Source organism: Pteropus medius, unplaced genomic scaffold, assembly GCF_902729225.1.
Source record: "Pteropus medius unplaced genomic scaffold, Ma_sr-lr_union100, whole genome shotgun sequence".
In the NCBI taxonomy this organism is placed as follows: Eukaryota; Metazoa; Chordata; class Mammalia; order Chiroptera; family Pteropodidae; genus Pteropus; species Pteropus medius.
The window spans coordinates 6,998,237-7,232,359 of record NW_024351543.1 but is presented as its reverse complement, the minus strand read 5'-3'; the positions used below and the strand labels follow the sequence as shown (position 1 = coordinate 7,232,359).

Below are 234,123 nucleotides of genomic sequence, written 5' to 3'. Positions count from 1 at the left end.
AATTTTTAAATATATATGAAATAAGTTGAATTAGTAATTGAAAATTTACCAACCAAGGAAACAAATAAATTCAACAGGTTAAATTATTTTACTACTGAGTTCTACAAAATCTTCAAAAAACAGAAAATTCCAATCTTATATTAAATTTTCTAGAGAACAGATATAGAGGGAGCACTCTTATCAAATTTTTCAGGGCTAGTTTAACCTTGACACCAAAAATAGACGACAGCGTAGTTATGAAAAATACAGACTGGTTCATTTATGCGAACAGATGCACAAATCCTAATCAAATATTAAATATAATTTAGCTCTATATAAATAAATAAATCATAGTCAATTTGGGTTTATCTCAGAAATGCTAGGATAATTTAACTTTAATATAACTCACCACGTAAATACAGCTGATCCTTGCACAACACGAGGTTAAGGGCATCAGTCCCCACACGGAAATCTGCTTATAACTTTGACTCTCCAAAAACTTAAGTTGTCCCTTAGTATCCACAGGAGATTGATTCCAGGACCCCCATGGATGCCCAAATCTATGGATGCTAAAGTCTTCTATGTAAAATGGCATACATAGATCAATGCATACAGTTGGCCCTCTGCATCTGCAGGCTCTCAACTGCTAATAGAAAACAGTACGAGTATTTATCAAAAAAACAAACAAACAAACCTATACATAGTGGACCTGCGCAATTCAAACTGTATGTTTAAGTGTATTCTCATTTCAATATATAGAGGAAAACTGTTTGATAAACAATTCATAAAAGGATATGTACCAAAAACCCAGAGCAAGCATCATATTTTATGGTAAAACAGAACAATTCCCTGCAAAATCAGGCATGAGACAAGTATGCCTTCCTCTAACACTTATATTTAGCAAATAAATTAGAGCTCCTGTCAAACATAGTAAAGAAGAATAAATAAAAATGGCGATCACAGGAAATATGACTGTCTATAAAAATTCCAAGAAAATCTGGAGACAAATTATTAGAATTACTAAAAGCATTTCCAAAGTTCTACATAGAAGTTATACATAAATCAATTTCATTCCTATGCAGGAGAAACGGTAAATGTAATGACTTTTTTATCATTACAATAGCAACAGCAAAAAAATAAGGTAACTACAAATAAATTTAACAAAAGATGTATAAAAAACCCATGAAAAAAATTGCAAAATGCCACTGAAAGGCATTAAAGAAGAACTAAATAAATGGAGAGCTATACTATATATTCATCTAGAGGAAAACTTGATGTAATAGAGATGTCTATTCTCCAAAAATGAATCTTATCAATTCAATGAAATTTCCATCATAATCATGCCAGATTTTCTCCATAGAAATTGATGGGATAAATATAAAATTTATGTTAAATAAAAAGGCCCAAGAAGAGCTAAGGCAATTTTAAAGAAGAAAAACAAAGTGGAGGTGACTTGATCTACAATAAATCATGACTTATACAACTACAGTAATCGAGATGTGTTATTGATGCAGGGATAGACAAAAAAGAAAAGAAAAGAAAAGAAAAGAAAAGAAAAAAAAGGAAAACCAAATGAATAGAAATCTCTAAAGCAAATATGTGCTAATATGGAAACTTGAGAACATATGTATCTTAAATATATATCTCTCTATATGTGTATCTTTACATATGTATTAAATGTATGTAAAATATATAAAAATTTATAAATATGTGTATTCATGATACATACATCTCTCAAGTTTATGTATTATATATACTATATAAATTATATATGTATAAAAATTCTGCAATAATTATGAGGCACCTTTTCACATTGTTTTATGATGTCAATATTTTTATGGTATATTTAAAAATTTCCAAGAAATATTTTCAGTTAAAAGCTAAGTACCATTTAAAAGTCAGTACTTACATGATAAAGAATACAATTGATTTCTTGTTAAAGTTTCCATGTTCAAATCAAAACTATTTGATGCTTGCATTTTTGCTCAGTGGTTCTTTTTTATTTTCTGAGTATCCTGTGATTATCAATACACATACTTTTTCAATATAGAGCTGCGTGTGTGTGTGTGTTGTGATGAAATTATGTGTGTGTGTGTGTGAGACTGACAAGTGAAACTGCAAATCACTGGGAACACAATAGATCAATCTCAGTAGGTGGTCTTGGACTACTGGTCAAGGAAATGGAAAACAACTTCGGATCATGTCCTAGGTCAAGTTCCCTAGAAGAAAAGCCTGAGATAGGGATTCTTGTTCAAGTGACTTATTGAGGGAAGTGCTCTAGGGAATATGGGAATAAAGGAGACAGCATAGGGCAAGGGGGAAAGCTAGCAAGAATATGGTCTCAGCTGATGGCTAGCTTAAGTTGATTCCAAGGAAGCCCTACAGCGCAAATTGTACCCTTAGAGCAAGTCCCACACTGTAGCAAGGGTTGGCCTTTTGAACTCTGATGTCAGTTATTGGCCTAGGTCTGTCCTTGGGCTTGGGAATGGGAGCCTTCTAGCAAGGTGGCTCCTGTTGGGCCTGCAATTCTTCTAGAAGCGGGCAGCTGAGAGTTATGAGCCAGCACTCACAGCAGATAGGGAAATGGGTGTACTGCTTAGACGAAGGGGATACATCTGGCCAGTATAGGTGGGAAGAGTGACCAACTGTCTTGATTCGTCTGACCTTCCAGGTTTTAACACTGAAATACCCACATCCTAGGCAACCCTCCCACGACATACCAAAAAAAAATCCTGGTCTTCTGTGATGGGTGTGGGAGGTTGGGTAAAAAGTACAAAATCCATATGACTGCCTCCCAAAATAGGGGCTGAAAGTAACACTGCTTTTAGTGTCAAATGGATACATTATTGTTTTTGTCCCCAAACATTGATATTGATTACCATGATTTGCATTTCACAGTAATGATCACTCATTGGTGTGTCATTCTGAGGGATTTGACCTAAGTGTGCAATTTAAGTGTGTTGTAATCATAAGCATTAGCAGTCCATCTTTGATTTTGCCTGTGAATTAACCATTGTGCCTCATGTAACTTAAATTTTTTAACACTGTGAATATGGTGACTATGCTTTATAAGAGTTAAGATAATGAAAATGAGAATAATTATAATACCAACAACAACATGGCCCAGACATCATGAAAAAGAAAGGTAGATAATTGTATAATGTTAATAACAGATGGAAGGACAATATAGCTGGATTAGGAAGGTAAATAACGAAAACAGCACACTGTACTTTATACGAAGAATTTGGGATTGGGTATGGTGGAGAAGATGTGAAAGAACATATGGAGACTGAAATTTATAAGTCTAGAATGAGACAGACAAGCACTTCAAAGTCAATCGAAAGTTTTTTAGTTTTCCCAAAAGACACCCACACTCAGTTGAAAGTAGTGGCTGCTGAATTATTTTGGGCAATCATATGAACCAACATGCATTATTGTATTGTGCCTTTGATTACTCTATGGAACTAAGTAAGGTTACATTTCCTGTTTCAAAGAAAAAAAAAAATTTTTCCCTCTAGTTTTTAAAGCAATTTGACTTGAAAAGTGAAGTTTCAAATTGTCTTCCTAATATCCATGAAGATTTTAATGACACCATAACACTTAAAACAAAAGGTGTTATATCTTGTCCAAAGACAAAGTGGGCGTGGCTCATTTGTCTGCTTTCACTAAAAATGTTAATTTTGACAAATTTCTACTCAGTCTCTAAACTTCTTACCTAAGAAAATGAAATGATCTCATCTTCTAAACACCTTATACAGAACACTGTTAAAAGAGAGGTGTGGTTTGCTTACCTGTGATATGGAGTTTTTGATAATGAAAGTTTTTCGTTGTTTCAGTTTTTTCAAAATGTTCAGAAGTATTTATTGAAATTTTTGACTATACAAAAAGAAGGAGATAGTCTTCTCAAATATGTGACAAGATGGCTATCATTGTTGCCAGCCATAGAAAAGATGTTAAAATGTAGGCCTGCCGTAAAAATCATATTTCAAAATGTGGAACAAGAATGACCTGCTCCAATTTAGAAATATGTTGAAGATGAGAATGAAGAGAAAGATTACAATGAAACAGAAATAAACTTGCTGGTTCTCCAAAACTGTCTGATAATTTTTGAAGACACCATAAGGAGTCTAGTAAAGATGAACCAACTGCATCTGAGTTATTCAGTGTTGTATACAGGTTGTGACAAAGACTTTGACGGAAAAAAAAAAGACTTTTTTTTGTAAATAAGACTTTCAGAATTAAAAAAAAAAAGTTGCTAGAAGAAGGCAACCAAGTTAAACAGAAATTCCTGAATTTCTTTACTAAAACTGTGAATTTATTGGGACTCTACCTTCAATTTCACAAGTTCAAATTACCTCTTTAAAACCATTTTCCCTGAGGAAGAGAGGTTTAACTTACTATGACACACAACGTGTTTCGGAGTATTTTAAAAATGGTGGGCACATTAAATTAGAAAAGCATCCATGGTTAATTTATAGATGAAAAGGATCTGATTGACAAACAGTTGGTTTACCAAAGTAAATCGGATTCAAAATGGGTGGACATTTTGGAGAGCTAGAAAAGAATTCCAACAAGTTTAAAAACTGCTATGCTAGTACATAAAATCCTAAGTATTCTATGATGAAACAATTCTGTTGAGAGAATATTTAGCTTGACATCATTTGCATCAACAAGAGGAATCAGTGCAATGCAAGCAGCAGCAAGTCGAAATTAATTTTATATTTGACTGTATTCAGTTTTACCATTACATTAAAGAAAAGAAAGCTGTCCTAAAGGCTCTGGGTAGTTCAAAAAAGTATTAATGGAAAATGAAACAGAACAAATAAAAATATCCCACTGAATCATGGGACAGAAACCTATCATTGTATTTTAGAATTTAATATAAGTAATATCTGTTTAATTAGTTCTTATTTATTTATGTTCTCCTTTAAAAATTATTACAGAAACATAAACATATTGTTATTTTTTCTCACACATATTATTTGCTTAATTAGTCCTTTTAATTATTACTAGTTACCATTCTTAACTAGTCCTATTGTTAAGAAGGAATATAACAGAAAAAGAATCTAACGGAATATATAATTTCAAGTAAATACCAATTTTTCATGTTTTTAATTAAAGTAATAACATATGTATAATTATTATATAGTATTATTTTCACACTCATCAGATTGGCAAAAATGAAAAAAGTCAGATATTTCCAAATGTTAGCAAGGATGCTTAGAAAAGAGAATCTTATATATTACTTGTGGAGTATAAATTGGTACAACTTTGTGAAATAACACAGCAATATCTAATACATTAGTTTTCTATTGCTGTGTAACAAATTATTAGAAACCTAGTGTCTTAAAACACATTTATTATCTCAATTTCTGTGGCCAGGAGTCCAGGCATGGCTTAGCTGGTTCCTCTGTTCAGGGTTTCACAAGGCTGCAATCAAAGTATAAATAAGTCAAGCCATCTCTTCATCTGGAGGCTTGACTGGGGAAGAGTCCACTTCCAAACACTCACAGGTCATTTGCAGAATTCATTTCCTTGTGGTTGTAGGACTGAGGGCCCTGGCTTCTTATTGGCTATCACCTGGAGGCTGTACTCAGATCCTAGAGGCCATCCACAGTTTCCTGCCACATGACCCTCTTTGTAGGCAGTTTAAACATGACAGCTCACTTCTTTTAAGGCCAGCAGAAGTGTCTAGCTCTAGTTTGCTAAGATAGAAATTTATATATGAAATACGATCATAGGAGTGATATCACATCATCTTTATCATACTCTATTGGCTAGATGTCAAAGGTCCCACCCATACTAGAGGGGTGGGCATTATATATGGCAACACCAGTGGGCAAAGATCATGGAGGCCATTTTAGAATTCTGCCTACCACATTGAGTAAAGTTAAAGATGTAATGTCCTGGGGTCTAGCAGTTTCCTTGTACAAACAAATATGTGTACAAAAATGTTCATAGCAACACTGTTTGTAATAGCAAAACTATTGTTATATAGTTTTTAATTTTCTCAAAATGCAAAAAAGATATAGTCAGAGAGACATTAGCTAATAAAACACCGTGTATGGTGTGAAAACATTTTTGTAAAAGCAACATATATATAGGAATTCTCTTTTAGCAATGGCCTCCTGTTGTTGTCTTGAACAAAACCTCTCACAATTGAGAACAACTGGACAAAGTATTTTCAAAATTTAAGGCATCAAAGTACTACTGCAGCAGTGAGAATTTGTAGGTCCAAGATCTGGAAGAAAAGGGAGACATGAGAGGTGAGCCTGACATTTGTCATCACTTTTCCACCTGAAGTGATTGTGAATTCTGAAAGCAGTGGCTGAATAGAGCTTTTTGCTGTCTCATGGGGCTGAAGAGGCCGAGGATGAGTGGCCCTGGTAATACATCAGACTTTGGGCTGTGTTAACCTAAAAATAAAAGGCCATTCAAAGTGAGAGGCAACAAGCATTTATTTGAGATCAAAAATAGCTATTTGGGAATCACTGATTTAGGCAGAAACCCGAACAGTGTTCCAATTAGGAGATAAAAGCAAAGGGTATTTATGAGAAAGGGAAGGGGGACAATTACATCATCAGAAGGAAGGTATTTCTATTGGTACAGATACATAACATAATGATGCTAATTCCAAACATTTAAAAACTCTTTCGGTCTGGTAGTTATCAGTCTGGTAGTCACATCATCTTTCATGTTATATTTGCAAACAGTTCTTTGGGACACAATGTTGCGTTAGGCCCAGTCCAAGGGTTACTTTGCCCTGTTTTAACATTCCAAAGGTTGGAGGCATAAGATGTGCAGGACAGTTCCTCTGAAATGACAATTCTGATTCCATTTTAAAGTGGCTCTGTTTATATTATTTTTTTACAGTTGGGATCCTCAAGGGATACCCTAGCTAGGAGTAAGGGTGAACTGCAAATAAACTCGTTTTCATGAAGACTAAAGTCCAGTTCTGAATAATTTTAGTTCCTGATTGGATCAGTCCTGAACTTGGCTATGGTCAGGCATACTTGCCCTTAAGTCTCTCCCCTAGAATACCTTCCCTTTTCCCAGCTCCCTTGATCAAATTCAGCTCTGATCCTAGAACACACACCATCAGTGGGAAATATTGATGTGGCAGGGAGACACATCAAAGACAAATGAATGTTGCATAGCTTAGGATTCAGGTAGTGTGAGCCTCTCTCCCACACTTATAAATGTATTAAGCTACCCCATTTCTTTCATCTTGCTTCTGAGGGCTGGGTGTGTTTTAAATCAATTTGATAAACCACAGCACACATGAGACCTACTATTTCTCCGCCTGGGCTTGTCTGGCTTCAGTCTTTCTTCTTTTGAAGCCACTGCTCAAAAAGAATTCACCAAAACGAATTTCACCAAATTTCATGGTAACAATTATTTGCTCCAAATTTTTGTTTGAGAGCACCAATTGAGTGTAAACAAGTGTTATGTTTTATTTGATTTCTTAATGATTTTTGATACTTCTCATACATTAGGCAAAGGTGACAAGAGAGAACAAAAAAGGAATACTCGGAAGTTTTCTCAAATGTGCTACATGTGAATGCCTTAGCCGTGACTTTTAACACTTTCGTTATACTCCCTTAGCCTTCATTCATTCCATCATTCATTCAGTAAATAAATGTTAGGTACCAATGGTATTAGAGGCTAGATACAGATAGAAATGAGCAAGGATCGATCCGCCCTGGAAGAGCTTCCAAGATAGGCTTATAGCCTTAACTTGGCAATTCAACTTAAGAAGTATCGTTTCATTGTCAGTGCACCCACTACGACTCTACAACCGTTGCCATCAACGGCGAATCTTCTCAGCGAGACCTTCTCCCATTCCTCCAACTCTTCAACTAGTTGGGGGCTAACCGCTAGATGTTCCACAGAAAGGAGGTTGAAAGACTACATCTCCCGGCAGCCTCTGCAGCAGGGCAGCGAGGCGTGCGCAGCCGCATGGGTCTAACCCCGCGCGCAGACGCAGTGCGAACGCCGGCTGAGCTGGGTCTCGCTGTGTGCGCGACGGCGGAGAGCGAGGCCTGGTGAGCACCGCTGAGGGGCAAGCCGGCTCTTCGAGGTGGTGCGCGCGAGAAGTACCGGGCGGGCGAGCAAGCAAGCGGCTCACCACAGCAGTGGCACTGGGATCGGTTGCCGTTAGCCTGGTGAGTGCGGGGGCCCCGCAGTCCGGGCCCCTCCCCCTCCCCCTGGCGGATCTGGCAGTCCTCGGCGGGACCCAGGAGAGGTCCCGGGGTGAGGGCGGGCGCCGACTGAGCTCGAGCTCGGGTTCCAGGGCCCGGGCGCTCGCGGCGCGTCCGTGCGTCATGGGCCCGGCTGTGTCCTAACCGCCGCGCGGCCGGCGGAGGGAGAATGAGGGGTGAGGGTGCTGGTGTAATCGCCATCGCGAACGCTGCTCGAGGCTGGGCGGGGCGGCAGTGGCGGCAGTGGCGGGGCTGGAAGCCGCGGCGGTGACTGCGGGGCGCCGAGGCAGCGGGGTGGAGAGGGGGCGAGTGCGGAGCCTGCGCCGCGGCCCGTTGCGAGCGATGCAGGGGCGGGAGGTGGGCGGCGCAGAGTGCTGTGACTGAAGCAAAAGAGCGGGGGTGGGCGGCGTGTAAAATCCTGGCTTAGAGGACCGTCGAATTCCTGAGGTGCTGTCCGAGCTTGAGCCGGTGGTGTGGAGGAGGTGGGGCAAGAGGGTGGAGTCTCGTACGACTGCAGTTTACAGATGTCATAACAACATGGGCCTGAAGCGGCCGACAGGGGTGTGGTAATTATAGGAATGACAACTTAGTTTACACATAACATGTGTGAGTGGTGATTCGAGGGAAACACCGAAGTATTAGATTAAGCTCAAAATGGGAGGAGAAGACTGAAGGATGACTGGGATCAGGGAAGTCGTCATAGAAGAATGTTTTAGGTTTGAGTGGAAGTGATTAATGTTCCACTTTTAAGTGAAAGATTTCACAGTAATTTATTTTTAAGGTCTAAAAAGTAAACAATTTTAGTATTTTTTTTCTGAAACATACTATTTAATATTACTTTTTCTTTAATAAACAGCTCTTTCAAAACCCTTATTTCTTAGAAGTAGGTGAGTAAGTGATTTTTCTTCCCTCTTGTTGTTTCAAGGCTCATTCTTGACATTGTTTTTTGCTCAACTTGTTCTCGCATTTGTAACATTTTGAAAGTAATCCACAAGTTATTCCCTCTCCATTTTAAAGATTGAATGATGACATTTTAACTTTTCAAAGTGAGGACGAATTCTGTGGTATTTTTACTGAAATAATTTATTTTTGGAAGGGACAGTTTTATATGTAATACCTGATTTTAAGATGGAGAACATGAGGGAAAGCAAAGGAATTAACATTTATTGAGATCTTTGGTGCTAAATACTTTAAGTATATTAAAACATTTAATGCTTACAGTAACTCTAAAGTAGATATTTTTTTGTTCTACAGATGAAAGCTTTAGAGGTCAGAGAAGTAACTTACCTATGGTCATCCAGCTCATGTTGGAACTAGCTTTAGAACCTAAAGTTACTGCCATTTTAAGAATTATTTCTCCTCTTCTTTCATACTTCTTGGTTGTTTCTTTATTTAATCCATTCATTCAGCAAATACTAATGGAGTGATCATGTGCCCCAAGACTGGAGATATAGACATGATCAAGACACTGTTCCTGTTCTCATGGAATTTATAGTGTAGCAGGGAAGACTAACATAATGAAAATAAATACTGACTGCATAACATTTTAATTGAGCAGAAAATCTAAAGTACTAAATAGTAAAGTATTAAATAGCAAAGGAAGTTCAAAATAGAATCAGACTACATGTGCCTTGAATTTACAGTCTGGTAAGGAAACAAAACACATATTTTAAAAATCTAGAATAAACTAAATGGCAGAAATAAATGCCTGAAGATAGTATATTTGCATTATGTTACTTTAGGTTTTTATAGAAGTTTCTTCACAAAACTATGATTTACTATTACGCATCTTGACTTTTTTCTAGGGATGGTACATAAGAAGAGGCAACATGAAAAAAAAATATCTTCACTGCTCTCCAAGACGTTTCTAGTTTATTGATTCTTATAGAGTAGAGACCTTAGAAGACAGTTCTTTAAAGACCTCAGTGATGGACCTTTTTCTTTCTTTTTTTTTTTTAAACAAATGACTGCTTTTATTAGATCATTTGTGTTTTGTAAGCCATCCTGTTTCTCTTTACACTTTGACTGTGAGGAGGGTCAGAGCTGTGTCCAATTTTTGTAATTAACCTTAGCCTCAACTATGTTTTAATTAAACCAGATGGTCTGGAATTGCTCTGTTGTTTCCTGGACTATTTTCTTGGTTCTCTCTTGCTCTCGATTTCGTTTTTATCCTTTCTTTTTCATTTGAAAGTAGGAATTATATTTTATTCTTTTAATTTCCAGTGTTTTAGCATAGTGTTTGTTGAATTGATAGTCTTGATTTATGATGTTTGTATTTTTACATCTGTCAAATTGTTTTTAGAAGTATGTGTGAATACTTTGTATAAATTCAATTAAGACTTGACCGTGCAAGTAAAGATGACTGGTCTAGTAATAAAGATAATTCCTTGTTACTCTTTTTTAAGGTTTCTGTACTTCGCAGGGTGTTATGAATTCAGCCATAATAATAAAAAAAAAACATTGGAAATGGTAAACAATTCAATTAGCTGATTGGGGCTGATTTCACTCTATTCTTTCTGCAGTAAGCAGGAGATGGACTGAGGCCAAGAGGGGCCAAATAGGGCCTACATTAGAAAAATTCGAGGCTCTGTAGTGAAAGAGCAGAAATGAAGACTGATGGAACAGTACAGGGTTTTTTTTTGTTTTGTTTTGTTTTTTTTAAGCTATTCCAACTCTACTAGAACAGAACCAAGTGATAAAATGATTCTGACCTAATGTAGTAGACTAATTGGGACAGTTTTTGAAAGCAGGCAATAATCCAGAATGTGGATAATGGGGATAATCTCCTTCACATAACGATAATGCTGCCCTTCATATACAAAGATAAGTCTGCTTACTCATCATTGATTTTCCAGTGTGAGTCAGGAGATGTGCTGAGTTGCCTGTGGATCTCTATACTCTGACCAAAAGGCAGGGATCAGAATGGGGGTTTGTAGCTAGGGAACAGAAAGACAGGGAGAAGTTACTAATGTCTATTAATGGGTCAAGCATTACATCAGGTGGTTTCACTTAATTATTCTTGCAAAACCACTATGAGAAGGTGGTTACTTATACAGGGTGGTTAGGTAACTTGCTCTACTTCACAGAGTAAGTGGTGGAGCTTGGATTCAAACATAGACCTATTTGTATTATGATCACATCAATCATTGAAGCTTGATGTTTTGGTTTGCAGTTCATTCTCAAGCAGAACAAACTAGATGTAGTTTACTTTTAGTAAATTAAATCTTCATTTCATGTGTAGCGTCATGAAATGAAGATTTAATTTACTAAAAGCTGGAAGGCTGTTCATGTTCCTTGCTTTATGGCCATTAAAAAACTACAGTTTTTTAGAGTAATATCTGAAAAATAAGTAACTGTACTCCGTCCCATCCTCTGCACATTAGAGGCTACCATTTTCTTTCTTTTAGCTGTTTCCTCTTTCATATTTATAAATAACTTTTCTTCTATTGCTGTTTCTTCATATAGTTATTTTAGACATTATTGACTTTTCTCCACATCTCTACACTGCCTCTCTCATCCTCCCCATATAGGTATCATAGGTGCTTATTAAGTCAGTATTCAGTGTGTTTACAATATAACTAAATATTCCCAGCTGAATAATCTAGAGTATTATATCATTTCTTCACTTAACCAATTTTTGTTTTTCCAGTACTTAATACCTTTTCCTCCCGTTCATTTCCAGAGACCACTGTCCTGCACTCCTCTGTCCTTTTAGTGCAGTTTGGACTGGTTACTTTCTAGGCCTACTTTATAGCTGTTATCCTGGAACTTCTGTGTCACTCTTAAAATTCTCTTTGCCCCTCTCCAATAGCGGATCTCTTATTTCTCATATTTTTTTTAGCTTCCTGAGAAAGGGTACCAGGGAAATAAAAACTTTCCGAGAGCTTGCATGATTGAAAAAAATCCTTATTCTACCTTAAGATTTCATCAATAATTTGGCTGGGTATAAAATTGTAGGCTTAAAAAATTTAGAAGTCATAGCTTTGTTGTTTTCTGCATTCTAGTGTTGTAATTGAAGTCCAATGGCATTCTGATTCTTTTTTATATGGCCTTCCATGTCTTTCCTCCAATATTATTTTTTTTGACTTCCAGTAAAAAAAGTTTTGAAGTTAGTTATGCTTCTCAGTTATTGACATGCTATCAGCAGACCATGCGAGGTCCTTTAAATTTTTCTCTTTCATTTCTGAGCCCTACTTCCATTACCCTTTCCAGCAGGCATCCACTCCATTGGGGTTGATACATTGCTTCATTCTATATGAATTATTGTGGAATATGTAGAGGGTATGTGTGTGTATTTAGTTTATGTAAAGTTATGTACCACATAATGATGTTTTGGTCAGTGACAGATTGTATATACAGTGGTCATCCCATCAAAATTCCTGTTGACTAGTAACGTCATGATGTCTTAGCCCAATGCATTATTCACGTTTGTGGTAATTCTGGTATAAACAAACTTACTGCACTGTCTGTCGTATAAAAGTATACCACATGCAATTACAGTAGTAGGGTATACCATGTAGGTTTGTGTAAGTGCACTCTATGATGTTTGCCCGAGATGAAATCACTTAACTTACATTTCTTGGAACATATCTCAAGTGATAGGTGGTGTATGACTGTATAATTGACCCTTGAACAATTTGGGGGTAGGGACACCGACTCCTGTGTAGTACAAAAATCCAAGTATAACTTTTGATTCCCCCAAAACTTAATATCCTTTGATGTCCTTAGGGATTGTTTCTAGAACCCTTTGTCCCACCCCCCAGCCTTTCTCTTTGGATACCAAATTCTACGGATGCTCCATTCCCCTATATAAAGTGGCATAGGTCAGTGCTTACAGTTGGCCCTCCACATCTGTTTACTCCTAACCACAGATTGAAAACAGTACAGTCTATTTGGTATAAAGTGGCACCTCGGTTCAATTTACATTCTCCGATTACAAATGACTTTGAGCAGTTTTTGGATCCTTTGGGTTTTATGTCTTTGCTTTTGGTTGGTAGAAGTTCCTTGTGGAGGTTAGATAGGAATGGACTGTTGGTTTTAGGCTTGGAAAATATTTTCTCTAACCCTGTCATCTTTCTGTTAATTTTGTCCAGTTTTCTTTCATTGAATGGATATTCTAAATTTGACGCATTGTTTCTTCGATACTCTCTTACTCGTCAATTTTTTTTGTTCTCTCTTTTGGTATTTGTATATTCGAGTATTGGAACTCTAAGATAATTCTTTTAATTTTTTCTTTTCACTTCTATTTTCCATCACTTAGTCTTTTCTGTTTCCTGAGAGATTTCTTCAGTGTTATCATCCAACCCTTCTATTGAATTTTAAATTTCTTATCCATATTTTAAATTTCTTAGAGCTCATTCTTACGTTTTTAGTGTAGATTTTTATTTTGTAGAGCAGTTTTAGGTTCACAGCAAAATTGAATGCAAGTTGAGAGTTTCTATCTTTCTCCTACCCCCACTCGCACAGTTTCCCCCACCATCATCAACATTTGTATCAGAGTGATATGTTTGTTATATTTAAATCAACACTTATACATCATTATCACACAGAGTACATAATTTACATTAGGGTTTATTCTTGGTGTTGCACATTCTATGGGTTTTGACAAATGTATAATGATATGTATCAGATTAGTTTCATTGCCATAAAAATCCTCTGTGCTCTGCTATTTCTCCCTCCCTCCCCTCAAACCTCTGGTGAAGCACTGATCTTTTAACTGCCTTCAAAATTTTGCCTCTTCCAGAATTTTACATAATTGGAATCAAACCCATGTTTTTTTTGTTTTTTTTGTTTTTCAAAAAGCTCTCAATATGACTATAATACCCCTGTCCTCCCCCTCAAAAGAGGAGGGGGCAGGGTATTATATAAATAATCTCGTTTATGGATACTGGTATAGAAAATTTTAAGAAAACATTAACAGAATTAAAAAGCAGACACTGTGACTAGGTACGTTTATTCTAAGAATGAAGAATCATTCAATATTAAGAAATCTGTTAATATCTTACTATATTCAATAGGTCAAAGGAGATTAACAGTGACCATTTTAATAACTAACAAAAGGCATTTGATATAATTCAAAGCACATTTCAGGTTTTAAAAACTTTATAGTAAAGTTGGTATGGATAGGTGTGATCTTTTTAAAAAGCCATCCCAAAACAATACTGTGACACAACTGGAGCTCTCATGCATTGCTGGTTAAAATGCATGATGGTACAGCCACTTTGGAAAAAAGTTCGACAATTTCTTACACAGTTAAACATAAATTTAACCATATGCCCGAGCAATCTCACTCTGAGATTTTTACCCAGAAAAATAAAAATGTTTGTTCACACAAAAACTATATGTGAATGTTTATAGTGGCTTATTCATAATCACCAAAAACTGCAAACAGCCCAAATGTCTGGCAACTGATGAATAAACAGATTGTGGAATACAGTAGAATACAATTCCACAATAAAATAAATGAATTACTGATAGATACAGACAACATGGATGAATCTTAAATTAGTTAATACTGAGTGTAAGAAGCCACACTCAAAAGGCTGCATACTGTACAATTCCATTTTTGTGACATTGTGGGAAATGCAAAACTGTAGGGTCAAAAGAAATCAGTGATTGCCTGATATTGAGGAGAGTAGTTTTACTAGCAAGAGACCTGGCAGAACTTTTTGTAGTGGAGATGTTCTTTACCTTAATTGTGGTGGTATTTACTTAAATGGTAAATTTCACTGTATGTAAATTATACCTCGATAAACCTGACCTTTAAAAAAAAACCCCAGTGTTATGTTTAGTGGCAAAACACTAGACATAGGTCAAAATTAGAAAAGTGATAAAAATGCCAACTCTAACCTTTGTTTCTTAACGTTGTCCCAGAAATACTAGTTAATATTTTAAGAAGATAAGTGAAATGGGATACAAACATTAAAACGGCGCAGGCAAAAATTATAATTTTTTACAGATATTAAATATTAAGTAACAGCTGAAAGTATTAGAAACAGAATTCAGTAGCTGATTTAATTCATTGACTGCCTTAAGAAAATTAATATATAGTAATGAGTAATTTTCCTATATATAGACAGTAGCAGTTGGAATGTAATTGAAGGAAACTTCACATTTATCATTGTAACAAAAAAGTTAAATAGAAATACATTTAGTTCTTGAATTACATGTTGTAAAGATGTTGCATTTCCTTTTGAATGCTATCTGAATATTAAAGGACTATTTTTTTTTCTTAACAAGATAGAAAAGATTATCTGGACCAAGGGTTCTCAAATTTTTTGGTCTCAGAATTTCTTTATCCTTTTAACTTATTTAGGACCCCAAAGAACTTTTGTTTGTTATTGTTTTGTACTTGTTAACATTTACTGTATTCGAAATTAAAACAAAATTTTAGAACACATTCCATTAGGCATCAGAGTACTGATGCCATCACATCATGAAGGCTCTGAAAAACTTATGACTGAAAGTGAAAAAAGCATGTAACATCTTAGTAGTAGTATGAAAATAGTTTTTATGAGATACATTTTTTTTCCCACATATATTGTCAAATATAGAAAAGTTTGAATCAGTCCTGGTGGTTATGGGGAACTGGGATACTCATATTCACTGGTAAATTGGTGCAATATTTTGTGGGTACTTTGACAGTATGAAATTTTAAATGTACATATTTTTGACCTTGAGGTTCCATTGTTTAGAATTCATTTATAGATATAATTGCAAAATGTGTGCAAATACATGAAAGATTACTGGTTACAGCATTGTTTGCGATAGAAAATTGGAGACAAGCTTAATTGTCTGATGTCTAGGGACTGGTAATTATGGTATAAAAATTAACTATTATATTAGTTAAAAAATATTAGCTTTATAGGCATTGGTAAGGAAAGTTGTCCAAAATTGACACAAAGTCTAGAACTGTGTGTGTTTATCCCATCAGTGTACAATAAAAACCAAAGGGATATGTGTATATTTGTATGACCAATTTTTGAAAGACTATACTGAGAACTCGATGGCGGCTTCCTTTATAAACCAGGGAAGGTACATTTTAATTTTTTTCTTCATACCCTTCCATATTTGGATTTTTTTTTTTTTTTTTGGAAACTGAGCCTTTTTATAATTTAAAAAGGAAGACTATTTCAAAGGCACAAGTGCACTGTATGGATGGTCGACATTGTTAAATGTTAGAGCTATTTGTGAATTTTTTGATACCACAATTTAACAAACCTGTTTGGAACACCATCTCTGCGAAGCCATCCTTGATCACTTTAGTCAAAGATCTTTTTTTTGAACCTTTGGAGCTATTTATAGCCATTTCTTCATTACACAAACGTCAGGTTTGAGCTATATATGGGCCAGACAATGGACGTATTTCATATGTTACTTCTTTTCACCTCATAAGGTATTATCTCCACTGCAAATATGAGGAAACCAAAACTCACAAAAGCTGAGTGTTTTCCCTTCATCATTGTGCCAAGAAGTAAATTTGAAAACAGGACTTTAAGGCCACACTGCTTCTCTGGACTTGCTTCTTACGTCACTTTAATAAAAAGAAACAAGTGAATAGTTCATTTTTGTTTGAATATTTCTTGTAGATTTTTTGGTATTTAAATACATTTTTATTTGAAATAATTTCAGGCTTACAGAAGTTTTAAGAAATGTATAAAACCTCCTATTTACCCTTAATTTACATTCCCCAATTGTTCTTCTTACCTTTTATTCCATTTGCTTTATCATTTATTCTCTTTTTGTACATGTGTACTGTGTTCCCAACATTGCCTTTTCATAATTGCTTGCCCTTCCAGTTCCATATTGAATACAGGATTCCAGTTGTCTTATTGGCTTTTGGTCTTGTTAAATTTTAAATCTTGCTCTGTTACTGTAAGCTTTCTCCTTCCTTTGACCTAAAACTTTTGATTCTTGACCTGAATCATCATTGCAACACTGCTATTATTCTGTTTTGTGATATTTCAGAACCAAAATACAGCCTGCTTCAGGAACCTAGCTTTCTCTATCATTTCGTAACACTGTTAAATATGATTCCTTCAGAATTATTTGTAAATTTTCACTGCATTGCACCCACCTTTTCAGTCTATTATAAAGTCTAAATGGGGGAAGAAGCATGTCATAAATTACATAGCTTCTTATGTCTTCCTTAAGGAACTGAGTTTGCGATAGACCTGGAAAAGTTCAAACCTAAGGGTTCTCTCAAAAACCATGGAGGTTGTGGTGAAAAGCATTTAGGAGGAGATTTGTAGATTCAAGAAGATAGAGGCTAAACCACAAGCCAGCCGGCTTGCTGGAGAGAACTGGGATAAGAGATAGCTAGAGCAAGCCTTCCTGGGATCAGAGTGTATGTCAGACACTGACCTCTGAAACTGCTCCTTCAGAGGAACATGAATTTGATTGATTCCTTCTGTGGAGCAATTTATGCTGGAAGCCATTGTCGAAAACAGTAGAACAATCAGCTGGCCATGATTATTGCAGGTTAACAGCAGGGAGTGGTCAGGGAAAGAGACAGAGCCCTGCCATACTAGCAAGGTGACTGGGGGCATATTCAGACTATGTCTCCCTAAGGATCAACTTCAGAGAGGCTTAACACTACAGGAATGGGGGTGGGAAAATTGACTTTTTAAAAATAATCCTGCAAATTACTAAACAAATAATGAGGGGCCGGGGGGAGAGGGGGGAGGAAACCTCAAAGTTGCCCAGAGTTGCCACAAAGCATTGTATAAAATACTGAGTTTCTAATAAAAAGTTACAAGACATGTAAAACAAACAAGCAAACAAACAGAAGAACCTCACGAAAGTATGGCTGATAATACTAGAAAAAACACTGTGAAAGCGACCAGATGTTCGATTTAACTGAAATAGACTTTTGAAGTATCTACTATAAATATTCAAAGAATCATAGCAAACCTTAAGTGAAGGAAGATATGATGACAACTCAAATCAAATGCAGCCTGTCAATAAAAAAATCCCAAAAAGGAACCATATGGAAATTTCTGCAGTTGAAGAGAAACTTAACATGACTAGAGGGACTGAGTGGTAGATTTGAATTGGTAGAAGAAAGAATTAGCAAACTTGCCAGTGTATTGATAGAAATTCAGGGAAGGGAGAAAAAGAAAATCGAAAACAGCATCAGAGAGATGTGGGGCACCATTAAGTGTACCACTATACACATAATGACAGTATCAGAAGAAGAGAGGAGAGAGAAAGCAGATAAAGTATACAAGGACATAATGGCTGAAAATTTCTCAAATTTATTGATAAGCATGACCTGTATATCCAAGGAGTCCAACTAACTTCAAGTAGGATTAATGCAAGAAAATCCATGAATGGACACATCAGTTTAAAAATGTTGAAAATCAAAGACAATGGGAAAATTTTCAGAATAGCAATAGAAAAACAACAGTTACTTAACAAGGGAACCCTGATAAGAATAACAGTAGACTCCTCAGGAGAAATGATAGAGGCCAGAAGGTGGTGGAATAATACATAGACATGTGCCACTTAACGATAGGGATAAGTTCTGAGAAATGAGTCATTAGGTGATTATGTTGTGCTAGCATCACAGAGTACTTACACAAACCTAGAGGATATAGCCTACGATATACTTGCTATACGTTATAGCCTGTTGCTCTTAGGCTGCAAGCCTGTACAGCATGTTACTACTGTACAAACATAAGATTAAATCACAAGACAAAATGATGCAGTCAAGAGATGTGGTAAACACGAGATATATGAAATGCTGCTGGTGTAAACATGGATACTATTTTACAGCAAAAAAATTTTTTTTAGTTTAAAGTGGAAATTTATTAAAAGAATACAAGAGTTCTTTCAGGGATTCCAAGAGCTGTAATGGGTTTAATAGCTAGGTTCACACCTTTCTGAAGGACAGATCATGCTGTAGTTGTAGACTTCTGGGTTTCATAAGATCATAAAGACAATAAATGTAATATGTCAGTAAAATAAAACAAGTCACATTGTCATTGCAATAGATACAGAGAAAACATGACAAAACAAAAGCATTTAATGACAGAAACACAAAAAACTAGGAATAGAAGGGAACTTTCTCAATATAAAAAGGATATCTATGAAAAATCTAAAAGTAACATCTTTCCCCAAAGGTAAGGATTAAGACAAGATTATCTGCTTTTTCCACTTCTCTTTGACATTGTATTGGAGGTTCAAGCCATAGTAATTATGCAAGAAAAGGAAGTAAAAGACAGCAAGATTGGAAAGAAAGAAGCAAAACTTTTTCTGGCAGGTGACATGAGCTTGTATGTGGGAAAGCCTAAGGAGTCCACTAAAAAAAATATTAACTAAAAAGCAAGTTGAGCAAGTTTGCATATACAGAAGTCAATCGTATTTCTATAGACTTGTTATCAACAATTTGAAAGTGAAATTATGAAAACAGTTTTATTCCCAGTAGCATCAAAAAGATTAAAGTATCTATGTATAAATTTAACAAAAGTGTGAAACACTCTGAAAACTATGAAATGTTAATTGAAAGAAGATCTTCGTTAATAGAAAACATCCCATCTTTGAGAATCGGTAGACTTAACATTGTTAAGGTGATAAGACTCTGCAAATTGACCTACAGATTTAATACAGTTAATGTCAGAATCTCAGCAAACTTCTTTGTAGAAACTGACATACTGATTCTAAAATTCATATGGAATTGCAGGGTATTCAGAAGAGCCAACACAGTGTTGAAAAGAATAAAATAGGAATCACACATCTTGATTTCAGAACTTATTACAAAGGTAGTAATCATGATTGTGTGAAATTGGCACAAGGATACATATGCAGATCAATGGAATAGAATTGAGAATTGAGACATAAAACCATATATCTATGGTCAGCTGATTTTCAACAGAGGTATCAAGACCATTCAATGGAGAAAGAATAGTCTTCAACAAATGATGCTAGAACAACTGGGTAGCCTTATGCAAAAGAATGAAGTTGGGTCCTTAACCTCATACTATGTGCAAAAATTAACTCAAAGTGGATGACAGACCTAAATATAAGAGCTAAAACTTTAAAGCTCTTGGGAACTTAGGGGTAATAATCCCTGAGTATAACACTAAAAGCATGAGCAACAAAAGAAAAAATAGATGAATTTAGACCATCAAAATTAAAAACTCTTCTACTTCAAAGGACACCATTAAAGAAGTGAAAAGACAACCTATAGAATGGAAGAAAACATTTAAAAAATATATCCGATAAATGTCTTCTATCTAAAATATGTAAAGAACGCTTACAACTCGAATTTGAAAATGGGCAAAGAATTTGAGTAGACTTTTTATGGATGATATACAGTTGGGAAATAAATATGTGAAAACACATCTAGTCCACTAGGATGGCTAGAATCAAAAAGTCATGAAAGCAAATGTTTGCAAGGCTGTGGAGAAATTGGCAACACTTCTGTACTGCTGGTGGGACTGTAAAATAGTGCAGCCACTTTGGAAAAATATTTTGGCAGTTCCTCAAACGATTAATCAGAGTTACTGTATGATCTAGCAGTTCTATTCCTAGGTATATACCTAAGAGAAATGAAAACATGTGTCTATGCAAAACTTATTTATAAATAATTATAGAAGTATTACTCATACTAGTCAAAAAGTAGAAAGAACCCAAATGTCCATCAGCTGATGACCAGATAAATATATTGGGGTATGTCCGTACAGTAGGATATTATTTAGCTATAAAAAGGAATAAAGTACTGATATATGCTGCAACATGGATGAACTTTGAAAATATTATGCTAAGTGAAAAAAGCCAGGCACAAAAGATCACACATTTTATTCATATAAATTGTCCAGAATAGGAGTGATGGCTAAATGGTACAGTTTTTTTGTTTTTGTTTTTTTTTTTTGAGGTGATGCAAATATATTTTAAAATTGACTGTAGTGATGGTTGCGCATAGCTCTGAATATACTAAAAACCATTGAATCATACACTTTAATAAAGCTGTTTTAAAAAGTTACCATTTCTGGTGTCTCTGTTATGGGCATGGGCATTTATACCTGTAAAAGGCTGAGCTGTTAGAATAGCAGAGCTCTTTACGGTAAACTAAGCTCATTTGTTCCCTTCCTCTCATATTTTGGTAGAAATCATGACCACCCCAGGAAAAGAGAACTTTCGCCTGAAAAGTTACAAAAATAAGTCCCTGAATCCAGATGAGATGCGCAGGAGAAGGGAGGAAGAAGGATTGCAGTTACGCAAGCAGAAAAGAGAAGAGCAGGTAAGTCCTTTGCCCTTATTAAGTCCTTTTAAAGAACTTAATATTCCATTTTAAGCCTGAAACTACCTTTCTTAATTTTAATTTTAACGATGTTTACTATATAAAATCAACATGTTTTGGGAGTGGAGGAGAGGAGGTAATGAAAAGTAAGGATGAAGAATCTCTTAGCTTCCTATGTTTCCAATATAACCACTGTTTCGTACTTTGGCCTCTTCGTTTCTGGTGTATTTTATTTTTCTGAAGTTGCAACTTCCTTAAGATTTTATGTGCATGTTAATGAATTCTCAGACTTTCCATTATAAATTTTAATTTGAAAACATCTTTGAGATTTTGCTTTAAAACACTACATAATAAAAAAAAAATGTCTTTTCACTCCTAAATTGATTATTATTCAGAGGACATTTAGGACCTTTTTTTTTTTTTTTTTTTAAATTCATTTTAACTTGAAAACATCTACAGGAGAACCTGGTACTCACCCTTACTTTACCTTCCTCTAAAAATGCTTAGGACAAATGGTCCATCAGTTTTGGCGAAGTAATTTAAAGATATAACCCTTAGGTGACTTTTTTTTTTTGCTAAAGAGAGATTTTTGAACTTGGAAGGACCATTTTGACTCTCACACTACAAAAGTTCCATAAAAGGCAAATGAATGAGTTAGAACTCTTCATACTTGAGAAATAAAGTGATCTGTTATAAAGATTTTGCAGTTATAGTGAGCTGGTCTCAACATAAACTGTGCTTTGGACTAACACTTCACTAGATAATCCAGTTAGTTGAAGTCTAAGAGTACATTACAACCTCAGTGTTTTATTAAGACTGTAGATGTTTGACTCAGACACTTTATCATTGTTGTTAATTATCACTGTTAATGTTTGAGGGGCAGGGAGAGTTTGTAATATTATAATAGAGTTTATATTAACTGTAACAAATTAAGTTATTAGTTTTTGACATTCTGCTTTATCATTTTTGAAAGTAACCACTTATTTGTGAAAGAATGAGTTTTTCTTGATTTCTCATTGCCTCTATCTCTGTGTCTTATTTGAAGTGGAACCTTTTCTTTGGATTAGCTTTATATTAGCTTTTATATTTCGGATAAATTTCAGAAATCACAACAGCATTGCCATATTTATATTCACAAATGTAAATGTGAATACATGTATGCACATGAGCACAAGTATAGGTCTGTCTATAACCACAGCCTATGCATCCTATTTGGCATAAAGACATCTGGAGCTGTAGTAATGGCACTCTACCATTAATAGTGTTCATTTAAAATATTTCATACTCATTTACCTGCCTGAAGTATGTCCCCACATGTCTGACTGAAAACATTTATAATTGAGATTTTGTTGTCTTCATTGTATGAGATCTGAAATTGTGCTCAGGCTTTAATAAAAATTTCTGAGATAAGTTTCTGGAATATTGCTCTATTCAGAATCTTAGTTTTGTTATTTTATATACGCCATCTTATGTAGGGAGAACTGGTAAAACTAATCAGGTTTAATATCTCCACAGTACTTGTTTCATGCCTAATTTGTAAAGTAGTAAACATCGATAAAATACAGATTTATTTAGGTACTGTTTATCTTTCCACAGTTGCTTTGTCATCTATCAAGAAAAGTCACAGGTTGAGGCCAGTAGAACAGCTAAATTTGAGGGTAGTATAGGAGTTGATGCTGCCGAGTATATAAAAGATAACTATGTTTTAGGGCTATCCTTTTAGCAGACAAGTGCTTAATACCTGTTATGTAGGGATCACTGTATAAATGACCTCTATTTGGCACTGACAGACCAAACTAATACTTATATTTTTGGCAAAAAAAAATTTACTAGTTGATATTACTCTGATTGAGCCAGTATTTGTAATTTTTCATGTACAAAAGATGAACACTTTACATTTACTGTTAAAATACTTTGACTTTAACAGACCCTTGCTAACTCAATCTGAGTAGGTAACAGTGCTGCTGAAAAGTTGTAAAAACCATAATGATGGATGGAGGCTTGCTCAATGTTTTCAGTTACAAAAAATGTCTTGTTAAGTGAGCAAGTTGACAGACTTACAGACAGCCAACTTTTCCCATTGGTTAAATTGGTTGCCAAGTTCAGGCAACATGTAGTCTATAAATAAAGTATACAAATCATAATTGTTTTGGCAGTGTTTTTCTTTTTAAAAACCTATTTTTCTCTGCGTAATACATGTACATAGTTGAAAAAGTTAAATAGTGTGAAATATTTGGAACCAAACCAGCAGTAGTCTCAATCTCAAGTAAACCACTTTCGACTCTCTTAACTGTTCAGTCTGGTTTATATTACTAAATTTCTAAGTAATATGTGTATGTTACTATATAACTTCACCGAGTTAAAATATTATTCAGATATTGTGAGAGGTGAAGATTTAAGCTCTGACACCACTCTTCCCCTTAACATCCTTCTTCCTAGTATAGTTGTATTATAATATCTAAGTATTATTTGTTGCTGAGCTGAACAGTATATTGTGACATTTCCTTTCTTATACTTTTCCTAGAGTTAATTGTCTAATTTTTTTACCTGCTTGGCTTTCTTTGACTTCCTGGCTGCCATCTCATTTTCTCCTGCAGCTCTTTTAAATCATTTTCATATGATTTCCTACTTGGTTAAAATTTTCAGATAATTTATCAGTTCTAATATTTTTCCTCTGGAGACCACCACTATACATTTTCTGTCCTTTTGCTCCAGTCAGTTTTGTTTCTCCTGTGGGTTTGCTGTATAGCTGTAATCTTAGGACTTCCCTTCGCTGGGAATTTTTCATCTCTTCTTGTCTTGATACATGTGATAAATGGTATTGTGTTTTTAATTTCAAATTCCACTTGTTATCAGCAGTTGTATGGCTCATGGCCTATAGTAATTAAAGATCACTAACAGCATCTTGTCATGCCATATTAAAGATGCTGCCTGTGGATATAAATTTTGCAGTACCAGTAGATGTGATTAGGTTTGATTTGGGAGTCATGTAAATGTTTTAAGTAATTGTAAAACAAAATTAAATCAAAATGAGGGAAGAAATCCTTAAAAGTAAAAAAATTTTTTTAAAAAGGAATTAAATGGCCCTGTGTGTCATGCTTGTGGCTAAACCAGAGAGAGGAATTATTTTAATGCATTTAAAATATGGCAATATGATTAATTCTCTCTCCTGGCATATATCTTAAGGTCAGAAAGAAGTATAAACAAATCTTCAACTGTATTTAGTAATCGTAGGATTGATAGTTATTCTGAAACTATTTGTATATGGATACAGCAAATAAGTATTTATGTTAATTTAGGAACCTGGAGTTTTTAAATTAAGAAAGTATAGAAATATAAAATCAAAGAAGTTATATAACTTTGACTTGGTACTTTCAGTAGGGATTCATGATGTATTTTCTTTTTAAAACACATACACACAACACACACATATACACATTCAGTTCTGTCCTGAAAAGGCCTAGAAATAGTGAATTTTCTTGTAGCAGTGAGCATACTTAGCAGGCTGAGATTGTGGTCATTTAAATTTTTCTCTCACAGGAACAAGGCTACTTGGAAAAATAGTTGATTCTTGATTAAAGAAAGGGAATGTTCAAGATGAATCTGTATGTAGTATTTTTTCATAACGTAAAGCAAAGAAGTAATTTAATATCACTGAAATTGTGTTGAAAAGACTCAGGAGGTGGCTTGAACAGGCTCCCATTAGCTAAAAGTGGATATTTTGAGTATCAGAAAGGGTATTTTGAGGACTTCTGTTTCTAGATGAAGCGCAGTATCAAGGCCCAGATTTATCTTCCTTCCTACCTTAAACAACCAAGAATAAGTAGATAAAAATACCTTAAACAAGAGTTCAAGACACCAGACATCAAACAATGAATGACAGTGATCTCTAGAGATGGAAGCAAATGAAGTGAGCCCTGTGATTGCCTCACTTCACTGCCTCTGAGAGTTTTCAGGTTGCAACTCAGGGAGAGGGACCCAGGATATAAGATAGAGCCCGTAGCCTCCCTGTGTTGAGAAGACAGAGCTTGAGAGAATCCAGGGAGACCAAGGTAAATAGAGTTCATAGGATGGAATACCAAAAAGGTGGGACCTATATATAGAGAGAGAAGCCTGGAGCTCTTCAGAGAGTTTTCTGGAATATTCAGCAGAATTCCTGTCAGTACATGTGTTTGGGGAAACTCCAAGGCTATAGAAAATATCCAAATGATTAGAGGAAATAGTGTCTGGCACTTACACAGGGCTAAGAATAGTGCCTGTTCTCCTAGCCAGACTAGAAAAACTCAGAATTCATGGGGTTTTTTGTAGGGTATTGAGGAGAGTCTTGCCTCAGTAGTGGAGATTAATTTGCCATAGACTTCATTCTGCTCCAAACCTACCTAACACATCATAAAAGCAAGATCTAGGCGGATCAGACTGTTTCTATTATAACTTAGCTGCATACCAGAATAACGGCCAAGAAGATTTATAGGTATACAAAAATATCCCGTATTCAACAAAGTCAAATTGACTTTGGCATACGAAGATTACCAGGTGTACAAAGAGCAGGAGAACACGACCATTAATGAGGACAAAAATCAATTGAAACTGACCCAGAACTGACACAGATGTTAGAATTAGCAGAAAATGACATTAAAGCATTATTGTAACTGTATTCCATATATTCAAAAGTTAAGTAGAGACATGGGAGATATACAAGAGACTCAAATTGAACTTCTAGAGATAAAAACTCTAATGTCTGAGAAGAATACACACATAGGATCAATGTCAAATTAGAAATTGCAGAAGAAAATATTAGTGAACTTCAAGGGATAGAAATAGAAACTATCCAAAATGAAATGAGAGGTGAAAGAATACACATACATGCATGTACACTCATGGAAGAGAAGACATCAGTGAGCTATAGAACTACTTTATAAGGAACCTAATATGTGGACAACTGGAGTCCCTCAAGGAGAGGGGAGAGGGTAGAAGAGAAAAAAATATTGAAAAAAATAATGGCTAAAATTTTTCATTATTGTTGAAAACCAAACCACTGATCCAGGAAACTAAGTGAATCCTAGTCACAAAAACATGAAGAAAACTACACCGTGGTACATTATAACCAAACTACTCAAAACCAGTCATAAAGAAAAAGGTCTTAGAAACACCCAGAGAAAACATGTTATATCCAGAGGAACAAAGGTAAAGGTGACATTAAATTTCTCATTGGCAACATACAAGCCAGAAGACATTGGAAAATCTCAAGGAAAGAAACAGTTAACTTTGAATTCTATACCTGGCAAAAATATTTTCATAAGCAGTGGTAAAATAAAGATGTGTTCAGATGTACAAAAACTGAAAGAATTCATTACCATCAGACCTGAACTTCAAGCATTGTTAAAGGGTATCCTTTAGATGGAAGTAAAATAATGTACTGGATTACTTTGAAGCAAATCCCAGACATCAGCTATTTCATTTATAAATACTTCACTAAATATCTCAAAAAAATACTTTTAAACTTAAACCAGAGTAGAGTTATGTACTTTAAAAACTCATACAACTCAACAACAAAAACAGTCCAGTTAAAAAATGAGCAGAAGACCTGAACAGATTTCTCCAGAGGAAATACAGATGGCCAATACATATGAAAAGATGCTCAAGGCCACTAATCGTCAGAGAAATGCAAATTAAAACCACAATGAGATAGCACCTCATACGTGTCAGAATGGCTTTCATCAGTAAGTCAAAGAACAAGGGTTGGTGAGGATATGGAGAAAAGTGAACCCTCATTTACTGTTGATGGAATTGCAAATTGGTACAGCCGCTATGGAAAACAGTCTAGAGGTTTATCAAACAATTAAAAATGGATCTACCTTTTGACCCAGCAATTGCATTTCTGGATATTTATCCAGAGAAAACCAAAACAATAATTTGTAAAAATCTATACACCCCTGTGTTCATTGCAGCACAGTTTACAATAGCCAAGATATAGAAGCAGCCTAAATATCCATCAACAGACGATTGTATAAAGAAGTTATAGTTCATATACACAATGGAATATTACTCAGCTTTTAAAAAAATGAAATCCTACCATATGCAATGACATGGTTGGACCTGGAAGTTATTATGCTGAGCGAAATAAGTCAGAGAAAGGTAAATATCATATGATTTCATTTATATACAGAATCTAAGGAACAAAAAGAACAAACTAATCAAAAACAGATTCACAAATATAGAGGACAATCTGATGATGGGCAGGGAAGGGGGGTTGGAGGACTGGGAGGATGGGGTGAAGGGTTAAAGAAATACAAATGAGTAGTTGATAGATAGTCACGGAGATGGGGAGCATGGCATAGGGAATGCATTTAGCATTAATGTAATGGCTAGGTGGAGAGCCAGAGGGGAGGGAACAATTGGGATCATTGTATAAACTATTTAATGTCTAACCAATGTACTGTATACTTGAACCTAATAAATAAAAAGTGTAAAAAAAGTTAACAGTTCCTTAATATCAGGTATCTAATCAATACCCACCAGTTTTTAACCCCAGCCTTTAGCAATCTTCAATGGTCATTGCCTAGATCCATTACTAAGAGTTACAGTGATCATTCCATCATTCATTCTGCTTTTACTACCTAGCTGGTAGGTCATCCTAAAGAAAAACTTTTCCTCAAGTTTTTGGTTTTCCTGAATTATTAATCAAATAAGAAAGAGAAATATTTGGTTCTCTCCCTTTGTTTTCAAAATAGTTGGTTCCTTAGCATCTTCCAGTGGGACCCAGTAGAGTGTGAGTGTTTTAATATTATTAAGAACTTAAAATAAACTGCAGCTGTTACTTTCTTTTGTCTTTTTTAAAAAAACTTTTTGGCTGTATAGTTGACCTACTACAAAATGTACAATTCAATATTTTGACATATTTATAGTCTGTGAAACTATCACTGTAAGATAGTGAACATATTTATCTCTCCCAAAACTTGCCTGGTACACCCCTGTAGTGTCAACTATTTGCCAAAAAGGGGTGTACTACTTACCATCCCATCAGCAATATATGGAGTTTCTGTTCCTCCACATCCTTGTCAACATTTGATATGGTCAGTCATTTTCATTTAACCTATTCTAAAGTGTGCATAATAGTATGCTTTATTATTTTAATTTGCATTTTTCTAATGGCTAAAGTTAAGTGTATCTTTTCACATGCTTATATGCCATCTGTATACCTGCTTTTAATGAAATCTGTTTAAATATATTCCTTGTTCCAGAGCTGATTTATGTTTTGTACATATTTTCTCAGCCCTTTTCTCTTTTATAATTCAGAGTATTTCTATTGCAATGTCTTTAAATCCACTAATGTTTTTTCCTCTCATATCTAATCTGTGAATTCCACCCAGCATTACTTTTCATCTGAAAAATTGTATTTTTCATCCTTAGGTGTTTTGATTTGCTTCCCCCCCCCATGTTTTCCTATCACTCCTTATGATTATACTTCTCCTTTTCGAATATGTGGCTATATTTATAACAACTGTTTAATATCCTTGTCCAGTTTTCCACTTTTGTCATTTCTAGGTGTTAATTTTTCTCTTCCTCGTAGGTTGTCTTTTCCATGTTTGGTAGTTATTGATTGAATGTCAAGCATTGTGAATTTGACATTGTTTTGTGTTGGAGTTTTTAATATATATATTTAAGTATAATTTTGTATTCTTTTAATATGTGTAATTCAGACATTGTCATTGGATGTAGTTAAGTTACTTGGAACCAGTTTGCTTTTACGTGGGCTGGACCAGAATAGCCTTTAACTAGGGCTAATTGAGCATCACTACTGAGTCAATACCCTTCTGAGTAGTCTACTCAATGCCCCATATATTAGAAGGTTTTTTTTATAGCATCCAGTCAAAACAAACTATTCCTTGACCTGTGTGACCTCTGAAAATGTTCTGCATGTTCCTTTTCCAGCTTTAGATCTTTTCCTTACATACTTGCATAAACTAAAGACTGAAGAATAACCTTTTACAGATTTTTGGAGTTCTCTCTGTGTTGATCTCTCTTTTTCAGTACTCTGCATTGTGGATTCTAGATCTCGGCCTTCTTGGTTCTCAACTCTGTCTCCTCAACTGAGGGAGCCTCCAGGTCCTGTTTGGGGTCACCCTCCCTGTGCTGCAACCTGGAAACTCTCCAGGCAATAAACTGAGGCAATCATAGGACTAATGTTGTTTCTTTCTTTTCTGAAGGATTATTGCCTGTGCTATCCATTGTCCAGTGGCCGAAACATTATTTTATGGATTTTTGTCTGCTTTTTTAAAGTCATGTAGGATCAGAGGATAAATTATTTTTACTCTCATGGCTTGGTGAATAAATGTACTGCTTAGGATTGTTAGGATGTGATGGAAACCACCTTAGTGGGCTGCCTTTGGAGAGAACTATTCTCCTTTGCCTATACAAATTAATGGATGCTTTGAAGTAATTGTTCACGTAGTAGTCATTTGTTGTCTAGACAGATTGGGAAGGCCAGGAAGCCTCAGTCCACTATCTTTGAGGGCTAGGAGGAAAGTATTAAGTCATCCTGACATCACTTTTATACTAATTTCTCCTGATGTATTGTGACTATTATGTCACCTACTTTACATAGAAGAAAGAGGCCAAGCCTGCCCCAGCCCCTTTTTCCAACCTTTTTTCTATGTCATGCAGTGTCAGACATCTCAGTAAGTTTTACCATATCAAGTGATAGTTAATTGCAGTAGATTATAAGACTGTAGAGAAGTCTGAAGTCTTATAATCTACTGCAACATTTCTTCATCAGGAAATGTTGAAAGCAGCACTAACTTAAGAATTTTTTAAATGAGTTTCAAAACTTTTCATCCTTCTTGCCTTTTAAATGGGGTGACTAGTGTTTGGCTGTTGAACTCCCTTGTGCTAGAATTGGTTTAGTAACAGTCTTTTATTTTTCAGTTATTCAAGCGAAGGAATGTTGCTACAGCAGAAGAAGAAACAGAAGAGGAAGTTATGTCAGATGGAGGCTTCCATGAGGCTCAGATTAATAACATGGAGATGGCACCAGTAAGATAATGAAAGAAACTCTTTTTAGTGTTTTTCTGATAAACATGAGGTTTTGATCTCTGTGTTTTTTAAAAAAGGTTACAGGCTAAGAAAAAAAGTACTTGGCATTTCATTTTAAAAAAGAAGTTGTGTACTTAATCTCAGGATTCATTAAATGTTTATTACATTTTAAATAACACCACTAAACAGGATTAACTAAATTATGAGGATTAATTCAGCTGTTAACTCTTACAAAGATAATTATGAAATAAAATTATTCCATAAAAGTTGACTAACAGATGCTTTAAAGGAAACCTCATTTCATTTCTCATTTCAGTTACGGAATTGGACATGTTTATATGATTTACAAAATTGGTTCTATATCACGACTATTGGAATTTTCTATTATAACCCATTTTTGAACTGTATTGAGGTTATAGAGATAAAAATTGTGCTTTATATTGATTACACCTGTCTAGATTTCCAGTTTCTTATAATAAATTTGATGTTTTTATAGATCATATATATATGTGTATATATATTTATACATAGTTTTCAGAAAAAGAAAACTCTTTTTACCTCAGTCACCCATTTTCTTTGCCCAGTGGCAACCACTGTTACTAGATTCTTATTCTTTTTGAGAAAATAAATTTTTTCCCCTTTCATTTTTTCCCCATGATGATATATTATGCACAGTATTTTGTAGATTTTCCCCAAGAGAGGATGCAGAGTTCTTGGGTGTTGGAACTTAAATACTGTAATGTAAAGTTAATGACACTTAAATACTATGAATGTAAAGTCAGTACATCATATGTTATAAGGGGATAAGAAAAGGAAGCAAATATATATATATATATAACAATTGTATAGGTACCTTTGTTCAGGAATCAGTCTTGTAAGTTTCAAAGTAGTTACTTTTCTGACTTTTAATAGCAGAATGCATCATTCTCTCCCATGGGGATTCTTAAGTATTAGGTACTGCTTACTGTCTAGCATTTACAACTCTGTGCAGCTTTCTTCACAGTTTATCTTGTTGACTATAACCCTTCATGAAATGGTAAGAACTTTACTCCATTGACAAATGATCCTGAGAAGAGAGTTAAATACTAATATGGGGGATGGGTGGTAGTGAGAAATAGAAAAGTTCTAAAGCAAGAAAATAGTAGGAAACTGAAAAGTTTTAATCAAACAAAAATAGAAATTTTAAATAAATTTAGGAGTCAGCTATTGAATTTAGCAGTGGCTAGAATCTGTGATTTATACAAGACTATACTCATTCAATAAATATTTGTTGAGCATCTATTATATGCCAGCTATCAGTGGTAGAGTAGTAATATAGGGTCTTTGACTTTTAAGGAGCTTACAGAATACGGAAGAGACCTGGGCAATAAACAGATAACCAAGAAAAATATATATCTGATAGTGAAAAGGGCTGGACATAGGATTAAAATAGAGTGATAGGATAGAGATGGAGTGGCTGCTATAGATTTAGAGGTCATGAAAAACCTTTTAGAATTTAACATTTAATCTGAATGACAATGAATAGCTAGCCCTTTAATGAACAAGGAGAGGAAGAATAATAAAACACCTTGTCTTAGTATTTATTAAGATTACTACTTTCTCACTGTTGTGAGCTTTTTAATGATGAAGAATAAGGCTTCATCACATTATTAATAATTTTATGTTTTCCTACATGAAAAGATTATCCTCCCTTTGTGTAATTCTTCTAGATAAATGTGATTAACTTAATAACTTGGCCACAATTCATCTTTGTTTTTCTTTGAATTAAAGTTAAAATTTCATTATATTTGCTTTTCGTTTGTGATCCCAGGGTGGTGTTATTACTTCCGACATGATTGAAATGATATTCTCCAATAGCCCAGAGCAACAGCTTTCAGCGACGCAAAAATTCAGAAAACTACTTTCAAAAGGTGCGTTCTGAATATGTTAAGTATACTTTTTCATTTATTTACAAAACACTACTTTCCCATAACCTGTTTTCACATCACAGATAACTTGCTTTGGAGTGTGCCTATAAACAGAATAAAAGGACACATATAAACATGAATAATTATGAGCCATGGCTAACTTTTGGATTTCCTTACTGATTTGTGTGATCTTACCAGGACCAGAAAGCAGCATTATTTTCATTTATGAGCTATTTTATAAAAAACATTAAAGTGAACAAACAGTAATCAATATTTCATGTTAATTCATATTGAGGAATTGCACTCTTTTTTAAGAAAAAGTTTAAAAATATCACTTGAAAGAGCAATGATTGTTGATTTTAATGTTAGTAGTTTATCACTAAAATTAAGTATGGATTTATCGGTGGTCAGGGAAACTATCTTTTGTATAATTAGAGTAGAATGGAATATGATACTTCTTGTCATCCTGGCAAGTTAAAAGAACTCTGGAACTGGTGAACCATGTTAAAATGTCAATAGTAAATACTCAAAACAGCTGACCCCCCAGTAGTAAGTTACTGTTGTTTGGAATTATTAGTGATAAATTAGTATATTCCTCGAGGTTAACTAGAGTAAAAACCTACCACCATAACAAAAAAAAATTGTTTTTTACATGACAACTTATTAAATATTTGAAGGCCATTATAATGTACACCTTCCCCATACATCTAAAAGTGTTGCTTTTCAGCATGCTGAGCCTAATGGGTTTCTCCCATAATGTGGCTTTTTAAGGCCTTTCACCACTACTGCATGTATTTCCTGCATGTATTCTAGTTTGCCAGTCACCCCTCTTAAAAATGTGATAACTAGAATTACAGTATTGCAGATGTGTTACTACTCAGGGATGAGAGATTGCCTTCCCTGGCCTGAGACTACATTCCAATATTGTATTCTAAGATCGCATCAGTAATTTTAATAATCATGGCTTAGTAATTTTTCATTGTATTTGCAGCAGTCTAAACTCTCTAGCACTCTTCTTCATGAACTGTTTTTAAGTTTTGTCTGTGAAGTTATGTGGATTTTCTCTTAAATTGCTTTTTAAAAGATTTAGTTGCTGAGTTTTGCTTTACCCCTGTTGCTGTATTGCCAATTTTGGCTTATTTTTCTTTCTATATGTTGTTTCTGTAATCTAATGTATTAACAGCTTTATGAGAGTATCAGATTTATTCTGTTTATTTTTGAGTGATTGATAAAAGTGTCGAACCAGGCAAAGAACATGTCATTTGAGCTCTCTCCAAATTAACACTGAACCATTATGCACCTCCTTCAGTAAGACCATTGACTTGACTAAGAATTCCTAGTAGTGCTGTAATCCAGCTGCCATTTTTCTTACATTGCTACATGAATGTCATCACACATTTTGTCAAATCTCTTGGTGAAATTACTATGCTGATTGTTTAGTACATTTCCTATTAAGATACTCTGTTGTTGAAAATGAGATTAATTTGGCAAGTCATCCTTGGTCAATTGTTGCTGGCTTCTACTTAACACTACAGCTGCAAAATTAAATCCTGCAAGCACACTCAGAATCTCCTAATTTCTTAGGACAGTTCATGTTAAAATAGATGAACAATGAAACAAACAAAGCAAAAGGGCTAGAAGGAAGTATGCCAAAATAATAACAGTCGTTGTCTTCAGATGGTTTTTCCTCTACTTTCTAAGTTTTCTAAATAGTAGAGGTGATAATTTTAATTTTGAATTTTGCTGATCATTTCCATGTGAAGGCTTACGTTATTGTGAAACCTCTCAAGCTACCCCAGTTTCAAAGTGACCAAACTCAGTTTTACATTTTTTTTTGGTTTGTTTTTAGATTTCCATGAAAGAGATGCTAAAATGGAGGGAGGGATATTATGAAGTAATTTTGAGCTATAAAGTCTTTGCACTGAAATCAAAGAATTGTTTTTCTTCTTTTTATTTTATGGGGAGACAGAACCTAATCCTCCCATCGATGAAGTCATCAGCACACCAGGAGTAGTGGCCAGGTTTGTGGAGTTCCTCAAACGAAAAGAGAATTGTACACTGCAGGTGCGAACCATTTTTATTTCTTGTCTCATATCTTAAAACTCCCTTTCCGAATTTACATTTTGTATACAGATATATTACTTTTTAAAATGTATGCAAAGAGTTAATTTTTTGATGATGATGTTTCTGTCGATCCCATTGCAAGTTTCTTTAGTAGTTTTAACATCCAGGACCTTGGTAAAACTCTTTAGAATTCTTGTCATTTTTAGTTATGTAAAAGATTATTTTATGGTAATTATGGATAATACTTATCTAGTAGGGAATTATTTGCAGTAGAGGAGCCATTATAGACAGGACCTAAGTGTGGGCTATGTAAAATTTGGTTTCGAAAGCTTTTTAGATTATACTTGTTGGCTTTCTCAGGGCTGTGTAACACAGGCTAGATTAGAGGTTCACTTATTGCCAAATCTGGTCCTAACTAATCCTCTCCCCGATCCCAAAAGAGTTGACAAGGAGATAGCCTTATCAAGAGTCTGTATGCTTTCTGTTACGTTAATTTAGTCTGTTAATACTGTATTACATAGGGTTCTAAGTAGACATTCTGCAATGTCTGGATTGCATAGTTCTTGAAGTAAAAAGAACCATTGTCAACTGACTCTCATCCTGGGAGTAATTTAGAAATTTTTAAATACTACTTTGTTCCTAAATAAAGTTGGATCTTTTAGTATATTGGTAATCTTTCAATAGCTAGACTTTGTTGGAGTAACCAGATGAATTAATTTCTATACTATACTTTAACAAATACCTGTGATACTTAAATTTTCACTTGAAAGATCTAATCTGAAGGGCTCAGACCCTTTAGAGAGACTCTGCAACTGTAAAAATTTTTGAGGTGCAAAGTATATCACAAAATGGGATTATTTTTCCAAATAAATATCTGCCAATAACAAGTTAATAAAAGTTAATAAAGATAACTTTCACCCTTTTGTTTGCTTTGCCTTCCTCTGAGGCTGTAGGGATTGGGGCATTTTCGTAAATGACAACTCTTTCCCCAGGTTCCTTACTGTCCAGAGCATTGTAGATAATTCATAAGACTCGATACTTTGTCTTGATATTTTCTCTCCTTTCCTTCCACCCCATCTTTCTCCCTTTTTTACTCTCTTTGTTGCGGTGATGAGTTCCTTCCAGAGGAAAAACAGGAAATCCAGAAAAGGTAGAGTACTTCAGTGTCCCATCAATTTTTCTTCTCCAGTTTGACATTTACTAATCCCCAAATATATTTGAATTAAGATTCTGTTTTGCTAGCTGCCTTCCGGATTGTAATTCTGGTCTCCATCTAAGGCCAGGATCACCGGACATCTGAAAAATAATCAGATTCACCTAGAATGCAAGGAAAGAAAGACTTATTTTCAGAAAAAAAGGAAATCCAGACAACCAACACTGCAGAGAACAGAGCCTGAGCCCCTAAGCAACCTGCCAAGAGAACCAGAGGAACCAAATGAAGAGCCTTACTGCAGTTTATCATTTGAAAAGCTTTGTAGGAGGAGGGAGGTAGGGAAACTTACCGTTTTGTTCATGTGAAAATGTTTTCTGTCCTATCTCTTGACAGAGTAGTTCTGAGTTACCGAATTTATTCCTGGGTCTAGCAGTTTTTAATAGGTGGTTGCAGAGGTCCAGTTTCTTAACATGATAAAGATGGTATAACCTCCTGGGCCTAAAATGAAAAGTCACAGGAATGAGTGTTATCCCATCTCTACATTCTCTAGTACTCCCTAAAGAGTATAGTATGTTCTCTCAGACAGTGCCCTCTCTTGGCTAACATGTAAATTCTACATCATTTTTGATTCTGTAATCCTAGAACTTGTATCTTTAACACATCTGAAGGTGAATGAATGCCTTCAGAAATCTCTAATTTATTTCTATCTAAATTAACAGATTCCACCCTTGTGCAAACTAGTAATTAGGCTGAAAGATTGAGAAATGATTCCTCTGGAAGTGACCACCTTATGATTTTTACCTTAGCTGTCCAAAGACTGGGAAATAACCAATTTGCTTATCTAAATGTCACCCCCAGCTTTTCTTCTGTGTACATTTAAGCACAACATGGTGTTCTTTATCCAATGTGACTAATGGGTAACCTTGAGTACCCCAGAAGCAGAAGGAGCAAGTATATTAGTGGAGACCTTAGGGCCAGAAGGCTTCATGCTCAAATTATTAGATGTGCTCTGGGAAACTTGGAGGGTACTCCTTCCTGTTTTCTTGGAGAGCACTAGGATGTAAGTTGTCTGAGATACTCCTGCCTGCTTACTAGAAAATTGAATAGTGTGTATTTGGAATGGGGCTTTTGTTATTTCTCTTCAGAAAAGAGATTAATAATATATGGTCATAATAGCTAAACTCACTAATAATCCTTTGGACAAACAATCTGTTCATTTCACAGATAAAGAACTGTGAATCCTAGTGGAGGGTCTCTTTACTGGCTTTCCTTATCCCCAAATCAGTTAAGTGCCTCAAACCAGGAAGATAAAAATGCCTGATTTGGGCATTGTTACCCAGATACTCACTTGCCCTCAAATGAGAAGAACATGGGTGGAATCTAGGATTTTGGAAGCAAACAGTGCCATTTGGCTAAGAACATTCTCAAGCTCAATGACATGTAGGCCTCAGACATACTTGAGCCCTTGACATGAGATGGTCTGCCTTATGATGTATTTCCTGTGCCCACTCTATAGGCCCAGCATCTTTGAACTGTCCTTTGCAGTGCCGAGATGTTATATTCTCAAACCTTACAGAAGCTTATAAAAATATTTAGAAATAAGTAAATTGCCTCCTTGTTCCAATCATTAGATAGATACTCCTCTTAAAGTCATAAATTTGAAATGGTATAGTTTCTCCATTCCTGCCTCTCTCATCCCTTCTGTAAGCTTAATGTGATAAACTGCAGTAAGCCTTCATCCTCCTACATCTTTTCCCATCCTTTTGTACCCTCTACCTTTCTTGCTCAGGTGCTCAGGTGACTCAGGCGCTGTTCTCTGCAGAGTTTGATATCTGGGTTTATTTTTCTGATGTGAGCCTTTCTTTTCACTTGCTCTCCAGGTGAGCCTGGCATTTGCTAGGAACCAGAGTGGACCCGGCAAGTGGCCAGCAACAGAGTCCTGATCCAATTGGAGAAAGGGAACCAGGCGTACCTCAACCTGGAGTGGGAAACTTGATAGGAGGTCAGAAGTATTTCAGCTTTGGATTTTCATTTTCCTTATTTAAGGAACTGAGCACCAGAAGGTAGACACTGAGGAAGGAAAGAGAGAAAATATCAAATCTTCAGTATGCCTTTCAGATTTCAGTTGTGACCTTATTTAGCAAGTTATGGATAGTGAAAAATAATGGAATTAAAATTTATAAGCAATCAGAATTGCATGACAGGTCGTTTCCTTGCATGATGGAACATCATGTGTTTCCTTGGAACACTTAAAAGGACATAGAAGTAAAGATGATGGGTATTTTGACTACCATTTATTACTTTAGGTAGTACCATTTCTTAGGTTTTTTTTTTTTTTTTCATTTCATGTTACTGATTTGTTTTTGAGTCACATGGTTACTTATGTTTTTGGCCATTTCTCTCATAACTTTATACAATTGTTTTTGCTATCAACTCTGGGCTTTCCCATTTCACAACTCTTTTTTTTTCTGTTAAATTCTAATCTAGGACCCAAGGCTTAAACTTTAAAAAAAACCAAAAAAGTGACCACAATACTCAGTGAAAAGAGAAGTTACAAAGTTCACAGTACAATAGTTTTTTAAAAACATACTTAATATTAAACACATTTGAAAGTTGCATCTTCCAACACCTTAGCATGGGCCTATACTCATGGGGTTGTAACTTTTTTTCTCTTTCTCTTTTCTTTCATTCAAACATATCTACATATATATCACACACATTTACATCTTGGTATAGAAAATTGCACAAATAAAGCTTGATGAGTTTTTATGAGGAAAAACATTAATGAGCACCATGTGTGTATGTTTTAATGCCTTATTAATGCATGAATATGATTGAGTTTTCTGTGGCCTTCTGGTTATAGTTATTCATCTGTTTGTGTCTCCAGTAATGGCAGAACTAATTTCTGATTTCCTTTCTTACCACGAGAGACCTTGAATCTTCTTTCTGTTCTGAGGTTATCATCATTGTGTACTTATTAGTAATAAACTTCACTCTGGTACATTTCTTCTCTTGCTGAGATGTCTTGATTTCCAGTTTTCTTCCTTCCATATTCAGGCTATTATTCACTTATTCCTAATTTTCCTAATCATTGTCACTCTTATTTTATTTTGCTTCTTCATTTTATTTACTTCAGTAACATCTGGAATTCCCTCTCATTTCCTGTGAGACCATTGGTCATGAGACAAATAGCAGTTTGAACTATGGCAGCAATTACTATTCTCATTGATAAGTCTTTAATATATTTTTTATCTACCCAGGTTATTGTTACTATTTCTCCTGCATTAAAATCACACTGCAATTTGTTTTCTCTTTGATATAGATTGGTATGTATGCTGAGCTTGCTCATTCTTTACAGATTTTTGCTTTTTCTCACAGTTTTTATTTCTTTGACTTAGTCTCTGCAGTATCTGACTACTCTGTTGAACTTTGAGCTGCTTCTGGTAGGAAAGTTTGCTTTCGTACTCACATCATACGTCTCTGTTTTACTAATTATTTTCCTAGTAAGCAAAAGAAATGACATATTAGGTGAACTGCATTTTCTTTTTAGTACCCACTAAATAATCTGGCATATTGTTAATTTGAAATTTGTGGCCCTAGAGACCAAAACTACAATTGGAAAGATTCTTGTCAATATTACAGATATATGTCAGAGAGGAAACTGTGAAAGAGGAAGCCAGAGAGAGAGGCTGGCTACGTAAGTATATTAGAAGAGGAGGCTATAAGCTAGTTCTCTTTGGCTGTGTGACATTACTCCAATCATTAGACAGATTGTTGGATCTTTTTCTTGATAAACTAGAAAAGCCAGGCTTCTCTGGGTGGTTGTGAAGAAACACCTGAGATTATGTGAATAATGCTTTGAAAATAGAAAGTACTGTACAAATGTAAAGTTTCAATTCAGACACTGAAAAGAGTTTGAGCATTGGTTTCAGTAGTGATTTAATTAGAGATGATATGTGATGAATTTTTATTTTTGTGATAGTGTTTAAAAGTGAGATATACTTTATCTCACTTGTATATCTTAGATGTAAAGATTTCTTTGAATGTTCTCTTCTTTAATTGTCTTCTGCTGTGAATTTGCTGCCATTCATATGCCTTTGGACTGTGCTAATCAGATCGTCTTCTCATTTCTTCCGTCTTCCCCCCCCACTTACGATAGAAGTTTTAGTTTTTCATATGACAACTGCATTTCAGTTGAACCAAAAGCTTAGAAGAGTCACAACTCCATTTTTTGATGACTTTTATTGATCTCTCATTCAAGGAGCATACCACTGAAATTTTTTGTGTGTATATGCTTCAGTAAAGGATACAAAGAAAACAAAACAGGAGAAGGAAACAAGACTAAAGTTTAATTAAGAACTCTTAACTAAAATAGAATTCTAAGAGTTCATTCTTTGATTTTAATAGATTTTTCCTAGATTTCTTCATATTAGATTAAAGAGTAGGTTACTGTAGAGATGGGTAGAAATGTTATCTGCATTTTTCATTTGCCATAGTTTTTCTTCATACCTTCTGTTTACCAGTTTATCAATCTTAAAGAATGTTCTTTGAAAAAAGTCCTACCTCTGTGCCTTAGTTTGGAGCCTTCTCATCTGTTGGAAGCTCTTACACTCTGAAGTTGCCATTTCTACTGATTGTATGCCTGTTAACTCCTTTGGGCCTGCTTATTATTATTTAAAATATCTTTTCCCTTTTTCACTCTGCTTATATTTTGTACATTTTACAGTAACCACATCTCCCCATTTCACTTTACCTCTCCTATATAAATTATTTAATTTTATTTTTTATTAGATAATGTACATGATTTAAAGCAAAAGGCACAGAAAGCTTTACAGTGAGAAGTAAAGCCTCTTTCCCTCCCACTCTTGTTCCCAGTTCACCCTGAGTTTTCCACGTAGGTAACAAGTATTTACAGTTTCTTGTGACTTCTTCCAGACATATTTTGTGCAATAAGTAAATTAATGCATACGTTCCTTCTTAACCCTTTTAGAAAATATAGTATAGTATGAAACCATATTAATGTACACTCTTTTGCATTTTTAAAAAAATTTATATCTTGGGAAATTGTTCCATATCAGCATATGAAGCACTCCTTCATTCTTTTTATAGTCTCTTGTCAGCTCTGCCTTGATTTGAAAATTTAGACACCCTGAATATTTCTCTAGGCTGCTGAGGTATTTCTTCTGGGAATTCTTCTTTTAAAATTAAATACAGTATTTGCTGGATAGATTGATTATATGCAAATATTGATCTCAGATTCTTTTCTTCATGTACAGAAAACCTTATTGTTATAAGTAAACAAACTATTAAATTCTAATAAGATAATGAAATTATTTTTATCTTTATAGTTTGAATCAGCTTGGGTATTGACAAATATTGCTTCAGGAAATTCTCTTCAGACACGGATTGTGATTCAGGCAGGAGCTGTGCCTATCTTCATAGAGTTGCTGAGCTCAGAGTTTGAAGATGTCCAAGAGCAGGTAAAAAAACAAATGAAACAAAGAGAAATAGGTGAAAGAATACAAATTTTCCCTTCAGTCTTATATTCAGAGCCTCAGTTTTAGCACTTGCCTATAACAATCCATGGTTCATCACAGGAAGTGTTCTAGAAATCTCAACTTAACCAAAATAGAAAATTTTATGGTAAATATAGGCAGACTTAATAATATCAGGAATTCATAAAACCATTTTCCTTTCCAACCCTGAAATTCTTTAAACCCTGTAGATATACTTTTTACACCAGGTAAGCAGTTAATTAACTTTGTCATATAGTAATCTCTAGTGTCGATTGAAATGATTTTTGCCACTTTAATGCAGAAAAAGACTTAGAAAACTTGAATTTTTTATTACTGCAAACTTTATCAGATTCATAAATATAAGTCACTACCAAATGAGAATGATTTTCTTCTATAGCTTTATTGAAGTATAATTAACCTATAATCTGCATATGTTTAAATTTAATGAGCTTTGACATATGTATATACCAGTGAAATTATCATCACAATCAAGATAATTAGCATCCATCACCCCCAAAATTTCACTAAAATTTTCTGCATTCTAATTCTCTCGAATGCTTTGTTTACTCATTTTTTTGTAAGCAAATTTAAAATACATTTTTAATCAGCTGAGTAAGCCATGTGAATATATGCTCTGTACTAAGGGCTGTATGGAATGTTACATAGGGATAGGTTCTCTGAAGGTAAAGAATATATAGAAGAACTGGTTCCTTCCTTTAATAAACTTAACTACCATGAGTGTTCACATGTACACTTTATAATATTGATCTTTTTTCCCCAGTCCCACAACCACTTCATTTGAACGCCTTGATGAGTGAACTTAGGGGTGTTAATATTCATGTATAATACCAATGTTCATTAGCTACTATATAATTTTTGTAAAGAGTCGCTGTCATTTATTGGTATCTTTTTGAAAGAGTTACAAGAAAATTAAACTATACAACTGTCATTAATGAATAATTCTTTCACAGGCAGTCTGGGCTCTCGGCAACATTGCTGGAGATAGTACCATGTGCAGGGACTATGTCTTAGATTGCAATATTCTTCCCCCTCTTTTGCAGTAAGTTTCTATTTTTTTTTTTTTTTGGAATGATAAAAATATGGGACGTTCTTCAGAAAGCAGCGTATCTTTGGAAAACATTTTCCTTATAGACACTTTCTTACTAACTTGTTCAGATCATTTCTTCAGGCATCCTGTCTAATTCTAGTCCCAATATTCTGAATTAGTGGTGTTAGAATAAATTTTATTTTTCTAGAGGAAATATTTAGTATTATATATTACGTCATCAGAGAATTAATGTTCATTGTATAGTTTACCATTGTATCATCATATTTGTAGGTTATTTTCAAAGCAAAATCGCCTGACCATGACCCGGAATGCAGTATGGGCTTTGTCTAATCTCTGTAGAGGGAAAAGTCCACCTCCAGAATTTGCAAAGGTGAGGATTATGCTTGTGGGAAATTGGCATGAAAAGTACAATTAGAGTGTAGTAACCAATATTAATGTGAACAAAAGAGATAATAAAATTCTAACATTTTAAATTTTATCAAAAATTATGTTTCTAGAGAAATTGAGCTTTTTGTTGTTTTTGTTTTAATTTGCGATAAATTTTTACTACCCATAAACTCAATTGATCTTAAAACCTAGCAGTTTTTGTTCATAACAAAGTATCTAATACACAGAAATTCCTAGCTTTAGCACTTAATGAAAATTCCTTTATATTTTTGGTGTGCGATGAGTATGTTTTGACAAGGAATCTCTGAGAATTTTGTATATGTTCAACTTCGATCTCTGAAATTATTTTCCTTGGGCTCTGAACACCTCATCAAAGTAAGCAGCAAGGCCACTGACAGCATTCTCAAAGGTGAAAATGCCACTTGGTTGCTTGCTACTCTATCTCTAAAAGTACTGATCACCCCAAAAGTCACCAAGTATGTGCCTCATTGCTTTCTGGAGTTTCTTGCCTCACTTCTGGTTTTTATTGAATTTTATGATCATACCATTTTTTTTCTTTTCAGGTTTCCCCCTGTCTGAATGTACTTTCCTGGTTGCTATTTGTTAGTGACACTGATGTACTGGCTGATGCCTGCTGGGCCCTCTCGTATCTATCAGATGGACCCAATGATAAAATTCAAGCAGTCATTGATGCAGGAGTATGTAGAAGACTTGTGGAGCTGCTGATGTAAGTTATCGTTAAGAAAGCGTGTCTGCTTTTTTGACTCTATATTAGTTTTTTAGTTGCTGAACTCAAATATTAATTAGCACATTATACTGATTGATTGTGTTTTGGGCTGCTGTTCTTTGTTACTTGTTTATATTGAAGTCAGATCTGTTTGTTTTGTGGCTTCTAAAGAACCTGTCACTCTTCCGCTATTAACAGTCCTTCAGAAACACTTGAAAAGCTGATCTGTGTAATTCCATCTCATGCTTAATGACTTGAGACCAACCACTGGCTAGCAAAAGGCGTATTGCCACTAAAAATAGTCATTTCTTATCTTTCTGTCTGACTTAGAGATTAATCTAGACTGGTGTCATACTTGGAATTTTATTTTGGTCTATCTCTTTGGTGATGCCTTTGATTAATGGAGTGTAAGATTTACTGATGGCATAGATAATTTGAGACTGTATAATCAAAATTTCAGATAATACTGTGGGGAAAAATTAGAGTGATTAACATAATGGGGAAATGATACAGTTACAAGCCACTTAAAATTTAATTGACATAAGTACAAAGTAGATCAAGGAGACATTGCTCCAAATGTGACACGTGGAATGGATTAGATAAGTATAATATACACAATGCAAAACCCTGGAATTTTAGCTGCCTGCACACTGGATGCAGATCAGTAGCATAATGCTATTGTGAATTAAAAGCAGAATGCTACAAAGGTCAGAAGTACAACATATGAGAAGTAATCTTTTGTACTCTTTAGTCTCTGGATTACTACGTGTCTTAACAATTTCTTTTTAGTCATGTGATTTTAAAATAAATGTGAAGGAACTGGCACAGTTTTGAGAAGAGTAATCGGGCTTATTAAAGGAGAGAGAAAATAGGGTTTTTAAGGAAAGTTAAAGGTAACTTATTTAGCCTGAAATCCAGACTCAATATTTGTCTTTAAGTATAAGGGGTTTTGTGGAGGGTTTTTTTGGACCAATAAGTCAGCCGTGGTTTCGTAGAATGAGTTCACTATTTGAAGTGTGAAGCCTGGCTTTTATTTTCAAGTTATATTAACTGTTGGATATATTTAACTCTGAAAATTATACAAGTTATAAAACTTAAAAGTGCTGTATAAATGTTAACTACTTTCTGCTCTGTTATCTCAGCAACCACAGAGACCAAGTAAAGAGTAAATGAAAACTATATGAAAGAATGAGAGGGAAAATTTGGAATCCAGGTAATGGAATACCTGGAAAAGATTAGGAAAAATTTGTAGTATTTAAATTTTATCCAAAAATACTAAATAAAGGGAGACAGCTCCTCTAGGGGATACCAAACATTCCATCATCATGATAAGGTTCCCTTGGTAACAAGCATAAGTACCTTTCTATTCTAAAATCCTGTACATATTATTTGGTTTGGACTCCAGCCCTAAGGAAAAGAGACTAAGGATAGAATTGTTTGATATAACATTTCTTTTTATGGTTGCAGGCATAATGATTATAAAGTGGTTTCTCCTGCTTTACGGGCTGTGGGAAACATTGTCACAGGGGATGATATTCAGACACAGGTATGACTAAGTAGCAACTATTTTTTTACCTTCAAAAACAGTACATTGAACCTCATGATTATGTTTCTATTATAGTTTCCAATTTTCATATTATTGGGGAGAATTGATACTTTGTCTAAGGTTTGTTTAAAATGTTAGCTTTGGCAAGTACTTTTAATACCTTCACTATATCTGTTATGACCTTTTTAGCAATTTTACGTTCTCTTGTGATTTAACTTATCCTTTTGGTTAGGCGGGTATGTTTCCCACTACTCCTACTTGAAATGGTTTCTGTGAGCATCAGAAGAGTAGATCTGTCTCCTTCATGTGTATTTGTCATACCTACCTCACCTTCGTAAGCTGTTTCATAGCTGAGGGCATATTCTTTTGATATCCAATAAAGCACCTGTTAAGTATGTATTGGGTCATTGACTACCAGATAGAGTTATCAGAGGATTTTAAAATCTGAGACTACTTTTGAATTTCTGGCCGCTTGATATATTACCCATCCAAAACATTTTAATGTTCTACAGGGAAAGAAAAGTAAATTCCTAATGAATACATTTTTGTGCCTTATTAATTACACTTTTAATAGTTGAGAATGAGAATGTGTACAATGAAATTGCTTTGATAATCTTAGAAACGAATTCTTTTTAGCAGTGAAAAGTTATTTATGTATATAAAGTTGTTGCCAAAATTTCAAGGGAAGATTTTTTTGTCTTTTTTTCTAAAATCAATTTTGAATTAAAGATTTACTTATATTTGGATCAATACAATAACTAAAATTTTCAAACTTTTCAGGTAATTTTGAATTGCTCAGCTCTGCAGAGTTTATTGCACTTGCTGAGTAGCCCAAAGGAATCTATCAAAAAGGAAGCATGTTGGACAATATCTAATATCACAGCTGGAAATAGGGCACAGATTCAGGTAATCTTATAACACCTGTCATTTTATGTATTTTATTGATAAGATAGTTTTCATTCCACTTTTAAAATATATTATTGCCTTGGAGACCTAACTTTCACCTAACTTTTATTTAGTACTTTTAACTTTTTTAAATCCTACTTTAAAGAAGTTAAATCTTTTGAAACTTAAACTTAGGCCTTGGTTTTTCTTTTTGCCTTTAACATTTGATGATTTGTCAAGATCTGGGAAATAGTGTCTTGCATTTTTGTAGTGTTTTGTTGGATTTTATGCTGAATAGATTAGCTTTACTCTTGCTAAGTAAAATACTTATTTTCTAGTGGACTCATGTATTAGAATTCTTTAATTTTTCATGAGCCTTTGGCAACCAGGTTTTCTTCAACTGCTTATCTGCCCTTTACTTTTGTTCTTACATCAGTGAGAGAGTAACCCAAGTGGAAGACTAGCAGTGGGCCAAATAGTTCAGTATAGGCCATGAGAAAGACTGGAACAACAGTCTTTGGAAAACACAAATTTATGGGACTTTGAGTTGAGTGGAATCATAGAGGTCATTTAATTCAACATTCTCATTTAACGATGAAACTGAACATGTTATTGTATACTTGAATCCTATATGATTTTATTAACTAATGTCATCTCAATAATTTTAATTTAAAAAATAAATAAAAATGGTATTATATTATTAAAAAAAAAAATGAAACTGAGGCTTAGAAAAATAAAATTATTTGCTCAAGGGTACCTCTAGTAAATGGCAGGACCAAGATGAAGTGTCTTGTCGCTCATCTTTACCAGGAAAGCATGGGTTAGTTATCCCCTAACAGAATGCTGTCAGGAACTGAGATTGTTGGCTGTTGTAATTTATAGCATGTATATGAGATGATTTCAGCCACAATTGATTGCCTGCTACCACCGGATTCTTATATAGAATTTTTCAGTTTCTTGATACAGGAAATAACAACCCATTTTAGGAGGAACATGAACATAATTTGAGGAAGACTAGTATTAGAATATGAGAGGGACTGAGTAAAAGTACTCTTCCAGCTAAGGCTGTTCTGGTAAAGTGGGTGAGAGGTGGCGGCTTGGAATAGGATGGCGGCAGTGCTAAATGAAAGGAAAAGATGGACTGAGGACGTTTTAAATTAAAAGTGTGAAAGAAATGGAGACTTACTGAATTTAGAATACATACATACATACATAAATACATACATACAAACAAACATACAAAAAGAGCCTTTGTGAACTAGAGAGGTTTGAAAGACCTGATATAGAGGGGAGATGGTGTGTTTGAGGCAGTTAGCAAATCTAAAGTAAGTTGTTGCCCACCCTGGGCTGGGGCTCCAATGAGAGATGAGTTTCAGAGAGTTACAATATGCATGTTAGAGTGGATGCTATATGAGAGACATGAGAATAGCAGAGGAACAGAGAATTGAACTTTTATAATTTGTTCTTGTGGATGGGACAAGAGAGGACAATAAAAGAGAAAACTTAGAGAAAACTAGAAGATTACAAGGTCATAGACTATCATGGATACCAAGTATAGCCAAAAGGTTAGGGATAATGAAGACTTCACCTCTTCCAATTTATTTTTAACTGTCATGAATGAAACTGGCTTGAAAAGTAATAATTAGCATCATAAATATTTTATAAATCTTACAATTTCCCTTTCCATTTAATTTTTTCTAGACTGTGATAGATGCCAACATTTTCCCAGCCCTCATTAGTATATTACAAACTGCTGAGTTTCGGACAAGGAAAGAAGCAGCTTGGGCCATCACAAATGCAACTTCCGGAGGATCAGCTGAACAGATCAAGTAAGTACTAGCCAGGTAGCAGCTTATAAATTAAAGGAAAAAAATATTGTGTTTACCAATTACGACTGCTAATTCTAGCCTCTCGGAAGATTTTTCTCAGTTTCATAGTTAGATTCAAATGTATATTTAATTCCTTCTATCTTTCCCATTCCTTCTTGCTGAAAATAATTCTGGGATGTAAATAAGGCACAGTTGAGGTTTGAGGTGCAATAGAAATATAGGGGTGGCTTCATCCTACTCAGTGGCTGCATGGTCAGAAACATCTTGGGTCATCTAGAAGGTTACTTGTAGAATCTTTAGAGTCTAACTCTTGTGATTTCCAGTTTAGATGTCTTAGTACTGGAATTAGACCAGATTTGGAAGAGAAGTATGTCTTAGAATACTAAGTGCCAAGTTCAGTAGAGGCAAGTGTCTCCTAAAGTTTTGTGGTAGTCAGTAAAGGGAGATATTTATTAGATTGAGACTTAAATGGCCCGTTGGGTAACAGCTTACAATCTTGAAGGCATAAATATGGATAGAATCATTTCCTCCAAGGAACATCATATAATGAAATGCTAAATTATGGACATCCAGTATTTCAGATAGGAAAAAAAAGGTAACAATGAAGAAAAAATTGACTCTAGACTCTTAGCTTGCCTTAACTTACTTTATGGAGAATTCACATGAGAAGATGGTTTTTAATGAGTGTTAAAGCAACAGCCCCTTACTCACATGTAATATCAGGGAAACAGCTACCTCTCATATTCTTGCTTTGTGGGTTAAAGGTAAGTACTTAACCAATGCTAATATTTAGTGCTTTATTGGAAATTTTAAAATGAAGGTAAAGTAGTGCTAAGATTTCAGAAATTGGTCAGGGACAGAAAATAAGAGGTATTTACTAGAAATAATAAAATCGTAAGTAGTTTAACACATGGAATAGCTATTTCAGTAAAGTTCATCATGGACAGGTTATTCAAGGAAGACTTCAAGTGTTCTTCAGAAGCACGTTTGTATGAGAGTAGGTCTTTTCCAGCCTCTGGTTCTGGGGTATATACAAGGTTCCAGATTCTGGTTCTGGGGTATATAGCAGGTCCTTGAATAATGTTTCATTATAACACAGAAACTGAACTCTTGTTTATATCAATTAGCCTGTGATAAAATTAGTTTTGTTATATGCCGTTTCACTTAAAATCACAGAACTTATTAGCAATGTCAAGCCCTCAACGTATGTACTATGTATGTTCTATAATTGTAAGTGTGCTACCACTAGATGGCAGTAATGTGTAATATATACAGAAGTTAGTTGAACAGCTGATAAGTCAGGTTTTATGTTCAAATTCAAATTTATAATTATTAATTGTCTATGTTATATACCAAATATGTTTTCTTAATTGAAATGGTTAAACTGTATGCATACATATTTTAAAATACTGTGGTCTCTTTCATCAAAGTATTCGCGAGTATTTTGCTGTTAGAGAAGATTAGAATGGCTTCTATCCCTTTTTAAAATTCAGCAAAGCTATTTATTGTAATTAAGTTAATCAACATCCTAGCAGTTTCCTGAAGATGAAGAGTTTTCTTGAAATATTACAAAATGTTACAATCCAAATTATAAAAACCAGATTTTATCTGTTCATTCTGGTTGAGGAGAGAAGATTTAGATGCAAGAACCAGTTAGAATAACTCAGAAAATATCCACAATTCTAGATTCAATATAGCTAATACCTACTATTCTTAAGAATGATAAAGAATGTTGCGTGGAATTAGAGGAAATATCATGAAAGAGATGAAACTTGCCATTTGGGTGAAGATTTGGCAATTTTAGAGGAGAGAGAATAGCATGAGAAGAAGTGTGAGGGAATAAACATAGTAAATGTTTTGGAAGAGGCAAATCAATCTTCCTCTTGATTATTCTTTTGCGAGGGTAAGGAATTAAGAAATTGAAGGACTTTGAAAACTGGGATAAAGGCCTTCGTCTTAGGTACTGAGAAGACTTGGAGTATCTTTAACCTAGAGAGTGAAATGAAGAAGACAGTGTTCTGAAGAGAGAACAGAGAGAAGTTAGGATGCCATTGCAGTAGTTTAGTGTGCAGTGATAGCCAAGATTAAGAGAATAACTGTAGCATGAAATGTGGGTTTGGATATGGGAAAGCAGGATCTGTAGTTCTTGATAGCAGGCTATAGGTACAAAGGAAAGGGAAGAGTTAGAGATGACTGGAGAAAATATTGGTGCTGTTGATGAAAATAAGGACACAGGAAGTAAAATCCTATTTGAGGGAGATGGTTTTAGACACGGTGAGTTTTTTGGTCATCTAAAGAAATCTGATTTTATCAATTCTGTCTCTCAAAACTCACTTTCACTCTAGAGTATCTCGATTTCTTCCCCATAAATTTCTCCTTCCTAAAGGAACTCTTAAATGTAAAATTACTGATTTAGATTGACTCTCAGGTTTGAAACATTAAAATAATTTGAGAAATATAATTCATTTTTCAAGTAATGTATTCTTATGGAATAGAGATTTCTTTACCCAGAAAAATTTTCTTAATGATAGCCTTTCTGTCACAAAAGACAGCTAGCGTTGATGACCAGTGATCACTTTATCCAGATGTTCAAAATACAACACCCATGGTAGCCACTCCCAGTCTTAAACATAGCTTGTGCTTGTTTTCCATGCTGTTTTCCAGTCATCTTTACAAGTGTTCAAACTTAACCTGAAGATTTTCTCAAAATAGTATAGCTTCTCAATTCCTACACAGCCCAGATGCCCTGGTCACTTGTTTTGCTTTTAGGTGTAAATTGTTGTCTTTGGAGAAGCTTACATCAATAGTGCAATACCACTCTGGTGGTCTTAAGTCTCCAAAGACAAGTGGTTGCATCAGAAAATAACACCTTAAATTTTTCTGATCTTGCAAGTGTTTAAAGAATGGTAGTATCAGCTGACTCGGTGATGCCACTACTGACCTGAAAGCACAATTTTTAATCTTGTGTATCCTTGGAAAGTTGTCATCTGCTCTGTTTGTAGTCTTCTGTTAATCTGTGGTAAAATTTTTAAATGGCTAGAATTCAGAACCTAGAATTCATTAAATGAATTATGCCAGAATACAAAGTACTGATACCATATTTTGCAAATAAAATCTTCAGAACTCTGGATTTACTTATTAGCATATTTTTGGGTAGAGTTTTTTAATAACGTTTAGCCAGTCTTATAGTTCATACTTAAATTACTCATTTAACTAATCATATATAGGTTCTAGAAGCTTTCTGACAACCTTAAAATGTGTTTTTAATCCTCAATTAAGTTTTCAGTACACTGGTTTTCATAATACAAGATTTCTACAACTAGACAGTGTTACAAAAACTAAATGAACTTTTTAAACACAATATAAGGATCAGAGGTCAGCCAAGATTTTTAGTGGGGAGAAAAGATCACATCAAGAGTAGACCAGAATCAAGTTTGAGGACAGTTTGGAGATTCTGAATAAGTCTCTATTGGTGTTCAATAGACTTGCTTGTGTAGACCAATGAAGTTTAAGCACAGATGTTTAAGTCATTATTTAATTTAATTAACTAACCTAAAATTTTGCTGAGGTTTAGCAATCGACTTTTTAATAAATCTGGTTCCCAGATTTCCTGTTGAGGAAACCAAGGCACAGAGAGATAAAATAACTTGTCAAAGGTCATCCAACTTGTATGTAGCACAGCTGGGATGTAATAGTAGTGATTATCTCTGTGCACTTTTTATTTTTCTGAATGCTTTTATGTGTTTTTCAAGTTTATAACAAATAACATTTATAATCATAAATGAGGCTTAACTTTTTTTTAAAGAAAATTAGAATTATATAGCTGTGTTGAAGATTTTGGTGACTAAAATATGGTGTAAAGGAAGAGGAAATAAATGGTCAGAAATGGCTTTACACCTAGATGACTGACCTAGTCTGTTCATAGGACATGTAGTCTTGTCAGGAAATGTTTAAATAAAATTAGGCACAATACTGTTAAATTAACTATTGAGTCAGTAATGCTAAATAAGACATAAAACTACTTTTTAAAAAAATTAAGACTTTTTTAAGAATACTTTCAGAGTTATAGGAAAATTCGAGATGATAATAGAGTTCCTGTGTACTTCTCTCACCTGAGTTTCCTCTGTTAATATCTCACATTAGTGTGGTTGCATTTGTTAAAGCTAATGAACCAATCCTGATACATTATTAACTAAAGTTCATAGTTTATATTAAGGATCACTTCTCGTGTTGTACAAATACATAGGCTTTTGATGAATGCATGATGTCATGTTTCTACCATTGTATTACACATACTATTTCCACTGCCTTAAAAATCCTTTCTGCTTTACCTGTTTATCACTACTCCCTTACTACCACTCCTCAAATCTCTGGCAACCACTTTTCTTTCTGTTGTCTTTATAAAAGTTTTGTCTTTACCAGAATATCATATACTTGGAATCATATAAGTATGGAGTCCTATGAGAATGGCGTCTTTCACTTAGCAACGTGCATTTAAGGTTCTTTCATGTCTTTTCATGGCTTGATTGCTCATTTCTTTTTATTACTGAATAACATTCCATTGTCTAGATGTACTTCTGTTTGTTTATCCATTCACCTGTTTAAGAACATCTTGGTTGCTTCCAGTTTGGGGCAGTTATAAAGTTGCTGTAAATATTCGTGTATAGGTTTTCGTGTGGATGTAAGTTTTCATCTTGGGTAAATGTCTTGGAGTATGATTGCTGGATCATGTGGAAAGCTTCGTAAAAAACTGCTAAGCTCTCTTCCAAAGTGATTTATCCTATTTTACATTCCCACCAGCAAAAAAATGAGAGTTTCTGTTGCTCCAGATCCTTGTTAGTGTTTTGGATTTTAGACATTTTAATAGTTTGTAGTGTCATTGTTTTAATTTGCAATCCCTGAATGAAATATGATGTTGAGCATCTTTTCATATGCTTCTTTGCCATGAGTATATCTTTGGTGAGGTGTATGTTCAGATCATTTGCCCATTTTTACATTTCTTTAATTTTTTTTAAGAGTTCTTTGTACAAAATAGAATTGGCCTATTGGGCCTGTTGTGCTGGCCTTAACGCCAGTGTGTCATGTTTCAGAGGTATAGTTACCTATAGAAACAAAGATGAAATTAATCAAAATATTCTCTTTTGATAAGTTGCTCATATTCAGAGTAAGAGGATTCCAGTTTCTTGGAGTCCAGTAATTGTGCAGGGAAAAAAAATGGAACTGGCTGTCAGAGAACTGGTTTTAATTTAGTTTTAGCTTTTTCTGTGATAAGTTATAGCTTGTATAGTTGAATGGGTGCCTATTTTTATCTCTGCAGTCAGTTGGAGGATGACCCTTTCACCAACTTAATAAAAGTTTTATGAAATTTAAAGCTTTGTTTGACTAAATTATTCTTTTTATTAATTTAGGTACCTCGTAGAACTTGGTTGTATCAAGCCACTCTGTGATCTCCTCACAGTCATGGACTTTAAGATTGTACAGGTTGCCCTAAATGGCTTGGAAAATATCCTGAGGCTTGGAGAACAAGAAGCCAAAAGAAATGGCACTGGCATTAATCCTTACTGTGCTTTGATTGAAGAAGCTTATGGTAAGATAGAGTATTAAATAGATGTACTGAATTATTTATTTTCTTTTCTTGCTTTTCTGGCCTGTCTACATCTGTCATTAGCAAATGGAAAAAATTTGTTTGCTTATGATAATGATAATGTTTAGTGTGCAGAATTGGAAAATAATGTGTTGTAGATGTGAAGAGAAACAAGTGCCCTTCAATTTAGCCTGTTTTACACAGGGCTCTTAGGATCTTCCTGCTTCCCTGACTGCTTGTCCTTGTGGGTACTCTCATATTCTTACTGAGCCTCAAGAACATTCATACATACTGTAAACGATGCCTGACTCCTTTTCTCTTCTAAGATTGAGAGTGCTGATTTTGAATTGCATCCCACAGCTCCTGTGTTTCTAACAGTCTCATCTCGTAGAGTAACTATTTGCCTTTTGGTTTCTTCATTCTTTGAACAGTCTTAACGGTATTCTTAATCATCAGTTTACCAATGTACTTTAACCTGTTAAGTTCCTTAGTGATTTTAATTTATAGCCATGGTTGAAAACCACTGTGCTAGGGTTTGTTTATTCCTGAGACTGGAACTAGAGGTTGTGGAGTATGTTCATCTTCAAATTTATCAGCTAATACAGAATTATTTTCCAAAATGATTTTAACAGTTTATCATTTTTAAAATCCTGATTGTAAAAGATATCTGCTTAGTGTAAGGAATTTTGAAATGTACGAAAAAGAAAAATGTTCCTCTACTACCCAGAGATCTTTCTCCAGAGATAACTTTTTAGTTTTTGGCTTATATACATTTTAATATGTATATGTAAATGAATATGTATTTTTCCTTTGAGCAATGGTAATATTTATTTCTGGTATTGCTGTAGCTGTTAGACTGCTTATGGCTACAAGTAAAAGAAAGCCTAGTTGGGGTTGAACTTTAAAGAAATGTGTTGACTAATTGTTCTAGTCAGACTTCTTGGTTTAAGCAATAGAAATTGGTTCTGACTGATATAAAATTATTACAGATTTTTGAAATGGTATTGGATAGCTCAGACCCTAGATAGATAGGCCATATGTAGAGTCCCGTAGGAACACTTCTGGCCCTAGGCATTGGATGATATGGTGACTGTTGTGTAAATTGGTGCTTCTGGGGACTGGCTTTTGCTTGCATATGTGTTTAAGATGTCAGTTTATGATATTCGCATTCAGATGTAATTTCCAACAGTACTTCCTATGCATATGAGATATAAGTAGTGACGAGTCTTCCTTTACCTCAAAGAAGGAGACATGAAATTCCAGTTTCATTGGAATTTCCAACAGATAACAGATTGTCCTTTATTCTTTATTCTAGGTCTGGATAAAATTGAGTTCTTACAGAGTCATGAAAACCAGGAGATCTACCAGAAGGCCTTTGATCTTATTGAGCATTACTTCGGGACAGAGGATGAGGACAGCAGCATTGCACCCCAGGTTGACCTTAGCCAGCAGCAGTACATTTTCCAGCAGTGTGAGGCTCCTATGGAAGGTTTCCAGCTTTGAAGCAATACTCTGCTCTCATGTTCCTGTGTCAGACCAGGCTACCCAGTCAAGTCCTCTTGTGGAGCCCACAGTCCTCATGGAGCTAACTTCTCAAATGTTTTCCATAATACTGTTTGCGCTCATTTGCTTGCCTTGCGCACCTGCTCTCTTACACACATCTGGAAAACCTCTGGCTCTCTGTGGTGGAATACCCTTCTAAGGAAAGGGTAACCAGAACGGCCCACTCTCTTAAGGAAAATCCCTAAGCTTTGGAGATCTGCTCTTCTATATTATGAGAGTCATGGGAATATATACACATGTTAATGTGGCTCCCTTTTTTTGTGGGGGAAAAAAGAGGACTCCTCCTCATTCCCTTTAAAGTGGGAAAAAATACTGACATTAACAGATGAGACTAAACCTTTATCTTGAATTTCACACAACTACTCGCAACAAGGGAGATGTTTAGACCTGTTGTGTATACTTCAGAGTACTTTTCATGAGTTCTTCCACAGTGAACCCCTGGATTACCTGGTGGCTTTTTCTAGCCAAATTTGCATTGATCCTTACTGAGATTGGATGGTTTTCTTTCCTTTTTTGGCGCCATCCTTCACAGATATTAAAGTTAAACCATCCCTCCCTCACCTCCAGCCTTCAGTGAATGTGCTTTCTAGTTGTCAGGAATGCTGAAGAATTAACACTTTGATTCTTAAATGTGATACTGGTTTGAAGATTCCCTAGAGCAGAGGGGAGCAGGGCACATATTAATTTGTATGGCTGTTGCTTCTCTTTGGACTTATGTGTCTTAGGATTTGGAAGTGGTTCAATTTAATGCTGGTTGAAGATTTAGAATTCTTAGTAATTGAAACCATATTCTGTAATTCAATAAAAAAAGTAACAAACACCTCCAATTTTCCCAAACTTAACCAGTGTGACTAGAGGCTGTGTTTCTGCATTAAAACAAATGTTTCAGGCTTTGTGGTCCTGATCAAGGTCCTCATTAAATCGGATTTCACCCTAGGTGCTTTTCCCCTCTGTGACTGGCAGATAACACATACTTTTCAAGTTTACTTAGGGAATTTTTTTCTTAATCGGGTGCAGCTTGTTTCTAATGTATTCATGCTGCATATATGATTCCTTTAATGTAGCATCCTTATCTTAAATAAATAACCATCTTCTCAACATGACCTATTTAATCCAAATAAGGGCAGTGATCTTTTTCTTATGATTTCACTGCTCCCTGATCATTTCGTCTGCTACTAGTATTGCCCAGTCAAGTGTCCCACCTCCCCCAAATAAAAACCTGGCTTCTTTAATGATGACTGCAATCTGTACCTGCAAATGGCGCTTCCAGTACTGTGTTCAGCGATCCACATTTGTGCTTGGACTGAAAAGAAAAAATAAGTTTAATCACCAAGAGAACTGCAACTGAACATATGACTTCTTGGTGCTAGCTGGCTATCTAGACTCAATGTTGGGACACATTATCAGAGAAGATTTATATTTGTGGATGTGCTATCAGAATGAATTCTGAAGAAAACGTTGCTCACTTCTGTTTCAGAGAATACCCGTTTAAACCTCTTTAATCTTGTCCTCTTCCTAGAATTCAGTATACCCCAAAGTATAACTATTTAGAAGTTCCCTGACAAGCTATTATACATCTCTGGTAAATCCTGCTGAACATTAGGGATATTCAGAGCTTTCATACCTCATCATGTTGTCATTTCAGCAGTCAGCTTATGTGACCTGACTTAAACTTTAAAAAATCCACTTAAAGTAGAAAGATACAAAGACAGAGGACATTTATCAGCCAAGCCTGTGACGCAGTCTTCGCATCTAGCCTGTAGTTGTGTCTGTGCTCTGGATGGATACCGTCTGATGTCTGTCATTGATGGAGCAGCCACTGCAAAACTAGTCAACTTCCATCTATAACTTACTTTTTCTAGTGCTGCTTTGTGCTGAAAGAACATTTTAGTTTACTGCACTTGACCTGTAAAAGACTGATTCTTTGTAATTTTAGAGATAAGTTAGGTGGTTAATTTAAAGAAAACCTTTCAATGTTGCCTTTACATCACATTAAAATATAACTTCTTTCAAAAGGGTAATAGAAGCACTGATTCATAGTAAAAATCTTATTTTTAGCTTTGACCTTTTTTTGTGGCTGAGTTTTTTAAAATTGTAAATTACTGGTAACATCAATTCTCTAGGATGTTTTAAATTACATTCTATTGGATAATTTAAAAAATTTTTAGTTCATTTTGATAAACCAGTTTGAATGTAAAAAATATAAAACACACAAAGTTGTTTCCCCTAGTAAGATTAGCATACAGGAGGAATTTTGCTAGTAGCAATTGCAGGTGTCTCAATGAATGAATTAAAACAAAATCCATTCAACTAATGTGGTCTGTTTTCTGTTTAAAACAGAGGAATTTATCTTGTTCCTGTCTTAGAAGTTCATGAGCCATGAGATACAAGCTAAATTCTTTATGAATAAAATGTTTTTTAATATAAAAATTGGAATTGACCAAAAGTTAAATCCCAGTATAACCATTGGAACTGATAAAGCAGCCTTTTATGGTAATAGAAATGACATTTGAGGAAGTAACTGCAGATTCTATTAATTTACTTTCAAATTATTGAATACCCAATCACTAAGGTGTTAACTCATTACAAAAGCATGTTAATTTCAAAACAGGAAAGCTCTTCTGCAGTTTTGTATACTGATGCAGGGGAAAGTGGTTTGAAACCTCCCACCCTTTTTCTCCTCCAGACTTCCAGAATATATTTGTTGTAATGAGAACTTTGGTGGGGAAAAAAAAACTTTGAAAGGATTTGAGATGTAAAGGCACCTTGTATCTGAAGGACCAGGAGGTAGATAAGGTTAGGTTGGGAAATAATGGGAAAGATAAAGATGATAGATAAGAATGGTGAGATTTAGGAGACAGAGTTTTCCATGGGACATGTTAATTCATATTCTTGTTGCTGAGTAATTAGGATCCTTTTAAACGTACTTACCTTTGTCAACTGTGTTTATGAAAACTATTGCTCTAGGGTTGTTACTTTCATCTGCCAGATAAAACTGAATGGGCTCTGGGTCTTTTTCATCATTGTCACAAATATAAACATTGACAATTATCCCATAATAAATCTGAATTATTCCAGATGGTTGCTGATTTTGCCTAAGGAAAAATATGTAGTATATTTCATAAATGTTGTCAACTAAATCCTCTGTTGCACATGCCACCCACAGGCAACTTTGAATTTACTTCCCTAGTGCTAAATAAACATTTCAGTTATTTAATCCCCCAGTTCGGGGTTGCATCCTCAGGTTGAAGGATTTCTTTTCTTGATTAGTTTTGCGAACATTTTTATATGAATAGATAAATCATAGCTGATTTAGGGCGTGGGGCTTTTCTTAGTATGTATTAGAAAATTAAGTGTAAAGATGATGATCAGTAAAGAAAAGGGCACAGTTTTAGAAAGGGACGTTGATTGCTTTTCATATTTATATGCTCTATGCTACCTCCTACATTCCAAAATTTGCTAATTTGCTGAGAGAGGTGTACCTACACATGGGAGTCTCAAATCTGATTTTTTTGCTGTCTGAACTGAACAGAACCATTTTCTTCTATTATGAGGTGAGCAGGGTAAATATATGTCTACCCAGTTGAGAAATATTTGAGGTTACCTTTTCCTGTCATCAAAAGTTAAAGATTATATATGTATATCTTTAACTATATATGTGTATATATATCAGGTTTAATGGCAGATGTGGCACCAACACAGTTGGCTCTGACATTGAGAATACCCTCATGCTTTACTGTCAGAAGGAGTGGTACTAATGATGGGCATCAGAAGGATGTGTGATAAAGTGAAATGTCCACGTGCTAATTTTAAAACATCAATTTGTTACTGGACATAAGATGTATCCGTAAGTTTGGAATAAGAAGAAAGTATTAAGGGTAGATAAGATTCCATTCTGTATTCAACTAGAGAGACAAAGAAGTCCCAGTGTGTTTTCCTATAGGTCAAATAAAGGTAGCTTGTTTTTATTTGAGTCTCTGTTGTGTGCCAAGTACCTGGCTAAGGGCTTTCACTTTTTCTCATTTAATCCTCCAACTGCTTTGAGGTGGATTGTCATTATGTTACAGATGACAAAATCAAGAATTGTGAGAATTTACTTCCCCCCCAGGTCACAACCCTTAGATACTGTCTGTCCTAAGGTAGGGAAGAGTCCTATAGGTTTTATGTCTTGAAGAAAGCAGCAGTCATGGTGGAGCTGTTCTCTGCCAGAACTAGATAAAGCAGCCATAGCTGGGCCAACTCTTTTATGTTGGACCATCTTTCTGACCCTCATCATCACCTTTAAAGTGACTAAATCAGGTATAAGTTGCTTTTAGGTTACATATTCTGGTGTAGACCCTCAGCCCAGACATCTTCCCCCTTTTGTGGTGCTAAAATTCTATATGACCTGACAAAACAACGTAAGTTAAAAAATATGCAAATGATTGATTTTGAGTTTAGTGCCATAATGGCTAAACTCAAACATATTTCTATTCATACTCAAATTTAGAAGGCACTGGCACAGAAGGGAAAGGCTTTGAAATGAATACTGCCTTAGAAAGCAGTGCCATCCATGGGTGTGAATTTAACACAGCTAAACTTCCTAAAGGAGTATTGTCCCAAGGAGTGTTAGAAGTTAAGATCACCTCTTTATATTGTTATGTTCATACCTCGTCATTTTGACCACTCTGTCCTTTTTCAAAGTGTGCTCACACTTTGATTTGGAATGGCTCTAATGATTCTTTGTACTTGAATGCGGTCGGTCAGGCCACGGGTGAGTTCCTCGCACTTAGTAGACATTCAATAAATGCTAAATGACTGAAGGATTATGCATCTATGTGATATTAGTGAAGGGTATTTGGTTCAAAGGAATTCCTTTATGCTGCTGTTTACAACCAGGATTAACATCTCTTAAAAGCTATTTTAAAAAGTGTGTTTTATGTAGTAACTTTTCAGGAGACACATTTGTCTTGAAGTTTATAAAAGCAAATATTGTCATAGCAGAGGTAATATAAAAACAAAACCTATGCCTTCTGAGAGAAGTTAATGGGTATATTTTACAGGATAGCTAATATATAATCAACCCCATGTGTTGATATGTACCAAAATAGCTCACCAGTCTCTCCTGGCATATTCTAAAGTTAAAAACTTAGCCAGTTACATACAACCATTGTGGAAGCTAGTGGTTGCCTTAGGCTTTTAAATAGGGATTTTTCATTTTTACATATTTATATGTGTTGCTGCATGAGAACATTTTCTTTATGCATTCTTCCAATTTAAGTGACAGATCAGTAGAAACAGAAAGATGGTGTATTTCTTCAGTCCATGATTGCTTCTCTACCATTTTTGAAAGATCCCACTGACCAGGTATTTTTTCTGAAAACAAAACAAAATCTTCAAGCAAAATATAGCCTTAGTTCCTGTAGACTATACTGTCATCTATAGTACAAAATAATTGGATTTATAAGTTTATTGTAGCTAGCTTAGATGACTGTTGCCCTTATTTGCCATTTTGAAAAAGTCTTGTTTTAGAAAAATATCAATAAATGCTCATTTCTGTGATCTTGAATGTTTTTGCAAAGAATAAAATTACTCTTTAAGTTTTCTTTTATACTCACTTAACCTGAGGAAGTTAATGCAGTCCAGTGAGTGTCCACAATGTAGATCACTGCCTTACCTAAACCACTTGGGCTCAGCATTATTTAGAGTGATGGGGAAGAAGAAAATAGAAACCTAGAAAACCAGTGGTGGGGAGAGAACAGTACAAGGTTTGAGAGAGATTTTGGCAGGCTGAGGTGTAAATTACCACATAAAGAGTATAGAACTTCCCAAGATTACATTGTGAACATGAGGAGAGTCCTCTTGAGGTCAGCAGTGACTACTGGTTTGTTGGGGGCAGTCCCGGTTTTTAGATCAATTAACACCTGTTAATTATGTTAGTGCCCCCTTTCACTTTAAAAAGTCTGTTTAGATAAGTTATATGGCCACCTCATATGTAGCCCAACTAGATTTTCATATATTTAAATTGTGGTATTACATCTATTATGCTTGATTTTTGAGGACTGGATTTGGTCATTGGAATCACTACAAAAAGTCAAGACATTCCTTAATGTAGGAATCACTCCCAGGCCATGGTTAGATCTGACACACATACTGAAATGATTTTTTTTTTTTTTATTAAAAAATGAGCCATTTGTGGCAATATTTCTATTTAGAATATTTATAAACTTTCCTGAAGGGCAAGGGGAATAAATAAACCTTTGAACCACAGATGAGACTTTTGGTTCTACAACTTTTATGGAAAATTTAAAGAAAATGAGTCAATTTCTATAGGGAGGAAAACTTCCAAATCATCTATCTGGTTAGGGGCAGCAAAAACAAATTGTTATAAACAGGACGGTGTAAGGAACCTTGCACCAGTACAGTATTCCCTACTTGTAAACACTTCAGGTACAAGATGCCTCCTTGTCCCCAAGGAAGTAAACTCTGAAATTCTTAGTCCTAATTCATAAGGACTACAATATTAGGACTACGTTTTAGTATTAGAACATAACTAATGAATAAAGGTTTATAGTCATTGCTTTAATTTTATTTATATGAATTCTTGATGGTATTTGTAAACAAAAATTTCCAGACATCAAGAAATGGATTTTAATACTGGAAATTTCAAATTCTGGGAACATTGGAAGAAAATTATTTTTCTGGATATTCCAGAAACATAGTCTTATATGTGCCTCCCACCACCCCCACTCATGCTTGTGATATTTCTAGTGGGCTAAATATACTCTAGCACCAACACCCACCCCATCCTAGTCCTTATGTCATGTGTTTACTTTGTCTAGTTTCCTCCTTCCTGGTGCGTAGAACAGTTATTGGAAAAATACAGATTTAATTTCTTTGAAACAAAGCCTACACTTTGTTCTCTGAAGTGCTTTTACATTTATTTTTTAATGCATTAATTAGAAGTAATTTCAATTGATGCAGAATCTAGAGTGTTACTAAGCTTTCCCAGTTAATACACTAGACTAATGGAAGAAAGGAGAGGGAGAAGGCAGAGTTTAATCAGAACTGAACTTTAAGATGTTAAAGGGGAGGTCAATGGTGGCCATGCCTTAATAACTAAGAAAAGCCATGATTTAAGGCAGATAAATGGACACTCCAAACCCTTTTAAAGATGCTCTCCGTTCCCAGCACCTCTTCAATTGGGTTTATCCTGTTAATCTGCGCTAGCTATGAATAAAGCATTTGTCCGATTCCTGTCTAAATTCCAAACTAAAATAGTAGGGTCTTAAAGCAATGACGTTTTTACTATAGTCGATTATTATAGGTGAACTAATTATGCTGTTGTGCCTAAAATGCAAGACTTTAAATCATCCATTATATGACTGGAAACCCTTTGTTGCCAAATGTTTTAATTCTTGACAAAACATCAAAAGGGATATTTGCCTCCTGACATCAACTATCGAGAAAATCTTTTATACAGAACATTTACTCTCTCGGCTCTCTTTATTGAGCAATTAGAGGACTGGAGAAACTAATCAGGTTTCTAATTATTTGGTAAACATATTTCTGTTTAAAGATAACATCTGAAAAGCATGTATCCTTTACATAATACTTTCACAGCCATTAACCATTTAAAACTAGGGTAAGCTCTCTCAAGCCTAATTACGAATAACCTTACACATTTCCTATCCCATTCCACCGACTTCTTTGTCCTTTTCCGTCTCAAACACCTATGCAGATCTGAACTTAGTTTCTTTGGGAGCTTAAATCATAAGTGCTAAACGTTTGTCTTCCTTGGCACTATCATATGTTGAGCACTGGCCTGCAAATGTTCCTAACACTCTTAATCCTCCCCTAAACGTTTAGGGAAAACTGTTAAACCAGAAGTCACTACGCTCCCCTTGCTTAATTGCAGTCTTGTCCTGCACGCAACCAGGCTCCACACCACCAGAGGGAGCAGAATCGAAGCCGCCCACAAAGCAAGACCCTACAAGGAGTCATCCGCGCCTTACATCTACGTTAGCTACATTTCCGAAAAGCTCACTGCCTGGGGAGCTCACATGCCAAGTGTGAGCTTAACCCTGCGGCTAAGGGCATCGGAAAATTCAGTCCTTTCTCGTTACCGGTTTCCAAAACGAAATGAATGTATTTTGAAATATTCACTGCTTTCCGCGATAACGAGTCAGGCCCCAGAAAAGTTCTGCTCACCTTGCCACTCCACTAAAGAAGGTAGTGAAGTATTTACATGTGGAAAGCGCGGGCGAAGAGGGCCGGAAGGAAACCCTGGCGTCTCCATTTGCGCAAGCGCATGAAGGCCCCTCCCATTGGTCACTTCGGCTCGGAAGTAGGCGGGGGCTCCTTCTGCACATGCGCTCGGCAGTCCTACTCGCTGGGTTAGTGTTTGACGCGACTGTGCAGACTTGTTTGTATCTGCAGAATGTGGCGGGCCGGCCCGGGCCTCAGCGGTGCCTACGCAGGTTTTCTTTTAGCTTCTGAAATCTATTTAATTCAGTGATTCATTCATGCTCAAGTACCTACAGTGTGTTTGACTGGTAGGGTTGCTCCGTGTTCTGAGACATTTCGGAGGTGGGGGGAGGGACGGTGAAAAATACATTTTGTACAAATTTCCCCAGTGCTGCCCCGCCCTACGCTGCTTTGGACGGCTTTATGCGTTCGCAAAATACCCAGCATTAATACTTTACTTGCGACAGCGCATGGGAGCCTTTTAATAGTATTTCTGAAGTATTTGTTTACAAAGGAGGAAGCGAAGGAATACTGAAGTGGGCCAAGCCATGCTGCTGAATTAATGTATATCGTAGTTTAAGGACTATGCAGAAATTATTAATAATCATTTAAGACTGTTTTTGAATCTGATGTTTTAATCTTAATTTTGCTGGGCAGAAAGCCAAAATACACGGGTTGCCTGGTCCAAGACCGACGCCTAGCCAACCTCCTAACTTGGAGCTTCAGAGCCATGGCAGCAAAGGAGACAACCAAAGCAGAGTCGGCCCACTCATCAGCCAATGGAAGCAAGCAAGCATCTGAAAACCCAAACTATACTCTCAAATTTACTCTGGTGGGACATACGGAAGCAGTGTCATCAGTTAAGTTTAGTCCTAATGGAGAATGGCTAGCAAGTTCTTCTGCTGATAAAGTAATTATAATTTGGGGAGCCTATGATGGAAAATATGAGAAAACACTTTATGGTCACAATTTGGAAATATCGGATGTTGACTGGTCATCAGATTCCAGTCGTCTTGTTTCTGCCTCAGATGATAAAACTCTAAAGATTTGGGATGTGAGATCTGGAAAATGTCTGAAAACGCTGAAAGGGCACAGTAATTATGTTTTCTGCTGTAATTTCAATCCACTATCTAACCTTATAATTTCAGGCTCTTTTGATGAGAGTGTGAAAATATGGGAGGTGAAAACGGGAAAGTGCCTCAAGACTCTATCTGCTCATTCTGATCCAGTTTCTGCTGTTCATTTTAATTGTAGTGGGTCCTTGATAGTATCAGGTAGCTATGATGGTGTCTGTAGAATCTGGGATGCTGCATCAGGTCAGTGTTTAAAAGCACTTGTTGATGATGATAACCCTCCTGTATCTTTTGTAAAATTTTCTCCAAATGGTAAATATATTCTGATGGCGACTTTGGACAATACTCTTAAATTATGGGATTATAGCAGAGGCAGATGCCTGAAGACATACACTGGCCATAAGAATGAGAAATACTGCATATTTGCCAATTTTTCGGTTACTGGTGGAAAGTGGATTGTGTCTGGTTCAGAGGATAACCTGATTTACATTTGGAACCTTCAGACAAAAGAGATTGTACAGAAATTACAAGGGCATACAGATGTTGTAATCTCAGCAGCTTGTCATCCTACAGAAAACATCATTGCATCAGCGGCATTAGAAAATGACAAAACAATTAAACTGTGGATGAGTAACTACTGAACCCTTTAGAGTCGAGCCAAGTTGGCAAAAAAAGATATTTAAAAAGATGGTTTCTCTTAATTTTGGTATAGTTTTGTATTTTTAAATATTTTCTTGGATTATACGATTTTAAGACCTATAACCTGAATTTACAAAAAGCAAGACAGTTGGAAAAGCAAGTCTAGAACCTAGGGCTTCTGACTTTTCATCCCGAAGTCTGTTATTAATCTCTTGTGTCTGTCCCTGAACAGATTTCCATTCTATTCCTCTCGGCTATTCTAGAGGATGAGTGTATTTGAGAAATAATTAGAAGTAAGATTCACAAGACAGGAGGATGACTGACTAAATGAGGGGAGCAAAGAAGTTTGGAATAACTCCAAGGTTTTTGGTTTGGGAGATTATATGAATAAGAGCATAAGCTTGGGATGATGGTGGATTGGAAATGTTATGTCAGATGCCACTCAAACACTTTATGTGACAGCCTACATGATGAGACATGACATGGTCCATGAAATCAAGTCTGTAAACTGGAAAAAAAAAAGTCATGGTTAGGTTTCTTCTAGAGACTAAACATTATAAATGACATTTTATTGAAGGACCTCTCAGTGACTTGCCAGATTGTGCCTGTATGATTTTCAAGCAAGCTAAATGTCTGAATGGTGAGGCTTTCCTCTTTCATTATGTGTCTGACCTAGAAACTACCCATGCTTCAAATTCAGTTGAGAAATCATTTTGTGGAGTCATCACTGCTTGCCTGACTCTAACCATAGCTGACAGCTGAGTTAGGTTTTCTTGTTTTTTTTCTATAGCTTCTGTTTTATAAAGTTTCAAAATATGTTATTTACCAGTTTGTATTGTAATGGTTTTATGGGCCATGTTTCCAGTAAATTATGAGCTCCATGGAGTCAAAAGTATGTTTTATTCATCTTTGTATTTCCAGTTTTTGTATGTAGAAGGGGCTTAATGTTTGAGGAATGACAATGAATTATACTACCACTTCATTCATTCCTTGTCTGCTTTCAATAAATTTTTAGAACCAGTTCCTTCATAACTATTATTTTTGTGGATTAAAATTAAAAGTATCTGAGTATAGACTCATATATTAACTATTCAAACAGGGCTTATAGAAAATATAAAGTGGAAATAGTTTTTGCCCACTTTATAAAGACATAAAAACCATGAAAAACATCTAGAAGCAAAAAACTAGTACAATGATAATTTAAAGCATCAAGGGCAAAACTCTTATTTTGTGTTCCACAAAATACCTTATAATAGTGCTCATTAAATCTGATTTGCTTGACAAGTTCTGAGGACCATAAGATATTAGAGTTATTAGTAAGAGATGACTGCTAAGAAGTCAGTATGTGAGGGGTCTGGGAAAAGTGGGATTAGGGGCACATCTGAAATTCTGGCCAAGAAATTTATATTTAACCCATAAAGAGGCAGTCACTATAAGTTCTTGAATAGGAGAATGACACAAAATGAGAAATGACTGTGTAAATTCTTGCTGCACTGTAACATTTGTGAATGGTTTAATAAAATATTTTTATTATAATCTCTAAGATATAACCCTTTAAAATGCTTCTTTAGAAGTTAAAAATGGTACTGTTATACAAAGAAAGAATACTTATTTTTAAAAGAAGTACATTAAAACTTACCCAAATTTAAAACATTGGTTTAGGTAAGATGTAACATAAGTGTTCCAAAATAAGAAAAACGAATCTGCTAACTGTATAAGAAACTGCTTTTTGATAATATGTTTGCAAGTGATAAAAATCAAAGAACTTGGTAACGAAAAAGAAGCTACGGCCAAATTACTCTAACATCAAGTTTATAGACAAACATTAACATTATCAGATTATGAAGCTACAGATAGACTGATGAATTACATTTTACTGAGTATAATATTAAACAAGTTCCTAAACAGCTGCATATATTACTTTGTAATCTGTTATAACCATCTGAAGAGAACTAGCAGGTTGGGATGACTATGAGGACTTGTCATCCGTTATTACCCACGAAGCATGTGAGAATAAATGAAATACTTAAAATAGAAACCAGCATCCATACCTAAAAATGAGACAGCTTGGGATCCCAAAAAGTAAGATATGCGCCAGGTGCAAATGCTTGTTTTTCAACACTTAATAAGAAAATGCATTTGACAGATTCATAATTGAGAAGTTTAGTGTAAAGCCAGCAGGAAAAGGACCAGCTGGGAATTCTAAGCCATGGAGCAAAAGAGGTGACTGTGCTGGCCCCAAGCAACTCCATGATGCTGAGATTTCAAAGTCCTCAGAAACTTGTGGCCAGACCACTCTCATCACATTGCCAGGCCGTTTTCAAAGACTGCGCTCCCAAAAGCCTCTGTCTGCCAGCACACCTAAAGATGGCAAAGTGTGGTCTGGCTGCTTCCCATGGCTGTATGAAGGAAGAACCATGGCTCTTGGGGAGTTTAGCTCTCCAAGAGGCACTCGGGCAGTGTACTCAGCTGGTATTCATGATCCTTCTGGAAGTGAAAGAGAGAGATGCAGAACTAGAAGCCATTCTGATAATGGGAATTAAAGTAAGATATGGTACCTGACTCTCTAAAGAAGAGTTAATATTTAAGTCAAACTAAGTTGTCTCATTTTTTATTCTTCCATTTTATCAAAAAAGCTGAGGCTGCATTTAACCTGGATCAAAGTCATGAAATATGAACAAGTCATTTCTTTAAGAAAATTTATTTGTACCTCTAGAGCAGAAATAGGAAATGCTTTAAGTTTGTACAAACCATACTTTTATGAAATGGATCCTCATACCACATTCCTTTTAATACAGACTTGGTGCTGCAATGTTATTCCTGGATTTTCAAAATCCAGCCAACATGGATACCTCTGCTACTCTGTTTTGGCCTTCAGAGCTGCTTCTTCTCTCAGACGAGCTTTCTTTTCTAAGTTCAGGCTTGTTAAAGACTCGTGTCTTTTGACAGCCTAAAATGAAACAAATTTGAACAAGTGATTATTTTCGCCAGTTTGGGGAGGATGTCATCACCTTGTTTGGTAACTTGCAAACCTTGCTCTAAATTTTTATCTTGCCACTTAATTAGCTGTGTGACTTGGGAAAATTATTTGAAATCTTTGAAGTTTCAGTTTCCTCTTTTATAAAACTAGGTTCTTAGAGTTATTATGGTGATTAAATAAGTTTAACAATACCTGATATATGATAAGCACTAGATAAGTGGGGGCAATTTTACTTTCACCTCAATTAGGTCTAGGTTCAAACTGTGGCTCTGCCATTAGGGAGATGCAGGACCTTGGGCAAGTTACTAAAGCTTTCTTTTTTTAAAAAAAATAATAATTGTTGATTTTTCAGTTACATTTGACATATAATGTTTCAAGTATTCAACATAGTGATTAAACATTTATATAACTTATGTTCACTCTAGTAAGTAAGTCTAGTACCCGTCTGACACCATCCATAGTCATTACAATATTATTGACTATATTCCCTATGCTGTACTTTATGTCCCCATGATTCCTCTGTAACTACCAATTTGTATTTCGTAATCCCTTCACCTTTTTCACACATCCCTTCTTATCTGGCTACCATCAAAATGTTCTCTGTATCTACGAGTTTGTTTCTGTTTTGTTTGTTTTTTAAATTTCACATGTGAAATCATATATTTGTCTTTCTCTGTGTCTTATTTCACTTAGCAAAATACCTTCTAGGTCCATCCATATTGTTGCACATGGCAAAATTTCACTCTTTTTATGGTAAGTAATATTCTACTGTATATATGTACCACTTCTTTATCCATTCATTACTGATGGACAGTTAGGTTGCTTCCATATCTTGACTATTGTAAATAATGCTGCAAGGAACATATGGATGCATATGTCTTTTTGAATTAATGTTTTGTGTTTCTTCAGATAAATACTCAGCAGTGGGATTACTGAGTCTTCTTTCTCTCTTGTTATAGCCTTTGTTTTAAAGTCTGTTTTGTATGGTATAAGTATTTCTACCCCAGCTTTCCCCCCACCCTGGCCATTTGTATAAAATATCTTTTACCGTCTCTGTACTTTCAGTCTGTGTGTGTCTTTTGATCTGAAGTGAGTCTCTTGTAGGCAGCATATGTAAGGGTCTTGTTTTCTTATCCATTCAGCCACCCTATGTCTTTTGATTGGAGCATTTAATCCATTCACATTTAAAGTAATTATTTATAGGTATGTAGTTACTGCCATTTTGTTATTCATATTTTTTATCTTTTTTTCTTCTTAATGAAGTCTTTTTAACATTTCTTGTAACACTGGCTTGGTGGTGATGACCTCCTTTAGCTTTTTCCTGTCTGGGAAGCTCTTTGTCTGTTCTTCAATTCTAAATGATAGCTCTGCTGGATAGCATAATCTTGGTTATAAGTCTTTGCTTTTCATCACCGAATATTTTATGCTGATCCCTTCTGGCAGGAGCTCCCATGTAATTGCTTTTTTCTTGCTGCTGTTAAAATTCTCTGTGTTTAACCTCTGGCATTTCAATTATGATATGTTTTGGTGTAGGCCTCTTTGGGTTCATCTTCTTTAGGATTCTCTGCGCTTCTTGGACTTGTATGTCTATTTTCTTCACCAGGATAGGGAAGTTTTCCATCATTTCTTCAAAAGGGTTTTCAATTCCTTGTTCTCTCCCCTCTTCCAGGCATCCCTATGATGCAAATGTTGGTATGCCTGATGTTGTTCCAGAGGCCCCTTAAACTATCCTCATTTTTTTGGATTCTTTTTTATTTTTGCTGTTCTGATTAGGTATTTTCTGCTACCTTATCTTTCAAATTGCTAATTCCATCCTGCTTCACCTAATCTACTGTTGATTTCTTCTAATGCAGGGGTCCCTAAGCCCCAGGTCGCAGACCAGTACTGGTCCAAGGCCTGTTAGGAACCTGGGCCCACAACAAGAAGTGAGCAGCGGGTGAGCAAATGAAGCTTCTTCTGTCTTTGCAGCCGCTCCCCAGCACTAGCATCATTACCTCAGCTCTACCTCAGACCATCAGGCATTAGATTCTCGTAGGAGCACCCGTCCCTGGTGCCAAAAAGGTTGGGGACTGCTGATCTAACGTATTCTTTATTTCAGTTATTGTATTCTTCACTTCTGACTGGTTCTTTTTTGTTTTCTATTTCCATTTTATTGTTTCCTATCTCTTTATTGAAGTTCTTACTGAGATCACTGAGCATCCTTAAAACCAATGTTTTGACTCTGCATTTGGTAGATTACTTGTCTCCATTTTGTTTAGTTCTTTTTCTGGAGCTTTGTTCTGTTCTTCCATTTGGAGTGTCTTTGTTGCCTCATTTTGGCTGCCTTCCTGTTTGTTTCTATGTATCAGGGAGAGCTGCTATGTCTTCCAGTCTTACTAAAGTGGCCTTATATAGTAGGTGTCCTGTGGGTCCCAATGGCGCAGTTACCCTGGTCACCTGAGTTGGGTGCGCCAAGTGTGTCCTTTGTGTGGGCTGTGTGTTGTAGTTGAGCCTATATTTGCTATTTGCAAATCAATAGGAGGGACTATTGCACATGCTATTTGCACATCAATAGGAGGGACTGGCCCTCCGGCTGACTGGCTGTGAGGACTGGCTTGTGACTAAGTGGAGGAGCTGTTGTGCAGGAGCTGACCCTGCACAACAACAGAGCAGGACTAGCTTTAGCAAGGCGCTGCTGCCGCTGAGTCTGCCCTTTGCGTGTGGTTTGTGGAGGTGGTTGGGTGGTGCTCAGGTGTGGTCTGAAATTACCATTGGGTGTGTTGGTTTTGGGCCTCTTGAATGGGGCTCTGGTGCATACAAAGGTCAGCTGCTGCCTGAGCCCTGGCCGGGGCCACTTGGTATGAGCTACAAAGTGATCTGGAGATGGTTGCCACTTGTGTTGGGCTTGGACAAGCCTGGGAGAGGCTAAGCTGCAAACTGAGACATCTGTGATAACTAACACTATTTTTACTTTACATAGAACTAATTTAGTCCTTCTCTTTGCCAAAGATAGAACTGGCTATTTATCTCCAGGCATGATATCCCAGGTTTGTCCCTACTATGTCTCATTTTGTTTCTTATAATTTCTTGAGTAGAAAGTAGCCTCCTCTTCTCAGAGAATAAATACAAGAGTCAACCCCTGATTTCCTCTAGGTCCTTTGTGGAAAACAGAGAGGAAGTCTACTCTCACCTTCTTGCCCTCAATAACCATCAGGATGCATCCTGCCACTGTCAGGGCAATCATTATATAGCTGATCTTCACCCGGAGCTTGTTCTTTGCAGCATCGAGCATCTCAAACCTAATAACACAATGAGATCATGAGAGAAAGTTAACTCTCTCTTTCTGAAGTTGCCAGCGGGATATAAAGCTCTGTGTACTACAAACCAGAATTGGAGTGGTGCCTATAAATATAGAAAAGGAGGTGGGGCCTGGAGATCTTGTAGAACTTGGGAGGAGAATGAGGCCTTTTCACAACTCACTTTATACATAAAATACAATACAATAGCATAAACTTACAGTAGGAAAAAAAAAGAAGAAAGTGTGGCCAGAAAAAAGAGAGCAAGGCATATAAATCTATGCTTGCTATGGTGGGCCCTGATTTTGGTTCTCATGTTTCATATTACCAGCCAATGCTAAAAGTGGAATCAGTAGTCGTTTCTCCTTGGGGTTCTTAAGAAGATATTATGTGGTATAATGATTATCTGACCAACATCCTGACAACAGATACTGCAATGAGCTTTATAAGTTCAACACAAAACACAATTCAGAAGAAAACAAACACAGGACAGAGTTAAACAATGTGCTCTTTATACCTAGCTTTTTGCCCTCTGCCTTGAACCAGGAATATCTGGAACAGCAGAAGGACCCTTTAAGCAATGCTTCTTTAAAGTTTATCTTTTAATGTTTTGCTAAAATTGAGTGGCAGTGAACTTGAGCTCTTTGGCAAGTGACTCCTCTAATGTGTTCACTGAAGCCATGTGCCTTAACAGAAAGCTGAGAGTTGGATTATCGTTCTTGTGTGAAAATTGAGAGGCCAAACAAGAAAGAGTCTAAAGAGAAGGTCCTTCCACCTTGGTGATTCTGCAGATGGGCAGTGGGTCGAAGTTATATCGTCTGAGTGTCTGGTAGAACTTTGGCAGGGCATGTGGAGTCCTAGTGGGCCCAGGATAGAGAACTGGCCTACTCAGTGGGGTATAAATAGGAAGTGATTATCTCCAGATGATGGGATCGGGAATGCCTACTTTTTTTCCCCCTAGATTTTTAACACTCAGTGCATTTGAAATCGGGGGCAGGGGGGAGTAGGGAGAGAAAATAAAAGGAAGCACAGGATCCAGATCATTTTAGGTGGGAGAACCCTGAAAGCATATACACTGAGATGTAAGAGCTGGGACTCAGGGAGCAACAATGCACAGAGTTCTCCAGGCACTGAAGGTGGATGGCCCTGCAGGGTGGGAGGAACCAGGAGCAATTGCTAAGGACAGTGAATTGCTCTATTAAGAGCTTCTAAGATCTCACCAACCACAAACTAACTACTTATGTAGGCAATAGTTTATGTGAACTGGTATTTCCAACTGAAGTGCTATATGATCTTCATGAAAAGTGATCTATTCCACATTTGATGGAACATTTCGAAAGTGAAATGCATTTATATAAGGCCATGATGTTGTCCTCCATTCTACAGGGAGCAATCAGAATGGGCAAGTAGTGCCTATTCAGAACTACCAGCACAAGGATAAACGGTTGCCCAAGACCAGAGAAAGGCCTTCCAGGGTGACTCTCTAGGTAGTACTTTGGGCTTGAGGGGAATCTAGGAACCACCTTCAAGGTTGACAGAGGAAGATATTACATAGCAAAGTCTATACAGCACTTATTAGGGGTGTGTGTGTGTGTGTGTGTAATCAGCTTGTTTTCTGCTGGGATTTTCAGGAAGAAATTGGGACAGGCAAGAACTTGATATCATTGATATTTCCAGCATGCTCTTATTTCTTGGGAGAGTACACTGTCCTTGAGCTAAGAAAGACTAGGGCTTTCCTGTTGAAATAATTTTAGTAAAAATAATGTCCTATTTAATTTGACTGGCAGAAGCATAAGGGCTCTGTTTTAAAGCTGTTGTAAACAGAAAACAAATACTAGTTTGTTTTTTAGTTATCTTCCTAGAAAAAAAATACCCTGCATGAACCCAGATCTTTGCAATCAGAACTTGAAACCAGAAACCAGAAGATACAGGAACAGTCTTTGTTTTGTTTTGTTTTGCTAGAAGGGAGTGTCCAGCAGCTTTGTCCCAAATCCCTGTCTCTGAAGAGGATAAATGCCCCACAGGGGAGATGGCATCTATTTCTCAGAATCACTCTTGGCCAAGATGCAAGCAATCTGTGGAGCAGTGGTTCTCAACTGGTGGTGATTTTGCCCCACAGCGGACATTTGGCAATTTCTGGAAACATTTTTGGTTGTCATTACTGAATGCTATTTGCCTCTAAGAGGTGAAGAGGCCAGGGATACTGCTAAACACCCTACAATGTACAGGACAGCCCGCTGCAACAAACATTATTTGGCCCAAAATGCCAACAGTGCTGAGATAGAGAAACCCCAGGTTAGAGGAGTCTGTACTCATCATCTACAGACTGAAAAAGTCTCAAGATCCCAGAGCTGGTTTTAGAGAGGCACTCTTTCCTGGCTCTCAGAAAGAGAGAATATGTTGCTTTTAAATACTTAAGTGGATTTTATAGAATATAGTTATTTGTCACTGGTACCTAACAGATAGACCCAGATTAAAACAAACTAAAAACAGTGAACTGTTCAGTCACATTTCTGTAACTAGGAGAGGAAATCAAATGAGTTGACTTCAGAGTATCCAACAGCTCTTCACTAGGCACTACATATCAGTGATAAGGCATAGATTTTCCAGCACTATAGTTATTCCAGGTACTTGCCAAAGAGCAAAAATTTAGAGAAGTGAAAAATTTTTTAATTTGGTTGAAAGATTTTAAACAGCCAGACTCAGAGGAACTGCTTTTCCTTTAAAACAGATCAGTGAGAAATAAAAACTTCTTACAACCCTAAATTCAGCACTCACGAGACAGTCTCTGGGATTTCATCTTCCTTTTTGAAGCGACCTGACCACACCAGAATCTTCCTCTCCCAATCTGTAGGTTTGTGTAATGGCACTCTGTGGGTGTAAGTGTCTATGAAAAAAAACAAGACAACATATCTTACTTATGTGAGATTATGACTCTCAAATTTAGCAAGAGGAAAATGCTATTTGTGCCATTTTAGAGCTATTGTGTCTAAATTTATGCCACCTGAGTAGGTTTCATTAATAAGTTGGGAGTAGAGATAACCATTGGTGTAAAAGGAGAGCCAGTGAGGGTGATAAAGAAGAGAAGAAGGCTAAGGGCTGAGTCTTGGACATGACCCAAGAAAAAGGACAGGAGAAACAGGCAACAGAGGAAAACAGAGTGGCCAAAGAGGCAGATGAACAAGAAAGGGTCAAAGAGTATAAACATTTTTAAGCTCTTGATAAATATTCTTTGAGGATGGTTTCTCTCCACTCACCAAGACCTGCTGGCCTCTAGTATACTGCCATGGAGGAGCAACAAGTAAATAGTTCCTAGGAACCTACGATTTATAATTATGCTCCTTCTTCCCATAGTGGTAACAGTGAGAAGGCTTTAAGTTAGGGATAGGACTAAATGTGGCTGAAGTTAATGCCCAAACCAGAGCTTAGCCCTAGATATAATTTACTCAAAATGTCATTTCTTGATTCGGTTCATCTTCGGGGTTCCTTAAAGATAATTTCTAGGCCACTATTTACTTTTGTGTTCTGTTCTCCTGCAAAAAGCTCCAGTCCAATCTTTGAGGCAAGAGATAAAAATGACAAATGAGGAAAATGAAATCATTGCTACATGTGAGCATATCCAATGTCAGTACAATTCGGGGGCCTGAACTACATGACTACATGATCAGGTAGGTATGATGTAGGAAACCCTGTGACCACCTCTCTTTTAGGTTCTTTTTTTTTTTTTTTAAGGCAACCCTTGGTTGACCTCACCGACTGCAAAGACTTTGTCAGCTTATGATCCCTTATTTTTTTTATTTTTTACACCTATAGCACCTGGTCTTCCTAGGTGGTCTCCCATCCAAGTACTAACCAGGCTGACCTTGCTTAGCTTCCGAGAGCAGATGGGATCCGGCTTGTTCAGGGTGGCATGGCTGTAGACTTCTTTTAGGTTCTTTTGAGTCCAAATTATCCTACTCTTTGAGAGCTGCCTAGTCCATAAGTGGAAAAGCTAATCAAAACTTACGGGATGGAGCTTTTGGACTTTCCTGGGGTTTGGTGCAAAATCCATTTTTCTTCAAATCAGAGTGTCTGGTAAGCCTTAGAGATGAGGAAGCATCTCTTTCGCATAACCTAAGCCAATTTCCTAGAAATGAGAGAAAGATGTTTCAGAGAAAACAAATCTGATGTCTCAAAATGAGAAATGCTTGCAAGGTATATATTTCATTTATACAAATTAGTTCATTTAAAAAACAAATATACTACTCTATATGTGAGATACACATGCTATATTTAGGGTGCCATGCTTGGTGTTGTTTTAAAATATACGTATGTTGCTGATTAGGAAATTAGGAATTTACAACATAAACATCAGCTGTAAGTTTTATAAAAGTGCTTCTCACATGTCTTATCTTAACAATAATGGTTCTGGTGAAAATATTATGTATTCCAGCACCCGCTGTTTAGGTAAATAAAGATTAGCAACCTTCCAGAAGTGATAAACCAAGACGCCTAGTTGCCAGTACTGCTCTGGTAAACTCTGGGTAGGGAGCTGCAATGGCGAGGGGCTCTAGAAAGCCTTGTTCCTTCTAGATATCGGCTTTGGATATAGTTATGAATTATATATAATTTTAAAACTACATATATATAAAGTATAAAACTGTATTATTATATATAGTAATATAGGTAGTTAATTCTTAAAATCTAAATTCTAAGCACCTGTAGAGAGTAATAGATCTCATGGACTCACCACAAAGTTTCAACAATTATCAATACACAGTCAATAGTTTCATCTGAACCTCACCTATTCCTTAACCCCTACTGAATTATTCTAAAACCCAAACATATTAGTTCATCCATAAATACTTCAGTATGCATCTAAAAACAGTACCTTTTCAAAATCATATGTAGAATACCATTTATAGTACTAAAAAATAATTCCTGGTTATCAGCACATTATGATCAAGTATGATGATTCAATTTCCTGAATGGGCTCATAACTTTTTTAGTTGGTTTACTCTAAATAGGTGCACACATTGAATATGGTTGATGCTTCCTCTGTAGGTCTCCCTGGCTGCCCCACGCTCTTTTTTCTTGTAATTTGTTGAAGAAACTGGGTCTCAGATTCTAGAGAATTTTTCTCACTTTATATTTTGTTGATGGCATCCCCATAGTGTTTAACATATTTATCTAACTCCCTTATTTCTTGTAAACAGATTTTTGAGGTTTGATCATATTCAAGTAGAAGTTTTAGCAATATATCATAGGTGGTATTGTGTACCTCCTAGTGCATCTCCAGCCAGAAGCATACATGCTTTCTTTTTGTGCTATTAAGATAGATCAGTAGATGACTTTGGTCTGACTTATCCCTTAGAAAGTTCCCCATCGACCTTTCATCTATTGTTTTTGGTGTTACTTACCTAGACCTATTGTTTCAGTAGGGGCTGCAAAATGGAAGTATTCTTTTCCACATTAACTATATGGTTATCCTAAGGTAAAAGTTATACAGAAAATGTGGAATAAATGCTTGATTCTTTCCCTTTGCCAGTTTTCAAATTAATGAATTGGTTTCCTAGCAATTTCCACAGGTGACCTTTTAAGTTTAAAAGCATCTTGAAGAACTCTTGTATTTTAACACATGGTATGTCTGGGTCCATTTCTAATTTTTCTTTTTGATGCTCAGATGTTCCATCTTTCATCTCTGGGAACTCATCTAAGTTGGCTCATGAGTCTTTTCAGTGCGTGCTCAGTGATCACTGGTAACTCCCTTTCTGACAGCATGTTCCAGATTCATTTTGAATGCCTCTGCCCCTGATTCAAAATGAGACATTCCCCTTCAAGATGCTCTGATTCCTTAAAAGAGAAATGCTTTGAGATCCTTATGGAGGGCGGTTCATTGTTAATGGATTTATCGTTGCTACCAAGCCTTTTCTGTGAACAAAGCTAGGACATACATTCCTGAACTTAGTTTCCTTTACCTCATTTTTTTAATCAGTTGATAATTAATCAGAATTCGAAGCAGAGACAGCCAGAACTAGTTTGTTTGTTTTTTTTTTGATGGTATCTCAGTGTTTTTAATTTTATTTTATTAGTTTCAAATATGTAGTATATTGGTTAGATATTTATAAAGTTTATAAAATGATCCCTCTAATTGCTCTTTCTCTCCTCTGGCTCTCCACTTAGCCATTACATTACTGCTGACTGCATTCCCTATGTTGTGCTCCCCATCCCCATGACTGTCGCAGAAATGTTGCAGGAAAAAATCAGACCGGCAAGAAACCAAGCACCACTTGGAGAGTTGGAGAACTCAGGTTTATTACGCTGGCGGTCCCAGACGAGCTAGTGCTCTGAAGATCTGGGCCCTGAGCTCAGATACAACCTAGCTTTTATAGGGCTTATCCGAGCAATTACATTTGGCCAGTTGGCAGGGGCGGATTGCTTAATTTGTCCTCAGGCATTTACAGAGTGTGGGAGTTGCTATGGGTTACAGGCAGTTACAAAGAGAACTTAGGCAATACACCTGTCATCTAGACAGAACAAGCAAAAGGGAGGATGAGTCTTTAGTTAATTTTGAGGTCACCCTGCCCTTCGGCCTATGTGGCAAGCATATCTACAGAAGCAGTACATAGAGCTAATTATAAGGTTAGCGTTTCAAATGAAAATTCCTCTTCATGACCATCTATCCGTCACTAATTTGTACTTCTTTAATCCTTCACTCCATTCTTCCAGCCTCCCAAATCCCCTCCCCTCTGGCCATCACCAGATTGTCCTCTATATTTGTGAGTCTGTTTTTGATTAGTTTGTAGCCAGAACTAGTTTTGATGAAGGTGGGATAAAAGGGGACACATATTCTGAGTATGGGGGTCATAATACAAGACCAGGGCTGGTATAGGATTCAGAGTCAGACCACAAAAGAGCCCTAGAGTCCTAGGACATGGAAGGAAGGGAGCACTATGAAGTAGAATGAAACAGAAAAGATGGAAAGACAGCAGTGATGAATCTAAGGTCCTGGCATGCCATGACAGAAAAAGAGAAATGCCTAAGACTTGGCTTTAATGCAACAAGAGTGTGTCCTCATAGCTTTGTGGTTAAAGGCTGACAGGAGAGTAGTTTTTTAAATCTACTTCTTAGTGGACAAAGTCTATACTTTTGAAGTTCCAGACTCTTTTGGGTGTCTTTGTAGCTTCGGAATTTGGAGGGAATAGGAGTAACATATGCATGGTTACAAAGGTGGGCTCCCAACAGGGAGGAGAAACAAGATTTCCTCAATTTTTTTCTCTTGCAGTTAAAAAAATTTTAAACATAACGATTTTAAGAAATTAAAAATTGTATTTGTATAAGGATTTTTAAAATAACCTTTATTGATACATATTCTGTTATCATCTAGTTCATCCTTTCAAAATATACAGTTCTGTGATTTTTTAGTATATTCACAAAGTTGTGTACTGATCACTACTAATTCCAGATCTTCATCATCCCAGAAAGAAACCCCAAATCCACTAGCAGTCACTGTTTTTTCCTCCCTTCAACCCTAGGAAACCACTAATCTTTCTGTCTCTACAGATTTGTATATTCTGGGAATTTTATATAAATGACACAAAATCATACACTATGTGGCCTTCTATGACTGGCTCTTTCATTTATCCAGTATTAAAGGTTCATCCATGTTGCAGCATTTATCAGTACTTGATTTTTTTTTTTTTTACTGGCAAATTTGATTCCATTGCATACACAGCCCAGATTTTGTTTAAATATTAGTCAGCCAAGAAATATTTAGATGGTTTCCACTTTTTGACTATTATGAAGAATGCTGGTATGGATGTTTGTGTACAAGTTTTTGAGTGAACGTCGATTTTCATTTCTTTGGAGCATATACTAAGAGGTGAAATTGCCGGGTCATATGGTAACCCTATGTTCAATCAGTTGAGGAACTGCCACACTTTTGTCCAAGCGCTGTAACATTTTACATTTCCATCAGCAATGCATGAGGGTTCCAATTTCTCCTCATCCTGTCCACTTTTTTTATTAAAGCCATCCCAATGGGTGTGAAGTGGTATCTCATTGTAGTCTTGATCTGCATTTCTCTACTAATGACATTCTCTACTGAGTAATGACAATGAGGATCTTTGCATATGCTTATTAGCTACCTGTATATCTTCTCCAGAGAAAGTTCATTCAGCTCCTTTGCTCATTTCTTAACTGGGTTGTCTTTTTATTACTGAGTTGTAAGAGTTCTTTATATATTTTGGATACAATTCCTTATCTGATATATAAGTGCATACATTTTCTCCCATTTCATGAGTTGTCTTTTCACTACCTTGATTATGTCCTGTAAGTACAGAAATTTTTAATTTTGATGAAGTCTAACTTAACCATTTTTCCTTTTGTGGCTTGAGCTTTTGGTGTCATATAAAAGGTCACAACGTAATTCCTATGCTATCTTCTAAGAATGTTTTAATTTTAGCTTTACCGTTTAGGTCTGTGATCCATTTTGAGTTAATATTGGCATACTGTATGTGGAAGGGATCCAACTTCATTCTTTTGCATGTTGATATCCAGTTCTCCCACCATCATTTGTTGAAAAGACTATTTTTTCCCATGTTGGGTGGTTTGGGCACGATATAGGAAATCAATTGATGAAAAATGTGAGGGTTTATTTCTGGACTCTCAATTCTATTTCACTTATCCATATTCCCTTATGTTCTTTGTGTTTTGCCATAGAAGCCTATGTTCTATGTTAGCATGGTGGTCAACTAATAACTGGACAGAGATTTCTTTAAATGAATTGCACCAATACGTTTGCCAGCCTTTGCTGAAGGACTGTGTGTGTGCCACTTGGGGTGTATCTCTGGGGGGGGTGGGGGGGGAGGAAGTGAGAGGTGGAGGAGAAGTTAACACTGAATTAGCTCTGAGTCAGGAAAAAATAATAATAAAATAAAATAAAATAAAAATAAAAGGCAAGCAAGCCCTGCGAGTGGGAGTTTCTAGGGGACAGCCAGGCAGGTCAAACAGTAGCAATTGCCTGGGGCTGGGAGTTTTAAGGTACTACAAATTGATTCTGCCTTCTTCAGTGCTTGCTAGGCTGCTGGTTTCCATAGCTATTATGATTGTCAGGCTATTAGTTTTTAAGGCTACTATGAAGCTGAGAGAAGACAGAAATCAGTTAAAATTCCACGAGGCTTCCTGTTCTTACCATGATTAAGTTCTTTTTCTTGGATAAATACTACTCAGATTGTCACAAGCCTCTGGTTACTTTCTAGAATTCTGAAAAAGTTGATTTTAAGACTTTTTGGCAGTTTTCATCACTTTTATATATAGAGTGGATTTTCAGAGGTCCTTACTCTGACATACCAGAAGCTGGAACCTCAATTTCTGTAAGGATCTGTGGTTACCTACAGTCTGATTTCTTCCATAAGAGATCTCATTTATTTCAGTTTTCTAGGTCTGTAATCCCAGAAAGCTTTGCCTGAGTCTGGGTAACCACACCATCAGTGCCACCTACTGGCAGCAAATGTACACTATAAGAAAAGTCGATAAATAATAATTGAGCTTGGCTTGTTTCCCATTTCAAATGTGGATAATGTAGTATTTACTTCACCAGGGCTGGTTTGAGGGTTAAATGAAAAACAAAAAACAAATATAAGAGCATTTGGCAAGATGCTTGAAACACAGCAGGTACTCTTAAGATTAAGTTTGTTTTTTAAAAACTACTTAAAACATTCATCTTCAAAACATTTCCAGAGTACTTTTCAATTTTACCCCTAAAGTGGTCAGAACTTCTGACCAAGGTAATTATGCAGTTACTAGGGCATGAGAAAATCCTATAAAACTCTTCAATAGTTTTTTATAGCTCTCAGGATTAAAATAAAACTATGGAATGCTGATTCTCAAACTTCAGTGTGCTTCAGAACAACCAGAATGGCTTGTTAAAACACAAATCACTGATATGGAATCAATAGTTCTGAGGTGGAGATTCGGAATTTGCACTTCTAACAAGTTCCTAAGTGAAGCTGCTACTTTTGGTTTGGAGCTACACTTTGAGAATCACTATGGCTTTTTAGAAATATTGCGGTAAAAGATACAAAACACAAAATTTACCATTTTAACTACTTTTAAGTGTACAGTCCTGTGGCATTAAGTAGTCACATTGTTGTGCCACCATCACCACCATTCACCACCACCACCATTAATCTCCAGGACTTTTTCATCTTCCCCAGAGAACCACTGGTTTAATGAGACTGATAAGGCCCCATCTCATACCATCCTGTCCCATTCCTCTATGGCAGGCACTGAGACAGAAAGGAACGATATCTGGCAGTGAGGTAAAAGGACTCTGCTCTCTAGACAGGAAACAGAAATAGAATCGGTATTATTTCCTTAGGTAGCTGCCTTTCCCTATCCCTCTTAATTAGAGCAAAGGTGGTTTTAGAAGAATAGAACAGAGACAGCTGAGAGAAAGAAGCTGCCTCTCAGCTCAGTATGGATAATAATGATAAAGCAAAAATGTGAATATGTACATCTCCTTACTATCAGTCACATAAATGCATGTTTGGAGATATTCATTCATTCGACAAATAATAATTGAGTATTACCATGTCAGGCATTTTTCTGGACGATATACAAAAACAGATCAAAATCTATGCCAGTAGAACTTACATTCCACTATAAAGTGTGTGTGTGTGCGTACACAATTAGCTAGCAAGTGCCAAAGAGAAAACATAAACAATGGGGAAATGGAATGTTTGTGTGCTTGGAATGGAGTATTTATGCGTGAAATTTTACATAGCATAGTCAGGGAAATTCTGTTTGAGAATGCCACTTTTGAAAGAAGTGAGGGAGCTAGCTATACATATCTATATGTGGATATCTGGTAGAAGGCTATTCCAAATAGAAACCAAAGTAAATGTAAAGGCTCTAAAGTGATTCTAGGGACCACAAAGAGGTGGCCAGAGTGGCTGGAACAGTAAATAATGAGGACAGAAGTAGGATTTGAGATCATACAGGTACCCGAGGTGGAAGTGGGTGATAAGGACTTGAAGGCATAAGAGGTTTACCTAAATCAGAAAATATTTCCTAGCTTTTTCTTACTACAACTTCATACTGAATGCCAATAATTTTTACCTGATTAAAACATACACAAACATAATCTTACATATACTAGAAATAATAGGCCAATGTAAAAAAAACCATTTTAAAAAAGTGACATCACTAAAAAAAACAAAAGCATAAAAGTTTTAGTACCATTATTAAGACCTTCTTTTTTTTAATCTCAAAGAGATAGAATATTTTGCCCCAGACATCCAAGGCAGAAATTTTCCATCCTCTGGTGGACCATAATTAAACACAAACATATAAACCAAAAGAAAAACAGCCCTTTAGCCCTCTGGCTGCTCTTGCAGCCTGTTCCAGGCTAGCTCTGCATCCCTAGGGCCCTAGCAGGAAGTCCAGATGAAGCCTCACAGCTGCTCCTAAGGCTCTGACTGGCAAATGCCTGGTTAATCTTAAAAGTAGAGGTTCTCGAATTTTAGTGTACATCAGAATTACTCAGAAGACTTGTAACACAGATCACTGAACCCCATTTCCAGAGTTTCTAATTCAGTAAATATGGTTGGAGCCCAAGAATTTGCATTTCTAAGAATTTCCCAGGTGATGCTGATACTGTTGGTCTGGTGGCTCATAATTTGAAAACCAATGCCTTAGAGGTATTGCTGCTAGTTGGAGGATATAATGGGTCAGCTGAGATGAAGCTGGGTCAAGTACCAGCTGGTTCTGCCCTATTGTCCCCTCCATTCCATAAAAAAGCCTTTCTAACCTCATGATGGACAGTGCAGAGAGGTGGGGATGCCTTTTTCTCTCAGAATCTTCCAAGATCCTCCTGGAGATAGCCACTGGTGATATGATCTGGGACATGACCAATTTCTGGGAATCAGGGATGATAAATGAAGGTTTAATGAATGCTGGAGGAGAAAAAACCTTTTAGATTATCTAATTTAGGGTTTTTTAAACTGTGTCAAGATTAGTTGTCAGGTGTGCTGCAAGAATGCTGCCAGTTATGAAGTTTGCCAGTGTTATGCTTAAAGATAAAATCATGGCATTTGTTTAAACTCGTAAAACTGTATATCACAAACAGCTTTGATATGTGCAAATTTTGAAATATCAAGCAGGACACTGGGGGAATCCCAGGATGGAAGAAGTGACAGATACATCTAACTGTATTAGAAATGTAGGACATAACCTAACCTTATAACCTTCATGTGAGAAAAAAGGAACTGACCAAAGTAACATTGTTTTGACTGGAAACTGTAAGACTAAAAACAAAAAGAACTATATATAAACACTAACTGGTAATTTTTTTCTTATAGGAGCATGAGTTAACAATTATAAAACTACAAGTATACTAGGGTTGAATAAGCAAATATATAGTAGATAATGAGAGCCAGGTTTCTCACTGTCAGAGAAAGTGAAGGTGGAAGTTCCAAAAGCAAGAGTGGAAGTCTAAAAGGAACCCTGTGGTGCTAGACAGTCAGAGAACTCAGAATGAACTCTTAGCTGTGTGTGTGTGTGTGTGTGTGCACAGCTAATATAAATGTTATATATATTATTTGCACATATTTGTAAATATACAGGTATTAGATGGACAGATACAGATATAACACAAGCTTATGTATACACATGGCTTAGTATACATATATGTATTTCTCACTGGTGGGCCTGAAATCAGTGACACTTCAGTAGCAACAAGCACATTCAGTGCCCAGATCTTGGTTTCTAAATACCATTATCTAATAAAAGGAACTGGGCTCCTTGGAGAAAGATGGTTGATTCTAGGCTAGGGCAGAGGTAATACAAGATGAATCTGGAACATCCTGCAGCACCAGAAAGGAAAAAAGTTGTTCAAAAAACAAAAGGATGAGGGCATATAAAGGGACACAGGAGCTGATCTGATGGGGTCTAAACTGGAATAATTTGAGCAACAAAATAAAATAGTAATAGATTATAATTTAGGGTATAAAATATACAAGTCCATACTGACCTAAATAACTGAATGAATGAATGAAGGCGGGGAGAAGGGACAAATCTTCCTTAAAAAAAAAAATCACAATATGTATAAATACTCCTCCCTCCTGGATCCCTTTCCCCTTGAGTGTGGGTTGGATTTAGTGACTTGCTTCCAAAGAACAGAGTATGGAAAGGGAAAAATAGTAACTTTACAAGGAAGAAACAAACTGGCCAAGGTTAAAATTACCAATCATAAATCATGTAGAAATCATGTACTGTCTAATATGATGTGATGACGTCTAATATGATGTGATGAGAAGGGCAATTTACCTCTGTGTTCTTTATTCTTCCCCAAACTCATAATCCCAGTCTCATCATGAGAAAGCATCAAACAAACCCAAATATAGAAACATTCTACAAACTATCTGACCAGTATTCTGTCAAGATCATGAAAATCATAGAATATGTAACTGTCATAGATAAGAGAATGAGACATGACAACTAAATGCAATGTGGTATCCTGGCCTGGATCCCCAAACATAAACTGGACAACAGTAGAATAACTGATAAGAACCAAATAAAGTCTTTTAGTTGATAGTAATGCACCAATGTTAATTTCTTAGTATGACAAATGTACTGTGGTTATGTAAGATGTTAACATTAGGGTACGTGCTATTTGCCCTCAGCTAGGAGTGTCATTGCAATACAGATTCTCAGACTCCAGCCTAAACCTTCTGATCTTCTGATGTAGGGCCTAGAAAAATATTTTTATAAGCACTCCAAGTGATGCCTCTGCATACTAAAGTTTGAGAAGTACTACTCTAGAAAAGTGGATTGCAAACTTAGCATATTGGAATCACAAGAGCATGGAAAGGGGGGAAAAAAAAAAAAGAATGCACAGGGCCATCCCAGACCGATCAAATCCCAATATCTGGGAGCAGGACTCTGGCATTAATATTTTTTAAAAAGACTGTCTAAGTGACTCTAACGTGCTACCATGTGTGAGAATTGCTGCTCTTCAACACAGCCAGCCAGAGTCCCTGTTGAACATAAGCTATATGAATGACTGGGGCACACCTGCAGAACTTAATACTATGTCTCTGGTTGGGCTCTAAACCCCTCTTTCTAACAGTCAATTTACTGAAAAGAAGCTCTGCTTTACTTCTCACTTCTGCCTATCAATAACGTAGAACTCACTATACTGACAGTTTGGAATCCCTGTGGAGTATGCCAGCTTTCAGATTTTACAGAGGACATAGTGTCTAATACACCACTCAGTCTTTGATGACATGCAGGGTGAACTGTTCCACCTCCTGAAAAGGCTTTATTTCACACCCCTCCTCCACAGTGGCTGGCCTCCCTTCATGGGTAAACACAGCCACGGTTTCATTATTTCACAATGAATGACCAGAGCTCACAGAACTGGCTGATCCTATTGCCCTGAGGTGAGACTGTGTGCCCAGCCACCTCATTCTCTTTGCCTAGTGTTCCAAAAGGCCAGTAGCTACCATGACCTCCACTGGGAGAAGTTTGTTTCTGGGGCAATGATGTTCCTTTTTCATGTCACACCAAAAGATATTCTAATCTAAATACTTACATGGTTCCCATGCTAGTCCACAAATGCCTATTTAATCCTTTTAGAATTGAAATAAGGTATTGCTAGTCCTAAAATGTTTGCTATGATAGGAAAGAGCAAATCTGAGGAAGGAACTTTGAAAGTTTGTGGATCAGAGTTGATTTTAAATCTCAGGAAGAAAAAGCTAAATGTATGTCTATCCTGAGGATAGCAAGATTCATACACATGCACTATCTCTTCAATACTGTATTTTATAATTATGATAAATTATACATCAAATATTTGTAGCTGCTCAATAGACCTAGTAGTAAGAATGACTAAGTTAGGGTAATTATGTCACTGAGAAGTTTGAGCTCTTATTCCCACCCAGAGCTCATTTAGAATATACAGAACCAATGATTTAGTGTGCATTTTAGAAGCAAAGCTAGACTGCCTTAAAGACTGGCCACTACAAAACAAAAGGACAAACCTGAAATATTAACTTGCTCTGAGCTTTTTCAATGATCAGACCTGAATGTCTTGATATCGCCTGTCTGCAACTATTCTGCCAAGGGATGGATTTTTTCTGGCTTCAAATCTGATTTGCCCTGCTCTTATATGTGGCACAGACTTCTGGATCTGCCTGCCAGACTACCATCACTCACAAGCCTAATAACTCCGCCTTGTCAATGAGGTCCCTGCAGATGTTCTAGGGCTTGGAATGTTAGTGATGACAGTAGCCTAGCTCTCCCTGGCTCTGGGTATTGTGGCTATCCATGCTTCCTCATAGTGAGAGTCCATTTGTCTGCCATGCCCCAAAAGGGATTTGGGAAATAGGCGTAGAAGTTTTGAGCAGGAAAACAATAACAATGGTGTTTCCAGACGATAAATCTGATGCAGAATGCAGACAGGCCTGGGGAGAGGGAGAAGAGGAGAAAAGGAGGAGTGGGAAGACATGAATGTGGAAGCTTCTGTTAGGTGGTATCAACACACTGTATTTGAGTGGGGTGTGTAATGGGTACAGGTTAGCTAAGGGCCCTAGTAGAGATTACTTAACAGATGTGAAAAATACTTGGGAGGAAATACTGGCAAGACAGATGGATATAATGAGTTTTGTGGGCTGGCTAGAATCCTAATCACCATTTGTAACATTGGTTCTATGGGAAAAATCTTTTCGAGTCGAAAAAACAAACTTATAAATAAATCTTTGAAACCTGGCCAGTTTTGAAGTTGGGGGGAAACTATGGAAAAAAAAGTCTTGCAGTTCTGTGTATCTGGTGGCCAAATTTCAGTGAGGTGGGCCAGTATACTTCTTGGTGAGTGTTTTTCCTCCCAGCGACATTGCAGCCCACTCCCAACAGGGGTGTGTGAAACTCTCTTGGCCTTAGATGTTGACCTAAATCAGCTTTGAGACAGAAACAGATTTCCTATCTCTCCATCTGTTTTCTCATCCTTCCCTGCAGGCTCGGAAGAATACTTATCCTTCCTTCACTCAGAACCAATGAACCCTTCCAACTGTGATCCCTCTTACTAAGGGATGTTGTACCAAACTTAGCTAACAACCTCCTAGATCCTTCCTTTCTACAGCCCCTTTTCTGCCAAATGTCTCCTCGCTCTTTAAAACAAAAAAATAAAATAAAATAAAACTTGAAATCATAAAAGTAACAATTGCTCATTATAGGTGATTTGGAAGCTAAAAAAATGTATTAAGAAAAATAAAAAAGCATCCATAATCACTCTCCAGGAATAACAACTTGGTGTATTTCTTCCCGGACTTTGCTCCAGATACAACATATACATTTTTCATAATCACCTAATGCTATATTTTGCTTATATCATAAACACTTTTCCTAGCTATCAATTAAAAAATACTTTGATAGCTGTATAACATCCAACACAGATAAAAACTGAATTCAATCATTCCTGACAGCTGGATTTGTCTCCCATTTTTCACTATTACAAAAAATGTTTCAGTGAACAACTTTTTATGTAAATCTCTGATGGCATTTCTAATTATTTTCTCTTATAGAATCCTGGCAGTGGAGGGCTAAAGGATATGAGGGTTAAAGGATCTTTTAAGATTCTTGATATATATAACGAACTGCTTTTCTGATAGGCTGAATCAGTTTACATGTCTATCAGTAGCTATGAGAATTCCTGTCTTATCACACCTCAGCAGCACTGAAAGTTCACTGTCTTGTACAAAACATTCACTTGTTCTCAATAGCTCCTATAAATAAAATGTTAATCTCTTTCATTTCATACCTCAAATGACTAATTAAGAGGCATGTATCTACTACCTTGACCTCACTACCCACCTCCCCCACTCATTTTACTAAAATTGTTCTAACAACATTAGTGATCTCTTTTTAGTCATATGAATGTATTTTTTTAGATCCTCATCTTTAGCTCATTTGACTCCACTCTTTCCATCTTTGACCCTACTGATCTCATTCTTCTACAAGGACTCAGTCCCTCCTGGCATCCTCTCTCTTCATCTCTGATCTCTATGATCTACCTTCTTTAACATCCTCTTTGCCACTTCCTGCTATTTACATGTCAAGCCTCCATAGGTTCAGTCTTTGCCTCTGTTCCACATTTCTCTCAGGGAAGACTCTTCCATTCTGTTTTAAAAATCAGCTCTACACTGATGGCTCCCATATATTTCCCTAACTTTACTCTACCTTTGTTCTCAGGTCTTTGAGAGGTCCCATCCTCACCTTGTAACTCAATGCCACCTACTACTCAATAACACACCATCCTCTCTACCAAACCAGTATCCTTTCCCAATTTTCTTATTTATAACAATGGAGCAACACACCTTTGAGTCCTACACACTCAAAAACATCAGTCTTTAAGTCCTTTCTTAAATTACTCTATGTCTCAAAATCATATCCCCGGCAGGATAAAGTTAAAAGGTGAGAGATTTCACCATACTACTCAGAACCTGAAATTTATTATTTTTAGAATTTTCCATTTAACATTTTCAGACCACGATTACTCACAGGTAACTGAAACCATGGGAAGCAAAACCTCAGGTAAATGGGGGACTAATGTACACAAAAGATTTTAGGCGAAATAGCTGAACAAATGAATGAAATCAATCTCTTTTAGTGGAGGGGCTATTTGTTTTAAAGGAAGTAAATAATAATCTCCCAGTATGAGACATGTTTTCCAGTCCATTCTCCCTAATAAGCCATGTATGTAAAGGATAACTTTTTTTCTTTTACATTACTTCATGTACAATGTATATTTACACTATTTCTATTGCCAAGTTTGGGGGGATTCTTCCTTCAAAATATGAATTAAACAAATTTTTAGTAATTTGATACCAAGGAATAAAAGATCAATCACTATGCCTTATCAAACTTATAAAGGTGACCAAAAGTGATTTGCTTTGGTGCCTAGAAAAGAGCCAAGAGGCAAACGCTGATTTCTTAGCTCCTACTAAATAAAGGCTCTGCTGGTTCCGCAAGAAGGCAAATTACGCTCTGGCTCCAAATACCCACCCATTATACAAATGTCTACTAGGAAAACAAACTGCAGATCCTTCATTTACATAACACTTTCCTCCAAGAAAGCACTTAACTGTAGAACTGTTTAAAAGAAAAACATATCCCCCTTTTTAAGAAAACAATTACTATTAATCTGTGAAACCTTAAACCCCTTGCTTAATCAGAGACTAAATGGGTAGGAAACCCCGGACTACGTCTTCTCTGAAAGCACGGATAAACTCGCGAGATACAGGGCAGGAGGAGACTCAAGTAGAGTAGCGGAGGGGAGAGGTTAGGTGGAAAGCTGAATCAGGCAGGCAACGGGGGAGTTCTAGGGATAGCAAGAGCATTAAAAACTGAGCTCCAAGGAGGCTGGTGCTGAGGGAAGGAGTTAGGGACGGAAAGAGCAAGGGATCATAAGGTTGATGGGAGCTGGGTGGATAGAGAGCCAGGTGTGAGGGTCAGTCCGGGCCAGCTCCCAGTGTCTGCTTAGCAGTTGCTCGCTCAACCCTTGCTAGCTCCCATTATTACTACCACGCAGGTAGGATTCCAAACAACCTAAGGGGAGTGCGTGATGGCACCAAGCAACTACCAGGCCTGGGGAGGCTGCAGGACTCCAAACCCAGTGGCCAACCTGGCTTCCCGCCCGCCCCTAGACCAGCCCACGTCTCACCCGCCGCCAGGCGCAGGCCGCGGAGGCTCCCCATGGCCGCCTACTCCGACGACCAGCAGTGCCTGGCGGACGGCGGCGGCGGCGGCGTGGATACACTCAATGTCACCGAGGGCAGCAATGGGAAGGACGAGGGCGGTGCTGGGGGGGCGGAGCGAGTGGGCTGTGCGTGACGCACTGGGCGCATGGGCGGGGCCCGCGTGATAGGTGGAGCTTGCGTGATGCTCGGGGAATGGGGAACGTGCGTGACGAGTGGAATGTGCGGGAGGCCAGTCTGGCTGGATCTTCCCGGCCCAGTGTCCTGGTTATGTACTTAAAATGCTCTTTGGGAGTCTGAGTGTAGTGGACCTTTGCAGCATTATTCTTTGCATGGAAGAAAATACCCGTTTAAAATAGAAGTAATATGCTCTATTTTGTGAACTGTTGACTCCTGAAATCACACTGTCTACATAAATCAGTATTTCGGTACACTGTTCTTCCAGTGTTTTCAGTGACATTACCTTTATCAAAAACATGACTGGGCCCAATGGCCTCCATCCTTTGTTGGCTTTGAGACTATCTCTGGGGTTGAGAAATTAGCATGTGTATTTGCTATTTTGTTTTCTACTTAAACCTATTTTTGTAAAACTATATATTATTTCCACATCTAAACTTATTCAATTCTTATCCACCCGCCCCGCCAGAAATGCCTTTTCTTGCAATTTCTTAGTGATTTCAAAATTCGTAACGAACAAAGGCCTCTCTAGATGCGGAAGGTAGATAATGGACTGGGAAGGTTAAGAAAAACCACTTCTACTCTAGGTTTCCTTCTCGAATGACCAGCTTGGGCAACCAGAAAATAGTTTTTCTTTTTATATGAAGATGGGAGTCGAGTGAAACGATCCCTTCAAGCTCTGACATTCTTCGACCTATGTAAATGGGTCAGTTACAGGAGGACAAAGGAGTAGGAGTGAAAAGTACAGCTGAGACAGAGGTTTCGAAGTGCTCCAGGACCAGGGAAAAGACATGCCTGTGTTGAGCTTTCTCGCGATTTCCCTGGAAATATTTTTTATCAGGCGGCGCCGCGGGCGCCTTTGCTCCGCGGTGATTGGCTCGCGGCGGGGGCCTCGCGTTTGTCCAATATGGCGGCGCCCAGTGGCGGTGTGAACTGTGAGGAGTTCGCCGAGTTCCAGGTGATGGGGTTTTCCTCATGTGGCAGACGTGTCTTTCTATTTGTCCCCGGACCCTCTTCCTTCCTCTGGCCTAGGAAGCAGTGCGGACAAGTTGTGGAAGAAGAAGGCAACTCAAGGCTCCTTTTTAGAGCCATTGGAGGTCATGGGGGGCGCGGGGCTTGGCCTTAGGGAGCCAGGCAGCATGCGTGGGGGTAATGGTTCTCTCTGCGCTACCCAGGCCTTAATTAACCGCACGGGAAACTCCTGGTGGTTGTACGTTGGTAAAACTGAGCTCGGACCCGGCGGGTAGGGGTTGTAAAAACCTTTTAGCCATCCTGGGAACTCACTTCCTAGCGTCTACCATTCCCCGCCTATTTTCAGTTGAGCATTTATAGGAGAGAAGAAAGTGAAGGAAAGTTTATTTACTTGATAAAATAAAACAGCTTGGTACAAGTTTTACTGTTTTGATGGGGCAGAACGTTTGCAGCCTTGGAGGGGTAATTCTAGTACCTGCTCTGTTGCTGCTGCCTCCCTAAGCATTAGAGAAAATGTAACATTTAAGGCTGTATCTTTTATATATATTCAAATACCAGAGTCTAGGGTTAAATATTAACCCACGAATTAAAGGACAGGGGTCTGAATTTTGATCAAGTTGATATGGAAGTTATCTCTCCAACGTAGGCATACATGTGCTGCTCTGTAGATAACGAGTTTAAAAATTTATAAATCATGACCTTACAAATTATTTTTAACTAAAGAGATTGAAAACTCATTTCATGTGTCATTTACCTATTTGTAGTAAGCTTTGTACTTTGAGGCCTTTTGTAGGGAGTGGTATTCTTGAAGATAACCTCAACAGACTGAATTCTTTGACAAACATCATTTGATGGAAGAAGTCTATGTGGGGTCTTTTTTTATGTGGGATCATTATTTGCACTTTCTTTACTACTTCAGCAGCTTCTCAGATTAGCTCAGCACTGCAGCTGACTTCAAATGTGACCAAAGTGCCCCCGAAATGCAAATACTTGTAAGAATCTCAAATACAATAAAAAAGACTGTTGAATTCTTAAGTACGTGGACTGTTATAGGTTTACTGGCCCATTTGTGGCCTTAGTCTTGTCACATTAGTACTATGATTTAACTTGAGTTAATAAACTCAAATAATTGAGCAATGATAACTTTAAGGTTTATGGGAAAGGTTAGGGAGTTAGGTATTCTGGGTTCTAGTATTGCTTCTGCCTTTAACAGCTTTGGGGTATTTTGAATCTAAAATAAGATTATGTTAAGCAACATTTAAAATTGCTGTCATCTTTATAATAATTTGAAGCTCTAAAACTAAATTTCAAAGGGTCTTTTTGCTATTAAACATCCAGCTGCGCTTAAAGAACACTGATTTTTTATTTGGAAGGTCATTCACAGAGAATGTAAGTAAAAAGATCATAAAATAAGTCTCATTAGTGAAACATTTGGGAAGTTTTTAGATTCTTTCTCTAGGACTTTTCCAAATGTGTAGTTTATAATGGAAATATCCTGGGTTAAAAGTCAGAAGATCTGGTTTTTCAGAGCTGGCCTTGGCACATCATTTAACCTCATTGTAAATGAGAATAACATTTGCCTCTACTGCCTCAGGCACACAAGAACATAAATGAAGGTGCTGTAAACTTGTAAAATTTTAGTATAACATTTAAGTTTAGATGAACTTAGTAAAATTGTAAAACATGGTTAACTAGCATACTCACAAATTATTGAGCAAAGTTTAAATATTTTAAAGCTATGAAACTATTACATTTTCAGTTTAAGTACCCTAAACATGAAAAGCACTGCACTGAATACTGTGGAAGAGAAACAAGAAGTAATTTTTTTTTTAATTATAAAGATTAGGTGTATCTTTTTTAGAACTTTATGAAAATGTTCCAACACAACAGATAAGTTGAAAGAATTGTACAGCGAACACTCATATACCCACCATGTAGATTCTGTAATCAGTGATTTTACTGTGTCACATTTCCAGCTTTCTTTTCATCAATCTACCTTTTTATTTTTTTGATGCATGTCAAAGTAAGTTGCAAATATCCATATACTTCACTTCTAAACATGCCTTTCACTATGTATATCAGCTAGAATTCAATGTTTGTTTACTTTCTGAAAAAATTTGCATTAGTGAAATACTGTCCAATGAGTTCTGACATTTACATAACCTATAGTGCAAACCTCCATCAACGTAGAGAATAATACCATTATCTCTGAAAGTTTCCTCATGTCCCTTCCCAGTCAATCCCTGCCCCATCCTTCCTCTTTCTCCCCTTTGGCAACTAGTATTCTGATTTTTTTCCATATAGGTTCATGCTTTAAGGGTTATTTTTCTATTATAAAAATTGGACTTAGCACTCCTGGAAAATATCCTATTTCCAAAATGAAGTAAAATCCAGAAAAGGATATTTAAAATTGAATGTCTAGAATTCCATTTTAACATTCAGCAAGGATTATTGGATATGGTATTAGTCTGCTAGGGCCGTCATAAGAAGTACAACAGATTGGGTGGCTTAAACAACAGAAATTTATTTTTTCACAGTTCCGGAAGCTAGATATCCAAAACCAAGGTCTTGTCAGGTTGGTTTCTGGTGAGCCTCTCTCTTGGCTTGCAGATTGCGGCCTTCTCACTGTCCTCACATGGCCTCTTTTTGCATGTAGAGGGAAAGAAATCTCAGTTTCTCTTCTTACAAGGACACCAGTTCTGTGGGATTAGGGCCCTACCTGTATAACCTCATTTAACCTTCATTAACTCATTCAAGACCCTATCTTCAAATACATAGGAATTTGGGAGGGCATAATTTAGTCCATAGCAGATACTGCTAGGTACCAGGCACTTGGGAGTACCCAGTGGACTGGGTATCAAACAAGAAGCAATGTAAGTAAAGGTATAAAACATATAGAAAATATTGAGACTATGAATAAAATAACGGTTCAGAGAGAAATCAAGAGATGATAATTGAGTTGGGCAGAATCACGGATATTTCAGATAGGGAAAAAAATAGTATGTAAGGCAGAAATTTTTATGTTTTGTGGGGAAATAGCCAGTCAGTATTGCTGGAATTCAGGATTTGCTCAGGGGCACATTATACACAAAAGGTTGGAACCAGATTGTGTGAGATTAGGGAGTCGTTTCTTCAAGCAGAGGGTGAGAAGGTCAAATAGGTGCTTTAGAAAGATCATCACTTGTGCCACAGTCTTTGTTCAAGCTTTGTCATTTTTGCAGCCTGCTTTGTCATTGGTCTTCCTGTTTTTAGTCATTCCTTTCTCTAATATATCCCCCCCCTCAATCTCATCTCCATAATACTATGTACAGGCATCTTAATTTTAGTCGTATATGACTAGGTTTAAACGACAGCATGGCATGCAATCCCTCTTGTGGCTAGTGTCTACCCTATGACAGCCAGGCTCTAGATCATTTATTGATAATTCTCTAGCACACAGAGAAGAATCGATATATTTGATAATCCACATTTGTAGGTTCCATTGATAAGACTGTGAAATTGATTGATTTAACACCTGTTAAATGCAGACGAATTCCCATTGCTGTATAAGGAACTTAACAGAATGTTCAAATTGTTTTATTGGAGGGCAGTTTTTCTATATAGCTACTGATCAAACTCAAAATTGGTTGAAGTTCAGAGTAAATACAAACCCTGGAGAATATTGAGCTAGATAATCTTTCACCTGGATTGCTACATTAGTCTCCTAAATGGTATCTCTTTGCATCTATTCTTGTTCCTCTACTGTCCATTTATCACACTTCAACACTTTAACCTAAGCAATAATTTTAGAACATGAATCTGATCATAAAGCCCCAGTGTGCTTAAACCAATGAAACACTTCATTGGCTGTCCATTGCTCGCAGGAGAAAGACTAAAATCCTGTAATGTGACCAATAATGGCTGGGCCTCATTTTACACCTTGTTTTCTCTATAATCTGTACTTAAGCCACATTAACTTTTCAGTCTATTAAACACTGTATTTAAATGACTTTTGTGCGGGTCACCCATGATTTCCATTCTGCTCAGTCTAAAAGTTAATTTCTGTTCATCTTTCTTAACTCCTAGTAACATTCAACATAGTTGACCATTCCCCTCCTTGAAACCTCTCTTCATCCGACTTCTATTACATCAGTCTTTCTCTTGTAGTTTTAGATTCCAGAGTTCCTTCTTTATCATTCAATGGCCCCTAGTCACTCCTATAGTCTCTCTCAGTGATCTCTTCTAATACCATGGCTTTAAATAACATCAGTTTGTTAATATAACTCTAGCCCTGCTCCGTGTCAGACTGATATATTGAACTTTCTACTCAGATATCTAATAGGCATCTCAAACTTAACATGTCCAAACCAGAACTTAAAAAAAAAAACAAAACTTTTTTATCTTAAAAAATTTCAAACATACACAAAAAGGCAGATGGTACCATGAATCTCCATGTACCTATTCCTTAGTTCCAAAAATTCATGGCAACTCTCGTTTCATCTCCATATTCCTACCACTGACCTCATCCTAACCAGATTATTTTGAAGCATATCCCAAATATCTTTTTTTCTAGAAATATTTCAGTCTATATTCCTAAACGATTATAATTTTAAACAATACCAGTATCACACATAATTAACAGTAATCCTAAATATCAACAAACACCCTATAAGAATAGAACTCTTGATCTGCCCCTTCCTTCCAGATCTTTTCTTCCCTCAATCTCTTCCCCACCATCAATTAAGAGCACAGCATCCATTCAGTTGCTAAGGCCTCTAACTTAAAAGTTATCCTATTTTCTTTGTCACCCCGCACTGGCAATTCATCAGCAATTCCTGTCAGTTCTATTTTCAAAATATATCCTGAATCCAGCTTCCTCTCCCTAACTGTACTGCTACCTTTTAATCAAACTGTCTTTATCTCTTGCCTAGATGACCACAGTAGTCTGCTAAATGGTCAGCTGTTTCTATTCTACCCTTTAGAGTCTATTCTCCACATAGCAGCTGAAGTTATCTTTTAAAAAAATTAATCCTGTTTATATCATTCTCTTACCTAAAACTTTGTTGCCTTTAGAATAGAATTCTTAGTTTTCATGGTCTCTATCGTCCTTCATTTTATGGTCTGCTCTGACCTCACCTCATACCACTTTCTCCCTTATTCATTCTTAGCCCACTTACGTTCTTTTAGTTCTTCAGACACCCCAAAGTTTGTTCTTGCCTCATAATTTTTTACTTATTTCCCCAAGTGTTCCTATAGTTGGCTCATTCATATCATTCAGGTCTCGGCTCAGTTTGTCCTCAGAGAGGCCTTTCTTGATCTAAGTTACCCCTTCAGCCCCACCCAGTCATTCTTCATTCCATTACCTTAGTTTTCTTTTTGGTAGTACTTTTTAGTACAGTAGTCTCCCCGTGTTTGCAATTTCAGTTACCTATGGTCAGCTGCAGTCTAAAAATATTAAATGGAAAATTCCCAAAAAGGTATGTATGTATAGGAAAAAATATATAGTTTATACTGGGTTCAGTACTATCCATGGTTTCAGGCATCACCTGTGGGTCTCGGAATGTATGGTCCCATGGATAAGGAGGGACTACTGTACTGAAATCTTGTTTTTTGGGGCACTTGGTTATTGTCTGTGTCCTCCAAAATTTTTGATCTACAAAAGCAAAGAGCTTTTCTGTTTTATGCACCACTGTAGTCCTGGTGTTTAAAATGCTGCCTCATGCATACTAGATATTAGTGAATATTTTTGGAGTGAAGAATGAGTTAAATGAATAAACTCTGTGGGACTCTCTAATTACTGCATATGTTTAAAGAAGAAAGGTTGCTGAGGACCATCAGCTAAGGAAAGCTTTATCTAAAAGGTGTAACTTAAACTCAAGATCAGGTCAATTTTAAAGAAGGCCTTTTTTTAAATAGGCAATTTGTAGGAGGTAAAGTTGGCAAGGTTGGTCTCTGTCTGCTAATTACCTATTTTTTGACTCTAAATAGTGCTGCCATCATTTGTTTGGAATTTGCCACTTACCATTGTTATATGTCCTCCACTGTACATAAAGGATTTAAAGTTGCTTAGTGAATATGTTGAGATTAACCCCTAAGAATTTCAGTGTACAGAGAATGAGGATGCTACGGACAGAAGTAGAAAAGATACAAGAAGAGGGGATAATTTAGTGAAGTTGGTTTTAGACCTGATGTTTGCCTGTGTTTTTTTTAGTTGAAATTATGAGCCTTCTGCAAACTGTTTTACTTCTCGATTGAAATCTATAGAAGGTCATTAAATTACTAATTAAAGATTAATAGACTGATAACAGACTCTGGACTGCAGACTTCAGTCTGAATGGCCAGAATGGTTATTATAATTGAGAACTACTTAACTGTTCATTAATGGGGAAATGGTAGAATAAGTTGTGGTACCTCCACAGAATAGAATATTTACACAACTATTAAAAATGTCTTCGAAGCATTTTTAATAGCAAGAGCAAAATGCTCATGGTATAATGTCATAAAATCTGGACTTTAAAATGTTACAAAGTACCTCAATTTTATAAAAATATTTATAGATATGTGTAGAAAAACTAAAGGGACGTGTTAAAATATTGCTAATGGTTAACTATGGATGATATTTATATTCTTTAAAATTTTTTTCTAATTTTTCTGAAACAAATATGTATTACTTTAATCATAGTAAAAGTTTTTATTTTAACAAATGGATGAAAGAAATGAAGGAGTTGGTTTTCGTCACGGATTTAAGTTTGACAAAGGAAAGGAATTGAACTTTATGCTGAGGGAGTTGGAGGATCAAACTAAATTGTTTTTAATACACGTTAATATCAAATGTGAACTTATTGGATGTTTTCAGTAATAAGACTGTCTACTATTCTATTTTCTTGATTATTTCTTAAAGATCATGTTTGTTTATGAGAGAAGAACAAATTTAAGAAATAATTTAAAAAGAAGAAGGTATACTGCTAAGGTTACACCTTTTCTAGAGTTTGTTTTCTGGAGATAGAATGTAGCTGATGCTGTTTCTCTGGCGACAAATGAGAAGTACCCTAGTTAAAATGTGGGGAGAAGGGACGATGCTGTGTAGGCTCACTCACTAGAGTCTAAGTCCCCTTTCCTTTTGTTATTTTTCTTTTGGTTGGGATTTTGAGAGTTGGAGCCTTTTTCAGGGAGAGGAGATCTTTGGGAAGTGTGGGGTAGGGTTACCAAGAAGGCAGGAAGAGATTCGATTCTTCCTGTAGCAGCAGGTTTTGTTTTACTTATTTTCATTACAAAAATTATATACAACCATAGTAAAAAACTAAAACCATAAAAGGGTATAGATCAATTTAGTGTAAAAGAGTATAATTAATTTCTGCAAGTTAACCACTACTGATAGTTTCTTGTATATCTTTCCAGAAGTTTTCTACCCAGCATCACATTTTAGAACGATAGAGAGGGAATGGAACAAGCAGTTATGCTGGATTGTGGTAATCAAGTTCAGGAGAATTCTTTATTTTCTGTATCTTGGAGATGGAAAAAGCACACACTGTTTGCTAAGCACTGTGCCAGAAAATGGGGTTTAAAAATGAATAAAAACTGTCTTTACCCTTCAGATAGTCACATTTGATCCAAGAGAGAAAACTGTCTGCGTATATACATGAAATACACACACACACACACACACACACACACACACACACACACTAATTTAAAAAAAAAAAAGATCACATTTGAGCCAAGGAAACAGAGCTGGTGCCCACTGTTAGAATTACTATTACATAATTCTTATAATAAAGATTTTCCTTTGGTTGCAGGAAAATCATGGGTTCCCCACTCCTGACTTACAGGGCTGTAAAATATCCAAGAGCTTTATTTTTTGGTTTAAATGTTTCTTTTTTAACCACTTAACCTTCCATTCAGGTTATTATTCTTTTATTTTAAATATATATAGGAATTACTCAAGGTGATGAGGACGATTGATGACAGAATAGTACATGAATTAAACACTACGGTTCCAACAGCTTCCTTTGCAGGGAAAATTGATGCCAGCCAAACCTGTAAACAACTTTATGAGTCTGTAAGTGTATATTTTGAGTCTTTCTTTTGTGCTTTCTTTATTCCTTTCTTTGCAGACAAAATAAGAACTTAGTTGTTATATGTATGATTAAACTGTGAGTAAAAGACATCTTCATGTTTTTTCTTGCCCACACCCGAGGGCAAGTTTTGATCTAGTTTCCACAAACTAAAGAAATGTGTCATCTTATACACAAGTCCGTGAAGAGATGGTTCTAAGGAATGGGAGTGGGTTGTCTTTTGGCCCCTCATGGGCAGCCTTTAACATAAGGAAACCTTGTGCACAAAAGAATAAAAGAGAGCAAAACAGTCAAGTGGAACAGTGAAGCAGGAACAAGAGCTTGAATGCATCAGTCCTAAGAAGCCAGACTGCTGATAGAAGAGGAATTAAAACGCTTCACGCTTAACGCCTTCTGTGTCTTCTTTCTTCCCTCACTCATCAGGAAGGGGAATAGAAGCAGTTGGCAGTTGAGAGAGAAGGAAATTCACAGATATATTGTTCTTTCCCGAGGCTTTGGTTTCTCAAGTATATATTTTTTTCATTGACTCTTAAAGATTCTTTTTATTTCTCTTTAATTTCCAAAAGCAGAAGGTAATAATGATGTAGCTAAGTATTTTTTATAGTTTAAATATATCTTTTCATTAACTTGGAAGCTAAAGTTCAAATGGCATTTGCTTTTTTAGGCTCTACTGCAACATTACTATTAAGATTGTATTATAAAGGTATTACTTAAAACCTAAAGTCTTTTTCTCAATTATGAAAAAAATCATTTTTGGATAAGCTTATTCATATCAATTAAATTCAGTGTATTAACTGCTGATATTTTTGTTCTGCTTTTATATGAAATTATGTCACTTTACTGAGTAGTCAGATAATTTCTGTGGCTTGAGAAAATTGTAGAGTCGTGGACTTTAATGAGTAGAATCCAGTATTAGAAGTGGATCATAGGTCCAAGTCCTAATTTATTATGAGGTTGTTTGACAATTCACTTAGTTTCTTTGGGTAGCTCTGTCTAAAGAACTAAAAATTTATGATCATTTTAGTGATCTTCCCCTCACTTCTCCTATAATCTCAATCATCTATTCCATTATTTCCGATCTTTTTTATTAGAGGTTTATATTGTAGTGATTAACAACATACATTCCAGATCCAGAATAAATCCACCTCTGCTACTTCCTAGGTGGGTGACCTTGAACATGTTATATAACCTCTGTCTCAGCTTCCTTATTTGTAAAATAGTATAATAATATTGATAGGATTGTTAAGAAGATTAAATGTGTTAATATAAAGTGCTTACTGCACTAAACCTTTTACGTATAGTATAAATGCTTGCTGCTTCTATTATTATAGTTGTTGCTGTTACTACTATTTTTTATTCCTTTGTTGAACCAGGATAGCCTTGCATACTTAATTTGGAACTTTTCTGTTTTAGATATTCTTATGTATAAGTTTGGGTTTTCCTCTGTCTGTTGATATTCTAGAGGGATCCAGCAACATGAACATCATGCAAAGGATTGTTTATCAAGTAGTTTTGTGCCAGGGATCGGGACTGCAGCAGAGCTCTTGTGCTAATAAGTACCACTGAGTTCCCTTAAATATTGTCATAGTTAAGAATTGGAACTCTGTGAAATATCTAAGCTGCTCACAGTCCCCTGACTGACTTTAGTTCCTGACCCTTCTTTTCATAGCTAATGAAGGAGTATTTGCACTCTAATCGTAATGCTTCTATATAGGAGATCATCAGCAAAGTTATGAAGCACTCATTTTAGAAATTTGAAATATTAAAAGTCTGCTCTTAGTAAAAATAAAATAATTTTAGTGAGATTCCTTTATTAGAGTGTATTACCTTCAATCTATGAAATTTTTCTAGCTTTACATTATTATTGTCAAGATAAACAAAAGTCAATACTGAGCAATAAAAAGTATTTGAACTTGGAACAGTGTTTTACAAATGCAAGACTATTATTAGTGTCATAGTGATTGATTTAAAGTAATTCTTAAAGGTATCTCTTTAATATGATGAATTTATGGAATGTATACTTAAATGATATGCTTCTCCTTATATCATTTTTGTCAAAAGTTCTAAAAGAAGATTCAAAATAAAAAATGCTATGGCAAAAATTTAATAGTTTTTGTTAGATTTTAATGATAGTTAAACCAAGGATCATTGTCAGGATTCTAAAAAAACAAATGATGTCTGGGAAATTAGAATGTAATTCAGAGTTCATTTAGAATCAACATTTGTTCTAGAAAGAAAAACACCAGGGGAAAAAAAAAACTATAAGAAAACTGCTGGCATTATATTTCCCTTAAAGACAAAACGCATTGTTTTAAAATATTGATTAAAATATATGTGAAAATTTTAGAATAAAAAGTTAAAAGTTCTGGTAAAATAAAACTGGAAAGTCCTCGATATACCCGCTTTCGACTAGTTTTGAACCATTCTCTTGCCTCACCCCAATGTCTTCATTTCAAAATTACTTACACCAAATTAAAGGAAGTGTGGTTAGGGCATGCTTCTTGTTCAGGATTTTTCTCCTCTAATGAAAAGCTTTGCCTTTTACCTTACTGAGTTTCTTAATAAATTTTACCTCAGTTGCTTTAATAAGCACTTCATATATCAGAAAGTTCTCGTAAGATCAAATCCTCAATTATCTGATACTAATGAGCTACACCTGGTTTAGTGCTCTATTTTTCTCTGATATGCTCATGTCACATAATCTATTACTCATTATCAAGCGTCCTCGTTTCTTTGACATACATGTATAGAAGTCTGTGCATATTCCTCGTGCACACGGCTCTTAATTTTGAACTTTATTGAAGGATGTTCGTTAATACCAATATCAAAATAATAGATAATACATAGTCAAAGATGATTTGCCTAGTAATTTCTGTTCACATCGAATGGATTCCCAGTGGGGCTAATCTGAGGAGAAGTAAGCAGGCAGGGGTAGGTGTGTGGTGTGCAGCTAAAAGTGTATCCACAGGAAAGGGGCCAAGTTAAAGAGGAAAGGAGGAAGCCCAAGCAAGGATGGAAACTCTGTGGTGAGAGAGACTGAAAGGAAAATGTACAAAATTTGAATTTCATTTTAAAATGCAGATAGATAAATGAGACTCTTGATAGACTTTTAGTTGGTGATAATGCTATTTCACCAATTGCTGGAGAATTAGACACAATATCAAAGTGATTAAATAGCATCTGATATCTAAGCAGTGTTTTGAGTCATGTTGCTTGTACATTTTAGAGGTTGAAAGGATATTAGCGATTATTTTCTCATAATCCATAATTTTATAAAAGAATGCTAATTATTTAGCCAGTCTTACACAGCAACCAGGAGAGTTTCTTAACTCTGATGATGGTTCTTTTCTTCTTATTGCGTTTTGGGAAAGTAGTTCCCTACCCTCAATGGCTCCTTTAATTTCTTATAATTATACCTTAAGGAGTAAATAAGTAAAGAAGCAGCATATTCGCCAATGAAATATGAGCCGCGAATCTGTCCCCATGAATCCTAAACATTAAAATGAAAAAATTAACATATTAGGGAAATTTACTATAGGTGGGATCAGTGTTTATTAGGCAGTTTAATTTTCTTCTCTTCCCATGGCTATGATTTATAATTAATGTACTTTTAGTACTGAACTCCAGAAATGCAAAGATCTATTCCTTCTTGGCATATATTAGACTAGTAGTTCTCAACCACAGGATCCCAACATGATCATTTAAGAGATGTATTTCAAATAGCTTATGAAGAATGCTTATAGAATAGTTAAGTTAGTCCTATATTTTTTATAAATATATGTAATGATTAAGTTATTCCAGTTATAACATTCACTAACCTAGCATTAGGTTATTCTCTTCAGAGGGAAGAAAGAATGATATAATTACATGAAGCAAGTTAACACTTAAATCTAGTTGGAAGTAAAACACTGTTATTTATGTACCGTTAATTACAGTGGTGATTGCATATTATTTTAGTATTTTGCTTTTCTTGTTCCCTAAATTTTGGGGGGTATCATCAGAATTTGGCTATAATTGTAGGAGTGTGTTCAGAACATGACCATCATACTCCACGAATCAAGGCAGAAAATAGATGTGAGTTGTATTGGATTTGTCACATTAAGATGAGGTTAGTGGGGAATTGCTCTGTCAGATATCCTTACTTTGAATCAACACACACAATTGATGGAACCAATAATCTGTACTTCATACACAATTTTAAACTTAAAAATCTTGAAAAGGGCTCTGTCTTGTAAATGCAACATTCTTTGTTTTCTTTATTGTAATTAAGATTTTCTCTACATCACTTTTTAATTTCCCATGCTTGGTGACCATATAAGGCTGAAGAAAACATGAAAGGACAATAAAAGAGAAAGAATAGCAGTAAAAAGTGGCCCATGTGTGTGAGGGCGGGTGTAGGGTAGAGGAACACATGGATGGAATCATGAGAGGAGAAGATGTAGGGAAAAGGAGACTGAGGTGATGAGCCCAGCGCAGGGTCTGCAGGAAGAAGAGCAGGAAGCCCTGGGAGCATACTGAGGAAGAAAACAACCCCAACCTCATACCTTCCACTGGTTTTCTTTGATCTGTTTTTAGGTGATTTAGCTGATTAGCACAACCTTTTTTTCCATAGATTTAATTTTGAAAAATGGTTTTAGTAAATATTACATTTCTGTAATCTAAAAATAAGAATTTTTTAAAAAATACTAAAATGTAATAAATTGGTGTGATTTTTCTCTTTTCATTCCTTTATTCTTTTAGTTGATGGAGGCTCATGCCAGTAGAGACAGAGTCATAAAAAATTGTATAGCTCAGACTTCATCAGTAGTAAAACACCTCCGAGAAGAAAGAGAAAAGAATTTGGACGATTTAACGTTATTAAAACAACTTAGAAAAGAACAGACAAAGGTAAGTTGCATAAGGTTGACATTTCTGAGTCATAGTGTTTCCAAACTTAGCCTTAAAAATAAAGGCAGTTTTTAATATGGAAAATTTACAGTAAGGATGGTCATTACTTTAAAAAAAATGACCAAGAGATTAAAACTTCATTTTTAGTGGACTTTATTTTGTATTTGGGAATATCCAATGATAAATTAATGAACAGTATAACAGCTTTAGCTGAAAGAAGCATGTAATCACATTTTATTTTCATTCCTTTATATATTCTTCTGTTAAAGATAAAAGGATTCATACAGACCAACACCACATCAGAATACCTGAAGAAATCACATCTATAGCTAATTTTTGAGGCTTGACTTAAGAAGAAACATTTTAAAAATATATTTACATTTTGAAAGTAATTACCTCTGGTTTTATCTGTAGAAATCTGAAATATAATACGGATAATTAACTTCAGGATATTACCCTCTTGAGCCATAAAAAAATAATACAATTTAATATAACCAGATAGACTAGAACCTCATAATTTATTTCCCTTCTGTGGAGAAGTTGCTGTGGGTCTTTGGCTCTTTTGGACACTCCTTTGTTTCTGCTTCATCTCCCATCCTTGCAGCTTTTGCTTTTAACCCATTTCCCACTTAGAAAATATAAGTTCAACTTGCTGCCATTGTTAATTTAATTTTACATAAACAAGCTCTTTGAGGCTGCAGCAAATCCGACTGGTTTTCAATGTGAAAATAAAATATAAAAACTGTTCTTGGAGTTATTTCTAAACAACTTGTCTCTAATCCTAATGTAACAGAAACATATACATAAATCGGGTTCATCAAATGAATCTTCGGCTGACAGCTGTTCCAGAACGATGTTAACATCATGCGTAGGAATGCTACGTTTTCTAGGATTTGACATTTTCAGCTATCAAGAATTACTATATTTTGTAAATGGAAATGTCACTGCTAAAAGCAGAATGCTATAAAAAGAATTATGTCATTTGTTTCCAAAGACCATTGCTATTATTAGAGTGATGCAAAAATAATAATAAAAGTGAGATATTTTGTGGCAGACTTTGGAGGTAAGGTATAACTGTAATCCTCAAGTTATCTCAGGGTAAACGTTGCAGCCGCAAGCGCCACCGATGAGTATTCTCAGGGCAAATGGGAAATGGGTTAAGAAAACAGCAAATAGCCACTGGGTAATATGTTAGAGGAAGCTTTATTTTCCAAAGTCAGCTATAATGTAAATATAGTATTTAATATATAGTTAATAAAGCAGAACTTTTTCTTTATAATCTTTAAATGTGACATGTCAAAAAACAGTCGAAATATATATATACTGTATTTTATCATGTGGAATGCATTGTTGTCTTTTGGTGGGGGCTGCTTAAGCGGAAACTATTTATTTTGATATAATTTTAAACTTTCAGAAAAGTTGCAAGAATAGTACAAAGAATTCCCATGAACTCCTTACCTGTTTTCACCTATTGTTTACATTTTGCTCCACCTGCTTTGCAATTCATTCTTTTCACCCTTCCTTCTCCCTGTTTTACCCTCCCTTTTTCCCTATCTGCATCCCCTACCTTTTCCCCACATACACAGTTTTGTCCCTGAACCGTTCTGAGAGTATATCAGGTACATTGTACCCCTTTAGGCCTACATACACTGATTATTTCCTAACAACAGAGGCTTTTTCTTATGCGAATCAAAAAATCACTATTAGCAAATAAAGTCAAACAAAGAATAAACTGACTCTTGTTAGTGGAGAGCAAAGTTCAAAAATCAGTGAGTGTTTGGGGAGTGGTCATGTTACACAGTTTGGTCTGCCCTCAGTTCTGTCCTATGCCTTTAGGGCCCAGAGAGAATCACCAGGATGACCACTGCAAGTTTTAGAAACCAGTCGGTGAGTTAGGAAAGGTCACTTTCTAGCCTGATATTGTATAGGACTAGAGGGTAGCCGTGAATAGTAACTACTTAAGCAAATAAGGAAACTTGAATCTTGTTTTTATTTTCAAGTTTGCTGGAATCAGAAAGAGGCAGCTCTTAGGAGATATTCCAGTTCTACCTCTTCATTTTCTGTATGAGGAAGCTGAGGCTCAGAGATACTGACACCCCCAGAGTCACAAGCTAGTAAGTGGTAGAAGTGGAAATTTAACCCATATTTTCTAACTCTTGATCTAGTCAGTGTTTTTACATTAAGTTGTGACTGATAGTTTACTTGTGATTACTTTAATGAACATATTTTATTTATGTACAGAAACACTAGTCTAAAAGTCCCCAGTTCTTTACCTGAATCCTTAACTCAGAAAAAGCATATTCCTTGCTGGAACTGTAATAACTACTGTCACCTATTGGTGGCCTTTGAGAGGAAGTTTACCCGTTTAAGACCCAGAGCCTCAAAAACAGTCAACTCAAAGGTAGCATTATATTGGTGGCATTGAAACTATATAAGAAGTTGGCTGTAATATGTGCAGTATTCAAGTACAGAAAAAACATGGATTATAAAGGCAGACTGCTCTAAGGAAATAAATGCCATTTACCACTTTATGGCTTTATAATCTTGCAAATTAATTGATCTGAAACTTCCGATTTTCAGTTTATAAAATGGAGTTGATATTTAATAACTTATGTTTTCTTTTTTGGTGAGGATTAAATGATACAATATATGTAAGAGGTAGCATGTTGGCTAATACAAGGTAGCAGTTTCTTTCCTTTCCTTTTTGAGTCTCTGGGACTCCATATTTATTACATTAATCTTTTTCACAACATCCCCCAACCATTGGTTTCCTCCATTTGTTTAACCACTACTTAAGAGGATGAAGGATTCATGATCTTCTGTGGTAGTGTATTTCCTTTTTGGACAGTTGTAATGGTTGACAGGTTTTCTCATATATTGTGAAAATCTGCCTCCTTAATATTCCCTCTGGAGATATATAGGATAGGTCTAAACGCATTCCTGCAAGACATCCCTTGAAATATTTGAGAGCAATTATGAAGACTGTCTTAGTGACATGTTGTTTGAAGTTACTTCTTTGGCCATCAGTCCAGACTTTGACAGACTAGTGATGCTTTAATGATTTCTGGTCTATAGCTGATTAAGATATGAACCTGAATTTGCTTTAGTGTCAGTAGATGGGCTTCTTCAGGCTTGTTGCTGCTCAACTGTCCAGCACCAGTCCTCAGAAATGCAGACCTTACCCTTGTTCCACAGTTTCAGTCCTATGTACCTGCCTACCCTCTGATACCAGTTCTTGAGTCTAGGAAGGGAGTTTACAAGGAGCCATTGGATTAGTACCAAGTTCCAGTCTTATTAGTGTTAACATGCAAATCTCTCAAACCTCCTGCCTGAGCTATTCATGTTGGTCAGGTTCTTTGGCCTGGGTCCCCAACTCATGGTTGCTCACATCTTGTCTAGCACCCTGGCATTTTGTCCCCAATCTCCTGGCCTGAGTCTTGACCTTGGCCCGAGGAAATCATCCTGTTTTTAACCTCTTGGCTAAACCTGTAGCTCATGTTTTTCCTCTTAATTTTCCCAAACGTTTTTAAGCCCTCTTCCTGGAATTGCTAGCTTTATACCTTTCAAGTCTCTCTGACCAGACGTGACAGAGTACGATGAGCCCTGCCATCTGGGCCTAGCAATGAAATTGGTTACTTTTATGATTAGGTTGGCAATTATAAAGAAAATTAGAAAGACTTCAGCATTTTTAGCCTCAGACCTCTGGCGCTATATGTTCAAGATGTGGAAAATCATGCCTTTCATGATCACTTGGGCCTTATATATTCTTCTTCCCCTCTGTTTTTCTTCCTGATTCTTTTTTCTTAATCCAGATCAGATTGCCACCTCTTCATCCTCCTTTTTATTTATACTATATTTGCAAATCTGTATTTTAGGGTCAATAACTAGACCTGGAATTATTGAGTTCAAGGACATGTGAATTTACATTTTTGATAAATCTTACCAAATTGCTCTTTATACAGGTTACAACAATTTATTCTACTAAAAATGTGTGTGAGTGTATCTTTTCCTTCATCCTCACTATTATTAGGTTTATCAGACTATCAGACTTCTTAGTTTAAAAATTTTTTGTTGTCAAATGGCTCAATTTGCATTTCTTTATTCATGAGTAAGATTATGCATTTAAACATGTTTATTGGCCATTTTTATTTCTTCTGTGAACTACCTACGCATTTTTTTTTAAGCTCTCAAGGTTGTTATACATGCAGCAAAGCTTGAGAACCACCAGCTTTGTAAGACTTAACAATTGATTAGTTATGGTGAGAATGGGCTATGTCAAAGAAAGTTCCGAAATCTAGCTTAGGTAATACCATTGACAAAGAATGCAGAAGCAGGGGCTGGTTTTGATGGGAAAACATTATAAAGTTTGATTTTAGTTATTTTATTTAAATTTTCATAACTTCAATTTGTTTTTTCTTTCTTGCAGTTGAAATGGATGCAGTCAGAACTAAATGTCGAAGAAGTGGTAAATGACAGGAGCTGGAAGGTATAAAATACTATTTATTTGTTCTTAGAAGTAGAAGGGAAAATGAATTAACAAAGGGAAACCAAGGGAGGGGGAGTAATGAGTGCCTGGGGCTGTTAATAGAATCCTCATTTATAAGCAACTGAGAATTTTAACTTTTTGAGAGGGGTAGATATGGTTGCATCCAGATAGAGCCATCTTATAAAAATTAGCTTTTCATTATAGTAGAATTGTATGGTCTATAATGGTATCAGAGTTGGAGACATTTTGTATGGTTCCTATTACTAATTATGGTCATATTTGATATTTAGAGGTTTTTACTCTAGTTAACTGAGAGTCTTCACTGAGGTTATTTGTTAAAAGTAGCCTTTCTGAGCCCAGTTACTTTTCATAAATGTTCATATCATTAGCTACCTTTCACAGTTGCTTGTTTTCTAACATTTGATCATGAAACTTTTTTGTACATAGCTTTGTTATTATCTGATAATAGGGTTTTTTATGGCTTCTAGATTCACATGCTGCTTATTACCACCTGCATGGTTCTAATTAGGAATTAGATTGGGGGACCAGGACTCCGGGACTGACTTTACATGTAGTCAAAAATCACAAAATTCCAACTTTAGTTTTCTGAAAGGGTATATCTATATACCCTATCTAAAACTTTAATGATTTTTAAAGGGCAAAATCTATTAAATCTGAAAGAACAAACTGAAAATTCTATTTTATCATTTGAAAATAACTGACAGAATGGGTTTAAATCCAGAGAGAGGTTAACCGAACTGAAAACTAGAATGTACCATCATACAGAGCCATGAATAAATTGCAAAATACAAATTGATTTTCTTTTCTTTATCACATTTCTTTATCCTATCCTTTTGCCAAGATTTCCTAGTCCTGTCCTTTACACCAACGTTATAAGGTGTTTGCTACTGGAAAGATTTGGGCAATATTCGTCCATTTAAATTCTCCGGAGAGATAATATTTACATTTGGGATGGGATGGGAGAGGGGTACAGTGAATAACTGGTTCGAGAAATCCACTGCAGAGATTGATGTATGTAAAATGTATTGTAGTGGAAAGAATGACATATTTTTGGATTCGATAATAGTTTTAAAGAAAATACACTCTGTCCATTTCACAGAAAATGAGATTCCCTACTTGTTCTAAAAAGAAAATATAGCTATGGTGCAGTAGGCCAGCAAAAGTGGTTAGGAAGTCATTTAGGGAGAGGATTTAGAGCTCAGCCAAGTTGTGTATATCATCCCAACCAGTACATCAAGGCCACTAATCTGAAGCCTCCCCTAGTCTGAGCATTGGGAATGTCAGGAAGCTCAGGCTGGGGACTGACATGAGATGAACTAAAGATGAAAGGGCCAGAAAGAATCTATATAATTTCTACGTTTTCTTTTAATTGTGTGATACATGTCAAGGATTATGTAACATGTAGAATTTAAAGATTGTTAACAAGCATTCATGTATTTACCACCCAGCTTAAGAAACTGATTAATACTAGTACCTTCAAAGCTCAGTATATAGATTTTGCTTTTATTTTATGAGAGTCCACAGTGACTAAAATTTTTTTTAAACCTGAAAGATGATTTATTTCTTATGTTAATGAGGTATGAAGGTATCAAAATTCTTTCGATTATGTCCTCTTGAACCATGCCAAATTCTTTTAGACTTTTATATATTTTTAAAAAATTTGGACACCTAAAATTTTAGACACATGATTAAAAGGGTTTTTCTTTTAAAAAAATATTAAAGGACATACAGTAAAAATTCTACTTCTCATCTCTTTCAGGTACTTTCTTTCCCTTTGATATATGCTTTCAGATATTTGCACTTTTTTAAATTTTATGTGTGTATACACACAGACTTCCCCCTTTGTCACACTAATGGAAGTGTACTATTCACACTGTTCACACTGTTTTTTTCCCCTTAATAGATCTTGGAGATCTTTTTAAATCAGAACATTAAGAACTTCCTTATCCTTTTTTATGCTTGCATTATATTCCATCGAAGGCTGTATCAATTTTTTTTAACACAATCTCATATTAACAGACAGTCATAGAACATTTTTTAAACATTTATGACATGTTTTTTGTTTAGATTTTTAGGGGGCACAATAAATAGAAAAAAAATTATATAAATTTACATAATTTAGCAAAAGATTGGTCTCCTTTCAAGAGTACTTATAAGAAGGATCAGGCACTCATGTAGAAAACCACAACAGATATCTAAATAAGATTTATGTTATTTAAAAAGAGGGAAAAGTTTAATCTTAAAATTATGTAGATATTTTTGTCTGTCTAAATAGGTCCAGAGCATGGAACTGAAATGTTTGTTAGTTACTAAATAAGCTTGCTTGTGATGAGTTTTTTCCTTGAATAATTTAAATTTTATTAAAATATTAAAATTATCTTTTAAATGGATCAAAGCTTTCTGTGCTCTTAGCACCTGGTAACTCAGTTTGAACTGGTGAGGAAACTGTTTCCTAAAATTGTTGACTTTTGACAAAAACGATTATGTCCACTTGAACCATGCCAAATTTAATTTAGTTCCAGGCCTGATTTATACAGGATAATTCATTGACTTATTTCTATTTAAATATCTTAGGTATTTAATGAACGCTGCCGAATTCACTTCAAGCCTCCAAAGAATGAATAAAAAGATGTTTTTTTTAAAAAAGACTGGGTCATCTCATAAGAGCTAAGCATGACAGACATCAACAAGGCGGGCTTCCTAAGATGATTTCTGAGCCAACAGTCCAAGACCTTTTGTTGATTTCAGCCTCACTTAGCCACCTCAAGTATAAGTAATTCTAATAATTATGGAGAAATCAACTGCAATTTTATACCGATTCTGTAAAAAAAAATGTTTTGTAACTATTAAAATAATTTTCTGACTCAGTGTATATATTTATTTGCTTATTTTCTAAGTTGAGACAGTAAGTTCTTGTAAGAGAATCTGAACACAATTTTAGTCTGATTTTATTTGTATTATACCTTTTTTCTATATTTACACATTTATGGGCATGAACATGGACCTTTTTTAGTCCCTGATGATTTTATCCCTTTGTCCGAGATTATTGCTCTTAAGTAAGAGACCAGTGTTATGGGCTGGATACTGTCCAAGGAAACTCTTGTTTTCATACGCAGAAACTAATTTTAGGTGAAATTTTTTTTCCTAGACAGTGTTTCCATGGACAATGAAAAGGAAAGCAGTAAAATGCAGAAAAGAGAAAGGCAGAGGAGGGGTTGCACAATAGGATTCAAATGAGTCAGGAAAAAACTAATATCAAGATTTGGTCATTGCAGAAAAGCACTTTCTAGTTTAGGATAATTATATTAGTTTCCAATTGCTGCCTAACAACTTACCACAATTTAGCAGCTTACTTGTTTATTTTTCAGTTTTGTAGGTCAAAAGTCCAGTTGTCTAGATTGGCGTCTGAAGTCAGCCAGGCTGGCCTTTTGTCTGGAGTCTCTAGGGGAAGACTCTGCTTCCAGCCACCTTCATTTTGTTGACTAAATTCATATGCTTGTGCTATATGAGACTGAAGTCCACATTTCCTTTAAGCTCTTGGAAGCCACCCACAATTCTTGTTCTCTCTTCAAGCTAGCAACAGTAAAGTGAATCCTTTCCATTCTTGGAATCTGACTTCTTTTTCTGCTATCAGCTATACAAATTGGTTTTCAGGGGTTTGTGATTAGCCTAGACCTACCATGATAATCTTCATTAACTCAGAGTCAGCTGATTATAACCTTAATTACATCTGCAGATCCCTTTTGCCAGATAATGTAACATCACAGATATAATGTCTCACATTCATAGTCTGAAGGGTTAGAGTGGAACATCTTGGAGAGCCATTTTAGGATTCTGCCTGCCACGATTTGTACGTAAGCCACCTGTCTCTGGCACAGTTGGATTGGCCAACTGGGTCGCGGATAGGCCCATGTGTTCAGTACGTTGACTGTCAGATTATGCACTTGGAAGTGAACAATTAAAGTAAAACTACTGAGCACTTGCTAAAGGTCAGATACTATATTAGTTGGGGATATCGATAAACAAGACCTATTTCTGTGGAGATTATAATCTAGTCTCAACAAGAAAAATTTTCTATGGCTGGCAGTAAAAATTTTTGATAGGACTTACCTATTAATGAATGGTGCCTGACAGAAAGTTGATGTTTAATAATTAGACGTGTAAAAAGCAAGATAAGACTCAGCAAAGGTCTTCCTGATGCTCAGGAGGGATTCAGAAACAGTCCTTGGAAAGGATTTATAACAGCCTTTCCACAATTTGGGGTCTGCTAAAATACTAGCTACCTTATCCAATTAGGTTACGATGCCTGAATCATTCCAATGTAACAAAAAGTGTGCGGTTATGGCAATGTGGAGTGATTTGGTATAAATGAATAGGTATGTTTCATTTGTGAAGAGAGATGGTGAATTGCTCTTGAAAGTTTATTTGCCTGCTGAAACAAAGTCTTGCATGTAATTGCTGCCTTAACAATTTGATTTCTTTTTTTTCTTGAAGAATAGGTTGGAGTTAGCGAAAAAGGGAAAGAAACAATATAAAAGTTCAAAGATGAGTTTGGCTCTTCCTTGGCAAGACAGAAGATAGCCATAGAAGAAACACTGATAATAATCAATTTGTAAATTTTAACATATTTGAATGCCTTCCATATTCTAGACACTGCTAATATATCACTGAGCAAAACAGATAAAAATACCTGCTCTTAAAGAGCTTATATGTAGTGAGGGGAGATAGACAATAGTAAATAAATAAATTTTGTGGTGGACTAAAAGATGATGTTCCATGCAAAAAAAAAAAAAGTATTGGAGGAATTAGGAATGGAGAGTGGAGAATGGGTTGCAAATGACTGTTTTCAGCTGATTAGAGAATATTATAATGCTCTTTTCTTTGAAAAGCTGATATAAGTACAGACTGAAATATACCAAAATGTTTAGTAATAAAAAGGAAGTTTTCAAATAAGTGATTCTCTTTTTTTAAGTTGTGATCCAAAGATACCACTTTGAAAAATGAAGCAATAATGTAACCAGTGCTACAGCAATAGTCTCTGCTTATGTGCCACACTACCTACTTAAGACTGTCTAGGAATAATGTAAACTGAGAGATTAGTCAAATGTGTGGTCTCCTTTCAAATCAAGAAAAATGAGTATTCTGCCTAGAGTAAGGTTATCTAACTGACCAACAGAATCCTGATTTTGTCGAGAGTGGCAGTGTGCCCAGCTTCCCTTGCAGCCCCAGTTAGCAGTGAGACAGTTTTGGCTAATACAACAGAAGCAGAAGACTGCTGGGGGGCATATCCGAGAAACTTTCCTCATAAAGTCATTGTTCCTTCTTTCTACCAGGAGTATGATTAGGGTGGCTAGAAATGATGAGGTTGAAGACTATTTGCCTGTGTGGTGACAAGAAGATAAAAACCACATATTAAGGATGGCTGGATCCTAGATGGAAGAAAGGAGTGGACTCTAAGTGGCATTGTGGGTTGCCATTGAGTCCCAGGCTGTATCTCCAAACTTGGTATTAAGTGAAGGCAGGGATTTTTATCTGTTCACTCAGGGATGTAACAGGAATGGTTAACCTATTTGGTTGAGTCTCTGTATTTAGGATTCTGTTCCATGCAGCTAAATGCCTCCCGTAGGTGATATGCTGTTCAAATATTTGTTCAATGAATGGAGAATATGCTACTAATAACTCATTTTCTCACTGCTTACTACAAATTAGGCACCATTCTAAGTGTTTGATGTGATTTGGGAGAAGAACTTTGGAAGATTCTAACAGGGAAAGGCTAATAGCTATGTGAAGGAACAGAAGTATGTGAAGGAAGTTGGGGAAAATTCATCTCATTTCCCTAAGAAGGAAGACTTGGCATTGATACCTTGCTCAACCAGGACCTATCCACTACTTGGTTCCTAAGGACTGGGGTCAGATCTCACTCAAATATTTTAACATGAAAATGCAGTTCTCTCTTTGCTCAGTTGTTCAACCCACATTAAATCTTTGTCTCTCCCTAATCAATCATGCCTTACGTCTCTAAGGACAAAATATTCCTTTCTGTCTGTCCATCCATTTGTCAATCCATCTAAATACTTGTCACGTGGATTAGATATCTGCCACACCAGAGCCCTTTCTAGGGAAGACTTTTTGGCCCACAACTCCTGCTGAAAGAGCAGCCCTTGCTTGGTAGCCCACTTCACACTATCCTGATTAGATCAGAGCTGGGCAACTGCCCCTCAAACTGCCAAAGCTTAAGTTGGCCAATGTTCTGTGACATGTCCTGGAACAAAAAGGTGGTCTGGACAATCATTCTTCAAGGCTTTGAACTGAGAAGTACTGAGAGAATGATGTAGTTAGCAGTGCGAGGTGAAGCTTGAAGGAGAGTGGCGATGGGATACAATTGGGGTTGTGATAGTCCAACATTCTGAGAAAGCAGGAGCTGTGAGGATGTGCACCATGAGGCAGAGAAAAGTTATAAAGAATAGAAGAGAGAATGCTGGCTAGAGCTGATGGAAGAGTGGACACAGAGATGCAGATTGGCAAGTGACACTAGCAGGGTGGTAAGCAGAGTGCAGAACACAGAGGTGGACGTTATTTAGGGCATCTTTAAAACAAGTTTCCTCTTCTCTTTCCCCTTTCGCCTTACCTTTCTCTATCCCTTTTGTTCTCTTCCCCTTCTCTTCCATTCTTCTTCCCATCTCCTTCCTAAACAATTCAGTCCAAAATCCATTAGGTAGGGACAAGGAAGGGATACTATGAACAATTGTATGCCAATAAATTAGATAATATAGATGAAATGGACAAATTATTAGAAAGACATTACCAAAACCAACTTAAGAAGAAATAGTCAATTTAAGTAGACCTATAACAAGTGAAGAGATCGAATTAGTAATCAAAAACTTCCCATGAAGAAAAGCCCATGGCTTCACTGCTGAATTCTACTAAACATTTAAAGAAGAATTAATACCAATTCTACACAAAGTCTTCCAAAAAAATAGAAAAGGGAGGAACACTTTCTGTGAGACCTAGATACCAAAACCAAACAAAAACATCACAAGAAAACAGACCAATATCTCTTATGAACATGGATACAAAAATTCCCAACAAAACACTAGCAAAAGAAATCTAGTACATAAAAAAAAATTATACACCAAGACAAGAGATTCATTCTAGGAATGCAAGGTTGGTTTATAATCTCCAAATCAATTAATGTTTAATGTAATAAACTGTATCAACAGACTAAAAAACAAAAATACATGATTATCTCAATAGGTACAGAAAATTTCTTTTGACAAAATCCAATGTCCTTTCATGATAAAAAATACTCAAGCAGCTAGAAGAGAATTTCCTCAACTTGATAAAGAGCATCTACAAAAATTCCATTGCTAACATAATACTAAATGGCAAAAAACAGGATGCTTTCTCCCTAAGATCAGGAACATGACAAGGATATCCACTCTTACAACTTCTATTTAACTTCGTACTGGAAAGGAAGAAATAAAACTCTCTCTCTTTGCAGACGGCATGATCTTGTAATATTTGAAAATCCTAAGGAATCTACCCATATACAAGTTCAGCAAGGTTGAAGAATATAAGACCGATATACAGAAATCAATTGTATTTCTAGACATATGTAGTTAGCAAGCCAAAATTAAATTAGAAAACAATGCCATTTATAATAGCATCTATGAGAATGAAATACTAGGAATATATTTAACAAAAAAAGTACAAAACTTATACTCTGAAGACTATTAAAAATTGTTCAAAGAAACTGTAGAAGATATAAGTAACTAGGAAAACATTCCATGTTCATAGATTGGAAAGTTTAATACTGTTAAGATGGCTCTACACCACAAACTGATCTACAGATTCAAAATAATCCCTATCAGAATCCTGGCTGACTTCTTTGTCAAAACTTATAAGCTAATTCTAAAATTCATAGGAAATTTCAAAGGATCCAGAAGAGAACTAAAACATTCGTGAAACAGAAGGAAAAAATTGGAGGACTCACACTTGTTGATTTTAAAACTTTCTACAAAGCAACAATAATCAAGAAAGTGTGAAACTGGCATTAGGATGGACATGTAGATTAATGGACTAGAATTGAAAGTCTAGAAATGAAATGATGTGCCTATGATCAACTGGTTTCAACAAGAGAGCCAAGACAATACAATGTAGGGAAGAATAGTCTTTTTAACAAATGGTGCTGGAACAACTAAGATAGCCATGTACAAAAGAATGAAATTGGATCCTTACCTCATGTATTTATAAAAATTAACTCAAAAGGGACTGAAGACCAAAATATAAAAGCTAAAACTGCACAACTTTTAGAAGAAAACATAGGAGTAAATCATCCTGGGCTTGGTTTTGGCAAAGGATCCTTAGATCTGACACCACAAGCAACAAAAGAGAAAACAGATATCATCAAAAATAAAAACTTTTGTTTTTTCAATGGACACCATCAAGAAGTGAAAAGACAACCACAAAATAGGAAAAAATATTTGCAAATCTGATAAGGGACTTATATCCAGAATACACAAAGAACTCTTACAGCTCAATAAAAAAAGACAAATAGCCCGATTAAAAAATAGGCAAAGGATCTGAATAGACACTTCTCCAAGGAAGGTATGCAAATAGATAACAAGCTCATGCAAAGATGCTTGACATCGTTAGTCATCAGGAAAATGCAAATCAAAACCACAATAAGATAACACTCCACACCCATTAGGATAACTAGTTTCAAAAAGTCAGGTAATAACAAAAGTTCGTGAGGATGTGTCGAAATCCAAACTCTCATAAGCTGCAGTGGAAATGTAAAATGGTGCAGCTGCCTCGGTAAACAGTCTGTAATTTCTATGAACAATTAATCATTGAATTACCATGTGAACCAGCAACTACACTCTTAGGTATATTACCCAAGAGAAATGGAAACATATGTATACACAAATACCTGTACATAAATGTTTATAGCAGCGTTGTTCATAATAGTCAAAAGGTGTAATCAACTCAAACAAAAATGTAGTATATCCATAAAATGGAATGTTATTTGGCCATAAAGCAGAATATTGGTACATGCTACAATATGGATGAAACTTGAAAACATTTTACTAAGTGAAAGAAGCCAGTTACGAAAGACCATATGATTCCATATATACGAAATGTCTAGAATAGACAAATCTATAGAGACGGAAAGTAAGTAAATTAGTGGTTGTTCAGGGGTGGTGGCATGGAGGATGATGAGGGATAATAGCTAAAGGGTATGGAGTTTGTTTTTAAGGTGATGAAAATGTCTAAAACTGGCTATAGTGATTGTTGCACACATTTTTGAATATACCAAAAATCATTGCAATGTGTATTGTAATTGGGTGAATTGTATAGTATGTAAATTATATCTCGATAAAAGTGTTAACAAAGGAAAACAGCAATTAAATGAAACACATGATTTTGGACTAGATCTTTTTGCAATAAAGGACACTTTTGGGATGACTAGGGAAATTTGAATGTTGTCTGCAGATTAGATACTAGCAAATGTATCAATGTTAATTTCTTGATTTTGATGGCTGTATTTCATTTATTCTGGAGAATATATTTTTTTCTGTAGGAAAATGCAAACTAAAGTATTTATTGGTGATGAGGAATCGCTGTAGGTAATTTACTCTCAAATGTCCGGGAAAAAGGTGTTTTTTTTTGTAACTTCTGGGTAAATTTGAGATTGTTTCAAAATATAAGTATATTTTGTAAAATACAAGATTTAAATTTGAAATGTGAGAGTGGAGATGGAATGTTGGATTCTCAGCAACCACAGGGCATTGATGGCCCACCGTGTAGCCTGCCAAGGGTGGGCGTGGGGCAGTGGTATTGCTATCCTTTAGCCAGTTTCATTAGGGCCTAATTTTCACAAGATTTCCAATTGACATCAATTTGTATGGAATTTCTATTCTAAAGTAGTAACGTTGATTTTGAAAAAAAAAAAGGTAATTAATTTAATACAACAGACAAATAGTTAAAACAATTAATTTATTTAAAAGAGAAAGTTTCTTTATTGATAGTTGCATTTATTAGCAGGAATCATTCATCGGTAGCCAAGGAAAGGATTCAGACCACTTTTAGAACATGCCACTAAAAGCCCGTCAGCTCATCGTCCCTGCTTTTGTCAGTCTGGTAACCAGTAAGTTTCAAAGGCTGATGTTGTTGAGGAAGTGCTTTGAATATTTTCAGGTGAATATAATTATTATGACCTACTCGTACCTGAAAGATAAGAAAAGAAAAAGAAAAAAGAAAAAGATTCATTCGCATGGATCTACAAGTGAAACATCTACAAACTTCTGAAGATTTCACTGAAATAAGCTTTTCTGGAACAGCATTCCTACACCAGCATTTTAGACCCTTGTTTTTCATAAATCTATCATCTTATTTTATGAGAGAAAGGGCAGGCTAAAGCCATGGCAAGAGGCGTAGGGCCTAGGTTTATTTTATTTTATATTTTCCTATAATCTGGACACAAATGAAAGTCCAGAGTTGCACTTCACTTTCAAAGATGCATAGAGCAAGAAGAAAACAAGTGACAGCCCTTCTGACTCCCAAATTGGGACACTTTATTTGCCACATGGTTTAAGAAAGGAGAGGAAACTCAGAATTGTCCTAGGAAATTCGAGATTGTGGTTCGCATATCTACATTAGAACCTACTTTATAAATATTCACTGGTAGGACAGAACAGGGCCCAGAGAACGGGCAGTCTGGTCTCTCTTCTAAAGCAAAAGGACCTTGCTGGGAAGTCATGGATATGAAGATCGAAATGGTAGTTTGGGTATGAATCGCGGACCTAGAAAATCATGGTAAGAATTTCCACTATTGTTCTTGGTTGAGACAATAAAAGTTTTGTCTTCGAATAATATTTATTGTGCTCTGATGTCCCTTCCTGACCTAATTTTAACAAATGCCATTTATCAAATATTTACTATGAGTTTGACACTCTGATGAGCATCTTGTAAACCTATTATATTTACTTCTTATTATGGGCCTGAAGAAAGGTGGGGCAATGACAGTTTAACAGAGGTAGAAGCAGATTAAGAGATTAAATAATTGTCCATAGATCTCTCAGCTAATAAGTGACAGAGCCAAAAGTGAAATCCAGGCTCCAATATCTATGTTTTTTTCATTGTATGATGTAACCTTGTAAAAGCATTTATTCTGTGTTTGGAACAGAGCACCAGCCTCTGCATACATTATCAGAGGTGGCGCAGCCAACAGTGAAGCGTCAGAGTACCTGGGTTCAAATCCTGACTCTGCTTTTATAGTTGTGTGATCTTTGTTAGTTACCTCACCTCCCTGGGACTCAATCGGCTCATCTGTAACAAGGGAAATGGGCATACTTATGGCGCAGATTTGTTGAGAGGATTAAATACATGCCCGGCTCTTAGAACAGTACCTGGCACATTTTTAAGTGCTCAGTAGATTTCTAGTTCATTTATTCCACACAATACCCTGTGGAGTAGGTTATTATCTGCATTGTGGAAATAAGGGAATGAAGGCCCAGAGAAGATGAGGAGCTGCCATCACACAGGTTTTCACAAGTGGAACAAGTCAAACAAGGGTTCCGACCGAAGACTGTCAACACCAAAGCCTGCAATCCTTCCTTTTTACCACCTGCCTCTGGATAGGTACTTGAGAAAGAGCAGAGACGGTCCCATCACTGGCAAGAGCTTAAATCTAGAGAATGGCTCAGAGCAAAGGGAATGACAGCTAGACCAACAGGAAGTACTGAGGGAGCTGGGATCAGTGGCTATGATCCAGTAGCAGAAGGAAGGAGATGGAGGGAGGAAGGGTTGGAGGGGGAGAAAAGGGAAGGGGAAGGAAGAAAAAGGAAGAGAAGGGAAGGGAAGAGACTGTGGTTAAGACTGGGCAGGTGATCTTAATGGAAGAAATTTTCAAGATAGTTTTCTGATGAGCTTTTTAAGAAGTCCATGAGCTAATTAATATGTGAAAGTTATACACATGGGCGAATCATAAATTATTAAAATAATGATCCCAATTTTAATGGAACGTTTCTAACCTTTGAACAAAATCACCTTTTAATTGGAAAACGTTCTTTCCTAGCTACGAAGACAGCAGACTGAGAAAGGAGGAAACAACGCCATTGCTTTCTGAGCACAAGGCAGGCTCTCCTCCATGGACCCCGCCCCAGCACCTGGCATTTTTTAGAAGTGCATATATGGTAGAACTGGGCTAATCCATTTACACAACCCAGTATCGTAATTTTCTCATGCTGAGCTGGTTAGCACCACTTATTTATTTATTTATTTTTGCTAAAAATAATTTATATCTTAAGTAGTTAGTTGTTTGTTAAAGAGAAATTAGCCAGACTGTGCCTTGGTCAAACAATTCAGTAAAGATTAAGTACAACAGACGTTTGAATGTCCGTTGTTATTATTTATTAAATCAGAATTATCGTCTTCTCAGTACAAAAGGATGAAAGCAGCCCCCAAATATCTATGGTTGACTTGTTAAATAGGTTCTCCCTCTACAACTATACAAGTTTTTTCTTAAATTAGAACTGGATCAATGTATCATTTAAATTTTTGACGTAGGTATAAAATTAATTTAAAATATTTTTAATGCTCCACTGCATTAAACTATACTTACAGTGCTACAAGTTGAATGCATTTATTTGATTTGTAAAAATGATTTAAATTGTATTAATCAAAATGTTATATAAAGGGAAAAAGTGATTTAAATTATTTTCCCAACTGATTCAAATTATTCCTTAAATCCACTTAATTTAGACATGTAGAAACATAAAACTTTGAAGTAGAATAACCTTCAAGAAAGCATCTGGTCCAGCCCAGGCCTTCAAGCTCCCCCTTCACATAAGAAACAGCCACAGTCACAACCTAAACATAATCTGAGGTTTTATGAAATCTTTTTCTATAAAATTTCTGGAAATTAAGAATCATTAGAAGAAGGCTTTCTAAATTAACGAGAAAAAGATATAAATATAATATCATCTGCTAAATTTGAGAGTCTACCACTTGGGAAGTACGCTAGATAGACATCTTAATTTAGGACAAGGACAAGGAACAAATTATATGGTAGAGGTGACAGTTCGGAATGTCACATAATGTGACAAATGTAATGTCTTAGTGCCAAAGTGGATGTTGAACTCTAACCTTAAGGTAGTAATTTGTTCCAGCAACCACTTGAGTTTTGTATTCTACAACTTCAAATTCTTCATAAGTCTCATTTGTTTTTTCTTCAAGCTGCGGTTTAACCTTAAGAAAAGAAAAGAAGAAACAAATTATCAAAGCTATAATAGACTCCATTTATGTGATTTACAAATCTTGGGACCTTATATTCTTTAAAGTGCTCAAAGATAATAACGAGATCTATGAGCTGTTTTCAGTTTTTCAAAGAAAACACCTATCTTTAATAAGTTTTCATGAGCTAACTAAAATATTAAATTTTGTTGTTTTAGGCTGATTTATAATCAACTCAGTGTGATAAATGGTAATATGGCTATATGGTAATGTTTTGACTGGTAGAGAGCAATAATTACTACTTCATTAAAAATTTCCTATTTTGAAATAATTTCAGACCCAAAATTGCAGAAATAATATCATATATCTCAACACCCTTAATCACATCTGCAAGTCCCTTTGCAAGTAGGGTAACATATTTATAGACTTCAGGGATTAGGATGTGGATGTCTTCGGAGGGCCACATTCTGTCCACCACAGAGGGATATAAGCATAGATGCCAGCATTCTTGAACCAAGGATAAGAAGGGAGTGGGGAATCTCAAATTCAATATGTAAACTTAGGAATCCACTGGTTTTCAGTAGGTCCTTTGTTCCTGCTCTCAACTGGGCCTAATATGCCAGTGTGTATTATGGTCTCTGACTTAATTTCTGCTAAGAGTAAAGCTCCACTCTCTGCCCTGGTGGAAGACAGGTAATATAGCTTGTCTTTCCAAGTGGAGGATAGTGAGAGAGAAGAATCTGGGGGCAGTCTTGACTGTCCTCATACAACTCTCCCATCAATTCTCCTGGTTTTAGCCCCTTATCTCTCATCTTCCTAAGTTTCTGGCGTTGCTAGTGCTTGAGTCATTTTGGAGTTCTGCAGCCTAAATCTGCTGGCTTCTGGCTCAGACATTCCCCTCTGTGGCTGAGGCTCTGTCCAGATGGCTCAGTCATTTCCCAAAGTTCATCTGTTTCCCAGCTTCCACGTTTTGTTGATATCTCTGATGTGGTGTTTGCCTATCTCCTGTTGTCTTTATATCTGTGGGTTTGCACCCTGCTCCCCCGCAAATCCTTTCCTATCATTTAGAGGGAAAAGAACATATATGTGAGTGTTTGATACACCTTGTTTATTGGGAAGTCGTGGGCCTGCCCCGATCTTCAGCGAAGCCTTTTACGTGCATATACAGCTTCAGGGAGGCCATTCAGTCCTTCCCATCAGTGCGCAGATATTTCGAATCCTTTTTTATTGGTGCCTCAGTTTGGGTACCAGAACTGTTCTCAAAGACATAGACATTTACAAAGTAGGCATTCTCAGACCTCATCGAGGGGCCAGCACTTTATGGACCACCACCCATTTCTCCTGCACAATTGTCCCTTGGAATCCTCAGGAGACTGGTTCCAGGACCCCCTGCAGACACCCAAATTTGCGGATACTCAATTCCCTTATATAAACTGGCATGGTACAAAATTTGCATATAACCTATTTTTGCATGTGTGCTACAGAAGGGTTTGCGTACACATAGTTCATTCATGTGAGTTTGGCATAGGGTTTGACATGTGGCATATTTAAGTCTTGCTTTTTGAAACATTCTGGGATTTGTTTTTCCTGAAAATTTTTCATCTACAGTTGGTTGAATCCACAGATGCGAAATCTGTGGATATGGAGAGATTACTGTACTTATAACCTGTAGCCTCGCTCCCCCACTTCCAGTAAAACAGATTTGTATTATTCTAATGTTGGATTCTATGAACATGGGGTGATGAGATTTAAGCCGAGGAGCAGGAAAAGGGACAGCATAGGAAGAAGCAGCCAGTGAAACTTTAAGTTTCAGAAGGCAGACTGATGCTGAAAGACCCCCCAACATGGGTGCTAGGAGGGTGAAGGCCAGCTGGGAGTGGTGGTCAAGAGCCTGGTGGTAAATAGACAGACCTTGAGCTGAACACGGTTGGTGCTCACCTTCCTCAGCTTGCCATGTGTGGAGGTGGCTGAAGCGCTGGAAGAAACCATGTAGGTTTATTTCTTGGGCCCCAGCCGGGGGAAGGATGCTACCAGGGAGGAGCGCCTGGTAGAATACATTAACCCTAGAGCTGCTCAAGCATTTCTTATGGCTGCCGAGCATGACTCTTGTTGAGCTGTTAGGCTGTTAGTTCTCTTGGATCTGAGGATTCCATCCATGCTGCACCACACACCCAGGTATTTCCCCTCTCTGTAATCATTCTGCAGATTCATTTGGACTATGTGTAATTTAGGAAAGAATGGATAGAAAGATACTGGTGGCTACCTGGATAGGCCATATTTTGAGAAGTTTTACAGAGTTAGAAAGGAGAGTTTGGGTAGCAGTATGGAAGTACAGTAGGGCTAAAGAGGTGACCTGTGGACATTTGTCATCTATGTTTTGAGGCAGAGGGAAGTCATCCTGTGTAAGAACACCCTGATTGACTTATCCCCTGCTAAGTGCCATCACTCCTTGCACACCGTACAAGGAGTGCAAGGAGTGATGGCACTTAGCAGGGGATAAGTCAATCAGGGTGTTCTTACACAGGATGACTGCAGTCTTCTAAGAGAGGAACTGAGACACTGGCTGGAGGGGCCGTGGGGATGAAAAAGACTGAAAAACTGAGGTGAGAGAGGGGTTTCTAGAAAAGGAGCTCTATGGGTTTTCTAGAAAAGGACCAACAGGATAAGATTGAAAGGATATTCTGGCAGCCTCAGGTCCTATTGTGGTTGTTTGCTGGCATGAATTCACAGATTTATAATGGGTGAGTTTTGCATCTTCCTTGAGCAAAATTTTCTGAACCTGGAGCAGAAGCTGAGGAGGAAGTGGTGGCAGTGGGAGCGATCTCTATTTGAGGATTGTTATGCCAGAACTCATGGGGTCATGGAAATCTGGGGTGGAGGAATGTAGGGATCTATGCGTCACAGGTCCAGTTTGGATGAGTGATCCAGTGGGCCTATGCGTGTTCTCATGAAATTGGGAGGGTGAGTGCCTGAAGGATTCTGGTGTGGTTGAATGGCAGGTTCTCTGGGTGTGGAGCAGTGGGAGAGGTGACTGATGAGGAGGCTGCAGGCAGAGAGTAGAACACAAATTTGTGCGTGAATGAGAGCCATGACATGCTAGGGTGTGTCCCTAATAGTATGTGGATGGTGCGTTTGCGTGGTGTCCGGGCAGACAAAAATCATGATCTGTGCATATGCCAGGAATGGTATTCATAAATCAGGGTTTGACTTAGGTGTGTGTGTGTGTGTGTGTGTGTGTGTACGCACACCTGTGCATGTGTAGTGATAGATCTTATTTATAAAAATAATTATTGAAATAACATATCTTTTCTGTATATAAGCATAATCAGAATTCTCATCCAACATGTTTGTTTTTTTTTTTTTAATAAATGATTTAAGATAATAGTCGACAATAATGGTCCAGAAGCTTTTGTTGGTAGGGCTATTCATTTGGTCCTTAATTACATACATTATGGCTTTTCATGAATGGGGCCATATATAGCTCTTTCTTTCCTTTTATGTATCTCTTATCTCCAGTCTACTTTGTAAACTTTCATGAGGGCAGAGACTATCTAAATACCTTCTCTCCTATAGCAATTCACATAGTACTGTGTACATAATCAATGTTTTCTGAATGAAGAGACTAGGGTTGTCTTCTCATGACAACTTGTCCCCAAATAGGAAAGAAGACAGAAGAGGGATATGGCAAAGATGCTCAACTAATACAGAAAATCTCGGGAGAGGAAGTTTCTTCTAGGTGTACTTTGGACCCAAGTACCATTAGCATCCTTTAGTACAGGATCTCACAATTATCATCCAGTCTCTGTTATCTTCAGAATGAGGAACCTTTTCTTCTGCCTGCAAAGCGTTCAAGTCTTCTCAACCCCAAGCCCTTTGTTTAATCTTCTTCTCTTTCTGACCTCATTCAACATCCCTCTTTCATTTTGATATCAAATTCCTTGAACCTGAAGTTATCGTTTTTCTTTAATGCTTTTCCCTCTCTGCGCAATGGCCTCCCCTCTCCAATCCTTCTCTCCCTAACAACATTCTTCCTTCAGTTGGCATCACACTAAGAAGCTCTCTGTAAGGACAGGTAAAACTGATAAACATCAGCTCCTCCAAGAATACTTGCATTTTAACAGGTGACTTTTCAAAATAAAAATCCATAAATAAATAAATAAATAAAAAGAATATAACCATAAGGTAAATGACAGATAGTAGTGGTCTTTCCTGAGACTCCCTCAGATCATACCAGGTATGTGATTACCAACACCTACCCAATTCCTGACCCTGCCTGGGGACCTAACTAATTCTATAATCTTGGAGAAGGTGTTGATTAAATTTCCTTACCTAAAATTGCTTATGGTAATACCTGCCTTCTGGGGTAGTTTGTGGGGACATAAATGATACAGTTGATGTGACCTTGGTTTCTAAACTGTAGAGTGCTTTCTAAATTGACTATTCCTCTACCTTCTAACACTTCATTGGGGATTGTTCCCCAAGGCTCCCTCTTGTGAGAGAGGGAAGATAAATGATAATTGGGAGTTTAACACCAGAACAGCTGCACTACCACATAGTAATTATTCACTTGAAAGGAAGGAAGTTTGACAAACAATCTCTAATGTCCTAAACCTATGATTATGAAAAAGTACTTAATTGGAGATTGTTTTAAGTGTTCCAGATAGCTTGACTTCCCTAGGTGGACTATACACTCCTCGAGGGCAGGGGCCACGTCTTTGTCTTTATGTATCTTCTACATTTAATATACTGTTGGGCATCTAAGGGATATTCAAGAAAGGATTCATTGATATTCATTTCTCGTATTGATTTAAATCTGAAGATGGCTGCTTGCACAGAGAAGGCAAGTTTGCCACCTGGTAATCTCTCTCACCCCACATACTTCTCCATATTCTTGCCACCGTATAGTGGAAAAGGCAGGTGGTCAAAAATCTGGAGATAGGCTAGTTTCTTAACCAGATAGTTATTAACCTCTTCGAATCTCAGTTTTATCATCCGAAAAATGGGCACGATGCCTTTCCTCTCTGCTCCTGGGGTTATAAAGATCAAATGAGAGGTTGAATGGAGGACAAGGTTTTTAAAACTGCAAAGCAACTTTCTGGGGTGAAGTAGCTGCTGTAAATACCTAGCTCTCATTCTACTTCTCAGAAAGGATTGGAGCCTGAGATGAGCAGCAAGAAACACAATTTCAAATTAAGTTTGTAATTTAAGATGTGACTCACAGATGGGTGTTAATAACAACACAAGGTTTTTTGATAACTTCTTATTTTAAAAAAATCCTTGCTCACCAAGATATAGGCTTTTTAAAAAATCATTAAAAATTTTTGCACCCTCAATTTTTCAAACCTCTGTTATTGCCCCTCCACTCCACCCCCTGGAGAGTCCCAGGGGGATTTTCCAGGGTCAGGGATGATTTCTGGTAATAGTTTGCAGTAAGCAACTGTGATGCCTCACCAATGCATATTTCTTTCTTGTTTTCAAGTCATTTTTATGGAAATTATTTCATTTAGTCCTTACCGTTCTGAGATCGGTAGGGCAAGAGGTGTTATATTCATTTTGCAAATGAAATTGAGAAATTTTTTTGCAGCACTCTGAGTTTAGAAAGCCCATCTCCCACAGGCCTCTTAGGATTTCATGTATATCTGGTCCTACAGGCAAATGAGGTCATGGACAGCAGCATGGGCCTCACCTCCCAGGTGGTTAGAATTGCAGAATATCAGGCCCACCCAGACCTACTGGGTCAGAATATATATTTAACAGTTCCAGTTCCCTTCCCTGCCCTCCCCCCACCTCCTCCCCGGCAAGGCACTGACTGATTCACCTCTCATAGTTAGATTTCTGTCACCACATATTTGACTCTCTTTACCTCGTCTACCTCCCCCCTCCCCACTACCATCTGGTAACCAATAGTCTATTGTTCATGACCATGAGTCTCTGTTTGTCTGTCCTGTTCGTTTGGTATTTATTTTTTAAAAGAACTCTTGGAAGGGAAATATTCAGCCCCAAAGACTGAGTAGTAGAATTCCAGGCATCTAATCTCTTAGAGAGCTTCCCAGTGCCCTAACATAGAGAATCCCATCTCTTCCACTTACACAAGAAGCTGATCCTGTTTGCAAACAGTGTCATAGAATGAAGTTACAGAGAGAAAAAGCAAGAAGGAATGATATAAGAAAATAGAAAATGATACAAACCTAAAATAGTAATTGAAATGTATTTTCTTTTCATTAAATATGGAATATAATAAATTTTTATTATTTAGGTGATAGCTAATCAAACAACATTTAGAAAAAAATGTTTTAATTTGCTTAAAACATTAAGGGTTCTATTTTCACCATAATAAATTTTGTAGTCATCATCGACTATGTCACTTCCCTTTTCTACTAGTTTAATCATCTCTTAAACACTAAAAGACAAACATTTTCTATTTAGTCAGATTTGTAGGAAGTTTGTAAGTGAATTGACTTTACAATGTTGTTCTTCATTCAACCCATTAAAAATAATTTCCCTGCAGCGCATTTGAAATCTAGTTTGTCAAATTGTTAACAACTTCAGACTTTAATTTCATGCTGGCTCCACTTGCTGAGATTAGAAAAGTTTCACCAGAAACTGAATTAGGAATCCTAGAATCAATCATACATTGTAAAAGCTTCAGAGATGCTCCAATAAATTCTTTTACGAATGGGGAAACTGAGACTCAGAGAAGGGATGTGACTTGCTCAAGATCACTCTCACAGTTGGGATTATTAGAGGTTACATCTAAAAAGACTTTTAGTTTTAAGAAAGGCTGAACAAAGCTACACATTTCCCAGTATTCTGGTTTTCATGTTCACACACACACAACACAGGGCCAACCTAGGAACTAAGATTTTGGATCAACCTTTTTTGCGGGGTGCATTGACTCACCTCATTAGCAATCTCCTGGATTTCTGGAGTGGCAGGTTTGGCTTCAGTTAAACCTCCAGGCATCATTTTGGCTAATTGCTCCTTTGCTGGGCAGGATACTGGAACTGAAGTGATCAGGTTAGCGTGGAGACTCCAGTTTTTAAAGAGGATGTTACAAGCTCCGCCCATAAAATATTTTATTTTTCACAAGGAGCAAAAAGGCACAGGGAAAAAGACATGAGGCGAGTCTTCCTGCTTCCTCAGTGGAATAGCTAACAGGAGTTTGGAGGAGTGAGGGACCGGGGATGAGCAAAGGGGTCAGCAGGAGTCAAACTTCCCTGAGTTCTCTTTGGCAGTGGTTTCATCCTGTTGCATCTGAAGTGTGAAATCTGAAGCCACAGCCAGTGTTTCTCAATGTTTTGAAACCTCTCACACAAAATTTTATTTTTAAGGAGTATTTATTAGTAATGTCAAGGCTGATTGTTTACAACTTGCTTGACTTTATAAGGTAAAAGGGTCTACCTGGAGAACTGTGTGGATATTTGTATTTTACTTTCATTTACATTTCTAGAACTGTTTAAAGTACAGGAAAACAGCAAAGAATAAAACAACAAACACCTATATTCCTATCACTCAAAATTAAAACCTTCAATATTTTGTCATATTTGCTTTCTATCTTTTCTTTTGTGGTTGTTTTTAAGAAATAAAATATTACAGACCCCATGCCTACTCCCACCCCACCTTGCTGTCCACAGAGGAAACTACATTGTGAGTTTTGTCTCCTTCTAGTCTGTTTTATGCTTAGTGTGTTTTTAAAAATCTACCTAAATTGTATGTTAAACATTTATTCTATATTATGCTTTTTTCTATTTAACACGTTTTTGAGTCATTCTGTGTTGATACACAGATTAATCTAATTCATTTCCTTTAACTGCTATTCTAGGATAGATCTATTTATCATCTTTCTGTCTCTATCTCTCATCTATTCTCTCTAACTTCTATATGCTATTCCATATTTTACATACTTATTCTCTTACTGATGAAGATTTTTGTTGTTTCTAGTTTTTCACCCTTATAAACAATACTGTATCTTCCCCCTTTTGTACACGTGTGAGAGCTTCTTCAGGCAACTTATCTAGAAGCAAGATTGCTGTTTTGTGTGAATATTTATTTGTATTATTTTATTCAATTTTTGGAATATGCAACACATACACGTAATAAAAATGTTCGAAAGTAACAAAAGAGTTTACGATCTAAGGAATTCTTCACCTACTTTATTCCTTAGCTACCTTTCTACTTTCCAGAGACAACTACTGTCACCAGCTTCTTGTTTCCTTCAGAGATATTCCTTTTACAAATATATAAATAATTACACACACATACATATATATGCATATATTATTTTCTTTTATAAATGGTACAAATGGTACCCTATTACATAAATTTTATACATTGCTTTACTCTTAACAATATATTTTGGAGATTGTTCTGTATTATTACATAGAAAGGTGCTTCTTTTTTTTTTTTTTTTTGACTATTTGGCAGGTGCTTAACAAATTCTTGAATATAGGCCAGTGTCTTGCTGGATCATTTAAAGGGTGCTCTGAAGATGACTGTCCATGGAATGCCTTCACCCATGGATTGAAAAGAATGGCAAATGTGGATGACATGGTGCTCACTCAAGAGGTCACAATTTGTCTTAAGATTTTGGCTTAGTTCTGGCCACAGATAATCCTTAACATCTTTCTGTGACTTTCCCAAGTCAGGAATTCTCCTATCCAGCCCATTTCTCTGTTCACCAACTAGTCCAAGTGATCCTTATCTAATCTCCCCAGTGGTCAGATGAAGAGTAAACAGCGTACCTTCTGATCTCTTTCTAGTGTCAATGCCCTGTTACTGTCAGGCATTTCCTCCTGAGGCTCAGTAATTTCTTTTAGAAGCAGAATCTGCCACAAAGCAAATATATTGCTTTTGTCTTTGCATTCTTACTGTAATGTTCTAGTTCTCAAGATAGTATAGATCCCTCTGACTGACAGAGAAAGTCACATACAAGGTAGTGCAGAAAAGAAAAGCACAACAACTGATATCTCTGCGTTAATTATTTAACTAATTAATTAAACACAATTAATTAAATGCACATTTATTTTTAAGTACCTTTAAGATTGCTCTATTAAATACCGTTGATTTTTTTTTAGTATCAGTTATTCAGACTATTTTTATGGAACTCAAGATTCTCATATGTGTTATATTTCTTGTCTGTGAGCTCATCTTCCACAGAAATTACCTTTTATGGTCGATTTCCCTGGTGAGGGACTGGATCGTGGGCTTTCTTATGGGGTAGTTGTCTCTACTGGACCCTATAGGGTGCACAAAATGGCCTGGAGAAAAATGAAACAGATATGACAATTTATAAAAATAGTATTATGAAGATGGGAAGGATAAGGAAAAAGGAGGTGAATGATGGAGGTTTTGTTTAGATGAGTGGGAAGATAATTGTGTGATTAATAGAATTTGGGAATACAGGAGGAAGAGCATATTTAAGCAAGTTGGTCAATACTGAAAATATAAAGATATAACTGGGAAAAGAATACCACTTCTCCTCTTTTCCAGACAAGTCCTGGGGCAAATGGAGACCTTAGCAAAACAATTTAATCAAGACCTTACTAATGTAAATATGGTAATTAGAAACAGTGGGCCTTGATATTCCAGTGGCCTTAGTTATAGAATTTAGTTTTCAATCACATTTCCTAAAAAGTCTTATGAAAAAAAAAATGCTAGACTGAACATTATCATCTCCATAAAGATGAAGAAGGAGAGAAAGCTGGAGAACATTAACATACCAGTGATCTTTGGGGCACAAAACAAAAAAAAAATGCTGAGTAGATTGAAGGTCTTGCTTAATTTAAATTGCTTCCATCTTAGTATGTCATCAATAATAAAAATGTTTGTCTGTTACTTACTAAGAGGCACAAGAATCTCTCCCATGATAGTCAGACGTTACCTACCATAAAATACATTTTTTTTCAAATATAGCCTAAGACAGAACCTTTTTATATGACATAATTCATGATCTCTTTCTAAGAAGAAATCAACTTTCCTGACAAAGTATTTAAGCAATTTTCTGATGAACTTTAATGGGGTTAAGACTTGTCCTGGGAACCTGGTTATTTTCTCATAAAATAACTAATTGCTTTATTTAAATAATCCTGATTAACTAGAACTTCCTAAATTTCTTACAGTGGCTATGGATGTGGTAGATTATTGCCATTCCAATAAAATGTTTAAAATTATAAAAATGTAATATATGTTCAATTCAATTGAATTATAATAACTTCTCTTAAAATGATTTTGTTGTTATAAACTTCCTTATAAATTCTAAGGATTTAGTTATTCCTCTTACACTATGTGGGTAAAAGTTTTAAATGCCTCTTTGACAAACTTTCTATATCAACTTTTGTTTTTCCGTAGTTTGTCATACAAGGAAGAGACTCAATAAGTGGCATAAGGTCCAAGGCAGAATTTTTCCTGAGATTGGCAGGAGGAGGAAAAGTGAATGAAAATAATGAAATGTTAAAAATAAAAATCAATTGCACAACAATGTGAATGTACTTAATACTACTGAACTCTATACCTAAAAATGGTTAAAATGATACATTTTATGCATGTGTGTATGTTTTTATTGTATCATGATAAAAAAAATAAAAAGAAAAATCATGGAGAACCACGGTAGGGAGAAGCAGGAGACTAGGCTAGCGAGCTTTGTAGTTGAAAGGCTGCTGGAATGATTTAGGTCTGAGGTCATCAACATCTGGGGCAGAAGAAGTGGTTTTGGATATGAACAATTTTCTGTGTTTGGTCACAGCTGTAGCGTAGATGTCACCCTGAATTATAGTTGAGTCCTCTTCCTTGAGTTTCCTGCCTTCCAGTAAAAGTCTTTGCCACCCACCCAGCTGCTCAGTGCAGAAGCCAAAAAGTCATGGTTTATCTCCTTATCTCTATATCTGATCCATCAGAAATTCTGCACACACACACAAAATGATTGCCCCCAAAATACTATGTGCTGTTTGTTCTCTACGTGACAGTGATCTTTTGTAAACACCAATTAGATGGTGTCACTCCTCTGGATAAATGTCTTTAATTTCTTCCCACTGAATTAAGAGAAAAAAATTCAAACCTTCACCATGGACTACTAGGCCTTGCATAATTCAGTCTTTGCCTAACTCTCTAACATCATCTCATGACTCTTTCCACCTTCACGCTTTCTGGATGCCCTGGCCCCATTTGGATCTCAGGACATGCCAAGCTTTTCTCCACCTCAGCTTCTGGGCACTTGATGTTCTTGAGCTAAGAATGCTCCTCCCAGAGTCTTCATTGAGTCCTTTCCAGCACTTCTCAGCAGAAATGTCATGGTCTAACAGAGAACTTCTCCTGCCCCGCTGCCATTAGTCTCTCTTATGTCATCTTCTTTGTTAATAGCACTATTCACAATCGGTACTTATTTCGGTTATTTTAGACTCTTTGGTTGCCTAGAATAACTACTGCATTTCCAAAGCTCAGAGCCTAGAACAATGTTTGGCAGACAGTAGGCATCCAATAAATGCTATTAAATAAATAAATAATTACCTATTTACTTGTCTTTCTATTCCATTAGACTATAAGTACTGCCTAGAGGCAGGAGCCCTGGCTTTTTCTTCGTTGTCATCCTGGTGTCTAGCAGAATGCTGAGAACACCGTATATGCTCAATAAATGTTTGTTAAATAAATGCATGTATTCAAACTCTCTCTCTGGATTGGATTGTGCGTCTATCTGATGATCTTTATCTAATATAGAAAATGGAAACTAGATTTTTCAGGGCCCCTGTGGGAGAGGATTTCAATGGGGCAAAGAGGCAGAGAAATGGCTTTCTGTCTCCCCATCTCTGCTTCAGCTGGAGCAACTCTCATGTGTCTTATATGATGGTTCCATATAAAAATTAGTTAGGAGGTCTGAAGCCTCTCAATATTTTTTTATTTTTTATAAACCACTGATTCAAACTAAGCCCTTCTTTTTTATGCATGAGGACACTGAAGCCAAGTGAACAAAATGTCTTGCTCAAGGTCATATACCAGTCAGTGGCAGAGCTATGCTGGGTCCAGGTCAATTGATTCCTGTTCTGTGCCCATTATAATGGATCGCCTCATCTCCATGGTACTCTCTAACCTGTTTTGAGGGTGATTGGCAGGGACCTGTAACCTTGGGATGTGGGCTGAAAGAAAGGTCCAATTTTGTGTGTGCACTGTGAAGGCAGAAGGGTGATTGTTCTCATGGAGTGATTTTGGGGGGGCATAGGTAGATCCCCATTAAACTCAAACAATCCTTTTGTCAATCAACAAGGATTAGAGGGTGGGTACCTCCTGAGACAGAGCTGTGAGCTGCTGCTGTCCCGAGCTCATTCTCATGAGCTTAGCAAAAAGATCCAAGGTACACACATGAGCCAATGTGAGCACATCAGGATGTGACAGGTCAGTAAGAATGGTGATTATCGCCTCCCGTAGATAGGCCCCTACTGGAAACCTCTGCTGGGAAATTCTGAAGTAAGATGATCAGAGCTCTGCTTGCTTTAACTTACCATGGGACTGCTGCATATATTCAAAAACAGGAGACAAAGTTGGCTTATAAGTCAATTCTATAGAGTCTGGGCATTTCCTTCAGAAATGCCACTTGCATGGTGACCTCTAGGCTGGTTTGTCGAACCCATTTTAACCTGCAGGGAAATTTCATCATTATGCAGGGAAATTTCATCATTGAATAAAAACATTGATTGTTTTCCCTACCATATTCCAGATGGATCTCATAATTCCAAGTGGAAGATGAACACTTGAAAAATGCCTACATTTGTAGCACAACACATGCCTTATCTGAGACCAGTCTCTCCTAGAGAGTTGGAGAAAGTCCTTGGAGGATGACCGGAGTTGGTTTCCAGTTGTTCTTTTTCTATGTTGTTTAAAAATTTTTTTTTAAATTTTAATAGCTTTATTGAGGTACAATTGACTTACAATCAATCGCACATATTTAAAATGATCAATTTGATAACTTTCGACATATACAGGTATATATAAATATATATATATACTAGTGAATTTTGAGAGTTCTTTATATATTCTGGATACAAGTGTATTACCAGTTATATGATTTTCAAATATTATACCACAATCATTACCAAAAGTTTCCTCGTGTCCTTTTGTAATCCCTCCTTCCCAAGCATCTCCATGCTACCGCCAAGTAACTTTCTGTCACTATTGATTAGTTTGCATTTACTAGAGTTTTATATAAATGGAATCATACAGTATGTATTCCCTTCTTTACTTGACATAGTTATTTTGAGAGTCATTCACGTTGTTGCATGTGTCATTAGTTCATTCTGTTACATTGTTGAGTAGTATTTTATCAAACGGATATATCCTACAGTTTATCTATCTTTTTTAACTATTGATGGATATTTAGATTGTTTCCAGTTTTTGGCTATTAAAACAAAGCTGTTATGAACATTCACAAACAAATATTTATATGGTTTTATTTCTCTTGGAAAAATACCTAGGAGTGTAATGGCTGGACCTGATGATAGGTGTATGTTTACCTTTAAAGAAATTTCCAAACTTTTTCAGAGTGGTTAAACCTTTCCACCAGTAGTGTATGAGAATTCCAGTTTCTACATCTTTGTCAGTACTTGATATAGTTAGACTTCTTAATTTTAGAAATTCAAATAGGTATGTAGTGGTATCTTTAATTTGCTTTTCCTTAATGACTAGTTTAGTATCTTATTTTTTTAAATGTCTACAGCGCCTGGTCTTTCTAGGTGGTCTCCTATTCAAGTACTAACCAGTATCTTATTATGTGTTTCTTTGCCATCCATATATCTTCTCTGGTGACAGGGCTATTAAAATATTTGGTCCATTTTTTTGCTGGGGAGGTTTAATTTGTTTTCTTACTAGTGAATTTTGAGAGTTCTTTATATATTCTGGATACAAGTGTATTACCAGTTATATGATTTTCAAATATTTTCTCTCAATCTATAACTAGTCTTTTCATTCTCTTAACAATATCATTTGAAGGAAGGTCAGACATTTTTAATTTTGATAAAGTTCAGTTGATCAATTTGCCTCTTTTTCATTGTGCATACTGTCAGTGTCATATCTAAGAAATCTTTGCCTAATTCAAAGTCACAAAGGTTTTTCCTCTTTGTTCTCTCGTTTTATAGTTTTATGTTCTTTTAAATTTGTTAATAATAATAGAAACAGATAAGAAGTTTTCTTTTCCCCCAACAATATCTTTCTTATGTTTTCCTCATCTAATTTTCCACTCAGACTCTAAGTTGGTAAGCCAAAATGACAGGTAGGTGCTTCTTGCACATAAATGATAAAACTTCTCATACCTTTCAGAAGACTGTCAAGCACAGTCTCTTCCTGTCATCATTAAGCTGGAACTACACAGCCAACCTCTGAGGAGGGGTTGGCAGATTCTGAGATGTCAGGAGCCCACATCAATCTTGTCACTAAAATCTAAGCAGGACCAGGCCTGGGGAAAGGGCTGTGACAGTGAGAGGAAGAGCAGGGAGGAAGGTGAAGAGGCCCCTGGGGTAGAGAAGGGGAGTGCACGGGCCAGCAGCCCCTTTCCAGCGGAGGTTTGTATGTTAGCAAAGCATGGGCTGTTGAGGCAGTTGGTAGGTGGCTGCCTGTGACTAAAGCCAATCCCAAAGCATCAAGTGTGATCTCACGTAGCTAGAATTTCTGCTCTAGCCACTCTCCAACTCCTTGTACACATGGTTGATAGCTTCTTTTACAAATTCCATTTTTTTTTTTTTCCACAGTTCTTTCTTCCCCAAATGCAGAGTGCAGAGGTTTTCAAATCGCTCTCAAGGGACTCTAAAGGTTTCTCAGAGCTTTGCCAGGGCCCAGAGGTGAGGGTTAAGAGGAAATGTGGAGGGGGAAGTGGTAGTCAGCAGCCCCTAGAGGCTTTGCCTCTGCTTTTTGCTTCAGAGCGGCTTGGCTACACACAAAGGAGAGGAGATTGTGGGTGGGGGGAAAATTCTGTATTTCCCAGAATTCTTTTTAGAAGAAGTGCTCTGTTCCTACAAAAGAATTTTCTTGTCAAGTCCCCTTAGGAAGGAAGTTGAGACTCTGTGGCCTGGGTGCTAGCTGGCTTCATGGCTTGAGAAAAGCAGTTTTTGCTCTGCATTCGGAGGGAGGAGAGACCGTTTAGCTGGCAAAGTGGCAGGAGAGCCAGCCCGTGTTCCGTGGTGAGCCCCCGCCTTGTGATTTCAGACCTGCCGAAAGCCGACAAAGAGTGCTTGGCATGAGTGGATTTGTTGTTTTTTTTAGGGAGAGCACATTTTCTGAGGTTAACGCTTGGGTTGCTGTGGAGGAAAGCAGAGTGAACAGAAAGGAATCAAGAGGGTGAGCCCTCAGGGCTCAGCCAGACTCTAGGGAAGGCATACGTGTTCTGTCTCCAACCTGGAAGTTAAGGTAATCCTTAGCTGGAGTGTTCACAGTTCCCATGAATTACACATATTTTGGGGTTCCAGGTGGAATTTTATTCCTTTTTGAAAAGTGAAGCATCATATGTGTGGCAAAATGCACTCGTTTTAAGTGCACAGTTTAATAGTACGTGCCTAGATTATTAGAGTTGTATACACCCATATAGTAAGTTATAGATTATTTCTACCATCTCAGAAAGTTCCTCCCTTCCCTTTCCCAATCACTATGCTCAATCACTAGTTTAGCCTGTTTTTAACCTTCATATAAGTGTAATCATACTGTAGATGATGTTCTTTTGTGTTTGGCTTCTTTTGCTGAGCATGATGTTTTTGAGATTCATCTACATTGTTACTTTTATCAATAGATTTTTTTATTGCTGTATAGTGTTCCATTGTATGAATATTACCACATTTATTTATTCAATTGTTTGCTGATAAGTATTTGGTTTGTTTCTAGTTTTCGGCTATTTGGAATAAATCTGCTATGAACAAGTCATTTCTCTTGAGTATATACCTAAGAGTGGAAATCCTGGGAGAAAAGGAAGGTGTACGTTTACTAGAAACTGCTAAATAATTTACAATGTGGTCGTACCATTTTAACTTCCAACAACAATTCACAAGAGGCCTAGTTTCTCCATCCACTGCAACATTTGGTTTTGTCAGTCTTAAATTTTTGCCATTCTTGTGGGTATACAGTGTATCTCACTGTGGTTTTAATTTGCATTTTCCTGATAAGTAATAACTTTTGGTACTTTTTTATGTATTTATTAATCATTTGGATGTTTTCTTTCATAAAGTGTCTATTTAAGTCTTGCCTGTCCCTCTTTCCACCCTCGCTTTTTTCTCTGTATTGGAAAGTTCTTTATATATCCTGGATGTGAGTTTTTTTGTCAGATGTGTCTATCTATCATCTCTCATCTCTCTCTCTCTCTCTCTCTAATCTATCTTCTATCTATCTATCTATCTATCTATCTATCTATCTATCTATCTATCTATCATCTGTCTGTCTCTCTGTATGTCTCTCTGTCTGTCTGTCCGTCCATCTATCCACCCATTCATCCATCCATCCATCCATCCATCCATCCATCCATCCATCCATCCATCTATCCATCCATCCATCTTTCGTATTTTCTCCCAGTCTGTAGCTTGTCTTTTTACTTTTACAATGGGTGTTTTTTGATGAACAGTAGTTTTTAATTTGAATGAAGTCCATTTCTCTTTCGTAGTTGTTGCTTACGATATGTTTTAAAACTTTAAGGTTCAGGAATATATCTTCCTATATTTACTTTGAGATGCTTTTTCATTTTAGCTTACATTTAAATGTATGTTTCATCTTTAATTTATTTCTGTATGGTGTGTATGGTATGAGAGAGGGAGAACAAGTTTCTTTGTTTGTTTTTCTTTACAGACAGCTAGTTGCTCTAATACTACTTACTGGGGGAAAACCCCCCCTTTTTTTTTCACCGTTGAATTTAGTTGATGCTATTGTTGAAAATAAATGATTATAGAAGTGTGAGTCTATACATTTATTATTATTCAGTGTCTTTTTCTGTTTAGGTCCTGATAAGCCAAGAGAAAGGGGAAAAGGCAGCAAATTTCAGGTACCTTGCTAAGCAAGTCTAGATCCAAAGAGTAATGCACGTGGAAGGAAATGGTATGTGGTTGTTAAATCTGTTCTTGCCTTGTCCTAGGAACAATATTTCTATTGTGCATATAGTTCTTTTGTTGGTAAAGGCAATAAATGCCAGGCTTGTAACCAGGTTCTGTGAATTCAGAGAATGCTGTAGCCCAAATTGTGAGGCTCGCAAATTTTTATCCTTTCCTACCCCCTGAGGTGTTACTGTACTCACCTACTTTCCTTATCTCTTCTATTAAAATTTACTCTTAGGAAAGAATCTGCAAATCTGTCACAAAAATGTGTAAATGACTAACAAAAACCTTCCATGGATATTGACACATCAATTAGATGATCGCCTCCTTTTTTTATAGATAAAGCTGGTGTTTCCTTGATCCAAAAACTTGTTCTGACTTTGTTAAACCACAAGTGTCTTTTCCACCTCTACCCTTCTCCAGGGACACACCTCTGTACATTCTAATGGTTTAAAGTTGACAGAAGTTGCTCATGAGGGAGGAAGTAGGTTTATTAACATGGGAATTGGATTCAAAAAGTATCTAATTGTTCCCAGGTGTCTATATTTTCTTAAATTTTCTCTGGATTCTAAACTCTTAGTGATTTAGTGATTGGTAAGTAAATGCATTAAATCTCCTTTAACGATTTTTTCGGCTTTATTGAAGTGTAATTGAAGAGTAAAATTGTAAGATATTTAAAGTGTACATAGCGACGATTTGTGTACACTGTGAAAGGATTCCACCATCAAGTTAATTAACACATTCATCACCTCACATATTTGCCTGTGAAGTTGGGGGTGATGGTGAAAACACTTCAGTTCTACTCTCTTAGAAAATTTCAATTACACAATACAGAATTATCAACTATAGTGACCTGTGTTTCATTAGAACCTCAGATCTATTCCTCGCATAACTGAAAGTTTATACCCTTTTACTAGCCTCTCCCTATTACCCCACCCCCAGCCTCTGGTGACCATCATTTGACTCTCTGTTTCTAAGAGTTTGACATTTTTTTTTTTTTAAGACTCCACCTATAAGTGATTTCATACAGTATTTGTTTTTCTTTGTCTGGCTTATTTTATTTAGCATAAATAAGTTCATCACAAATGGCAGAATTTCCTTTTTTTGTTTTTTTTAAAGGCGAAATAGTCTTTTATTGTATGTGTATATATCTATATTTACATCTATATCCATCACCTTTTATTGATCCATTCATCTGTTGATGGACATTTAGGTTGTTACCATACCTTGGGTGTTGTAAACAATGTTGCAATAAACATGGGAGTACCAATGTCTCTCCAAGATAGTGATTTTGTTTCCTTCGGAGCTCTATTTTTAATTATTTGAGGAACCTCCATAGTGCTTTTCATAGTGGCTGCACCAATTGACATTCCCACCAACAGTGCACAAGGGTGCCCTTTTCTCTACATCCTTGCCAACACCTGTTATTTCTTCTCTTTTTGATAATAGCCATTCTAACAGGTGTGAGGTGATAGCTCATTATGATTTTGATTTGCGTTTTCTTGATAATTAGTGATGTTGAGCACCTTATTTTATTATGGTTTCGGGTCTTACGTTCAAATCTTTAATTCATGGTGAATTGATTTTTATATGAGGTGTAAGATCGGAGTTTAGTTTCATTCTTTTGCATGAGGCTTTCCAATTTTCTCAACACCATTTATTGAAGAGAGTTTCCTTTCCCCACTGTATATTCTTGGCTCCTTTGTCAAAAATTAATTGACCATGCATGCCTGAGTTTATCTGTGGGCTCTCTATTCCATTCCATTGATCTGTGTATGTTTTTATGCCAATATCATACTGTTTTGATAACTATAGCTTTGTAATATAGCTTGAAATCAGGAAACGTGATGCCTCCAACTTTGTTTCTCAAGATTTTTTTGTCTATTCAGGGTCCTTTGTGGTTTCATATAAATTTTAGGATTTTTTTGTCCTTTTTCTGTGAAAAATGCCATTGGAATTTGGATAGGGATTGCATTGAATCTGTAGATTCCTTTGAGTGCTGTAGACTTTTTAACGAAATTTATTCTCCTAATCCAGGAGCATGGAATATCTTTCCATTTATATGTGTCTTCTTTAATTTCTTTCATCGATGTCTTATTGTTTTCCATGTACATAGTTTTTACCTCCTTGGTTAAATTTAATTCTGAAATATTTTATTGTTTTTGATGTGGTTGCTAATGGGATTGTTTTCTTAATTTATTTTTCTGATAATTTATTGTTAGTGTATAGAAATGCAACAAATTTTTGTGTACTGATTTTATATTCTGCAACTTTACTGAATTTGTTTATTAGTTCTAACAGGTTTTTTTTTCATGGTTTTTAGGGTGTTCTGTATATAATATCATCTGCAAACAGAGACAATTTTACTTCTTCCTTTTGGATTTGGATGCCTTTTATTTATTGCCTTATTTTTCTAGCTAGCACTTCTAGTACTATTTTGAATAAAAGTGACAAGAGTGGGCATCCTTGTCTCATTCCTGATCTTAGAGGAAAAGATTTCAGCTTCCTACCATTGAATATTATGTTTAATGATCATCTTTAATTGAACCAATAATTGTTTTGTTTTGTTTTTTTAAGTAGAATGCACATAGGAACTTACACCTCTTCTTGGATTTGCAGCATTCTAGCCACTTGGAGTTTCCTGGACATCCCTGACGTCTCTGGTCCTGCAAAATTCCTGAAAATGCAAGAAAAACTTTGTTATCTTTAAAAAGATAACAAAAATTCTAGCCAAGACAAGGCAAAGAATAAAATAACTGGACATAGAAGGCTCTGGCTTTCCACTGAAGGTGGTTTCCAGTAATGGCAGAAAGTGAGACCCCAAAGAGGCCCCTGAAAGGTGAATTCTGAGCCTTCAGGAGTTAGAGGTTAGTACCTGACAGTGAGTTAGGGATGGAAGTGCAATATGGGCAGGGAAGGCTGAGATTGAGATGTAAAGTGACTTTTTAACCCATTTCTGCTTCTATGATCCTTGACTTGGCTAACTTCAAGGAGGCTTATGCAGATGTGCTGAGACTGAAGGTGGGCCTACAGTAGCCAAAGCCAATAAGTCTGGGTGCCATGCCTGCCTCAGGATATGCTTCTGGGTGCCGCTAAGGGTGACACTAAGGGTGAAGGTAGGAGCATAGTTGGGAGAGTTACAGAAACAATGATCTTGTCAAACATCCTTCAAGAATAAATCTTTCAGCAACCTGTAGCTTTTCTCATTTCAAAAGTAAGTGGAGCAGTGATCATCTTCTCCTTATCCATAGGAAAAAGGAACTGGTGATCTCGACAACCACAGTGGCTTTTGCATACTCTCAGAACAATGCAAACAACACTTTATGACCTCAGGAATTATTCAAAATTTTGCTTAGTAGCCTGGTCCGTGAGTTGAGTTGTGCTTTTGCCCTTTGAGGGGACAGAGAAGGAAATCTTAGGGGTTTACTCTCTCTGAATACTCATCGAGTGATCTGGTGATACTGGAGTTGGCTTGATCAACCTTTATGACTAATAATGCCAAAGTGGAGTGATGTTATGCAATCAATATTAGTGCTCCTCTCCCTAGGGAGGAAATTCTGTTCCTGCTGGAAACACACGCTGGGATCATAGGCGTCTCCCAGCATGACTTTGACATGCTTACTCCTGGGAAAAATGAACTCATGCGTAAACATGAGGCTATGCTCTCAAAAGTTTCTTGATAAATGTTAATTTATGAGTTTGGCTTTGACTTGGGTTAATTGAGTTGCTGGGTTTAACTTAGCAGAGCTTCCCAGCATAGGATATGGGGACCATCAACACTAGAATCCTTTGGGATGCTTGTTCAATGCAGATTCCTGAGCCCCACTCCACATTTATTAAATTACAATCTCTAGGGTGAGCCCTAGAATCTGCATTTTTAAAAAACTCCTTAAGTGATTCTTCTGTGCATTAAATTTAAAGGCCTAGCAACTTACAATGTTCATATCTTAAGCTTACAGATGCAGTAGCGGGGTGAAGAGGTGAATCCAGAAGAGCAGTCCATAGCTACATGAAAGCCATTTTTACAAAGAGAAAACAAATGAAAACAGCCAAAGGAAGGAATTAAAGCCGATGTTGGTAATATGTGCTATTCATACCAAATTAGATGCAAGTTGATTCTGGGTTTATGCTATAAAACATTCAGCTGGGGGCATGTAATGTTCCCATCCTGAAAAGTATTTGTCTTAAGCCAATGGCCATGCCCCCAATCCTAGCTGTGGATTTTGTGCCTGAGCAGGTGAAGCTCTTTAATTAGTAGGGGATAGATGTTGGTCACAACACTACCCCATGGTTAATCAAAAGCCAAACTGATCAACATTTCTCCATAACCCGTGGAGTCTTTGCTTTCTATAACGTTTCAATTTTAAACTTGCTAATGTTCTTTTTCCCCCTGAACTGATCCAGCCACCCTGGGAAAGAAGGAAAAGCAGAGTTAGACATTCAATATTCTCTGACTTTATAACCATTATTATATAGAAATATTGTATTGTTATACAGGTCCTTCTAAAGACTGAAATAGAGCATTAGCAACCCAAACCTTACATTAAACTGAATAAATGAGGTCTTGACATAATACTGAGATGCTGGAAACCTCCAACTTAAAGGCTCATTGCACAGAAACCCCAGGGCAATATTGCTAAGAATTACTCAAATACATTGGCAGTTATGATTTCATAAGGTCTCTCAAGTTCACTTTTCTTTGCTGTTTTTACAGGTACCATCAAAACTTTCATCACTCCCTTGCTGGATTGCTGACATTTTCTGGCTGGGGCTCTCCCTTCTAGTTCTTCCTGAAAACCAAACTCTTTCTGATACATCTTAAAAAAATGTTGCTCTGTAACTTGGGAACTTCCTGTCATTTATCAAATCCATTCTAAATTCTTAAGAATCTCACTCGAGTACTCAAGGTTCCTCTTGAGCTAGTCTTCTGTCTCAGAACTCCCCTCCAGCCAGGTCTCAGTGGCTCTCACAACTCATCCTCATTCTCTTTTTTGCTTCACGCTATTGCTTATGTGATGCCTCTTGAGAGGGATGTCATGCCTCCTCCTCCCCATCAGTGTACATTCAGTACTGCTTTCGAAAACCACATCACCCAGAGCCTTTTGTGGTTCTCCTTAGCTCTTGGTTTGCACTATACATTAATTCCTGTTATCTCAATATTACACTTAAATTCTGTTCATTTTCTCCATGATCTCATTATAACTTCTTCCATGGCAGAGACAGAGATATGATGGCTGCTTCTCATCATATCTTCTGGATTATCAAACACAGCATCTATCCAGCAAATTCATGTCTCACCACTTTCTTACTGGGAGATGAGGCAAATATCCAACCTAGATTTCTGGAATCCTTGAAGATCATGGGCTAAACATGTCTTTGTCAAGTTCTCTATTTTGCAGTTGAGGAAACTGAGGATCAGTTTGGGTTCGCAGTACTGGTTAATCATAGCACTGGGACTAGACTTAACTATCAGTTTAAATGGTCTTAAGTATCCAAAATAAAGAAAAATCCAGTCAATCACTTTGTCAGCAGGTTGTAACACTTTCTGGTGTCTGCCTGCCTATTTGAGTCTTTCTAATCATAAAACATAGTTCCACATATGCAAGAATGGTTAAGAGTAACCTACATTTCTTTCTTTTTTTCTTTTTTTCTTCATACAGATAAGCTGAGCTCTAGAGAGACAAACAGCTTACTGGCAAAAAAAAAAAAAAAGCAGGGCATCTCTGCCAACTGTGAGTAGCTGGAGCCTTGACAATTTCTGTCACAGACAGCAATTGAAGATGAGCCAGGAAACAAGCCAGAGCAGAGAAACCTGTAGAACAACTGAAGCAGGTTTTAAAATTGCAAACAGAACCCTTATTTGGCTCTGGTTATCGTTCTTTACATATCTAGGTTTAAATATGATTCATACCTAATTTGAATTTGAATTTTCTATCTGGAATTGCCTCTTTATTTCTATCCTTCAATATTCTTAAAAAGGATTTGAATCAGCATGCCTAGGCGCTTAAAACACAGCAGCAAGATAAACTTGTATCATACGTTAATTGAGGAAATTGAGAATAGAGGAGAAAAGAAAAATAAAGGGAAGAAGAAAAAAAATTGAGGTTATTACATTAAATGCTGGCTTCTCTAATGTAGGGATAGTTGCCAAAAGCAAGCTACAGATTTGACTTTTATGGTCCTTGGAGCCAAAGCAAAGACAGAAACAATATAAGTTACACAATTCATGGAGACAAGAAAATAAGAACAAACTAGCTTCTTATGATATTTCCTGATAGCAAGCTCTGATGGACATGTCTCCCATGATCCCAGGAAGAGGAGATATGTAAAGTAGTGAGAGCTGTCTTCCACATATCCCTACAGTAAATGTAAGTTCCACAAGACTTAGAAATTCTGTTTTTTATATACAGGCTGAAGGGCAGTTCAGAAAAAGCAATTTCGAGTAGCAAAATGATCAGTGTAAAAATCCTTTGAGCTAGCTTAATTCGAAGATAAAAATCTAAACTATCTGTGAAAAAATTGATTTAGTCGATCTCCTTTAGGCAATCTTCCTAAATATTATTCTCACGGGTCGGCAGCCAGGAGTTCAAGTTTATACCTGGCCTTGTTTTTTGCACTGCTAGTCAAGGCTTTGTCCAGTTTGGCCTGTTTGACAGTTTTTCAGTCACTCATCTAATCTGTTCTTATAAACGAGATGTTTGGTGGCATATACACGTCTGGTCTGAACTTAAGCTTCAGTCCTGGAAGTTTGATCCAAGTCAGCACAAGAATGAGGCTGCTAGGTTGCACAATACCAGGGGTATTATGCACACTGTATTCTAAAATGGAGCTCAAGATTATGGGATGTCTTTGCTAAAAAGTACTTTCTTATTTCAAAGTAAAAATGTATGTAAAGGGCAAGAAATCTTTTATGGGATGGACTTAAGTTCATCTGGGTTCTCAAAGGAAGGCTCACTGGAGGTAGAATAGAATAGCGGTTAGTGTAGTAGATTTTAGAGTCAGAGATGGCTGGGTCTAAGAATCTGTGTAGTTCTGTAACCCTGGGCAATGACTTTGTCTTTCTGGGTATCAGTTTCTTGCCTGTAAGATGTAAATAATAATAAGTATCTCACAAGGCTGTGAGGATTAAATAGAAAATGTATGCAGAGTATTTTGCCCCAGGTCTGGCATATATGTAGTTAGTGTTCCATAAATGGAAGCTAGTCGTATTTTCATTTCTAGATATCTTAGCAACCATCCTTACATTTTGCGTCCTCAGTTACATCTTGGAGGATCTAGAAATGTAAAGAGAGATGAAGAAAGTAAAACAGGATAGAAGAATCCATTTGGATTTTTGGATTAATTTTTAATGTTGAAATAAGTAAACAAATGTAAATAAAAAGTCTCATCATTATAACCACACTAAGCTGGGTGCTTAACTCTTTTTCCTTCTTTCCTTTTTTTTCTATAAAGTGTGGCCTTAGTGGAGTTGTTGGGTAGGCAATGTTAGATGGTCTCTCGGTTTGCAGGGTCTACTTCTGACTGAACCCTTCATTTTCGATTCTCCTCTTTCAGCGATCCGTGGCTTGGTCCTCCCATTTTCCGAGTCAGAAAGATGGGTATCATCCTCAACTGTGCTCTCTCACAGCCCCCTCACCCGGCAATCACCAGCTCTTGCCAGTTACACTGGATTCTATCCACTCCTCTTGATCCGGCCTGAACCACCCTTGTTCAGGCTGTGACTACCTCTACCCTGAATCACAGAAATTTCCCCGTAAACCCTCTGGGGCCCCATTCAACCACACTCCTCTTCAATCCATTCTTCACACAACAAGCCAAACATTTCTTCTAAGAAATAAATCTGGTCATTTTGTATTCTTAATTAAAACCCTTCAATAACATCCAATTGTCCATAGGATACAGTTCTCACTTTTTAATATGGCTCACAAGCCCTTTCTGATCTGGTTTCTGCTAACTTCTCCTAGGGTGCCTTTCTCTCTGCCTCTCTGCTCATGCTGGAAGCCCCTCCCTGTGCTTCCATTTAGCTGGCTGATTCCTCTTTATCCTTCAGGCTTGTTATGGGCTGAAGTGTGTCCCTTCCCAAAATTCACGTGGTGAAGTCCCAACCCCGAGTACCTATGAATGTGACTGTGTTTGAAGACAGGATCTTTAAAGAGGCAATTAAGTTAAAATGTCACTAGGGTAGGCCTTAATCCAAAATGATTGGTATCCTTATAAGAAGAGGAAATTAGAGCACAAACATACAGCGGGAAAATCACATGAAGATAGATGGTGAGAAGGTCATCTACAAGCCAAGGAGAGAGGCCTCAGAAGAAATCAACCCTGTCGATACATTAAGCTCAGACTTTTAGCTTCTGAAATTGTGAGGAAACAAATTTTTGTTGTTTAACTCACCCGGTTTGTTAATACTTTGTCATGACAACTCTAACAAATTAATATATGACCTAAGACTTTGGGACACACACAACCCTGTCCCCCCATGCCCCAACCGCCATCTGTGTGCCTCTGCTACATACTCTTATAGCACTTTATAATTGTAATTTCTCTATCAGAGCTCTTACCACAGTATATTGTAATCTCCTGTTTTGCCCTTGTTTGATTGCATATTTTGCTTTCATGTTTTGGTCTGTATGCCTCTCTAAATCATAAGCATCATAGGCAGAGGCTATATCTGTTCACCATTCCATCCCCAGTGCCTAGCACAGTGACTTACACATTCTAGGCATACAATAAATAGTTAAATGAATGAATGAATGAACACACTGAAGATGGTTTAAATCCTGGAAGTTAAACTAATTTTAATCAGAAGTCACCTAGACTTAGAGACCCAGGATGTAATCTTGAGGCTTTCACCGAAGATTCAGTGTCATAGATTGGTTAGAAGAACTTAACCAAGTTAATGATTCTCAGCACAAATCATAGAAATCACTCCCTTCTACTATTTTGGGTACACAGCAATCCTAAAGCCAAACAGAAGCCAGCAGAGGGCAGTATCGCTGATTGATACAAACCACTTCATAACTCCAAATGGAACTAAAGACGACTGATTCAGATATAAGAAAAAAAATAAAGTGGCTATAGGTGAAGTCAGGCCCAGATTCAGCAATGACAAGAGCATTCTTATCATTCATAATTCTTCACTAGACTTGCCTCAGTCAAGTACCATGCAGCCTTCTGAGTACCATTGCCCTGCCTCATCTGGGCTGCAGGCCTGTTCGAGAAGGTGGGGCTATCAGACAGCCAGAGTGGAGCCTGGAGGTAGAGGGTGGAGTCAGGACTTATGAAGTCCAGGGCAAGTAGTCAGATCAGATTTTTGCCCAACAGGCTCTTGATGAGTCACTGAACTTCTGAACCTGGACATGCATAACTTGTATGACTTCCTGGTTCTGCAGTCAACTGTGGTGAGGCTATACAATTGTAGCATAGTCTCCTCTTTGATTCAGCAATTAGTGTATGCTTGATTTGCAAAATACTTTTATTAAGCACATTCATATCTCAGAATAAAAAGAGAAAAATAAGAAGCACATTTTTCATGGGACAGTCAAGAAATTTAATTAGTACAAAATAGTCTTTGTTGAACAAGAAAGCCCGATCAGGGCTGAGATGATCTCAGGAGATGTTTTGTTTCTTTCTTATTCTCCTTGTTGAAAATCCTACTCTTGCTTATTTTTAAAAATATTTTTCTTGAGGTATAGCATATATGTGATGCACAAATCATAAGCTCAATAAATGCTTTTAGTTTTTCAAATGATATTACTTTATTTCTCTGACTCTGAAAACATCTGAGCATTGTAGAAAAATTTGAAAATATGAAAAGAAAATAATTCTCATTAATAGTCCCAATCATAATTTCACTACACAAAGATCCCTTTTAACGTTCTGGTGAGGAACTTTCCAGCTTTTTGCTATAGGCTGTATTCAAGTATGTATTTTATAAAATTGTGATTGTATAGTTCATACTTTATTATTTTTATTGTGACTATTTCCCTATATTATCACTTATTCTTTTACAACCTGACATTTAACAGTGCATAGAATTTTATCATGTGGTCTTATTCTATTTAAACAACTATTATTAAGCATTTAGTTTTTTCCCATTTTTTGCCAATATAAATAATGCTGCATAAACATTATTCTATATAAACTCCTGCCCACATATGCTTATTGACTAGAGGATGTTACTATTCCAATTTCCTTAATAAAGATGATCAGGTGCCCTGATTTTGTGGGTTAGGTTTAGTTTTTACTTTCAAGTCCCAGGATCCTTGGTATGATGGAAACATAGGATCACAGTAGAAAGAAATATTCAATTGAGGAAAATGGGGTTAGAAGTAGAAATAAATTTGCCAACATATTTCAGTAGATCGGATGACAATGATAAATAACAAATTTGTACAAGCGAGGCATCTAAGAACCCATGTAGATACTGAAAATGTAGGCAAATAGTATTTCAGATATTTAACTATATTTTTACTTTTCTTATATGCTGTTCCTTCTCATTTGAGGTGGTCACCCTATCCTTGTCGTCTTAAGGGAGAGATGTTGCATGTTAGAAAGTAGCTTCAAGATGCATCCAGGCATATGGGATGCTAGGCAGCCTGGCAAAGATTCCTGTGCCTGAGTGGAGGGCGGGAGCAGAGGGACATGCTGGCTGGGATGGTGGGCATCTCTTCGAACTGGCTATACTTGAGACTTGGAACCAGATTGTGACCATTATTCCCCCTTCTTTGGTGTGTGTAGGATTGTGGAAGAATGCATAACCCAAAGACAGTGAGGGGAACTTCTGGAGGGTTAGGGCTGTTTCCCTGTGACATGAGGGCTCAAAATACAAACAGAAATGTAGAAAATCAAGTTATATTTCTTTAATACTGGGACTTATAGTTTGAGATTTGTATCTACTCTAGTTCCTTTTCTATTTTCTGTAGACATTAATAAAATTTTAAAAATCCTAACAAAAGTACTAATGGAAACAGTGTCATTTTCAGTTATATTATTTCAAATCCAGACAGATATCTTTTATGGGGTATAAAGCTTTATGGGGCAGAATTGTAGGAATAATCCACACAAATTGTGATAATATTATGGCATTTAAAAAAAATATGACATTCCTACCCACTATTTCAAAGGAATGAAGCAGTGATTTAGGCATTTTAAGAATTAACTTATAATATTTAGGAACTTTAGAATTTGCTTTAGAACTTTAAAAGCATACTTTAGTTTTTTAAATTAACTCTCAGTGCAGGTTAAGGATGTCACATGTTTTACAATCCAGTGAAGTCAAATAGAGGCTTATTAGGACCTCTAATGCTCTCTGGCTTCATGTAAGAGTCAAACTTGGAGTATTTAGAGCATGAGCTCTACTCTCTCTGGCTATCCTGCAAAAATAATATTTCTCATAACTAGATTTATGATAAGGATTTAGACAGAGAACATTGCAGATTATATTATCTGGTAAATTCCCAGTGGGCAACTTCTATCATAGGACACTTTGGCTGCTTCCATGTCCTGGCCACTGTAAATAATGCTGCAATGAACATTGGTGTGCAAATATCTTTTTTGGATATGGGTTTTCAAGTCTTTGGGGTAAATACCCAGTAGAAGGATTGCTGGATCATATGTTAGATCAATTCTTAGTTTTTTGAGGAACCTCCATACTGTTTTCCATAGTGGCTGTACCAATTTGCAATCCCACCGCAGTGTATAAGAGTTCCTTTTTCTCCGCATCCTCTCCAACATTTGTTATTACTTGTCCTGTTGATTATAGCTGTTCTAACAGGTGTGAGATGGTATCTCATTGTGGTTTTGATTTGCATTTCCCTAATAACTAGCAATATTGAGCATCTTTTCATATATTTGTTGGCCATTTGTATGTCCTCTAGGGAGAAGTGTCCGTTCAGGTCCTCTGCCCATGTTTTGATTGGATTATTTGTTTTTTTGTTGTTGTTGTTGTTATTAAGTTGTATGAGTTCTCTGTATATTTTAGATATTAGACCTTTATCTGATGAGACTTCTTAGCAAAGAAAGATTACTTACGGAATTAGGCCTTTTTATAATCATTGTGTCCTTCTGGGAGAAGTTTTAAGGCGGCTCGTTGCCAGTAATGGGTCTAAAAGCAGATAACTTCTTTCTCTCCTTCTCCACAATTTAAAGACATTTTACACAGACTGCCCCTAACTGTAGATGCCCTCTTATGACCAGTTAAAAGGTCATCGAGCTGATCAGATCTTGTCTCGTGCTCTTAGGCAAACAGGGGAGAAGGACAAATGCAGGGGTCCTTGTACCCTCTTGCACTTTGGATTCTGACTGTGTGGAAGAAAGGGCTGAGAGGAAGTCAAGGCGAGATTGTACCTGGAACTCTCTGTTCCACGAAGTAAGTTTAAGTTAGCCGTCCTCACTTCTAGCAGAGTTCCTGGAAAACTGATGTGCTTTTCCAGCAGAAGGAGAAGTGAAGTTTGGGGGGCTTTCTAACTGAGAATTTTCAAATAAAAGCAACTATATTGCAGTGATTCTTGAATACACAAGGACAAGTCTGAGAGTCTCTTTGTGATGCAGAGAGAGGAAGAACATGTAAAGTTTCGAAAACTAGTATTTGTAAATCTGTTTGGAAGAACAAAGATAACTACTTTAAAAATAATATCAGCTACATTATGATGTGACATCTTTCTAATTCTTGTCTAATGGGAATGTGAATGAATAATGCTTGAGAAACTGCTGTAGGCTATAAAAGAAGGTACCAGAAGGTGTAAAAGAAGTATAAGCCCAGTGTTAGCTAAATAAGGAATCAATAGCAGTTTAATCAACAGAGACACAGAGATGGCAGGAAGCTTAGAGACCAGCCCAGGGGTCGGCCAATATCAAACTTTAATTATAGAAGTTTTGTATCTTAATATCTAGTAAACCACTTTTATAGTTCTTTTTCAAGTCTTTTTTCATTCTTTTTTTTTTTTTTAATATAAATTTTCGTATCAGCTCTCTAGTTCCAGAAAAAAGCTTCTTAGTATATTTATGGAGAATCTTATTTAACTTATAAATTAGCTTGAGAAGAACAGACATCTTTTTGATGTAAGTAATTGTATTTAAGAACATGAAATGTGTTTCCATTTGTTCAAGTCTGTTTTGGGGTGTTTCAGGACTATTTAAAAATTTCCCTCATATAGATCTTGCACATTTCTTGTTAAGTTTAATCATTAGAATTTATTTTATTTTGTTGTTATTGTAAATAGGGCTTTTTCTTCTTTTTTTTTTTTTTAACTCCTAACTGGTTATTGTTAGTTTACCTAAAGCCTTTGGTTTCTGTATTTTTAGCTTGCTATCCTGCTAACTTTAGAGTTCTTTTATTGCTTGGTTAGTTTTACCATAAATTCTCTAAGATTTTGTTGATATACTATTACGTCATTTGTAAGATGCTGGCTTTAGGACTGAGGTGTATTTTATTAATGTATTTTATTGCATTAAGGAAATACTCATTATTTTCTATATTCTTGAGTGCTTTTTTACATCAGGAACAGGTGTTAAATTCTGTTAAATATTTTTTCAGCCTCTATGGAGATCATCATCATATGATTTTTCCAGTTAGACCTATTAATATGATGAATTATATTAATTTATTTTCTAATAGTGAACCACCTTTGTATTTCTGAAGTAAATCCATGGGATGTGGTGTGTAATTTTCTTAACATGGCATTGGATCCCAGTCATTAATATTTTATTTTAGGATTTTTGCATCACTGTACATAAGTAATATTGTTCTGTCATTTTCTCTGTGCCATTTTGTCCAGTTTGGAAACCAATGTTATATTTTAGTTAATGAAAAGAATTTGGACATTTTCTCTTCTCTAGAATAATTTATGTTGCATTGGGATTATCCGGCCTTTGAAGATGTGATATAACTTCCTTTTGAGACTGAGCCTGGTAACTTTTTGTGGGTAGTTCTTTGATAACTTTCTCAATTTTTTATATGGACATTGATCTGTTTAAGCTTTTTATCTCTATTGGAGTCCATTTTTATAGACTGTAATTTAGTAGAAAATTATCCATTTTATCTAACTCTTTAAATATATTCGTATCGTGATGTACAAAATAGTTGCTTATGATTTTAGAAAATCCTTCTGCCTCTCATTTGTTATTAATCTTTTGGCACTTATTATTTTGTTTAATTTAGTTTGATTTTTGTTAGTTTTTCAGAGAACCAGAATTTTGATTTTTAAAATTAGTTCTTACTTGCTCACCTCGAGTTTTTCCTGTAATTCAGTGATGGTCCACTAGGTGGTAGTAGATATCTTAGCTATGCCATCTACGAGCTTAAATTAGTTTTCTGCTTAAATTCCGTTGTAGATTTTGACTGTGTATTTTCAATAAAATTCACAACATTAAGTATTTTAATAAAAACTTTAAATTATTAAGCATTGATTTGAATTTGATACAAATAGAAATCAGTATTGACCCATCATATATATATTTTTAAAAGTCTAAAAGGCAAATTATATAAAAATATTTTCATTCTACCACTAGCTAATCCTATTTTTATCTCTAGACTGACTAGAATGTTATTTATTAATTTCCTCCGATGTTCTCTTGTTGTAATATGTCAATAGGAAACTGGGTAAAACAATTTTCTTGCAATTTCCTTCTGCCGCTGGTTCTAGGATGTTGGGGTTTAGAGAATAATTTTGTGTCTGCTTTTTTTTTACTTGACCATAAGTTTCCATTTTTTTTTATTTTGAAAGTTTCATTTTTATCCTTTCTCTTGGCAAATTCAAGAAATGAAAATGTCTGACCTGTTGAAACCCAAAATCCCCATTCCACCAGGTTACTCTTTTCAATTAGAGGGCTGTAACTTTCCACTGATTCATATAATGACATCACTCTTTTCCCATCAGCTTTCTAACTGGAAACTCATTTAAACTATTTTACATATGATGAGACTTATCTTGTCACATCCTAGCCACAAGTCTGAGATGCTATAAATAATTTTAGACGATTCTATGCACAGAGAGCATTTAAAGCCAAAACTTAAAGTTTCTGAGCAATAGTTCAACATCTATAAATAGTTTTAAAAGATAAATTCCCAGCTTTTATTACATTTCTAAACATTTAGAAAAATAGTGCAATAAACACCCCTATACCACCGCTCAGATTAAACAATCATTATTTTTGTCATATATTTATATATATCTATATATTTTGGTGAAACATTTAAAAGTAAGTTGCAGATATTGTGACCATTTACCCCTAAACAGTTCAGCCAGCATCCCCTAACAATAAGGACATCCTTGTATGCAACTTTATTATCACCGCTAAGAAAATTAACAGTACTTAAGTTCATCTAATAACTAGTCCATATTCACATTTTCCAAATGTCCCTCAAATTCATTTCACACATGGCTTTTGGTTGCTATTTAGAATTTTATAATCTAAAAAAGCTTTTTAAAAAATGATATTGACTTTTTGAAGAGACCAGGACATTTGTCTGACTAGTCCTTGTAGTGTCATTTAATTCTAAGAGTGTATTGTCAAATTAACTTTAGGATAACCAATTCCTATTATCATGTGAAAGTTTTCAGGAGTTGCAGTGGTTTGAAACCACAAATCTTTTGGTCTGACTGATTCTTTCATGGGGAAGACTTGCAGCCATGGAATGTTAGAGCAGGAAAGCTCATCCCCACAATGACACACTAGAAAAGGGTAAGTGTAATAGTTTCCTATTGCAACTGTAACAAGTTACTCCAAATATAGTGGCATAAAACAATGTAAAGGTCAGAAGTCCAAAATGGGTCTCACTGGACCAACATCAAGGTGTTGCATTCCTTTCTGTAGACTCAGGGAAACTCTGTTCCTTGCTTTTCCCATCTTCTAGAGGCCATCTACATTCCTTCATCTTCAAAGGCAGCAGTGCAGATTCTTCAAAAGTCTCTGACTCTGATCTTGACTTTCCTGCATTTCTATTGGGCCTACCTGAATAATTCAGATATTTTTCCTATCAAAATCTGCTGATTAGCAATCTTATTTGTATATACAACAGATTTTTCCATAGGCGTGTAACATAATATAGTCACAGGTCTCAGGCATTAGGATGTAGACATTCTTGGGAACCGTTATTCTGCCTAAGAAGAAAATGACCTGACAAAAATTTGTTAAGTTACTCACGAGAGTCCTTTTAATATACTGTAACCCTACTGTTTGTTCCTTTTGCACTGGAATTTAGTAAAAGGTGATTCTATGTTGAACCTTATTCAAGAGTTTAATAAAAGAGGCATTAGAAAGATTTTATTATAGAATTACGTTCTCATTACCAAGTATATCCTCAATTTGGTGTTGGAGGATAGTGCTGATTTTTGTATCTGATATATCTGACGTCAGATTGTTTCACTTGCTAGTTTTGTTTGATTTTGATAAGGAAGTTAAGTGTTTTCTGTGACTATAATTAGAGAGTCCAAATGGCTTAAATCTTCTAACTCACTTCAACTCAACATTCTAGTTGTCTTTTTCCATCACCTCAAGGTACAGTAAGAATCCAGAAATGTAGGTGGGCTCACCCATCTCCTCCTGGGTTATCTGTTCAAATCGGATCTGAGGTGGATCATGTAGTGTCAAGACAACACTTTACTGAAAGATGAGGTTCTGGAGTGGTCTCAGGCCCACTCGTCGTCCACAGGGCCCTCTGAGTGCTGACTTCTTGTTATGATAATTTCATAACCACTAATGCAACAGCATTTTTCTTTTGGCTAAATATTTTTTCAGATTTAGGAAAAACCAGACTCATTGATGTCCCATTAAATGCAATAAAATCTGTCTCATGAATGTTGGTGGGGTTTTTCTGAAGTGGCAAATGAAAATCGTTAAGTATTATTCATCATATAGAAAAAGCTAGTTTATTGCGAAAGGAAAATTATGAGGTTTTAGTTAGTAGAAATGAAATGTTTTAAGTTAGTGAATTTAGGGGCCTCGTTGAGGGAGTCAGACAAAATAAGAATGAAACTACAGAATCTTGAGTACACAGCAGGGATGGAGCTGAGAAAATAGCTAGAGTCGGACCAGATATATCAGAGGGCTCAGTTGAGGTCTGAAATCTCTACTCTTGGGTTTCCTGATTTTGAGACTTATTCTTTAAATTAATGATATTATAATGGGGAAAACCACAACCTCTGTCTTGGGGAAAGGTCAGGAAAGAGTTTGGGAGGGGCTTGTGCAGGAGACCAAGGATGTGATCCTGAGGGCATGGTCACAGGGACTATACAAGCCTGTCAGGTCAAGGTCATCTTGGCAACTTTATGTTGAATGTCCCACCAAAGTGGTTGTGTCAGGGGAAGTAAACAGAGTTTTAAGGTGTGTGTGTGTCACATCATTTATTTAACCAAGTGGGAAAGAACTGCAAGGCCATGGGAAGTTAGAGCTTATTCTTCCGTGTGTTCTTAGATTCTGACCAAGAAGGCCACTTGTAGGGGCAAACATAGAAACTAGAGATACCGTAGGATGCTTAGGAGTAAGTGAGGAGAGTGCATCACCTCTATTAAGGAACCTGCAGGGGAGAGGGCTCCAAAATGGAGTGGGGTCTCCAAAGAACTCGTGAGGGTCCCATGAACAAAAGAGCCAACTATAAACACCTGCTGGGTACCAGTCAGTGTGGGGGTTTTCTGCCCCGCTTACCTTTCTTTCTCCTTGTGCCCTGACCTTGGAGGGGTTAACCATATGCGAGGGAGAAAAGGTCATAGCACACACAGGGTAAGTAGGGAGATAGCTGACCACACCTCCTTCTCTGATTACTGGCTTCTCTTTCTGCAGGAGGCCTGAACTGAGGGGAAGGGAGGAGGCCTTAATGAAACCACGCTGTTCAGAGTTTGCCATGAAAATGGACATTTTAATCACCGATTGGGACCTGTGTCTCCTCGGCGTTACCATAAACTTTATAACCAAGTCTTTTCCTTTAAAGGCAGGAGAACTAACCTCACGGAGCAGATTTTATATGTATCATGGGAAACAGAAATAAAATAACTTTAGGATTATATCCCATGAGTCCTGCTTGTTCAGTATGATTGTTGCAGTTGTGAAAGTCTTGGACGGAGATGTCTGGTGCCTTAATTAGCATGCTGGGGTGGGGACGAGGGTAAAGACACTGGAAAAGAGGTGAGACTGAGGAATGCTAATAACACTTTGTTTTAAATTTAGTTTAAAATTTATTTACCACATCCGTATCACGAAGAAAGTGATTTTTAAAATTATTCTTTGACCATTTTACCTTCCACCTTATCTAAGTTCACTTAGTATTGGCCAGAGTGTGAGGAAATGGATTCACATAGTCCATAGCCTATCCAATCAGGAATTCTGGTGGATTTAGCTCCAGAGCCCACAAGTGATTTCTTCTAATCTGCTGCCCACTATAACCTTGGCTTTACTGGTCCTTAAGTAGTAGCTAAAATACCATAGGTAAGGCTGTGCTTCTTCCTCTTTCTTTCTCTATTTCCTTTCCTCATTTCAATGAAGTAATGTAACTTTACAAAAAAAAAAGAGAAGCAAACAAACAATCAAACTTTATTTTCCTCTCCTGTATTCCCTCTTCTTCCTTTTCAGTGAAACTTCATTCTTGTTATTCTGTGTGGACATACCATTCTGTGTCCTGCTCTCTGCCTTAACATTACTTCTAAACTTGATTACGTGTTTTGACATAGTGCACACGCTTGTCATATCTGATGTTTGTGGCTTCTCCCACAATCAGATTATAATGTAATTTCCTTAGCTGTCCCCTGGGTATTGGGCATCTGAATTCTTTCCTGCCTGCATCACAGGACCTCAGTAGTGTGTCAGTGCTCCTCTGGGCACGTGGCCCAGAATACATTTAGCCAGAACATATTGGTGCTAATTAATTTTGTTGCCTGTTAGATTATTTCCTTGGGGGTATAGACATGAAAGAGAAATTTATTGGCACAAAGGCTAAGAAGGATCTGTTAAAGACTTTAAAACCTTTTGCCAGATCGCGATCCAGAAAACTTGAACCAGCCCACACTTGGTTCATCTCAGGATAAGATCATAGTAGATCACATCAGAGAATCTAGGGAGACTTGTCTCTCGTCAAGCTCCAAGAAGGCCTTTCTGATACACTTCAAAGAACTACTTTTTGAACCTGTCGTAAAGATCTTAATCTTATTTAAAAATGTTTTGCTTTTCAACTCAAATTTTAGTTGCTTGGCAGACATTTAGTTTCTTTTGTTAGTGTCAGTGTTTGACTGACTTCCTGTGATGAATGGGGCCAGTCAAGTCACTGAAATTCTTTTGTGAGATTTTTTTTTTTCAAATGATGAATTCTTTTTTATCTTTTGGCTGATTTTTAACATTATTCATTATTATAAAAAATTTTAAAAACTTATAAAAATAGAATAGAAAAACAAAGCCCCATGCACCCATCATTCAGCTTTAACACTATTAACTTTCTGTCATTCTTTCTTAGCTTATCCTCCTCTCTCTCTATATATATGTGCTTATTTCCTCCCCATTTTGTGGTATTATAAAGCAAATCCCAAACATTATATGATTTCACTCATAAATACTTCAGTGTACTTCATCTTTTGTTGAATGCCCACAGTGCATATGACAAAGCAAATGAGGTAAAATGTTACCAATAAGTGAATCTGGGTAGAAGGAATACAAATGTTTTTTTGTACTACTTATTTTTTTGCAAATTTTCTGTAAGTTTGAAATTATTTCTAAATAAAAAGTAAAAACAAATAAAAGAATATGAACATAATATCATCACACCTGATAATCTAAGGAACAGATTTTTCTTGATTTACTATAAGTCATGCTCATGGAAAGAAATTAAAGAGAAAAAACCCCAATAAATATTAAAAAGAAAAAAAATCGCTCATTATTATAACACCCAGACATAATAGCTATTAAATAATTATGTATTTTTCTCCAGGCTACTCAATAGACGTAGATACACACAGACAGACAGACACACAAACAAACATATGCATATCATTTAAAAAGTCAAATAGTACTTATAATCAAACATACTAGTTCCCATTTTCCCATCCCTTGAAGTCTCATCCCTGAAGTGCTTGCCCCCGCTTGCTCTCTTTTATCTGCCAACAGGCTCTTTCTCTCATGGAAAAATGCCAGATACAATTCTGTTTTAAATGCAATATCTTTCTGATCTACCACAACTGTTAAAATGAAAGGGAATCATATTGCACTTGGTTTTTTTCTCAGACATGGTTTTGGTTTTGTGTTTGGTCTCGAAAATACTTCATTTGTAGGCAGTGGATACTGAAGATTACCTCATTCATTATCCACTATGACCTCCTTCTAGCATGTCTTCCTATACTGTAGAGGCTAGACAGCAAAGCTATATTTCCAGACTCCCTTGCAAATGGTCAATGGGAGACTTGGAAAGTTGATGTAAATGGGACCAAGCACACTGGCAGAGGGTCTTGGTTACTCTGGCTGCAGTGAAGGTTCTAGTGTTTGATTCCCTGTGTCATGGATGCTGACTGGAAGACAGGGGAGGTAGTGAGGTTTCTACCATGGAGAGATTAGATATTACTCTTGGTTGCATTTGTTTCTGATTATGTAGCATCCAAGCTTGTATCATCAGAAGTTTAGAAGCATCCTAATACCCTGTAATAAATTCCTTTCTGCTTAAACTAACTAGAGTGGATTCTATTTTCTCCAACTAAAAAACTCAATATTGTCTCCAACTAAGAAACTCAATAGAAGAAATTATTGAACTCTATGCTTCTTCTTATCTAAAAACAAACTCTCTAAACTTCAGTCACCTGTTGTTTGAATAATTTTCTATAGTTTTTCTATGCTCCTGAAGGTGACACTTTTACATCAGTTATTTTATTTGGCAAATAATCATAGTAGGTAATTATAGCAGGTAATATTATATCCTCTTTATATAAGAATCTGAGACAATGAAAGATTAAGTACGTTATCCAAGGACATATAGCTTATGTGTTTTACTGCTTAGTATTCAACTTCTGGTTTTCAACTATTTCGTATACCCAGCCTGTTCATGAGTAAATAAAGCAAATAAAAAATTGTTCCGTAAAAGTCCTGGGACCAATTATAGGTCTAGTAAAATTTTATAGGAGTGGCAACTGACTCAACAGGGGATTCTTATTTAGATGATATACTTATCTGTTTAAAACTTCATTATGTGGTTATTATTTTAAATTCTTTATTTTCCTGATATGATTTAGTGCTTAATATGCAAAAATTGGAAGAATAGACAAATCCAAAAAAGCAGAAATGATTAGTCTACTACCATGCAGAAATCTTGGTTTATAATTTTAATGCTTTCAGAGGTCAAATAGAAACAAAACACTTAAAGAAAATTGAGACATTTCAAGCAATAACCACATCTTTGGGTTGATGTCAAGGAAACAACTGCATTCTCCCTGATGCTTTTTGCCAGGGATCAAATTTTGTACTGACTATGAGGTTTTCTCAGGCTTTGTTCTTACCTGTTTTCACTATATTCACAAGCATTTGCCCCATGTGCCGGAAACTTGGTCCTAGAGTTAATTGCTTTTATTGATTCTAGCCTCCTATGCTAGCTGGTTATCCAGGTTTTCAGATTTCAGAGGGAGGCAGCTTGTGATGTATCTCCATTGCTCCCTGCTTCCTCCAATCCAGCTCTTAATATAAACTGGTACCCCTACCTCCACTCCAAACTCCCTCCATTTTTGTGTAGGATTCAGGAAAAGGTAAGGATGTGGTGGTCATTCCAGCAGAAGAGAGGGTCTGTCTACCTTTACTATGCCTTGGTCACAGTTGTCTCTGCAGACCCCAGATGTACCTTTAAGCTGATTCTGCCTGGTTTCTTGCCCCTCTTTGGCTTTCTAGTTCACTTCTCATACCACTAGCTGAGCTTTTCCCCTCAAGGCTAAAACTCTTCTTTCTATCCTTGAAATGTAACTTGGTTACCGTGACTAGTCTTACCCTGTGCTTGTGGTATCCCTGACCCTTATCTCACTCCTTGCATAATAGCAAAGTTCTCATCCAACCCCTAGTAGTATTCTTTCATGACTCAGAACAGGAAATCCAGGGTCTCCTGGAGATCAGTTATCTCACTACAACAAATTTCTTCTACCCGCCCCAATTCCACCCACCTTTGGGAGATGCCCTTGTCTCCAATAGACTCCTAAAATGGCCAGCCAGGCTCAGACCAATGCGGACCACCTCCTCTCCTCCAGTGATTAACCAGCACCCCTTACTGATGTTCTGTTGTTCTTCTAGCACTGATGCGTTCAAATGCAGATGAGCAGAGAGAAACTCTAGCTCTACTCAGAACTAGCCCACAGCTTGTATAACTTTAGCCAGGCCAAAAGGAGAAATAACATTGTCTGGAAACACAGCTTTTGGAGACAGAGGTAGTTCCAATGGAAACTAATGCAATTAGACAACTGTCAATGATCATTGGGACTTTCAGGGTGACAATGTTCTATGTCGATCATTATCTCTAAACTTCAATGTAAATTTTTTAAATCTTCTAGGAAACTTTTTCGTTTGAGTGAAAATCCTTCATTTTTATTTTCAAAAGAAAGAAAAACAGTTTCCCATTGCCAGAGGATCCTAAAGAATCTTGCCAGTGAATTTAAAAAAAGAATTTCTGACTTAATTTATATAAGAGAAAAACAAACCCTAGTTTGTTGAAGCTACTGTTTTTCAGGTTTCTGTGACTAACAGATAATAGATTGAGAGAAAATGGCTTTTTAATGATCTGAAACCAAAACCCAGAAAGACTCAGAAACGAGGTTTATACTTCTCTAAACATCTGGAAGAATAGAATATTGGTCAGAACTTTCTTCTGGGAGTTGAGAGAGGGAGCTTGCTGGTGAGTGCTCAAGTGAGAGGAAGTATGAATCTCTGAGAAAGGCCCTGGCCTGTTCCTTGAGCTGGTCATGCTCAGAGAAGGAGACGACTCTAAAAATGTTATATTAGTTTCCTGTTGCTGCTGTAACAGATTACTACTAACTTAGTGGTTTAAGACAATATAAATGTATTATCTTATAGTTCGGGAGGTCAGAAGTCTGAAAAGGGCCTCATAGGACTAAAATCAAGGTTTCAACAGGGCTAGTTTCTTCTAGAAGCTCTGGGGAGAATTGTTTTTTCTTTTTTGCTTTTTCCAGTTTCTAGAAGCTGCCTGCATTCTTCGGCTCATGGTCCTCTTCTGTATTCAAAGGCAGCAATGGCCGGTGCAGTCTTTCTCACGTCACGTCACTCTGGCACTGGTTCTTTCTGCTTCCCTCTTCCACTTTTGAGGAGCTGGTGATTACATACATTGGGCACCTGGATCATTCAGAATAATCTCCCTATCTCAAGGGTTTAGCAACCTCAATTCCATCCGAAGCCTTAATTCACCATTGCCACGTAATGTAACATCATCATAGGTTCTGGAGATTAGGATGTAAGAATCTTTTGGGGGGGCCATTATTTGGCTTTCCACAGATGCCTACACAGGTTCAGAGATATGGGCCCTGCTTGTTAGCCTTCATGAATTCTCCATACCAGCACAGAGGCAGCCGTCAAGTAGACATGGCAGTCTAGGGTGCCAGGAGGGAGGGGCCTGAAAGCTGCTGGGCAGTTCCCAGGCCCCAGTGCCCTCTCATGAGAGAGCTGGCAGAGAGGTCTGGGAGAGGCCTAATGGTTGAGAGAAAGTGATGCAGCTGAAGACATCACTATGGATCCACGACTGAGGACCATATGGGGATGTAATGCCTCAGAGGATGCTAGTGTGGAAGCATCTTTATTACTAGGGGCCAGATAAAAATGTTCTCAGAGTTGTCAACAGCAGCTGCCAATATTTGGGAAACCCCACCCCCCTTACTATACAAAATCCCTCCTGGAAGGGGGAAGGAAGAAACCTCTGAACTGACCTCCGGAAATTTAACTGACTTAGAAAACTCTGAAGTTACTGAGAAAACCCCAGTTGACTAAGATGACGTTTCTGTCACTAGGCTGAATGAGAATTTGAGATAGAAAATAAGTTGTTATAGAAAAATAATGAAAGTTCATATTTCACACCCCTGATTTTGTGCTGAGAGTTGTCCTGCCACATATAAATGAAGACAAAGATGTCAAGTCTCCCTTTCTGCTTTATTTGCAAGCGCTTGGTAAAGTGAATCTCCATGTAAGTGGTGTGTGTTTTCTGTGATGAGCTCACACCTCCAGATCCATGACATCAATCTCGGGAAGGATGAACGTGTGACATTTTGCATAGCAAATAGCTGTTTCTACATAGATATTCTGACACATAAAACCGCGCTTTCAAACTTTCACCTTTTTTTTTTTTAAGACCAAGTAAAATATTAAATATAAATCTTCATTCAGCTCTGTGTTTTGCTCATAGGTGTGACTAGGGTGAAAGCAGCAGGCTGGGCCTGGTTGGGGGAGCAGATGCCTCACCGGTGTCTTCTGCGTGAGAACTCTGTGTCTCACAGCCATGCTCCCACCTTCCATTGTCTTTTCACCTAAATCAACAGCTGTCATATCAACAGGTTACTTTAAAAATCATGAAAAGACAGCTGTTTGGAAGAAAGTGGTCAGAAGAAGTTTTTAGGAGCTATTAAGCTTGAGGCTTCACATAGATATAATTGCTATATTTGGCCTTGGCTTAAAAGCAGCATTTAGAGTGATCTCAGAAACTACTTCCAGGTGGGTGCTGGCACCATAAGAGCAGAGTGTTGGGTCCTCTGGGGGACTCACAGACCTTCTGGCTTCTTCGTCATAAGCAATGTAACTAGGGCTGACCCCCTTCAACTGGGCCCCAGACTTCTTGGGCTTATTATGGAAAAAGTTATTGTGATCAGTGGACTTGTCACTAAAATCTGGATGGTAAATAAATAAGCTTTGCTTTGTATTTTAAATAAATGAAAAAAATAATTACAGTATCATTAGTAATATTAACTAATATTTATTTAGTGCTTACTATGTGCTAGGCACCATGCTAAAGTACTTTACATACATTATCTCATTTAATCCACATAAGAGCTCTGAGAGAAAAGAATGATTATTACCCCCAGTTTAGAGACAAAGAAGCTGGGGCTTAGCAAAACTAAGGTTCCCTGTCTATAGTCACCCAACTTGTAAATAACCAACCCAAGGCTTGAACCCAGGTCTCTCTGGCTCCAGAGTCTGAATGCTCAGCAGTATGCCATTTGACCCCTTTCACTACCCATGGGAAGACTTCCACCACTGGAGGAAACGTGGTATGGCATTTGGGGAGTGGAATGCCAGGCTAATGTCTTAGAACCACTTTCTTACCCCAGCAACTGGTAGGGCACCAATGACCTAGAGCTTATTTTCCACTGGCTTCAGGAAGCCTTCGGGTAGGGATGCGGAGGGAGCTTCTGGACCCCTGGGGCCCTGAAAGGGCTCACATAAGGCTTAGCTCGTGGGGTGGGGATGGTGGGGTGGGTGAGGAAGATGGAGCTCAATAATACTGCCTTATATAAACCAGATGTGACACTGTTTTCAGTTCATATTGTCCATGGACTATTACAACAAAAGTATTTTTCTTAAGCTACATATAGCAACATTAATTACAGATATAGCTCACTGGAACCATGCAGTCCCTTCCCAACAATATGAAGTGATTCCTGTCATCCTTGAATCTAAACATGGCATCACTATCACATTCTGGACAAAACCAGGTATATTGGTACAGGAGGGACACTAACCTTCTAGATGTCACATGATAGCAGCAGCAAGTAGGAGACCAAATATCTTATGGTTTTTATAAATAGGAGGAGATACATTCACCTTACAGTTCTGAACATTTATAGTTCTTCCCCTTGTCAAGGTGTTGGGCAGCACTGGTGACATTCTGTCTTTTAGACTCTTAACTCTAGTGGTGGCCAAACTGATGTCTTGTCACTCTGTACACTTTGTCTCTGGGCCAGGCTGCCTGCATTGTTCAGGGCAGGCATTTCAATATGAAGAAGAAGGAAAAAAGGATGGGGCAGGTGGATTACTTAAAGCCTGGTTCCATCTCTGGGCTGTTGGTTGGGATAGAACAGAGGAAGAGACATGAACAGCAAATCTGACTACGGCAATCTCAATGCTCCGACAAATCCAACCACAGAAGCACATGGCTCTTTTTTTTTTTTTTTAAATTTTAAAGGGAACATTAGTCAATTCACTGTCATTTAAAACAGTGCAACTAAGTTCCAGGTGTTTGGTATGTCTATTATTCCTCTTTCCTCAGAGGAAAAGAGTCAGGAGCAGCCCTGCACACCTGTGGGAAAACGTGATCCCAAGAAACCTCTCTGGACCCTCCCTGGACTGGCCGTCTCCTTCCCTTTTACGAATGCAGTATGTTTTCTGTGACAGTGCTGCCTCCACCGCTGATGACAAAGCTCCGTGAATTAGACACTACAAGTGCTGGGGACAGCTCTTCAGGGTCTTCTGTCTCTGGCTGGCAGTCCCCACCCACTGGCCCTTGCAGGCCTGTCTCTTGGGTGGTCAATTCCGAGTCTGTCTCCCCATACTGCAGCGGGAGCAATGCCTGGTGCCTGGTCATGGTATCATTGCTTTTCTGGGCCTCCAGAGAGTTCTGGTGTATGGAATTCCTGTGAGCTGTGGCACTTTTCTGAGGCTCGTCAAAGCTCAGCGAGAAAGTGACTGTGCCACTGCCAAATATGACCTTCTGCTTGCATCTGGGCTGCTGCTGTGATGGCTGCTGCTGCTGTATGGTCAAGGGCAGCTGTGGCTGCCGCCGCTGCTCTTGCTGGGTCAGGGCCAGCGGCTGCTGCTGCTTCTGCCCCTCGGGCTGTGGGAAGGGGTCTTCGCTGTTGCTCTTGCTGCTGATGGAGGAGGAGGGGGTGGATCCGGTGGAGCCCCCGAGGCTGCTGGACCGCTTGCGGGAGATGTTGCTGCGGCGCAGTGTGGCCCGGGCTGCCACCTTGAAGGCGTGAGCAGCAGTGCTGCAGCGCACCTCCTCGATGGTATTACGGGATGGCTTGAAGAGGATGATATAGACCTTGTTGAAGAAGATGCAGGCCAGCAAACCAAAGCTGGCTGCCAGGATGGCGATCACCTCCACGGCAGAGACGAACTTGCCGTAAGTGCTGGCGTAGGCCGGAATGAAGGAGATCCAGACGATGAAGAAAATGAGCATGCTGAAGGTGATGAACTTGGCTTCGTTGAAGTTCTCCGGCAGCTTCCGGGACTTGAAAGCGAAGAAGAAGCAGATGGCAGCCAGCAGGCAGGTGTAGCCGATCAGGAAGCCCAGTGCCATGAGCGAGCCCTCGTGGCAAGTGATGAAGATGATCTCATCCTCTAGCTCGTGGTTGCGGTAGCTCGAGGGGGGCGCGGTGTAGAGCCAGATCACACAGATGACGATCTGCATGAAGGTGCAGAGGAAGACCAGCAGGAACTGCAGGTTGAGCCCCCACCACTTGCGGTGGAAGCTGGTGGGGATCTTGGCCTCAAACACCAGGAGGACACGATTCGTTTTTACCAGGATGCAGGAGATGCAGAGCACAAAGCTGATGCCGAAGGCCGGCTGGCGCAGGCGGCACGTCCAGTCCTGGGGCTCGCCGATGAAGAACAGGGAGCTGGAGAAACAGCAGAGCAGGGAGAAGAGGAGGAGGTAAGAGAGCTCTCGGTTGGTGGCCTTGACGATGGGTGTGTTGCGGAACTTGATGAAGACACCCAGCACGAAGGCGGTCAGGAAAATGCCCAGCACAGCGAAGAGCGTGAGTGCGATCCCAAAGGGCTCCGTCCACGACAGAAACTCAATCTCCTTGGCAATACAGGATGTGTGGTTCTCATTGGACCAGAAGTCATCAGGGCACTTGTCACAGGCACTTGCATCTGTAAAATGTCCCAGTGAAGAATTAGTGAGGGTGTGGCATAGACTAAAATGTGTGCGTGTTAGTGTCTTGGTGAGGGTACATGGGTTATTGGATGTGGCCACTCTACATTTTCTTTATTGTCGAAGAAATTGTGGTTTTTACATTATCAGATAATATATTAAACTCTGACTTCTCTATTATTTTTTCCCTTCTACATGGTGGGGGAAGTATACACTACCCACTGATGGTTTGTAGCAAAGAATGATCAATTCTGCTAGACAGGTGGCTGCCCAGAGGTCTGACAGAGTCCATCAACTTTTCACAGAGTGATTCAAGCTCAGCTCGACTCATTTTGGATATGGATGGGCTTTGCAGATCTGCCAGGGTAGACTTCCTCTTAGATCCAGGCAGAGTATCCCACGCATATGACCTGCGCCCTCCTCGCTCCACATCCCCGGCTTTTCGGTGAGAAAGGCTGCAGACTCGTTCAGGAAACAAATGCTTATCAAGTCTCTGCTATGTCCCTGGCAGTGCGCACTTTGGGGAAAGGAAAGCAACGTGGGCTTTCCAGTCAGAGATCTAGATGGGAATCCTGACTTTGCCGTTTGCTAGCTGTATGACTTTAGTCGGGTTCCTCAACCTCTTTGAGCCTGTTTCTTCATATACGAACTGGAAATAATAATAACCCCATTATCGGGAGGAGGATGAAATGGGATTATAACAATTATAGTTAATATGTATAGAGTACTTTCCAATCAAGGTTTTTATTGAACAGACATTTATCTAGAACTTACCATGTGCTTTAACAATATTAACTCATTTAATTCCCACTTTAGGATGGAGAAACTGAGGTACAGGAAAAACATGAGTAAGACAGCAAGTACAGTGCCAGGCACCCAGCGGGCAGTTTACCATGGCCTGTTAACTCCGGAGCCTGGAACAGACAGAACTTTGTCTATTCCGGGCCACTGAGCTATAAGAAAAGGAAAACAATATTGGAAAACTGTATAAAAGTAAAAGAAAGATGCGTCACAGGTGTGTTTGTAAGCTCTTATGGTGTTACAAGACATCTAACATTACTTTTCTATTCCTCTCAGTGCCCAGCCCAGCATCCGTGCTCAGGCATACCTTATTAAATGAGAAACTGTGCTAAGCACCATCTCAGCCCAGCCCTTCCAGGGACTTCGCTGACTCCAGAGCCCCCACAGTGGACCATGCCCTGCATGGTGTCCATGAAACATTGTTTCGTTACCTGTCTCATCGCTGTACTCTCCATCAGGACACTCCACACACTCAAAGCAGCAGGTGGGCTCCCCCTCTATGATTCCTTTCCTGGTCCCTGCCAAGCAGTCTCGGCTGCAGTTGGAGAAAGGCACCTGCAGGACAGAGAGCACGAAAGGGACGGGCTGCAGCTGTGCGATCAGTCTTACAGCTCCTTTGCCATGAGCAAGGCGGAGGAGTTGGGCACAAGGACTATTGCAGCAGACTCCAGGCCCATTCCAGACTGAGGAAGGTCCAGAAGCCCTACCTCTATGAAAGGGAGAGATGCCTGCGGACAAGTGAAAATACACACACACACACATCGGTGATTCTACGAAGATTAATTGTGGAGATTCTACACCATAACCCAAATCCTCCTTAAATAATGCCTCTTCTATTCTCTCCAGGTCTCAGAATGAGACACTGTTTGCTCTGTATGGAAGTAAAAGTTTGAGATAAACTAAAAGATGCAGGGACACGAACCTACACATAGAGCAACAGTCACAAGGGAAGACGGGATGAGGGGAAGTTTGTTTGAAAACGAGACTCTGAACTTTGCAGTGAATTGTAATTCTTACAATTTTATTTTAGGCTTTACAGGGTGATTTTAGGCTTTACAGCAAGGCAGGCAGGACAGGCATAGAGGAGTTGAAAGTAAATGGATCAGAAAGATGTATCAGGCAGAAGAAAGCTGCAGTAACTACATTAATTTCAGGTAACGGATTTTAGTTCATTTATTTTCTTAATGAACTTTGTGTGTACAGAATTTGATTACTTATAATTCTTGCTATGTTTGAATCTCTTAGTCATTTTTAATGACTGCCACCCAAAACAAAAGCTAAGACTGGGGCAATAATCTCCATCTAACTCTATGCTTCCCTCTGCCCCTGACTTCCACCCCCACCACATATTCATATCTGAGATGACTATCATCCTGGATTCATCACAGGCAAGTAATATTAAACTTTCAGGGAGTTTATCAATCTAATTTTACACAAATAAAAAAAGGAAAATAAAAAAGGAAACACCCTCCAATTCATTCTCGTAAGGTCAGTATAACCCTAATTCCAAAACCAGACAAGAACAGCGTGAAAAAGAAAAAAAAATTACAGGCCCATCTCATTTATTAAGTTATCTTCAGAAGCAGACCCAAGTCAGGGATTTGTGTCCAAGTGATTTATAAAGAAAGTCCTCCCAATAAAAACAGGAAGACAATGGAGGAAGTAGGACCTAGAAATGAAGAGGAGAAGCAAGAGTGTGATCTTGAGCAAAGTCCCTCTGAGGGTAGCTTCTGCCAGATCCCCAGGGGAACTCTAGACTGTAAGCTATGCCTCAGAACTGTCCTGAACTGAGGAAAAGGGACCAGGGCTTTCATACCTCCACACCATTTATTGGGTAAAGGTCATCTCAAAGAAAAGTAGATTCCTAGGCTCTTCTGCCTCTCTCAGCCTATGGGCAAAGTGGGTTCCATTAGCCTGCAGGCAGTCTTCTGAGAAAGAGCCTAGAGTTCTGGTTATCGGAAGTAAAAAAAATACAGAAGTCCTGGAAGTGCATAAGAAGTATAAGGAATGTGGAAGGGTCTGGAAAGAGTATGGCTATTTTCCACTACTAGAAAATAGATGAAAAATACTAAAACAATAAACAAGCAAACTCAAAAGGACATAAAAAAGAAAATGCAACATGATCATGTTAGGTTTATGCTGGGAATGCAAACAGGTTTAATATCAGAAAATCTGTGTCATTTACTGCAGTAATAAATTAACACAGAAAAATATGATCATTAATAATTGAAGTATTTGGTAGAATTCAACAAAAACTGGTGATAAAAACTCAATGAAAAAGAGTAGGAAGAAATATCTTTGAGTCGAAAAAGGGTAACATAAAAAAATTCCTTAGAGTAAATATCATTCTATATGAGAAAATACTAAAAGCATTTTCATTAAAACAAGGGTGCCCACCATCACCACTATTATTAAATATTGCACCAGTGGCATTCTAGCCAGTGAGTAGAATAAGATAAGAAAAATAAGGGCATAAATATTAGAGAGGACTCAATAAAACTGTTATTATCTGCAGATGCTATGATTGTCCATGTAGAAAACCCCAAAGAATCAGCAACTAAATTATCAGAAATAATTGGAGAGTAGCCTCATGCTAAAATGCCACAGACTGCCACTGTTCTTACCTGAGTTTCATTAGTGTTTTTTTTTTTTTTTAAAAAAAACACTTGACCTTTTGTTGTACGCTTTGGGTTGATTTCCAGGTCCTTAAATGGTTGTTTTTGACAGTTTTGTCCAATTTATTATTGCCTCACCATTTTAGAAACCCCACTTCCTGTTCTCTGACCATGCCAGGCAACGGAGTACTTACTCTAGAAATTTATTAGGTATCTATTATCTTACAGTCTATGTGCATCAGAGAGAATAAATATACCATAAGAATGAAGTATATCTTGCAAAAGCATATGTTTCTTGAAGTAGGGAGCAAGTCTTACTCAACCTTGGTACCCCAGTTACAAAGACTTGACTAATGCTTGGTACATAGCAGGGTTCATACTACTTGCAAAATGTCTCTTTTATAAGACGCTGCTCTTCCCCTCACCTACCTGCTTGCATTGGAGACATCTTACAAAGTTAAACACTTGGAAAACAATAACATAATTATCATTGTTTCTAGCAGAAAAGAAATAACCAGCTTGACAAGGAGTTTTTAAAAATCTTGAACAGAAGATGAGTGGTATTATCTTCTAATATAAGAGGAGTAGAAATGGCAGTATTGGACCTAATAAGTGCTAAGACTTTCAGGACCCTGGGAAGGACAGGAAAGGAAAGAGTTAAAGTCAGTATACATTAGCATGTTTAACTGTGATAACAAGGCACCCTCAGAAACTTTCTCTTAATCTTTCTTGAATTACCAACCCATTTGATCACCTAATGAAAGACATGGACCCTATTTCCCAAATCCACAATAAGAGTGCTTCTAAAATTTTTCTATTGAAGAATGATGGTTGCTGTATTCTTTATCAAGATAAGGTAAGGTAAAGTTCCCTTTTATTCCTAGGTTTATAGAGCTTTTGTTTTTAATCTTCAAGGGCGTTGGATGTTACTGAATGTTTTCTCTGCATCTACTGACATCGTAGTAGGATTTTTCTTTCTTATTCTGTTAATGTGAATAAACTACATTTATGAACTTTATAATGTTGGGCTATCATCACATTCCTGTAAATTCACTGCAAACTCTATTGGGTCATGATGTATTATATATTTTTTCATTGCTGATCTAGGTTTGCTAAAATTTTATTTAGGATTTGAGCATCTGTATTTATAAAATAGATTGGCTTATAATTGTCTTTCCTTGTCCTGACCTTGTCTGTTTTGGTGTAAAATTATATCAGTCTCATAAAACGAGTTTAGTAGGTTTCTCTGTTGGCTTCTGTTAGGTTGTGAGTGGTAACAAAACAAAATTAAACCAAACCTCATAATAACAATGGCTTAAATAATACTGAAATCAGTTTCTCTCTCATATTCACATCTGAAGAGGTGGTCCAAATTGATATGGCACTCCACAGCATTGAGAACTAGACTCTTTCTACCTTGCTGTTCTGCTATGTTTGGTTTTGGCATCATAGTCCTTGATGGTAGCGTCTAGTTTCCAGAAAGCAAGATGGAAGAAGGGATAAAAAAGAGAGCAAAGGATACTTGCAAACACTTTCTTAAAAGAAGGTTTCCAGACTTCATCACACAATACTGCCTCTTGTATCCCATTCTTCAGGATTTAGTCATGTGGCCACACTTAGCTGAAAGGAAAGCTGGGTAATATATTTATTTCTGGGTGGTCATGTGTTCAGATAGAATTGAGTTTAAATATTGGTGGCCTGTAGCAGTCTCTTTTTCTTAATGGTTAAGGAATAGTTTCAAGATTATAGCTATTGGAGCTGGGATCCACACCCAGGTCAGTCTTCCAAAGTCTGAACATTTTATTGTACCAAATCCTGCTTTAAAGAATTAGAAGAATGCCAACCTCTGAGTCCTCTTACTGCATCCTTCTATCACCCTTCAGTTAAAGAGAAATCTCACCACCAAAGGAGTAGGCTGAGGCAGCCACCAGAAGGATCTGTTTTGCAAAAAGCCAACAAGTGTCTACAAGTCTCTCCACCAAAGGTGTCTATACACTTCTGGTCCAGGAAGCTCATCTGAATTCCAAAACCCCAATGAAGATGTTCCTTTTCCTTCTGATTTGTTGCAATAAAACATGGAAATAATTATGGAGAGTATAGTTAGAGGATGGAGCACTGAAATCAGAGTCAGAGCACTTCTATCCTAATCTCGGCTCTTACACAGACCGTCTGTCTGTGTAAATCACCTTTGTCTCTCTAAACCTCAGCATCAACGACTTCAAATAAGGATACAAAGATGTTTAAAAACCCATTTAGCTCTAAAGTACTTCATTAGAAAGTAAATTTAGATGTTAAGATATTATAATGCTATATTAATAACAGTTTGCATTTATGTAGTTTATAGTACGCTTTCACATCCTTGATCTTATTTGATTTCAGTAACAGCTTTGTGAGCTATGTGGGGAAGTTATTAATACACAATTTATAGTTAAATATAGCTGGCATATTTGTGGTTATTTCTACAAAAAGCACAGAAAAAAGAGTGGACTAGACTCTAATAATTTGTTGAATGCCTAAGTGTGTTAGGTTTGAGGTAATGTGTCTATGGAGAAATTAAATTTAATGTGTAACTCTGTCAACTATCCTAGGGACATAAATGACTGAATTCATGAGGATTCTCTGTGTTATTGATTTATCAATATTTAAGGCCTTTTAAGCGTAGAGAACATTAGGGTTATAGAGAACTATACAGGAAATAGTTTTCATGCAGGAGGGGAGACAAGACATACACCAATTAGAGACAATCAATTACATGCATTAATGGACATAAAATATAATCTGGATGTTTCGACAGCAGGTAATCAGTGATAGTGCAGCTGATCAATTTAGATTCCACTTAGTTTAAACTTGTGATAATTTAGACAAGGCTATAATTAATGCACAGAGGAGGATAACCTCTGGAATCCCCAAATTGCTCTTTGTAAAAGATTATAACAAGATGCTCAAAGATGTTTATAACTGAGAATCTGCCCTCCAAGGTAGAATCTAATAGTTACTCACACACTATGGATAAGATTCACTATCTATTTGAGACCTTTGCAGGGGTAGCTATCCCAGATAGTGGGAAACAATGAAATTATAGGATCTGATCAGAAACCCACCAACCTAAGGATCATTTAGTAAAAAGATGAAGTTGAATCTTTGGTCATGTTATACAAAAGGGAGACAAGATGCTCAAAGGCGATACTAGAAAGGCAAATGCAAAGAGTAATACAGTGGGTCTTATCCAAACTTCTTGAGAGAGTTAAGAGAGGTTGTTCTGTCCAGGGGTTGTTCCCACAGAGACTTGGGTCCTCAGCAGCTACTACATTCTGGGATACAGCTGCCACAGAATGGTCATTGTTTCAGCATATCATGTGCTTTTCCCTAAAGTGCATATTCACTGGGTCATCACCAGGTTATTAATCAAGCTTCTGGATGCAGTGATACTCTGGAGAGGGGGTCCTGATCATGGCCACAAGAATCCTTCTATTTGTTACAGGTCTCCCATAGGAAAAGAATAAATTTTCATTTTGACTTGTAGGTCAGCCCTGAGCTGTTTGGATGACAGGGAACTACCTCTGTGTGTATTATCCAGGCCTTACATTGAAAGATGTTTATCTTTGCTTAAATATTTTGCTCTGGTTGGGGAAAGTTTCCTTTAGACAAGGAAATTATTACTGGCTGGGGAGTAAGATTTGTAAAGAATAAAATTGTTTTAGCATGGGGCTCAGGCATGGAGCTCAGGTTCTGAGGATTTTCCTCTGTACACTAAACACTCATGGATTTCACAGGAAATTTTGGCAATGCAGAGGAGTGAGTTGAGGAAAGTGGACTCATCATTCTGGAAGTCTGTGGCCCTCCCAAAGCCCAGCACAGATTCCTGCTTGTGGTGGAGGCATTCAGTAGTCTGATGGACAGCACGTACCTCCCTGGAGAACCCACTCCACAGGATTTTCTCCTCATTGATGAAGAGCCTTTCTCCTTTCTTGGCATAGACGTTGTAATATCCAACTTCCTTGAACACAATGGAGCCGTCCTCTGGGGAGAGGTGCCAGTTGATGATGGAATAGTTCCCCATCAAGTCACCACATTCATCAAAAGTCACCTGTTCCCCCATATTGTTGGTAAAGTTTAGGTGACGTAAGTGCTTCAGGACCTAAAGAGGAACAAAGATGAATATTCTGAGTGCAAGCCACAGGACTGCCACATATGGTTATGTAAATTGTGTGCTGTGATAGGACAGTAAACTATATTGTCCTAACAAAGTGGAAGGAACACGATTTGGGGAAATGGCGCCTTTTTCTAATTTATACTAGGGTACTTGCATATATTAGTATCAGCTCTGGTAAGCCAGGGGATTTACACGGTATTCAAATTATATCTGGGGTAGGAAACACTTTCTTGAAGCCAGGAAAGGACAAAGGATATATCAGACCACAAGCCAAGTCTAGGCTTCTGCCAGTGTATCATCACCATCACCTGGGTAGGACCCCAGGAAGGGTGGAGTTTGTAAGCCAGAGCCCATTCTTGATGTTTTCTGAGATGCGCTTTGGAGAAGGAGTGGAGACCCTAGCTGCTCTTATGATCTGTACCATTCTCCCCTGTGTTACTGCTTCTGTGGTAGTGACTTGCTGCCAAAAATCACGGAGAGTGAAGTGGAAGGAAGAAAGAAATGAAGCTGTGGATGGAGTCCTAGCCATCACTGTTGTAATAGTTATGGCCAGTTCCTTATTTTCACAGGGTTTTATGGGTCACAGAGCCCTTATACAAAAAAGTAATGACAATAATTACTAAACTTTACTAGTCATTTTACTACCTCTGAGGAAAAATGTTAAATACTTTATATTCATTATCTAATTTAATCTTCACAACAGATAGTACTATTATCTCATTTTATTGCTGGGGAAACGGAGGCACAGAAAACAGAATATCTTTTCCAGGGTCACACAGCAGCAAGTGGTACAAAGCCTGTCCTCTCAACAGCTATGCTCTACAGAAGCATCATTAAGATCTTGGTTTCACTTTCTGCATGGCCCTGACATGGGTCAGGTGGAGGCAGTAGGCACTTGGCAGCTTATCTTTCATGCAGGATCTGCCAGGTACCAGGGGTCACTGAGAGAGCAAGACACAGTCCAGCCTGTGAGTGTAGGAGCACTCACTTCTACTGTACCTCAAATCAAATCCAGCTATCTACAAAAAAGAAAATACACTGTGACTAAGTAGAGCTTACCCCCAGGAATGCAAGGTTAGTTTAACATTTGACTATATTAACATGCTACAAAAGAGAAACTATATGATCATTTCAATAGATACAGAAAAAGCATTTGATAACATTTAACCTCTCTTCCAAATAAAAACTCTCAACAGTCTAGGAATAAAAGGGACTTCCTCAACCCTACAAAAGGCATCTATGAAAAACTATAGTAACTTCGTACGTAGTGGTGAAAGACTGACTGCTTTCCTCCTAAGATCAGGGACAAGACAAGATGTCTGTTCTCACTATGGCTGTACAGCACTGTATAGAGGTTCTAACTGGTGCAACTGGGCTGAAATATGCTGATTCAGACTGAAAATTAAAAAATCTAAATTCTACACTCAGACAAAAACAAATAAGCAAACAAACAAAAGAACTTTCAGATAAAGTGAAAAGACATAAGATTCACTTTTTGAAAAACTTACTGTTAGAATTAAGGCTTTTTTTTTATAATTGGCTGGGATTTTTCTGGGGAAATATTTCTTTGTGGTCTTTTAAGAAAGCTGCAGCTAAATATTATATTCACATGTCATGTTTTCAATTATGGACATAAGCTTAATTCTTAGTAAACATTCAAACCATGGAAAAAACTGATTATAAAACTTCTACCACTTTGTTGAAGAAAAAGGAAGTTGGACCTTTAGTGCAATAATGTAGTAACAGCTGAGAGTTGCCTGAAGAGAATGGTAAGTCCAAAAAACAACTATTTCATACAAGAATGATGACAGGAGTATGCCAGAAAGTGAAAGAAGCAACCAACATCTGAAATGAAGGACTGGAAGTCTCTTGATACAGAGAGAACCCCGAATTATTCAATTAGCTATAATAAATTAATTCGGACTAATTGCACGAAGGATCAGTTTTATTTTTTTTTTTTTATTTAAACAAATAAAAGCCAGAATAGATTTAAAAATAATTTCTTTTCTTCTTTTAGGCATATTCATTGGTAGGATCAGTTTTATTATTTTTTTTATTTAAACAAATAAAAGCCAGAATAGATTTAAAAATAATTTCTTTTCTTCTTTTAGGCATATTCATTGGTAGGATCAGTTTTATTTATTTTTTTATTTAAACAAATAAAAGCCAGAATAGATTAAAAAATAATTTCTTTTCTTCTTTTAGGCATATTCATTGGTATGAATTAGGCTAACACATTGTTCCTGATAAAGATTCTTAGGAAGCCTGTGTCATTAAAAAATAAAAAAGGAATCTAAAATTTAGTGGTTTCTGGAAATTTATTTCTCATTAATCCTGTTTATACTCCTAAAATCCTTACCAAAGTGGTGTTTCCCCCAGTCATTTATCTCACTGATAATGAAGAGGTGTATTTCAGCCCAAACTTATGAAGTTAGAATTACTGCAATATGAAAAATTTCTGCCAACTTCTATGAGATAGCTCACTTTCTCTCTTATCTATGCCTGTATCCATGTACTGTCCTATGTCATCCACTTATCCCCTGTCTTCTCTCAGTATTTACTTTTGTCCCATTCTCTTCCTTTAGCTATTTGTTCATCCAATAAATATTTATTGAGTAACCAATATGGGCCAAGCAAGCCCTTTTCTAGGGATAAGAGAAACAGTAATGTTCAGGATGGACAAATAGATATTCAAATACTCTAATGTATTGTGTCCACTCTCTCTTATTTGTACACTGTGCTTCCTTTCTGTGTCTGTGTATGAACCAGAGTTTTAGGATAATCAGTTTCCTCCTAAGGTTTAAGGCTATGGACCAGTGTCTTCACTATGAAACCATCCGCTGACCTGGCAGCCTCTCAGGAGCTAAAAAGCATGTTCCAGAGAGACAACTGGGCACATGGTTCTTTTAACAGTGACTTTGGCCTCATCAAGGAACAGACCACTTGGAGCAGATATTGCCTTTCTTTTTGGCTAGAAATAAGCCTTTGGGAAAATCATTTTGGCTTCTTTGGGTCTTACTTTCTTCGCTTACAAAAGAATAATACTCGAGACTAATATTTACTGAACACTTAGTATGTATAGGCAGTATCCTAAGCATTTTATACATATTAACTAATGTTCTCATAGTAAATTTATGTTTCATTATTCCCATTTTTTTGAGTTAGGAAAGTGAGGCACAGGGACATTAAGTGACTGTCCAAGGTCATAAGCTGTTAGGTAGCAATTGGGATTTAAATCCAGTTAGTCTGGTTCTAGAATCCAAACTCTCAACTATTACACTGTTTACTACGTACTCAGGCATAGGAGTCAGATTGGACAATTTATCTATTAAGTTGTCTATCTCTAGTTACAACACGTTAACAAGTATAAAATTGAGGTTGAGAAGATGGATATAGTTTAAAAATGGGGTGGTGGAGTTATGTATAAAGCTTGCAACAACACAAGAAGACACAATCGGAAAAGTGGTCGAAACCAAATGACATCCAGATCTCCATGAAAGGTCTGTACTTTCCCACCCCAGGGACTTCCCACTGTTTTCTATTTTTAATCAACTTAATTGAGGTATCGTGTACACGGGATAAAGTACACCCATTTTAAGAGTGTAGTTCTGAATTTTGGCAAATGTATATGTCAAAAGGTTCCCTAATATCCCTTCCAAATCAATCTCACCCCCACTTGCAGCCCTAGGCCGTTGCTGATCTGTTTTCTTTCTGTCATTAGAGATAGAATAGCATATAGATGGAATCATACAGTATGTACCCTTTTTTTTAAGTCTGGGCTTTTTTGCTCGGCATGATGTTTTCGTAATTCACCTATGTTGTTAGCTATGTTTGCCTTTACATTTGACATTTTCTCCAAAGAACAGATCCTTTCCACAAATCTTATCCAACCTGCAAGGCCCATATTGAATGACATCTATTATTTTCTTCCTTATCTCAAATCCTAACCTGCATAGTACTGTTGTATTTTATCCTCATAGCACACGTATAAATAAAATCATGTGTTGAATTTTTTGAGTCAAAAGTTTCACCTTTTCCATTAATAATCAATTATTTATTTACTAAGTCATATCTCTAAGTCATCTCATTAGACATCTTAACATGTTTTGCCATGTTTACTTGCAATTTTTACATTTGAGCACCTAATTTTCTGCATAAAACCTTGCATAAAAGGGAAGGTGGAGATGGAAACCATTTCACCCTTAAAAGCAATGATAGGGAATCTTTAAATTGATAATTATGGATAAACAGAAAGCAACACAAGTTACAAAATAACTGAAATATTTCCTCCAGAAAGAATACTCTTCTTTTAGAATTTTTTAAAAAGGAATTAACAGTTTCATTAAAAAAAGAAAATACAAAATTTTACTTGAGATTCTAATTTAGTATAATACACTTCTAAATTTGGAAAGGAATGTGAGGAAAAAGAAAGAATAAATAGAGGGGAAGAGAAAGAAAAAAAAGCTAATAGAAAAGAAACAGAAGAAAATAATATATGCCAAGAACAAAACGAAGAGGCAACCAACTGAATAGGAGAAGATATGTGCAAACGCTTTTGCTAAGAGGCTAATATCCAAAATATATGAAGAACTCATAACAACTTAACGACAACAAAAAATAAGCAATCCAATTAAAAAATGGGCAGAGGACCTGAATGACACTTCTCCGAAAGAGACATACAAATGGCCAACAAACATATGAAAAGATGCTCAACTTCACTAGCATTAGAGAAATGCAAATCAAAACCACAATGCAATACTACGTCACACTTGTCAGAATGGCTATCACCAATAGGACAAATAATAAGTATTGGAGAGGTTGTAGGGAAAAAGAAACCCTCATACACTGCTGGTGGGAATGTAAATTGGCATAGCCACTATGGAAAACAGTATGGACGTTCCTCAAAAAATTAAGACTAGAATTACCATATGACCCAGTAATCCCTCTTCTGGGTATCTACCCCCCAAATTTGAAAACATTTATCCATAAAGATATATGTACCCTGATGTTAATGCAGCATGGTTCACGGTGGCTAAGACATGGAGACAACTGAAATGCCTTTCAATAGATGATTAGATAAAGATGTGGTACACATATACAATGGAATATTACTTCTGCCATAAGAAAAGATGGAAGTACTGCCATATTGAGATTATCATGCTAAGAAAAATAAGCCAGACAGAAAAAGTCGAGAATTATGTGATTTCACTCATATGTGGGATATAAAACTGAAAGCAATAAACGAACAAGACAAGCAAAAACTTATAGACACAGACCACAGTTTAGTGGTTACCAGATGGAAAAGGGGGAGGCAGGGAGCTAGCTAAGGGTAAAGAGGGCCAAATATATGGTGATGGAAGGAGATTCAACTTTGGTGGTGAATACACAATGCAATATACAGACGATGTATTATTGAATTGTACGCTCGAAACTTACATAATTTTATTTACCAATGTCGTCCCAATAAATTTAATTAAAAAAGAAAAAGAAAAAAGGAAGATAATATTCGACCACCACGAGACTAATAGGCTCGCAAGAAAAACTAAACACCGAGAAAGAAATGAAGTAAAAGAGAGACAAATATATATAACATGCACACTTAGATGGTCACATATTATCTTTTATGTGGTAATATTTCCATCTTGTGGCCTTTTTGAATGCTTCCTTTAAAGGATTTTACAGTCAATCCCTTGCTCAGTATAAGCACAAATACTTGGCACATACTCTAAGGGTCAATTGAATTAAGCCAAAGACTAGAGACTAGAAAACTCCCACTCTGGTCTAGGATTTCCAGCTCTTACTCTTCCAGCATTACTTCTTAGCACGAGGGGAAAGTGGCATGGGATGAACAAAGCACCCCATTGACACAGATAATGAAGGACTGTTCACATAGATAAGGAAGCTATTGCTTCTTGCCCACTTCTTGTGCTAAGAGTGGAGGGAAAATCTTGAACCAATTCCCTTCTCTAATCTCAGCCTTATTTTCTTGTCTCCTTTTCATCTCCTCTGGCTCTTACCCTAATTCATCTCCCCTCTTCCAACCCCCCAAAATACCAGCAATTCCTGGAAAGTCAATTTTATTTGACTTTTGTTATTGCCATAGTTCTGTCATCATGCCCACCTATTTTTTTGTCTTCTGAGTGGTTGGTGTAAGGTGGAGGAATGTAGGGAGCATGTCTTGTGTACAATCATCCTGAGAGAAGGAAGAAGGCAGTTCCATTCTTATTGCCATGGTGTTCTACTCAGACTTCATTCCAATCAGAGCCTAGAATACCCTGGTACCAGTGATTGATTCAAGGATGGGCTGTTAGGTTGAACAGTTCTCATCAAAGGGCTCTAGGTAGTGCTGTCAGATCAAATCAACTAGACTGCCATTGATTCGTTAATTTATTCTACACATATTCAAGTGTCAGGTGTTCTAGATACAGGGTTGAACAATACAGACATGGTTTCAGCCCTCATGAAGCTTAGAATTGTACAGCAGAGAAGTCAGAGTGAAGAGAATGCTGAAGAGCAGTGTGGAGAGGGTTTGGGGTCTCTGTGGAGGTCAGGAAAAAATTGTGTGTTGTATGCTCATAAATCGCCTGTCAGCTGCAATTGTGCCTACCCAGTTCCAGCGGAAATACTCGATAATGTCTGCCATTGCAGTGGCCTGGTGTTCATCATTGGGGTAATTTGACAGTTCTGGCAACTCCTCTCCCAGACAAGGAAGTAAGATCCAGATCGCCAAGACCAAAGCTTGAGCATGTGAGGAAAATAGCCAAGAATCAGATCAGACTATAGTCAAAATTGGGACTTTCAGTTGCATGTAGTAGAAAACCCATACTAACTGATTTAAATAGAAGTATTCCAGGTACAACTAAATACTTTCATCTCCATGTCTTTGTTCCCTATTCCTCAGGGTTAGCAGTTTTCAACCTCTGCGGCAGCTTCGGGTTCATAAAATCTTTACTATGAGGATCTCCTTATTTCCCAGGATCTCCTGTAAAAGTCTCCAGATCCACGTTGACTGACCAGTCCAAGGCCACATATCCATCCCTGAAGCTAGGAATGGAGTCCTCCCAAACTACACAGACTGAGAGTAGGGCAGGGAAGGCTCCCTAAAGTTAAATAAGGATGCTATTACCAAAAGGAGAAAGAAAGAGAAGTGAAGCAGCCAAAATAAAGTGTCCACTGCCCAGACATCTCAGTTGACCCTAGTACAGGTAAAGATGTGACCTCCTTCCTCACACACAGTCTGGCAAGATTTATTCAGGAAAGGAAACTGACTTGGAAAATAAGGTCAGAGCTCTAAGGAAGGATAACATATGAACACAGGCCAAAATGTCCTGTATGCTTGCTATAAGTCTCCTCTGAGCCTCAGGAATCCAGGCAGTTAGTTGGGTGGTGGGGGTGGGGCTACAGTACAAGGAAGGAAACTTTAAGTTCCATGTAATGATTAGAAACTTTAGCAAATGAGGATATCTGAGTGAGAATTATCTCAGAAGAAGGGCTAAGAACTTGCAGGTCCTGGCTTATTCCACTAGCCTAGGCAGTTACTCCTTATCCCATGAGAATCTCTAAAATAACTGACAAGGGTGGTACATTCTTTGTTTCTTGGTATCTTTTTCCAAGGGTCTATGGTGATTGGGTTATTTTAGTTGTTTTTTTTGCCTAACTGATTGATTAAGTAGAGGTATATCTACTATCATAATTACATCTCTTTATAGCTTGAAATTTTATGAATTTCTTTCACATATATCATCTCATTTCATCTTCAAAAGAATCTTGGGTGGAAAGCAGGTGAGATATTTTACAGATGAACAGACTGACTTAGAGCAGTGGTTTGCCTAAAATGATGCAGATAGTAAATGGGAGAGCTGGAGATGAAGCCGAAGCTGGAGTCTGGGTCATTCAAATTCAGGGATTATAACCGCCCCTTCTCTGCTATCACGTACTCTCTCTGGAGGTCTGTCTAGAACTGAGGAAAATACAAACAGAGCATAAAGCACAACCTGATTTAAAAATCAAGATACATTCATCTATCAATGGCACCTAGATTACTTCCATATCTGGGCTATTGTAAAAAAAAAAATTGCTACATTTAATAGAGAGGTGAATATATCTTTTAGATTAGTTGTTTTTTTGTTTTTTGTTTTGATAAGGAAGATATAGTATATATGTACAACAAAATATTACTCAGCAATAAAAAAGAATGAAATCTTGCCATTTGCAATAACATGGATAGACCTAGAGAATATTATGCTAAGTGAAATAAGTTAGAAAAAGACAAATGAAATAAGTTAGAAAAAGACAAATATTGTTTCACTTATATGTGGAATCTAAACCAACCAACCAACCAACCAACAAATAAAACACAACACAACAAAGACTGGCTCATAGAAACAGATCAAACTGGTGGTTGCCAGAGGTGAGGAGGGTGAGGGAATGGGTAAAAAAAGTGAGGGGGAAAATAGTCAATAATATTGTGATACGCTTGCAGCGACAGATGATTACTAGACTTAGTGTGGTAATCACATTGTAAGGTATATAAACGTTGAATCACTATATTATACACCAACTATACTTAAATAAAAAAATAAAAAATAAAAAAATCAAGATACATATGCAAGACATGAATGGCTATGTAGGATGTAAGTCAGGCCAGACTTTTTATCTTCGGAAGTTCTATGAAATGAAAAAGATTATGATGTCTCTCCCGTGTATAATTAAAAAATACCAAACAAGATTATACCACAAAATGAGGGCTGAAATTCCATATAAGTTCTGATTATTTTCTATTGTAACTACTTCAGTGCTTCTTTTTGATATATCCAATACCAAATCTTTTTAAGGGGAGTTTTTCCGTGCCCTTGATTTGCTTGTGTCCTAAGCTTAGTTGGCCTGTCTGGTGGTCTGGCACATTATATTGTGAGTAATATAATGACAAAAGTGATGGTTAAACACAGTCACACTGGTTTTATGCCCCTTAGCATATGAAATGTAATAGGTACTCAGCAAACACTTGTTACTCGCAAGGGAACAATATCTTGAACTTAAGGATTAGAAATATATCCTGCACTCAGTACTAAACGTATTCCAGGATGTTAAAAAAATTTTAGGGGCCATACGCTAGGTATTCTGAACTACTGGACTAAAGAACAGTTGAGGCAAGGCTTTGAACTGATAATCAAATTAAATTACTATCAATTGTGCAGAAGTAGATTGCTCAGATGTTTGAACAGGCTATTTGAATCCAAAGTTATATTTAGTGACCTTATTTAGATGTTGTCTTTTTGAGGTAACCATTTCATCTGTCTTGCCTGGATCAGCCCAGCTCTACTTTATTACACAGAGAACTGCTATCTAAGTGAAGATATACCTGCCAAGCCTCAACCTTCTTGATGTCTGCACAGGAACCATTGGTGAAGAGCCCTCTCCCAGGTAAGCAGGTATATATATCTTGCAGGGCATGAGCAATGGAGTAGACTGCTAAGTAGACATTGTAGGATATTCGTAAGTGTGTATAATCCATGTAAGGAGTCTCGACACTGCTGATATTCTCATCCCCTGTACAGAGCGGTCGGAAGGCAGCGGAGCTGTTGCTTATCCTGCTACCACCTTCTTCTTGACCTCTCAGGAAGGTGTCCATGGGCAAAGGTCCTTTAGCACCTTCTTGGAGGTGGCAGTTAAATGTTTCTTCCCAAAACTCTTTGGCAAAACCGTTGTGGACAGACTTTCTGGGATGGACTTTCTGCAAGAATTCCCGGAAACCTGGGATCTGCCCAGCCTTCAGAGCAAATCCAATGGTGCCTCCGACCACATGGAAATACTCAGGCATAGCGATCAAGGAAGAGCTGGCCCAGGCCTCACTGGCCAGCCAGATTCTGCCTGTGATGTTGCGCCGAACAATCTCTTTGATGAGGGGTTCAAGGTCTGGGCCACTGGAGAAAACGACGATGACTTTGGCTGTGGAATTCTGGATTACCTCTACCACATGCTGGATCTCTTCCTCATCAGAATACTGGGAGATGAGTTCACTGAAATCGATGCAGATGTCCCTCTCCTCAGCTTCCTCTCGGAACTTCTCAATCCCTGGCCGGCCATAGTCATCATCAGCTGCAATTGTGCCTACCCAGTTCCAGCGGAAATACTCGATAATGTCTGCCATTGCAGTGGCCTGGTGTTCATCATTGGGGATGGTACGGAGGAAGGACTTGAACTGATTCTTGTTGCTGAGGAGTCTGCTGGAAGAGGCGTAGCTGACCTGGAAAGAGCACCAAATACAGAACACAGAATGAATAGGTGAGTGAGGTGCTGAGTGAGCCTCAAGGCCCTGTGGAGGTGGCCTGCTGAGGGTCCATTAATTAATCTAATCTGTCAAACACATTGTTTCCTGCAGGCAAGATGAAAGGATGAGGACAACCAGAATCTATTGCTCTCCAGTGCGTGCACTCGAGCACCTGTCAGTCTATCAGAGAGCATTTTAATTCTCAGTGGGTGAGTCTTCACAATGCTACCTTCAAAAATGGGTCTAGCCATAAGGTCAACCCAACAGTAGGATCTATTTATCCTTTCAAGGAGTGTCTTTATGTGCCATTTCATAGTTTTTTCCTAACCTCCCCTGTATTGACTCATTGGTTACAATATACCCATGTACATATCTTCTGCCTGTTAGGTCCAGGTTCTGATGTGAACTTCCCCTTGTTTTAACTTCCCCTTTACTGTGATGAACACTCTGTCCATGACTCACTTCTGGAAGGAATCAGGTTCCCTGTGGGTTATGAACCTAAGGCTCTTCAGAGGAGCCCCTAGGGGTTCCCCTTTCCTAGTCTGCCTAGTTTCTCTATTCCCATTTGTCTCTAGACTCCAGCTATTCACTCTATTCCCTCCTCTACCTACCCCGACAGTACTTTAGATAAAAGTACCCTCAATTGCAGTCATTTATAAGAACCATTTATCTTTTAAACTCAATTAGCCATTAGGTTCATTAGGCTCAATTCCCAATAACAATGATGTACATCATTAAATATAGTCAGAAAAACAACTTTTCCTTTCCCGGCATCTCAGTGGGTTCAATCATCATCCAGAGCCCTTTCCTCTGCTCAATTTCACATAATGGCTGAGGCCTTGACAGGCTTTTGATGTGGCTGAAAAGGAACCCTGGAGAAGCTGCCTACATGTGTTTCCACTTGCTAAGACATAGATAGTTCTACATTTGAGCATGGATGTGAGCCACCAAGGGAAGAAAACCTTGTCTTGATGGTAAAAGATCATTGCTTAAAGAAAAGTATCTGAATATCACATAAAGCATCTATTAGTGCAGAGCTTCCCAAATTTTTCACATTGTGGCAAACATAAAAGATGGGGTGAATGGAAGAGGCTGACCAACCCAGGTGGGGGGTGCTCTCGCCACCCTCGGCTACATCTCTCCATCCCAAACTTTGAGGGGATCAATATCTTGGCAGGTTTTGGCCCCTCTGTAGTACTCCTGTGTGTCCTGGCTCACCAGTTAGGAAGTTTAAGGTTATTGGACCATTTCTTCTGAAGAACAAAACATTTTTATACTTAATGGGATTTCTTCTAGGCAATGAAGGAATGTTTAATATCGCTTGTTTTCCAGTTTCATAGAGAGATTTTAAGCTTCTTAAGAAAACCAAGTTGAAGAAATTTGGGAGAATGCCTTTTTAATATTTCTCACCAATTGAAACAATTTTCTATGTTCAGTGTTTCAATAAATTTTTCCAATATTTTTCTTCTTATCAATGAATAGTTTCTGCATCAAAAACATAAAAGACATCGGTCTATGAAAGAATGGCCAACCTTGCTAAAGGGCAGGAATAATTTTTCTAATAAGAACTTTGATTTTTGAAGCTATGATATGAAATTAAAAACTTTTTTTCTTTGATCAGAACAAGCCCCTTCTTGCTCTGCTATGGAAGTTCATGCGATAGGTGATTAAACTAAATAATTGATTGAGATGTTACTGTTTTTAAGAGACCTCTAGAGTTGCAGACCCATTTTGCAAATGAAAAACCTACTTGGGCATTTTGTAAATCTATCCATTATTGCTTACTTATTGATCTTTTGAAAACTGAGGTAAAAAGGGTTTTAAAGAGATAAAAATTAAAAACAAAAATATTCTCCATGGTTGTTTTTCTTAAAGAATGCGTTTATAATATTTGTCCATTTTAAGGGTAAACACCACTTTATATACCCCCCCCCAAAAAAAAACCCTTAAAAACACACAGAATTTTTTTATTGCAAGAGGGGAGAATTTCATGAATGATTCAGAGAACTGTTCTAACCACAACTTATTCTAGCTGGTCTGCTTGTTCCATCCACTTGGTGGCGTGAGTGGCATAAAAAATACCACTGGGCCTCTGACCCGAGCCTGCAGAGTAGTGGTTCCTAACTCTGCTACACATTGGAACTTCCTGGGAGTTTTCAAAACTCCCATTGCCCAAGCAGTATCTCAATGAAACCAGGATCTCTGGGGGCTAAGATCCAGGCATCAATATTTTTCAAACTCCCCAAGTGATTCCAACATGCAGACGTGGCGGAGAACCTCTGCTACTACATGCTTACACTGGTTTAATCATTAGTTTTCTCAGCACTTTTATAATTTAAATTCAACTTAACTATATGTTCCATCCAAACCACAAAACATTGAAACCTTTTACAAGTTCTTTCTTTACTTGACCGTTACATCTTATGCCTGTTGGCCATGGGGTAACAACAACCTACTTTAACTGTGTGTATTTAAAATAATACTGCACAATATGCCAAATTTAAAAGATGCATATTTGCATCTTGCCCAACACATTCACTGATGTGGACTTTGCTAGATCATTTTAGCACAAAAGTTGCAGAGCCAGGGTTTCCCCATGGGGAACACCTTTAATTCCCTGAAGTAGGGATTCGGGAAATGATGACAAGACTTTCTCAGTTGTCATGTGCATACGAAAGGATAATGGCTATCACCAAGGAAACAGACTTGCAACATCGAAATGTGAATTTGCAAGGGTACTTATAAATTTTAAATATTAGACATCAAAATAAATTTAAAGTATGATTTATAATTTAATTTAAAAATTGACATAAGGGACGTATCAAAATTGAGCTGATTCTCCCATCCACGGACATTTAGGTTGTTTCCAATTTTTCACTATTATAACATGATGTCATAGATCTATAAATATTAACATGAAAAAGGGTTTGCTCTATAGTGTTAAGGAGGAAAATCAGGTCGTCAAATGGCATTTAGAGGTTGCTGTCTTTTTTTTCTTTTTGGTGCAAAAAATATGCAACTTAGAATAAATGTTTATTAAAGCACTTGTTTCAGTAAATTGTTAGTATTTGAAAATGCAGACATCTCCCCACCTAGGCTGAGTTCCTGCCGGGTGGACTGCTTCTTCATATACACTCTATAAATAGTTGTTGAATGAAATAGAATATTTTCCATTTCTAGAATGTGTAGCACAGTGACGAAGTTCCTGTTTTATGAGAAAATATGCTCTGCTTCCCTCTGAGCTAAATTTGCAACCAAATGGTAGAGAGCCGTAGACTTTTAATGAAACAGAATTAGAGGCATATTTGGGGTTTGAAAGGCTGGATTTACATCATATGAGCTCATTCCTTTTAGTAAAGGTAGAAAAATGGTCATTTACTAAAGGAATGGAGTAGAAAATAAAGAACCAAACACTTTGGTAAAAAAGACAAAGTTTTATACAAGGTATAAGTATAAATAAACAAAAGGTATATACAAGTTTTATATAAAGTATGTTTAAATGAATTGTGAAGGTCTAGTTGATATTGACATTGGGGGTTCTCAGAAATCCCAAATGGTCATAATCCAGTGCCCCAATTAATTAAAAGGTCTTTTGTGCCCATGTAAAGCCAGAGATAGAAAAAGAGCAAACTGTTAGGACATAGGGCATGACAGTCCTCCGAGTCTGCTCCTCCCAACCCCTAGCCACGTTGTCCCACCTAAGAAGGCCTGGGTACCTGGGGAATGTAGAAGAGCCCCAGCAGGTTTGCCACTGCCGTGGAGATGCCTGAGCCAGTTGCTCCCACTACAGCGATAGTAGAGGGGATGTGCTGCGAGCAGTTGCAGAACTCATCAAGATTCAAAGAATCAATTTTGTTCTGGGCCACAAAACTCAGGGTGGCCTCCAAGGCTTTAGAAACCGTGTTGCAGGTGTCGAATATCCTGTACCCCAGCGTCATGTTGGGAAGAAGGGCCGGGCTGCTGTTTATTTCCTCTATGGCAAATATCATAGCTTGTAACCAGCGAAACCCCCGGAAATTATACCTGGAAGAAAGAAGAAATGAAAGAAAATGGGACTGCTTTCTGGCCACCTGCTTTAGAGTAAGTATTGGGCAAAGTTGGGTTGAATCGTGGATCTCTTACTTTTTGGTTTCATGCTGTGTTCTTTGAAACTCTAAGTCCTCTCTGTAAATGGTGATAACACTTACCTCATAGGGTGGCTGTGAACATGAAATAATTATGCAAAATTCTATGTATGGTGCCTCACACAGAGTTAGGGAGCAATAATAATGAAGACTGTTATTAATAACCAAACAAATAATTTGTACCTGTCTTATCCAGCAAAGAATTTAAAGTAGCCGATGTGAGGTACTTTAGTAAAAGTAATACAGAGATTTAAAAAGAAAAAAGACCAGGGAAAATATAAATAGATTAGGATTTTAACACGTGGGAGACTAAAAATAACCTCAGATTTGCAAAGTCACAAATTTAGACCATGACATTCCTGGAGGTCAAAGGGGAAAGGAAAATGAGTGATCTCATCTTCGTGAACAAACGAACAAATAAATGCTATGCACAGGAAGGCTATTCATAAACAGTGGTTATTTCTAGGTGATGAAATATGAGTTTTAAAATTGCGTGGTTTGGGTTTATTTATGCTTTGTATTTTTTTAAAAAGTGAGCATGGATTGCTTTTCAAAGAACATTAAATCAAGCAAATTAACAAGGAGAAATAGAGTCAGTGACGGTTTTCATTCTCCTAAGACTTGGCTCAAAGTGAGGATTTGTTAAATGTGCTAAATCAAGGTATCAGTGCCCAAAACTACTTCGCAGGTTCTCTCTTTTTATAGTGGGTTTCACTACTTGAACTCAATAACAAGAGGTGAGAAATATAATCTGTTTTACTCCACTGCATCGTTTAAGTTCCTAAAGGTCTTGATCTAACTTTTAATGAAATGTTTTCTTAGTTATTTTCTTTATGTTTCTGTTATTTAATTATTTGTTTTAAACCTACAAAGTTATTAAGAGATATTGCAGAATTTTTGATCACATGAAACATCTGCACTGCTAATCTGATTTTGCTATCTTTGTTTCATATAATTAAAAATGTATATCATTTCAGGTCAAGCTTCTTGCTTGATTTTAGGTATATATCTGGCACGTGCACGACTCTCTCCAGCAGGGTTACAGCGAAGAGGATATTTGTCCACATGGGTTACGTGAAGGATATAATCAGCATCGGTGAAATTCTGCACTTAGTTTTTCTGCATTCATAAGAATAATGTTATCTAATTTTCAGGCTTTCATTAGAACACAAACAGAAATCCAGTTTTGTTGGAATGATCCTAGTTGTCATTTTCATTTTCCAGCTATCAGAAAGACCAAGGAAAAGTGCTGGATTACTTTTAGTAGTTGTAAATTTCAAAGAGAAAGTGTTAGTCTCTCGTAGAATAAAAGTCAAGAGTTGGGGTGCAGTAATGGTCTCTGATGCCCAGATTAAGGGTGGTGATATACACTGTGCTCTGTAGAAATCAGATCCTATTTGAAGAAATTGTGCTTAGTTTTAGATGCCATATTCTAAAATAGTCATAATAAATTAGGGAGCATCATATGGAAGGCAACCAGAATGGTGAGGGGTCTGGAAACCATATCATGAAGTAATTGTTTAGAAAACTGGGACTATTTGGCCTGGAAAAGAAACAATTCAAGAGAATATGATAGCTATCTTCCAATGGCCAAGACAGTCCAGTTGACTTAGATAGATTCTGTGCTTCTCTATTTGTGTTAGGTGTATTGTATGTTAACTGGAGAATTTCAGCTTTCTATAAGAAAGACTCTCTAGTAGGAGTGGTTCCAAAATGTGATGAGCTGCATTTTGAAGATGACTGGATCGTGCCAACCACTGAGGTTTCTTTCAAATTTAAAATCTTTTTTAAAAAAAGGAGTGAGACAGCCAACACTCAGGTATTACTTACCAGCGGGGCATTTAAGGTCAATGGGAGATATCGCTACTAAGGTTTGAAAGACATATAATAAATTTCTTTCTAGGTACTCAGTTTTCCATTAAACAACACTGTTTCCTGGTGAACGATGATGACTCAGTTTCCAAGTTACCTGGCACATGCTCCAACTGGCTATGGATTTGTCTACTTAGTATCACTGACATTTTACTTTTAAAAAAATTTCTTTAAAAAGTGATGGTGATTGTGGAGGGGGGATACTAAGCTTCAGCATGATTACCAATCACCATTTTGAAAGAGAGAGCCAAGTTTGAAAAAATTATTTTGGGTTTGGTACAGTTTGTCTCCAACCATCCAGAAGAGAAAAGACTCTTTGCCTTGGCTCCTTCCCTTACCTGATACATTCCACAGACTCTGGCCTTGACTTTAGATCTTGATCTTTGGCTGCTACTCCAAAATGAATAGGAAAGAGCCCTCCAAGGATAATGTCCCCTTTCTTCTGGGCTCGCTGGTCAGGCCCATAGGCAGAAGTGAGCCAGGTAAATGCCAAGAGGATCAAACAGCAGCTATGAAGCGCCATTGTTCTGCTCTCTCTCCAGGGGGATCGATAAGAGTGCTGGTGGTTTGGGGGTCCCAAGAACTTTCCCCCTTGGTGCAGTTCACTCCCTGCGGTGGGGGCACATGTCTACAGAGCAATTAATAACAGAACGGAAGCCGTGGTATTTGAATCTCCATTTCTGCCTTCTCTATTGCCGACTAGTAAGGTGGATGCTCCTTGAGTCTTTAGAAGCCACATCATGTACAGACGATCTGTAATGCTTTCTAAAAGAAAAGAGAGACAAAATGAATTCAACTACACCTTAATTCCATCTCGTTATGATGACTGCAACAGAAGTAGCTCAGAATTTCTATTTAGAGAGGCTGAAGTGGTAGCAGGTGGGGAAAGCATGGCTTAGAGTCTCATTTTTTTAGCACCTCGTGCAAGATACAGAAAACTTTACTTGCTCCTATGGGAGGAGGACTGTATTCAGCCGGTAGGCCCACAGTTTAAAGAGGCTATTGACAAACTAAGGCTTCTACTGATGTTGCCGCTGGATTTTAATCCATTCATTCTTCTGTGTAAAAAAATGCATAGAATTGACCTAGTAGTAGCAATTTCTTGTATAATAATAATATTAATGGTACTTTATTCAGCACATCTGTTCTTATAGAAAATATGGAATGAATATATTTAAGTTTAAAGCTGACTTTAAATAAAACCAAGATGTCAGAAAAGGCTGCTTGTTCTTTATTTATTATGGTAGTCCCCTTTTTTTTGTACCTCCTCATCACAAATCTCTGGTTAGAGTTTGTAAAATGACACTCCATAAATCTTTGAAGAATAGTTCTTGAAAAGGACACAGATAAATCAAAGGTCAGGTTATATTCTATGAATCTCAACAGCTGGATTTCAGGAAAAGTCCTTTTGCTTTAGCATGATTATCCTAGCAGGATTGTGCTGCTCTTCTCACTCTACACTGTACCACATCCACTCTGTGTGTCAATTACCGATGATATGGTGATGTCAGCTAATTCTGTAGCCTCTCCTAAGTTTTAGGCCCAAGCATCGAACCGTCAACTGGACATCTCCACTTGGATGTCCCACAAGTGCTTCTAATTTGACAGTCTCTAAACTCACCTTCCTCCTAAACCTGTTCCTCCTTCACCATTTTCTATCTTAGCAAATGATGTGTCATCCACAAAGACACAAAATAAGAAGTCATTCTTGCCTCTTCCCTCTTCTCATCATTGCCCTTTATATTCAAACAACCACCAGGTTCTGCAGTTCTACTTCCAAAATCTCTCTGAAATCTATCCACTCATTCCCATTGCCAAGGCCATCTTAAGTTCACCAATGCTTCTTCTCTGGATTTCTGCAACTATTTCCTAATGGCCTTCCTTTCTCTAGTTTTGTCCCTTTGCAAATCTTTGGACACCATTGAACAAGTGGTTTGGAACACAGGCTCTGAAGTTAAACCTGGCTTTGAATCATATTCCAATATTTCCTAACATCTGACTCTGGGCAAGTCTCTTAAACTCTGTGATCTCAATAAAATAATGCATGGAGCTCCATTAGCACAGTATAATTAGTAAACGCACAGAAAATGCCTACCGTAATGAGTACCTTTCCAGCCTCACTCTTGCTAGTCTTCCCTTTGAACTCTACACTCCAGCTATAGTGAACTTTCTTCAGTTTCTCAAATACACCATACTTCTTTTAAAGCCCCAGACCTCATATGTGCTGCTCTCGCTATTGGTCCCACTGGCCTAAACTTTGTCTGGAAAACATCTGCTTATCTTTCAGCTTTCAGGTGTCCATAACTTCGGAGGCATGGCTTGGGGGATTGTAGGGCCTTTGTGTTAACAGAGAAGAAAGAACTCTTCTGGGGCAGACACAGCCTTGGGCCAATCGTATCTACTGCCTGTGGAGCAGAGCACAGGCTGAATTTTCACCCATGCTAACCCCTCAGTTGTGCAGTGAGACTCTTCAGGGAGGCCTTCAGGGAGGCCTTCCCTGAACACTCAGACCTGTAGGTCCACTGCTTATAGTCTTTTACATCTTGCATCTTGGAGTCTTCTTCTTGGAAGATTCATTACACTTTATTGTAGTTACATGCATAAACGTCTGATTCCAGAGCCCAAGCTCTTAACCATTGTCATTTGCTTCCTCTTACCCCGTGAGATCCCCACCTCCTCTAATAGCCATTCTAGAAGAAGGTATTGGACCCCTATGGAAGGAGCACCTCAGCAGACACTCAACATTCGTGGAGTTGCCCTCAGTAATGTCTGAACATCCACAGCCATGCTAGTTTTCTGATTTCAGTCCTGCTTTTTAGATCTTTTTGGCTTCATGCCTTGGACCTTGGTCACATATTCAGTCACTCATTTAGAAAGTACATGTGCTAAGGCCTGAAAGTATAAGGAACAGACACATGCACATTCCCTGTCCCCAAGCGGCAGGCACACTGCTGTAGATGGTTACAATTTAGCTTAACATTAAAAAGTGAAAAAAATATTTTGTAATTATGTTTTCAATGACTAAATTCAACTTTGCTTAGCAGCACTTGCACAGTATCTGAAATAGTAACTGCTGAATAAATCTTTGAATGCATAAAAAAGAAAGTACTTTAGAAGGAGACAGAAAGTAGCATTTATTGAACTACTCATGATGTCAGGTCTTTTAAATATCCAATATATTTTAAACTTCATAACTGTAAAGAGGGCAATATCAATCCAGTTGGGGGAATTTCTCCAAATAGCTTACTCAAGTGAGAAATTCTGGCACTTGAATTAAGAATGCCTCAAGAACTCAGAATTTTAAGGAGTCCTGTGTAGTGTACTAAATTAGGAGAGGGAACATTATAACTGCTTAGGGAAGTCACTAAGATCTGTTAAATTTTTCCTGTGAAAGATTAACTACTTGGAGAAGTTTATTAACTTCATTAGTCTATTCAAGAGAAAATTCATGGCAAGAAGTAGTAGATGAAGTAGAGATTTCGGGTCAATTTGCAGTAGTTAACTCCAACAACCTAGTTTCCAAACCACTCTTTTTAGTCCAATTACCAGGGTCTAATTTGCTTTCAAAGCTGAGAATCGTTCTAGATTCTCCCTCTCCCTTTCCTCCAATATTCAGTCACTTTGTCCTGTTGATTCTACCCTCTCTCTCCATTCCGCTTTCCCCTTTCCATTCCTGTTGGCACTGCATCACACCCCCACCCCCCGCCCAGTTTCTCGTTGTAAAAGCTTTCTTTTCTTTCTACCTCACTCCTTCCACCTCCTAGATATGGACAAACAGAGCAGTACCAAATGTGATCGTAGCACAGTGGATTAGCAATTGGAATTCAAAATTGTCACTTCAGCCTGCAATAGTCAGAATATAAAAGTTCTTGAATAATCACTTACACTTCAGTTTTAGTAGCTGTGGTCGACTTGGTTCCCTCATATCTGTACTCCTTTTATGCCACAGTAAAATAGTTTTTGGCTAGACAAGTGGCTGTTGAAAAATAAAAAGACTATTTTCCCCAACTTCTTCTATAATGATGTGTGGTAATGTGACTAAATTTTGGCCAATAAGATATAAGTTGAAGTGCCCTGTGGTGGCTTCCAGGAAACTTTGCTAAAGAGAGAGTTGGTGTTTGTCTTTTGTCCCTTCATCTCCGCTTCCTCTATCCTGCTGCATGGAGGTGAACGTGAAGCTGGAGCCCATCTTGAACCACGAGCCATATCCTAGGGAATGATGGTTCCGTGAGCCAAGGATTTCATGGAGCAGAACCTCGATATCAGACTGTTTCTGAACCCTCACATAAGAGACAAAAAAGCTTTTAGCTTGTTTATGCCACTGTTATTATATTTTTTCTTACTACAGCTATATTATACGTATCTATCCAAGAGTCACAAATAAACTCATTTGTTCTCTTACTATAGTTTATTTCATTTAAGTTATATATAATCATGTTTGCCCTCCTGCAAAAATAGTATTGCAAACACTAAAGCTTTATTTGTTCTTTATCTCAATGGCAGGTACACTTGGAAGAAGAAATGACCCATGGACCAGCTGGTTTTATGTTTAGAAGGTCCTTGAAATCATGAGTGTTTCAGTACTGACAGATGACTGATCATTAAGTTTCTCATCCCAGAAACGTGGGATGGGAGGTCAGGATTGACTGGTCTGTGGTTCCATAGGCTCATGATTTTGTAAATTCATACAATTATTCATTCAAAAATCATTTATTGAGCTCCTCTATGTGCTAAACACCAAGGAGTGCAAAGTAGTTGGGAAAGAAAGTCGAGTTTGTTGCTTTCAAGTCGCTTATAGTTTAAAAGGAGACAGATATTATTATTATATCTTATAATTATAGTGGTGCAAATGCTAGAAAGAGGCATATGTATTGAGGAAGCACAGAGGAAAGAGTGACGTTCTTTCTAGTGGCTGCCAGGAGGGATAATTAATTCAAGTGGGAACTGGAAGCTTCTTGTGGGTAGGGCCTGTCTCTTTTCTTTATCATCGTAGCCTGGCACAAAGCACAGAACTTAGTAGATGCTCCACAAATATTTGCTGAATGACTGGATGAATTAATGACCAAAGGCTAGTTGGTCAATTCTAGGACAGAACAGGGAAGGGGTCACCCCTCAAAACCAAAGGCTCCTGAGGGGAGGTGCTTCATCATGATCCCAATTGCACCCCCAGCATCGAATAAGGAACCTGGTATCAAATGGATGCTCAAAGAATATCTGTTGGACTTGCGTTTGTCCAAGAGGTTGGATGGCTCATGTAAGTTCCAGAGTTAAGACAAATTAACAGAGGAGAGCAAGGCAAGGTTAGTGGTCAAAACTGCAACATTTCAATTTTCATCAAAAATCACCCTGGGCTTTAACATTTCTGGGAATTGTGTAATTCTAGAGCAGAATGATTTTACCCACATTTCAACTAGAGAAAATCAAGGCATAGACCTTTGGAACATAAGACCACTCAGTAAATGGCAAGCTTAAAAGCTACAATTTCTCAATTGTAGACTGCAGAAATAAAAATTCTAGGTTGCCTAAAAAAAAGGTGGTTATGAAATGAAAATTGATTTCCAATAGAGATTGTTTATCTTAATAGAGTGAGTATACCAATTTGTCTCTGGTTGATTGTACTATAATCTTTGCCCTCCTTTGTCACACTGATCATAAAGAATACAAACAGTAAGGTGTGAGCCACTTTTGCAGAAAGGTGAAATGTGTACATTTTAATGAGGGTGGACGGGGAAAACCCTGAGAAAGTTCAACCGACCATCACAGAACCCATGTGCCTGGCTCTGGTTACAGCTTTCTTTACCTCTTGCCAAGCGCCCATCCACAGTGTGGATTTTTATTAGCACCTGGTGCACATTTGCCAAAGAATTAGGGGCATTTTATTTGTCAATGTGACCATCCCCAGTTCGGTGTCAGACTTCATTCCTTCTGTATTAAAGCAAGGGACATCTTGTTTTAAAATGAGGGCCCTCTTTCAGCACTAGGGGAACACAAACTACCGGTCACGCTCGGCTGCCTCCCTCCAGCCCTGCTTGCCGTCCGCCCGCCAGCTGCACAGGTTCTTACCCTCCAGCTTCCTGACAACAGGTGTGACTTTTGGAGAGTCCATGCCTCATTTAGCCCTGGTAATGGCTTAATCGAGTTGGAAAAATGCAAGGACAGGAGTGTGATAAAAACCAGCTGAGCTGGGTTCCTGTTAGTCATTGGAAAAAGTGATCAGCGAAGGGAGAACAGATGAAAGAAGGTGGGGAGGAGCAGCCCGGGGCATTGAGCAGTGTGGAGAAAGAGCCAAGATAAAGCAAATAAAGAAGATAAATAGGAGAGGAAACGAACATTCCTGAATGTTGTACTATGAGATGACAGGGCCTGGTCTATCCCATTTGTAGCTTGGGACGCGGAGGGGCTCCCGAAATGTAAAGTGAATGAGTGCATGTGTGAAGTGCGACCACACAATGAACTGTCTTAGGAGTTTATAAAGCTGCCTCAAGAAGAAAGAAAAAGACGGATAAAGAAATAGAATGGGAGTCAAGGTGGAGTGAAAATTCAAGGTTAAAACAACAAGAAATGCACATTCTCTGCTCCAGATTCTTGCGAGCTGGCTTTGGGCTTTGACGTGGCCCATGCCCGTGTTCCATGATAGAACGCAGTGAGTCCCTGGGGACACAAGCCACAGTTAAGACATTTCTTGTCCCGAAACGTTTCCCTTGAACGAGCTCTGCTGATGGATGTGTAGACACTTACAGGCTTAATAAATTGATTCATGTGAAGAGCAGACATGCAATTCATGTTGTCATGAAGAAAATTGCCAGAACTTCAAGTCCTACGGGGAAGAAATATTTCTGTGGAATAAGGTCCTGGTATTGCCTTTTAAAATCACCAAGGAGCCCTGACTACCGGGGTGGTGTATTTTCAGTCTGGTGTCCCAAGATGTGCCACTACAAACTGTTCTGAAGGTAAAATAAGTTTGGGAATTGACGTGCACTCTGTGTCACAAGGGCACAATCGCCTCCCAAAGGCTCTGAGAAGTCCCGCAGTAAAGAGAACTACTTAACTGTAACCTACTCATTTCCAAATTTGTTTTGGCATGGAACACTTCCATCCTCCCCCCGACCAAGGACACTTGTTACAATGCTGTGAAATGCAGGCTTGAAAAGTGGTGACCTAGTGGAAAGCATAAAATCCTTCTCCTGAACCTCTCCTGCAGTTTTGAATGGGGAGATACGTCTGCCCCTCACTGGGCATAGCACTTTTTAAAGTGTAGGCCCAGGTGTGAAATTCCAAAGGGTAGTACTGGAAAGAAGGAAGAACTGAGGTGGAGTAGATGAATGCTGATGTATACACCAGTCATTCTCTCGTCTTGGGCAGATAGTCCCACTGTCTTCTCTGGAAGGATGTTTCTCCTGCACTCAACAAGCTTGCACACCAAGCCTTTCTCCCTCTCACTTGTAGCAACTCTAGCCTTGCATAGTGTCTCCCTACAAGGACCATCGGAACATGCAGTGGTGTGCTGGTAAACCACCGCTCTGAAGGCAAAACAAATAAAGAAACAAAACCAAAGGGAAAAATTGTAGTGTTTGCTAAGTCCTCTCACTATGACAGACTCCAAGCTACCAATGGTTTAATAACCAACTTGCAAAAATCCTTGATATTTAACCATTGGCTCTCGTGTGCCGGTAGAAGCCTGCTCCATCATGCCACTGGGATGTATCTCTAAGCAAACGGAAAATACTGGTCTTTCTTGGAAAAACTGGCCCAAATTATCTTATAGGCATTACAAATCTATCTTCTATTTTCCTCTCTGCTCTGACTGCTAGGAAACTGCAGCCAAATTTGTGGCCCAGCTCTAGCTAACGTAAAAACCAAAAGGGTGCATTTTTATGTTTTAATATTACTCATGGTATTAATTTTTCTTCCTGCTCTCATTTCACCTCAATTTCCTCACCATATTATATCTTTCATTTTTATAAATAATGATAGGCTATAAACACACAAAAAAACAAATACGTAAATCTGGAGTTTTGCTGAGGACAATAAGAAGTATCTCCAGGTTAACCTTCCTGTGTAATTAGGAGAAAGGGGTCTGAGAAAGTCATTCCTGCCTAATTAACTGAGTAGGTAGATTCACGCAGACTGTTTTGGGACACCAGGTCATCGATCTAAAATTACACAATTTTAGAGGTAGATGGGACCTGGGAAGTTTATCTGGTTCACACTGAAACCTTCTGACACATCGATATTTGCATCATGATGGCCAAGTTTATCATATATAGGAGTTGGAATTCAGCACTCACTGAAAAAACTGAATGAGGTTTAGCGATGAAAAGGAAGTAATTTTCTTTCTTTTTTTTTTTTTTTCTGATTTGTCAGTGTACCCTAGTGTGTCATTTTAGGTCTCCAGAAGACCAGCTACTTTCAATCACAGCATAAAATCTATTATGGAAATTCTTGTAGTTTTAGTTGGACGTCAGGTACACAAAACTGGATTGATCATAATCTTTGGTTGATGACATCCTCATCATTGGTCCATGCTTGCTCCACTTTTCTTTCTTTATTAAGTTATTTTTATTTTAATTTTTTTCTATTTGTATATCTTTCCCATTTTTCTATCAGAGTTTGGTCCTTTTCTTCTCAAATTTTAAGAGTTCTTTATATATTATGGATATTAGCATTTTATCTGTGATGTATGCTGCAAATGTTTTCATCTAATTTGGCAGTACTTTGACTATTTCACTATGTGATTTCATTTATGTATGTATGTATGTATGTATGTATGTATTTATGTATTTATCCATCTATCTATTTTAATTTTGGGTAAATCAGAGCCTTTATTTCATGTACCAATTCAGTATCAGTTTTCTTTTTTAAATTTTTATTCTTCAATTAGAGTTGATATTCAATATTATTTTATATTAGGTTCAGGTGTACAGCATAGTGGTTAGACATTTATATAATTTACAAAGCAATCCCCTCAATTAGTCTAGTACCCACATGGCTCTATACATAGTTATTACAATATTATTGATTATTTTCCCTATGCTGTACTTCACATCCCCATGACTATCTTGTAACTACCAGTTTGTACTTAATCCCTTCACCCTTTTCACCCAACCCCCTAACTCCCATCCCATCTGGCAGTCACCCCTTCGTTCTCCGTAATCTATGAATTTGTTTCCATTTCGTCCGTTTGTTTATTTTGTTCTTTATATGAGTGAAATCATTGAAGTTATTTTTAATAATGAATAAACACTTGGGAATCTACCATGCAAAACAAAAAACACCAGTGGTACCCCTCTTGCATCCCATTTTCCTCCTCCCCTACCCAAAACCATTATCCTAAACCACAAGTTCATCATTTATTTGCTGTTCTCCCCACCCCACCACCCCAATTTAAAAAAAATTTTAAATTATAATAAAGACTAAGAGGATACACATTAAAATGTTAAAAGTGATTATATTTCAGTGATGGAATAATAGGTTTCATCTTGTTTTGTTTTTTTTTTTGTTTGTTTTGAAATTTAAGTCAGAAAAGATGTTATTATAAAATGTTATTAATAGGATGGTTGTAGCAATAGATACAAGCATTAAACACGAGGAAAATCTGCAGAAAAAGATTTTACTGTCTAGCCATACTATATATATATTTTGAAATATATTTTGAAAAATATATTTTCTTTGGATACTTCTTACTTTTTTCTTTGGATACTTCTTACATTTATCTTCCATCCTTCCCCGCGCCCCTTATTTTCACCTCATTTTTTTTTTTACTCTCTCTTCTACCTCTCTCTTAAAATAAACTTTTACTTTAAGTATAAGACATCAAATGTGCACCAGTCATAAGTGGATTTTCACAATGTAAACACATCCATATAACCAATATCTGGATTAAAAAAAACAGAACCAGAATGTTAGAGACCCCACTCAGCCTCCTCTCAGTCATTATCCTTTCCCAAGGTAGCCAGCAGCCTAACCTCTGCCATCACAAAACATCAATTCTCCATGTTTTTGAACTTTATATAAATGGAATTATGTAATATATACTCTTTTGTGTCTGGCTTTTTTTGTGCAGTGTTCTGTTTGCAAGATTCATCTACATTGCTGTGTAGACTTTTTTTTTTCCCTCACTGTCGTATAGTATTTTTATATGAGTGTATCATACATTATCTATCCATTCCACTGTTAATGAATAGTTTGGGGTTTCAATGACTAGTGCTGCTGTGAACATTTTTGAACATGTCTTTTGATGAATATATGTTGAGTTTATACCTAGAAGTGGAATTGCTGGGTCATAGAATTTGTGTATGTTTAGCTTCAGCAGATACTGCCAACAAGTTTTTCAAATGGTTGGTTGTAAACAATTTATCTTCCCATGAGCAGTATACAGGAATTTCCATTGATCCATATTCTCAATCTTTTTCATTGTAGTCAACTCTTGCTTTCCTTTTATATGGTTATATTCTATCTATGTGTATTCCTAAAAAGTATTAAACATTTTTTAGTTGTTTTAACTTTATTAAAGGGTATTGTACTGTATGCAATTTTCTGAGACTAACTTTTTGCATTTAATATTATAAAAGGATTCATCTACATTGTTGTATGTTACTATAATAGTTCATCATTTTGACTGCTGCATAATAATCCACTGTGTGAATATACTGAAATTTATTCATTCCCATTCCCATTGATGAACAGTTGAGCTGTTTCAATAATATGGAAATTATTTCCTTCAAATTTGCTCCAAGGCTACAGGAAACATGAAAGTGCTCTGTGAAATTCTAAAGGCACTTAAAATAGGTAAATGCTGTTAGCTTCTTGCGAATTTCCAAAGCCAAAAATGACATACCTTCAGTGTTTCATCATTCTGTTTTACAGAAGATTTTTCCTCATAGTTAACTAAAATCACATATATTTAAAAAAAGAGGCCATTTCCTGTTGCTTAGTTTACTACTGCAATGAAAGACCAGAGGTAGAAAACACTCATTCAAGGTAGAATACAGTCACCTTCATTTTTTCCAGGCTTAACAACTCAAATTTCTTTCAAAACTTTCTGCTTAGGGTTGTTTCATATTTTTCTAGAGATATATGTTAATTTCTCATGAAAGTTTTCTAGTTTCTTCATATTATTTTTTAGAGTATGCTAACAAAAATCGGTACCCTGCTTGAGACTGACCTGAGGTTGAGTGGCATTGTGTTCTACCCCTCACATGCCAGATCTCAGGACATATTTGTTGCTTTTTGTCCGTAACACCATCGTTTGGCCGATTCATATCCACATTATAGTCATTTAGGTCCTCCTTGTTTTTCTAATGTACATTTGCTCGAGCAGCCCTTTCACAGCCTATATTTGTATTTTTTAATCCCCAAATACATCACACTGCAATTGTTCAAGCTGAATTTTATTTCATTTCTGAAGAACTACGGCCCTCTGTTAAATTCATTTTAAATTTTGGTTCTGTTTTTGAAGGACCATGTCTCCCTGTCAGGAGATATTTATTGATTTATGAATGAACTGGCCTCTGCAACATTGTACATGTTGGAGAATTGTGAACCATTGTTTAAAAACTAAATCTGGGAAACTGCTACATGCAGTTGCTCCTATGGGAAGGCTCTCCCTTGCTAATGACGCCTGCAGCTGTTCTGGAGGAAGACTGTCTCAAAAAAATAAACGTTCCTCAGATAAAGCTCATGCAGGTTTTAAGTCTGACTTTGAAGCTGGATTATCCCACACACCCTCACACATGGTGAAAACCCAACCAATTGATTTCCTGTGATGTGGTAACCCTCAGGAAGAAATGTAATGCCACTGTATGAAGAGTTTTGTATCTGTCAGGCACTGGACTGAGCATAGGGCAGTTGGTCTCAAAGTGAGGTCCCTGGACCAGCAGCAACAGCAGCATCTCCTGAGAACTTGTCAGAATGCAAATTCTTGGGTCCTAACCTGACTCACTGAATTAGATATTCTTGGGGTAGGGTACAGTAACCTGGATAGTAATGTACATTCAAGTTTGAGAACCTCTGCTAGACTACCTGAACAACTCTTTTATCTGCACTGGCTCAGGTGCTCTGAAAAATCTGTTTCCTAAGAACGATTTCAAAATGAACCTTTTTCTCTTAACACTATAACTTTGATTTTTAACCTAGCATAACCTAGCAAAGCAAAAAATGCATTGGAACAGATACACCACAGTTTCCTGTCAATGTCAATTCATTCTTCAGTTTCCCTGAAATCTTTTTCTTGCAATAAGTGCTAACATGTTATGATACCAGTATTTCAGGAACCATAGTTCAGAAAGCATTGCTCTCCAGCCAGGGTAATTTTCTGAATCTGTAATCGGTATGCATGGTCTGTGAACTAGAGAAAATGGTCATGAACCATAGATCGGCCACTTCTCACTGTCTCTCCCAGCCAAACAGAGGGGATTCACCTATCTAGTTATCATTCTCTTCTACCTTTCCCTGGCAGAATCTTGAGAGCTCTACTTTTAAACTTAAATCTTTCATTATTAAATTTATTTTCCAAGTTTGCAAAATGGATACATATTCCTCACAATCAATGCATTTGCCTCAGATAGGAAGGTCCAGCACCGTATTTATATGTGGCCATTAGAAGTTATCTCACAAACCTCTTCTGTCCAGCATCCCCTAGCCTCTTCTGCTCTCTCTGGATGTACTTCTAGGGATTCAGAAAGGCCTCTTCTTCAGGAGCAGCAATGGTCCTGAACATTCTACAATCTGTGGCTATCCAGTGAGTTTTCAGTGTCTCCGCCAGCAAGTGGCTCCCGAAGAGCCAGTCAGGGGAAGAAGAGGCCACCAGAGGTTTTACAAAGAGCTCTTACCACCTTGATTCCCCCATTCCTCTTTTGAAATAAAATCCTATTCTTTTATTTTTGCTTTCTTTTCTTTTCTCTCCCTCTTTTTCTTTCTTCTATCTTCTTCCAGAAGTTTCCAAACTGATTTTTAAATCATCTCCAAATCTCTGATGAAAAATAAGCTCTTCTCGGTTATAGGAAAGGTTGTCATTCCTGTTCTCTTTCAGTTGTGCCCATGCATTGATTACATTAGACCAGGGGTTAGGTGGCAAACTACGGCCCACCTGTAGGCCAAATCTGGCCCACCTGTTTTGTAAATAAAGTTTATTGACATACAGGCATGCCTATTCACTTGCATATTCCCTATGGTTGCTTTGAGGCTCTAAGGGCAGATATGGTCATTACAACAGAGATTCTCTAGCCCAAGAAGCTTAAAATATTTACTATTTGGTCCTTCACAGAGAAAGTTTGTTAACCCCTGCATTAGACTGAACACAGAGAAAACTCTTCTTTTGTCATGACTGTACACAGAGAAAACTCTTCTTTTGTCATGACTGAACACAGAGAAAACTCTTCTTTTGTCATGACTGTACAGACAACTTTGGAAACAGTTATGTGCCCAGTGTGGGCAATGGCTTCTGCGAGTTAAAAAGAGCTGACTCCACTAGCTTTCTCCAACAGGGGAATGAGTCCAACAGTCCGTTTTAGAGGAACAGGTCATTTCTTCCCCTTGGTCGCCATTTGACTCAGGAGTCATCAAGGGTCATGTTTGTTGATGGTTTGCTCACATGAACAGAATAGAGTGGGTTGTATGGTGGGAACACCCCCTCCCCCAGTGAAAAAACTTTAGCTAAAGATGGGAAGTCCAAGCTGAGAAGCTGAATCACCAGCGGCAACAATTTTTGCCCTCTTCAATATTGCCAAATGAGTCAGTTCTGTGGGAGCCGGTTATCTTCTTGTGAAGATAGCTTTTAAGGGAAGGTATGATTGGTGTGGTTTGGTTGGGAAACAGAAATACCACTACCTCCCAAGTAGCCCATGTATGGTCTGGGTGGGGTGTGGGCCTGAGAGGAGAAAGCCCGGTGCTTTACGTGAGGGAAGAAACATTTGCTCTGGAGACAGTTTTAATTCTGCTCCCTCATCATTGGATGGGAGCAAATTCCCTAGTGAAGTCATCCTCCGACACTTCCCTTCTGCATTCTCGTCTCCTCCTCCACTTTATGGCTCCAATCCCAACACCTGAAGCTTGGAGCAGGGCACTCTGGTGAGATGAGAGGAGAGTATCAGAAGACGAAGGGGTTGATGTCAATGACCTCCAGCCAAGGACCACAAGGACAGGCCGGGAGCTAGGGTGAGGAAAGAGAGGCACCTAGGATGCAAAATATATGGCACTACTTCTTATGGCCGGTCTTGCACTTGCATGGCCATAGTCCAGCCCTGCTTGAGGAACACTCCTGTGGTTGAACAAGTTAGGTTTGTTTCTCATTACAGAGTAGACCTGTGGGGTGTTTCAGAGAAAATGTTAGAAAGAACTTACAGAGCTGGGGCTTGTGTGAGGTGATTGGGGGAGGGCCTAAGGGTAGCTTTGCATGCTATCAGGGAGCAGGGATAGTTCTAGGATTGGGTATTTTAGTAAATCTTGCCTAGAAGGAAGACTAGAGTGAAGCTGAAGCTGTAATTGATGAAGAACTAGTAGTCATTCATCTGAGCCAGGATAGGAGGATATTTGGTCATTTTTGTGGTTTGGACAATGTTAATATTTTTTGTCTGTGTTCAGACATGATCGTGGAGTGATCTTATTTTTGTCTTTCTCCATTGCAGTCACAGAGCGGTCTTGTTTGATAGTGATGTTCCGTGTAATTGCTTGTGTTCAACAGGAGAACACCAGGCCCCCGATAATAGTATCACCCAGCTCCCAAATACCAGGAGCCAATTTTCTCTTTCTCACCGCTGGTTTCACTTTCCTTGAAGTCACAAAATCAAAGGATAGTGGAACCAGGAAGGAGTTTAGAAACCATCTAGTTCAAACCTCTCATATTTAAATTAAAGAAATGGAAGATCAGAGATCTTACCTGCCTTGCCAACATCACACAGTCAATTAAGGTCACAGCTGGTACTGGGACACATGTTTGTTGACTTTGGGAGCCCTTCATACACTGGCCATACCGCCATAGGAGCCTCATTGGTAGTGTAGGGAGAGCCTGCACTACTCTCCCTCTTTCTGCTTTACAGCCTGCCCATCTCCTCAGTTCCTCCAGCCGGCCAGGTTCTTTATTGTCTCAGGCCCTTCCCACATCTATTTCCTCTGCTTGGAATGCTCCTTTATCCCTCCGACCTGTACCTTTTGCTTAATTCATTCCTACTCCTACTTCAGGGATTGGCTCAAATCCCACCAAATCTCAAGGAAGCCCCTCCTGACCCTCCAAGTGTTCTATGTGTCTTCCTAGCATTTCCCTGCCAGGGTCCCTCTGAGTCTCCCTGCAGTCTACCTGGTTCACCACTGCAAGCTCAGGACATAGCAACATAGCAGATGCTCAATAATGAATGGATGCTTTACCCCAAGCCCGGAGGAGGTTTTACCACTAGAATTCTTTTTATAGTACAATCAAAAAGAGTTTTGAAATCTTTACTACGGGCCTCTATATAAACATAGACTCTGGTTGCAAGTAAAGAATCCAATAGGCTAAAGGAAAAATGCTGAGGTGTTACAAGTAGGTGAAGGATGAATTTGATGATCCCATTCCAACGTCGTCCTTCCTGTGATCACTATCTGGACATGCGGGTGTGCATGAAAGGCCAGCGTGCAGCCGGGAACCCTTCACACCCTGAATCAGAGAGGGGTCCTGGAGTCTGAAACTGCTATTGCATCATTGTTTAAAATGTTAGAAGAGAATGTAAAGTAGACTGCTTGGCATGAAAAACACTGTAAAGATGAGATAGTCCAAAGAGTTGATATATATATTTTGTGGGGGGGGGGAGGCGTATGGATCTCTCTGCTCTTCTCTAAAAAATGTATGCCTGCACATAATTCTATTTGTTCCAAGTGTTTCATGTACTCGAAAAGCAAGAGAGAGCAGAGGTAGAGCGAGAATGGAAGCCAAGTTTCCTCATTTCTCAACTACTATTCTTTTCCTTACACCAAAATGTTTATTCTATCACGAGGCAACAGGACATAACAGTTGAAGGTACAGGCTCTGGATGAACCTAGAGTTCAAATCTCTGTTTTGACGACTTCTAGTTGGTGACTTGGGGCAGGTAGTTCAATTTCAATGCCTCTGTTTCCTCATCTGTATCACAGGAATAACAGAGTAGGGGTGCTGTAAGGATTATATTAAAATAATACTTGTAAGAACTTAGCATAGAGCCTGGCGCATAGTAAATGCTCAATAAATGTTAGTTCGTAATATGATGAGGATAGTGATCCGCACCCCTTGAATTAGGCAGAACAATCACTTTGCTATCTCCCTCTGGTCCCAGAATGAGCCTGGTTTAGCTCACCCACAGCATGACTACCTTCAAAAAGCAATTGTTCGATGGCGAACCAGAGCAGAAAGCCAAGCAAGCCACCCAACAGCTTGAGACAAGATACCCTTAGGAAATGCAGTTAGCATGATAACCACAGGGTGGATGAGATAAGTTGTGTGACAAACTTCTACCGTGGGATCATGATCAAGACTTTTTCTGAGGTCTCTAAGGTCACCGCTGACCAGATGATGACACTCAGATAGCTGCTAAAAACCCGAATTGACGGCAAGCAGAATGAGTAAGGAAGGTCTGCTACAGCTTCAGTAGGGGGAGATGGGTTTCAAATTTCAAATGTGTAAACCTCCGATCCTTTACGCATCAATCTGATAGGTCAATGCCACAACCTGGAAGCACGTTTGTGAAACAGCCAAGAGAAAGCCCTTTAGCTGAAGAAACCTGGTGGAGGAGACAGAGGACTGGAAAGGATCAGGAGACCATGGGCCTAGTTTCGGCTCTGCCACTCCCCTTGGGACAGGCTGCTGCCCTTCTCCGGGCTTTGATCTCTTGGTCTATATAATAGCCAAGTTGGGCTGCACAGGCTGGTGGGTCCCGCGAAGTCCCTTTTACGAAGGCGGAGCCTCACAGAGGGCCGGGCTTAGAAGTGGCCACTCTTCCTATCTGTTTCCTCCCCTCCGCTTGTTTAGGTGAGAAGGCCACTCTTCTCCCTCCCACTCCACGGCCCACCCGCTGGGGGCTCAGCGACTGTCCCAGAGGACGGCGCAGGAGAGGATGCCTTGCGGGGAGCAGTCTCCTTTCTCCGCCGTCAGCAGCCCCGCCTGCCGCTCCTCGGAGCCCTCCGCCCTTCAGCCCGCGCGTCCACTGCCCGCATCTGCGCAGGGTCGGCGGTGCTGGAGCAGAAAGATCGCAGGTCGATTTTCAGCCCCAGCTTGGCCGTGGCGTCAGCACGGAAGAGAGGCTGCTTTCGCTTGTAATATGTGGAGCTAAAAGAGAGGCCCTCTCTGGCCTTGGCGAGGCCACGCGGCCTTTGAACTTCCGTGGCCCACGAGGGCAACTCTTCGGAACGGCCGCCCCTGTGCGCCTCGCTGGGCTTGGAGGATCCTATCCCAAAGTCCTGGGCTCCCGCAGGGGTTATTAATAATTTGAGACCAGAGACGCAGTCTGAACAAAAATGATACACAATTAGAATCCAATAATGCCCGGGCCAGAGGGCATCTCAGAATACGTTTAGTTTAAATTTCCCATTTACGAACCGGTAAACTGAGGCTCAAAAGAGGGAAGCGGCTTGCCAAGGTCACAAGGCCAGACCAGCGGTGCTAGGAGTAGGATGTGAATGTTCATTCTCTCACTTCGTAAAGCTTACTTAGGTAAGGAATGGAAGGCTTCTTATTTTTAATTTTTAGTGTGCAAACTTTTCGCAAAAAAAAGTAAACCACAAAGGAAAGATCCATCTCTGTGGAACATTGAAATATTATGTCCAAACGACAGTGAATTTAAATTTGGAAAGGATATTAGAGGTCTGCTAGCTCACTCCCTCATTTCAGTTTCGGACTGCTTAGCGGCAGAGGAGAGTATAGACTCCCAGGGGCCCTGCTCACTGCCACAGCTGTTATTAAATAAACAAAGAAACTCGCCTTAATAGAAATGCAAATAAACCCCATTCATTAGCTCCAGTAGGAAAGAAGGAAATTTTGCTTCTAGTATGTGTTCTGATTTTGAGGGTGGGGTGGAGGTGGAAGGAAAAAGCATAGAGGCTGGTGAAAGTGTCAAGCAGACTTAAAAATGTGTATTTTAAATGTAAGACTTTACAATAAAATATACACTTAGCATAGAGTATCTTCGTGGTATTGTGAGATTATTAAATTTTAACAATAATTTCAGAAAAACGAGGAGTTTTTCTATCTTGTAGGGCCTTTCTGGCACACTGGCAAGGCTGCATAAATCAATTGTGGTAACCCTAAGAGTCTGAGAATTAGATCATTTATAATAAAATGCTAAATATGTGACTAAGAATTCCAGAAAGGATTAATCAGCGAGTATCTGAAGGATGTATTTGAGAGGAATGGGGCATTGGGGGAATGAAAGGTGTGGACAGGTGAGGGGGAGGGAGGGGAGCATACCTGGTGGGGAGGAATAGAGTAGGTGAAGCACAGGAGGGGGTGGCACAGCGCTGGTTCTTAGTTTTCCCTCTCAACTTAAACTGTGTGCACAAATGCAGTTCGGTCCTTGCTAGGGAGTAACCTTACCTCACAGGGCTGTTGTTCTAACACACGTAAAACTGGCACATCAGTCCCCAATAACAGACAGCTTCTGTCCTGCTCTATTTGGCCCCTTCCTCTCTTCTAAGTGACCATTCCTTCAGTCCCTCATGTTTTCAGGGTCTCGAGTCCAGCTAGAGACAGATGGATCTATATAAATAGAATACAAGAGGTGCAACCAGATTTGAGGAGCCAGATTCCTTCCTTTTCTCCTGGCAATGTTATCTCTAACAGCAAATAATGGGACTCCACATCCAACAAGTGAGGATTGGCATGTAAAGATGCTACAGTCTCATAATAGATGGTGCAGTCCTTAAAAACGTGTAATAAAACCACATTAAGATGGAACAATACTCATGCTGTTAAATAAATGAAAAAACATTTATAGAACAGCATGTACAGTGAAACTAATTTCTTTTAAAAATATGAATTGACATAGGAAGAAAAGATGCAGCATTATTAACATCCGTGTGATCTAGACAGGGAAGAAATTACTAGTTAGTCCCATGATGCTCAAAACAAACCATAGGAGCAACAACAAAACTACCTGAGATTCAGGGGATTAAGTGACTTGCCCAATATTACACAACTGGTAACTGGCAAAGCCTCAGCGGGAACCAGATTTCATATTCCCGATTCAATGTTCTTCCACTGACCATTCTGAGCCACTCTTTCCTCAGACTGCTGGTGTCCCTCATAAGTATATACATTTCAGAAAGGACTTGTTACTTTGAAGTAGCCACAATCCTTTAGATGTCCTTAGAAAAATAGTTTCTTCTTCTTTCTTTAAGAAATGATGGAGTAATGTGCTCAACAGACATTCTCCCTGCTTCCTGAATCTCTCACGAGCAAGTGATGTGGGCGCTTTATGCATACACCCTGGATACAGAGGCTATCAGAGCTGGTGGGGACTTTGGGAATTTCTTAGCAAATGAGAAAACCAAGGGTCAAGACAAAGTGAATTGTCCTCGCTGGGAATGAACTCTCCCAAGGACCTCCTCTGGTCCCCATTATCTCTGGGTAGCATTTAGCATTGGCTGGGGATTGAGATTGGAACAAGAGCAGGAAGGAGTGGTTAAATGCGAACAAGTTCCAAAGGGGGCATATTACTATTCTTTGTGACTGACACCAGAATGAACCATCCTTTGTCTTGTCTGCCTTGGGATCAAATACCTCTTCTCTTTCTCTGTCTCTTTTATAAAAACATTTTTATCGGGGTATAATTTACATATAATAAAGTTCACAAATTATAAAATCACAATTCGATGAATTTTTACAAATGTACCACATCCACTTAACCACCATCCAGATCAAGATAGAACATTCTTAGTACCCCAGAAGGCTCCTTCATGCCCCCGCCAAGTCAATTACACCTCAACTACTAGTCTGATATCTATCACTTTAGATTAGATTTCTTTAACTCCTTATGTAACTCACAGCATAAATATGTGTGTTGCCCCTACAGGTTAATATGCCTTGATGTAGCCATTACCCACACCCCAGCTGCCACACATCACGGTTGGCAAAACATGTGCATACACATATGTGCATGCAGATATACCAGCATGGCAGCAGTGAGTTAAAACTTGTCACAGAATTTTGAATATTTTACCTTATGTGCAAAATGCTGTGGGAATGGCAGAGAAATAGAGAGTGGGATCAGGAAGGCGAATATGTCTCTGGCAAGGCTACCAAAATGTCTCATGCTCTGGATCAAACCATGACTGTAAGGCAGGTACTCCTCTTATCTAAGTCACAAAGAGCTAAAGAGCATTGCTCTTCTACAAATAAATCTCCAATATCTGAATCATCCACTGAATGTTTCATCAAACCAGTGTCATAGGTGGAACTTCTCCATCTACTAACTTTTAACTGGTGGTTCTGCTACTTGACCTCCATGGCTGGCTGAGCCCTGACGCAGGTTTTGAACTAGTTCTTATTTCTGGTTCCAGGAAGGCAACACTTGTGGAGATCTAGTTCAACAGATTCCCCGTTCACTCTGGGCTGCTGTGACTTTGGTCACTTTAATCTTGGTGAACCCTGATCCCAGTTACGTTGGTGCCAGGTTTGGGCCTCTGATCCTTCATCTGGGCTGGATCTCCTTAATGCCAACAAGCTCTTGTGGAGCTTGAACAATTGCAGTCCTTTCCTTGAGGACTCAGGAGATGAAACATAGATTCTATGTTTCTATAGGTAGATTATACCAGGCTGTCAACCTCTGTCAATGAATAATGCCATCACTGCTTTTCAGAGTCATTTGAATCTCAAGCGAGGCTCATTGGATTTATCCACAAAATGTATCTGTCCACCTCATATCTGCCTACCCCTCCTTCATTCAACGACATACCTCTAGTCCAAGCCATCATCTTCTATTGCCTGAATGACAGGCTCCTAGCTGGTCTCCTTACTTTCACTCTTGCTCTGAAATGATCTATCCCCCACTACCACCACTACCACCCAATTTGTCACATAGCAGTTAGAGCAATCTTTTAAACACCAATGACATCATTCTAGCTGTTATGCAAAGGAGAGAAAAAACATCCCAAATCTTTAGTATGACCTACAAATGATCTGCCTCTGCAGCCCCATTTGGTACAACTCCCCCTTTGCTCATTATTTTTAGCCACCTTTGTCCCCTACCTGTTTCTGCAACACACCAAGCTCTTTGACCTGGCTGTTACCTCTACCTGGAATGCTCTTCCTCTGGCTCTTGTCCTGGCTGCCTCCTTCTCATCCTCAGGTCTGATCTTATATGTCACCTCCGTAAGTAGGTCTTTCCTGACTACCTTATTAAAGTTTCCCCCTGCCCCAGTTATGACATCCTTTTTATTTTTTCTTGTAGCAGTAATCCGTAATCACGTACTCTATGACATGTAACTGTAATTTGCAAATGCAAACACGATTGTTCTTCTGTTTACTTATTTATTATCAACATTCTAGCTTCAAATCTAGATTGTGATCCCTTGAAGGCAGGGACTTGTCTGTCTTGTTCACAGTGGAATCCTCGGTTCTTAGCAGAGTGTCTGGACTTTAATAGAGGCTCAATAAATATTTCCTGAATGAACGAATAGATTATTCACACCTCCCTTCTCCTATATCCTACGTTCAGCTTTCATGCTGAAATTCTATAGATTTTGCCTCGTAAATAACTCTTGATTCTTTCTACTTCTTTCCAGCTCCACCACCACCCTAGGTCAAGCTACTATCAATCTTCGTGTGGCCTGCTGTTACAGCCTCTTAGTCTCCTTACATTCACTCCCCACCGATTCATTTTTCTCCTTGAACTGAGAGTGATTTTTGAATAAATCTGGTCATTTCACGTCCTTGTTTAAATCAGTTCAATGGCTTCCCTCTGATGTGAGGGTCAAGACCACAATTCTTATTATGATTTGCAAGGCACTGCCTTGCTTAGTGCCCTTCAGCCTCCAATCTCATTTTCTCCTCCACAATCCATCGCTCTTACTCCATTTGTGACCTATCCCTTCCAACCTCAAGGCCTTTGCTTCTGTTGTTCCTTCCATCAGGAATCTGCTTCTTCTCACTCTTTGCTATGTTAGTCCTGTTTTTCTTTCAGCTCACATGTCATTTACTTAAGGCAACTTTCCCTGAATCCTTGCTTCTACTCCCCATCCATCCACACCAGATTGGGTCCACTCAACTACATGACTTCATAGAATTACTGTACTTAAAACAAGTTATAATCAAATATTCATTCAGTAATTATTTACTGATTGTCTTCTTCATTAGGCAGTAAGCTTCCTGGGGATAATGGCTATGTCCGTCTGTTTCACTGTTGTATCTCATGGATGCTACAATGTCTTATATATAGAAAACAGTCAATGAATATATGTTGAATGAATGACTGCAAATAAAAATGCGATATTCTAAAGAGTGAAATTATATCTATAAATTATGTATAAGTAGCAGTAACTCATTATTGATGAAGTGCTCTTTCATGTGTCAAAAGCCACTGATGGCATATGCACTGACATCTTTCTAACTCAGAGTCTATAAATTCCAATCTTGTATTAATAATGATGCCAAAAATAATAGGTAACATATTGAGTACTTTTTATGTGCCAGTTTGTACTAGAGCCTGAAATTTAGTCCTCCCAACTGTACTAGGATGGTACAGTTATTACCCCCATTCTTAAAGATAACTATAGTTTTAAATCTTCCTTCCCTTTTTTATGCATTATGGGAACTCCTAAGAAATCTTCTAGATTTTAGACTCCCTTGTTCTGTGAAAGATGAGTTGATGAGTTTCGAATGTCAAAAGATCTTTCAGGTAAACAGTACGTTGATCAAATCTTTTTAAAATTCCAAAAGAGGCACCTTAGACTGAAATCATTTACCCTGCCCCACCGCCCACCCCAACCCCAGGCTGTTGAAAGCTAGAAGTGCCAGTGGCGGTGATTCAAACTGTGTCCCACCAGACTTCTCTAATTTCTCTTGTCCACATTTGGGTATTGGAAAAATCAGGTAAAATGACTACAAAGTCATAGGCAAGGTAGCTGTGAAGGGATAAACCTGTAGCCTGAGGAGAGTAGAAGGGGAGAGAATAGTCCTACCTGCTTTTTCTTTGATGATGTGGCCACCTATGGAGTGACTGTGTTTGCAGGAGGCTTGCTCATTGAGAAACAAGATTAATTTAAAAAAACATAATTAAAAAATAGTGCCTTACGTCTGTATAAGACTTGACAGTTTGCAAAATTGCTTTCATGTCCATAACCTAATTTGATTCTCATAACAGTTCATGAAAAGCAGACATTATTAACATCCCAATAAAGATGAGCAAACAAAGACTCCACGGAAATAAGGACCTGACCAAGGCCCGGAGGCCTCAAGAGGCTCATCTCTAGGACAGTTCCGGAAGTCATGGTTTCCAAGGCTCTGCCATCCCCCTGCACACATCCTTCAGAGAGCCCCTCAGAGGGCAGTCTTTTTTGGTGCTCAGATCACTTCTGATATGGGTGCATCTCTCGGAGCCAATTTCTGAGCTGTTCAAGAAAACCAATTACATCTGACTTGGTGTCAAAATCTCATTACTCGGCTTAATGATTACCTTATTCACCAGACTTAGCTGGCTCCTGGCAACTTTTACCTATTTCTAAAAATCAAATCCTTCCTTAAAGGTGGAAACTTTGCCAAAAACTGATGATATTCAAAAGAATGGGATATATAGAGAAATGCCTGGAATGATGTTCACCAAATATTAATGATGGACTTTTAGGTATCTAAAAAAAGCTTTTCATTTTTGTTCTTTTCTACATCATTTGAAACCTCTATAAAAAGCCATATTTCTTTTTAATAAAAAAAAATAGAGATTTCTTAAATTAAAAAAAAAAAGATTGGAAGCAAATATGCCTATTAACAGTAGCTAATTCTGAATTGTAAGATATAGATGGTTGTCATTTGTGTGTGTACATGTGTTTTCCTTCACTCCAATAATTTTCCAATAATTGTTTGAGCAACAGAAACATCATGGCATAAATGCAAAGCTTTTCAAGGGGCTTTACTCAGAAAAAAACCACTCATTTGGCTGTGCACACACCAGTGTGTTGGTTAAAAATAAATCAACTAAATAAATCAAGTAAGTTATTTTATGCCTCATTCATAGTACAACTGTCCAGCTGTACCCTTGATTCACTCCTGGAGGCACAGGACTATAATCATAGTCTGGCCTAGCTTTCTCATATGTGTGAGCAAAGACTCTTTGTCCATCTCTCATTCAAGGTTGTGGTGCAGCCACGTTTGGAATGATAACAAAGACAAGGATAAACTCCCTTTCTCTTTTCTTCTACCTTTCCCCTTAGTGGTCCAGAAAACTCTGCTTAATGTCCTTTCGGTGGCACAGATTAGTTTCTTGGTGATGCATTCCACACTCCTGAGGTTAATAAATGACTTTGATGAAAAGCAAGTCATTTATTGTGGACTTTTGTATGACCTTTAGTCCAGTCAGTAAAAAAAGATTGTGCTGTGGGCACTTTCAAACAAAGAATTAGCCTTACTGCCCTGTTGCCACATGTCCAGTCAGAGCACATGGTCTTTTCTTGGTCACTTTCATTCCAAAGACTCTTTTGCAGCCAAGAGAAATTTTAGTTGACCAAATTCTAGCTACTAGAGTCTAGACTGTAAAGCATCTGTATTGTCCAAGCACAAAATGAATGACCACTGAGTTTACCTGAATGGCAGTATACCTTTCCCTACACACTTTTCTGTATTGGGCTAGATGGGGTCAGATGTGTTCAGCCTGTGGCCTGAGATGATACTGATGTTCCCAGCCCACTGCCCCCTTCCCACCCAGCCCCGCTATCCTCACAAGGTTTATGAACATTCTTAATTAAGAGAGAATAGTAATGCTGTGTCTCCATCTTTTTGTCTGAGCCATACAAATGAGAGATTGGAGAACTAGGATCACTTCCAGCTCTAAAACTGCTTGCCAAACCTCCCTTTAAGATACTATAAAGCTACTGCGGCATAGTTTTAAAGAAGTTCTGAAGAAAGTATTTATTTTTAGAAGACAGCACAAATCAAAGACTTTAATGAATAAAATGGACATCCTCCATTAAAGAATCTTCAAATAGATATTGTAGGTAGAAAAAAAGAGAGCAGAGTTTTAAAGTAGAATCAACAAACATTAAAAGAGCAAATGACAGAATCTGGCACAGATATCAGAGGGACAAAGGGATAAGGAAATTGTATACAACAATAACAAAAATGCAGACACTTCCAAAAGTCACCTTGGAGTTTTCAGGAAGGGATGACATTGCATCGAGTGTTGTGGAGGTAAATGTGGGCAGACGGTGCACTGATATTGGTCCAGGATAACTGGCAAATCCTGGTCAGGAGGAACGACCATATGGAGCAATAAGAAATATATCTTCAAGTGGAGGGCTTGCCCCTCTTAGAAACCACCGTTGAAATAATCAGGAGCCAGCTTGCACAAGTCATCCTAGACTATCTTTGACCTCTCTTTGCTGTGGTTGTCAAAATGGCAGATGAAAAGATCAGTGTTAATTTTAGTAATTCAGATAGGTGTTTTGACACCGACTTAGAAATCGTACCCAAATAGTAAGAAAAAAAGATAGAAAGGTCTGTAGTACCTATAGGTGATATATGAGCCATAAAGTCAGGTGATTGCTAGAGCAGTGAGTTGTTAACCAGGACCAGGGGGACTAAGAGCCCTTTCATACGCAGCCTTGGCCTAGTCTTCAGATGTGTTATGATGCCCAAGTACATGTATACCTCAGTCTTGGAGAAGGGGACCCAGATGAGGTAGCCTATGTCCAGAAAAGACGAACAGGACAATGAAAGCTGGGAAATGAAGCCATGAGGAGGAAAGAATTGTGGGAACTAACCCTGAGAATTTGCCTGGAGAAAAGAACACCTAGTTGGGACATGGCTGAGGTGTTCGGGATGCTGAATGAGGTCTTAAATTTTTTTCTAGGTGGGGATAGAGAATAGGACCAGGCAGACAGGCAGAAATTCCAGGAAGACAGATCTTGGTATGATATAAGAAAGAATTTTCTAACCATCAGAACTGTACAAAAATGCCCTAAGTTTCCAACACAGCATGAGAAAAATGTCCTATTACAACAATTAGGATTATGTAACAATGGAAATACATATCTCCCAAAGTGAGATTGTAAAAGTTTTCAGAAAGAAGATGGATGATCAGGTGTGAAGGGAAGCGAAAGGGCTTTTGACCCTGAGTGAGTGTGGACATGAGATCTCCATGTCCCTCTAGAAGAATTTACAATCCTAAGAACTACCTTGAATTTATATTGTACCTTTCTTCCTTGGAACTTAAAGTGCTTTTACCTCTAGTCTCACAAGAGTCAGTGAATCACAGAACAATGAAGCAACTTGCTTAAAAATTGTTTGTAGCTATTTTGGGATCAAAATCCTTCTTAGGAATATAATTGTCATTGGTTTCTATACACTTATACATAGGAAGGTACTTGAGTTTACCTAGATGTAAGATGATATAAAAATCTGAGGCAAGATTTTCAGATTTTATAGAATAAATATGGGGATACTGATTTATATGTTTTAATACGTCAATTAATTGAATAGAGCAGTTCTAATGACAAATACATAAAATAAAGCAAATGAATGCAGTTACTCTAGTTGACCTTTGGCAAATCATTCCTGCTGTCTGGGTCCAGCTGGACCTGTGATGATCTCTACCATTCCTTCCAGTCTCATACGTTGTAAACGAACTATCAAAGCCAGTGGCAGCGTTAAGACATGATGTCACAGACACCCAGCTAGCCCTTGACAGGGAGGTGGCTGGCAGCAGGTATGAAAGGAGAATGCATAACTTATGTCCTTCTTATTTTTTATTAGCTACTTATTCACACTCCCCTTTTCTTTTCTACTTTAAGAATAAATCCAGTTTATCTGCTTAATAGGAAACTTGCATTAATTCTCTTACTTCCTGGGGCTTGGGTTTCTGGTTTATCCAGCACTTACTGTCTTACTTGGAAGAGGCCCATCTCTATGTGGAATAGATCTTCACAAGGAACTGTTGCTTAAATGGTCCTGTCACTTCCCCTCCCCAAAGCTACACAGGTCTCACTGTCATTCTTTCCCTCTATGTTCCTTGTGGGATGTGAACTGAATAATCAGCCCCACCTGATGTATTTGTTTATTTTTTGTCTCCCTTCATACTGTCCCATGAATTCCTTCCATTGTTCTGTCCTGAATCTCCCATTTTCTTCTCTGTTTTCTGCTCCTTCCATTCTCCCATGTTTGGAAGTGGCCATCTGTCACTCTCCAGGGGTAGTACTCAGGGCAGCTGCTGTCATTTTTTGCAATCTACCTTCTTCCTTCTCACTTAACGACCAAATGCCAAAAGTCTTCCCTTCAAAATCAGAAACAAGACAAGGATGCCCCATCATCACTTCTGTAACATTTTCCCAGAGGTTTTGGTCAGTTTAATAACATAATAAAAAGATATCAAGAGTGTAAGGTTTAAAAAATAAAAATAAACTTGTCATTAATTAATTATAGAAAACATGATAATCTTAGACTCTATGTACAAATAATTAGAATTAATAAAAGCATTTAGCAAAGTTGCCAGATGTATAGTATATAAAAGTCAACTGCATTTCTATTCATCATCAATAACAGAATATATATACTTGGTAAATAGGTACAATTTGTAATAGAAAAAATTTTCTCAAGAATAGAATGAACTAAAGATGTGCAAGAATTTTAAAGAGAAAATTTCAAACATTATCAAAAGACACTAAATAATCTTAAATAAATGGAAAGCTCTACTGTGTTCATGAACAAGAAGACTCAATATTGTTAGGAGGTCAGTCCTTCCCAAATTGATCTATACATTCATTGCAATTCCAGTAAAAATCTCAACTGATATGTGTGTGTGCATGCACTTCACAGCAGTTGTGTGTGTGTGTGTCTTGCATGCACACAACTTGACAAACTGATTGTAAAATTTATATGGATGAGCAAAAGAGTGAGACTAGTCAATATTCCCAAAGGAGAAGAACATGGAAGAGAGGCTTACCCTACCAAGTGCCAAAACAATATTATGCTGGACTAAGTGAGACAGTGATAATGACAGAGAAGACAAATAGTACAGAATATAGAGCCCAGAAACAGACTCATGCATGCATGAAAACTTGATAATTGACCAACTGCATTGTGTATTTGTGAGAGAAAGGGTAGACTATTCAGTAACAGTATTTGGAAAACTGGTGAACCATATGGGAAAAGAATTTGGACCTGTAATCGGATCATACACAATAATCGTTTGCAAATGGCTTGAAGATTTAAATGTGATAGGTGAAATTTTTAAAAATTTAGAAGAAAATATAGAATCATTATAACCTTAAGCACGGAAAGATTTCTTAAATAAGTAAAATAAAGCACAAAAAATAAAAGATGATAAATTCAACTCTATTAAACTAAAAACTATTGTTCACAAAAAAGATCCTATAGAATGAAAAGACAAGCTGCAAACTGGAAGGAGATAAGTGCAGCGATGTAACCAAAAAGGGATTAGTATCCAGAAAATATGACATTCCTCCTGAAAGAAAAATAGAAACTTCCATGTAAAAACAACGGGCAAAAGGCATCAACAGGAATTTCAAAGAGAAAAAGAATATGAACAGACAAGGAAAGAAAAACATATACATTGGTAATCAAATTGAAACTACAACAATCTGGCAGTAACTCAACTGTTGGCAAAAATGTGGATAAATGAGAACTTTTATATACTGATGGTGGAAGTTGAAATTGGTAAAATCACTTTGGAAATCCATTTCACATGGTCTAGTAAACATGAATTTGCACACACTAAGCCCAGCCGTTTTACCCCTAGGTAGAATGCCTTAGGACTCTCGCATGTGTGTCAAGGAGTCATGCGCGAAAATGTTTGTAATAAAAAATTTTTTATAACAGCAGGAAGATGCAAATGCCAATTCCTGATCGACAGGAAAACATAAATGAATTTTGGTACACTCATACAATGAAATTCCATACAGCAGTGGAAATGAATGAACCACAGCTATAGTCATTAACTTGGATTACTCTCACAAACCCAATATTTTTAAAAATGCACATTGCAGAAGAATGCAAAGAGTATGACTGCAATTGTACAAAATTCAAAACAATATAAATTAAACATTTATATGTGGGGGAAAATCTCATATAAACAATGTGACTTTTGTATATATTGACACAATTCTCTTCTTTACTGATTGCATATGGACTAATGTGCATTATGGTAACCCAAGCTGTGGCATGATGAACTGAATACATATATGTCATAAAATTATAAAGTAAGGGAACGTGAAATACAAATTTGGAAGTGGTTATCTCTTCGAGGAAGGAGCAGGAAAGGACTTGATTAGAGGCACAGAGGGGTTCCAAAGACTTAACTTTCTAAGCTGGATTGTAGGTACACAGTTATATATTCTATTATTATTCTTTAAACCATACATACACATTACATAGTACCTCTAGTATGAATGACATTTTCTAATAAAAAGCAAAGAATGTTTGATATTTTCATAGTAAAATATTAGGAAAATATAAAATGAACAATCAAAAATTAAAGTTAGTTGGGTAACCTACTAAAAAGAATAAAATTTTTTTGGTTTAAAAACAATATTTGCTAACTATAAAATATACAATCAATGTAGAAAAGTAAAAGAAGAAATTAAAAAAACAGAAAATTACACACACAGTTTTACAGAATTGAGATCATATTATACAGAATTGAGATCATATTATACAGAATTGAGATTATATTATACAACCTGTTTTTTTTTAATTCAACAATATGTGTTTATTGTCATAAATACATGATAATCAAATTTAATAATTTCATAGTGGTTCATGGTATATATGAGTTAAAATTTACATAGCCAATCATCTACTGCTGGGCATTTAATTAAAAAATATATATATATATATAATTTACTATTACAAACAACATTTTAATTAACTTATTTTCAAATACTTCTTTAACACTTCTCCAATTATCTCCTATGCTTCATTCCCAGAGGTGGAAATGCTGTGTCATGCTTTTTTTTTTTTTTTGCTGGTAAGGGGTAACTGGCTCCTTTCAAAGATTTTATCTATAACTATCTATCTATCTATCTATCTATCTATCTATCTATCTATCTATCTATAGAGAGAACGCTAATTTATGTTTTAGTATTTTATTTTCTGAGGTTAAATTGTTCCTTCTATGATTGATTATGCCCTGAAAAAAAGGCATGCATAAGAGAGCTCTGAGTCCCTCTCAGGAGTGTCAAGTGGTGGAACTTGTTTTTAAAATAAAAAAAAAACTTCAGAGAAGGCCCAAATCAAAGGCTAAAATGATAAAACTAACGATTAGCGGCTGAATGGAGAATATAAACAGATTAAAGGCAGATAGGTGCACTGTCTAAAAACAGAAATGGGGACTGCAAATGGGTGGACGTAGGAAGCTGCAGAGAGATGATCAAAGCAATGAGAGCAGAAAGAAAGCTGAAGCAAGAACACAAACACTTTGCACAGACATCTTGAGGGCCAAAAGAAGGGGAAGCAATGTAATGGGTATAGGAGGATACATATGAATCGATGGCACAAGGCAGTCCAGAGGTAACCTGATCAGGAAACCAAAGCACTCTGGTCAAAGAGAAAAAACTAATAAAAACCTGCATTAAGAAAAAAAATTACTAAATGAGAACATAGAACTTTAGTGTCTGTAGAAATACTTGTTAGTGGGGGAAATTATAAATATAAAATGGGAGCACTGGTAAATATGAACAACTGTCAAAGATCTATAATTTTAAAAAAAAAAATGTAAAATGTCCTTCACAGTGTCAGTGAGGGTACGATAATATGGCGGCTACTCCAGAGGGTAAAATAAAGGCTGCCTGAGTCACAAAACCAAGTAGCAGAGGGAAGAAGAGAGGACATTTAGTTAGTTTAGATCAGTATGTTTAGTTGAGTTTAGATTTAGATCGGACAAGATATGAATTTCCCACTGAACCACACAAGGATATGAAATGCCAGACAAGAGCTCAGTTTCATGCGAATATTTTCAGCTCCCTAGTTCGGCTCCACAAAAAGAACAAACGGATGGCATAAATACACCAATACAGGGAAAGATCGAGATGGAGTTCCAAAGACTCTACCTCTTCAAACAACACACAGACATTTCTCCAATTAAAAAAAAAAACAAAAACAAAAACTAAACTTAAAAACAAAAAATCAAAAAAACCCTCTCAATTTAAAAAGTAATTATTACATAGTAAAAGAGAGAAAAGAAGAAAATAAAAATGTGTCTTAATTCTAGCTCCTGAATCTCACAACGCTTTACATTTTTTAACATATACATTACATATCTATGTCTCTGGCTCTACAGCATTTATTTCTCTTTGAATTTATTGTGTAGTAACTGTTTTTACACAAATGGATTTAATCAGAAATCCTACAGTATGTTACTTTTTGTATTTTATTATATCATGAACACATTTCTATGCCATAAGTTATATGGAATACTCTTTTTCCATATAACTTATAATGACTACTTGGTACTTCGTTATCTCTCTGCATCACACTTTATTTAGCCAATTTCGTTTTTTTGGACATGGAATCTGTTTCAAATATTTCATATTATGAATACTGAACTTCCTTAGGTTAAATCTTTGTGATTATTAATGATCATTTCCTTAGCAAAAATTCAGTCCTGGGAATTGTTAGATTAAAGGGTAAGAACATTTCAAAAGCTTTTAATATGAATTGCCAAATTGCCCTCCAGAAGGGGTGTATCTATTTACACTGTCATAGCAGCATATGAGAGAGCTTTCTGCTAAATCATTATATATTTTTTGAAGAATAAAAGTAAGATTCCAGAAACTAAATTTTGACTATGGGCTTTGGAATGATGTGACCTAGTTTTGAATCTAGGCTGTCTCTCTTACTGGCCATGAGACCTTGGGCAAGTCACTTAACCTCACTAAACCTCAGTTTCCCTATTGTATTGAAATATACCTAACAAAAAGTTTTGATAGGGTTAAACAAAACAAGGCATAAAAATGCTGAGCACCTTGCCGGATACATTGTTAACATTAAAGAAACAGTAAATGATATTTCTCATAATGTTTTTTTTACCCTAGTATTTCACTATGAAAGCTACCAAGAACAGTACATGGAATGAGCTCCAAAGAGAAGGAATTCAGATCATAAGAGATACTGAAGGAAAGCATCAAGACCACTACAAAGCTGATTCATAAATGTGGGTCAGAAAAAAGCCTCCTGAACAAGAAAACGAATTGAATCTGGAATTATGGACTAGGGGTGGTGTCGGTTTAGCAGAGTAGCTACATGAGTCTGTAACCCAAACACAACCAGCATTTTTGCATTAATGGACAGAGAGGAAATGAAAGCACCATGGGAAAACTCAACCTTTGGCTACAAGGCCCAGCTGCTCAGCAGACCCCTTACGAGAAGATAATGACAAATTTTGGGAAAATTACAAAAGATTACAAGCCCTGAGTGTGTAAGCTGTCATAGCAGGTCGATAACACCACCCAAGCAATAACAGAAATAAGGACCTCAAGAGGAAGGAGGAAGGGAGAAATGGAGGAAGAGAGGGGGAGTGAGGAGGGAGGAGGAGAGGAGGGAGAAAATAACCAAAGTGTACAGACCAAATGTGTCACACAATATTGGTCCCAATAGATCTCATTAGGGGGAAGTGGCTCCACAGATGTACAAACTGGGAACAGACAGGTGAGATCTCTTGGCATATACTTGAATGAAGACAAGGATGTGAAAATGGGAAGTAAGATAATGGAAATGGAATTTGAGTAAATATGGAAGGGAGGAAGGGGTGTCTGGAAATCCTTAAGAAAAACCAAGTGCCAAGTACAGGGCCTCATGGAAAGTTCTTTCTCATGGTACCGTGGAGCAGCAGGGCAAATACTCAAAAACCACCCATGGCCATAATGCAGAGACGGAGATTAAGGAGGGTCAAATCTGGCTGTTTTTTGCCTTCTTGTTTGACTTGATTTCACCAAGATAGGAAGGAGGATAAGGGAGGCAACCAGTTCCCACCATGGCTATTCTAAGGGAGACCCAGAGATGCCAGAGACGAGGTTTCAAGGAGTTCCACATCCAGTTAAGAAGACAAATCCCTTGGTATAAAAAAGCAAACACATATAATAAATGGCCAGGTAAGAACGAAAGATGCAGTGCAGTGTGGGCCGTGGGCAGACACAGATGGGAAAGCTTCCTGCCCTAGAGAGCCTAGATGGACTAGGGGATGAGTGGAGACCGGGGTTCCCAACTGGAAACTTTGCCAGAGCTATGCAGCTGAGGCAGGATTGAGAGAGCACGTAGACTGGAAGACCTGGTGACATGTACCATCGTGAGAAAGGGGCAGGACAGTGAAATGGAAATAGCTTGGGTTTGGGGGTCAAGAAGACTTGTTTTTCCCACTTACTTGGAGTCCTAGGGCCTAGTTTTCTCACTCCTAAAATGAAGATAACATCCTCCTTTCAGCATTGTTGAAAAGATGAAGAAATAAATGAATAAATCACTAACACAGTTACTGGCACATGGTAAGTGCTTAGAAAGGGATAGATAATTTTACTATGTTACTCCTAGAAACATAAGCACAACATAGAAATCAGAGGATCGGACGATAATATGAAAAACAAGATAAAGATTTCAAAAAGTGAAAATGTTCACATAAAAATGTAAAGGGTGTTCAAAATTAAAGGGACAGGTCAGCGTGGGGTACCTAATGTGTAGTCCATGAGTCAGCATCACCTGGGAGCTCGTGAGAACCACAGACGTTTGACCCTATCCCAGACCTACTTAATGAGAATTTCTGGGGGTGGAGCTCAGCAATCTACATGTTGATAATATCCTCCATCTTAAAGTTTGAAAGTCCTAGGCTGGAGGATTTGGAAACTTTTCTTGAACAAGAGATTAGCTCAAAATAGATACAGCTGACTCCAGTTAGCATTGCTCTCAATTAATGTTCTCACCTGTGCATGAGGGTTATTAATTCATAAAGAGAACTTTAGAGATTCTGCCAGGTAAGTACAGAATATAGTCACAGAAAGTGGGATAAAGTTATGTTAGTTTATGTCACTTTAGTCATATTTTGCTGCTAATAAAGTTACAGAAACCTTTAGGTTTGTAGAGCTTTGAGGATTTTGGAATTGTACATCTATATTGATTCATTTACCCACAGAAACTGTGCGGTAGATACTCTTGTCATCCCCACCATGCAGATGAGGACAGTGAGGCACGGAGAGGTTTCCAAGGTTACAGCGCTAATGTTCAGCAAAGCCAGGATTTGAACCCAGGTGGAGAGACTCCAGAATCCATGCTTTTAGCTGCTAGTCTGTGCTGCTTCACCCCGATCATAATTTATTTCAACACTCCCATATTATCAGACACTTGGGTTGTTTCTAGTGTTTCATTTCCATAAATAAACACTGGGAAAAACAACTTTAGTTATGTCTTTATTTTAAAAAAATTTTTTAGATTTGTGTTACACTTCTTCAGCACTTTAGTTATCATGACCGTACAACAGCACCAAGCATTTTTTCTTAGATATCTTCTTTCCTTTTTGGGGGGCAGGGCATAAGTCTTAAATCACATTGCTAATGGTTTCTTTAGGATAGAGTCCCAGAAATTGAATTTCTTGGTCAAAGGCTATAAACGATTTTAAGGCAATTTTTTTCCAGATAATTTGTTATGAGGGTAACCATTTTATCTCACTCTACCAGCATTATTTTTAAAGTCTTAATATTCTGGATAAGCAGACTGGTATATCATTGTTAAAGTACTTCTTTCTTTTATTTGAGTAAAGTTAAAATATATTATATGTTCATCAACCTCATGTGAAAACTGTTACATCCTTTGCCCACTTTTTTGAAACCAAGGCCTTATATTTTTTCTATTAAATTTTATGAGCTCTTTAGATATTGAAATTTTTAACTTTTGGCATATTTGCTGCAATTTTTTAAAAGTTTATATTCCTTTTAATTTGATTATGACTTTTTATACGTATTTTAAATATTTATGTAACAAAATCTGTCAATATTTTCCTTCATGATTCTCTGCTACTTTCGCGCTTAGAAAGAACTTCCTTATTCCCATAAAATAGCCTCTGCTTTTTTCCCCATTCCCCAAAATAGAAACTTTCCAAACTTCAACTTTTAATCTGAAGTTACAATTTGACTGTATGTATTTACAGTAAGAAGTTCATTTCTTCAGAAAGCTAAATAAGCTATGCGTGTTCATTTGTGCTAGTGGGGATCCTTTGAGTTTCATGAAACCTGCATAAGATCAAGAGGCAGACAGATAGTGGTAAGATCACAGGGCTAGGAATAAATGGAGCGAAGAGCATGAATCAGGTCTGTCATCTTTGTCAAGTCACTTCACCTTTCAGTGCCCTGGTTCCTCATTTGTAAAATGGAGATGGTGGTACCTGTCCTGCCCATCTCTCTTGTATATTTCCTGAGATATTCTGAGGATTGGATAAGTTAATAATAGGAAAGTGCTTTGTCAATAAATGACTGCTATGTCAACCTACATATCAAGATTCATTCATTCATTCAGCTTCTCTGGTGCACCAAGCACCATGCCAAATTCTGGGGTTTCAGCATCGAATAAGACATAGTATCTGTGCTTGATGAGCTTGAACTATGTATATTAGCTCATTTAAGTCTCTTAATAACTAGTGAGGTGGGTAGTATTAGTAACCTCAGTTTATAGATAAGGAAGCTGGGGCACACAGAGATTAAACAACTTGCCCAAGGTCACGCAACTAGTAAACTGTAGAGCTGGGACATAGGGCCGAGCCATCTAACTGCAGAATCCAGACCACTCTACCGTGCTGCCTCTCAAAAGACAAGGGTGAAAAATGGCTAATTGTATAGAGCGAACTTTTATTTGGAATATTTCATTTTTAAAAGGGCAGAAATAGAAGACCACTTGGCTTCCTCACTACCTTTTTCTCCTGATCTCTCAATAGACAAATGCTTTGCACTAAGGGGCTCCCGTGGCAAAGGCTTAGGGCATAGAGATGAGCAGACCTGGATTCTGACCTGAAAGAGGTCATGATCCGATAGTCTGGTCCGAAGCTGTGGTGGAGAACTTCAGCCTGAGGGTTCCCCTCTCACTGGCTTTCTCAAATCAGCTGCAACTCACCCCTTTCCCTCCCTACCTACCCTTTTCTGCAAGGGCTACCAGACTAGAATAGCACAGCTGGCGTCTCTCAGTTCGCAGTGCCAACTCAATGCTTAGCATGCAGTTGGAGATCCACTGATATTTCCTGAATTTATCTAAAGGCTTTTGTCAAATTACAGACTATTTAGAAAAACTATGTGGAGGATATGATAATTCTCAACTTCTATTAAGAGGAGAAAAACAAAACTTTTTCCTAAGGACAAACACCTCACAATTCATGGAGGGAACGATTACAATTTCATTGAGCCTGCTTCTTTCTTTCTACATGAAAAACAACAAATAATCAAGAAACAGGCTTGTTAGGAACTCCACCAACAAAAAACACTCAATTTTTCTATTTGTTAGTAATTTTCCTTGTGTGTATGTGAAAGACTTGTTGAAAGAAGAATAGCTAAAATTAGCTTCTTCTCTGTGGGTGTCATATTACCTTTGCCCCCATGATCACTGATAAGCATTTTTTGAGGGTGGAGGAAAACTGGTTTCCACTCTGGCTCTCCGGGAAGGGAGGATAAATTATAAATGAGAAACCCGTAAAAGCCAATTAATTCAGATTACTTACCCTAAAAAAAATCTTCATTCTTCCTGCTTTTCCAAAGACCCTGGGAGACAGCTGAGCCAAAGTATGGCCAGTTTAGCACCCACCCTACACCGGGCTTTCCATATACCGCTCATTTAACCCTCACAAACACCTTTTGAAAAAGAAATTACCTCAATTTTTAGATATCAAAAGAATATCCACCAGTAAAAACAGGCTCAGAGGTTAGATATGCTGCCTGAGGCCACAGAGATGGAAAGTGCTCTTTTATCCAAACTCTAGACTGTCCACGGCACAGGCAGACTATTTTTCCTCATTTCACATTTTGCCACCTCACTCATTGGCCATGCCTAGTTATAATGTCTGTGCATTTCTGTGACTTTGAGTAATGATATAGCTGTTCAAGCAACTGAATCCAGCAGTACTACATTCAATCAGCATTTCCCAGTATCCGCATTTGGGAGAAATGGGCATAAAGCTTCTGGCAACTTTTCACATACGTCTGGATTGTCTCCCATCTTATGAATGCATGCTGTGGTTACCAAGACCACACTGTATTATAAAATAGAGACAACCTAAATCCTCTAATTCTCACTGGCTTTAGTAAAGGCACCTCATCCAGTGCTTATTGGATTGTGGGAGGGCACTTGAGATAAAAGGAGAAAAATTCAATCAGGGTGGCGTCAGGCAAGAGTTGAACCAAATATACCAGGCATGAGTGAAGGTTATATGTGCCATTTTATGACAATGGCTAATGGATGAAGTCCAAAGTTCATTTACCTTAAATTAAAAGCCTCCTAGACGTGAGAGAGTTAAAGATAGAAAGATAATTTTATTTGTTATGGATCAGCTAAGCCTTCCCTATCCAGTTTTATGTTATGACAAGTTATCAAGGAGTCTTCTGAGTTAGAAAGACAGCTTTTTTGGAACCTATCATTAAGTCCTCTGCACAAAAGCACTTCCTAGATACCTGATCCCAAGTCCTGGTTGATCACTGGCTTCTTTTGTTTATCCTAAGATCACTTGCATGACAGAACCCACTTCCCACATCTAACAAGTAATTGAGTTCTATGGAGTCTACCTTACATACGTCTCAAACCTTCGGTTCTATTTCTCTCTGACCACTACCACACCACCGTCATTCATGCCATCTTCACCATCGTCCGAATGTTTACAATATCTTTAAGTGGTTTCTCTGCTCCAAACTTATCTCCCTTTAACCCAGCATCCACATGCAGCCAGAATGATTGTGCTCTAACAAAATGCTAAGTCACTCCTCTACTTAAAAACTTCCAGTGGCTCCCTTTGCCAGAGGACAAATAATGAAAATAAAAGCCAACCATAATTGCATGCATAATTTGTACCGGGTACTACATGTCTTATCTTAATTCTTGCAGCAACTTAATGAGGGAGGTACAACCTTCATTACCATTACTTATCGAGGGCAAGTTATTTGACTCAGGCTCCACAGCTAACCAGTGGCAGAGCCATGACTCAAACCTGGGTCTATATGACCTTAGAGTGCATATTTTAACTACCGTGGTATTCATGTGATGGCATGCAGGTTCTTTATGGCCTGGCCTGCCCATCACTCCAGCCTTATCTCTTAATGAGCCCCTCTTCATTCCTTATGCTTCAGCTCTTTGAGCCACAAGCAGGTCCTGGACTTTGACATGTTGTTTCATGCTGCTGTTTTTGTTTGTTTTTTGCACATTAATCCCTTCTCTATAATGCCCTTTCCCCTTTGTCTATCTTGTGGAATGTCTTGTCTGTCAAGATTCAACTCAAGTGTTAACTCTTTCATGAACCTTCTCCCAACTCCTCCTCTCCTTTGTAGAACTGACCTCTTCCTTCCCTGTGCATCACTGTACCCTAATTATGCTTCCATTATAGCAACCACAATACTTTCCTACCCTTCTATGGATGGGTATGACTACCTCGCTCTTAGATGTCTATGAATTCCTTAAATGTTGAGACTGTGTTGGGACATTTTATCCATACTACCTAGCACAGTGCTCGGCATATAGAAGGTTCACTGTAAATATCGTTGAATGGATAAAAAGATTTGTTTGCACATGAAATATGTTGCTTAGTCAGAGCACCCCATGCCACTAGAGTGAGGTTTATATTATTTCTACTTCATGAGGTTTATATTATTTTTACTTACAGCATCAGTACAATGAGTAGGGTTTTTTTTTTTCTTTACTTAAGGACTGTACTTGAAACTCTGAATAGATATGTGTAGCTTTAGGTCTACCTGCCACACCTGTTTTCACCTGGGAAAGTACTCAGTGAAAACAATGAGTTGTCACCATACAAACCAAATTTGGTATGGCAGTTATAGATATACCTACCTTAGCAATGAGAATATGGATGACTTGCATTTGAATCACAATGAATATCCTTTATTGTGCACAATCAAACAAACTGATAAGAATAAAATTAATGTAAACATTTAATTTAAAAGCAAGAACAATAGCAATATAAAACCATGACCAACTCAAGACAGCACAAGTGATGCTGTGATAACAAAGCATCTCTTCCCCAAATTCCAGAAATACTAAGTCTACATATGTATACATGCTATATGGCAAACACCACGGGCAGCCAAAGTTCTTGCTTACTAGCAGCCACAAGCAATTCCTAACCTATATATTCTGGTCCTATCTTAAAATCATACATACCTCCAAAATTCCCACCTAACCTTGAACATCAACTCAGGGAAAACCTCTGAGAAAGCCTTCCTTGGTCTTGTAGTGCAGTGTGTACACGACCTTAAAGAAAGTCATTTCTCTCCTTTCGAGCGCTATCTGATTTGTAATTACATATTCAATACCTAGTTTTTCTATGAACGGTTGCCTCCCCAAAGCATCTGCAAGCTCCAGGAGATCAGGGACCTGGTCTGGTTCTAGTAACCATTTTTTCCCCAGCAACTGGCACATAGCCAGGCACTCTATAAACATTTTGAATGAATGAATGATGAATGATTTCTTCACCTATTCTCTTAAGAATTATACCTGATTCCTTACCAGACTCAAGCTGATACTCAATCCATTCCTCTTCATTATTTCCTGACTCTACCACAAAGATCAGTCCTTATTTTCGAATCATCTCGCCTCCCACTTCTCCACCCCCCCATTCGGAAAGCCTTCTTGGAAGTGGCAGCTTCTAGCCAACCTGAATTTTCTGACATTTGTGAGATGTAGGTCAAGGTCATGCAACACGAAAAAATAACAAAATAACAAAATAAAGAAAAATACAATGACTGGAATAAGTTATTGTAAATACTCTACATAGCTCCTAAGAAATCTATTAATTCAGTAAAAATAATTTAAGCGACTTCTATGTTATCATATAAATAAAAATGGATTTATTTGCTTATTTTTTTCACTTCTCAGTATGTGTGGCCTTGCACAGAAAAAGCCTTGGAAAGAGATGATTGTGCTGTTTGTTGGCAAGAAGTAAGCCACATATGTGGTCTCTTGCAAAATTATTCGGAGGTTGTTCCTGAAGAAGGCCCTCTGCCCCAGATTCTTCTCTTCTCAGTGGTCTTGGCCTGCTCTCCTTTCCTACTTCCCTGTTCCCCTCTAATTCCTTCCTCTACATCTTCCCCTCCCCTGCTCACCAACCACAAAGCTAGGTCTCTGAACCCCTCCACAAGTATAAAGCCTCCAACTGCTGAGTTCTTACAGAGGAAAAATCCTATGGCTGCCTCTCCGGGGCCATGGGGAGGGGAGGGGAGGAGGGCAATGGAAAGGTATAATCGGTGAAGTTCTGTTTTCAGGAATCCAGGAATCCGAACTAGTGAGATATTAATTTCTGGATATCTAGAGCATTTTAGGGAATATCCTTCATTAATTCCCCCTCAGTACCAGATTTTACTTAAATTGCATTTGTAAAGTCCAGTTTAAGGGAAAGAGCAGATAGTACAGAGCTTTTCAAGGACTCTTCCCCAACGCTACTTTCTTAGAATTGCTGGGAAAGTGAAGGCAAGTAAATGAAATGTCCTCTCATAGCGGCTCCCTACCCCAAGGGCCACCGCAAAGAAAGGCTGTGAAGACAGCAGGGGTGGTGCCAGCAGATAACACTGGAGATTAAGGGGTGCAGGCAGTGGCAATGACGTCATTTTCTGTTGGCACTTTCATTAGGCAGAAGGTGGGATACAGAATGAAAAGTAGGGGACAGAATGAGAAGAGTGGGAATCGATATGGGTGAAAAAACAAAGGAGGTATGAATAGACACAAATGCTAGTGTAGGCATTATCTCTAGAAGATGAACTTTTGTGTTATTTGATTTTTTAAAACGATGACCATGTATTATCTATTGAAATTAATTTTAAAGTAACGATAATAAAAGATTCCATCAATCTGATATTTCCTTTTTTTCTTGCCAAGGAATATAGCAGCTCGGGAACTGACGCCTTAATTTGGTGCCACCGAGGCAAAGTCCCCAAAGTAGCTGGAGGCTTACGCCAAGGATCCTGCAAAAGGATGGGTGCTGATGTTGTGCCCTCCCTACCATATGAGCTCACGCTAGAAAACTGCCTGCTCCCTCGTTAACATACACGGAAAGGGTGGTCTTTATGACAGTGCTGCAAACAGATACAAGCGCTGGCACAGGACACTATCCACAGCCCGCGTCTTGGTGCGCACTCGGGTTCATCCGCGAGGGCGACCCATTGCCCCTTCTGGGGGTAACTGAGCCATCTGGTCCTGTGCCCGGGAAGCCTTTGGTCGTGTAACTTGCCCCACACTTCGCACCCAGTGTTCCCAGGACTGAGCTGCTCAGGCTCGCGCCCCTCGTTTGGCCGCCGAGCCCGCAGCCCCCAGACCCGCCACTGCCCCTCCCTCATTGTGGCGCTTTCTGCCCGCCCTCCTCGCGGTCCTTAGTCCTACCTGTCGCCCCTGCTTGGGCTCCCTCATTAGGGGCCACGCTGGCTGGTCAGCTGTGGGTCTCCACGAGGATGGGCTCGCAGCTGAGCTAGGACGGCGCGCGGGCCCGGCTCCGGATGCCAGGGTTACCGTCTCGGAGAGGTGCCCGCCTTCGGGTTCGGCCACAGCAGCCCCCGCAGACCCTGGGGCGGCTGCCGCTGCCCCGACCTCGGAGCTCCGCCCCTCTCCCGCTCCCCGCCCGCCTGCCCCTTCGGGGTCCGCGACTGCTAAGTGCAGCTCCCCTCGGAGCCCACTCGCGGGAGGCTACCTAACCCTGCACCCCGGGCAGCTCAGGGCGCTTCTTCCTTCCTCTGAGGGCCACGCGTCGGGTCTGGTCCCTGGTCCTCTCCGGTCCTCTCCGGTGCTACGCCAGGAGTTCGCGGACCCCGGATCCTGCACCTGCGGTCGAAAACAACTCTTTTCTCCTCTTCCTTGGAGATGTAAAAGCTTACGACGTTGGGGACTTACGACTCCGCCAACGTTCTCTGTGCTAAGAGCGGGATTTTTTTTTTTTTTTTTTCCTCTGATAAAAGGCCAGAGAATCACAGTAAAATAAATACAAAGCCCGTGCCAAAACTCTTACTCATTTCCTAAGACTCAGGTCAAGCGCTGCATACGACGCTGCGAGACCTCGGTGCTGGCAAACAGCAACCTCCTCCACTCTCTTCCCCGGACAAAAGCAGGCACCTGGGGTGCGTTGTTGCTTCTACCAGACCTGACCATGGGTTCTAGGAAGACTGAGACCCGGCCTGCCTGCTTGCTCATCCCTGTCCCCAGCCCCTGGCATAGTGCCTGCCACCTATCAGGCGCTCGGATATTTTATGAATAAGTGGAAAATTAATTTCTTTTGTAGAAAACCAGATTTTTTTTTTTTTTTTTTTATGCTCTCAAATGCCACATACTCCTTTGGGTAAGCAATTTGCTAATTTCTATAAAGAGCCACAAATCCCTTTTGATATAGTAATTCCATTCTTGGGAAAATTTCTAGAACAAAATAATACTCATGCAGATGTTTGTAACAGGAGCATTTATTACAGAAAGTAATTTTTAAAAACCACAAAAAGCAAACAAACAAAGCATACTGTCGACAATAGGAAATTGGTTAAATGAATTATGGTAGGGTAACTTAATGGGATTTTACAACCGTTAAAACGGTAAACATTGAGACAAGAGTGTCTCAAAATGTTTTTAAAACAAGGAGGGAGTATTTATTTATAAAGCAAAAACAACAATAAAAAACAAAATATGAAGCAACATGATAAAGTAGATGAAGTGTTCACAAAATAGTAAGCCAAAAAAGTAAAAAAAAATTTCATAGTTACTATTCTTAACAACTTCGAAAACAAATGCAGATTTCTTCTCTGTAAAATGGGGATTACACCTACCTTGAGGGGTTCTTGGATTATTAAATGAGATATTAGAGAAAAATGCCTGGTATATAGTGGATACTCAGCAAAAAGTTGCCATTTTCTTGCTTCAAAGGAATGCAGACTCACATTTAGAGTCTCAAATACATCTTCATCATAGCCCAGTTCTGCAGGTTTGACTTACTTCCCCTCAAATGGAGGGTAGACAGAATTGAACACATGTTCAAGCACCAGGTTAAAGTGAAGGGAAGAATCTAGTTAATAAGAATAAATGTCAAGCCCTCCCTCAGGCCCAAATGCTCAGCAACACAAGTTCACATTGGGAGATTTGATGCAGTAGCAGTATATCAAAATAGCTTAGAGATTTCTGTTGGCTACAAGCACAGCCTGGTTGGTGCCCAAAGGCTGAATTAATTCAACCTTAAAGCTGAATGATGCTGGAGTCTTAATCTGAATTTATACTCTTCAATGTTCAGCTTAAAACCTGAGAATAATGTTCAATGTCTTTAAGAAAATATCATTCTGTGTGGAGAAAAGGGAACCCTCATACACAGTTGGTGAGACGGCAAATCAGTATAGTCATTATGGAAAACAGTCTGGAGATTCTTCAAAAATTAAAAACGAATCTACTTTTTGACCCAGCAATTGCACTTCTGGGTATTTATCCAAAAACAAACAAACGAACAAACAAACAAAACACTAATTCGTAAAGATCTATGCATCCCTATATGTTCATGACAGGCTATTCACAATAGCCAGGATATAGAAGCAACCTAAATGCCCATCAACTGACGATTGGATAAAGAGGTTATGGTTTACATATATGATGGAATAGTCTGTGAAAAATTGAAATCCTACCATTTGCAA

At 37.5% G+C, this 234,123-nt stretch overlaps 6 protein-coding genes, 1 long non-coding RNA gene and 1 pseudogene across 13 annotated transcripts; 3 read left to right on the top strand and 5 right to left on the bottom strand.

Annotated features, from left to right (window-relative positions):
• The first annotated feature begins 7,967 nt into the window (after positions 1-7,967).
• KPNA1 (karyopherin subunit alpha 1) lies at positions 7,968-57,920 on the top strand. The gene is made up of 14 exons (XM_039843182.1): positions 7,968-8,144; positions 21,290-21,423; positions 30,349-30,456; positions 32,267-32,366; positions 34,333-34,427; positions 40,929-41,060; positions 42,068-42,156; positions 42,436-42,535; positions 43,116-43,279; positions 44,747-44,825; positions 45,606-45,731; positions 47,412-47,539; positions 52,948-53,126; positions 54,439-57,920. The coding sequence occupies exons 2-14, from the start codon at positions 21,295-21,297 to the stop codon at positions 54,624-54,626; spliced, it is 1,617 nt and encodes a 538-aa protein (XP_039699116.1). The 5' UTR covers positions 7,968-8,144; positions 21,290-21,294; the 3' UTR covers positions 54,627-57,920.
• On the bottom strand, positions 32,379-63,003 carry LOC120586703 (uncharacterized). Of its 2 annotated transcripts, none has more exons than XR_005648781.1 (5): positions 62,877-63,003; positions 55,938-55,989; positions 37,357-37,650; positions 35,930-36,078; positions 32,379-35,744 (listed from the first exon to the last, which is right to left on the bottom strand). It is a non-coding gene; the product is annotated as an uncharacterized LOC120586703 (long non-coding RNA). The 2 variants fall into 2 exon arrangements; XR_005648782.1 differs by having other exon boundaries at positions 37,553-37,650.
• An 8-nt stretch (positions 63,004-63,011) lies between these two features.
• WDR5B (WD repeat domain 5B) lies at positions 63,012-66,162 on the top strand. 2 transcript variants are annotated; one of them, XM_039843183.1, is made up of 2 exons: positions 63,012-63,145; positions 63,570-66,162. In XM_039843183.1, the coding sequence occupies exons 1-2, from the start codon at positions 63,036-63,038 to the stop codon at positions 64,624-64,626; spliced, it is 1,167 nt and encodes a 388-aa protein (XP_039699117.1). In that variant the 5' UTR covers positions 63,012-63,035; the 3' UTR covers positions 64,627-66,162. The 2 variants fall into 2 exon arrangements, with proteins under 2 accessions (XP_039699117.1, XP_039699118.1); XM_039843184.1 differs by having other exon boundaries at positions 63,049-63,220.
• Positions 66,163-67,306: 1,144 nt separating this feature from the next.
• Positions 67,307-89,736, bottom strand: FAM162A (family with sequence similarity 162 member A). The gene is made up of 5 exons (XM_039843185.1): positions 89,580-89,736; positions 74,886-75,005; positions 73,658-73,766; positions 70,774-70,882; positions 67,307-67,574 (listed from the first exon to the last, which is right to left on the bottom strand). The coding sequence occupies exons 1-5, from the start codon at positions 89,611-89,613 to the stop codon at positions 67,482-67,484; spliced, it is 465 nt and encodes a 154-aa protein (XP_039699119.1). The 5' UTR covers positions 89,614-89,736; the 3' UTR covers positions 67,307-67,481.
• LOC120586876 (uncharacterized) lies at positions 74,684-74,801 on the bottom strand (annotated as a pseudogene).
• An 857-nt stretch (positions 89,737-90,593) lies between the features above and the next one.
• On the top strand, positions 90,594-111,082 carry MIX23 (mitochondrial matrix import factor 23). 2 transcript variants are annotated; one of them, XM_039843186.1, is made up of 5 exons: positions 90,594-90,748; positions 98,675-98,800; positions 103,557-103,703; positions 108,130-108,189; positions 110,785-111,082. In XM_039843186.1, the coding sequence occupies exons 1-5, from the start codon at positions 90,698-90,700 to the stop codon at positions 110,833-110,835; spliced, it is 435 nt and encodes a 144-aa protein (XP_039699120.1). In that variant the 5' UTR covers positions 90,594-90,697; the 3' UTR covers positions 110,836-111,082. The 2 variants fall into 2 exon arrangements, with proteins under 2 accessions (XP_039699120.1, XP_039699121.1); XM_039843187.1 differs by lacking the exon at positions 98,675-98,800 and having other exon boundaries at positions 90,683-90,748.
• Positions 111,083-118,228: 7,146 nt separating this feature from the next.
• CSTA (cystatin A) lies at positions 118,229-128,606 on the bottom strand. Its single transcript, XM_039842993.1, has 3 exons — positions 128,347-128,606; positions 121,360-121,461; positions 118,229-118,440 (listed from the first exon to the last, which is right to left on the bottom strand). Exons 1-3 carry the CDS (start codon positions 128,512-128,514, stop codon positions 118,312-118,314), a joined length of 399 nt encoding a protein of 132 aa, XP_039698927.1. The 5' UTR covers positions 128,515-128,606; the 3' UTR covers positions 118,229-118,311.
• Positions 128,607-164,587: 35,981 nt separating this feature from the next.
• Positions 164,588-232,558, bottom strand: CASR (calcium sensing receptor). Of its 4 annotated transcripts, XM_039843179.1 has the most exons (8): positions 231,854-232,368; positions 196,882-196,960; positions 190,482-190,908; positions 187,864-188,170; positions 183,239-184,123; positions 173,632-173,862; positions 167,541-167,664; positions 164,588-166,307 (listed from the first exon to the last, which is right to left on the bottom strand). In XM_039843179.1, exons 3-8 carry the CDS (start codon positions 190,664-190,666, stop codon positions 164,794-164,796), a joined length of 3,246 nt encoding a protein of 1,081 aa, XP_039699113.1. In that variant the 5' UTR covers positions 190,667-190,908; positions 196,882-196,960; positions 231,854-232,368; the 3' UTR covers positions 164,588-164,793. The 4 variants fall into 4 exon arrangements, with proteins under 4 accessions (XP_039699113.1, XP_039699114.1, XP_039699112.1 ...); XM_039843180.1 differs by lacking the exons at positions 196,882-196,960; positions 231,854-232,368 and adding an exon at positions 232,473-232,558; XM_039843178.1 differs by lacking the exon at positions 196,882-196,960.
• Between the last annotated feature and the right edge of the window lie 1,565 nt (positions 232,559-234,123).

Excerpts from the sequence above, each read along its gene's own strand:
- CSTA (XM_039842993.1), bottom strand. The coding sequence starts at position 128,514 with ATGGGCGGAGCTTGTAACATCCTCTTTAAAAACTGGAGTCTCCACGCT. Across the intron at positions 121,462-128,346 it reads TCCAGGAGATTGCTAATGAG|GTTAAACCGCAGCTTGAAGA; the intron begins GTGAGTCAATGC and ends TCTTTTCTTAAG. Across the intron at positions 118,441-121,359 it reads GAACAAATTACTACCTTAAG|GTACGAGTAGGTCATAATAA; the intron begins GTTAGAGTTCAA and ends CTTATCTTTCAG.
- MIX23 (XM_039843186.1), top strand. The coding sequence starts at position 90,698 with ATGGCGGCGCCCAGTGGCGGTGTGAACTGTGAGGAGTTCGCCGAGTTC. Across the intron at positions 90,749-98,674 it reads AGGAGTTCGCCGAGTTCCAG|GAATTACTCAAGGTGATGAG; the intron begins GTGATGGGGTTT and ends AAATATATATAG. Across the intron at positions 103,704-108,129 it reads TTAGAAAAGAACAGACAAAG|TTGAAATGGATGCAGTCAGA; the intron begins GTAAGTTGCATA and ends TCTTTCTTGCAG.
- CASR (XM_039843180.1), bottom strand. The coding sequence starts at position 190,666 with ATGGCGCTTCATAGCTGCTGTTTGATCCTCTTGGCATTTACCTGGCTC. Across the intron at positions 184,124-187,863 it reads GGCTCTTCTACATTCCCCAG|GTCAGCTACGCCTCTTCCAG; the intron begins GTACCCAGGCCT and ends TGCTCTTTCCAG. Across the intron at positions 173,863-183,238 it reads AGAAGGTTGAGGCTTGGCAG|GTCCTGAAGCACTTACGTCA; the intron begins GTATATCTTCAC and ends GTTCCTCTTTAG.
- FAM162A (XM_039843185.1), bottom strand. The coding sequence starts at position 89,613 with ATGGGGAGCCTCCGCGGCCTGCGCCTGGCGGCGG. Across the intron at positions 75,006-89,579 it reads CGGCCTGCGCCTGGCGGCGG|GAAATTGGCTTAGGTTATGC; the intron begins GTGAGACGTGGG and ends TCTCATTTCTAG. Across the intron at positions 73,767-74,885 it reads AAGTCCAAAAGCTCCATCCC|ACACTTACACCCACAGAGTG; the intron begins GTAAGTTTTGAT and ends TTTTTTTCATAG.
- WDR5B (XM_039843183.1), top strand. The coding sequence starts at position 63,036 with ATGCGCTCGGCAGTCCTACTCGCTGGGTTAGTGTTTGACGCGACTGTG. Across the intron at positions 63,146-63,569 it reads CCTCAGCGGTGCCTACGCAG|AAAGCCAAAATACACGGGTT; the intron begins GTTTTCTTTTAG and ends TTTGCTGGGCAG.
- KPNA1 (XM_039843182.1), top strand. The coding sequence starts at position 21,295 with ATGACCACCCCAGGAAAAGAGAACTTTCGCCTGAAAAGTTACAAAAAT. Across the intron at positions 42,536-43,115 it reads CACCTCCAGAATTTGCAAAG|GTTTCCCCCTGTCTGAATGT; the intron begins GTGAGGATTATG and ends TTTTCTTTTCAG. Across the intron at positions 45,732-47,411 it reads GAAATAGGGCACAGATTCAG|ACTGTGATAGATGCCAACAT; the intron begins GTAATCTTATAA and ends AATTTTTTCTAG.